Genomic DNA, 281,317 nt, shown 5'->3' on the forward strand with positions numbered 1-281,317 from the left:
ACTGGAGATAATAACAGTCCTTGCCACACAAGGAAAGTTCTAATGAGATAATGCATGCAACTGTGGATGCAAAATCTATTCATTAGAATTCAAGAGCTAAGGGCTGCTAAGGGTGTATTATTGAGAATAGCGCAATGAGCAGCACTTAGTATGCCCCCAGGTATTTATTTATTTATTTATTTTATTTATTTATTTAAAGATTTGTTTATTTGAAAGTCAGAGTTATATAGACATACACAGACAGAGAAGGAGAGGTGGAGGGGAGGTCTTCCATCCACTGGTTCACTTCTCAATTGGCCGCAACAGCTGGAGCTGCGCCGATCTGAAGCCTGGAGCTTCTTCTGGGTTTCCACGTGGGTGCAAGGGCCCAAGCACTTGGGCCATCTTCCATTGCTTTCCCAGGTCATAGCAGAGAGCTGGATTGGAAATGGAGCAACTGGGAGTCAAACCGGCTCCCATATGGGATGCTGGCACTGCAGGCAGCGGCGTTACCCACTATGCCACAGCACCAGCCCCGCCCCCAGGTATTTTCTAGATTTAAAAAAAAAAAAAAGGATGTAAGCTAGCAACATGCATTTCTCAGGACCCTGATCAGGTCACCAGGGTTCCTATAGCTACTGGTGGGGATGGGGCAGTGGAGATGTCAGAAAAAGACCAGTTATTTAGTTATTTCCCAGCTCCTGGACTTGGAAAACATGAATAATTTATATTTATGTTATATGGATACTGGGAATATATATATATATGGCTTAGAGTCTATGGTTAATTGCTTAAAGAGCTACTCCTAGACCGGGGAAAGGGTGGGGATCTTTCCCACAGCTGTGTCTGGTCCTCTTGGCTGCACCGGGTAAGTAACCCTGTTTGGCCCAGGGCAGAAGCCCCCTGAGAGGAGGAGGAGACAACGTGCGGATCTCAGTGGAGGGGTTTTGTATCCCGATGCCTAGCACAGTGCCCCGCACAGAGCTGAATAATAAAAAATCTTGGTTGAACAATAATGAATTCACTTCCCAATCTCTAGGCCTCAGTGAGTTCCTCCTCTCTGTCCCTGGCTCCTCCTGAGCCCCTGACTCCAGCCACCTCTGCGTTGGTCGTTCCTGAAGATGAGAACAAGTACCAGGCTCCAGCTTCCATGGGAGATCTTGCCCCGACCAGCCTGGGACAAGGATGCCTGTGGCCCTGCCCTTCTGCTTTCCTGGGGGCACTGTAAGGAAGGCGGGGCATCCAAGCAGCTTGCAACATCGTAGGGGCTTGCCCAGGGCTGGGCTGGGACAGAGAGGTGATGTTACAGGACAGAAAATGTGTTCCTGAGGGTAAAATAAATGGTGGGAAGACATATAGCCTGGGAGACAGGCAAGACGCATAAGGCTCCTGTGAGGTGAGGCTGTATGGCTATTTTTCAGGGCACAAAGGGTGGGCAGAGGGAAGGGGAGTGAAAATAGAAGGGGAAAGCCTGTCCCCGCAGGGCCTCATGCAGGCTCACTGTATTACATGGTGCTGACGCCAGATCTCTAAATCCACACACTTCACATCTGTATGTTCAACCACGCATTGCTCATTTTTTTGAACATTTATTATTTTAAAAAGTTACAGAGAGAAAAGAAGAAACAGAGAGAGAGAGAGGGAGGGAGGGAGGGAGGGTGAGAGGGATGGAGGGAAGGGGGGGGGGAGAGAAAGAGAAAGAGATCTTGCATCTGCTGGTGCACTCCCCAAATGGTGGCAATAGCCAGGGTTGGGCCAGGCCGAAGCCAGGAGCCAGAGCTTCCTCCAGTCTCTCACATGGCAGCAGGGATCCAAACACTTGGGCCACATTCCGCTGCTTCCCCAGGTACATTAGCAGGGAGCTGGATTGGCAGCTGAAATTTGAATTGGTACCTAAATAGGATGTGGGTATCCCAGGTGGCAGTTTTCCCTGCTACACCACAACACCGGCCATGGCCATATAATGTATATTTTTCTTTTTACATTTTTATTTATTTGTATATTATTTTATTCACTCCCATAATGTCTGCAAGAGTTGGGGCAAGGCCAGGCCAAAGCCAGGAACCTGGAACTCAATCCAGGCATCCAACTCTTGAGCAACAACATGGCACACAGTAGCAGGAAGAATCAGAGCTGTGACGTGAACTCAGGCAACCAGATGGGGAATGCAGGCGTCCCAAGTGGAATCCTAAACGTGCACCTGTTTTTATTTATTTATTTATTTATTTATTTATTTATTTATTTATATTTGAGGCAGAGAGTAAATCAGCTGGCCTATGTTTTTTAAAATCTATTTTCCTCTAATTGAAGGCAAAGTGACCAGGCGGAGTGGGGCTAAGGGGAGAGACTGGTCTTCCACCCACTGAATCACTTCTCAAACACCCACATCAGCTAAAGCCAGGAGCTCAGAACTCCATCCGGGTCTCCCATGTGAGCAGCAGGGGCCCGAGGACTTGAGCCATGAGCCAGGGCTTCCAGGATCTCATCAGCAGGAAGCTGTATGAGAAGGGCAGAACCAGCACTGCATTATGGGATGGGAGTGTGACAGGCAGTGGCTTTGCACACCACACTGCACGGCCAGCACCTGCCCCCAGCAGAAATTTTAAAATGTGCTTTAAACAACCATAGCTGACATTCTTTGTTTCTTTTCAGAAACACCTCCCATTAGATGCACTCCTTCTTTCTGCGAGCAAGCTGCCAGGTCAGTGGTCCTCCTCTACTTCCCCAGCCCTCCCTTTGAATTGGCAAAATATTTCAATTGGTTTTTTTAAAGCAACGTCTATTATCTTAGAATATTATCATAAAAAAGTCATAGTCCCTTCCACATCCCCATCCCCAGATAAACACTCTTGATATTCTTCTGGGTTATTTTTCCATGACGTTTGTAACCTGTGTTAAACAAAAAAGGAGATTTTATTGTTGGGTAACTTCTTTAGGTCCTCACTTGGTAAATACATGTCTCACCAAACCTTGCTTTTGCCCACCCACCCCCACCCCACATGACACTGAGGTCACCCCACTTGTGGACCCCCCCACTCCCGAGCCAGGAACTCTGCGCAGCCTTGGTCTGCTGTGGCCTCCTGGCAGCCTGTGAACCCTGACTTCTCTCCTCCCCTGGGAGCCAAGTCCTCACCCTCCTCCAGTGGCTTCAGGGACCCAGCAGGGACAAGATCAGCTTTCCTGAGTCCCTGCCTTGGCCCCACTTCTGCTCACTCACAAGTCCTGCCTGGAGGGGCCCACTCACTTCAGATGTCAGCATCCCGCTCTTTCCCGGCAGCACCCGCCAGTTGCCACCACAGGGCTGCTTGCGGCTGTTCCCCAACTCAAGTCCTATCACTTCACTCCCTGCCTGAGACCCTCCCCACTGCCTCCAGGAGCAGTCCAGTTCCTGGCCTAGCTCATGTCAGGAACTGGCACCTGCCTACGATCTGGAATCAGAGAGAGTGGGCTGGGAAAGGTTAGCTAATGGGTACATACTAAGTTATAATCAGAGAAAGGAGTTCTGGTGTTTGACTGCACAGTAGGGTGACTACAGAAAATGATAATACACCATATATATAAGCTAGAATTAATGTTGAAATTTTTTTTTTTATTTAAAGATTGATTTCAGGGCCGGTGCTGTGGTGTAGCAGGTGAAGCCACCTGCAGTGCCAGCATCCCATATGGGCACCTGTTCAAGACCTGGCTGCTCTACTTTCCATCCAACTCTCTGTTATGGCCTGGGAAAGCAGTGGAAGACGGCCCAAGTGCTTGTGCCCTTGCACCCACATAGGAGACCCAGAAGAAGCTCCTAGCTCCTGACTTTGGATAGGCCCAGCTCTGGCCATTATGGTCATCTGGGGAGTGAACCAGCAGATGGACGATCTCTCTCTCTCATTTTCTCTCTGCCTGTCTGTAATTCCGCCTTTCAAATAAATAAATAAATCTTTTTTGTTAAGATTGACTTCTTTACTTGAAAGAGAAAGAGAGCGCCTCCATCTGCTGGTTCACTTCTCAAATGACTGCAACAGCTGGGGCTGAGCAAGGCTGAAGCCAGGAGCCCAGAACTCCCATGTAGCAGCAGAGGCCCAAGCACTCGGGCCATCTCCCACTGCTGGACCACAAGTGGAACAGTTGCGACCTGAAGCAGCACTCATGACAGCGTTGCCAGCAGTGGCTTAACTTGCTGAGCCACAACACCAGCCCAGGATGCTGAATATTTTCACCATCATGTATGTTTGAGAATGATAAATGTTTGAGGAGACAGATATTTTTACCCTGATTTAGACATTACACTATGTGTATATGGTATTTCATAGGTATATAAAATTTAAATGTATCAATTAAAACTTCTTAAAAAGGGAGTGGACATTGTGGCACAGCGGATTAAACTGCTGCTTGGGATCTCAGATCCGAGTGCCTGGGATAGAATTGCACCTCTGCTTCAGATCCAGCTTCCTGCTAATGCACCTGCGAGGCTGCAGATGACGGCCCAGGGACTTGGGTTCCTGCCACCCACCTGGGAGACCCAGATTGAGTTCTCCCTCTTGGTCCAGCCCCAGCTATTGTGACCATCTGGGGAGTGAGTCAGTAGATGTAAGACACGGTTGTCTCCCCCCCACGCCCCCCCCCCAATCTGTTGCTCTCAGTCACTCGTTCAAATAAACAAACTAAAAAAAGAAAATAATTTTATAAAAGGAGGGAGGAAAAAAAGGCCCCAAATTGACATCTCTCACTCAACAACATACCAGCTGTGTGAATTTAGGGCATGTATGATTTCTTTTTTCTTTTAAGATTTATTTGTTTATTTATTTTTTAAGACTATTTGTTAATTTGAAAGGCAGAGTTAGAGAGAGAGAAAGAGAGAGATCTTCCATCCGCTAGTTCACTCCCCAAATGGCTGCAACCGCTAGAGCTGAGCCAATCTGGAGCCAGGAGCTTCTTCCAGGTCTCCCATGCAGGTGCAGGGGCCCAGGTGCTTGGGCCATCTTCTACTGCTTTCCCAGGCCATAGTAGAGAGTTGGATAGGTAATGAAGCAGCCGGGTCTCAAACCAGCGTCCATATGGGATGCCGGCACTGCAGGAGCGGCTTTACCGGCTATGCCCCAGCACCGGCCCCATGTATAAATTTCTAAGCCTCCTGTTAGCCATAACTCAGGAAAGTAGGACCTGCCATGGAGGGATATGGCTGACATTCAACAGTTTACTGTTAGTAAATACCCTGAACGCAGTGATGGGTGGGCGCTGTCGGAACCAAAACACTCGGATTCTCCTGGTGCCACCGATCCCCAGTTCTGCAGCTCTACCTGCGGGTCCCAGAAGTGCCGCTCCCTGCCCTTTCTCTTCCAAGAAGGCCTGCCAGCCGCCCTCACGCAAGCCTTTCCCTCTCAAGCACCCCTCCCTGGGGTAGGCCAAGACCTTACCCTCTGCTCCAACAGCGCCTCACTTCAGAGCCTGCCCCGCGGTTCCCCATCACCACACTGCGTATCCCCTAGGACAGCGCTTTCTCATCCCTGGGTCCACCTGGCCAAGGGAGAAGTGATTATCAGCGAGTGGATGCTGTAAAACTCAACTTCACATTCAGTTCAGTGTACGTGTCCCGTGTTCTGCCAGGAAGTAGAGCTAACTCAGGTTACAGGTTCAGGTGTGGGGAGGAGATTCGGACGGCCACCCCACTAGCCTGGCCTTGCCACCTCTCCAGTCCTGCCTGTCTCGCCAGGAAGCACTCCTAAAGCGCCCATAAAAGTCACTTTCCAGTAGGGTACGCTTTCCAGAAAGGGCAGGACTCTACACAACGGAGCCCACGCACAATTCCATGCCCTCTGAGGCATCGGCAGGCCTCGGGTGGTGGTGGTGGCGGTGCGGGGTCGTCAGGCCTCAGTTTCCCTGGCGGGCAGGCCTCTGGCCTTGGCTGGGCTTGGAGGGCCACGTGGAGCTCCACGCTCACTGGCATGGCTTCCGGATGGAGCCAGCCCTAAGCACAGTGGCGGATTCAGGGGCGCAGGAAGGCCCGCCCAGAGCATCCGGCGGAAGTCCTCCCCCGGGGCCTACACAGGCCGAGCCCCCTGCCTGTCCAGTCTGGGCCGGCTTCCGCCAGCCGCGTGCGGCAGGATCCGGGAGGCTCCCATTGGGCCGTCGCTTTTTGAGAGGCGGGGCTTTAGCTTTTCCTTGAATTCCATTGGACTACATCTGGTCGCCGGAAAGGTTCGCGCCATCTTGCGTTGGTGTTTGGGGTTTAGTTCTTGCTCTGTCTCTGTGGGGAGGGCCGTGGTTCTGTGGCAGACTCCTCCCCACTAGCTGAATAGTATATATTTTTACAAAACCTGATTTTAATGGGACTGGAACTGTGCCATGGTGGGGTCAGCTGCTATCTGTGCCGCCGGTGGTCCATTTGGAGGCCACTTCCATCCGGCACCCTGCTAACACGCCTGGGAAAGCAGTGGAAGATGGCCCAAGTCCCTGGGCCCCTGCACCCCGGCACCCCTGTGGGAGACCCGGAAGACGCTCCTGGCTCCTGGGTTCTGGTCTGCCGAGCTCCGCCTGTTTTGGCTATCTCGATAGTGCGCCAGGGAATGAAAGATCTCTCTCCCTCTCTGTCTAACTGCTTTTCGAATAAATAAATGAATCTTTTTTTTTTTTTTTTTTTTTTTTGACAGGCAGAGTGGATAGTGAGAGAGAGAGACAGAGAGAAAGGTCTTCCTTTTGCCGTTGGTTCACCCTCCAATGGCCGCTGCGGCAGGCGCACCGCGCTGATCTGAAGCCAGGAGCCAGGTGCTTCTCCTGGTCTCCCATGGGGTGCAGGGCCCAAGCACTTGGGCCATCCTCCACTGCCTTCCCGGGCCTCAGCAGAGAGCTGGCCTGGAAGAGGGGCAACCGGGATAGAATCCGGTGCCCCGACTGGGACTAGAACCCGGTGTGCCGGCGCCACAAGGTAGAGGATTATCCTGTTAAGCCACGGCGCCGGCCTTAAATGCCAACTTTTTAAAATTTCAGATTAGAAAAGCCCTTACAAATTTTTTTTACAATGCACAAATGTGTTTTTTTTTAAAAGAGATTTATTTATTTATTTGAGAGGTAGAGTTACAGAGAGAGGGAGAGACAACGAGAAAGGTCTTCCATTTGCTGGTTCACTCCCCAAATGACTGCAATGGCCAGAGCTGAGCTGATCTGAAGCCAGGAGCTTCTTCCAGGTCTCCCACATGAGTGCAGCGGCCCAAGCACTTGAGCCATCTTGTGTTGCTTTCCCAGGCCATAGCAGAGAGCTGGATTGGAAGAGGAGCAGCTGGGGTATAAACCAGTGACCACGTGGGATGCCAGAAGTGCAGACAGAGGCTTTAGCCTACACCATAGCGCAGGCCCTGCACAAACTTATTTATTTGAGGGACAGAGAGAGCTTCCATCTACTGATCATTCCCCCATAGGCCCCTAACTCTGGGACTGGGTGGGGGTGAAAGTAAATGTAAGCTTCTTTATGGGTGAATAATATTCCATTGTGCTCTGGCCTTTTTTTTTTTTTTTCTTCAATATTTATTTATTTATTTGAAAGGCAAAGTGACAGAGTGAGAGGAAGAGAGAGGAAGAGAGAAAGAGAGATCAGGTGCACAATATTTCATCTGCTGACTCACTCCCCAAATGCCCAAAACAGCATGGGCTGGCCAGGCCAAAGCCAGGAGCCTGATACTCCACCCGAGTCCTAACTACTTGTAGGACCATCATCTGTTGCCTCCCAGGCACATTAGAAGGAAGCTGGATGGGAAGCAGAGGTGGAGTTTGCTCCTGCGCACTCACATATAGGATGCATGCAGCCCAAGAGACAGCTTACCCTGCTGGACCAGTGTCTGTCCTCTTACCTTCACATTTCTTTTTCGATTTCATCCATCACCAGACATCTAAGTTGATTGCGTATCTTGGCTGTTGTGAATAGTGCCCCAATAAACATACAGGGCAGGTATCTCTTTCAGATGCTGATTTCTTTCTTCTTCTTATTTTTTTTTTTTTAAGATTTATTTATTTATTTGAAAGCCAGAGTTTCACAGAGAAGAAAGGCAGAGAGAGGCTCCACAATGGCTGGAGCTGCGCTGATCCGAAGCCAGAGCCAGGAGCTTCTTCCAGGTCTCCCACGTGGGTGCAGGGGCCCAAGGAGTTGGGCCATCTACAACTGCTATCCCAGGCCATAGCAGATAGCTGGATCGGAAGAGAAGCAACCGGGACTAGAACCAGCGCCCATATGGGATGCGGGTGCTTCAGGCCAGGGCATTAACCCGCTGCACCACAGCACCAGCCCCATCAGATGCTGATTTCATTTCCCTTGTATATAAACCTGGAAGTGGGATAGCTGAATCATATGGTAGATCTATTTTTAATTTATTAGATTATCTATTTTTAGAAATATTATATTTAATTATTTGAGAGGTAGAGTTACAGACAGAGAGAGGAAGAGACGGAGAGAAAGGGCTTCCTTCCACTGGTTCACTCTGCAATTGGCTGCAACATCTGGAGTTGGGCCAATCCAAAGCCGGGAGCCAGAAGCTTCTTCCAGGTCTCTCACGTGGGTGCAGGGGCCCAAGGATTTGGGCCATCTTCTACTGCTTTCTCAGGCCACAAGCAGAGAGCGGGATTGGAAGAGGAGCAGCCAGGATACGAACTGGTGCCCCTATGGGATGCCGGCGCCGCATCCTCCCCTCCCTTCTTCCCTCCCTTCCTCTTTCTTTCTCTTTCTTTTTTTCTTTTTTTTTCTCTTACCAGGCTTTAATTTTTTATTGGAACAGAATTTAGGGGTATGAATATTGAAAGTGGCAAGGGTCAACAAATTTACATCTTATTAAAATAAAAAGATTCTTAAAGAATACAATGATAGGATATACTTTCACTCTTATGGCACAAAACCTCCTATTAATTGACTCACAGAAAAATAATGCTTTAAACAAGAATTTTAAGACTGGAGAGTTTCAAAAAAATGTAGCATTCAAAATACTTAATTGTCCTTTTATCAGCTTTCACAAACTCATTCAGTCTTCGCAGTCTGAGCAAATCATTTTTAGTTTCTTCATAGTTCTCCATCTGTCTTTCAGCATGACACTTGTTCGGTTGTTGAATTTATAATGCAACAGTATTTTAGACCAGCTTCCCTCTCCATATTTCCTCACACCACCTCTCAAATTCTTGTCTTCTTCCCAAAGCCATGCCTGTTTTTTCCTAGGTCATCGTTTTTTGTAAGTTACTGGTTGAGTTTCTGGAACATGTGTTCTCTTTGTTTCAGTGGTTCTTCTGTTCTTTTGTTTTCTCTCTCTCGCTTTGAAGAGTTTCCTCTTTCCTCTTCCTCATCAAAGTCTTCTCTCCAGTTTCTATATTTCAGCTTAGATAAGAGATTCTTGTAGGATACTGGACCCTCTGAGGATTCAGTTACCGTAGACTGTCACTAACACGTTTTCCTATATCCGAATTAGTTTCAGTTTCCATTTCAACATCATTACCATTAGCTTTATCTTGAGAAGTCATTGTTCTTGCTCTTTTACTTTCCACTACTTTTGCTGCTGCCTTCATTAGAAAGGCTGATGATTTTTCATTCAGCACACAATTCACGTAACTCTTAATTTTCCATCATGTGGTTGTAGCTGAAGTGTTGAAAAAAGGAATGGAATGTGTCTGAGATATTATCATAAGCAACTTTCTTCCTAAAGACGTATGAGTTTGGATCACCAACTATTCTTTCAAAGGCTTCCTTAAAATTGCCATTTTCCATACAAACAGCTATAGCCTGAATTTTAACTAAATTCTGTATTTCTTCATGAAGTTTGTCATGTTCCTTTTCAATTGAAGCCCAAATCATAAGGGCTGATTCTAAGGGTGTAATTCATTCATCATTTTCAAATTGTGCATCCAGGGATTTTCCTGCTGGAATTCTTGTCAAAAACTGACATATGTATATTGTTTTCAACTGATATGCTGTTAGATTGGATAGTCCATGAATAATAGCCTTGGCGCTGTCGCGATTGGAAGGCCTCGGAGTGGCCGGAGTGGCCAGAGTGGCCGTCACAGAAGGCCCGGCAAAGAGACAGGCATAGGAAATCGAGCATCCAGCCGGCAGCCACCGCCTCAGCCTCGGCCAACAGGCCCGTCTCCTCCTCCTCCTCCTCCTGCTCCTCCTCCTCCTCCTCCTCCTCCTCCTCCTCCAGTGTCTCCTCCTGCACTTGGCATTCGAGCAGTTCCTGGCACACGAACTGCTCCTGGTCGTCTCTCGGAGCTCCTGTCATCCGCTTCTCCGGGGAGTCAGCATCCTTCCCGTCAGCACGACCCTGCGGGCTCTGAGCCCCCCCTTCCTCTTTCTTTCCCTCCTCTTTCCCCCCTTCCTCTCTCCCTCCTCCCTCCCTCCCTTTCTCCCTTCTCCCTCCCTCCTCCTCCTTCTTTCCCTCCCTCCTCTTTCCCCCTTCCTCTCTCCATCCTTCCCTCCTTTCTTTCTTTCCTTCTTCCTCTCTCTTCTTTCCTTTTCTAATTTATTTGAAAGGCAGAGAGAGAGAGAAAGAGAGAGAGAGAGAGAGAGAGAGAGAGAGAGTCTTCCATTCGCTGGTTCACTCCCCAAATGGTTGCAATGACCAGAGCTGGGTTGATCCAAAGCCAGGAGCCAGAAGTTTCTTCTGGGTCTCCCACCTGGGTGCAGGGTCCCAAGGACTTGGGCCATCTTTCTCTGCTTTCCCAGGCCATAGCAGACAGCTGGGTCAGAAGTGGAGCAGCAGGACTTGAACTGGCACCCATATGGGATGCCAGCACCGCAGGCAGTGGTTTTACCTGCTTCGCCACAGCACGGGTCCCTAGGTGTGTGTCTTGAATTTGGTGAATGCCTTTCACTTTTACTAAGTTTTTTTTTTTTCATTCTTTCCACATGTTTTTAGACTTTGTATAATTTTTTTCTTGCTGAATGCATCATTCTCTGCTTGCTTTTTGGTTAGCATTGTTAGCATATGATACAAGTGGTTGATTTGTGCATTGCCGGATAGTGTCCCATGGTGTGAACACGCTACAATTTCTCTCTTCCCTCTTCACTGATCTTCGGGTTCTTCCTGTTCAGACATTGCTGCAGCGAGCACCCAGGGACTGCTTTCCGTGTTCCCCTGTGAGTTCCTGGAACGTGCAGTGAGAATGGGCTTACGGTATTTTTCCGCATGCTGCCAGTGGTTCTCTGAAGTGGTGACAGGGTCGCTGCCCGCTTCCTGCCATTAACAAGCCCCAGCTTTCTACACGTCCAGTCTTCTTCCTACCACACGGGCTGCCTCTTGGTCTCTGCTGCTGGCTCTTGAGGTTGCAAACTGGGATGCTGGCGACCTCTGCCTGCTCTGCCTGTCTCCTCACTCTTCCCTCATCCACTCCCAGGATTTAAATGTCATTGCCATATCAACAGCTCCCAGCAATTTCCATGGCTGCAGAGACAACTTTACCAAAACAGGTTCTCCCTCATATTACAGATGGGTTGAAAACTAGTAGGGTTTTCGGGAAGGGGAATTTGGCAGTTTCTGTTCAAATTAAAAATGCATACGGGCAGCACTGATTTCAAGGGATGTGTCCAAAAATATCCCTGCAATACCTGCAAGGTGACTGTATTCAAAATTGTATGTTGTGGCATTGTTTGTAAAAGCAAACAAGCGAAATGTCTGCTAATGGTGAACTGATGGAAAAGCATTGCATACGTATACAATGGGGTATCATGAAAATTCAAAAGGAAAGGGACATTTAGGAAGCTTTCTCTTTAAAGATTTATTTATGCATTTGAGAGGCAGAGTTACAGACAGAGAGAGAGGTCTTCCATCGGATCATTCATTCATTCAGGAAGTCAGGAGCCAGAGCCTCTTCCGGGTATCCCACGTGGGTGCAGGGGTCCAAGCACTTGGGCCCCTTCTGCTGCTTTCCCAGGCGCATTAGCAGGGAGCTGCATTGGAAGTGGAGCAGCCCAGACTCAAACTGACACCCACACACTTAACTCACTACACCACAGCACTGGCCCCTGTAGGAAGCTCTTGATGTTGCTTCCTGGGATGGTCTGTGTGAAACAATCTTAAAGGGAAAAGCAAGGTGTAGGAAGGCACCTGTGAAAGGGGAAAAGAAAGAACGTACACCTGGACTTTTCTGCTTGCCTGCCTGTGCATAAGGTGTCTTTGGGGGCCAGTGCTGTGGGACAGTGGGTTAACGCCCTGGCCTGAAGCACCGGCATCCCATATGGGCACTGGTTCAAGACCCGGCTGTTCCACTTCCGATCCAGCTCTCTGCTATGGCCTGAGAAAGCAATAGAAGTTGGCCCAAGTCCTTGGGCCCCTGCACCTGCGTGGGAGACCAGAAGAAGCTCCTGTCTCCTGGCTTTGGATTGGCACAGCTCCGGTGGTTGTAGCCATCTAGGGAGTGACTCAGTGGATGGAAGACTTCTCTCTCTGTGTCACTCTCTCTGTCTGCCTCTCCTCTCTCTGTGTAACTCTGACTCTCAAAAACATAAATAAATCTTTTTTTTTTTTTTTTTTTAAGAAAAAAGGTGTCCTTGGAAGAATAAGCAGGAACCTGATGTCAGTGATTGATGCCTATCAAGAATGGGGTAGGAAGAAGAGAGGAACTTTTTGAATTCTGAGCCATTAAGACACAAAACAAAAAATAATTCTGTGAGAGACACATGCAAAAAACTCAAAATAAAAAGCTCTAGGAAAGGCTGATGGAAATCATTGTTTTACCTTCATTAAGAAAAAAGCATTTTCTAAAAATTATATTGCTCCATAAATAAGGATGTTTGCTACCATTGTGAGTATGTTATTTTCTTTTTAATTGTATGATTTGTTTTCATGTGTGTTTTTTATTTTTTAACAGGTAAAGTAGAGGCTGGAGCTGTGGTAGAGTGGGTTAAGCTACTGCTTGCGACTCCAGCATCCCATGTTGGAGCACCAGCTCAAGTCCCATCTGCTCCACTTCCAATCCAGCTTGCTGCTAATGTAACTGGGAAAGCACTGGAGGATGGCCCAAGTGTTTGGGGCCATGCACCCATGTGGGAGATCCGGGTGAAGCTCCTGGCCCTTGGCTTGGGTCTGGCCCAGCTCTGGCCGTTGACGGCCATTGGAGAGTGAACCAGCTGAAGGAAGATTCTCTGTAATACTGCCTTTCAAATAAATAAATAAATCCATCTTTTAAAAAAAGTAAAATAAAGGCATGATTTATTGATACGTGCAATTTACATGGCCATGGAAATTTTGAGCACATCTTGCTGTAAGTGGGAAAGTCCCATCTTGCAAGATTCTAGGCCAGGTGATTGATGTCTGTGGCTTCAGCAGGCTCAGCACGCCCTCTAGTGCCTGTGTGGGCTCAAGGAGCTGACATTTAGAAAGCGCCAGTTGCTAACTTTTCATTGTCCTCAGGATCAGCCCCTCTGTCACCTTGTACCTGTCAAGCCAAGTCACCCCATGTTTGGATATAAACAACGACGCTCAGATCCCTTCTGGTCAGACCCCAGTGCCAGGCAGCCTGGGGCAGCAGAGCAAGGCCTGGAGGTTTACGAGAGCTGCAGGAGCCCCAGGAGCTGTGTACCTCACCTCTGGGTCACCCTCTGACCCCACACCCTGGGCCGCCCCTGGGTGTTCTGTATTCATGGGGCCCCGGGAGCCTTGGGGAGGAGAACTCTCTAGGAGGGGCCGGGTGTGGTCACCTTTGTCCCAGCCTGATTCTGACACTAGAAACCAAACAGATTGGCTTAGGGCACTGGTTTTCTGAGGGTGGTCCCAGGACAACCAGCATTGGCATCACCTAGGGACCTGTTAGAAATGCATTTTTCGGGCCCAGTCTAGACTTGCCAAATCAGCAACCCTGCATTTTTTTAAAATGATTTATTTGAGGGGCCAGCACTGTGACATAGTGGGTAAAGCCTCCACCTACAGTGCCAGCATCCCATCCCATATGGACACTGGTTTGGGTCCCAGCTGCTCCACTTCCCATTCAGCTCTCTGCTATGGCCTGGGAAAGCAGTAGGAGATGGCTCAAGTCCTTGGGCCCCTGCACCCGTGTGGGAGACCCGAAGAAGTTCCTGGCTCCTGGCTTTGCATTGGCTCAGCTCTGGCCGTTGTGGCCAACTGGGGAGTGAACCAGTAGAGGGAAGACCTCTCTCTCTCTCTTTCTCTGCCTCTCTTTCAAATAAATAAATACATATTTTTAAAAAATTATTTAGTTCTTTTTAAAAATATTTATTTATTTATTTATTTGTTTATTTGAAAGTCAGAGTTACACAGAGAGAGGAGAGGGAAACAGAGAGAGAGAGAAAGAGAGAGAGAGGTTTTCCATTTGTTGGTTCACTCTCCAATTGGCTGTTATGGCTGGAGCTGCACCAACCCAAAGCCAGGAACTTCTTCTGGGTCTCCCACATGGGCGCTGGGCCCACAGACTTGAGCCATCTTCTACTGCTTTCCCAGGCCATAGCAGAGAGTTGGATCAGAAGTGTGGAAGTGGAATGGCCGAGACTCAAACCGGCGCCCACATGGGATGCTGGCACTTCAGGCAGTGGCTTTACCAGCTAAGTCACAGCACCTGCCCCTAAAAAATGATTTATTTGAAAGGCCTAGTGACATGAGTGAGGGAGAGACAGATCTTCCATCTACTAGTTCAACCCCCAAATAGCCGCACCGGCCTTGGCTGGTTTGCACTGAAGCCAGGAGCCCAGAACTTCATCCTGGTCTCCCTCGTAGGTGGCAGGGCCCCAAGCACTTGGGCCTTCTCTGTGGATTTCCCTGGTGCATCAGCAGGGAGCTGGGTTGGAGGCGGAGCAGCCGGGACTCCAGAGCTGTGCCATGGGATGCCAGCGTCACAAGTGACAGCTTAACCGGCTGCCCCGCAACACCGCCCCTGGAACTCTGCATTTTAACAAGCCCTCCAGTTGATTTCGCTTTCCAAATCCGGCTTCTCACTCTCTGAAACCTCAACAATGAGCAGCTGTGGTTTCTGAGTAGTCAGAGCTGGGATGCATTTTCTCACTGGTAAGAAATTGACTTCTTGGTCTGAATTCTGGCCCGGGACAGACTCCACGTCCTGGAGTCTGAGCAAGGTCCTCTTACCCTGGGTGCCTTGTGGGCTCCAACCTCAAACACTGCCTCTTTTAGGAAGCGTCTGTGACTCCTTGCTCTGAGGTGACGGGCTACATATGTATCCACAAATTAGTGTGTATATCGCACTGGCCCCTTGTGTTTTAATTCCCTTACTGAGCTCACCCTGGGCAGGACTGATCAACCTTGAGCATAAAAGGTTTGGTTTGGGGGCCAGTGCTGTGGTGTAGTGGGTAAAGCCACTGCCTGAGATGCTGGCATCCCATATGGACAGTGGTTCCAGACCCGGCTGCTCCACTTCTGTTCCAGCTCCCTGCTAATGAGCCTGGGAAAGTAGCAGAAGATGGCCCAAGTATTTGGGCCCCTGCACCCATGTGGGCGGCCTGGAGGAAGCTCCTAGCTCCTGGCTTTGACCTGGCCCAGCCTTGGCCATTGTGGCCATTTGGGGAATGACCCAGTGGATGGAAGACCTCTCTTTCAGTGTCACTCTGACTTCCAAATAAGTAAATCTTTATTTTTAACTTTTTGTTCCTCTTATCTCAGCCCCAGCTCCCCCTATCGGTGTTTGACTCCTGTTCACCAAATGAAAGGGTTGCCGGGGATGACCTAGCAGACAGGGAAGGAGAATGAGAAAGAAGCTGAAGCCACAAGGGGTTGGAGAGATTTTGCACCCCCTTTGCTGGGCCTCAGGGCCCCCTGGCGTCCCTTGGGGAAGCTTCCGGTCCCTGCCCTTCCATGCCCACGTGGTGAAGCGCTGGGTTTCAGGGCCGCCTTCTGGGTCAGCCAGGCCCAAACCCCAAGAGCGCTCCGTGCCTCGGAGTCAACTGCTCAGGAGCAGCTCCCAAGCTAACGTCAGTGGGAGGCAGGAATTATCCACGGGTGGCGTCCCTCGGGTTGCGTGGCTTTAGGGCTAGCGACCTCCTGTTTCCATTTGTGAAGAGGAGCCTGATGGAAGAGGAGCAATGGAAGGCAGGGTGTGTGCAGGGGCAGGGCTTCGGGAGAAAAGCTACCGATGGCTCCAGGATTGTCCCGATAGGCTGAGGGCAAGAGCCGGACGGCGTGTCCGTGTCCCGGGGTGCTGACCGGGGTGCTCCTCCCAGGGTTGGCGGCGTCCTCAGGCCCAGGTGGGCTCCGCAGCAGGCTGAGCGTCCTTCAGGACAAGGCCAGCGTCTTCGGAGAAGCCAGGCCAGGGGCTCAGCACCTCCGCCGCTCAGACTGAGGAAGGGAGCGGACTCGCTCCGCCCCGTCCCGTGCGCGAGGATCAGCGTCATGTGACAGCCGGCAGCGTGCGGGCTGATGGTGTCCTCCTTGCTGGCCGCTTGCGCCTGTCACTCCGCAGCCGGTTGGGCTTGATGGAGGCGGCGCCCTCGTCTTCCTGCGGAAGGAGCCACCAACAGGCGTCTCTGCCCTGCACAGCTGGGAGAAGAGATGTGAACCTGTTTTCCTGAAAATGCAATTTCATATTTACAACTTCATAATAGATATTTTACCCAATTAGAAAGTAAAGCCTAGGGCAGGCGCTGTGGCTTAGCGGGTAACACTGCTGCTTGCAGTGCTGGCATCCCTCATGGGCGCCGGTTCGAGTCCCAGCTGGTCTTCTGATCCAGCTCTCTTCTATGGCCTGGGGAAGCAGTAGAAGATGTCCCAAGTCCTTAGGCCCCTCACCTGCGTAGGAGACCTGGGAGAAGCTCCTGGCTTTGGATCGGCGCAGCTCCGGCCATTGTGGCCATTTGGAGAGTCAATCAGTGGATGGAAGACCTTTCCTTCTATCTGTCTCTGCCTCTGTCTCTCCTTTCTCTCTGTCTCTCTGCCTTTCAAATAAATTTTAAAAATCTTTCAAAAGAGAAAGGAAGGGAGGAAATAAGGAAGGAAGGAAGGAAGGGAGGGAGGGAGGGATGGAGGGAGGGAGGGAGGAAGGAAGGAAGTCAAGCCTGCCCAGGCACAGAAAGGATAAAATGCAGAGAAGCAGAAGGATGGAGACCCCCAGTCGCCTCCCTGGAAAGATGATGGCTGACAGTGACCGGCAGACCCCACAGCTCGCTGCGGCGCCCCTGGAGCTGTGCTTTGCTGCTGCCTGGAGGCCACACAGTTGGTTTTTCCATGTGCGCTTCTGTGCTGCACTACAGAGCTAGTCATGATTTCAAACCTTGATTTTGAAAGCTTTATCACCATCAATGAGCAACTTTCGATGGTGTCGCAGACTCGCCTCCTACTCACTGTTCACTCCCCAAATGCCTGCCAGACTGAGCTGGGTAGGGGCGGAAGCGGGGAGCTAGGAACTCCATCCAGGTTCTCCATGGGTAACAGGGACCAAGTACCGGAGCTGTCATCTGCTGCCTCCCAGGATGCACCTCGGCCGGCAGCTGGGTCAGAAGTGGAGGAGCCAAGGCCAGGGGTATGGGTGTGACCGGGAGAGTGGCGACTTCAGCTGCGGTGCCAAGCACTTTCTTCCCCAGCATGAACAATTTTATTTTTGAAGGCTTATTTATTTATTTGAAGGGCAGAGTTATAGAGAGGCAGAGAGAGAGCGACGTCTTCCATCCGATGGTTCACTCCCCAGATGGCCACAATGGCTGGAGCTGAGCCAATCCAAAACCAGGAACCAGGGCTTTTTCTGGGTCTCCCACTTGAGTGCAGGGGCTCAAGGACTTGGGCCATCTTCTATTGCTTTCCAAGGCCATAGCAGAAAGCTGGATCAGAAGTGGAGCAGCTGGGACTCAAACCAGTGTCCATATGGGATATTGACATTGCAGGTGGTGGCTTTACATGATATGCCACAATGCTCCCCCCCCCCATTTCATTATTTTTAAAAATTTTTTTAAAAATTTATTTGAGGCCGGCGCCTTGGCTTAACAGGATAATCCTCCGCCTTGTGGCACCGGCACACCGGGTTCTAGTCCCGGTTGGGGCACTGGATTCTATCCCGGTTGCCCCTCTTCCAGGCCAGCTCTCTGCTGTGGCCCGGGAAGGCAGTGGAGGATGGCCCAAGTCCTTGGGCCCTGCACCCGCATGGGAGACCAGGAGAAGCACCTGGCTCCTGGCTTCGGATCAGCGCGATGAGCCGGCCGCGGCGGCCATTGGAGGGTGAACCAACGGCAAAAAGGAAGACCTTTCTCTCTGTCTCTCTCTCTCTCTCTCTCTCTCTCTCACTATCCACTCTGCCTGTTTTTTAAAAAAAAAAATTTATTTGAAAGGTGGAGCTTCAGAGGCAGAGGGAGAGAGAGAGAGAGAGATCTTCCATCCACTGGTTCACTCCCCAGATGGTGCTTTCCAAAGCCAGGAGCCTAGAGCTTCTTCTGGGTCTGCTACACACAGCCACTCATTGTTTACTTAGCTGCCTTCCCAGGTGGCTCACTGCAGCAAGCTGAAGGTAACAAATACACAGTAACTACTGGGAAGTCAACACCAAGGAAGATCCAAATTTTAAAATGTTAAGACCCAGGAAAAGCCAGATCCCTTGCCAGGCAAGCAGGAGCACCTGAATCCCTGGCTGACAGGGACAGCCGAGTGTTCCTCCAGGCCTGGGTCTTGCTGGCTCCCGGTGGCTTTTGCTCCTGTGGAAGAAGTCACCGGGCTGGGCCAGGGCTCACAGGCCAGGCCCTGGTCTCCTGCTTCAGAAATAGTTTCCCATCCTGCACTTGGAGTCAGAACAAAGGCATTGTGGGAAGTTCAAAGATAAAGGCAACATGTACACAGTCAGCAAGGAAGGGTGACCATCTCTGGAGTCCCAGGAGATCATACGTTTGTCCCCAAAATAGCCTCACGGGCACTGCTGAAGGGAGGGGGTCTTTGCAAGATGTAGGGGCCCGGGGGCGCCAGCCCCTAATAGAGATGTCCTCTCTACCCTCCCCGCTGCCCAGCCTCCTGGCAACTTCAATGCTCTCACCTGAGCTATGGCTTTGCTTCTTGTTTTTGTTTTCCCTTGGATGTTGGTTCTGTTTGAACCATAGCATGGACTTAACTGTACGACATGGAGCTTTCCTTTTCTTTTCTTTAAAGATTTATTTTATTTATTTGAAAGAGTTACAGAGAGAGGTAGAGACAGAGAGAGAGGTCTTCCATCCGCTGGTTTACTCCCCAGATGGCCACAACGGCTGGAGCTGCGCCGATGCGAAGCCAGAAACCAGGAGCTTCTTCCGGGTCTCCCACATAGGTGCATGGGCCCGAGGACTTTTGCTATCCTCTACTGCTATCCCAGGCCATAGCAGAGAGCTGGATCAGAAGAGGAGCAGCCGGGACTAGAACCAGCACCCATATGGGTTGCTGCACTTCACGCCAGGGCTTTAACCCACTGTGCCACAGTGCCAGCCCCATGGAGCTTTTCTATAGAGGTATTTCTTTGATGGCATTTGACTCCTAGAGTGGTTCTGACTTGCTCACCTGGTCCCTGGAGGGGAGGGAACATCCTGAACACCTTTTCAGCCTCCCTGGGAGTGGGAGAGGGCAGTGGACCCTGTCTCAGGGGGACCCCAGCCTCCTCCTAATTCATGCTTGTGGAGGAGTGTTTGCCCCCTGTGGATGTGGTGGACTACAGGCACAGGTGCAGCTAACACCAACTCTTGCATGTGGTGCCAAATTGGGAGATATCTTACATGCTGTGTGAAGGATATTTTTTTAAAAATTATTTATTTATTTGAGAGGCAGAGTTATACAGAGATTAAGAGACAGAGAAAAAGGTCTTCCATCTGCTGGTTCACTCTCCAAATGGCCACAACGGCCAGAGCTGGGCCAATCTGAAGCCAGGAGCCAGGAGCTTCTTCCGGGTCTCCCACTTGGGTTCAGGGTCCCAAGCACTTGGGCCATCTTCTGCTGCTTTCCCAGGCCACAGCAGAGAGGTGGATTGGAAGAGGAGCAGCTGGGATACAAATCGGCACTCATGTGGGATGCCGGTGCTGCAGGCAAGGCTAAGCCCCTATACCACAGTGCTGGATCCTGTGTGAAGAACTTTACTCCCCATTTACATACACATTCACACACGCATGTGCACACACACACTCTGTACACACACTCTGTCACAACACACACAGTCCTCACACACTCACACATAACTCTCACAACACTCACACATGGCACAGGGTGGAGGAGGGGCTGCCGCCCAGGGTGGGAGCCACAGGGGTCCTTCAGGGCTGCTTGGCTGGGCCTTTTCTTTCCTGGTCCCCCACAGTTCAGAGCAGCTGCCCTGCGGGAGGAGAAGGCCTTTGAAGAGCATGAGAGAGCCTCAGGAGCTGGGTCCGGGGGAGAGAAGGATGAGGAGGGAGCCACGAAGAGGAACAGGCTGGGGCCAGGAGGGAGGGGCTGGCCTGATGCTGCAGGTCTGGAGCCCTGCGCACCTGGGGATGGGGAGCGTGCAGCACCTGCTGCTGGCCGGAAGTCACTAGCAGAATTTGGCGCTGGCTCTGTTTTTGTCGCTCCTCAAAGGCTGAGAGCTGGGAGCTCCATCCAGGTCGCTGGTGTGGGGGCAGGGATCCAAGTACCTGAGCCAGCCCTGCTGCCTCCCAGGCTGCCCAGGAGCAGGCGGCTGGAGCTGAGAGCTGAGCCCCAACCCGCCCCTTTCAGCTGGGGCTGGGAACGTCTTCCCCACCTGGCCAAGCACCTGCTTCTGAAGCCGCCTCATTTTGGAAAGATTGTTTCTGGGGTAGAGTTCTCCTTGACAGGGTTTTCTTTTCAGGAGTGTAAACACGTTGCTTCTCTCTCTTCTTTGCATCGTCTCCATTGCAAAAACCGCTCTCATCGGTGTCATTACTCCTTCCAGGCACATTGTTTTCCTCTTGCTGTTTTTCGGGTTCTCTCTTCTCCAGTTGGTCAAATACTTGCTATTTTGGCACACGATAGAAAAGCAAATTTGGGTAGCATCCATCGGAGGGCTAACTGGTACAAATTCTCAGAAATTGTTGTTCCTTGTTTTAATGGGTCAAAGGCAAACTTCCTTTGAATAGCCCTGTGTTGGGAAGGTGGGAAGTGTATGTTCGGACATTTGGTACTAGGGCAGACATATCCATGAGGGTGTTGCACTGAAACCGGAAGACACTGGGTAAAACAGATTGCCCTCCCCAGTGTGGGCGGGCTTCTACATCATGAAAGAGCTGACAGAAGAAAACACTGACACCCCTAGTGAGAGGGAATTCTGCGGCTGGCCCTCTGGCCTCAAGTGGAGATTCGGCTGTTCCTGGCCTCCAGCCGGCTTCAGACCTGAGCTACAGGGGTGGCTATCCTTGGGTCTATATTTTTCTTTAACATTTATTTATTTGAAAGAGTGTCAGAGCTAGGCGGGAAAGAGGCAGGGAGGGAGGGAAAGAGGCAGGAGGGAGGGGAAGGGGGAAAAGGAGACAGAAGAGAGAGAGAATTTCCATCTGATGGTTCACTCCCCACATGCCATAACAACCAAGGGTAGGCCAGGCCGAAGCCAGGGGCCAGGAACTCCACCCAGTTCTCCTGCTCGGGTGGCAGAGACCCAAGTCCTTGGGCCACCATCTGCTGCCTTCTCGGGTGCATTGGCAGGATGATGCATTGGAAGAGGGGAGCTGGGACTCCAACCAGCTCTCTGATGCAGGGTGCCCATATCCCAAAGGGTAGCTTAGCACACGGACAGCTCAATACCACAGTGCCTGCCTCTCTACTTGGTCTTGAATCTGCTAACCCATTTTTGCCAACTTTAGGCCATAACTGCAGAAGACAATTCTTTAAAATAAGTCTTTCTCTAACACACACACACACACACACACAGAGCCATGCTAGATCTGCCGAAATCCCTGAAGAAGACATTTTATTAAGATGTAGTATACATACCAAGAAATGCAACTAAGTGTATAGATGAATGAATTTTAAAGATTTATTTATTTATTTAAGATTCAGAGTTAGAGAGAAAGAGAGAGGTCTTCCATCTTCTGGTTCACTTCCCAAATAGCCACAAGAGCCAGAGCTGAGCTGATCCAAAGCCAGGAGCCAGGAGCGGCTTCCAGGTTGCCCACATGGGTGCAGGGGCGCAAGTTCTTGGGTCATCTAGTGTTGCTTCCCCAGGTGCATCAGCAGGGAGCTGGATTGGAAGTGGGGCAGCCGGGACTGGAACCAGCACCCATACGGAATGTTGGTGCTGCAGCTAGAGGCTTAACCTACTACACCACAGCGTGGGTCCCTTAATTTTTTTTTAAAGATTTATTCATTTACTTGAAAGTCAGAGTTAAACAGAGAGAGAAGGAGAGGAGAGAGAGAGATAGAGAGAGAAGTCTTCCATTCGTTGGTTCACTCCCCAATTGGGCGCAATGGCCAGAGTTGTGCAGAACCGAAGCCAGGAGCCAGGAGCTTCTTCCAGGTCTCCCACTCGGGTGCAGGGGTCCAAGCACTTGGGCCATCTGCTGCTGCCTTCCCAGGCCATAGCAGAGAGCTGGATCAGAAATGGAATAGCAAGGAATAGAACCAGCACCAATAAGGGATTCTGGCACTGCAGACAGCAGCCTTGCCCACTACGCCACAGCACCAGCCCCAAACTTACTCTTAAAGTTTCCCAGTTTTTGAGGGAGCAGGAGTGTCTCCTACTAGATGCACCACATGAGTAAGTTCTGGGCATCATATCTTATCTACTACACTTTAAAAGTCTGAGAAAATCAGAGCTATGATTTTCTGAATTTGGCATACCTTCAAAACCACTTTTCCGTGTTAATCCCTGTACCCATTATAGTTTGCCCTAAATGATTATTCTCTTGTTTATTCATGATTCTTAATTGTTTCATATTGTATCCATTATTTTGAGTTTTCAGTGGATCGAGCAGTCTTAAAAGCTTACTGAAGGGGGCCAGCACTGTGGTGTAGCAGGTAAAGCCACCACCTTCAGTGCCGGCATGCCATGTGGTCGCTGGTTCGAGTCCCGGCTGCTCCACTTCTGATCCAGCTCTCTGTTATGGCCTGAGAAAGCAGTAGAAGATGGCCCAAGTCCTTGGGCCCCTGCACCCACATGGGAGACCCAGAAGAGATTCCCGGATTCTGGCTTTGGATCAGCGAAGCTCCGGCCATTGCGGCCAATTGGGGAGTGAACCAGCAGATGAAAGACTCTCTTTCTGCCTGTACCTCTCCTTCTCTCTGTGTGTAACTCTGACTTTCAAATAAAAAAATTTAAAAAAACTTTTTAAAAAAAGCTTACTGAGGGGCTGGCACTGTGGCACTGTGGGTTAAAGCCCCAGTCTGCAGTGCTGGCATCCCATTTGGGTGCTGGTTTGAGTCCTAGCTGCTTCACTTCCAATCCATCTCTCTGCTAATGCACCTGAGAAAGCAGTGGGAGGTGGCCCAAGTGCTTGGGCCCCTGCCACCCATGTGGCAGACCTGGAGGAAGCTTCTGGCTCCCAGCTTCAGATTGGCCCAGCTCCAGCTGTTATGGCCTTTGGGGAGTGAACCAGCAGATGGAAGACCTCTCTCTCTTTCTCTCTACCCCTATAACTCTAGACCCTTCTAGACTGTGTGCTCTTCTGGCTGCTCCTCCGTGTTCTACATGCAAACTGTAAACTAAGTGCAGCATTTCCTGAGCTCTGTGAGTCTTTTACCGAACAATTATCAAAGCTGGGAGAAACACTGTGGAAGCCCACATCTTCGTAGCCAAGCTGGCCTCAGAGCAGGCACCCTGGGGCCCTACACCCACCACTGGCCTGTGAAGCAGGGATGGCCTGGGGCGTGAGCCCTGGAGCCTGCAGTCTCACACTGCCGTGGAGGGGCTTTCAGCTGGAGTCGGAGACTCAGATCCCTGGTGGAGGAGGACAAAGCCCCTCACCCCCCCCCCCCCCCGGAGAGAAATGCAGAGTGAGAGGAAGGCAGTGAGCCCCATGTCACCTCCTGCTAGAGCAAAGCTGAGCACACAGAAGCCTCCTCTCCCATCCTGGGCCCCTAAAATCAGTTTGCTGCCAGCTACTCCTGGTCCCCCCACGCTGTGGGTGCTGCCTCTAAACTAAAAATTAGGTGGGATTTTTGCCAAATCCTTTGTGGGGGCCACATAGAAACCAGCAAATGGGTTTACATCCCCTATACGTTTCAACATACAAGGAAACACAACATATCCATGTACACCAAATACCAGGGCACACAAGCATCCCCTGGATCTTACAGACCTGGGTTAGTCCTGGTGAGAGGCAAAGGGAAGGGGAAGATTCTTCTCTGCTCCAAACACATTCATGGAATGAGAATCACATGGGATCTGCACCTGCTGCTTTGCAACCTGAGCCTCACTGATAACCTCATTGACAGCACTGTCCGTACAGTGCTAAAAGGCAACAGTCACGACTGAGAGAGGCTGGGCTGAGTCTGCGCTGCCTGCCTCCCACTTCGGAAACAGGAGAATCAGGGAGAGCACTGTGTGTGGGGACGGCTACACAGTCCCTGCCAGAGGCCCCGCCTCCCAGTGTACCATCCCCACCCCCACCCCAGGAACTGCTGAGTTACTAAGCCCTAAGCCCGAATGGGAGCCCAAGGCAGGGCCTGGGGGGCCTGGTCCAGGTGTTGCTGAAAGTGTGGCCTGGGGACCACAGCAGCAGGACACCCTGGGACACTTGCAGATCTGCTTGCCCCAGGCTGTCTGAATCCTTGTGGTGTCCCGGGGGCTCCAGCCCAGCAAGTCCTGGCCCCCAGTGCAGGACGTGGCCCCAGACCCACAGCCGGCTCTGCTGTGCGCTCGCTCTCCCATCACTGACTCTGCAGGGCCAGGGCTGGGCTTGGGTCCTTTCTCCTCCAGCTGCCCCCTCCCTCGGTGACTGTGTCTCTGCTCAGGGCTGCAAACCCCATGCACACGGTGCCCCTCCCCGTCTACTTCTCAGCCCAGACGTTTCTCCTAACTCCATCCCCCGGCCCAGCTGCTGGCCGCACAGTGTCAGCCACACTCCCAGCAGACACCTGGGCTCCCAGGGCGCCTGCATGGACGCCAGGGCCGCCCCCTCCTCAGATGTCCCGCCCACTGTCGCCCCCTCCCCCCAGAGAAACCCCCTCCTCCTGCTGCCAGGCCTCCTTGACCGCCCTCTCTCAGCCCCTGGTGCCCTCCACGAGGCAGCACCGTGAGTCCATCTTCAGAAGGAGCCGGAAGCTCCTCTCCCACTCCTCCCACCCCGCCTCAGCGCGGTAGCCGTGTCCCCAGCCTGGGCTCTGTGGGTGCCCTGACGTCCTCCTGCAGCCTTGCTGGCCTCTGTGCCCCACCCTCCCCCAGCAGCCACGGGTCCTGTAAGGGAGCAGCTGAGCCACGCCCCTTCCTGCTCAGAGCTCTCCCAGCTCCCAGCTCACTTAGAGCAAGGGCTACACCCTGCCAGTGTGCACACGGCCTCCGTGCCACGTGCCCCTGACCCAGGCTTCACAACCCTCTGCTCCTTGTTCTTGTAGCATAGACAAGGAAGGAAGACGACGCCCACGTCTGCTCACGCTCACGCCTTTTCTCAGCCCTGGCTCCTCTTCTGCAGCTCCGTCCACACGGCCACCTGCCCCGCTGTCACCACACACAGACAGGGACTAGGACGGCCGCAGGGAACAGGACAAGATCGGAGCATGGAAACCCAGCCCTCTCCTCCCACCCCATCCCCACACAGCCTCCCTCCTGTCCTCTAGGCCAGGCAGGGGGCACACACGCCCCTCCTCCTCCTGAGTCCCCAGGTGCCCGCACCTGCCCTGCCCAGCCCTGAGTCAGAAGCTCCCCACTGCAAAGCCCCCAAGGAGGTCAGGGGCACCGCAGGCCCAGAGCAGCAGAGCTGGCAGCGCCCTGCCCTGGAGCAGCCCAGGCCCAGGAGGTCGGGCCGCCGCCCTCTGCACCTGCACCTGCCCGGGCTCCCAGACTGCCCTGAGTCCTCCTTGCTCTGCCTGGTCCACCTGCCCCTGAAACACAGCTGCACCCAAGGGCTGCTGCCTGCCCGAGGCTCATCCGCCTTCCTGCCCCATCCTGGAGGGGACTCACCCAGGCCACAGCCCTCAGGGGGCTCCCTCTTCTCCCCGTCACTGCCCAGACCACCGTGAACTTCACCTGCTCCTGGTTCCCTGCAGCTCCCTCGCTCCACACTCAGAGGCCAGATTCCAAGCACGGGCACAGCTTCTGCTTGCCAAGCTCTCCGCAGGGTGCCTGGCCCCCAGGGCCCCAGGGAATGGCTGAGGAAGGAGTGAACTCCCACAGGGCCCTGAGAGCACAGCGGATTGTGACTACAGTGCTGGAGACGTTAGCACCTGCAACACCGCTCTGTGATTCAATGTGAGATGTGCACTCGGAGTGTTCCTGACTAAGGCGGCATCAAGCCTTCCCGGCCCCGGGGACGCCCTCTCCTGGGACCCCGCTCACTGCTCTCCTGGGCCTGTCTCCTTCACGCTGCGCCCCCTCTGGCCGTCCTCACCACCTCCGGAGAACTCCAGGAGAACTGCGGACTCTCCATCCTACTGCAGGGAGCAGGTCTGTCCTCTCCCTCCTGAGCTCTTCAAGTGCGTCCCGGGCCTCCTCCTTAGCAGCCAGGAGCGCCACGGGAGGAAGATCGTGGTTTCTCGAGACCAGAGTGTTTGCTCTTCGGGACGACACCGCCCTTCCCGGCCCTGAGGGAGCGCGGGCTCTGCTCTGAGGAGAACTCCCCTGTGCTGCCCGCCCACGTCAGCACAGCAGGCAGTGCCAGGGCCAGAATGGCACTCTGCTAACGGCCTGGGAGAGCAGCGGAAGATGAGCCAAGTGTGGGCCCCTGCACCACGTGGGGGACCTGGGAGAAGCCAAGGCTCCTGCTTCTGTCTCACCCAGCAGAGATAGTGATGACCATCTGGGGGTGAAGCAGGGATGGAAGATCTCTCTCGATCCTCCTCTCTGTAAATCTGATTTCAAATAAATAATTAAATCTTAAAAAACAAACAGCAGCCCAGCTTGATGCCGTTGCGGTGCACTGGGTTAACCTGCCTCCTGCATGCTGGCATCCCATAACAAACAAAATAGAAAACAAGCTACATTTTTCCTTGTGTCTATGTGGGTGAAAAGAAGTCCCACATGTGAGTGTTCGCAGCTGTGCCAGGCTGGTCCTTCTTGTCCGTGTTGTTTTCCTGTTGCTTTGTTGTGTGTAGCACACTGCATGGTGTGGGGTCATCTCACTGCAGGTGCACCGTGTCTGCAGGTGGCCTTGTGGCTGCTGCTGGGAGCCCGCTCCTGGCTCCTGGGCCTTGAGATCCTTGACGTCCGTCACACTCTGTGCACCCACTCCACTCTATCACTCGTGTAAATTCTGTAGTGTAGACATTTCTGTGGTTTTTAATGTTTGTGTTTGGTCTGTGTCTGACAAACGATGGGAGCACTGAGGGGTGCAGCATGATGTCAGGGCAGAGGAGGGCTCCGTCTCCACGCTGTACCAAGAGGAGCAAACCTCCTGCCCCAGCATCTGGAGGTGCAGGGTCTCAGCAGACAGAAGGGGCCGGCACTGATGCTGGGGCGCCTGGGCCGTGGTTCTGGGCTGATTTTGTGGGAGCCCTAGGGAGGAGCCCTCGTGGAGGACAGGGCAGGGTGAGCTGCAGGGGACAGGGACAGGGACAGGGCTTTGGGATCCAATTGAGGAACAGCAGGGCTCAGTGCACCTCTGGGGTGAGGGAGGGGGCGCTGGGGGGATGAGGCTGAGTCAGTGAAGGGTGAAGGAACTGGAGACACAGGGGGAGCAGCATGGGCACCTGACACCATGGATTCAGATGGAGTGGGCAGGGAGGGGTGACAGCCTCATCCCGGTCTCTGTCCCCCCTGACTCCTGGTTCCTGGTGGGGGAGGGGCTGTCCTAGCACATCTGGGCTGCTGTGACAGGCACTGCAGGAACAGGAATTTCTTGGCTCCCAGTTCTGGGGCTGGGAGGTCCCATATCAAGGCACTGGCAGGTTTGGGGACTCTGACTCCCAGAAGGACCTGGAATGCTGCATCCTCTGGGGGGGAGAAATGCTTGGTCCTCATGTGCAGACAGAAGGGGGAGAAAGGAAAAACCTCCCCCAGCATGGACCCCTAATAAGGGCCCTAATCCCACCCTGAGGACGCCACCCTCGTCATTCAAATACCTCTTAAAAAGCCCCCTCTTAAAACTATCTCATTGGGATAGAAATTTTAAAAATTATTTTGTAAGAAAAGTAGAGTGACAGAGAAAGACGGAGAGACAAAGGAGGGTCTGAAATCACTGTTCACTCCCCAAATAGCTATAAGCTGGACTGGTGCAAACTGACACAGGAGCCCAGATCTCCATCTGGATCTCCCATGGGGAACACAGGGCCCTCACTTGGGCATCTTCTGCTGCTTTCCCAGGCACATTAGCCAGGGGCTGGACTGGAAGCCGAGCAGGCAGACTGTGAACCCGCCCTCTGCTCTGGGAGGCGGCACCACAACCAGGAGTTGAACCCGCTGTGCAGACGCTGCCCTGGGAAAGGTTTCCTCTCCCACACAGTCCTCTGCCTCTCTCAGGTCTCAGCCAAGTGAGGTTTGCAGCTGCGCGGTGTCAGGACGTCCTGCTGTGTCCTCCTCCTGCCATGGGGTAGGGTTTCCAGGACCTGCGGTGACGCCAGAGAGGCGCTGCTGCCAGATCTAAACCCGCTCAGCCTGGCTCAGCAGCCCAGCCTCACTTGTGCCCTTCATAGCCCAGAGCTTCCTCCCTGAGAGGCCCCGAGGGTGAAGGCTGCCAGCCCCCTCCTCTGCCTGTAGAGTGAACTGTCTCTCCTTTACCCTGCAGCCTTGTCCTCCTCATTCTGATGGGCACTGTGGACGGGGATGGGATTTCCCAACAGAAAGCCTGGAGACAGCCAGAGGTCAAGGCTCCAGGCTCTCCAGGGGCTTTGGAGCACTCATGCACCCCTGGGCGGGCGTGTGGGCGCCTGGACTGCTCGGTGCCTGTGGGAGTTCTTCCAGGCCCTCGTCCTCCACCCACTCCTCCCAGGCTTTGCCATCTCTGCCGCCTGCCCTGTGTGTTCTCCTTTGCCCCGGCAGCTGTGACTGCCGCTGGTGTCTCAGTGCTTGTACACACACGGTCATGGAGGTGACTCCAGCCCTGGGAGTGAGACAGGACAGCGGCTGCTCAGTCCCTACCAGAGCCATCACCTGTCACTCAACCCCAGTCCCCGGGAGCAGAGTCCATGTGGCCTCCCTGGCAGCAGGAGCTCTGCCGCCTCCCCGGGGCTGCCTGAGGGCCGGCAGCGGGGCTGGGGCTGGCAGTGGCTGAGTGAATGACACCGCGCTCCCTGCCCACTGAGAAGCTCGTTTGCTCTAAGTGCTCCTCGGTCTTGTAGATTTTATTCAATTACAAATCTAAGGAATATTTGATACTGACAACTTTTTACTTGGGTTAGTAATTGTTTCATTTAAATATCTCATTTTTATGTTAATTAATTAAGTTCCATTTTTTTATTTGAAAGTCAGACTAGAGAGACAGTGATAGATGAATGGCGAGAAGCCAGCACCCCAATAGGCACTGCACTTGGGGTGCAGGTGTAACCAGGGTGACAGCCGCTGCTGCCAACAGCTGCCCTGACTTTATGTTTGATTGATACACAGTGGTTATACATATACAGGGTCCAGTGTGGACTCTCACTAGGTGGATACACGTGTAAGGATCAAAGCAAAGTCATTAGCAAACGGATCACCTGAATCCCCCAGCGTCTCTCTGTAGAGAACATTCACCAACTGCTCTCAGCCTGTGACAGACGCTAGGTCCTTGTTCCCTCGGGGGCCTCCTGGGCCACAGCGCAGCAGAGCTGTTCCTCCTGCCCAGTTGTACCGGGGCCCCTCCTCCCGCCCTCCCTCTGCCCCTCCCAGCTGGGGGAGCCCCTGTTCTATTCTCCACGTCCAGGACCTCAGCTTTTCAGACGCCACAGTGAGCGAGCTCAGGGGGATTTGTCTCTGTTCCGGGCTTATTCAGTGACACCTTGAGCCCCAGGTTCATCCTCCTCCTTGCAAACCCCAGGATTCGTCCTCTTAACTGGCTCAGCAGTGCCCCGCTGTGGACACACCCCCTGCTCTGTCTCCTCCACCGTGTGCCCTGGGCTGATTCCGTGTTCGTTATCGTTTCCAGGGCTGCAGCGAACACGGGGTGCAGACGTCTCCTTCTCTCTGGACCTCCCTCCCGCAGCTGTGTGCCCGTACTGGGATGGCTGGTCGTGCCGTGGTTCTGTTTTAATGATTCAGAAATTTCTATGAATTCTTAAGGTCTTCCACACTATTTTCATAAGACCACTCCCACAAACACTGTGCAAACATCTTTCTCCTAAGCCTTCACCAGCAGTTGATAGCTTTCGTTTTTAAAAGCATTTATATATTTATTTGAAGGGCAGAGTTACAGAGAGGCAGAGGCAGAGAGAGAGGTCTTCCACCTGCTGGTTCACTCCCTAAATGGCCACAGCGGTCAGAGCTATTCTGATCTGAAGCCAGGAGCCAGGAGCTTCCTCTGGGTCTCCCACTTGGTTTCAGTGGCCCAAGCACTTGGGCCATCTTTTGCTGCTTTGCCTGATGCATTAGCAGGGAGCTGGATCAGGAGAGGAGCAGGCAGGTCTCTAACCGGTGCCCAAATGGGATGCTGGACTGCAGGCAGAGGCTTAACCTTCTACACCACGGCGCTGGCCATGTAAGGGTCTACATTGTGCTGCATGTGAGTATCCAGTGTTCCCATCCCCATGTTGAATTGTCCTTTCTTCAGTGTGCGTTTTGGTATCTTTGTGAAAGGTCACTTTGCTGTAAATCGAAGGATATTTTTCTGGGCTTCCAATTATTTTCTGTGTCCATGTGTCTGTTCCTCATGCCAGCACCATGCCGTCCTGGTTATATAACTTAGTAGTGTGAGTCTTTAAAGAGGTTATGTACGGGGCCAACGTTGTGGGGTGCAGTTGAAGCCACCGCCTGCAGTGCTGGCATCCCATGTGGGTTTTGGTTTGGATCCTCACTGCTCCACTTCTGATCCAGCTCCCTGCTAATGCACTGGGAAAGCAGCAGAGGATGGCCAGAATCCTTGGGCCCCTGCACCCACGTGAGAGACCTGAAGGAAGTCCTGGCTCCTGGTTTTGGTTCAGCCCAACTCAGGCTATTGGGGCCACTTGTGGAATAAACCAGCAGATGGAAGACCTTTCTCTCTCTCTCTCTTTCTGGCTCTCTACCCCGCCCTGTCTGTAATTCTGCCTCTCAAATAAATACAAAACCCTTTTTAAAAAAAGAAAATCCAGTGCCTTTGACTTAGGGTGCGGGCCCGTCTGCATACAGCACTGGGAGTTGACAGAATTTACTGCCCCCGCCCCCCCCCATAACCCTGCCTGCCAGGAGCCCTGCTGGGGGCGTGGCCTCCTCAGGAGCCTGGGGCTGACTGGGAGCCTAATTCACTCCCACTACCCAGCACAGCGAGAGCAGACCACCCAGCACATCCGCAGCTGGGGAGAGGGCCACAGTCACAACTGAGAGAGGCTCAGAGTTGTGTGTGTGCCGCCTCCCACCTCGGACCTCAGAGCAATCAGGGAGAGCACTGTGGCAGGGACAGCTGCACTGTGGGCTGGGAAGCCATCCCGCTTGCTGCAGATCCCAGGGACAGGACCTCCTGGAGCCGTGGCTGAGTCCCTGTGAGCACAGGCATGGCACACAGCTTCCAGTGGAGACGAGGACGGGGCAGGGACCCGTGTAAGGAGCGACCACAACGCCTGGATGGACTCAGCACCCAGGGGCTGAGCAGGAGGCTCTGAGAAGGGAAGGGGAGGTGAGGGGCTCTGACCCCAGGGCTCAGCCTTGACCCTGCTGAAGGCCCCAGCAGGGCTCTGCCCTCCCCACAGAGGCCCCACCCCTCCTGCCCTCCTCACCCCATCTCAGGGTGAGGGGCTTGGGCAGCCTCTTGTGCTGCACACAGCACGTGTATCTCTGCTCCTCCCCAGAAGGCACCACCATAGCCGCCCACTTCTGGAAGGTTCCGTCGCCCCCAGGCCTGGTTTCCACGAGCTCCGTGTCCTGGGTCTGGTCCTCCCCATCCCGCTGCCAGGTCAGTGAGATCTCCTTGGGGTAGAAGCCCAGGGCCCAGCACCTCAGGGTGGCCTCCCGGTCAGAGGCGGGGTGGTGGGTCACGTGGGCTTTGGGCGGGTCTGAGGGAAAGATTTGGAAAGTTCAGGCACTTTGTGAGCTTCATGGGACACAGGAGCAGCACTCAGGGGACCATCCTGAGAATGGAGGGGGTGACGGAGGTGGGGGAGGGGTGCAGAACCCAGACCCTGCCTGCACACAGGCATCGGGATGACTGATTCTTTGGAAAGTTCTAGAACCAGAGAGACAGCCCAGGGTAGGAGTGTGCAGGAGCTTTCTGAGGGGAGGAAAGGGATTTCAGTCTTGGCCTGAGAGGAGGCAGAGACTCGGAACACCTGGGGTCAAACCTCCCCACGCAGCAGCCTGAGGCCAAGAACAGGCCTGGGAGAGGTCCCCTGATCACAGAACCCTGCTGGAGTCCAGGGCACCGCTGAGGGGACTTCTGGAATGTTCTGTCCCTCCTCCCTCAGACAGCCCGGTTCCCTCTACTGCCCTGAGAGAAGGGAGGGCCCAAATCAAGGAGGACGCTTCTGCCCCCCTAAGGTGAGAAGAGGCAGATTCGGGGCTGGGTCTCATTTCCTGCCCTCCTCCCCAGCCCTGCCCCAGGGGAGATCAGCGAGCGCGGCCCCTCCCAGCCCCACGCACCTGCGCGCTGCAGAGTCTCCTTTCCCGTCTCCAGGTATCTGTGCAGCCACTCCACACACCTGCCCTCCAGGTAGGCCCTGCGGATCTCAGCCAGACCGGCTGCCTCCCACTTGCGTTGGATGATCAGCGCCGCCATGTCCGCCGCGGTCCGGAGCTCAGGTTCAGAGCGCTGTAGTCTGCGCTGTCGTAGGCGTAGCGATGGTACTCGCGGAGCAGGCACCGTCTGGCCCTGAACTCGAAGCCAGACATCCTCTGAATGGTGTGAGACCCTGGCCCCGCACCGCGGTCAGCCCTGGCCACGGAGCTCCGCCCCCGCCCTGACCCACCCGCGGGGATTTCTTCCCAATCCGAAAACGAAACTCGGGCCGAGGCGCCTGGGCACCACGCGGGGAGGGGTCCCAAGCTGCGATCGGGCCGGATCACTCACCGGCCGCGCTCTGGTTGTAGTAGCCGCGCAGGGTGTTCAGGCCCACGCGGTAGGTCTTTGCGTTTTTCTTGGAGATCTGAGTCTCCCAGTCCCAGTACCCTGGTCCAGCTGCCGCATCCACAGCGCCCGTGGCTCCATCCCTCGGCTCTCAGCGTCGCTGTGGAAGCGCACGAACTGCGTGTCGTCCACGTAGCCCACGGTCATGAAGCGCAGCTCCCCCAGGTGGGTCCGGGACACCGCGGTGTGGAGATATCTCAGGGAGTGCGAGCCTGCGGGCAAGAGCGGCTGAGACCCGGCCCAGAACTCTCCTGGGACAGGACATCCAGGTCTAACATGGGTGTGACCAGGTGGGCAGGAAGGGGAAGGGGTTGGTGAGTCGGAAAAGGGACGGCGGGGAGGGACAGCTGCAGTCTGGCTCTGCCGAGGTGGGGACGTCTGGGACTGGGGCGGAGGAGACGCGGCTCCCTTGAAGTCCTGCGTTCGCGCTGCGCGGTCCCTTCGCTCCTGCCCCACAGACGCCATCTCTCTCCAACCCTGCACTCACCCGCATGGGTCTCAGTTATGGCCAGGGCCTGGGCAAGCAGCAGCAGGTGGGTCCCGGGCTCCAGAGACACCATCGTCCAGGGCCCTGAACCGAGATTTTAGAACCGAGGTCCGGAGGCACTGATTGGCTCCTCAGGAAACCGGACGCCCAATGGGAATGAGGCCTGGGCCCCGCGTCACAAGTGTCCAGGCAGAAGAACCCCACCCAGATTGTGAAAAGGGAAATCTCCTGGAAACCAGGACTCCCCGCCGCTGGGCTTCCCCGCCCAGACTCCGCCCTCGGCCCAGACTCCGCCCTCGGACCAAGACAGTGAGCGCCACGCCGGGACCTGGACTCTGCCCCGACCCCTGCCCTCCGGTGCTGCGCTGCGTCATGTCGGCTCCCCGAGGCCAGGCAGTTGCTGTCTAAGGAAACCCAGAGAGCCCCAGGCCGGCCCAGCCCCTCCCTTCCCTTCCCGGATCCCTGTCCCTGAGCTGTGCCTGCCCTTACCTGTCCCCTGGACTCTTCTAGAGGAAAATTCACCTCCAGGGACCTTGGTGGGGGGAGTGAGGGGCCTGGGGAGGGCGGGAGGAGCGGCAGTGGTGTGGTCCTCAGCCCCGGGGGAGGGGGTCGCTGTGTGTGAGAGCCCCAGAGAGAGGTCCCCGCGGAGCCGGGTCCTGTGGGTTATCAGCCACAGTCTGCAGCACGCACTTCCCCACCTGAGTGATCAGGACCCCAGTCTGTGACAGCGCACCGTGGCCCCGCCACACCTAAAAGTGTCCAACAGTGACGCCCCCAGAGCCCCAGGTCTGCTTTCCCAGATAATGTGGCTGTGCCCTGGTGACAGTCACCTCCCCCCCAGCCCTGAGCCTGTCTGTGGGAGTGCGGCACAGCTCAGCTCCGGGTTCCTCCCCATCCACCAGATGTGGTCCAGGACCCCAGGGATGCCTGACCCTGGGCAGTCCTGAGCCCCGCCCTGCACGCTCCTGTGATGAAGTTTAGCTGATAAATCAAGAACAGGAAGAGGTGAACCACAGCACTGATAGCGTGGAGCTGTTCCCACCACGAGCTGTGAGAAGTCCGGAGTGACTGTGGTCTCTGAGAGGGTCTTGGGTGCTGTGTCCCCTCATCTGTGACAATGTGAGGAGCACGGTGCCTGTGTGATGCCATGGAGGGAGGTGGGTGACAGACTCTCTGATGTAGTGCTAGGCCATCAGGAAAGGGGGCTTAAACAGATCTGTGACACCTCCAGAGCCATGTGACCTGCGAGAGGTGTAGAGGTGTAGGGGTGGGTGTAAGGGATGCAGTGGGGATGGGCTGGACCTAGCCATGATTGACACCCCAAGTGGGAGGGACCAGTCAGGAGATTCCATCACTCACTCAGGAGGGCCCAGGAGCAGGGGTGAGGAGGTCAGGTCAGTCTCTGCCTAGGACGTCCCATTCCACAGCAGAGGGTGGGGTCTGAGTCTGGCTACTCTGCTGTGACCCAGCTTCCTGCTCATGCAGCCTGGGAGGCAGCAGTGATGGCTCAGGTCCTGGGTCCTCCGAGCCCCATGGGAGACCCAGAGGGAGCTCCAGGTTCCTGGCTCCAGTCTGGCCCAGCCTGGCTTTGTAGGCCTTTGAGGAGTGAACCAAAAGACAGAAGATCTCTGTCCATCTCCCTGTCACTCTGCCTTTAAGGAATAAGTATGTTAATAAATAAAAGGGCATGTCCCACGTTGTAGCACAGTGGTTATGGTTATGGCCCTGGCCTGAAGCGCCAGTATCCCATATAGGCGCCAGTTCTAGTCCCGGCTGCACTTCTTGCAATCCAGCTCTCTTCTGTGGCCTGGGAAAGCAGTAGAGGATGGCCCAAGCCTTTGGGCCCCTGCACCCTTGTGGGAGACCCAGAGGAGGCTCCTGGCTCCTGGCACCGGATCGGCGCAGCTCCAGCTAGTGCGGCCATCTAGCGGAGTGAACCAGCGGATGGAAGACCTCTCTCTCTGTCTCTACCTCTCTCTGTAGCTCTGTCCTCAAACAAAATAAATATTTTAAAAAAATAAATGGGCATACAATGTAATACTTATGAATTGTTTGTTTCTGGAATTCTCCATTTAATGTTTTCAAAACGAGATAAAGTGAAATAGTAGACAAAGAAAGTGCAGTTTAAATCATGTGGGAGGGGGATGATACACAGAGAAGCATTGAGGCACAGTCAGTGGTTCAACTAGAAGCTTCTACACATGTCACCACCTCGAGGTTGCCACTGTTTAATGCCGACAGTAAGTTCTTCACCAGTGCTCATGCATTACCTGTTACTTATTGTATTTGTTTACGAGAGAGAGAAAGAGAGAGAGAGAGAGATCTCCCATGCACAGGTTCACTCCCCGCATGCCTGAACAGCCCAGGCTGGTTCAGATGGAAGTCAGGAGCCCAGAACTCAATCAAAGTCCCCCACGTGGGTGGCACAGACCCAAGCACTTGAGCAACCACCCCTGCCCCCAGGTGCTCCTCAGCAGGGACTGGGACTGGGAGTGGCGCCTGCACTCAACCTCAGGGTCTCAGGCATCGCATGCAACAGCTTCACTGCCGCCCCAGTGCCCATTCCTCTGTATTGTATTAAATGTTATTTATGGGAGAGAGAGAGGGAGAGAGAGAGAGAGGGAGAGAGAGAGTGGGAGAGAGAGAGACTCTCATCTGGTTGGGCTGAAGAGGAGCAGCTGAAATCCAGCCCAGGACTGCAGTGAGGGGCAGGAGCCCAGTCCCTTGAGCCTGTGTCACTACTCCCAGGGTCTGCGTGGGCAGGAGGCTGGAGTCAGGAGCAGCAGCCACTCAGCCTGGGCATCTGCTGTGGGGTGCGGGCGTCTCTGCTGTGAGGCTAAATGCCCACCTGCTGCCCATTTGTGTGAATTGTCTGCATCCAAGCCTTGCACAGATTTTATTGGGGAACTGATATTGTTATTCAAACTCATTCACTTAAGAGGCAGTTAGATTTTAGGCAGCCCCACAGAATGCATCAAATACTAAATGCTTCCAGATGGCACTGTGCCTTGGCCAGTTAAGCTTCCGCCTGGGACACCTGCATCCCATATGGGCACTGCTCTTGTCCCAGCTGCTCCACTTCCTTTCCAACTCCCTGCTAATGCACCTGGGAAAGCAGCAGAGGATGACCCAAGTGCTTGGGCCCCTGCACCTATGTAAGAAACTCTGAAGAAATTTGGCTCCTGGCTTTGGCCTGGCCCAGCATTGGCTGTTGCAACCATTTGGGGAGTGAACCAGCTAATGGAAGATTCTCTCTCTCTCTCTCTCTCTCTCTCTCTCTCTCTAGTACTCTTTGTAACTCTAATTTTCAAAATAAATATAACTCTTAAAAAGAAACTAAACTCTAGGAATCCCTGTGATGTGTCTATTCAAGTCTATAAAGCAGCTCACTTGGAGCTGAGCACACCGCTGATTCAGAATCCTGACCTCTGCCTCTTCCTCACCTCCTTCTCAGCCCTTCCCCCTCACCCCCTCCTCTCCTTGCCCCCCCCCCCCCACAGTCCCCATGTGGGCACTAGCACCGCCCTCTCCCCCACCCAGGGGCCATTCTTCCCAGGGCAGCAGCCTCTGGCTATTGGGAGTCGGCTGTTCACTCCTGCCTGTCAGGCACTCCCGAGGGAGCTTGTGGTGGCCAGTGAGTTCAGCCCCGACCTTGTACCCCAGGGCTGCTGAGTCCAGGCTGTTCTGGTCTTCCTGCTCACGTACCTGGGAAAGTAGTGGAAGGTGGCCAAGAGAAATCCACCCACTGGTTCCCCTCCCGGATGGCTGCTGTGTCCTGGCTGGAGGGAGCTGGATGACAGCAGAGCAGTCGGGGTCACACAGGAGCTCTGACAGGAACGCCTGGACGCAGGTGCAGCATAACTGGCTCCACACAGTGCCCGCCCCAGCCCTGCCTTTCAAATAAATAAATAAATCGTTAAATGTCCCACTCTGATGGGTCCATCTCACTTTAAGAACCTCTAGAATGTAAGGGCCATTAGCACACAGGGGCTCAGGGCTGTTTTGGGCAAAGCTGTAACCCCAGCATCTGGAGTCACACCTGCTGACAAGAGGTGCTGAACTGGGTTTTTGAAAGAGTGACACCTGATTGTTTACAATGTAAATGCTTCGTGTAACAATCCTAAAAGGACAAGTCCAAAAGCCATCTGGAAGGTTTTGTTCATGCAGTGAGTGTTCACGCCAGTTCCTGAACTCTGCTGGAGAGGATGCTTAGGCTGGGGTACCTGGTGCACCCCTGAGCCTGGGTGTCACCAGCTTCCTGCCACTGCATAACAGGTCACCACACACTGTGCAGCTTGGGTCAAGGCTTCTTGTTTGTTCGCAGGTCCTGGGTCAGATTCCAGGCTGCTGTGCATGGGCTCTGGGTGCAGGGTCCACAGAGCTGTGGGGCCTTCTCGGGGGTGGAGTCCTCCTCCAAACTCCTCCCGAGCTGTGGGCAGAATTCCGTGCCTTGCAGTTGGAGGACTGGCGTCCTGTTCTCTGTGATAGCTATCAGGTGCAGCGCCGGGCAGCTGCTTCCAGCCCAGTGCCCCCAGACTCCTTTGCCCCCATCCACGCCTCAGTACCCATAGCGGGGGATTGGGGGGGAGTTGCTCACCTGAGCCCCGCCCCCTGTGGTCTCTCTCACTTTGTCTTTGTCACAACTCCTTTAATTCCTTCTACTCTCCCAGCATTTAGTGATCAACATTCTGTGTTCAGATGGAGGTTTTGTTTGTTTGTTGAAGTTTTAGCTCCCGCCTATAAAGGAGAACTTGTGGTTTTTGTCTTTCTGTTTCTGGCTGATTTCCCCCAACTCGATGTCTTCCAGTTCCAACCCTTTTTTCATTCTTTTTGAGAGCTTAGCACTATTCCATTGTGAATATACACCACATTTCTTTATTTACTCATCTGATCATGACAGCTTGGTTTAGTCCAAATCTTGGGAACTCTTGTGAGCAGAGCTGTCGTAACACGGTGGACCCGCTCCCCGGTCCCTGCGGGACTCACCATCCCTGCTGGACTCACCGCGCAGCCTCCTCCTGGCTGAGCCCAGGGCTGAGCTCAGAAGCCCAGCCCCCTCCGCGGCTGCGCAGACAGGACCTCCACGGGGTCTGCCTGGGTTTCTGCCGCAGGACAGGGCTCCGCACACAAGGGGGCGCCAGTGTGCTGTGTCAAGAGAGGGCTCTGCTGTAACAGGTGTTGTCCATTGAGTGTGGCTCAGACAGGCAAGGTCTCCAGACCATAACTGCTGGTTCTCAGATCTGGTGTGACACTGGGCCATGAGGTGAGTAAACTTACCAGGAGGGAAAAGCAAGGCGCAGGGAGGGGAGCAGGACACGGGAAGCGCTGCCCGGGAGGCTGCTGTGGGATTGGTTTGGGGAGGGGGGTCTGGGTCATGGGCCACAGGGAGCCAAGGGCAGTGTCTGTGCCACTGCATGAGCCCAGGACGCAGCAGCTGCTGTCCAGTCCTCAGTGTGCCCTCCTCCCGGGGACAACTGCAGCCTCGGGACCAGGCCCAGAGACACTACAGGGCCGCAGGCTGACACCGCTGTGGGCAGCTGTTTGACACAGGCAGCTGAGTGCCCTTTTCCCAGTTCCCCGGGCGTGGCCCTGGACCCTCAGCAGCTGGGAGTCCATGGACCCTGAGATCCTGTCTCCTGCCCCAGTGAGCCCAGCACCCAGAGCCCCAGACAGGACCCTCAGCCTCCGCCCCGTGCCGTGTCCAAGCCCTGAACTGTGACGGCAGCCAGGACCCCATGTCTGACTTCTGTACCAAGTGAATGACCAGGGCACTGGGAGTCCTCCATCCATGGGAGTGACCCCCGTGGCCTCACACTGCACAAGCCCACAACCCCCACCAGGGCAGGTCCTAGCCCAGGCCCATAGATATCAGAGCCAGGGTTCTCATTGAAGGGTTCAGGAAATGCGGCTACCTTGGGAGTGCCAGACCCCTGCATGGGGCCAGAAGACCCTCCTAAGGCTGAGTTGTGTCTCCCCAAACTCTCACTTTGTATGCCCAACCCCCAAGGGCTACATTTAGTGGTGGGATCTTTAAGGAGATAACTCAGGTTAGCTGAGGTCACAGGGTGCGACATGTGTGTCAGCACACACAGAGGAGAGGGCACTGGAGGACGCGGTGAGCAGGTGCCGTCTGCAGCCAGGACGAGCACCCACCAGGGACAGCACCTCCCACACCTTCACCTCGGACCCTGTTAGGGGCTCCGTGCAAGATTCGCAACTTGAAGCTCTAACGCCCAACATCATGGCATCAGGGGCTGGGTCCTGGGGGGTGACAGGCTCAGGGAGGTCTCGGTGGCCCGTGGTGGGACTCAGTCCTGCCCCCGCGTGGGTCTGCCTCCCTCACGCTGGGTGAGTTCCTCTACCTTCCAGGGCACTGTCCTGGCTTCCCTTCCTGCGTCACGCAGTCTCCCCTGACTGCCGGGTCTCGTGGGCTGCGTGAAGGTGGCTCTCTTTGCCAGCACTCAGCCTGTGGCCTCTTCCTCCAGGGCCCTGCCTGCAGCCTGCAGCCCAGCCAATGGCCACAGCCATGGGCTCTGCACCGTTGCTCCCTGAGTACCAGGATTCTGTTTCAGCATTGATTCTGCTCCTTCAGCCTATTGTGTCGTAGCTGGCTCAGCGCTCCGTGTACCTGGGACTCAAGATTGGTTACTGCTCAGAGGCCCAGCAGTCTGTACCCCTGTAGGTGTCAGGTGACCTGGGTGCCTTGGGGAGGGAGCGTCCTCTCAGCAGGTGGCTCAGCAGGTGCACACCTGGGTGCAGCCAAGGCTCCCACCGCTCTGAGCTGCTCTCAGCCGCCTTCCTCTGGTGGATGCCCATGAGGGGCGGGGGTTTCCGTCTGAGGCTCAGACACTGCTCAGGGCATCCACGTCCTGCATCAATGTCTGGGTTCCTTCCGGCTCCCTCACTCCCAACTCCAGCTCCTGACCGTGTGCACCCTGGGAGGCAGGAGGTAACGGCTTCATTGCTTGTACACTTGCCACCCATGGGGGAGACCCCAATGAATTCTGGCTCCTGGTGCTGGCTTGGCTCAGCCCCCGCTCCTGTGGGCCTGTGGGGCATAAACCAGTGGATGGGAGATCTCTGTCCTTGACTCTGTATCTCTCTGTCTCCCTCAGCCTTTCAAATAAATGAATAAAGTATGCCTGTGATGGTGATACTGGTTGGGGGTTTTCACAACCTGTGCAGATAGTAACCACCTGGAGAAGTACAAAAAACAAAAAACAACAACAAAAACAAACCAACAAAACCACAGGACCCAGGCCTTTGAGCTGAGATAGTATCGGGGCCTCGGTAGCTGTGTTACAATTCCACCTGACTTTGATGTTCACCAGATACCAGAACCACTGCTCTGGGCCCCTGCTCCCACCTTGCTGGTTATTGGAATCACGGGTACTGGGATGATTACAAACTATGTTGGTACCTGATTCCCACGTTTTAAAAGATGTATGTATTCATTTGAACGGCAGAGATACAGAAGGAGGTAGAGAGATACAGAGAGATCTTTCATCTGCTGGTTACTCCCCATATGACCGCAATGGCCAGGCTGGGTGAGGCCAAGGGAGGAGCTTCATCTGGGTCTCCCTTGTGGGTACATGGGCACAAGCTGTCTTTTGCTGCTTCCCCAGGTGCATTAGCAGGGAACTGGATGGGAAGTGGAGCAGCCGGGACTTGAACTGGTGCCCATATGGGATGCCGGCACTGCAGGCAGAGTCTTAACCTTCTATGCCACAGTGCTGGCCCCTGCTCTCACTTCTGAGAATCAGATGTAATTGGTTAAGGTGTGGTCTGCTCCTGGGGCTGTTTCAGATCTCCCGAGCTATGGGAAGTGTGGGCAGGTTTGAGAAGCGCTGCTCCAGGCATAGGGGGACTGAGGCATTGGTGATGGCTCTGAGTGCCGGACACAGGGCATTCAATCTGAGAGGCGGTGGGAGGACCCGGAGCAAGGAATTCAGGCCAATGGTGTCTTCCTCTCCCTAGAACAACATCATAAAGAGGTACGAGAGGAAGAGACCACAAAGCAATGCTCCTCCGTCCCTCTCTCCCAACACGATGCCCCTTTTAGCCAGAACCACCTGGGATCCAGGAAATAAGTTGTCCTGGGCAGTAGAGCAGTCCCCAGAGGACACAGAGCAGGGACAGCAGGGGAGGGGGCAGGGGTGCAGAGCGAGGACCCCTGCATACTGGCAGTCTCCATCGCCACTCCTAATTACACCAGATACCCAGCCAAGAGAAATGTGAACCACAAGCTCTTTGCATTAACAAAAACTTGAAAGAAAGTTACTGGATAAAACTATACACTAAAGACATTTGCACTTATATGGGGGATTCAGAGCATTTGTGCCAATGGAGGTTAAGGAGAATAATGAATTTGCACGAGCTTTTTGAACTCCCTTGTACATACCACAATTAGCACTGAGTCAGTGCAATTATGAAAGAGATCCCTGGAGGCCAGCGCCATAGCACAGTAGGTTAATCCTCTGCCTGCAGCACCAGAATCCCATGGGCGCCGGTTCTAGTCCTGGCTACTCCACTTCCAGTCCAGCTCTCTGCTGTGGCCTGGGAAAGCAGTAGAAAATGCCCAAAGTCCTTGTGCCTCTGCACCCATGTTCGGAGACCCGGAGGAAATCCTGGCTCCTGGTCTAGATTGGCGCAGCTCTGGCCTCAGCACTTCCGGTGGAGGCTTAACCCATTACACCACAACACCAGCTCCTAGAGTAGCATCAAAGGCCCACATAACATTCTAGTGAGTGCAGGTGTGCCTTGGGGCTGTCAGGACTAAGAGCTCAGCTCTCCTGGGCCTGTCTCCCACAGCAGGCAGAGGAGGCCCCTGTGTAGACCACACTCGGTGCCCAGGGGACCCACCCCAGCCCCAGGTGCCAAGGCAGACCTGAGACCTGTGATGAGCGCCAGCCCCTCCCTCAGGGGTCAGCAGGAATCCTGCACATCCTCTGAGGCCCCGCCCAGCCCAGGCTCCACCCTATCATCAGGGGGCAGGCACTGGGACCAAGCACGCAGACCTGTTCACCTCCTTCACCAGCACCCAGGACACAGGGACCTGCTCCTCCCCCGTCATCTCACAGCTTCACCCCTGCCTGAGCCCTCCTGTGCCCGTCCCTGCGTGTGTCAGTCATACCAGGTCCCCACACGTCCCGCCCGCTCCCCCAGGGGCTCTGCTCACCCTTTGCTGCCTCCTCTCCTGGCCCCTGCCCCAGTTCTGAAGTCTTCCCACTGCTCCCAGCGATGCTCAGGCCCAGAGCAGCAAACCCTCAACCATGCAGGCAGGAGAGCCACTTCCCTCGCAGCTCTCACACACACCTGCAATCCCTGGGGCATGGCCCCGCCAAGGCCTCTCACGTGGGGTCCCAGGGACCTGCACCCCAGGCTGGAGGGGGGACACAGTGGCAGCGCCCCGTGTGGTCCTCAGACCTTGCAGACCCTCCTCCCTGGCACCCCCTAGTCTGTCTTCAGGGTGGAGCCGCGCCCCTCCCTGCAGCTCCTCCCCGTGGGCCCAGGCCCCTCCTCCTCTCTCCTCTCAGCTCCTGGTCCCCCCTCCCGCCCTCTGCAGCAGTGCTGTCCCCTTGACCCTTGGGATCTCCAAGAAACCCATGTGGCTGAACAACGGTCCCCAGGATGTCCCAGCCCAAATGCCGGGGACTGGACCAGGCTGCAGGACATGGCCGCAGAGACACTGGGGTGTGATGGGGTCTGGACAGGGAAATGGGGACCCTGTGCTGGGCTATGTGGGTGGCCCTGTCATGGCACAGGCACCGTGAATGCCATGGATGCCGACGCCTTCCCTGGGGGCGGCAGACAGACCCTGCTGAGGAGGAGGTGGAGGGGAGGGGGCTCCAGGGGAGGAGTGATGGGCTGTGGGGGCCCCGGGGACCTGGGAGGGGCTCCTTGAGCGCAGTCCCCATGGACACCCAGGCCTCAGCCCTCTGCGTGCAGGGACCTGAATCCGAGGGCGACTCGGGTGAGCGGGAAGTGGATGCTCCCAGAGCCTCCCGTGAGGAGCGCTGACCTTGGGGTCATCTCAGCCTGCTCACTGCCTAGACCCGGCCCTGTCCCAGTCTCAGTGTCCTGCTCCTGGCCCCTGACCCTGCCCTCCCTGCTTGTCCCCGCAGGGCGGCCTGAGCTCTGAGACCACGGCCGCTGTCCCTGTGTCATGTGGGGGGGGGGAGCAGCACAAACCCCGCCCTGTGCAGGCCCTGAATCCCGGGTGTGGAGCCCTCCCCACACTGCATCAAGCCCACAGTCCCTGAGCCCAGGCGATCCCGGGCCATGGATCCCACGGCTGCTCATCGCCCTCCTCAGGTGACAACCTCTCCTCCCACAGTCACTTAAAGTGTGTTTACTCATCTGTGTCTTCACCATGCAGAGAGATAGCCTGCTGTCCACTGCTGATTCACTCCCCGAATGCCTGTAATGGCTGGGACTGGGCTGGGGTGAAGCCAGGAGCCAGGAACTGAGCCCAGGTCCCCACGGGAAGGCAGGGACTCAGCCCCTCAGGCCATCACCTGCTGCCTCCCAGAGTCTGCAGGAGCAGTAACTGGAATTGGGGCCACAGCTGGCTGGTACACAGAGGAAATTCTATCTGGGATCCGGGCCCTAAGGATGAGACCAAATGTCCGCCCAGCCCCTCCCCCACTCTGAACGCCCTGGTGAGTCGTTTCAGCGCCTCCCTCCCCTCTCACCTGCTTTGCCCACTTGCTGGACACAGCTCCTCAGCTGGGGAGTTCCCTCTGCCTGCTCTGTGCTGCCCCCGTGCGGCCAACGGAGCTGAGACCAACACCCCGCCACGCCCACTGGTCTCTTCTGACTTCCTTTTTTTAAAAAAATATTTATTTATTTATTTGAAAGTCAGAGTTACCCAGAGAGAAGGAGAGAAAGAAGGAGAAGAGAGAGAGAGAGAGAGAAAGGGAGAGGGAGAGAGAGGCCCTCCATCACCTGATTCACTCCCCAGTTGGTCCCAACTGCTGTAGCTATGCTGAACCCAAGCCGGGAGCCAGGAAGTTCCTCCAGGTCTCCCATGAGAGTGTAGGGGCCCAAGGAACTGGGCCGTCCTCTGCTGCGTTCCCAGGCCACAATAAGGGATAAGGAGCTGAATCGGAAGTGCAGCAGCGGGGTCTTGAATCAGCCCCCATGTGGAATGCTGGCACTGCATGCTGCAATTATACCCCCAAGACACAGTGCCAGCCCCTCCCCCAACTTCCTGTCCCAGCCCTCAGGGAGTCCACACACTTGCCCTCAGTCACCCTCTCCCAGGTAGGAAGTGTGTGGGGACCTGTTATGCAGTGACAGGAAGCTGGTGACACCCAGGCTCAGGGGTGCACCAGGTGCCCCAGCCTAAGCATCCTCTCCTCCAGCGAGATTTCGGGAACTGGGGTGAGCACTCACTGCATGGACAAAACCTTCCTGATGGCTTTTGGACTTGTCCTGTTAGGATTGTTACATGAAGCGTTTACATTGTAAACAATCAGGTGTCACTCTTTCAAAAACCCAGTTCAGCACCTCTTGTCAGCAGGTGTGACTGTAGATGCTGGGGTTACAGCTTTGCCCAAAACAGCCCTGAGTCCTGTGTGCTCATGGTCCTTACCTTCTAGAGGTTTTTTAAAGTTGATGGGGCCATTGGAGTGGGACATTTAAAGATTTATTTATTTATTTATTTGAAAGGCAGGGCTGGCGCGGGCACTGTGCATAGTCAGTTACACTCCACCTGTGTCCAGGCGTCCCTATCAGAGCTCCTGTGTGACCCCGACTGCTCTGCTGTCATCCAGCTCCCTCCAGCCAGGACACAGCAGCCATCCGGGAGGGGAACCAGTGGGTGGATTTCTCTTGGGCCACCTTCCACTACTTTCCCAGGTACGTGAGCAGGAAGACCAGAACAGCCTGGACTCAGCAGCCCTGGGGTACAAGGTCGGGGCTGAACTCACTGGCCACCACAAGCTCCCTCGGGAGTGCCTCACAGGCAGGAGTGAACAGCTGACTCCCAATAGCCAGGGGCTGCTGCCCTGGGAAGAATGGCCCCTGGGTGGGGGAGAGGGCGGTGCTAGTGCTCTCATGGGGACTGGGGGGGGGGGCAAGGAGAGAAGGAGGTGAGGGGGAAGGGCTGAGAAGGAGATGAGGAAGAGGCAGAGGTCAGGATTCTGATTCTGAATCAGCAGTGTGCTCAGCTCCAAGTGAGTTCCTTTATAGACTTGAATAGATGTTATCTGTAGAGCCTTGCAGGTATTCCTAGCACGTAGTATTTAAAAAAATTTTTTTTAAATTTATTTTGAAAGTCAGAGTTACAGCCAGACAGGATTGGGGGGATGGAGACAGGGCATCACTATTCCATCCACTGGTTCACTCCCCGAATGGTTGCAAAGGCTGGGGCTGGGCTAACCTAAGCTAAGGAGCCAGGAGCTTTTTCCAGGTCTCCCATAGTTGCCGGGGCCCAAGCGCTGGGCCATCCTCTGCTGCTTTCCCAGGGGCATTAGCACAGAGCTGAGTGGGCAGTGGAGCAGCAGGGACTCAAACCAGTGCCCATATGGGAGGCCAGTGTCGCAGGAGGAGGCTTAACCTGCATTGACACAAAGCTGGCTTAGAAAAAAAATAGCTGGAAACACTTAGAATTTAATGCATCTGTGGGGCTGCCAAATATCTAATCGCCTCAGTATGTGAATCAGGTTAAAAACTAACACCAGTGCCACAATAAAATCTGTGCAAGGCTTGCATGAAACAATTCATACAATAGACAACAGGTGGGCATTTAGCCTCACAGCAGAGACGCCCGCACCCCACAGCAGATGCCCAGGCTGAGTGGCTGCTGCTCCTGACTCCAGCCTCCTGCCCACGCAGACCCTGGGAGCAGTGACACAGGCTCAAGGGACTGGGCTCCTGCCCCCATCACCGCAGTCCTGGGCTGGATTTCATCTGCTGCTCTTCAGCCCAACCAGATGAGAGTCTCTCTCTCTCTCTCTCCCATAAATAACATTTAATACAATACAGAGGAGTGGGCACTGGGGTGGCAGTGAAGCTGTTGCATGCGATGCCTGAGACCTTGAGGTTGAGTGCAGGCGCCACTTCCAGTCTCATTCCCTGCTGAGGAGCACCTGGGGGGCAGGGGTGGTTGCTCAAGTGCTTGGGTCTGTGCTGCCCACATGGAGGACTTTGATTGAGTTCTGGGCTCCTGACTTCCATCTGAACCAGCCTGGGCTGTTGCAGGCATGCGGGGAGTGAACCTGTGCATGGGAGATCTCTCTCTCTCTCTTTTTCTCTAGGTCTGTGTGAGCCCCCTTACCTGACAGCCTAGCACTGCATCAGAGCATCTGTCACCCACCTCCCTCCATGGCATCACACAGGCTCCGGGCTACTCACATTGTCACAGAGGAGGGGACACAGCACCCAAGACCCTCTCAGAGACCACAGTCACACGGGACTTCTCACAGCTCATGGTTGAAACAGCTCCACGCTATCAGTGCTGTGGTTCACCTCTTCCTGTTCTTGATTTATCAGCTAAACTTCATCACAGGTGTGTGCAGGGCGGGGCTCAGGACTGCCCAGGGTCAGGCATCCCAGGGGTCCTGGACCACATCTGGTGGATGGGGAGGGACCCGGAGCTGAGCTGTGCCGCACTCCCACAGACAGGCTCAGGGCTGGGGGCTAAGGTTCCCTCACCAGGCACAGCCTAGTTTTCTGGGAAAGCAGACCTGGGGATCTGGGGGCGTCACTGTTGGACACTTTTAGGTGTGGCGGGGCCACGGTGCGCTGTCACAGACCGGGGTCCTGATCACTCAGGTGGGGAAGTGTGTGCTGCAGACTGTGGCTGATAGCCCACAGGACCCGGCTCCGTGGGACCTCTCTCTGGGGCTTTCACACACTGTGGCCCCTTCCCCCGGGGCTGAGGACCACACCACTGCCGCTCCTCCCGCCCTCCCCAGGCCCCTCACTCCCCCCACCAAGGTCCCTGGAGGTGAGTTTTCCTCTAGAAGAGTCAGGGGACAGATAAGGGCAGGCACAGCTCAGGGACAGGGATCCGGGAAGGGAAGGGAGGGGCTGGGCCGGCCTGGGGCTCTCTGGGTTTCCTTAGACAGCAGCTGCCTGGCCTCGGGGAGCCGACATGACGCAGCGCAGCTCCGGAGGGCAGGGGTCGGGGCAGAGTCCAGGTCCCGGCGTGGCGCTCAGGGTCTCGGTCCGAGGGCGGAGTCTGGGCGGGGAAGCCCAGCGGCGGGGAGTCCCCAGGTCCCTGAGTTTCACTGGCACTTCACCACCTGTGTCCATTCCTTTAGCCTGGACACTAGTGACGCGGGCCCAGGTTTCACTCCCATTGGGCACCCTGCTTCCATAGGAGCCATCAGCGCCGCCGGATCCCGGCTAGCGCCAGGACTCAGATTCTCCTCAGACGCCGACAAGGATGTCCATGGCGCCTCGGACCCTCCTCCTGCTGCTCGCGGCGTCCCTGGCCCTGACCGAGACCCGGGCGGGTGAGTGCGGGGTCGGGAGGGAGACGGCGTCTGTGGGGCAGGAGCGTGGGGAGCGCGCGGCGGGGACACAGGACCCCGGGGAGCGGCGTCTCCTCAGCCCACCTCGGCCTCGCCGGCCCCGCCACCTCCCTCGCCACCTCCCCTTTCCTTCTCACGACCCGGCTCCCCTACTCCCCGCCCGGTCCCACCCACCTCAGACCCGGGCGTCCGGCTGCGGGAGGGGTCGGGCAGTTCTCAGCCGCTCTCGCCCCCAGGCTCGCACTCCCTGACTTATTTCTACACGTCCGTGTCCCGGCCCGGCCTGGGGGAGCCGCGCTTCGTCGCCGTGGGCTACGTGGACGACACGCAGTTCGTGCGCTTCGACAGCGACGCCGAGAACCCGAGGATGGAGCCGCGGGCGCCGTGGATGCGGCAGGTGGAGCCGGGGTACTGGGACCGGGAGACTCAGAAGTTAAAGGACACCACGCAGACCTACCGCGTGGGCCTGAACACCCTGCGCGGCTACTACAACCAGAGCGCGGCCGGTGAGTGACCCGGGCCCGATCGCAGCTCGCGACCCCTCCCCGCGTGGGGCCCAGACTGCGCGCCCCGCGGAGACCCCGGGCACGGGAGGAGCCCGCGGGACCCTCACGGGTTTCGGTTTCGGTTTTGGCCGAAATCCCCGCGGGTGGGTGAGGGCGGGGGTGGAGCTCCGTGGCCCGGGCTGACCGCGGGGCGGGGCCAGGGTCTCACACCATCCAGCTGAGGTATGGCTGCGAGGTCGGGGCGGACGGGCGCCTCCTCCGCGGGTACAGTCAGTTCGCCTACGACGGCGCCGACTACCTCGCCCTGAACGAGGACCTGCGCTCCTGGACCGCGGCGGACACGGCGGCGCAGATCTCCCAGCGCAAACTGGAGGCGGCGGGTGCGACTGAGCTCCACAGGGCCTACCTGGAGGGGGAGTGCGTGGAGTGCCTGCGCAGACACCTGGAGACGGGGAAGGAGACTCTGCAGCGCGCAGGTGCGTGGGGCTGGGAGGGGCCTCTCGCCATCCTCCCCTGGGGCAAGCGTGGGTAGGAGGGGAGGAAATGAGACCTTGACTTCCCACCTTCCGGGCAGAAGCGTCCTCCTTGATAAGGGGCCGACCTTCTCTCAGGGCAGTAGAGGGAACCGGGCTGTCTGAGGGAGGAGGGACAGAACATTCCAGAAGTCCCCTCAGCGGTGCCCTGGACTCCGGCAGGGTTCTGTGATCAGGGGACCTCTCCCAGGCCTGTTCTTGGCCTCAGGCTGCTGCGTGGGGAGGTTTGACCCCAGGTGTTCCGAGTCTCTGCCTCCTCTCAGGTCAAGGCTGAAATCCTTTTCCTCACCATAAGACACCTGGACACTCCTACCCTGGGCTGTCTCTCTGATTCTAGAACTTTCCAAAGAATCAGTCATCCCGATGCCTGTGTGCAGGCAGGGTCTGGGTTCTGCACCCCTCCCCCACCTCTGTCGCTCCATCCATTCTCAGGATGGTCCCCTGAGTGCTGCTCCTGTGTCCCATGAAGCTCACAAAGTGCCTGAACTTTCCAAATCTTTCCCTCAGACCCGCCCAAAGCCCACGTGACCCATCACCCCGCCTCTGACCGCAAGGCCACCCTGAGGTGCTGGGCCCTGGGCTTCTACCCCGAGGAGATCTCACTGACCTGGCAGCGAGATGGGGAGGACCAGACCCAGGACACCGAGTTTGGGATGACCAGGCCTGGGGGCGACGGAACCTTCCAGAAGTGGGAGGCTGTGGTGGTGCCTTCTGGAGAGGAGCAGAGATACACGTGCCGTGTGCAGCACGAGGGGCTGCCCGAGCCCCTCACCCTGAGATGGGGTGAGGAGGGCAGGAGGGGCGGGGCCTCTGTGGGGAGGGCAGAGCCCTGCTGGGGCCTTCAGCAGGGTCAGGGCTGAGCCCTGGGTCAGAGCCCCTCACCCCCCCTTCTCTCCCAGAGCCTCCTGCTCAGCCCACCGCGCTCACAGTGGGAATTGTTGCTGGAGTTCTTGGAGTTCTTCTGATCCTGGGAGCTGTGGTCGCTGTTGTGAGGAGGAGGAGGCACAGCTCAGGTAGGGGAGGGGAGGGCGGAGTCTGATTCTCCTGTCCCCTGGGGGACCTCCAGCCCTGTTCATGGGGGGAGGCCGGGCCCTGCGTGCTAACGCGGGCTCTCTGTAAAGCACAGGGAAGATCAGGATGAATGTTTCCTGGGCTGGTGCTGGTGATGGAGCTGAGTGCCAGCAGCCACAGAGCAGGGGGGCGGCCCCAGCTGAGGACAGGGCTCCAGGGGCGGGGTCTCCTGTCCCACAGCCACAGTTCTGGAAGCTTCTGTAGGATGAGCCAGTGCTCTGGGCTTCCTCTAGGTGGGTGCTCAGGCCCTGCCTCCTCCCTGGCCTCTCACAAGGTGTTTTCTTCTTACAGATAGGAAAGGAGGGAGATAGGCTCCGGCTGCAGGTAAGTCCTGGGGTGTGTGGAGGGAGGGGTCACCGAGACGCTTGCCACAGTGAGAAGCCCATGGAGGCGCTGCCCGCCCACCCCACATCCCTTCCTCAACCACGTCCCCTGCCCACCCCATGTCCCTCCCTCAGCCACGTCCCCTGTGAGCCTCACCAAGCCCTGATTTGTTCACCCCAGGTGGCCACAGGGACCAGGGTTCTGATGATTCTCACATGTCATGAAAGGTGAGACCTGCAGGCCTGATTGGGAGGGGGTGGGGCAGAGGGGACGCTGTGGGTCTGGGGATTCCTTGAATGGGGCCGTGTTGGCGGTGGCTGCTCATGTCCCCATGTGCACTGCTCATCTGAACTTGTTATCTGGATTTTTCTACAGCGTGAGAAGCGGCCTGTGTGGGACTGAGGGATGCAGAGTTGTGCAGGCCCCGTCTTTGTCCTCAGAGCCCGGCTCACCTTGAGCGCGTGGGCAGCAGGCACAGTGTGAGGAGCGGGAGCCCGGCCCGCCCTGCCCGTGTGGGCGTCTCTGTCCTGTCTCAGGTCCCGTGCACTGCGCTGCAGCTCCTGCCCCATTCAGTCTGAACAGTGATTTATTTTTCCAATTCTGTCATGAGGGGTTGGTGAGTTAATTACATGAGGAGATCCCTAAAATTTGTGAGAGGAAATAAATAGAAATAAATAGAAGCACCAGAACCTTCCAGAACCCGTGTGCTTGCTGTGCTGAGTGTGCTGCAGGTGGGGCCGGGAGGGGCTGGGAGGCACTGAGTGAGGACAGTGCTGTGCCCCTGGGTGCTGAGTCCATCCGGGCGTTGTGGTCGCTCCTTACCTGGGTCCCTGCCCCGTCCTCATCTCCAGTGGAAGCCCTGCCCCCCCGCCCCACCCGCCTGTGCTCATAGGGACTCAGCCACGGCCCCAGGAGGTCCTGTCCCTGGGATCTGCCGCTGGAATGGCTTCCTGCATCCGGGCAGCCTGAGCTCCGGCTTGGGATGGAGCAATAGGAGAGTGCTCAGGGTAGGAGGTTAGTGCGTGGGGGAGGTGGCCCAGATAGGGAGTGAGGGACAGGGAACGGGCCTTCTTACTGGGCAGGGGCAGTGTGGGCCCCACTGAGACAGTGGCCTTGAAGACATGTGAGGAACTTGATGAGTCACCTGCAAAGCCATGGTGGCAAGTCCTTAGCAGGCAGGGAACCTCCAGTGAAAATGTCCTGGGGCAGGAGTATGTGTGTGTGTGTGTGTGTGCGCGCATGCGTGCGTGTATCTACTCTACAAGAACAAGGAGCAGAGGGATGTGAAGGCTGGGTCAGGGGCGTGGCTCTGCTGCTCCCTTACAGGCCTGAGGGACTGCTGGGGGAGGGTGGGATGCAGAGGCCAGCAAGGCTGCAGGGAGGATGTCAGGGCACCCGGAAGGGCCCAGGCTGGGGACGCAGCTACCGCGCTGGGGCAGGGGTGGGAGGAGTGAGAGAGCAGCTTCTGGCTCCTTCTCAAGATGGACTCACGGCACCGCCTCGTGGATGGCACTAAGGGCTGAGAGAGGGCGGTCAAGGAGGCCTGGCAGCAGGAGGAGGGGGTTTCTCTGGGGGGAGGGGGTGACAGTGGGCAGGGCATCTGGGGAGGGGGTGGCCCAGGTATCCATGCAGGCGCCCTGGGAGCCCAGGTGTCTGCTGGGAGTGCGGCTGACACTATGGGGCCGGCAGCTGGGCCACAGGATGGAGTTAGGAGAAACGTCTGGGCTGAGAAGTAGACGGGGAGGGGGCTCTGTGTGCATAAGGTTTGCAGCCCTGAGCCAAGATGCAGTCACTGAGGGAGGGGGCGGCTGGAGGAGAAAGGGCCCAAGCCCAGCCCTGGCCCTCAGCATTGGTGACAGGAGCGAGCTCACAGCAGAGCCGGCCGCGGGTCTGGGGCCAGTCCTGCACTGGGGGCCGGGACTTGCTGGGCAGGAGCCCCGGAGACACCATGAGGATTCAGACAGTCTGGGGTGAGCAGATCTGTGTGTGTCCCAGGGTGTCCTGCCGCTGTGGTCCCCAGGCCACACTTTCAGCAAAACCTGGACCGGGACCCCCAGGCCCCGCCTCGGCCTCCCCTTCAGGATTAGTAACTGAGCAGTTCCTGAGCAGGGCCCACACTGGGAGGCGGAGCCTCTGGCAGGGGCTGAGTGTAGCTGTCCCCGCCCACAGTTTCCGATGTACAGTTGGTGCACACACAACTCTGCGCCTCTCTCCAGTTGTGACTGCGCCCCTCTCCTGGGCTGCGGATGTGCTGGGAGGTCTGCTCTCACCCTGCTGGGCAGTGGGAGTGAGTCGGGTTCCCAGTCAGCCCCAGGCTCCTGAAGAGGCCTCGCCCCCAGCAGGGCTCCTTGCCGGCAGGGTGATTGGGGGGGGGGGGGGGGGCAGTGCATTCTGTCAACTCCCAGTGCTTTTGCAGACGAGCCCACACCCTAAGTCAAAGGCATTGGATTTTCTTTCCTTAAAAAAGGTTTCTATATTTATTTGAGAGGCAGAATTACAGACAAAGAGAGAAGTCTTCCATCCTCTGGTTCACTCCCCAGTTGGCCATGACAGCAAGAATTAATCCGAAGCCTGAAGCCAGAAGCTACTATCAGGTCTCCCACATGGGTGCAGGGCCCAAGGACTCTGGCCAAGGTCTGCTGCTTTCCTTGTGCATTAGCAGGGAGCTGGATCAGAAGTGGAGCAGCCAGGACTCAATCCATTACCCACATGGGACACCAGCACTGCAGGCAGTGGCTTAATCTGCAATGCCACAACGTTGGCCTCACAAATAATCACTTTAAAAGAAACATACTACTGGGGCCAGTGCTGTGGCACAGCGGATTAACGCCCTGGCCTGAAGCGTCGGCATCCCATATGAGCGCCGGTTCAAGACCCGGTGGCTCCATTTCCAATACAGCTCTCTGCTATGGCCTAGGAAAGCAGTAGAGGATGGCCCAAGTGCTTGGGCCCCTGCACATGCGTGGGAGACCCGGAAGAAGCTCTGGCTACTGGCTTCGGATTGGTGCAGCTCCAGCCATTGTGGCTAATTGGGGGTGAACCATCAGATGGAAGATCTCTCTATTCGCGCTCTCTCTCTCTCTCTCTCTCTCTCTCTCTCTGTAACTCTGATTTTCAAACAAATAAATAAATCTTTAAAAAAACATACTACTAAGTTATAATAACCAGGACAGAATGGTACTGGCATGAGACACAGACACATAGACACAGAAAATAATAGGAAGCCCAGAAAAAAATCTTCATTTTACAGCAACTGACTTTGCACAAAGATACCAAAACACACTCTGAAGAAAGGACAATTCTCCAACATGGTGCGGGGAAAACTGGATACTCACATGGCGAGTGGCCTTATGAAAAGTAGGTGGAAGACCTTAAGAATTAAAACTAGAGTCTTTCTGAATCATTAAAACAGAACCACGGCACGACCAGCCATCCCAGTACGGGCACACAGCTGCGGGAGGGAGATCCGGAGAGAAGGAGACGTCTGCACCCCGTGTTCGCTGCAGCCCTGGTCATGATAATGAACACGGATACAGCCCCAGGGCCCACAGTGGAGGAGACAGAGCAGGGGGTGTGTCCACAGCGGGGCGCTGCTGAGCCGGTTAAGAGGACGAATCCTGGGGTTTGCAAGGAGGAGGATGAACCTGGGGCTCAAGGTGTCACTGAATAAGCCCAGAACAGAGACAAATCGCCCTGAGCTCGCTCACTGTGGCGTCTGAAAAGCTGAGGTCCTGGACGTGGAGAATAGAACAGGGGCTCCCCCAGCTGGGGGGGGGGGCAGAGACTTTAGGTTTGATTGCGCTGTGGCTGAGGAGGCCCCCGAGGGAACAGGGACCTAGCGTCTGTCACAGGCTGAGAGCAGTTGGTGAATGTTCTCTACACAGAGAGACACTGGGGATTCAGGTGACCCGTTTGCTAATGACTTTGATTTGTTCCTTCCACATGTATCCATGTACTGAGAGTCCGCACTGGACCCTATAATATGTACAACCACTGTGTGTCAATCAAACAAAGTCAGGGCAGCTGTTGGCAGCAGCGGCTGTCACCCTGGTTACACCTGCACCCCCAGTGCCGTGCCTGTTGGGGTGCTGGCTTCTTGCCATCAGTCCAAGTCCTCCTGGTGCGCACCCTTGGAGGCATGGAGGATGGGCCAAGCATTGGGCCACCCACACAGGAGACCCAGGTTGAGGTTTGGACTCTTGGCTTTGGCCTGGCCCAGCCCTGGGTATTGCATCTGCGGAGTGAGTCAGCAAATAGATCTCTCTCCATTCATCTAACACTGTCTCTCTTTTTCTTGCTGTGTGTATCTGCCTTTCAAATAAAAAATGCAAGCTATTAATTGAAGATAAAAATAAAAATTTTAAATGAAGCAACTATTAATCCAAGGGAAACAAACAGTGGTCAGTATTAAATTGTTCTGAGCTTTGTAATCGAATAAAATCTACAGTGACCGAGGAGCACTTAGAGCAAACGAGCTTCTCAGTCGGCAGGGAGCGCGGTGTCATTTACTCAGCCACTGCCAGCCCCAGCCCCGCTGCCGGCCCTCAGGCAGCCCCGGGGAGGCGGCAGAGCTCCTGCTGCCAGGGAGGCCACATGGACTCTGCTCCCGGGGACTGGGGTTGAGTGACAGGTGATGGCTCTGGCGGGGACTGAGCAGCCGCTGTCCTGTCTCACTCCCAGGGCTGGAGTCACCTCCATGACCGTGTGTGTACAAGCACTGAGACACCAGCGGTAGTCACAGCTGCCCGGGGCAAAGGAGAACACACAGAGCAGGCGGCAGAGTCGGCAAAGCCTGGGAGGAGTGGGTGGAGGACGAGGGCTGGAAGAACTCCCACAGGCACCGAGCAGTCCAGGCGCCCACACGCCCGCCCAGGGGTGCATGAGCGCTCCAAAGCCCCTGGAGAGCCTGGAGCCTTGACCTCTGGCTGTCTCCAGGCTTTCTGTTGGGAAATCCCATCCCTGTCCACAGTGCCCATCAGAATGAGGAGGACAAGGCTGGAGGGTAAAGGAGAGACAGTTCACTCTACAGGCAGAGGAGGGGGCTGGCAGCCTTCACCCTCGGGGCCTCTCAGGGAGGAGGCTCTGGGCTATGAAGGGCACAAGTGAGGCTGGGCTGCTGAACCGGGTTGAGCTGGTTGAGGTCTGGCAGCAGCGCCTCTCTGGCGTCACTGCAGGTCCTGGAAACCCTGCCCCATGGCAGGAGGAGGACACAGCAGGACGTCCTGACACCGCGCAGCTGCAAACCTCACGTGGCTGAGACCTGAGAGAGGCAGAGGACTGTGTGGGAGAGGAAACCTTTCCCAGGGCAGCGTCTGCACAGCGGGTTCAGCTCCTGGCTGTAGTGCCGCCTCCCAGAGCAGAGGGCGGGTTCACAGTCTGCCTGCTCGGCTTCCAGTCCAGCCCCCGGCTAATGTGCCTGGGAAAGCAGCAGGAGATGCCCAAGTGGGAGGGCCCTGTGTTCCCCAATGGAGACCCAGATGGAGTTCTGGGCTCCTGTGTCAGTTTGCACCAGTCCAGCTTATAGTTATTTGGGCAAATGAACAGTGATAGAAGACCCTGCTCTGTCTTTTGTCTCTCTCTGTCACTCTACTTTTCTAACAAAATAATTTTTAAAAATTGTATCCAAATGATATTTTTAAGAGGGGGCTTTTTAAGAGGTATTTGAATGACCAGTGTGGAGTCCTCTCAGTGGGATCAGGGCCCTTATAAGGGGTCCAGGCTGGGGGAGGTTTTTCCTCTCTCCCCCTTCCATCTGCACGTGAGGACCGACCATTGCTCCTCCCCAGAGGTTGCAGCATTCCAGGTCCTTCTGGGAATCAGAGTCCCCAAACCTGCCAGTGCCTTGATATGGGACCTCCCGGCCCCAGAACTGGGAGCCAAGAAATTCCTGTTCCTGCAGCACCTGTCACAGCAGCCCAGATATGCTAGGACAGCCTTCCCCACCAGGAACCAGGAGTCAGGGAGACTGAGATGAGGGTGGGGTGTTGACCCTCCCTGCCCACTGGAACTGAAACCATGGCGTCAGGTGCCCGTGCTGCTCCCCCTGTGTCTTGGGTTCCTTAACCCTTCACTGACTCAGCCCCATCCTCCCAGTGCCCCTCCCTCACCCAGAGTGCACTGAGCCCTGCTCTTCATAACCTGTATCCCAAAGCCCCGCCCCTGTCGCTGTCCCCCGCAGCTCACCCAGCCCTGTCGTCCACGAGGGCTCCTCCCTAGGGCTCCCACAGCCTCAGCCCAGAACCACGGCCCAGGCGCCCCAGCATCAGTGCCGGCCCCTTCTGTCTGCTGAGACCCTGCACCTCCAGATGCTGGGGCAGGAGTTTTGCTCCTCTTGGGTACAGCGTGGAGACAGAGCCTTCCTCTGCCCTGACCTCACACTTTGCCCTCCACTCCCCCCAGATTCACTTGTCAGACACAGACCAAATAGGAACATTTAAAAACCAGATGGAGGAAATTTCTCTCTGTCGTCCCACTCTCTGTAACACCACCTCCCAAATACATAAATAAAATCTTAAAGTCTTTTTAAAAAGATTCATTTATTCATTTGAACAGCAGAGCTACAGAAGAGAGAGAAACAGAGGTAGGTCTTCCATCCGATGATTCTCTCCCCAAATGGCTGCAATGGCCAGCACTAGGCTGATCCAGAACCTGGAGCCAGGAGCTTCTTCTGGGTCTCCCAGGTGGGCGCAGTGGCCCAAGTACCTGGGCCATCTGGGCAGCTTTCCCAGAGGCATAGCAGGGAGCCAGCTCCCAGGTGGAGCAGCTGGGACTGAGAGCAGCTCTCATATCAGATGCAGGCATTGCAGGGGCATCTTAACCTGCTAATCCTCAACACCGGTCCCATTTATTCCTCACTTGTCAATTTAATGTTTCTAATCAGCAGGTGAAAACCAGTGCTGAGCGTCGCTGACCCCGCCCCCGCCCCCGCCCCCGCGGCGCAGCTCTGTGGCCAGAGGCGGTGAAGGCACTGGGCAGGAGCTCCCTGTGCAGGTCCTCCGGGACCCAGGGGCGAGCGCGGGACTCCAGGTGAGAGCCGCAGGCTCCTGGGGACAGCGCTTTCACTCAACACGCAGAGGTCAGGTGCCCCGGCCCGCGGGGTAATCAACTAGGACATGAGGAGGGCAGACCTGAATGGAGAGACAAACCAGACACGAGAAGGGAGACCAAGACAGTATTCTGATCAAGGTCTCACTTTATTGGAGAAGGAAGCAGCTTATATAATACAAGGCAAGGATTGTAACAGTCGAGGGCAAGCAGGTGTCATCTCACAACATAGTTCAAAGGAACAATTTCACAGGAATCAGTATCAATTTGAGAAAGGGAGTTACAGCGAGGTCTCACAGCTAGCAGACATGCTTATCAAGGTACAAGAAAGAGAGCACTGAAGCCAGATGGCCAGGCGCTAACCACATCAGTGAGCTGTACAAATGGACTTTTCTAGTGACTCCTCCTTACAGGAACACAGTTGAAGGTTAGTCTAAACAAAGGCCTACACAGGGAACCCAGCACAGTGGCTCCCAACATCTCCCCCTTCTTTGTATATAGCAAGATGAGGTTACATGTCATCAGTGCTATACTGCTGCGTTTTTGTGAGCAGTGCTGTTTTTATTTTATAATGAAGCCAACGATGGTGCCTGTCTTAGGTCGTGGGTTCCACCTGCACATTCTTACCCGTCATCAGAATCCATCGTCATCCATGAATTCCTGTCTTAGGTTGATATGTGCGGCAACCCATCTTACCCGTCATTGACTACCCACCGTCTTATCTTTTGGGGGATTTCCAAGGCCTAGTTAGACGATACACGAAACACCTGCCGACGAGATAGGCAGTAAGGAGGCTTATGAGAAGGCTTATGATGAAGATTACAATCCCCACAAACAGTTTTTTAAGCCAGGAGAAATTTGGCAGCCAAGATGTAAGCCAATTGAATAAACTTTCGGACCCTTTGTCTTGAGTAAAATGAGAAGCAAGTTCTGTGAGTTTTTGGATTTTACTAGCAATACTATGAAAGTTATCAGTAAGATTAAAACAACACATATTTTTAACTTGATTGCATTTTTTGTGATGTAATAAGAGAAGATAATCGATGGCTGCACGATTATCTAGAATACCTTGCTGTAATACTTGTTGTTTTTTGTTTATTAAGATAGGGCAGTTGAAGAATGATTAATTTTTTTTAAAGCCAGTCAAATTTAACAGTGGGGGGTTGTATACCAACTTTAGTGACACTAATGTTAATAAGTTCTGATAACCCACTACCATCGGACCAGCCTGACATTAGGCGAGAGATGAAACATATAGCCAAATATCAATTATTTTTGATTACAAAAGAGGTTTGGTACAAAGTTTTAAATGATGAATGTCAGTCCATACAGACTGTAGCGAGGTTAGCACAAATTGCAGAACACACGGAAAACATCCCATACAAAGTAGGAAAAGCAGTAGCGGTCCAGCCAGCATTAATAACCAGTGAATCCATTGAAATCCTCCAAATGTTAGGGATTTAGTAATAAACATATGTTGCATTTTACTTTTAAGTTTATCAGTAACAGACTCTATGTGGCATATTGTTAGTAATGTTAAAACAACATCCCCCTGGTACAGATTTACAACTTATATGATCTTTTAACAGCAAATAATCGATAGCAGTTTGGTTTAAGAGTACTCCTGAACGAACTTGATCCAATTCTTCAGCTATATTGGATAGCGCAGTAGCAGTAAGATTGATGGTTTTGGTCACCAAACATGCAAGCCTTCATAGTCCACGATCATTATCCAGGAACTCCCACTAGCTATATAGCCATGGTAAAAGCAGGTCTCCAATTAAGATGACATTATTATCACAGTTCTCAGGTAATTAGCATTGCTGTCGTGTCTTTGGAAATACAGATGTTAGCATTGAGGCCACACGGCCCAATGAGCAGTTGCAAAAATCATCAGGGGCTAAGGATGTAAAAGCAAATTGATTGCATAAAAATACCCATCCCTTAGGAGCCGTGTCCCATACCAGTACCGGATCAGGTCCATTTGAGTGATTGGTGATAGGATCCCTGCATTTCACCATTGCTCTTTTCACAGCTGTTTGTGGGTGCCAGTGTTGATCAGCTGCAAAACAACCATCTTTATCCAATGTGAAAAAATTTAAAATGAATAAAGCATGTGAGAGCCATTTGTCAGAAGGCAGAAACCCCAAACTCCCCCTTTTTTATTTTATTAAAATATTGCTTTAAAGTATTATGTGTACATTTAACAGTGCCTTGACCCTGAGGATTATAAGGAATGTCAGTAACATGAGATATAAAAAAAGTTACACAAAAAGTTTTAAAAGAGGCGGAAATATAAGCAGGTCCATTATCCATTTTAATTTGTTTTTTGGAGTTCCTAGGGAAGCAAAAGCTTGTAAGCAATGGGCAATAACATGTCTTGTAGCTTTACCTGTATGTAAGGGAGCAAAAATAAATTTAGAACAAGTATCAATAGACACATGTATATATTTTTGTTTACCGAATTGCATGAAGTGGGTAATATCCATTTGCCATAGTTGATTGAGGAATAAACCGCGAGGATTAATTTCAAAGTGAGGTACTGGTAACTGGATGGAGTAAGTACAATAGATTTTACAATTTGTTGAGATTGTTTTTAAGTAATATTATGTTTTAAACATAACATATGAGCATTTAAATGATGTAAAGTGTGATCTTTTGTTGCTGTATTAATAGAATATATGTAGAGAGCAGAATCTGCCAAACGATTGTCCTCTACCAAAGGTCCAGGGAGACTGGAATGTGCTCGAATATGACCTATAGAGAAAGGGCAGGTGTGCTGTCGAATGACAGTGCAAATGCAAGAAAACAAAGGAGAAGAAGCTGAGGATTCAGGAAGGAATGAACAAGTTTCCAATTGAGGCACCGACAGGAACACATATTTGCTATTGGTGTATATGTTAACCGCTACATCCAAAGTAGACCGCAATGCAAGTGCAACAGCAGCTAATTCAACTAGCTGTAGAGATGAAAAAGGGGTGTTAATAACTGTATGGTGACCACCACAAATTACAGAAGCTTGACCAGTGTTGGAACCCTCTATAAACATTAAGTCAGCATTTTCTAAGGGTTGAAAGCTTGTATTTCATGGAAATACACAGGGATGATGTCATAAAATTGTATCATTTTATCTGCTGGATAGTTATTGTAAACTTGTCCTGAAAAAGAAGCTAATGCAAGAGGCCAGTCTTCAGTGAAAGACAGGAGCCATATTAGCTGTTTGTTAGTATATGGTTGACATATACATGTTAGCTCTATTTTAAATATTTTTTACATTTCAGTCACCCTTTAGTTATAATCTTAGCTATTGCATTATAATGTGGTATAACATTCTTTTTAGGGGTAGCCTGTAAATATATCCAAAGTAAAGGGGCCTCTTGCCACAACAGAGGGGTGGGTAAATAATCTGTAATCAAAATAATAAGAATTAAAGGTTGGTTATAATCAATGTAAGAAACAAAGCTCTGAGATAAGGCTTGTTGTACCTTTTCCAAGGGTAGTCATGCAGCGGGAGTAAGCACTCATTGGGAGGTAGGGAAACTATTTCCCTTTAGGATATCGAATAAAGGTTTAGGTCTCCTGTTGTGAGGTGGAGATGTAGACAAAGCCAATTAATATCCCCTAGAAGTTTTTTGAAAATCATTTAAAGTCTGTAAAGAATCCACTTGTAAGGTGACTTTCTGTGAAAGTATTTTTCATGGGTACAATTGGAAGCCTAGATATTGATAAGGATATTGAAGTTGCATTTTCTCAGGGGCTACGATAAGACCAAAACCAGATAACTGCTCTTTTATTACCATTAGACATTGCACCACCAAAAATTTCGAGGGTCCAGTTATTAAAATATCATTCATATATTGTATAATATATAAATTGCTATATATTTTGCAAATTTTTTGAAGAGCAGCATCAACGAATTGTTGGCACAAAGTAGGGCTATTAGCCATTCCTTGAGGTAAGACCCTCCACTGGTATCTTTGCATAGGTTTTTTAAAATTTACTGATGGAACACTGAAAGTAAATTGGGGACAATCTTCTGGATATAAAAGTATAGTATAAAAAATTTTTTTAAAATCTATTATTGTAATATAAGAGTCCTTTGGAATTGCAGTAGGCAATGGTAAACCTGGTTGTAAAGCCCACATAATTTCCACAGTAGCATTAACAGCCCTAAGGTCCTGAAGTAAACGTCATCTTTCAGATTTTTTTCTGATAACAAAAATAGGACTATCTATTCCAAAGAGAATTAGGGGAAACTGTATATCCTGCTGTTAATTGTTCTTCCACCAATATCTGTGCAGCATTTATCTTTTTCTGTTGTAAAGGCCACTGATCCACACACATGGGATCATTTGATTTTCATTTTATTTTTTTCGCATGGGGCACAGGTTGATCAGCAGCTATCAAGGGAAACCTAAGCCCTTCCGGTCATGATTGACAGTTAAAGTAACTGGAGATGTTATGCCTTGCTGTTGTTTGCCTAAACCCTTACCTGGCAAATGACCTTGTTGAAGCATATTAGCAGTAACAACTTCATTTGGACTACACATTAAAGCCCCCATTTTGTGTTAAAACATCCTGCCCCCATAGGTTAAAGGGCAGTCCTCCTAGAATATATGATTAAAATATGTCTGTATTGTTTGTTTTATCTTTTCATTGTAACAACTCTGAACTTGGTTTTAGTCCCTGACTCTGACTAATACCTCATAATTGAGCTATGGGAATTTTCTTTTTCCAATTTGTAGGCCAGTTTGTTGCTGAAATAACAGAGACATCAGCTCCAGTAACTAAAAGACTCTTGAATAACTTTATTTAATTTTAAGGAAAATTTGGGTCAGTTCTTAGTTATGGGTTGTATCCAACAAGCATCAGAAGATCCAAAACCTTTATTTCCTCTTTTATTTGAGAAGGACTTACCAATTGAAGATAAGGGGAGCAGAATTAATTGAGCAATATGCTGTCCTGGAGTTAAGGTTACAATTACATTATTGGCTTGAGCCATAATTTTTATTTTATTAGTAAAGTCAGCATCTATAACTCCAGGAAAAACCTGTAACCCTTTCATAGTTGTACTACATCTGCCCAGTAGGAGGCCAAAAAACCCAGTTGGCAAAGGACCAAAAATCCCAGTAGGGAGGGCTTATGGGCCCATCTCAGGAGTCAATACTGTATAGGAGGTGGCACTGAGGTCCAGTCCTACACTACCCTCTGTGGCTCTGTGGAGAGAATTGATGGATTTAGGGTGTTCTGCTGAGGAACAAATGTCATGGCCCTAAAAATGTGTTGGTTTTGTTGGGATGGGGCCTGTGGCCAGCCCTGCTTTTAGTTTTTTAAACTTTATTTTTTTAATGAATTACCTTTTTTATCAGTTTTGGAGTAACTTTTATTGGCCCAATGCCTTCCCCTTTTGCACCGTGGGCAATTCCCAGGAGGAGTCTTATTTTGATCTTTAACTGTTGGACATTTTTTTTTTTGCACATGTTCCTGCTGTTCACATTTATAGCACCCTCATTTATCAGGCATAGCCCTCCTTGTTGATTTTTGTAATGACATACCAAGTAGAGTGGCAGGTCCTGAATGTCCTGTTTTTAAATTAATCCATTTTGCTAATCTCTCAAAGGGACTGTCACAGAACACCTCAGCCACAATAGCCAATCGATCTATGTTCACATTGTACTTATGTTTTGTAGAATTTACAGTATTGTGGGCATCACTAGGCAATCTTTACACAGCACCGGAAAAGGATCCATACTGAGAATTAAACATCATTAGTAATCATCATGGGCACGTTTAACATTCAGCTTGACTGTGTGTTCCCCTGGGATGAAACAGCAGCAGCAGAGGCTTACTCCGGCTCCCTCTTAAAGCCCCCAAGGACAAGGGTGGCTCATTGCTAAGATTTTAGGCAAGCAGTGCGTCCCGTCTCGGATCTTGGCCAGAGAGCCAAGACACGAAGCATGCCCACCTGTTTATTAGAAACATTCCTTTATCCTTCTCCCTGGGAACTGGCCAGGCTCCCAAGGAGCAGGAGAAGGTCATCCGGCAGCAAAGTTACTTGTCTACCAGAGCCGAACCTAGATACAAGCCTCTCCATCCCAAAAATCTGTCCTTACATTTGGCCCTAGGGTTGCATCGAGGTATAGACGTACTTAACACATCATCATAAGAATACAATACAAATTTCTCATACAAGTATACATCCAACAAACACAATAATATTTAAGGCGTTTTAAGGATAAATTGAAACATATCTGAGGAGGAATTAGCTTCTTGGGCACCCATGTCAGGGACATAAAAAACAGTACCGTTCCAATACAACAACTCAAGCTGCTGCAGACAGCCTGAGAACTGGCTAGACAATCCCATGGCATGGAGATCTGAGGCATTGTTACTTGTTAAACAGACGTGTTGAGGTGCACACAGTCCAATTAATAAATGCGCTAACATTTTGCATTACTCTAAAATTAGTGATTTGGGTTTCATTAAATATTTGTAACATCTCTTTTTGATAAGACAACAAATTTTTTAGCGGATGGAACATGGTGGGTAACCATTTAGCCATAATGATAGTAGCCTCTTACTATCTATAATTGTTACATTCTTGTAGGTTTGTGCAATCTTAACTATTTGCGGCATATTTTGATTTACATTTTTTTTGTAAAGCAATCCATGCATAACCTGCCCAAGCATTCCTATTAATAATAAAGGTAGAGTTAGTACATAATACAAAAACAGAATGGGTAGTCTGGACACTTTGTCACCACAATTCCTCATTTCACATAGTAATATTAATTTTACAACAGGTAACATTTACTTCAAGTGAAATATTTAAATACAGGGTGAGGGCTGTCCAGTGTACACTGATTTATATATATATTTTTTTTACTCCCAGTGTTTCTTATCCACAACACCCTCTTCAGTAAACCAAGGACTAATTTTTTAACAGCACTGATAAATTGCTCTATGGGTTTGTTTCTTTAACCCTATTCTCTACATCTGCAATAAAGTTTTCACAGCCTTTGTCACGGCTTGCTTTGTTTCTTTAAATGCACATTTAAATCTTTTCCGAGCAAATCCCAATGTTGCTCATCCAGGACTCCTTTTTCTTTGAACCAAGGACTGACTATTCCTATAACATTAATGAACTGTTTTATGGCTCGCCTTTTTTTTAACCCTTGCTTCTCGTGCCTTGAGTGAGGCTTCTAGCCCTTTTACAAACATTTCTTGCTTAGTGTTTGTCCCATAGTTTCGTCGCTCCACTTACCCTCGTAGCCTGTATCACGGACGGGTCAGGACGCGGTGGCCACTATGCAGGTCTTCACTCGCCTTCTCCGGGCCTGTATCACAGATGAATTATCTGCGGTGGCTCTTCTGAGATGAGGGGGCGACCTAAATGAAACAGCCGGCTTTTCCAGCGATGTTCAGCTCAATTCCCGTTCCTCATGCCCCACGTTGGGCGCCACTTGCCCCGGCCCGCGGGGTAATCAACTAGGACATGAGGAGGGCAGACCTGAATGGAGAGACAAACCAGACACGAGAAGGGAGACCAAGACAGTATTCTGATCAAGGTCTCACTTTATTGGAGAAGGAAGCAGCTTATATAATACAAGGCAAGGATTGTAACAGTCGAGGGCAAGCAGGTGTCATCTCACAACATAGTTCAAAGGAACAATTTCACAGGAATCAGTATCAATTTGAGAAAGGGAGTTACAGCGAGGTCTCACAGCTAGCAGACATGCTTATCAAGGTACAAGAAAGAGAGCACTGAAGCCAGATGGCCAGGCGCTAACCACATCAGTGAGCTGTACAAATGGACTTTTCTAGTGACTCCTCCTTACAGGAACACAGTTGAAGGTTAGTTTAAACAAAGGCCTACACAGGGAACCCAGCACAGTGGCTCCCAACAGTCAGGCTCCCGAGGGACGCGTGGCTGTGCGCACGCGGATCCCACGCGGTCCTGCGGGACCGTGAGGACGGCGCAGGCTGGGACTTCCTGGGAAGGCGCCGAGTGGGACGCTTGCCAGCCAACTCGCGTGGAAGCCGTCGGGGTTTGCCTCCTCCTGGGATCACCGCGAGGCCCGACAGTGTCCTCCCCGTGACAGCGACCACGGCCCCGGCCGTCAATCCACAGCCCCTTTGCAGCGGGGGAGACACCACAGCTCCTGGGCCAGGGCTCCCGGGGGGCCGTGCCTCCCGCAGTTTCTGCTCTCTGCGGGACCTGCAGCCTTCGCGCCTGGCCTCGGTCTCTGTGTCCAGAGCAACCGCAGCGGCTCCCAGGGCGGCAGCTGCGGGCCAGCGCCCCGCGGGGTTCTGTAGTCCCGTTTCCCGCGCCGGGCTGCCCTTCCCCCCGCTCCCCGTGGCTGTCCCGGGGCCACAGGGAGACGAGGACTCTCCGGGGGACACAGGACGGAGCCACCCTTCCTCAAGTCCGTCTTCTCGGCAGCATCTGTGCGGCTCCTCCTGGCCCCGATCTCCCCCGCCAGGTGCCCGCAGAGGGGCGGTGTGACCGCTCACCCACACCCCGGGCCCTGCTGTGCGGCCCCCAACCCCGGGGCAGGCCTGGCTTTCAGGCGCGAGAGCCCTGGGCAAAGCCATCAACCCTCTTCCTCCGGAGCGGGGCCCACTCGCCTGGCGAGGGGATGCACAGCCCCGGGAGTCATCGCCCCGCCGCTCTCTGGCTGCAGGACCAATGTCTCCACAGACAAGCGGGCATCCTCGTCCCCGGGAACACCGAGCAGACCCAGCTCACAGCTGAGTCGGCCAGGCCCGCGCCCGGGCTTCATCCCTGCCCGGGTCCACCCAGCCCACTCTGCCTCCTCCTCCACCTCTCCCGAGGCACCAGTGGAGCCTGGGCAGACCCGTGCACCTGGGTCTTCATGTAAATAAGAATATAAGTGAAAACTTTTACAACGAACGACAAGTAGTATAGTTTATTATAGCCAGTCATTTGTTGTATTTCAATGACAGACACATCTTAAATCCAAATTTGATTATTTTTACTACCAGAATTAACAGATATTTGAAAGAGACAATATAAGAAGGCTAGAGGGGTACAAATATTTGTAAATTCTTGCTTGCTCTCCTTTTCCATTTTATCTGAGAGAGAGAGATTCTTCCATTTCCTGGTTCACTCCTGAAATGGCCCCCCAAACAGCCAGTGCTGGGCAGGGCAAAGGTAGTAGCCGGGAACTCCATGGTGTCGCCCACGCGGGTGGCGAGGACCGGGTCATTGAGTCATCGCCTGCCAACTCCCAGGATGCCCACTAGCGGGGAGCTGGGTTGGAAGCCGGGTCATCCGCGCTGGCACTGGGGTGTCCTGTGTGGGACCCGGGTGTCTCCAGCGGCTTCCAGCCGGTAGCTACAAACCCCACCCGACCCTGGCTCTGACCGCAGGACAAGAATACAGATGTGATGTGACTGGGCCATGGCTGTGGGGTTGTGACCCCGGGCGTCACAAGGGTGCTGCTCTCCCTCCCGCCTGTCCCGTGCGTGATGCAGATTTTGTTTTAACTCCAATACACACAAGAGGGGAAAGCTGCAGCTGCTGCTGCTTCCTCCCCAGCTTTCCCGGGACCGGTTCCCTTTTTCTTGCTCCCCCAGCTGGTCCCCGTCTGCCTTCCCTTCTCTGCTGTCTCCTGGCCACTCTGTCCCCTGAGTGTGGGAGCCTCTGGGCCAACCCACAGGACGATGGGCGCGCATCCGGAGGGGCGGGCATAGGAACACCAGGGGGTTCTGGTCCCTGTGTGTGGCACATGGGAAGCGCTGGCGGTGCCATAGTGCAGGGGGCACTCGGGAAACTCCTGCCCGGGTGACAATGGCGGCCGTGCTGTGCGAGTTCTCTTCCTTTCCGAACACAGCCCTGGTCCTGAGCTGAGGGAGAGAGGCGCCCATGTGCTGGGAGCGCAGGCATCCGAGGCCTCAGCCAGACAGAAAAGGGAGTTTTGGGACACAGCCTAGGGAGCTGCGCATAGTCTCTGGAGGAGGGGAGCGCTGGGTAGGAAAGGGGCCTTGGGGGGCGTGGGCGGCAGTGGGCTCCTGGTTTGGCCATCACCCTGTAGAGTGCTTGTGGGGCCCCTAGGCAAGGCTCCTTGTTCCGAGTGCCCTCGCACAGCAGGCTCTTTGCAGCCTCTGCTGTTCTCTGAGGCCTTGCCCTGCGCTGCCCTGGCCTGAGCTATCACTGGGAACTCTCTGTCCATGGTCGGGTCCCTTGTCTCCAGATACAAGCTGAGGTAGAGCAGTAGATTTCTGTGTTCTCGCCTGGGCTTCCTCGGGGCTCTGTTGCGGCCACCTCTTCCCGGGGAGCGGGCCTTGGGGCTGCATTGTGTCCTGCTTGTCCTGGCCAGAGCTGCACAGTGCACCCGTGGGTGCTGCCTTGGTGAGTGGGGCTCGTGCAGTCCTCGGCTGAGAGGGTCCGCGGGAGTTTCCTGGCTATGGATGTCGCGCTGGGCCTGTGCCTGTCCTGGGGCAGGTAGGAAGCCAGGGGTGTGGGACGGAGGCCAAGGCTGACTTTCGCCTGCACAACTTAATCCCGCGAGTAGCCCTGCCAGTCCCTCAGGCTTCCCCAATGGGCTCTTGTCTACTGATCCCAGGCCTCCCTGCTGCACCACCTGGCCTTCCGGCCTCCCCTTTGAGGACGTCCTAGCCCTTCTAGTCTCCTGAGGCCCACAGGCGGCCTCTGGTTGCTCCCCTGAGCTCTCCAGGGTCCTGAGAGCTGAGGCTCAGGCACCTTTGTGGCCACTCTGCAGACAGTTCTCAGGGGCCCAGGGCCCTGGCTTCTCCCGGAGTCAGCAGCCAGTTTCAGCTCAGCCCCGGGGTCCCTGTACCCGGGTTAGGGCCCCTCTTTCTCCTGCCCACGACCTGGTATGGGGACCCCAGGCCCACACAGCCTCTCCCAGGCCTCAGGACAGGTCTGTGCTGCTCTGTGCTCGGACTGAGGAGGCAGTATAGGGGTCCTGGTCAAAGGCCTCTTCCTGTGACTCCCTCCATCCTCCCCTCTTCCCAGGTGTCCCCCCTGACATTCCCTGCACCCTAAATAGACTCCTATGAGCCTGTGTGCTCACCCATTCTCCCCCCTCCACAGTACTAGTGAGTCCTCCCCTCCCCCACAGCCCCTCCTGCAGCCCCTGGGCACTGATTACAAGCCTTCCCCGTGGCTGCCCCTGCCCACGGCCCTCTGGGTACTCCAGCTCGTGTACACAGTGTGCGATCCACACAGCCAGCACCTCGAATCCTCATCCTTTGTGCACAGTTAAATTCCCTTTATCTGTGTTGAAATGATTGCTCCAGGCCCTCCTGTGCACTGGAACAGGAAGTGAATCCTGTAACTGACACTGCATCTGTTGGCCACGCCCCTGTGTTTCCGTGTTCCATACACTCAGGTGCTGTGTCCCCTACTCTGTGACAGTGTGAGGTGCCCGGTGCCTGAGTGGTGCCATGGAGGGAGGTGGGTGACAGATGCTCTGATGCAGTGCTAGGCTGTCAGGTAAGGGGGCTCACACAGACCTGGAGAAAAAGAGAGAGAGAGAGATCTCCCATGCACAGGTTCACTCCCCGCATGCCTGCAACAGCCCAGGCTGGTTCAGATGGAAGTCAGGAGCCCAGAACTCAATCAAAGTCCCCCACGCGGGCGGCACAGACCCAAGCACTTGAGCAACCACCCCTGCCCCCCAGGTGCTCCTCAGCAGGGACTGGGACTGGGAGTGGCGCCTGCACTCAACCTCAAGGTCTCAGGCATCGCATGCAACAGCTTCACTGCCGCCCCAGTGCCCACTCCTCTGTATTGTATTAAATGTTATTTATGAGAGAGAGAGAGAGAGAGAGAGAGACTCTCATCTGGTTGGGCTGAAGAGGAGCAGCTGAAATCCAGCCCAGGACTGCAGTGAGGGGCAGGAGCCCAGTCCCTTGAGCCTGTGTCACTGTTCCCAGGGTCTGCGTGGGCAGGAGGCTGGAGTCAGGAGCAGCAGCCACTCAGCCCGGGCATCTGCTGTGGGGTGTGGGGTCTCTGTTGTGAGGCTAAATGCCCACCTGTTGTCTATTGTATGAATTGTTTCATGCAAGCCTTGCACAGATTTTATTGTGGCACTGGTGTTAGTTTTTAACCTGATTCACACACTGAGGCGATTAGATATTTGGCAGCCCCACAGATGCATCAAATTCTAAATGTTTCCAGCTATTTTTTTTCTAAGCCGGCTTTGTGGCATAGCAGGTTAAGCCTCCTCCTGCGACATTGGCCTCCCATATGGGCACTGGTTTGAGTCCCTGCTGCTCCACTGCCCACTCAGCTCTGTGCTAATGCCTCTGGGAAAGCAGCAGAGGATGGCCCAGCGCTTGGGCCCCGGCAACTATGGGAGACCTGGAAAAAGCTCCTGGCTCCTTAGCTTAGGTTAGCCCAGCCCCAGCCTTTGCAACCATTCGGGGAGTGAACCAGTGGATGGAATAGTGATGCCCTGTCTCCATCCCCCCAATCCTGTCTGGCTGTAACTCTTTCAAAATAAATTTAAAAATTTTTTTTTTAAATACTACGTGCTAGGAATCCCTGCAAGGCTCTACAGATAACATCTATTCAAGTCTGTAAAGCAGCTCCCTTGGAGCTGAGCACACCGCTGATTCAGAATCCTGACCTCTGCCTCTTCCTCATCTCCTTCTCAGCCCTTCCCCCTCACCTCCTCCTCTCCTTGCCCCCCCCCCCAGTCCCCATGTGAGCACTAGCACCGCCCTCTCCCCCACCCAGGGGCCATTCTTCCCAGGGCAGCAGCCCCTGGCTATTGGGAGTCAGCTGTTCACTCCTGCCTGTGAGGCACTCCCTAGGGAGCTTGTGGTGGCCAGTGAGTTCAGCCCCGACCTTGTATCCCAGGGCTGCTGAGTCCAGGCTGTTCTGGTCTTCCTGCTCACGTACCTGGGAAAGTAGTGGAAGGTGGCCAAGAGAAATCCACCCACTGGTTCCCCTCCCAGATGGCTGCTGTGTCCTGGCTGGAGGGAGCTGGATGACAGCAGAGCAGTCGGGGTCACACAGGAGCTCTGATAGGGACGCCTGGACCCAAGTGCAGTGTAACTGACTATGCACAGTGCCTGCCCCAGCCCTGCCTTTCAAATAAATAAATCTTTAAATGTCCCACTCCAATGGCCCCATCAACTTTAAAAAACCTCTAGAAGGTAAGGACCATGAGCACACAGGACTCAGGGCTGTTTTGGGCAAACCTGTAACCCCAGCATCTACAGTCACACCTGCTGACAAGAGGTGCTGAACTGGGTTTTTGAAAGAGTGACACCTGATTGTTTACAATGTAAACGCTTCGTGTAACAATCCTAAAAGGACAAGTCCAAAAGCCATCAGGAAGGTTTTGTCCATGCAGTGAGTGCTCACCCCAGTTCCCGAAATCTCGCTGGAGGAGAGGATGCTTCTCTGAGGCACCTGGTGCACCCCTGAGCCTGGGTGTCACCAGCTTCCTGTCACTGCATAACAGGTCACCACACACTTCCTACCTGGGAGAGGGTGACTGAGGGCAAGTGTGTGGACTCCCTGAGGGCTGGGACAGGAAGTTGGGGGAGGAGCTGGCACTGTGTCTTGGGGGTATAATTGCAGCATGCAGTGCCAGCATTCCACATGGGGGCTGATTCAAGACCCCGCTGCTGCACTTCCGATTCAGCTCCTTATCCCTTATCGTGGCCTGGGAACGCAGCAGAGGACGGCCCAGTTCCTTGGGCCCCTACACTCTCATGGGAGACCTGGAGGAACTTCCTGGCTCCCGGCTTGGGTTCAGCATAGCTACAGCAGTTGGGACCAACTGGGGAGTGAATCAGGCGATGGAGGACCTCTCTCTCCCTCTCCCTCTCTCCCTCTATTTTCTCTCTCTCTCTCTCTACTTTCTCTCTCTCTCTCTCTTCTCCTTCTTTCTCTCTGTCTCTCTGGGTAACTCTGACTTTCAAATAAATAAATAAATATTTTTTTAAAAAAAGGAAGTCAGAAGAGACCAGTGGGCGTGGCGGGGTGTTGGTCTCAGCTCTGTTGGCCGCATGGGGGCAGCACAGAGCAGGCAGAGGGAACTCCCCAGCTGAGGAGCTGTGTCCAGCAAGTGGGCAAAGCAGGTGAGAGGGGAGGGAGGCGCTGAAACGACTCACCAGGGCGTTCAGAGTGGGGGAGGGGCTGGGCGGACATTTGGTCTCATCCTTAGGGCCCGGATCCCAGATAGGATTTCCTCTGTGTACCAGCCGGCTCTGGCCCCAGTTCCAGTTACTGCTCCTGCAGACTCTGGGAGGCAGCAGGTGATGGCCCGAGGGGCTGAGTCCCTGCCTTCCCGTGGGGACCTGGGCTCAGTTCCTGGCTCCTGGCTTCACCCCAGCCCAGTCCCAGCCATTACAGGCATTCGGGGAGTGAATCAGCAGTGGACAGCAGGCTATCTCTCTGCATGGTGAAGACACAGATGAGTAAACACACTTTAAGTGACTGTGGGAGGAGAGGCTGTCACCTGAGGAGGGCGATGAGCAGCCGTGGGATCCATGGCCCGGGAGTCGCCTGGGCTCACAGACTGTGGGCTTGATGCAGTGTGAGGAGGGCTCCACACCCGGGATTCAGGGCCTGCACAGGGCGGGGTTTGTGCTGCTCCCCCCCCCCCCCCCCACATGACACAGGGACAGCGGCCGTGGTCTCAGAGCTCGGGCCGCCCTGCGGGGACGAGCAGGGAGGGCGGGGTCAGGGGCCAGGAGCAGGACACTGAGACTGGGACAGGGCCGGGTCTAGGCAGTGAGCAGGCTGAGGTGACCCCAAGGTCAGGGCTCCTCAAGGGAGGCTCTGGGAGCATCCACTTCCCGCTCACCCGAGTCGCCGTCGGATTCAGTTCCTGTGCACGCAGAGGGCTGAGGCCTGGGTGTCCATGGGGACTGCGCTCAAGGAGCCCCTCCCAGGTCCCCGGGGCCCCCACAGCCCATCACTCCTCCCCTGGAGCCCCCTCCCCTCCGCCCTGTCCCCTCCACCTCCTCCTCAGCAGGGTCTGTCTGCCGCCCCCAGGGAAGGCGTCGGCATCCATGGCATTCACGGTGCCTGTGCCATGACAGGGCCACCCACATAGCCCAGCACAGGGTCCCCATTTCCCTGTCCAGACCCCATCACACCCCAGTGTCTCTGCGGCCATGTCCTGCAGCCTGGTCCAGTCCCCGGCATTTGGGCTGGGACATCCTGGGGACCGTTGTTCAGCCACGTGGGTTTCTTGGAGATCCCAAGGGTCAAGGGGACAGCACTGCTGCAGAGGGCGGGAGGGGGGACCAGGAGCTGAGAGGAGAGAGGAGGAGGGGCCTGGGCCCACGGGGAGGAGCTGCAGGGAGGGGCGCGGCTCCACCCTGAAGACAGACTAGGGGGTGCCAGGGAGGAGGGCCTGCAAGGTCTGAGGACCACACGGGGAGCTGCCACTGTGTCCCACCCCCAGCCTGGGGTGCAGGTCCCTGGGACCCCACGTGAGAGGCCTTGGTGGGGCCATGCCCCAGGGATTGCAGGTGTGTGTGAGAGCTGCGAGGGGAGTGGCTCTCCTGCCTGCATGGTTGAGGGTTTGCTGCTCTGGGCCTGAGCATCGCTGGGGAGCAGTGGGGAGACTTCAGGACTGGGGCAGGGGCCGGGAGAGGAGGCAGCAAAGGGTGAGCAGAGCCCCTGGGGGAGCGGGCGGGACGTGTGGGGACCTGGTGTGACTGACACACGCAGGGACGGGCACAGGAGGGCTCAGGCAGGGGTGAAGCTGTGAGATGAGGGGGGAGGAGCAGGTCCCTGTGTCCTGGGTGCTGGTGAAGGAGGTGAACAGGTTCGTGCTTGGTCCCAGTGCCTGCCCCCTGATGATAGGGTGGAGCCTGGGCTGGGCGGGGCCTCAGAGGATGTGCAGGATTCCTGCTGACCCCTGAGGGAGGGGCTGGTGCTCATCACAGGTCTCAGGTCTGCCTTGGCACCTGGGGCTGGGGTGGGTCCCCTGGGCACCGACTGTGGTCTACACAGGGGCCTCCTCTGCCTGCTGTGGGAGACAGGCCCAGGAGAGCTGAGCTCTTAGTCCTGACAGCCCCAGGGCACACCTGCACTCACTAGAATGTTATGTGGGCCTTTGATGCTACTCTAGGAGCTGGTGTTGTGGTGTAATGGGTTAAGCCTCCACCGGAAGTGCTGAGGCCAGAGCTGCGCCAATCCAGACCAGGAGCCAGGATTTCCTCCGGGTCTCCGAACATGGGTGCAGAGGCACAAGGACTTTGGGCATTTTCTACTGCTTTCCCAGGCCACAGCAGAGAGCTGGACTGGAAGTGGAGTAGCCAGGACTAGAACCGGCGCCCATGGGATTCTGGTGCTGCAGGCAGAGGATGAACCTACTGTGCTACGGCGCTGGCCTCCAGGGATCTCTTTCATAATTGCACCGACTCAGTGCTAATTGTGGTATGTACAAGGGAGTTCAAAAAGCTCGTGCAAATTCATTATTCTCCTTTACCTCCATTGGCACAAATGCTCTGAATCCCCCATATAAATGCAAATGTCTTTAGTGTATAGTTTTATCCAGTAACTTTCTTTCAAGTTTTTGTTAATGCAAAGAGCTTGTGGTTCACATTTCTCTTGGCTGGGTATCTGGTGTAATTAGGAGTGGCGATGGAGACTGCCAGTATGCAGGGGTCCTCGCTCTGCACCCCTGCCCCCTCCCCTGCTGTCCCTGCTCTGTGTCCTCTGGGGACTGCTCTACTGCCCAGGACAACTTATTTCCTGGATCCCAGGTGGTTCTGGCTAAAAGGGGCATCGTGTTGGGAGAGAGGGACGGAGGAGCATTGCTTTGTGGTCTCTTCCCCTCGTACCTCTTTATGATGTTGTTCCAGGGAGAGGAAGACACCATTGGCCTGAATTCCTTGCTCCGGGTCCTCCCACCGCCTCTCAGATTGAATGCCCTGTGTCTGGCACTCAGAGCCATCACCAGTGCCTCAGTCCCCCTATGCCTGGAGCAGCGCTTCTCAAACCTGCCCACACTTCCCATAGCTCGGGAGATCTGATACAGCCCCAGGAGCAGGCCACACCTTAACCAATTACATCTGATTCTCAGAAGTGAGAGCAGGGGCCAGCACTGTGGGTGGCATAGAAGGTTAAGACTCTGCCTGCAGTGCCGGCATCCCATATGGGCACCAGTTCAAGTCCTGGCTGTTCCACTTCCCATCCAGTTCCCTGCTAATGCACCTGGGGAAGCAGCAAAAGACAGCTTGTGCCCATGTACCCACAAGGGAGACCCAGATGAAGCTCCTCCCTTGGCCTCACCCAGCCTGGCCATTGCGGTCATATGGGGAGTAACCAGCAGATGAAAGTTCTCTCTGTATCTCTCTACCTCCTTCTGTATCTCTGCCGTTCAAATGAATACATACATCTTTTAAAACGTGGGAATCAGGTACCAACATAGTTTGTAATCTCCCCAGTACCCGTGATTCCAATAACCAGCAAGGTGGGAGCAGGGGCCCAGAGCAGTGGTTCTGGTATCTGGTGAACATCAAAGTCAGGTGGAATTGTAACACAGCTACCGAGGCCCCGATACTATCTCAGCTCAAAGGCCTGGGTCCTGTGGTTTTGTTGGTTTGTTTTTGTTGTTGTTTTTTGTTTTTTGTACTTCTCCAGGTGGTTACTATCTGCACAGGTTGTGAAAACCCCCAACCAGTATCACCATCACAGGCATACTTTATTCATTTATTTGAAAGGCTGAGGGAGACAGAGAGATACAGAGTCAAGGACAGAGATCTCCCATCCACTGGTTTATGCCCCACAGGCCCACAGGAGCTGGGGCTGAGCCAAGCCAGCACCAGGAGCCAGAATTCATTGGGGTCTCCCCCATGGGTGGCAAGTGGACAAGCAATGAAGCCGCTACCTCCTGCCTCCCAGGGTGCACACGGTTAGGAGCTGGAGTTGGGAGTGAGGGAGCCGGAAGGAACCCAGACACTGATGCAGGACGTGGATGCCCTGAGCAGTGTCTGAGCCACGGAGCAAAACCCCCGCCCCTCACGGGCATCCACCAGAGGAAGGCGGCTGAGAGCAGCTCAGAGCGGTGGGAGCCTTGGCTGCACCCAGGTGTGCACCTGCTGAGCCACCTGCTGAGAGGACGCTCCCTCCCCAAGGCACCCAGGTCACCTGACACCTACAGGGGTACAGACTGCTGGGCCTCTGAGCAGTAACCAATCTTGAGTCCCAGGTACACGGAGCGCTGAGCCCGCTACGACACAATAGGCTGAAGGAGCAGAATCAGTGCTGAAACAGAACCCTGGTGCTCAGGGAGCAACGGTGCAGAGCCCACGGCTGTGGCCATTGGCTGGGCTGCAGGCTGCAGGCAGGGCCCCGGAGGAAGAGGCCACAGGCTGACTGCTGGCAAAGAGAGCCACCTTCACGCAGCCCACGAGACCCGGCAGTCAGGGGAGACTGCGTGACGCGGGAAGGGAAGCCAGGACAGTGCCCTGGAAGGCAGAGGAACTCACCCAGCGTGAGGGAGGCAGACCCACGCGGGGGCAGGACTGAGTCCCACCACGGGCCACCGAGACCTCCCTGAGCCTGTCACCCCTCAAAGGCCCCAGCCCCTGACGCCGGGATGTTGGGCGTTAGAGCTTCAAGTTGCGAATCTTGCACGGAGCCCCTAACAGGGTCTGAGGTGAAGGTGTGGGAGGTGCTGTCCCTGGTGGGTGCTCGTCCTGGGTGCAGACAGCACCTGCTCACCGCGTCTTCCAGTGCCCTCTCCTCTGTGTGTGCCGACACACGCGTGTCCAGTGTCTCCTCTCACACCCGCCAGTCTATCAGGTGATGTTGCACCCTGGGACCTCAGCTAACCTGAGTTATCTCCTTAAAGATCTCACCACTAAATGTAGCCCTTGGGGGTTGGGCATACAAAGTGAGAGTTTGGGGAGACACAACTCAGCTTTAGGAGGGTCTCTGGGCCCGTGCATGGGTCTGGCACTCCCAAGGTAGCCGCATTTCCTGAGCCCTTCAATGAGAACCATAGCTCTGATATCTATGGGCCTGGGCTAGGACCTGCCCTGGTGGGGGTTGTGGGCTCGAGCAGTGTGAGGCCACAGGGGTCTCTCCCATGGATGGAGGACTCCCAGTGCCCTGGTCATTCACTTGGTACAGAAGTCAGACATGGGGTCCTGGCTGCCGTCACAGTTCAGGGCTTGGACACGGCATGGGGCGGAGGCTGAGGGTCCTGTCTGGGGCTCTGGGTGCTGGGCTCACTGGGGCAGGAGACTGGATCTCAGGGTCCATGGACTCCCAGCTGCTGAGAGTCCAGGGCCACCCCCGGGGAACTGGGAAAAGGGCACTCAGCTGCCTGTGTCAAACAGCTGCCCACAGCGGCGTCAGCCTGCGGCCCTGCAGTGTCTCTGGTCCTGGTCCCGAGGCTGCAGTTGTCCCCGGGAGGAGGGCACACTGAGGACTGGACAGCAGCTGCTGCGTCCTGGGCTCATGCAGTGGCACAGACACTGCCCTTGGCTCCCTGTGGCCCATGACCCAGACCCCCCTCCCCAAACCAATCCCACAGGAGCCTCCCGGGCAGGGCTTCCCGTGTCAGCTCCCCTCCCTGCGCCTTGCTTTTCCCTCCTGGTGAGTTTACTCACCTCATGGCCCAGTGTCACACCAGATCTGAGAACCAGCTGTTATGGTCTGGAGACCTTGCCTGTCTGAGCCACACTCAATGGACAACACCTGTTACAGCAGAGCCCTCTCTTGACACAGCACACTGGCGCTCCCTTGTGTGCGGAGCCCTGTCCTGCGGCAGAAACCCAGGCAGACTCCGTGGAGGTTCTGTCTGCACAGCCCCGGAGGGAGCTGGGCTTCTGTGCTCAGCCCTGGGCTCAGCCAGGAGGAGGCTGCGCGGTGAGTCCAGCAGGGATGGTGAGTCCCGCAGGGACCGGGGAGCGGGTCCACCGTGTTACGACAGCTCTGCTCACAAGAGTTCCCAAGATTTGGACTAAACCAAGCTGTCATGATCAGATGAGTAGATAAAGAAATGTGGTGTCTATTCACAATGGAATAGTGCTAAGCTCTCAAAAAGAATGAAAAAAGGGTTGGAACTGGAAGACATCGAGTTGGGGGAAATCAGCCAGAAACAGAAAGACAAAAACCACCAGTTCTCCTTTATAGGCGGGAGCTAAAACTTCAACAAACAAACAAAACCTCCATCTGAACACAGAATGTTGATCACTAAATGCTGGGAGAGTGGAAGGAATTAAAGGAGTTGTGACAAAGACAAAGTGAGAGAGACCACAGGGGGCGGGGCTCAGGTGAGCAACTCCCCCCAATCCCCCGCTATGGGTACTGGAGGCGTGGATGGGAGACTAAGGAGTCTGGGGGCACTGGGCCGGAAGCAGCTGCCCAGCGCTGCACCTGACAGCTGTCATGGAGACAGGACGCCTGTCCTCCAACTGCAAGGCACAGAATTCTGCCCACAGCTCGGGAGGAGTTTGGAGGAGGACTCCACCCCCGAGAAGGCCCCACAGCTCTGTGGACCCTGCACCCAGAGCCCATGCACAGCAGCCTGGAATCTGACCCAGGACCTGCGAACAAACAAGAGGCCTTGACCCAAGCTGCACAGTGTGTGGTGACCTGTTATGCAGTGACAGGAAGCTGGTGACACCCAGGCTCAGGGGTGCACCAGGTACCCCAGCCTAAGCATCCTCTTCACCTCAGCGAATTCAGGAACTGGCGTGAGCACTCACTGCATGAACACTCACTGCATGAACAAAACCTTCCTGATGGCTTTCGGACTTGTCTTTTTAGGATTTTTATACAATGCATTTAAATTGTAAAACAATCAGGTGTCACTCTTTCAAAAACCCAGTTCAGCACCTCTTGTCAGCAGGTGTGACTGTAGATGCTGTGGTTACAGCTTTGCCCAAAACATCCCTGAGCCCCTGTGTGCTGATGGCCCTTACATTCTAGAGGTTCTTAAAGTGAGATGGACCCATCAGAGTGGGACTTTTAAAGATTTATTTATTTATTTGTTTGTTTATTTATTTGAAAGGCAGGGCTGGGGCAGGCACTGTGCATAGTCAGTTATGCTGCACCTGCGTCCAGGCGTCCCTATCAGAGCTCCTGTGTGACCCCGACTGCTCTGCTGTCATCCAGCTCCCTCCAGCCAGGACACAGCAGCCATCCGGGAGGGGAACCAGTGGGTGGATTTCTCTTGGGCCACCTTCCACTACTTTCCCAGGTACGTGAGCAGGAAGACCAGAACAGCCTGGACTCAGCAGCCCTGGGGTACAAGGTCGGGGCTGAACTCACTGGCCACCACAAGCTCCCTCGGGAGTGCCTGACAGGCAGGAGTGAACAGCTGACTCCCAATAGCCAGGGGCTGCTGCCCTGGGAAGAATGGCCCCTGGGTGGGGGAGAGGGCGGTGCTAGTGCTCACATGGGAACTGGGGGGGGGGGCAAGGAGAGGAGGGGGTGAGGGGGAAGGGCTGAGAAGGAGATGAGGAAGAGGCAGAGGTCAGGATTCTGAGGCAGCAGTGAGCTCAGCTCCAAGTGAGTTGCTTTATAGACTTGAATAGACACATCACATGGATTCCTAGAATTTAGTTTCTTTTTAAGAGTTATATTTATTTTGAAAATTAGAGTTACAAAGAGTACTAGAGAGAGAGAGAGAGAGAGAGAGAGAGAGAGAATCTTCCATTAGCTGGTTCACTCCCCAAATGGTTGCAACAGCCAATGCTGGGCCAGGCCAAAGCCAGGAGCCAAATTTCTTCAGAGTTTCTTACATAGGTGCAGGGGCCCAAGCACTTGGGTCACCCTCTGCTGCTTTCCCAGGTGCATCAGCAGGGAGTTGGAAAGGAAGTGGAGCAGCTGGGACAAGAGCAGTGCCCATATGGGATGCAGGTGTCCCAGGCGGAAGCTTAACTGGCCAAGCCACAGTGCCAGCTGGAAGCATTTAGTATTTGATGCATTCTGTGGGGTTGCCTAAAATCTAACTGCCTCTTAAGTGAATCAGGTTGAATAACAATATCAGTTCCCCAATAAAATCTATGCAAGGCTTGGATGCAGACAATTCATACAAATGGGCAGCAGGTGGGCATTTAACCTCACAGCAGAGACTCCTGCACCCCACAGCAGATACCCGGGCTGAGTGGCTGCTGCTCCTGACTCCAGCCTCCTGCCCACACAGACCCTGGGAGCAGTGACACAGTCTCAAGGGACTGGGCTCCTGCCCCTCACTGCAGTCCTGGGCTGGATTTCATCTGCTCCTCTTCAGCCCAACCAGATGAGAGTCTCTCTCTCTCTCTCTCTCTCTCTCTCTCATAAATAACATTTAATACAATACAGAGGAATGGGCACTGGGGCGGCAGTGAAGCTGTTGCATGCGATGCCTGAGACCCTGAGGTTGAGTGCAGGCGCCACTCCCAGTCCCAGTCCCTGCTGAGGAGCACCTGGGGGCAGGGGTGGTTGCTCAAGTGCTTGGGTCTGTGCCGCCCACGTGGGGGACTTTGATTGAGTTCTGGGCTCCTGACTTCCATCTGAACCAGCCTGGGCTGTTGCAGGCATGCGGGGAGTGAACCTGTGCATGGGAGATCTCTCTCTCTCTCTCTCTCTCTCTCTCTCGTAAACAAATACAATAATTAACAGGTAATGCATGAGCACTGGTGAAGAACTTACTGTCGGCATTAAACAGTGGCAACCTCGAGGTGGTGACATGTGTAGAAGCTTCTAGTTGAACCACTAAGTGACTGTGCCTCAATGCTTCTCTGTGTATCATCCCCTCCCACATGATTTAAACTGCACTTTCTTTGTCTACTATTTCACTTTATCTCGTTTTGAAAACATTAAATGGAGAATTCCAGAAACAAACAATTCATAAGTATTTATTGTATGCCCATTTATTTTTTTAAAGATTTATTTTATTTATTTGAGGACAGAGCTACAGAGAGAGGTAGAGAGAGAGAGAGGTCTTCCATCCCCTGGTTCACTCCCCCAGATGGCTGCACTAGCTGGAGCTGCGCCGATGCGGTGCCAGGAGCCAGGAGCCTCCTCTGGGTCTCCCACAAGGGTGCAGGGGCCCAAAGACTTGGGCCATCCTCTACTGCTTTCCCAGGCCACAGAAGAGAGCTGGATTGGAAGAAGTGCAGCCGGGACTAGAACTGGCGCCTATATGGGATACTGGCGCTTCAGGCCAGGGCCATAACCACTGTGCTACAACGTGGGACATGCCCTTTTATTTATTAACATACTTATTCCTTAAAGGCAGAGTGACAGGGAGATGGACAGAGATCTTCTGTCCTCAGGTTCACTCCCCAGACCTACAAAGCCAGGCTGGGCCAGACTGGAGCCAGGAACCTGGAGCTCCCTCTGGGTCTCCCATGGGGCTGGGAGGGACCCAGGACCTGAGCCATCACTGCTGCCTCCCAGGCTGCATGAGCAGGAAGCTGGGTCACAGCAGAGTAGCCAGACTCAGACCCCACCCTCTGCTGTGGATGGGGCGTCCTAGGCAGAGACTGACCTGACCTCCTCACCCCTGCTCCTGGGCCCTCCTGAGTGAGTGATGGAATCTCCTGACTGGTCCCTCCCACCTGGGGTGACAATCATGGCTGGGTCCAGCCCATCCCCACTGCATCCCCTACACCCCATTAGTCACTCAGCAGGCCTCTCGCAGGTCACATGGCTCTGGAGGTGTCCCAGGTCTGTGTCAGTCCCTTACCTGACAGCCTAGCACTGCATCAGAGCGTCTGTCACCCACCTCCCTCCATGGCATCACACAGGCACTGGGCTCCTCACACTGTCAGAGATGAGGGGACACAGCACCCGTGACCCTCTCAGAGACCACAGTCACAGGGGACTTCTCACAGTTGTGGTGGGAACAGCTCCACGCTATCAGTGCTGTGGTTCACCTCTTCCTGTTCTTGATTTATCAGCTAAACTTCATCACAGGTGTGTGCAGGGCGGGGCTCAGGACTGCCCAGGGTCAGGCATCCCAGGGGTCCTGGACCACATCTGGTGGATGGGGAGGGACCCGGTGCTGAGCTGTGCCGCACTCCCACAGACAGGCTCAGGGCTAGGGGGGAGGTGACTGTCACCAGGGCACAGCCAGGTTATCTGGGAAAGCAGACCTGGGGCTCTGGGGGCGTCACTGTTGGACACTTTTAGGTGTGGTGGGGCCATGGTGTGCTCTGTCACAGACCGGGGTCCTGATCACTCAGGTGGGGAAGTGCGTGCTGCGGACTGTGGCTGATAAACCACAGGACCAGGCTCCGCGGGGACCTCTCTCTGGGGCTCTCACACACGTGGCCCCCTCCCCCGGGGCTGAGGAGGACACCACTGCCGCTCCTCCCGCCCTCCCCAGGCCCCTCACTCCCCCCACCAAGGTCCCTGGAGGTGAGTTTTCCTCTAGAAGAGTCAGGGGACAGGTAAGGGCAGGCACAGCTCAGGGACAGGGATCCGGGAAGGGAAGGGAGGGGCTGGGCCGGCCTGGGGCTCTCTGGGTTTCCTTAGACAGCAGCTGCCTGGCCTCGGGGAGCCGACATCACGCAGCGCAGCACCGGAGGGCAGGGGTCGGGGCAGAGTCCAGGTCCCGGCGTGGCGCTCACTGTCTCGGTGGGAGGGCGGAGTCTGGGCGGGGAAGCCGAGCGGCTGGGAGTCCCCGCGTCCCGGAGTTTCACTGCCACTTCACCACGTGTGTCCATTCCTTTTGCCTGGACACTAGCGACAGGGGCCCAGGTTTCACTCCCATTGGGCACCCTGCTTCCATAGGAGCCAATCAGCGCCGCTGGATCCCGGCTAGCGCCAGGACTCAGATTCTCCTCAGACGCCGACAATGATGTCCATGGCGCCTCGGACCCTCCTCCTGCTGCTCGCGGGGTCCCTGGCCCTGACCGAGACCCGGGCGGGTGAGTGCGGGGTCGGGAGGGAGACGGCGTCTGTGGGGCAGGAGCGTGGGGAGCGCGCGGCGGGGACACAGGACCCCGGGGAGCGGCGTCTCCTCAGCCCACCTCGGCCTCGCCGGCCCCGCCACCTCCCTCGCCACCTCCCCTCTCCTTCTCACGACCCCGCTCCCCTACTCCCCGCCCGGACCCACCCACCTCAGACTCGAGCGTCCGGCTGTGGGCGGGGGTCGGCCCGGTCTCAGCCGCTCCCGTCCGCAGGCTCGCACTCCCTGTTATACTTCGACACCGCCGTGTCCCGGCCCGGCTGGGGGAGCCGCGCTTCCTCTCCGTGGGCTACGTGGACGACACGCAGTTCGTGCGCTTCGACGGCGACGCCGAGAACCCGAGGATGGAGCCGCGGGCGCCGTGGATGCGGCAGGTGGAGCCGGGGTACTGGGACCAGGAGACTCAGAAGTTAAAGGACACCACGCAGACCTACCGCGGGAACCTGAACACCCTGCGCGGCTACTACAACCAGAGCGCGGCCGGTGAGTGACCCGGGCCCGATCGCAGCTCGCGACCCCTCCCCGCGTGGGGCCCAGACTGCGCGCCCCGCGGGAGGAGTCTGCGGGACACTCACGGGTTTCGGTTTCGATTTGAGGCGAAATCCCCGCGGGTGGGTCAGGGCGGGCGTGGAGCTCCGTTGCCGGGGCTGACCGCGGGGCGGGGCCAGGGTCTCACACCCTCCAGAGTATGTATGGCTGCGAGATCGGGGCGGACGGGCGCCTCCTCCGCGGGTACCATCAGTACGCCTACGACGGCGCCGACTACCTCGCCCTGAACGAGGACCTGCGCTCCTGGACCGCGGCGGACACCGCGGCGCAGATCTCCCGGCGCCAGTGGGAGGCGGCGGGTACGGCTGAGCGCTGCAGGTCCTACCTGGAGGGCAGGTGTGTGGAGTGGCTGCGCAGACACCTGGAGATGGGGAAGGAGACGCTGCTGCGCACAGGTGCGCGGGGCTGGGAGGGGCCGCGCTTGCTGACCTCCCCTGGGGCAGGGCTGGGCAGGAGGGCAGGAAATGAGACCCAGCCCCGAATCTGCCTCTTCTCACATTCCGGGGCAGAAGCGTCCACCTTGATAAGGGGCCCGCCCTTCACACAGGACAGTTGAGGGACCCGGGCCGTCTGAGGATTTGGGACAGAACATTCCAGAAGTCCCCTCAGCGGTGCCCTGGACTCCGGCAGGGTTCTGTGATCAAGGGACCTCTCCCAGGCCTGTTCTTGGCCTCAGGCTGCTGCTTGGGGAGTTTTGACCCCAGGTGTTCCGAGTCTCTGCCTCATCTCAGGACAAGACTGAAATCCCTTTCCTCCCATAAGACACCTGGAGACTCCTACCCTGGGCTGTCTCGCCTGATTCTAGAACTTTCCAAAGAATCGGTCATCCCGATGCCTGTGTGCAGGCAGGGTCTGGGTTCTAACCCCCCCCCCCACCTCTGTCGCCCCATCTATTCTCAGGATGGTCCCCTGAGTGCTGCTCCTGTGTCCCATGAAGATCACAAAGTGCCTGAACTTTCCAAATCTTTCCCTCAGACCCGCCCAAAGCCCACGTGACCCACCACCCCGCCTCTGACCGGGAGGCCACCCTGAGGTGCTGGGCCCTGGGCTTCTACCCCGAGGAGATCTCACTGACCTGGCAGCGGGATGGGGAGGACCAGACCCAGGACACGGAGCTCGTGGAGACCAGGCCTGGGGGCGACGGAACCTTCCAGAAGTGGGCGGCTGTGGTGGTGCCTTCTGGGGAGGAGCAGAGATACACGTGCCGTGTGCAGCACGAGGGGCTGCCCGAGCCCCTCACCCTGAGATGGGGTGAGGAGAGCCGGAGGGGCGGGGCCTCTATGGGGAGGGCAGAGCCTTGCTGGGGCCTTCAGCAGGGGCAGGGCTGAGCCCTGGGATCAGAGCCCCTCACCTCCCCTTCCCTTCTCAGAGCCTCCTGCTCAGCTCACCGCGCTCACAGTGGGAATTGTTGCTGGAGTTCTTGGAGTTCTTCTGATCCTGGGAGCTGTGGTCGCTGTTGTGAGGAGGAGGAGGAAGCTCAGCTCTGGTAGGGGAGGGGAGGGTGGGGTCTGAGTCTCTTGTATCTGGGGGACTTCCAGCCCTGTTCCTGGTATGTGCAGTCCACACCCATCTGCACACCCAGGCAGGGCCCTGTGTGCTAACGCGGGCTCTCTGTAAAGCACAAGGGAGGATCAGGATGAATGTTTCCTGGGCTGGTACTGGTGATGGGAGCTGAGTGCCGGCAGCCGCAGAGCAGGGGGCGGCCCCAGCTGAGGACAGGGCCCCTGGGGTGGGGTCTGCTGTCCCACAGCCACAGTTCCGGAAGCTTCTGTAGGATGAGCCAGTGCTCTGGGCTTCCTCTAGGTGGGTGCTCAGGCCCTGCCTCCTCCCTGGCCCCCCACAAGTTGTTTTTTTCTCTCAGATGTGAAAGGAGGGAGATAGGCTTCGGCTGTAGGTAAGTCCTGGGGTGTGTGGAGGGAGGGGTCACCGAGACGCTCACCACAGTGAGAAGCCCATGGAGACGCTGCCCGCCCACCCCACATCCCTTCCTCAACCACGTCCCCCTTGGCCCTCACCCAGCCCTGATTTGTTCACCCCAGGTGGCCACAGGGACCAGGGCTCTGATGATTCTCTCCTGGCTGTGAAAGGTGAGACCTGGAGGCCTGATTGGGAGGGGGTGGGGCAGAGGGGACACCGTGGGGTCTGGGGATTCCTCGAATGGGCCATGGTGGTGGTGGCTGTTATGTCCCCGTGTACACTGCTCATCTGAACTTGTTATCTGGATTTTTCTACAGCGTGAGAAGCGGCCTGTGTGGGACTGAGCGATGCAGAGTTGTGCAGGCCCCGTCTTTGTCCTCAGAGCCCGGCTCACCTTGAGTGCGTGGGCAGCAGGCACAGTGTGAGGAGCAGGAGCCTGGCCCGCCCTGCCCATGTGGGCATCTCCGTCCTGTCTCAGGTCCCGTGCACTGCGCTGCAGCTCCTGCCCCATTCAGTCTGAACAGTGATTTATTTTTCCAATTCTGTCATGAGGGGTTGGTGAGTTAATTACATGAGGAGATCCCTAAAATATTTGAGGAAATAAATAGAAGCGCTAGAACCTTCTGGAACCCATGTGTTTGCTGTGCTGTGTGTGCTGCAGGTGGGGCCGGGTGGGGCTGGGAGGCACTGAGTGAGGACAGTGCTGTGCCCCTGGGTGCTGAGTCCATCCGGGTGTTGTGGTCGCTCCTTACCCGGGTCCCTGCCCTGTCCTCATCTGCAGTGGAAGCTGTGCCCCCCCACCCCCACCTGTGCTCACAGGGACTCAGCCACGGCCCAGGAGGTCCTGTCCCTGGGACCCGCAGCAGGGATGGCTTCCTGTGCCCGGGAAGCTCAGTCTTGGGATGGAGCAGTAAGGAGAGTACTCAGGGTAGGAGGTTAGTGCGTGGGGGAGGTGGCCCAGATAGGGAGTGAGGGACAGGGAACGGGCCTCCTTACTGGGCAGGGGCTGCGTGAGCCCCACTGAGACAGTGGCCTTGAAGACATTTGAGGGACTTGAGGAGTCATCTGCAAAACCATTGGGGGCAGGTCCTTAGCAGGCAGGGAACCTCCAGTGAAAATGTCCTGGGGCAGGAGTGTGTGTGTGTGTGTGCGTGTGCGTGCGTGTATCTACACTACATACTACTAAGTTATAATAACCAGGATGGCATGGTACTGGCATGAGGAACAGACACATGGACACAGAAAATAATAGGAAGCCCAGAAAAATATCTTTCCATCTACAGCAAAGTGACCTTTCACAAAGATACCAAAACACACACTGAATTAAGGACAGTTCTTCAACATGGTGATAGGAAAACTGGATACTCACATGCAGCATCAATGTAGACCCTTATGTGGCCGGCGCTGTGGTGTAGAAAGTTAAGCCTCTGCCTGCAGTCCAGCATCCCATTTGGGCACCGGTTAGAGACCTGCCTGCTCCTCTCCTGATCCAGCTCCCTGCTAATGCATCAGGCAAAGCAGCAGAAGACGGCTGAAGTGCTTGGGCCACTAAACCCCCGTGGGAGAACCGGAGGAAGCTCCTGGCTCCTGGCTTCAGATCAGAACAGCTCCGACCGCTGTGGCCATTTGGGCAGAGAACCAGCGAGTGGAAGACTTCTGTGTAACCCTGCCTCTCTGTAACTGCCTCTGCCTCTCTGTAAGTCTGGCTTTCAAATAAGTAAATAAATGTTTTTTAAAATTGAAAGCTATCAACTGCTGGTGAAGACTTAGGAGAAAGATGTTTGCACAGTGTTTGTGGGAGTGGCCTTATGAAAAGTAATGTGGAAGACCTTAAGAATAAAAATAGAATCTTTCTGAAACAATCAAAACAGAACCACCCCATGACCAGCCATCCCAGTACAGGCACACAGCGGCAGGAGGGGAGGTCGGGAGAGGAGATGAATGCACCCCGTGTTCGCCGCAGCCCTGGTCACGATAACGAACACGGAATCAGCCCCAGGGCCCACAGTGGAGGAGACAGAGCAGGGGGTGTGTCCACAGCCGGGCGCTGCTGAGCCGGTTAAGAGGACGAATCCTGGGGTTTGCAGGGAGGAGGATGAACCTGGGGCTCAAGGTGTCACTGAATAAGCCTGGAACAGAGACAAATCCCCCTGAGCTCGCTCACTGTGGCGTCTGAAAAGCTGAGGTCCTGGACGTGGAGAATAGAACAGGGGTAGAGGGAGGGCGGGAGGAGGGGCCCCAGTACAATTGGGCAGGAGGAACAGCTCTGCTGCGCTGTGGCCCAGGAGGCCCCCAAGGGAACAAGGACCTAGCTAGCGTCTGTCACAGGCTGAGAGCAGTTGGTGAATGTTCTCTACACAGAGAGACGCTGGGGGATTCAGGTGATCCGTTTGCTAATGACTTTGCTTTGATCCTTCCACATGTATCCATGTACTGAGAGTTTGCACTGGACCCTTTAATATGTACAACCACTGTGTGTCAGTCAAACAAACTCAGGGCAGCTGTTGGCAGCAGCGGCTGTCACCCTGGTTACACCTGCACCCCCAGTGCCGTGCCTGTTGGGGTGCCGGCTTCTTTCCATCAGTCCAAGTCCTCCTGGTGCACACCCTTGGAGGCATGGAGGATGGGCCAAGTACTTGGCCACCACATAGGAGACCCAGATTGAGTTTTGTACTCTTGGCTTTGGCCTGGCCCAGCCCTGGGTATTGCATCTGGGGAGTGAGTCAGCGAATATATCTCTCTCCATTCATCTATCACTGTCTCTCTCTTTCTCAGTGTGTGTGTCTGTCTTTCAAATACAAATCGAAATATATTAATTCAAAATAAAAATAAAATTTTTAAATGAAGCAACTACTCACCCAAGTAAAAAGTTGTCAGTATCAGATTTTTCTGAGCTTTGTGATAAAATAAAATCTACAACGACCGAGGAGCACTTAGAGCAAACGAGCTTCTCAGTCGGCAGGGAGCGCGGTGTCATTTACTCAGCCACTGCCAGCCCCAGCCCCACTGCCGGCCCTCAGGCAGCCCCGGGGAGGCGGCAGAGCTCCTGCTGCCAGGGAGGCCACATGGACTCTGCTCCCGGGGACTGGGGTTGAGTGACAGGTGATGGCTCTGGCGGGGACTGAGCAGCCGCTGTCCTGTCTCACTCCCAGGGCTGGAGTCACCTCCATGATGCCGCGGACGGGCTCTCGCGGAGTCTCAGACCGAGGGAGAACGAGGGAACGAAGAGCCAGGAGAGTCAGAAATCAGCGGGGAAATGACAGACAGACACACACACGTTATGTGTATGTTACTGCTGCGATTTATTGTAGTAAGGCTTGGGTTTATATAGTAAAGAACAATGCTGCAGGCAAATGAAAAACTTTTATCACAAAGGTTGACAAAATGAGTTAAAACAATGATGTCATATGAGTGGTTTTATGAGGAACATAGTGGGGACATTGTTTTTAGACAATTTACGGAGGATGAGAATTGACCTTTGGCTTAGTTCCGTTTACTGAGGATGAGAATTGACCTTTGGCTTAGTTTCATTTACTGAACTGTTTAGGGGAATAACCGTCCAAGGTTTTGCTTGCCCTCTAGGTACCTGGAGATAACCTCTGAGTAACCTTAACATTTTTCTGTTACTACAATGGGAACCTAATGATATGTTTTGACTTGCATTCCTGGCTTACGGGAAACTTCTTTTTTTTGATTTTTTAGTTTCTGAGAATTATGAGGGTAAGCAGTAAAGTGTAAACACAGCTGGTAGATAATGCATAATGAGATCATCAGCAGAGCAGAGACACGGTGTCCCCCAAAAATTAGCAAGGACAGTCTTGGCTTCCATAATGTGAGTTGGGGGTCGTTACAACCGCGGACTGCACAGGAATCGCCTGAGGCTCCGCTCCAACAAAGCGCTCACCCCAAAACCCTGCAGCTTTAGACTTCCGACGTAGCAACATTTTGCCACGCGGGTATCACAGCTGTGGGCATGGCAATTCCTCCTTTTTTATTTTTAAAATGAAGCTCGAAGACTTCCTGATGGACGCTCTGTAAAGAATCAAATATGCATTTTAGAATTCCAGGAAGAAAAATTATAATTAGCAATACTACTAATGCCACTATCCCTATATAAATGAGGTAGTTTTTCCAATTTATGGGGTTTAAATTCTTGATTCCTGCTTCTAAACTAGTAGTTATATCCTGCAAATCCCCTATTTGTAGCCTTGATTGACTAGCAACAGCAATTTCCTTTTGCAAAGCGTTTAAATCATGCGTAACATCATTATCATGCCAGACACCCTGCAAATGCGCTTTCACTTTCTCCCAAGATTTTGAAGAATTATATGGTAGCGGAGTAACACAGATTGACTTAAAGTTACTATGACAATGAGCAGAAAACATTGTAACACTTTTACAGGTTCCCTATCCAGCCACCCCACAGGTTGCACAATAGGTGGATTAGGAACATAAGCCCAATATGAAGTCCCCTCAGTCTTTGGAGTTGAAATCAAGGCAAGAAAAGCCACAAAAAGATAGGAAGTTGTGCGAGGTTTTTTCTGTTCAGCGAGAAGCTCTTTGGTTTTCCGAGTCAGGTGACGGACCATCGTCCAAGTGATTTTCTGCCTCTGCTGGATTATTTCCAATTTCTTCATCTGATGTTTCATGCGTTTTTTTTGTTTTTTCCAGCGTCGCTGCCTGCGGCGCTGTGCCGGGGACCGCCCTGATGAGTCTATTTGGGATCCAGACGGGGCAGTCGGCATCCTGTGGGAAAACACAAGCATAGCCTCGTCCCGAGGTGATTAGCACATCCGGACCTTTCCACATTCCTGTTAACAGGTCTTTTCAGAGGACTTTGGGCAGGGGGGTTTTATAGACCTCCCTGTCCCAGTGTTGTAGGGCCGCTGTAAGGCCCTTTCCATCAGCATTTAAATGATTTAAAACAAACAATGAATGAGACAATATATGATGGGGTGAGAAATAAGAATTAGCAGTTTGAAGGCGTTCCAATTGTAGTTTTAATGTTTGATGAGTTCTTTTAATGATTGCCTGTCCTTGAGGATTATAAGGAATTCCTGTAATATGAATTATGTGCCATTGGGCACAAAAATTTACAAATGCTTTAGAGATATAAGCTGGTCCATTATCAGTTTTAATTTGAGAAGGAATGCCCATAATTTGAAAACACTGAATTAAATGTTGAATAACATCTTTTACTGCTTCTCCCGTTCTAGCAGAAGCATGCACAAAATGAGAAAAGGTGTCAACAGTCACATGTACATATCCCAACTTACCAAAAGAAGACACATGAGTTACATCCATCTGCCAAATAATGTTAGCTTTTAAACCTCGGGGATTTACACCCATTTTTGGAGGATGATGTACTGGGGGACAATGAGTACATTGCTTTACTATTTGTCTTGCCTGTTCTCTAGTAATAGAGAACATTTTTCGCAAAGAGGCTGCATTTTGATGGTGAATATTATGACTTTTTAATGCCTCCTGCACTGTAGCTACAATAGACTGGGTATGCATATCTGCTATGGCATTTCCTTCTGCCAGAGGCCCTGGCAATTTACTATGGCCTCTTATATGTCCAATAAAGAATTTTGCTGTTCTTTTTCTTATCAATATTTGTAATTGTCTTAATAGAGTAAGAATGGGTGATTTTCCTGATAAGAGAGCTGTCTCTAAGGCCGGAAATAAATTAACCACATACTTAGAATCTGAATAAAGGTTAAATGGTTGTGGAAACTTTGTAAAGGCCAATATGACTGCTTTAATTTCCGCTTGCTGGGCGGAAGTCTTTTTACCACTTTTAACATACACACCGTGCTCTTCAGAATAAACCACAGCACAACCTGAAGATGACCCATTAGTAAAAATATTTTGAGCTTTAGCTAAAGGTTGCGGCGAAAACCAGACTGGAAATACCAATTTTACGTGTCTTGCAAATTTTATGATAGGATGTTTTGGATAATGATATTTTATCTGCCCTGCATAGTTTTGCAGCGCTATGACCCAATCTTTATTATTTTGCATTAGCTCCTCTACTTGACTTTTATTGTAGGGTGTGACAATAGTGGCTGGCTCCTTGCCAAACAATTCTTTAGAGCGAGCTTTACCTTTGGTAATTAGTAAAGCACATAAATAAGGATAATCTGCAAGCATCTTTGCCTGTGTATGAGGCAAGTGAAGCCACTCCAAGACTCCCTCCTGCCATAGGCAAGCTGTAGGCGTATAAGCTGTTGCAAAAATCAAAAGACACCAGGGCACAACATAATCTATCTGATGTACACGTGCCTTAGATAAGGCTTCGTCAACTAATTGTAATGCCTGTAAAGCCTCTGGCGTCAATGTCCTTAGAGACTTAGGATTAGAGTCACCATGCAAGATGGAATATAAGGGACTCAATTCTCCTGTAGTAATCTTTAAATGAGGTCTTAGCCAATTAATGTCTCCTAATAATTTTTGATAATCATTTAATGTTTTTAGCCTATCCCTTCTAATTGATATCTTTTGTGAAACAATATAATCATCTTTTATAATTTGTCCCAAATAATTTAAAGGTCGATTTCTTTGCACCTTATCAGGGGCTATAACCAAGCCATGAGCAGTTAAAGTTTGAATAGTATCATACAACAAATCATCTAGTATAGCAGAATTTTCATGAGCCAATAATATATCATCCATATAATGAATTATATATGCAGTAGCATATTTTTTCCTTATTATTTGTATGGCCTTATCGGCAAATTTTTGACACAAAGTAGGAGAATTTTTCATGCCCTGTGGCAAAGTAACCCACTGATACCTTCTATAAGGTTGTTTAAAGTTTGATGAAGGCACACTAAAAGCAAAATGTTCACAGTTTGCCGGATCCAATTTTATAGTAAAGAAACAATCTTGTAGATCTATAACAATAATTTTCCATCCTTTAGGAACAGCAACCAGAGATGGCAGTCCAGGTTGCAGAGGACCCATGTCCTTCATGACTGCATTGACTGTTCTTAAATCTTGTAAGAGCCTCCATTTACCTGATTTTTTCTTTATAACAAATACTGGTGTATTTTAAGGACTTTTTGATTCTACTAAATGCCCTTTTTCTAGTTGTTCTTGTACTAGCTGCTTAAGAGCCTGTATTTTTTCTTCTGTTAGGGGCCACTGACTCACCCACACAAGTTCTTGAGTCAGCCATTCTATTTTATCTGTTACCAAATTTTCTGCAGTGGCCCCTATATAAAATGCTGTTTATTTAAATTTCCAATGTTTTCCCTTTTTACACCGAGGACACAGCCCCGGCGGCCCTTGCTTCTTAGCATCCTCCTTAGGATGTTTGCATTTCCTTTGCATATGCCCTGGTTGACCACAGTTATAACAAACATCCATAGATGATGATTTGGCGCCTCCTCCGTATGTTTTCTTAACATATGTACTGAACTTCTGACCTTTCATAGCTGCAGCATAGGCCATTCCCTGGACTATAGCTGGTGAGGCATCTAAACATGCTTTTACATAATCTTGAATAGTTCCTGTCTTTCTAATAGGCCGAATTAAATCCTGACACAATGGATTAGCATTTTCCCAAGCCAATTGTTTTAAGAGCATGTCTGTCCCCTCAGAAGGGGGCAGCATCCTCATAACTGCTTCTTCTAATCTGGAAATGAAATCCTGATAAGGCTCTTCCATTCCCTGTCTAATACCTGCCAATGTTCCTGGTTTGGTTCCTGTAGGGGGAATGTTACGCCAAGCGTATATTGCATTGTTGGTTATTAACTTTAAAATGTCTTTTGGAATTTTTTGCTGAGTATTTAAGGGGGCATATTCCCCTGACCCCATAAGCATAGACATTGTAGGCTTAGGGCCTCTTTTCTTGATACTTTGGTTAATAGTTTCTTTACACTTATCCTCATACTCTGTTCTCCAAAGGATAAAATCCCCAGGATTAAGAGTAGCCTTAGCTGTTTGCATCCAATCATAAGGGGTCAGCCATAAGCTGGCTAGCATGTCCACAATTTGTAAAGTGTAAGGCGCGGTAGCACCACTAGTTTTTACCGCACTCTGAAGTTCTTTGAGCGTTTTTAAAGGTAGGGGTTCCCAGGTAGGTTCTTCATCATTTTCAGAGGTCTCTACAACAGGAAAGATGCCAAAGGCAACATCCCCATTTTTTCGAGCCTCAGCTATGGCACCTTTAAAGCCCATTGGAGGAGGGGGTAACGGAGGAGGGCGCCTTCTAGGCTTGGAAGGCTTCCTCATCATAGATTGCATAGGAATAGGAGGAGGCCTATGGTGGTCTCTATAATCATCCTCCTCGTCCTCCTCTCGTTCTTCATCCTCCAGTTCTTTCCAATATACTTCGCTATAATCATCATCTTCCTTCTCATCCTTTTTTATGGCATTATACACCATAGGAGGTGCAGAAGCCATCAAAGGAGTACGCTGCCTGGAACCCCCTGGACCACAATCTGGTATTTTATAATTTGTAGTTTTTCCTGTATCAGAGGCTGTCTCACGGCACAAGCCTTCAAACGGCGTGGTTTCCGCCAAAAGTTCTCTAATTTGGTACCAAAGTTGATATGCTTGTGGGGGCAAGGTTTTTTCCCCTTGGTTTTGCACATACCTACGCATTTCTTTGCCAACCTTTTTCCAATCCTCTAAGATTAAAGAGCCTCCCTCCAGGAACCAAGGACTAACCATTCTGAGAAAAGAAGTAAAAGTTTTTACTGTTCTTACCGAGACAGGAAATCCGGATTTAGTCAGCATTTTCCGTAGCATGACAACTAGCATCTTTTCCTTCTTTGACAATGAATGCCCCATGGTTCCCAAGATTACTTACTCTTAACCGGTAAATTTTCGCCGGCGGGACTGCAGATCCCTCGTAAGAGCCGCTTCTAACTCTGAGGAAAGAAAGAGAAAGATTACCTGTCCTTCAAGTCCCTGTTCGGGCGCCACCTGCCGCGGACGGGCTCTCGCGGAGTCTCAGACCGAGGGAGAACGAGGGAACGAAGAGCCAGGAGAGTCAGAAATCGGCGGGGAAATGACAGACAGACACACACACGTTATGTGTATGTTACTGCTGCGATTTATTGTAGTAAGGCTTGGGTTTATATAGTAAAGAACAATGCTGCAGGCAAATGAAAAACTTTTATCACAAAGGTTGACAAAATGAGTTAAAACAATGATGTCATATGAGTGGTTTTATGAGGAACATAGTGGGGACATTGTTTTTAGACAATTTACGGAGGATGAGAATTGACCTTTGGCTTAGTTCCGTTTACTGAGGATGAGAATTGACCTTTGGCTTAGTTTCATTTACTGAACTGTTTAGGGGAATAACCGTCCAAGGTTTTGCTTGCCCTCTAGGTACCTGGAGATAACCTCTGAGTAACCTTAACATTTTTCTGTTACTACAATGGGAACCTAATGATATGTTTTGACTTGCATTCCTGGCTTACGGGAAACTTCTTTTTTTTGATTTTTTAGTTTCTGAGAATTATGAGGGTAAGCAGTAAAGTGTAAACACAGCTGGTAGATAATGCATAATGAGATCATCAGCAGAGCAGAGACACGGTGTCCCCCAAAAATTAGCAAGGACAGTCTTGGCTTCCATAATGTGAGTTGGGGGTCGTTACAACCGCGGACTGCACAGGAATCGCCTGAGGCTCCGCTCCAACAAAGCGCTCACCCCAAAACCCTGCAGCTTTAGACTTCCGACGTAGCAACATTTTGCCACGCGGGTATCACAGCTGTGGGCGTGGCACCATGACCTTGAGTGACAGGTGATGGTTCTGGCGGGGACTGAGCAGCCGCTGTCCTGTCTCACTCCCAGGGCTGGAGTCACCTCCATGACCGTGTGTGTACAAGCACTGAGACACCAGCGGTAGTCACAGCTGCCGGGGCAAAGGAGAACACACAGGGCAGGCGGCAGAGACGGCAAAGCCTGGGAGGAGTGGGTGGAGGACGAGGGCCTGGAAGAACTCCCACAGGCACCGAGCAGTCCAGGCGCCCACACGCCCGCCCAGGGGTGCATGAGCGCTCCAAAGCCCCTGGAGAGCCTGGAGCCTTGACCTCTGGCTGTCTCCAGGCTCTTTCTGTTGGGAAATCCCATCCCCGTCCACAGTGCCCATCAAAATGAGGAGGACAAGGTTGGAGGGTAAAGGAGAGACAGTTCACTCTACAGGCAGAGGAGGGGGCTGGCAGCCTTCACCCTCGGGGCCTCTCAGGGAGGAGGCTCTGGGCTATGAAGGGCACAAGTGAGGCTGGGCCGCTGAGCCTGGCTGAGTGGGTTGAGGTCTGGCAGCAGCGCCTCTCTGGCGTCACCGCAGGTCCTGGAAACCCTGCCCCATGGCAGGAGGAGGACACAGCAGGACGTCCTGACACCGCGCAGCTGCAAACCTCACGTGGCTGAGACCTGAGAGAGGCAGAGGACTGTGTGGGAGAGGAAACCTTTCCCAGGGCAGCGTCTGCACAGCGGGTTCAGCTCCTGGTTGTGGTGCCGCCTCCCAGAGCAGAGGGCGGGTTCACAGTCTGCCTGCTCGGCTTCCAGTCCAGCCCCCGGCTAATGTGCCTGGGAAAGCAGCAGAAGATGCCCAAGTGGGAGGGCCCTGTGTTCCCCGTGGGAGACCCAGATGGAGTTCTGGGCTCCTGTGTCCAGTTTATGCCAGCCAGGTTTTTATAGCTATTTGGAAGTGAACAGTGGAGGGAAGACCCTGCTCTCTCTACCTCTATTTCTGTCACTTTGCTTTTCAAATAAACTAATTAATTAAAAAATTCTACCCCAGTATGGTAGCTTTAAGAGGGGAGGCTTTTAAGAGGAATTTGAATTAAGAGGGTGGAGTCCTCATGGTGGGATTAGGGCCCTCATAAGGGGTCCAGGCTGGGGGAGGGTTTCCTCTCTCGCCCTTACATCTGCACATGAGGACCAAGCATTGCTCAACCCCAGAGGATGCAGTATCCCAGGTGCCTTCTGGGAGTCAGAGTCCCCAACCTGCCACTGCCTTGATGTGGGACCTCCCGGCCCCAGAACTGGGAGCCAAGAAATTCCTGTTCCTGCAGCGCCTGTCACAGCAGTACAGATGCTAGGACAGCCCCTCCCCCACCAGGAACCCGCGACAGAGGCGGACACTGTGACCTGCCCACATGCACTTTCCCTCCCCTTTCACATTCTGAGGGCTCCTGAGCCTGGACTAACTAGAGCGTCTGTTCCAACAGATCCCCAGCCTCGCCTGTGAGTCCAGAGCTGGCCTGAGAGCGCCCCTGAGGCTGCAGAGTCAACCCGCTCACAGTCAGCGCGACCGAAGGCTGGAGTTTCTTAGAGCAGAGCGTAGAGGGGCAGGAAGAGAATAGCGCAGGGCAGGACGGGAGGTTGGAGGCTGAGGGGGCCTCACGCTGCGAACAAAACCAACACAGCAGCTGCAAAGGAGCACTCAGGGAGCACTGATGCCGCACTGCATCACAGACGTGGGAGCCGGGGTACAAAGTCAGCTAACGTGTGGGAAGCAGTTGATCTGGGAAGGCAGAAACTGAGAAGAGACAAGGATACAGCTTGCCATGAGAAATCTTTTATTTTATTATTTGGAAGTCAGAGTTACAGACAGAGGGAGACATGAGAGTGAGGAAAAGAGAAAGAGAGAGAGAGAGAGAGAGAGAGCTTCCATGCATGGTTTCCTTCCTAAGTGGTCACAGCACCCAGCCAGGGATGCACCAGGATGAAGCCAGGAACCGGATGTGTCTTCCAGGTGTCCCAGGTGTGTGGCAGGGACCCAAACACTTAACCATGTCCTGCTGCTTCCCAAACGCATGACCAGGGAGCTGGATCAGAAGTGGAGCAATTGGGGCACCAGTCAGCACTCCTGTGGGATGACGGTGTTGCAGGTATGGGCTTTACCCACTGTGCCACAATGCTGGCCCCTCATGTGTAATCTCAGAAAAATAAATAATTCTTTCAATTATAGGCACTGGTAAGTTTACTCCAAGAATGTAAGGGTTTATGGCTGATGACCGCTGAGGAGCACAGGTGGGTTGGAGGCCTCATCACACGTGTGCACAGTTCGCACACACCACGCCTGCACACACGTGCGAACCACAGCAGCCCTGAACCCCACGGCACAGGACACACCAGCAAATGCATCTCTGCTTGGTGCCTGCATAAACGCTCTGCCCCCTCCCTTCCTGTGCACCCGGGACCCAGGGAGACCCCGCGAGGGTCCCTCACCCTCTCCTCATCCAGGCAGGCCCCGGACCCCCTCCTGCTGCAGGCAGAGCGCCCATCCCAGCTCAGTCCATTGGGCAGGTGAGCCCTGGTGCTCTCTGCCACCCCTGCTGACCTGGGTGGGGCTGAGGTGGCCCCGTCTTGAAAGTGCAGCCAGGAACAAGAGTCGGGGGGACTGAGACCATGGTAAGGTTGTCGCCCCCTCCCTGCCCACTCGGTTGAACCCACAGCATCAGGTGCCGGTGTTGCTCCCCTGTGCCCCGGGTTCCTTCACCCTTCACTGACTCAGCCCCATCCCCCCAGCGCCCCCTCACCCAGGAGTGCACTAAGCCCTGCTCTTCATCACCTGGATCCCAAAGTCCTGGCCCTGCCCCTGTCTCCTGCAGCTCACCCAGCCCTGTCCTCCACGAGGGCTCCTCCCTAGGGCTCCCCACAGCCTCAGCCCAGAACCACGGCCCAGGCGCCCAGCATCAGTGCCGGCCCCTTCTGTTCCACTAGGACCCTGCGGCTCCAGATGCTGGGGCAGGAGATTTGCTCATCTTGGGTACAGCGTCGGGACGGAGCCCTCCTCTGCCCTGACCTCATGTCCACCCCCTGCAGATTCAGTAGTCAGACACAGGCCACACAGAGACATTTAAAAACCACAGAAACGTCTACACTACACAATTTACACGAGTGATAGAGAGGAGGGGGTGCTCAGAGTGTGACGGACGTCAAGTATCTCAGGGCCCAGGAGCCAGGAGCAGGGTCCCAGCAGCAGCCACAAGGCCACCTGAGGACACGGTGCACCTGCAGTGAGATGACCCCACACCATGCAGTGTGCTGCACACAACAAAGCAACAGGAAAACAACACGGACAAGAAGGACCAGCCTGGCACAGCTGCCAACACTCACATGTGTGACTTCACCCACACAGACACAAGGTTAAATGTACCTTTTTTCTATTTTGTTTGTTTTATGGGATGTCAGGACTGCAAGAGGCATGTTAACCCAGTGAACCTCAATGGCATCAAGCTGGGCCTGTTTTTTTTGTTGTTTGTTTTGTTTTTTAAGATTTAATTATTTATTTGAAATCAGAGTTACAGAGAGGAGGATCGAGAGAGATCTTCCATCCACTGTTCACCCTCAGATGGTCATCACTATCCCTGCTGGGTGAGACAGAAGCAGGAGCCAAGAGCTTCTTCCAGGTCCCCCACGTGTGTGCAGGGGCCCATGCGTGGGTCATCTTCCACTGCTCTCCCAGGCCGTTAACAGAGAGCTGAATGGAAGTGAAGCTGCCAGGCCTGGAACCCTGGCTGGCTCACAGTCGCTGGCTTTACAGAGGCTTTACCACTGAGTCACGACGCCGGTCTCATTCCATATCCCCACCCCCATGTTGGAGGCAAGGAATCTGAAGGGACCAGAAGGGCGGTGTTGCTGGGTCCAGGCCAGGAGGGACCCAGGCCCTTCCCTAGGGACACCACTCTCCTCAGTGGAACCAGGGGATCGAGGATTGACACCTGATCCTGAACCTCAGGCTGCGGGCTGCTGTCGTAGTCCCTTGGCGCCCCCTGCTGGTCATCTAGGACACAAAGGTGCAAGGGCTCTGCAGGAGGCCAGAAAATGTATCTGGTGGCTTCTTATTCGCTCAGGACTTCTCCCTCCTCAGCCTCTCAGAACTCAGCTCCGGCCCTTGTTGGAAGGAAGACGACGCCCATGTCTGCTCACGCTCACGCCTTTTCTCAGCCCTGGCTCCTCTCCTGCAGCTCCGTCCACACGGCCACCTGCCCCTGCTGAGACCACACACAGACAGGGGACTAGGACGGCCGCGGGGAACAGGACAAGATCGGAGCATGGAAACCCAGCCCTCTCCTCCCACCCCATCCCCACACAGCCTCCCTCCTGTCCTCTAGGCCAGGCAGGGGGCACACACGCCCCTCCTCCTCCTGAGTCCCCAGGTGCCCGCACCTGCCCTGCCCAGCCCTGAGTCAGCAGCTCCCCACTGCAAAGCCCCCAAGGAGGTCAGGGGCACCGCAGGCCCAGAGCAGCAGAGCTGGCAGCGCCCTGCCCTGGAGCAGCCCAGGCCCAGGAGGTCGGGCCGCCGCCCTCTGCACCTGCCCGGGCTCCCAGGCTGCCCTGGGTCCTCCTTGCTCTGCCTGGTCCACCTGCCCCTGAAACACAGCTGCACTTAAGGGCTGCTGCCTGCCTGAGGCTCCCCCGCCTTCCTGCCCCATCCCGGCCGGAACTCACCCAGGCCACAGCCCTCGGGGGGCTTCCTCCCCATGGGGAGTAGGGGGTTCTGAAGGCCACGGTCTGATACGGTTCCTGCAGCCGCCTACCTTCTGCACCCTAGGGTGTCACTGCCACGGCCACCCCTCCCACAGGGGACACTGCCACCAGACAGTGATTCCTGATCCATTTCATCAGCTTTCCAACTCTGGGGTCGGGGGGAACCCTAGGAGGACCGTCCACAGGACATCGTAACTTGTGAAGGACACCGTCATTTAAAGCAAGAAGACTGAGAAGTTAGTGCCTGACGTCCATGCTCACCACCTGACCAAGGCCCAGTCACAGGAGGCCCCCCCTCTGCCCCAGAGGTGCTGCGCCCTCCACGGGAGACGCCCCGCAGAGGCTGCCCGGCTCTCCACGGGGGCCAACTCTGCTGCAGGGACTCGGCGCCGGCTGCTGCCTCTGCGGGGACCGCCGGCCCTGATCTCCAGCTAGAGAATTCCCCATCCTCTCTACCCCTCTGCCCCTCCCATCCCCCCCACCCCCGGGAAAGTGTGTCTGCCTCCCCCTCCGCCTGCTCCACAGGGCTGCTGCTCCCTCTTCTCCCTGTCACTGCCCAGACCACCGTGAAGTTCACCTGCTCCGGGTTCCCTGCAGGACCCTCGCTCCACACTCAGAGGCCAGATTCCAAGCACGGGCACAGCTTCTGCTTGCCAAGCTCTCCGCAGGGTGCCTGGCCCCCAGGGCCCCAGGGAATGGCTGAGGAAGGAGTGAACTCCCACAGGGCCCTGAGAGCACAGCGGATTGTCACTACAGTGCTGGAGACGTTAGCACCTGCAACACCGCTCTGTGATTCAATGTGAGATGTGCACTCGGAGTGTTCCTGACTAAGGCGGCATCAAGCCTTCCTGGCCCCGGGGACGCCCTCTCCTGGGACCCCGCTCACTGCTCTCCTGGGCCTGTCTCCTTCACGCTGCGCCCCCTCTGGCCGTCCTCACCACCTCCGGAGAACTCCGGGGGAACTGCGGACTCTCCATCCTACTGCAGGGAGCAGGTCTGTCCTCTCCCTCCTGAGCTCTTCAAGTGCGTCCCGGGGCCTCCTCCTTAGCAGCCAGGAGCGCCACGGGAGGAAGATCGTGGTTTCTCAAGACCAGAGTGTTCGCTCTTCGGGACGACACCGCCCTTCCCGGCCCTGAGGGAGCGCGGGCTCTGCTCTGAGGAGAACTCCCCTGTGCTGCCCGCCCACGTCAGCACAGCAGGCAGTGCCAGGGCCAGAATGGCCGCCCAGTGCCGAAGACTCCGTGCCGGGTGCTCTGGGCTCCTTTTCCTTTTTATATATTTTCCAGAATAAACATGTATTGTGAAAAGCAGATTTTTTTTAAAAAAATTATTTATTTTGAAGGAAACTATTTAAAAGCCCACATGGGGCTGGCACCGTGGCACAGTGTGTTAAGCCACCATCTGTAGTATCGGCATCCCATAATGCTACAGGTTCAAATGCTGGTTGCACCATTTCTGGTCCAGCTCCCTGCTAATGCACCTGGGAATGCAGAGGAAGGTGCCCTAGCCTTGCAGCCCTGCACCCACATGAGACACCAGGATGAAGCTCCTGGCTCCTGGCTCTGGCCTGGTCCAGCCCTGGCATTGCAGCCATTAAGGGAATGAACAGGCAGATGGAAGATTCCCTCTCTGTGTCACCCTCTCTCCTGTAATTCTGACTTTCAAATAAACACATACATCTTCATTTAGACACACACACACACACACACACACGGGCAAAGGCCCATCTCTTCAGTCAGTGGTGCTGGGGGAACCAGACACCCACACACAGAGACTGAGCCTGGATCCTGACCTCACCCCTGAGCCACCCAGCGTGCACTACAGACGTCAGTGTGAGACCGGGAACTCTGCACCCGGGGAGAACCGGAGAGGGCAGCTCTGACAGTGCTGGGCACAGACTTCCTGACTGTGACCCCAAAGCAGCAAATGGGAGGAAAACAGACCCATGGGCGGCGTCAGCAGAGCAGCTTCTGCTCGGCCAAGGAAACAACCGGTGGAGCGGGGACAGCCCCAGACTGGGGAATGTTTGCCGATCACACACTGAATGAGACACTCACGCCCACAGTCCAGAAGGACTCACTGCCAGGAACTCTACTGACGAAAGGACAAAGGACTTGAAGAGACATTTCTGAGAAAGACGCACAGATGGCCAGCAGGTGGATGAAAAGTGCCCAGGAGGTGGTGCTGTGACGCATGGGGGATCTCGTGTCCCAGAGCCTGGGATCCATCCCACCCCTGCTTATGGCCCAGCTCCCTGCTAAGGCAGCAGGTGACAGCTCAAGACCTTGTGTCCATGTCATCCGCGTGTGACCTGGATCAAGTTCCCAGGCCCTGACTTTGGCCCATCCTAGGCCCAGCTGTTTCAGGCATATGGGGAGGGAACCAACAAATGGAAGATTCTCTCTCTCTCTCTCTCTGCCTTGAAAATGAATAAAAATGAATTTTTAAAGATTTTTTATTTATTTATTTGACAGATAGAGTTACAAACAGTGAGAGGGAGAGATAGAGAGAAAGGTCTTGTTTCTGTTGGTTCACCCCTCAAATGGCCGCCATGGCCAGAGTTACACCAATCCGAAGCCAAGAGCCAGGTGCTTCTTCCTGGTCTCCCATGCAGGTGCAGGGCCCAAGCACTTGGGTCATCCTCCACTGCCTCACCAGGCCACAGCAGAGAGCTGCCCTGGAAGAGGGGTAACCGGGACTAGAACCAGGGGCCCATATGGGATTCCGGTGCCACAGGCAGAGGATTAGCCAAGTGAGCCACGGCACCGGCCCTAAGAATGAATTTTAAAAACAACTTAAAAAAAAAAAAAACCCACCTCACTGTCCTAACCCTCAGGGAAGTGAATGTAGACCCAGCAGGAGCTCTGCAGCTCAGCTACTGAGAGATGAAGACCATTCTCAGCAATCAAACTGTTGGATTCCAGAAAATTCCATATCACTCTGAAGGGACAAGCAGGTATCATGAGAGGCCCCGGCCAGCCTTGCAGAGGGACGCCGTCACTTCTATGTAGAACACAGTGAGGGCCGCCGCCATGAAATAGCGGGTAAAGCTGCCACCTGCGGCACCAGCACCCCACGTGGGCACCGGTTCTAGTCCTGGCTGCTCCTCTTCCAATCCAGCTCTCTGCTATGGCCTGGGAAAGCAGTAGAAGATGGCCCAAGTCCTTGTGCCCCTGCACCCACGTGGGAGACCCGGAGGAAGCTCCTGGCTCCTGGCTTCAGATCAGCCCATCTCTGGCCATTGCAGCCATCTGGGGAATGAACCAGCAGATAGAAGATCTCTCTCTCTCTCTCTCTGCCTCTCTGTAACACTGCCTTTCAAATAAATAAATAAATCTTAAAACAAAACAAAACAAAAACAGTCTCCCAGAGAGGACAGGGCCAGGGTGACACACGGCGGGGAAGGTGGAAGACACAGGCACCACTTGCACTGGCTGTGCTCACAGAGAGAACGTGGCCAAGGGGCCACCCTGGCTCAGGTACAGGATGAGGGTGGGTGCCCCTCCCCTCGGCAGCTTTATTCAGAAGAACGGGGCTCTTGTGGAAATCCAAAATTTCTCCAGGGAAAACACACCCGGAGAGTGAGAGGAGGCCCTGCGTTCCTTGTGCAGTGTCTCGAGCCCAGAGGTTTAGTTCGCCATGGAGGGAAGGGGCAGCACCAAGCACAGCAGGTAAGACGCTGCCCGGGACCCCCTGTCTGCTACGGGGGAGCCTGGGCTCCAGTCCTGGCTCTGCTTCTGATCCAATTCCTGCTCAGGTCTGGGGCCCTCCCCAGGGTCTGCGCCCGCTCCCGCCCACGACCACGCCCCCCAAGGCGGCTTCCCTGCCCAGTGCTCCCCTCCCTCCAGCCCGCGCCCAGCCCCCCCCCCGCACCCCCCCCCCCCCCGCCTCTGCCCCAAACTCCCTTTTCCGCCTGGGCTGAGGCCTGCGCTCCCAGCACAGGGGCACCTCTCCCTCGGCTCGGGACCAGGGCTGCGTTCGGAAAGGAACAGAACCCGGACAGCGCGGCCGCAGATGTCAACCAGCGGGAGTTCCCTGGGGGCTCCGAGGCCCGCGTGCCCCACGCACTGCGGCACCGCCAACGCTTCCCGCACGCCACATGCAGGGACCCGCACGGCTTCCCGTCCCTGTGCCCTTCCCGCCCGATGCGCGCCCGTCGCGTGGGTTGGCCCAGAGGCTCCCACACTCAGGGGACGGAGTGGCCAGGAGACAGCAGAGAAGGGAAGGCAGACGGGGACCAGCTGAAGAGGAAGAAAAAGGGAACCGGTCCCGGGAAAGCAGGGGAGGAAGCAGCAGCAAGGGTGCCCATGGGGCGGCGGGGGCGGAGACGCAGCGCTGGGGGCTGCAGGCCCCGCCCCGCGGCCTCCCCAGGACGGAGCTCTGCCGGCCACCTCGCCCCCTTACGCCCCCACAACCCCGCTCTGTGGCAGGGCAGCTGCAGCTTTCCCCTCTCGTGTGTATTGGAGTTAAAACAAAATCTGCATCACGCACGGGACAGGCGGGAGGGAGAGCAGCACCCTTGTGACGCCCGGGGTCACAACCCCACAGCCATGGCCCAAATAAGGTCACACACATCTGTATTCTTGTCCCGCGGTCAGAGCCAGGGTCGGGTGGGGTCTGTAGCTCACGGGCTGGAAGCCGCTGGAGACACGCGGGTCCCACACAGGGCACCCCGGTGCCAGCGCGGACGACTCGGCTTCCAACCCAGCTCCCCGCTAGTGGGCATCCTGGGAGGCGGCAGGCGATGACTCTGCGACCGGTCCCCGCCACCTGCGTGGGCAACTCGATGGAATTCCCGGCTCCCGCCTTTGCCCTGCTCAGCACTGGCTGTTTGGGGGCATTTCAGGGGTGAACCAGGGGACGGAAGATTCTCTCTCTCTCTCTCTCTCTCTCTCTCTCTCTCTCTCACACACACACACACACACACACACACACACACATAAAATGAAAAAGGAGAGCGAGCAGGAATTTACAAATATTTGTACCCGTCTAGCCTTGTTACACTGTCTCCTTTAAAAATCAGTTAATTCTGGTGGTAAAAACAATCAAATTTGGGGCCGGGGCCGCGGCTCACTAGGCTAATCCTCCGTCTTGCGGCGCGGCACACCGGGTTCTAGTCCCGGTCGTGGCACCGGATTCTGTCCCGGTTGCCCCTCTTCCAGGCCAGCTCTCTGCTGTGGCCCAGGAAGGCAGTGGAGGATGGCCCAAGTGCTTGGGCCCTGCACCCCATGGGAGACCAGGATAGGCACCTGGCTCCTGCCATCGGATCAGCGCGGTGCGCAGGCCGCTGCACGCCAGTGCGGCGGCCATTGGAGAGTGAACCAACAACAAAGGGAGACCTTTCTCTCTGTCTCTCTCTCTCACTGTCCACTCTGCCTGTCAAAAAATAAAAATAAAAATAAAAAAAATCAAATTTGGATTTAGAGCATCTGTCATAGAAAATGACTTGGAATAATAAAATATAGTATTTCATTGATAAAGTTTGTATTTATTTTCTTATTTACATGAAGGCCCAGGTGCGTGGGTCCCCCCAGGCTTGGCTGGAGCCTCGGGGGAGGCGGAGGAGGAGGCAGGACGGGAGGGGTGGACTCGGGCGGGGAAGAGGCCAGAGGCGCGGTTTGGGGGACTCATTTGCGAGCTGGGTGATCTCCGGGTTCGCGGGGACAGGACGCCCCCTTGTCTGTGGAGACGTCGCCCATGCGGCCCACCTGCAGCAGAGCGATGAGACCTGGGGGTGTGCGTCCCCGCAGCAGGCCTGTGGTCCCTGCTCCCGAGGAAGAGGGTTGATGGCTTTGCCCAGGGCTGAAAGCCAGGCCTGCCCCGGGGTTGGGGGCCGCACAGCAGGGCCCGGGGTGTGGGTGAGCGGCCACACCGCCCCTCTGCGGGCACCTGGCCAGGGAGATCGGGGCCAGGAGGAGCCGCACAGATGCTGCCGAGAAGACGGACTTGATGAGGGGTGGCTCCGTCCTGTGTCCCCCGGGAGAGTCCTCTTCTCCCTGCGGGCCCGGTACAGCCACGGGGAGCAGAGGGAAGGGCAGCCCGGCGCGGGAAACGGGACTACAGAACCCCGCGGGGCGCTGGGCCCACAGCTGCCGCTCTGGGAGCCACTGTGGTTGCTCTGGACACGGAAATGCAGCCAGGCCCTAAGGCTGCTGGTCCCGCAGAGAGCAGAAACTGCAGGAGGCCAGGCCCCCTGGGAGGCCTTTGGCCTGGAGGCTGGGGCGTCTCCCCCGTGGCAAAGGGGCTGTGGATTCGTCCACCAGGGCCGTGGTCGCTCTCACGGGGAGGACACTGTCGGGTCTGGCGCTGATCACAGGAGGAGGCAAACACCGACGGCTTCCACTCGAGTTGGCCAGCGGGCGTCCCACTCAGTGCCTTCCCAGGAAGTCCCAGCCTGCGCCAAGGCTAGACGCGCTCGCAGCCCTGTCCTCACGGTCCCGCAGGACCGCGTGGGACCCGAGTGCGCACAGCCACGCGTCCCTCGGGAGCCTGACCTCTGCGTGTTGAGTGAAAGCGCTGTCCCCAGGAGCCTGTGGCTTTCCCCTGGAGTCCCGTGCTCGCCCCGGGGTCCTGGTGGACTTGCACAGGGAGCTCCTGCCCAGTGCCTTCACCGCCTCTGGCCACAGAGCTGTGCTGCGGGGGCGGGGGCGGGGGCGGGGTCAGCGACGCTCAGCACTGGTTTTCACCTGTTGGTTAGAAACATTAAATTGGCAAGTGGGGCAAAAATGCAGGGTTCAGGTTAAGGTGCCCCTGTGCTGAACGTTCCCTGGGACTTTTCCCCTCCACGTGGGCTGCCCCTCTATGTCCACAGTCAGTTCCGTTGTCGCCCGATGGGAGCAGGGGTCCAGCAGGTGGATTCATGTGTTCCCGCTTGGGCTTCCCCATGACTCTGCTGGGGCAGCCCCTGCCTGGGGAGTGGGCCTTGGGCCGCGCCGTGTTCTGCTTGTCCTGACCGTAGCTGCACTCTGCACCCAAGGGTGTGGCTGTCAGTGAGTGCGGCTCATGTGGTCCTCTGCCAAGCAGGGCCGCAGGAGTTTCCCAGGTCTGGATGTCTTGCTGAGTCTGTCCTTGGCCAGGCTCCCGTGAGGTGGGCATAGGGCAGGGCAGAGGCCGGTTGTGCAGGACAGAGACCTCCTGTCGCCTGCAAAACTCAATCCCGCGAGTAGCCCTGCCAGTACCTCAAGCTTCCCCAGTGGGCTCTGGTCTACAGATCCACGCCCCCCTGCTGCACCGCCCGACCTCCCGGCCTCCCCTTGAGGACATCCTGGCCCTTCCAGGCCCCTGAGGCCCACAGCTGCCTCTGGTTGCTCCTTTGAGCTCTCCAGGGTCCTGAGAGCTGAGGCTCGGGCACCTTTGCGGCCACTCTGCAGAGAGTTCTCAGGGGCCCAGGGCCCTGGCTTCTCCCAGAGTCAGCAGCCAGTTTCAGCTCAGCCCCGGGGTACCTGTACCCGGGTTAGGGCCCCTCTTTCTCCTGCCCACGACCTGGTATGGAGACCCCAGGCCCACACAGCCTCTCCCAGGCCTTGGGACTGTGGCTGCTCTGCGCTTGGACTGAGCAGGGGGCAGTATGGGGCTCCCAGCCAAAGGCCTCTGCCTGTGACTCCCTCCATCCTTCCCTCCTCCCTGGTGTCCCCCCTGACATTCCCTGCACCCTGAAATGGACTCTGATGAGCTTGTGTGCTCACCCATTCTCCCCCCTCCCACAGTACTAGCGAGTCCTCCCTTCTCCCACAGCCCCTCCTGCACCCCCTGGGCACTGGTTCCAGGCCTTCCCCGTGTCTGCCTCTGCCTAAGGCCCTCTGGGTACTCCAGCTCGTGTACACAGTGTGCGATCCGCACAGCCAGCACCTCGACTCCTCTTCCTTTGTGCACACTTAAATTCCCTTTATCTGTGTTGAAATGATTGCTCCAGGCCCTCCTGTGCACTGGAACAGGAAGTGAGTCCTGTAACTGACACTGCATCTGTTGGCCACGCCCCTGTGTTTTCGGGTCCCACACAGAGGGAGACCACAGAGTGCGTGGCTCTGCTGCCAGCTTCTCTCTCGCATCATCGTAGGCTCCTCCCTGTGTGGCAGGTGTCGGAGGACCCGGCTTTGACGCCTGAGCAGCACTCAGCTGTGCGTGGCTCCCCTGTTGCTTGTTTCTTCCCGTGGGCCCCTGCTCTCACTGCTGTGCTGGGGGTGTGGAAGGTATCACCCAGAGCAGGGGGCATGGACTCTGCAGCCTCCCTGTGGGCAGTCACCATGGAGAGGGGGAGGAAATTCAACACAAGTGGTTAGGAATCAGCTGCCTGCACCATGGGTCTGTGGCTCTTGACTTGTCATTTTGCACATTTTTAAGAGGTAGAGTTACAGAGAGAGGGAGAGACAGAAAGAAAGGTTCCATCCTCTGGGTCACTCCCCAGATGGCCACAACCATCGGAGCTGGATCAATCTGAAGCCAGAAGCCAGGAGCCTCTTTCAGGTCTCCCAAGAGGGCGCAGGGGCCCAAACACTTGGGCCGTCTTCCACTGCTTTCTTAGGAGCAACAGCAGGGAGCTGGATGGGAAGTGGAGCAGCCGGGACTCAAACTGGCACCAATACGGACTGTTGGTGCCTTGGGGGAAGCTTAGCCTAACGCACCACAGAACCGACCCCGGACATTTCGACTGTACAGCAAATCAGAGCAATTTCCATGTCCTTGTGCTTTTCATTGCTACCTTTATTTTAAAAATATTTATTTATTTAAAAGGCAGAGTTACAGAGAGGGAGAGAGGCAGAGAGAGGGAGAGATCGTCCATGTACAGGTTCACTTCCCAAGTGGCTGCAAAGGCTGAGACTGAGCCAGGCCAAAGCCAGGAGCCTGAGACCTCATCCAGGTCCCCCACATGGCCACAGGGACCCAGCACTCGGACCTTCTTCCACTGCTTTCCTGGGTGCATCAGCAAGGAGCTGGATCAGAGTGGAGCAGCTGGGCTGGAACTGGCGCTCACGTGGGAAGCTTAACCTGCTGCGTCCCATGCCGGCCCCCTTTTCTACTTTTTATTTGGAGCCTTTGAGCAAAGGTCTTCCAGAGGTCACTGACATACACAAAAGCTGGCTGTATGGGGCTCGCGCTGTGGCACAGTGGGTTAAAGCCCTGGCCTGAAGTGCCAGCATCCCATATGGGCACCAGTTCTGGTCACAGCCGCTCCTCTTCTGATCCAGCTCTCTGCTATGGCCTGGGAAAGCAGTAAAGATGGCCCAAGTCCTTGGGCCCTTGCACTCATGTGGAAGACCCAGAAGAAGCTCCTGGCTCCCAGCTTTGGATCAGTGCAGCTCCGGCTGTTGCGGCATCTGGAGAGTGAACCAACAGATGGAAGGCCTCTCTCTCTGTGTCTAGCTCTCTCTGTAACTCTGTCTTTCAAATAAATAAAATAAATCTTAAAATAAAAAAGCTGGCTGTGCGCTGTAGTCGGCCCCTGACCCTGGACCCCTGGGCCCGACCCCTCCACGCAGCGGTGTTAGCCCCGTGGTCCCCACCCCGGCCCCCACGCCTTCCCTGTCCCAGTGGCCCCGCTGTGCATTCAGACGGGCGGTCTGCCTGTCCAGTCCCACATTAGGGGAGCGGAGCTGCCTCCTTCCACGGCTGACACTGCGCTGACATAAATGTCCCCACTCCCGCCCGGATGCTGCCGGCGATAGCCTTCGCCTGTGTAGGTGAGTAACAGCAGCCACGCTGCTTAAAGCAACGAGGTAGTTCACTTTGATTTACTTTTGTCCATTATTATTTTCTTTGAGGGAGAAGAGAGAGAAACGAGCAAGAAGAGAGAGTGAATGACAGATGGAGAGAGCGAGCATCTGACGGGTCTCAGCCCAGCGGCTGCTGCATGTGGGGCCTGGTCAGGATGAAACCAGTGGTCTGAACCTCAGCTGGTCTCCCTGGTACTCGAGCCACCCCTCGCTGCCTCCCAGAATGCACCTTGGCAGGGGGCTGGGATCAGGGCTTTGCTATCGGTGTGGGCCCCCACGCGGCGTCTTCACTGCTGCCCAGCACGCCCCACCCCCAACCGCGGTCTGAGCATCCGTTCCCCTGTGGTTGGTCATCAGGTTGTGTCTGTATCTCCATGACTGTGGGGACACCGCAGTGAGCACACGGGCGCAGGCGTCTCAGCACCCTGACCTCTTTCCCTTGGTGTCCAGGAGTGGCCAGCTGGGTCCACGGCGGTTCTGTGTCAGCTTGTTTTCAGGAAGCCCCGCGCTGTTTCCCAGAGGTCTGCTCTCATCTGCAGTGTCACCAACAGTGCCTAAGAATTCCCGTTCTCCTCACCCTCACCAACCTTGCCGCCTTTCCTCTTAATGGTCACCAGTGGGAGACACGAGCTGACTCCTTATCCGTGTCTCCCCACCCCCAGGACAGCAGGTCATTTATCCCATCTCCAGATATTACAAATTAATCATCTACTCTGGGCTCCTTAATCTGTCACTGGACAACTCTGAGGTCGATTCGTCAGCCTGGGCAAAGCTCTTTTTGCTGACACAGAGAGAGCATCCAGCTGTTCCTGGCATTGCTGTTCTTAATGTGGGGGCTGCTGAATCAAGCAGCTGAATTAAAACAAGTTCTATGTCACCTCTTTCAAGAGTTTTTATACATTTTTATTTACTATGAAAAGGAGAGGGAGAAGAGAGGAGAGGAGAGGAAAGGAGAAGAGTGGAGAGGAGAGGAGTGAAGAGGAGAAGAGAAGAGAGAGACAGAGATCTTCCAACGGGTGGTTCCCTCCCCAAATGCCTGCAGCAGCTGGGCAACAGCCAGGAGCTTCTCCCGGGTCTCCCACGTGTGTGTAGGGGCACAAGAACTTGGGCCATCTTCTACTGCTTTCCCAGGCCATAGCAGAGAGCTGGATTGGAAGAGGAGCCGCCAGGACTAGAACCCGTGCACACATGGGATGCCGGTGCCACAGGTGGCAGCTTTACCCACTATTTCATGGCGGCGACCCTCACTGTGTTCTACATAGAAGTGACGGCTTCCCTCTGCAGGGCTGGCGAAGGCCTCTCATGACACCTGCTTGTCCCTTCAGAGAGATGTGGAATTTTCTGGAATCTGACAGTCTGATGGCTGAGCATGGTCTTCATCTCTCAGTGGCTGAGCTTCAGAGTCCTGCTGGGTCCATGCTCACTTTCCTGAGGGTTAGGATGGCGAGATTTTTTTTTAAGTTTTTTTTAAATTCATTTTTATCCATTTTCAAGGAAGAGAGAGAGAGAAAGAGAGAGAGAGAGATCTTCCATCCTCCCCAAATGCCTTCAACAGTTGAGCCTGGGCTGGGCCAAAGTCAGGGGCTGGGAACTTGATCCAGGGTCACACGTGCATGACAAGGACACAAGGTCTTGAGCTGACACCTGCTGCCTTACAGGGAGCTGGGCCAAAAGCGCAGGGGGTGGGGTGGGGATGGATACCAGGCTCTGGGACACGGGTATCCCCATGTGTCACAGCGCCACCTGCTGGGTACTTTTCATCCACCTGCTGGCCATCTGTGCGTCTTTCTCTGAGAAATGTCTGTTCAGGTCCTCTGTCCTTTCCTCAGTAGAGCTCCTGGCAGTGAGTCCTTCTGGACTGTGGGTGTGAGCATCTCATTCAGTGTGTGATCGGCAAACATTCCCCAGTCTGGGGCTGTCCCCGCTCCACCGGTTGTTTCCTTGGCCGAGCAGAAGCTGCTCTGCTGACGCCGCCCATGGGTCTGTTTTCCTCCCATTTGCTGCTTTGGGGTCACAGTCAGGAAGTCTGTGCCCAGCACTGTCAGAGCTGCCCTCTCCGGTTCTCCCCGGGTGCAGAGTTCCCGGTCTCACGCTGACGTCTGTAGTGCACGCTGGGTGGCTCAGGGGTGAGGTCAGGATCCAGGCTCAGTCTCTGTGTGTGGGTGTCTGGTTCCCTCAGCACCACTGACTGAAGAGATGGGCCTTTGCCCGTGTGTGTGTGTGTGTGTGTGTTTAAATGAAGATGTATGTGTTTATTTGAAGTCAGAATTACAGAAGGAGTGAGGGTGACACAGAGAAGGAATCTTCCATCTGCAGGTTCATTCCCTTAATGGCTGCAATGCCAGGGCTGGACCAGGCCAGAGCCAGGAGCCAGGAGCTTCATCCTGGTGTCTCATGTGGGTGCAGGGGCCCAAGGCTGGGGGCACCTTCCTCTGCTTTCCCAGGTGCATTCGCAGGGAGCTGGACCAGAAGTGCTACAACCAGGACTAGAACCTGTAGCATTATGGGATGCCGATGCTATAGACGGTGGCTAAACACACTGTGCCACAGTGCTAGCCCCATGTGGGCTTTTAAATAGTTTCCTTCAAAATAAATAATTTTTTTAAAAAAATCTGCTTTTCACAAGTACATTCTAATTTTGGAAAATATATAAAAAGGAAAAGGAGCCAGAGCACCCGGCACGGAGTCTTCGGCACTGGGCGGCCATTCTGGCCCTGGCACTGCCTGCTGTGCTGACGTGGGCGGGCAGCACAGGGGAGTTCTCAGAGCAGAGCCCGCGCTCCCTCAGGGCCGGGAAGGGCGGTGTCGTCCCGAAGAGCGAACACTCTGGTCTTGAGAAACCACGATCTTCCTCCCGTGGCGCTCCTGGCTGCTAAGGAGGAGGCCCCGGGACGCACTTGAAGAGCTCAGGAGGGAGAGGACAGACCTGCTCCCTGCAGTAGGATGGAGAGTCCGCAGTTCTCCCGGAGTTCTCCGGAGGTGGTGAGGACGGCCAGAGGGGGCGCAGCGTGAAGGAGACAGGCCCAGGAGAGCAGTGAGCGGGGTCCCAGGAGAGGGCGTCCCCGGGGCCGGGAAGGCTTGATGCCGCCTTAGTCAGGAACACTCCGAGTGCACATCTCACATTGAATCACAGAGCGGTGTTGCAGGTGCTAACGTCTCCAGCACTGTAGTGACAATCCGCTGTGCTCTCAGGGCCCTGTGGGAGTTCACTCCTTCCTCAGCCATTCCCTGGGGCCCTGGGGGCCAGGCACCCTGCGGAGAGCTTGGCAAGCAGAAGCTGTGCCCGTGCTTGGAATCTGGCCTCTGAGCGTGGAGCGAGTGACCTGCAGGGAACCAGGAGCAGGTGAAGTTCACGGTGGTCTGGGCAGTGACGGGGAGAAGAGGGAGCAGCAGCCCTGTGGTGCAGGCGGAGGGGGAGGCAGACACACTTTCCCAGGGGCGATGGGAGGAGCAGAGGCATAAAGAGGATGGGGAATTCTCTACCTGGAGATCAGGGCCGGAGGTCCCAGTCCCAGCAGAGGCAGCAGCCGGCACCGCGTCCCTGCAGTAGAGTTGGCTCCCGTGGAGAGCCGGGCAGTCTCAGCGGGGCGTCTCCCGTGGAGGGCGCAGCACCTCTGGGGCAGAGGGGGGCCTCCTGTGACTGGGCCTTGGCCAGGTGGTGAGCATGGACGTCAGGCACTAACTTCTCAGTCTTCTTGCTTTAAATGACGGTGTCCTTCACAAGCTACAATGTCCTGTGGACGGTCCTCCTAGGGTTTCCCCCGACCCCAGAGTTGGAAAGCTGATGAAATGGATCAGGAATCACTGTCTGGTGGGAGGTGTGCCCATGGCAGTGACACCCTAGGGTGCAGAAGGTAGGCGGCTGCAGGAACCATGTCAGGCCGTGGCCTTCAGAACCCCCTACTTCCCACGGGGAGGAAGCCCCCAGAGGGCTGTGGCCTGGGTGAGTTCCGGCCGGGATGGGGCAGGAAGGTGGGGGAGCCTCGGGCAGGCAGCAGCCCTTGGGTGCAGCTGTGTTTCAGGGGCAGGTGGACCAGGCAGAGCAAGGAGGACCCAGGGCAGCCTGGGAGCCCGGGCAGGTGCAGAGGGCGGCGGCCCGACCTCCTGGGCCTGGGCTGCTCCAGGGCAGGGCGCTGCCAGCTCTGCTGCTCTGGGCCTGCGGTGCCCCTGACCTCCTTGGGGGCTTTGCAGTGGGGAGCTGCTGACTCAGGGCTGGGCAGGCCAGGTGCGGGGCACCTGGGGACTCAGAAGGAGGAGAGGCGTGTGTGCCCCCTGCCCGGCCTAGAGGACAGGAGGGAGGCTGTGTGGGGATGGGGTGGGAGGAGAGGGCTGGGTTTCCATGCTCCGATCTTGTCCTGTTCCCTGTGGCCATCCTAGTCCCTTGCCTGTGTGTGGTGACAGCAGGGGCAGGTGGCCGTGTGGACGGAGCTGCAGGAGAGGAGCCAGGGCTGAGAAAAGGCGTGAGCGTGAGCAGACGTGGGTGTCGTCATCCTTCCAACAAGGGCCGGAGCTGAGTTCTGAGCAGCTGAGGAGGGAGAAGTCCTGAGCGAATAAGAAGCCACCCCTGGAACATTTTCTGGTTTCTCGCCTCCTGCAGAGCTGGTGTGCCTTCGTGTCCTGGATGACCAGCAGGGGACGCCAAGAGACCACGACGGCAGCCCGAGGCCCAGGTTCAGGCTCAGGTAGGTGTCAATACTGGGTCCCTTGGTTCCACTGATGGAGAGTGGAGTCCCTAGGGAAGGGCCTGGGCCCCTCCTGCCCTGGACCCAGCAGCACCGTCCTGTTACCTTCAGATTCCTTGCCTCCAAAATGGGGGTGAGGGTGGGGAATGAGACCAACGTCGTTGCACAGCTGGTAAAGCCACTGTAAAGCCGGCACCTGTCAGCCAGCCCGGGTTCCAGGCCTGCCAGCTTCACTTCCATTCAGCTCCCTGCTATGGCCTGGGAGAGCAGTGGAAGATGACCCAGGTGTGGGCCCTGCACTCACATGGGGGACCTGGAAGAAGCTCCTGGCTACTGCTTCTGTCTCACCCAGCAGGGATAGTGATGACCATCTGGGGGTGAAGCAGGAATGGAAGATCTCTCTCAGCTTCTCCTCTCTCTGTAACTCAGACTTCCTAATAAATAAATAAATAAATAAATAAATAAATAAATAAATAAATCTTTAAAAAACAAACAGGGGCCCAGCTTGATGCCGTTGCAGTGCACTGGGTTAACCTGCCTCCTGCATGCTGGCATCCCATAACAAACAAAATAGAAAACAAGCTACATTTTTCCTTGTGTCTGTGTGGGTGAAAAGAAGTCCCACATGTGAGTGTTGGCAGCTGTGCCAGGCTGGTCCTTCTTGTCCGTGTTGTTTTCCTGTTTCTTTGTTGTGTGTAGCACACTGCATGGTGTGGGGTCATCTCACTGCAGGTGCACTGTGTCTGCAGGTGGCCTTGTGGCTGCTGCTGGGACCCCACTCCTGGCTCCTGGGCCCTGAGATCCTTGACGTCCATCACCCTGTGCACTCCCCCCACCCCACCCCGGTTATCACACATGAAAATTCTGTAGTGTAGACGTTTCAATGAGCACAGGGGGAGCAGCACCGGCACCTGATGCTGTGGGTTCAGACCGAGTGAGCAGGGAGGCAGCTACACCCCCACCCCAGTCTCAGTCACCCCGACTCTCGTTCCTGGCTGCACTTCCAGGACAGGGCCACCTCAGCCTCACCCAGGTCAGCAGGGGTGGCAGAGAGCACCTGGACTCACCTGCCCAATGGACTGAGCTGGGGTGGGCGCTCTGCCTGCAGCAGGAGGGGGTCCGGGGCCTGCCTGGATGAGGAGAGGGTGAGGGACCCTCGCGGGGTCTCCCTGGGTCCCGGGTGCACAGGAAGGGAGGGGGCAGAGCGTTTATGCAGGCACCGAGCAGAGATGCATTTGCTGGTGTGTCCTGTGCCGTGGGGTTCAGGGCTGCTGTGGTTCGCACGTGTGTGCAGGCATGGTGTGTGGGAACTGTGCACACGTGTGATGAGGCCTCCAACCCACCTGTGCTCCTCAGCGGTCATCAGCCATAAACCCTCACATTCTTGGAATTGTTGTTAATCAAACTTACCAGTGCCTATAAATGAAAGAATTATTTATTTTCCAAGATGACCCATGAGGGGCCAGCATTGTGGCACAGTGGGTAAAGCCCATACCTGCAACACCGTTATCCCACAGGGGTGCTGGCTGGTGCCCCAATTGCTCCACTTCTGATTCAGCTCCCTGGTCATGCGTTTGGGAAGCAGCAGGACATGGTCAAGTGTTTGAGCCCCTGCATGCACCTGGGAGACCTGGAAGAAGCTTTTGTTTCCTGGCTTCATCCTGGTGCGTCCCTAGCTGGGTGCTCTGACCACCTAGGAAGGGAACCACAGATGGAAGCGTTCACTCTCTCCCTCTCACTCTCGCTCTCGTTCTCTCTCATGTCTCCCTCTGTCTGTAACTCTGACTTCCAAATAATAAAATAAAAGATTTCTCATGGCAAGCTGTATCTTTGTCTCTTCTTAGTTTCTGCCTTCCCAGATCAACTGCTTCCCACATTTTCTCTGACATTGTAACCCCGGCTCCCATGTCTGTGATGCAGTGCGGCATCAGTGCTCCCTGAGTGCTCCTTTGCAGCTGCTGTGTTGGTCTTGTTCGCAGCGTGAGGCCCACTCAGCCTCCAACCTCCCGTCCTGCCCTGCGCTATTCTCTTCCTGCCCCTCTATGCTCTGCTCTAAGAAACTCCAGCCTTCGGTCGCACTGACTGTGAGCGGGTTGACTCTGCAGCCTCAGGGGCGCTCTCAGGCCAGCTCTGGACTCACAGGCGAGGCTGGGGATCTGTTGGAACAGACGCTCTAGTTAGTCCAGGCTCAGGAGCCCTCAGAATGTGAAAGGGGAGGGAAAGTGCATGTGGTCAGGTCACAGTGTCCGCCTCTGCTGTGGTTCCTGGTGGGGGAAGGGCTGTCCTAGCATCTGGGCTGCTGTGACAGGCGCTGCAGGAACAGGAATTTCTTGGCTCCCAGTTCTGGGGCCAGGAGGCACTGGCAGGTTTGGGGACTCTGACTCCCAGAAGGCACCTGGGATGCTGCATCCTCTGGGGAGAGCAATGCTTGGTCCTCACGTGCAGATGGAAGGGGGAGAGAGGAAAACACTCCCCAAACCTGGACCCCTTATAAAGGCCATAATCCCACTGTGAGGACTCCACCTTTGGAATTCAAATTCCTTGAAATGCCTCCCCTCTTAAAGCTACCATACTGGGGTAGAATTTTTTAATTAATTAGTTTATTTGAAAAGCAAAGTGACAGAAATTGAGGTAGAGAGAGCAGGGTCTTCCCTGCACTGTTCACTTCCAAATAGCTATAAAAACGTGGCTGGCATAAACTGGACACAGGAGCCCAGAACTCCATCTGGGTCTCCCACGGGGAACACAGGGCCCTCACTTGGGCATCTTCTGCTGCTTTCCCAGGCGCATTAGCCAGGGGCTGGACTGGAAGCCGAGCAGGCAGACTGTGAACCCGCCCTCTGCTCTGGGAGGCGGCACCACAGCCAGGAGCTGAACCCGCTGTGCAGACGCTGCCCTGGGAAAGGTTTCCTCTCCCACACAGTCCTCTGCCTCTCTCAGGTCTCAGCCACGTGAGGTTTGCAGCTGCGCGGTGTCAGGACGTCCTGCTGTGTCCTCCTCCTGCCATGGGGCAGGGTTTCCAGGACCTGCGGTGACGCCAGAGAGGCGCTGCTGCCAGACCTCAACCCACTCAGCCAGGCTCAGCGGCCCAGCCTCACTTGTGCCCTTCATAGCCCAGAGCCTCCTCCCTGAGAGGCCCCGAGGGTGAAGGCTGCCAGCCCCCTCCTCTGCCTGTAGAGTGAACTGTCGCTCCTTTACCCTGCAGCCTTGTCCTCCTCCTTCTGACTGGGCAGCTGCTGTCTGAACTGTCTGAGGAACCTGGAGAGCCCCAGGCCGGCCCAGCCCCTCCCTTCCCTTCCCGGATCCCTGTCCCTGAGCTGTGCCTGCCCTTACCTGTCCCCTGACTCTTCTAGAGGAAAACTCACCTCCAGGGACCTTGGTGGGGGGAGTGAGGGGCCTGGGGAGGGCGGGAGGAGCGGCAGTGGTGTGGTCCTCAGCCCCGGGGGAGGGGGCCGCTGTGTGTGAGAGCCCCAGAGAGAAGTCCCCGCGGAGCCGGGTCCTGTGGGTTATCAGCCACAGTCTGCAGCACACACTTCCCCACCTGAGTGATCAGGACCCGGTCTGTGACAGAGCGCACCGTGGCCCTGCCACACCTAAAAGTGTCCAACAGTGATGCCCCCAGAGCCCCAGGTCTGCTTTCCCAGATAACCTGGCTGTGCCCTGGTGACAGTCACCTCCCCCCTAGCCCTGAGCCTGTCTGTGGGAGTGGGGCACAGCTCAGCTCCGGGTCCCTCCCCAACCACCAGATGTGGTCCAGGACCCCAGGGATGCCTGACCCTAGGCAGTCCTGAGCCCTGCCCTGCACGCTCTTGTGATGAAGTTTAGCTGATAAATCAAGAACAGGAAGAGGTGAACCACAGCACTGATAGCGTGGAGCTGTTCCCACAACGAGCTGTGAGAAGTCCGGAGTGACTGTGGTCTCTGAGAGGGTCTTAAGTGCTGTGTCCCCACATCTCTGACAGTGTGAGGAGCCCGGAGCCTGTGTGATGTCATGGAGGGCGGTGGGTGACAGACGCTCTGATGCAGTGCTAGGCCATCAGGTAAGGGGGCTGACACAGACCTGGGACACCTCCAGAGCCATGTGACCTGCGAGAGGCCTGCTGAGTGACTAATGGGGTGTAGGGGATGCAGTGGGGATGGGCTGGACCCAGCCATGATTGACACCCCAGGTGGGAGGGACCAGTCAGGAGATTCCATCACTCCCTCTGAAGGACCCAGGAGCAGGGGTGAGGAGGTCAGGTCAGTCTCTGCCTAGGACGCCCCATCCACAGCAGAGGGTGGGGTCTGAGTCTGGCTACTCTGCTGTGACCCAGCTTCCTGCTCATGCAGCCTGGGAGGCAGCAGTGATGGCTCAGGTCCTGGGTCCTCCCAGCCCCATGGGAGACCCAGGGAGCTCCATGTTCCTGGCTTTGTAGGCCTTTGAGGAGTGATCCAGAGGACAGAGATCTCTGTCCATCTCCCTGTCACTCTGCCTTTAAGAATTTAAGTGCTGAGCTGTGCCGCACTCCCACAGACAGGCTCAGGGCTAGGGGGGAGGTGACTGTCACCAAGGCACAGCCTAGTTATCTGGGAAAGCAGACCTGGGGCTCTGGGGGCATCACTGTTGGACACTTTTAGGTGTGGCGGGGCCACGGTGCGCTGTCACAGACCGGGGTCCTGATCACTCAGGTGGGGAAGTGCGTGCTGCAGACTGTGGCTGATAACCCACAGGACCTGGCTCGGCGGGGACCTCTCTCTGGGGCTCTCACACACAGCGGGCCCCTCCCCCGGGGCTGAGGAGGACACCACTGCCGCTCCTCCCGCCCTCCCCAGGCCCCTCACTCCCCCCACCAAGGTCCCTGGAGGTGAGTTTTCCTCTAGAAGAGTCAGGGGACAGGTAAGGGCAGGCACAGCTCAGGGACAGGGATCCGGGAAGGGAAGGGAGGGGCTGGGCCGGCCTGGGGCTCCCCGGGTTCCTCAGACAGCAGCTGCCCGGCCTCGGGGAGCCGACATCACGCAGAGCGGGGCTCGGGAGGACAGGGGTCGGGGCAGAGTCCAGGTCCCCGCGTGGCGCTCAGGGTCTGGGTCCGAGAGCGGGGTCTGACCCGGGAAGCTGAGCCGCGGGGAGTCCCCAGGTCCCTGAGTTTCACTTCCACTTCACAACTTAGGTCGAGTCCTTCTGCCTGGACACTCATGACTCAGGCCTAATTCTCAATCCCATTGGGCATCCAGTTGCCAGAGGAGCCAATCAGCGCCCTCGGATCCCGGCTATAAAATCCAGGCGGAGCTGCTGGGACTTCGGACCTCGAGGATGGGGTCCATGGCGCCTCGGACCCTCCTCCTGCTGCTCGCGGGGGCCCTGGCCCTGACCGAGACCTGGGCGGGTGAGTGCGGTGTGTGTGTGGGGGGGTGGGGTGGAGAGACGGCTTCTGTGGGGCAGGAGCGTGGGGACCAAGCGGCGGAGACACAGGACCCCGGGGAGCGGCGTCTCAGCCCTCAGACGCCCCACGTTGGCCGCGTCGAACTCGCCCCCTCCCCGCTGTCTCTTTTCCGTCTCACGACCCCCTCTCCCTGTCTTCCCACCCGGCCCCACTCACCTCAGACTCGGGCGTCCCGCTGCGGGCGGGGGACGGACAGTTCTCAGCCGCTCTCCCCTGCAGGCTCCCACTCCTTGAGGTATTACAGCACCGCCATGTCCCGGCCTGGCCTGGGGGAGCCGCGCTTCATCGCCGTGGGCTACGTGGACGACACGCAGTTCGTGCGCTTCGACAGCGACGCCGAGAACCCGAGGATGGAGCCGCGGGCGCCGTGGATGCGGCAGGTGGAGCCGGGGTACTGGGACCGGAACACGCGGAATGCCAAGAGCAACGAGCAGACCTTCCGCGTGGGCCTGAACACCCTGCGCGGCTACTACAACCAGAGCGCGGCCGGTGAGTGACCCGGGCCCGATCGCAGCTCGCGACCCCTCCCCGCGTGGCGGCCAGGGGGCTCGAGTCTCCGGGGCCGAGGTCCCCCAGACTGCGCGCCCCGCGGAGACCCTCGGCCCGGGAGGAGCCCGCGGGACCCTCACGGGTTTCGGTTTCGGTTTGGGCCGAAATCCCCGCGGGTGGGTCAGGGCGGGGGCGGAGCTCCGTGGCCCGGGCTGACCGCGGGGCGGGGCCAGGGTCTCACACCATCCAGGTGATGTATGGCTGCGAGGTCGGGGCGGATGGGCGCCTCCTCCGCGGGTACAGTCAGGAAGCCTACGACGGCGCCGACTACCTCGCCCTGAACGAGGACCTGCGCTCCTGGACCGCGGCGGACACGGCGGCGCAGATCTCCCGGCGCAAGCGGGAGGCGTCGGGTGCAGCTGAGCTCTTCAGGGCCTACGTGGAGGGGGAGTGCGTGGAGTGGCTGCGCAGACACCTGGAGATGGGGAAGGAGACGCTGCAGCGCACAGGTGCGTGGGGCTGGAGGGGCCTCTCGCCATCCTCCCCTGGGGCAGGGGCTGGGGAGGAGGACAGGAAATGAGACCCAGGCCTCTCCTCACGTTCCTGGGGGAGGGGGGGAGAAGCGTCCTCCTTGATTTGGTGCCCGCCCTTCTCTCAGGGCAGTAGAGGGACCCGGGCTGTCTGAGGGAAGGACAGATTTCAGATGTCACCTCAGCGGTGCCCTAGATTCCGGCAGAGTTCTGGCAGCCGAGACCTCTCCCAGGGCACTGTGTGGAAAGGTCTGACTCCAGGTGTCTCTAGGCTTCCGGCCTAAGACCAAAATCCCTTTCCTTCCCCTCAAGATTCAAACCCTGGGTTGTATTGCCTGATGCTAGAACTTTCCAAAGAATCGGTCATCCCGATGCCTGTGTGCAGGCAGGGTCTGGGTTCTGTACCCCTCCCCGACCTCCGCCACCCCCTCCATTCTCAGGATGGTCCCCTGAGTGCTGCTCCTGTGTCCCATGAAGATCACAAAGTGCCTGAGCTTTCCGATCTTTCCCTCAGACCCGCCCAAAGCCCACGTGACCCATCACCCCGCCTCTGACCGGGAGGCCACCCTGAGGTGCTGGGCCCTGGGCTTCTACCCCGCGGAGATCTCACTGACCTGGCAGCGGGATGGGGAGGACCAGACCCAGGACACGGAGCTCGTGGAGACCAGGCCTGGGGGCGACGGAAGCTTCCAGAAGTGGGCGGCTGTGGTGGTGCCTTCTGGGGAGGAGCAGAGATACACGTGCCGTGTGCAGCACGAGGGGCTGCCTGAGCCCCTCACCCTGAGATGGGGTGAGGAGGGCAGGAGGGGCGGGGCCTCTGTGGGGAGGGCAGATCCCTTCTGGGGCCTTCAGCAGGGTCAGAGCTGAGCCCTGGGGTCAGAGCCCCTCACCTCCCCTTCCCTTCTCAGAGCCTCCTGCTCAGCCCACCACGCTCACAGTGGGAATTGTTGCTGGAGTTCTTGGAGTTCTTCTGATCCTGGGAGCTGTGGTCACTGTTGTGAGGAGGAGGAGGCACAGCTCAGGTAGGGGAGGGGAGGGTGGGGTCTGAGTCTCCTGTCCCCTGGGGGACTTCCAGCCCCAGGGAGAAATGCACCTGCCCATTCATGGGACCCACAGTCCACACCCATCTGCACACCCAGGCCCGGCCCTGTGTGCTAACTCAGGCTCTCTGTAAAGCACAGGGAAGATAAGGACGAATGTTTCCTGGGCTGGTGCTGGTGATGGAGCTGAGTGCCAGCAGCCACAGAGCAGGGGGCAGCCCCAGCTGAGGACAGGGCCCCAGGGGCGGGGTCTCCTGTCCCACAGCCACAGTTCTGGAAGCTTCTGTAGGATGAGCCAGTGCTCTGGGCTTCCTCTAGGTGGGTGCTCAGGCCCTGCCTCCTCCCTGGCCTCTCACAAGGTGTTTTCTTCTTACAGATAGGAAAGGAGGGAGATACGCTTCGGCTGCAGGTAAGTCCTGGGGTATGGTGGGGGTGGGGGTCACCGAGACCCTTGCCACAGTGAGAAGCCCATGGAGACGCTGCCTGCCCACCCCACGTCCCTCCCTCAGCCACGTCCCCTGTGGGCCTCTCCAAGCCCTGATTTGTTCACTGCAGGAGGTGTGGGTGCCTAAGTCTCTGATTCTCTCCTGGCTGTGAAAGGTGAGACCTGCAGGCCTGATTGGGAGGGGTGGGGCAGAGGGGACACAGTGGGCTCTGGGGATTCCTTGAATGGGCTGTGTTGGTGGTGGCTGCTCATGTCCCCATGTGCACTGCTCATCTGAACTTGTTATCTGGATTTTTCTACAGCGTGAGAAGCGGCCTGTGTGGGACTGAGCGATGCAGAGTTGTGCAGGCCCCGTCTTTGTCCTCAGAGCCCGGCTCACCTTGAGCGCGTGGGCAGCAGGCACAGTGTGAGGAGCGGGATCCCGGCCCGCCCTGCCCATGTGGGCGTCTCCATCCTGTTTCAGGTCCCGTGCACTGCGCTGCAGCTCCTGCCCCATTCAGTCTGAACAATGATTTATTTTTCCAATTCTGTCATGAGGGGTTGGTGAGTTAATTACATGAGGAGATCCCTAAAATTTGTGAGAGGAAATAAATAGAAATAAATAGAAGCACACCAGAACCTTCCAGAATCCTGTGCTTTTTGTGCTGAGTGTGCTGCAGGTGGAGCCGAGAGGGGCCGGGAGGCACTGAGTGAGGACAGTGCTGTGCCCTGGGTGCTGAGTCCATCCGGGCATTGTGGTCGCTCCTTACCCGGGTCCCTGCCCCGTCCTCGTCTCCAGTGGAACCCTTGCCCTCCCTCCCTGTGCTCACAGGGACTCAGCCAGGGCCCCAGGAGGTCCTGTCCCTGGGACGGCTTCCTGCACCCAGGCAGCCTGAGCTCAGGCTTGGGATGGAGCAATAAGGAGCGTGTTCCGGGTAGGATTTAGTGCGTGGGGAGGTGGTGCAGAGAGGGCATGAGAGACAGGGAGCAGGCCTTCTTACTGGGCAGGGTCAACATGGGCCACACTGAGATAGTGACCTTGAAAAGAGATTTGAGGGACGTGAGGAGTCATCTCCAAAGCCATTGGGGGCAAATCCTTTGCAGGCAGGGAACCTCCAGTACAATTTTCCTGGGGCAGGAGTATCTGTGTGTGTGTATCTGTGTGCCCATGTGTGTGTATGTGTGTGCACGTGTGTCTATGCTACAAGAACAAGGAGCAGAGGGGCGTGAAGCCTGGGTCAGGGGCACGACTGGCATGGAGGCCGTGTGCACACTGGCAGGGCGTTGCCCTTGCTCTAAGTGAGCTGGGGCAGGGTGGGAGGAGGGGGAGAGAAACTTCTGGCTCCTTCTGAAGATGGACTCACAGCGCTGCCTCGTGGGCTGCACCAGGGGCTGGAGAGGGCGGTCAAGGAGGCCGTGGCAGCAGGAGGAGGGGGTTTCTCTGGGGAGAGGGGGCGACAGTGGGCGGGGCATCTGAGGAGGGGGCGGCTGAGCAGAGACCTCCAGTACCCATAGCGGGGGATTGGGGGGAGTTGCTCACCTGAGCCCTGCCCCCTGTGGTCTCTCTCACTTTGTCTTTGTCACAACTCCTTTAATTCCTTCCACTCTCCCAGCAGTTAGTGATCAACATTCTGTGTTCAGATGGAGGTTTTGTTTGTTTGTTGAAGTTTTAGCTCCCGCCTATAAAGGAGAACTGGTGGTTTTTGTCTTTCTGTATCTGGCTGATTTCCCCCAACTCGATGTCTTCCAGTTCCAACCCTTTTGCTGCACTTGACAGGATTTCATTCTTTTTGAGAGCTTAGCACTATTCCATTGTGAATATACACCACATTTCTTTATCTACTCATCTGATCATGACAGCTTGGTTTAGTCCAAATCTTGGGAACTCCTGGGAGCAGTGCTGCTGGTAGCGTGGTAGAGCAGGTTACACTGTGAGTTCATGGTTTTGGCTTCATTTCTAGTTTTTAAAGAAAAATCTCATACTGCTCTACACTGTGGCTGCACTAATTTACATTCACACCAACATCATATATGAGCTCCCCCTTTCCTACCTCCTTGCCAGCATTTGTTAAAAACCAGACTAAACCAAACCAAACAAAACCCAACCAATCCAGTTAAGAAATGGGCAAAGGACCTGAATGGACAGTTCCCCCAAAGAACTATAAATGGTCAACGAATATATGGAAAATCCTCACCATCCCCAGCCATCAGGGATGATCCCCAAAGTGCTTGGCTAAGTTACAAGCTTTATGAGGAGTGTGAGAGCCCATGTTGCTGATGTTCTAGAGAGAGAACGCCCAGCCGGGGGAGGGGTTCAGGGCTCCAAGCCTCTGCCTGGCCGCGGTACCACCGGGCCGCCCTCACTCTGCAGCAGCCACCATTGCTGCCTTTATCCAGCCCTGTGGCATTGAACTGAAGCACACGGGACCAGAGGACACTTCCCACGCAGCCACGTGGTGGACGTCATACCGGTGGAATCTTCTAATATAAAAAGCCAAAAAAAGAAGCAAAGGAGAAAAAAAGGCTAGAAAGAAAGCAGGGAGGGAAGAAGGGAAAAGGAGGGATGGGAAAGAGAATAAAAGACAAAAGAAAACTGAAAAGAGAACAGGGGAGCGATTGCATACAGGAGCATGGCTGACATCAAAATGCAAGAAGCGGGGGGGGGGTGGGGAGGCTGGCGTTTGGCACAGTGGGTTAGGGCCCTATGTGCAGCGCCGGCGTCCGAACTGTTACCAGTTCTAGTCCTGGCTGCTCCACTTCCAATCCATCTCTCTGTATGGCCTGGGAAAGCAGTAGAATATTCTCCAAGTGCTTGGGCCCCTGCACCCGTGTGGGAGGCCCCGAAGAAGCTCCTGACTCCTGGCTTTGTGTCGCTCAGCTCTGGCCACTGCAGTCATTTGGGGAGTGAACCAGCAAATGGAAGACCTTTCTCTCTGGCTCTACCTCTCTCTGAAACTCTCTTTCAATAAATAAAAAATAAATCTTTTTAAAAAATGCAGGAAGGAAAGGATTAAGTCTGTAGACTGTTAGAGATGCGAGTGCTTGGCTAGTTCTCCATTGTTATGTTACAAACCACCCCAAAACCTAGTGATGAGAACAACAGACATCCAGAGACCAAGAGAAGTCATACAGAGACCAGCAGTGGGGCCCGTGTGGGTGGAAGAGTTGGAGAGAGAAAGATTTTCACTTTGGAATAAGAATCACGTCATCGGACACACACGGAAATGACCTGTTAGTCCCTGTCCTCCAAGAAGCAGATGCTAGATGGAGGTGAAGTCCCCAGCTGCGGAGCTGTGTCCAGCAAGTGGGCAAAGCAGGTGAGAGGTGAGGGGGGTGCTGAAACGACTCACCAGGGCGTTCAGAGTGGGGGAGGGGCTGGGCGGACCTGTGGTCTAAAGGTGAGGACACCATGTTTAAGGTTTGACTCCCCCCACACACGTGACACAGGGACAGTGGCCGCGGTCTCAGAGTTCAACCACCCTGCGGAGACGAGCAGGGAGGGCGGGGTCAGGGGCCGGGAGCAGGACACTGAGACTGGGACAGGGCCGGGTCTAGGCAGTGAGCAGGCTGAGGTGACCCCAAGGTCAGCGCTCCTCACGGGAGGCTCTGGGAGCATCCACTTCCCGCTCACCCGAGTCGCCGTCGGATTCAGGTCCCTGCACGCAGAGGGCTGAGGCCTGGGTGTCCGTGAGGACTGCGCTCCAGGAGCCCCTCCCAGGTCCCTGACGGACTCACCATCCCTGCCGGACTCACCGCGCAGCCTCCTCCTGGCTAAGCCCAGGGCTGAGCCCAGAAGCCCAGCCCCCTCCGCAGCTGCCCAGCCAGGACCTCCACGGGGTCTGCCAGGGTTTCTGCCGCAGGACAGGGCTCTGCACACAAGGGGGCGCCAGTGTGCTGTGTCAAAATAGGGATCTTGTCACAGGTGTTGTCCACTGAGTGTGTCAGACAGGCAAGGTCTCCAGACCATAACAGCTGGTTTCCAGGTCCGGTGTGACACTGGGCCATCAGATGAGCAAACTTACAAGGAGGGGAGAAGCGAGGCGCAGGGAGGGGAATGGACATGGGAAGGCCTCCCCAGATGCTCTTGTATGATTCCTTTGGAAGGGGTCTGGGTCGTGGGCCACAGGGAGCCAAGGGCAGTGTCTGTGCCACTGCATGAGCCCAGGACGCAGCAGCTGCTGTCCAGTCCTCAGTGTGCCCTCCTCCCGGGGACAACTGCAGCCTCGGGACCAGGCCCAGACACACTGCAGGGCCGCAGGCTGACACCGCTGTGGGCAGCTGTTTGACACAGGCAGCTGAGTGCCCTTTTCCCAGTTCCCCGGGGGTGGCCCTGGACCCTCAGCAGCTGGGAGTCCATGGACCCTGAGATCCAGTCTCCTGCCCCAGTGAGCCCAGCACCCAGAGCCCCAGACAGGACCCTCAGCCTCCGCCCCGTGCCGTGTCCAAGCCCTGAACTGTGACGGCAGCCAGGACCCCATGTCTGACTTCTGTACCAAGTGAATGACCAGGGCACTGGGAGTCCTCCATCCATGGGAGAGACCCCCGTGGCCTCACACTGCACGAGCCCACAACCCCCACCAGGGCAGGTCCTAGCCCAGGCCCATAGATATCAGAGCCATGGTTCTCATTGAAGGGCTCAGGAAATGCGGCTACCTTGGGAGTGCCAGACCCCTGCACGGGCCCAGAAGACCCTCCTAAGGCTGAGTTGTGTCTCCCCAAACTCTCACTTTGTATGCCCAACCCCCAAGGGCTACATTTAGTGGTGGGATCTTTAAGGAGATAACTCAGTTAACTAAGGTCACGAGGGTGCAACATCACCTGATAGACTGGTGGGTGTGAGAGGAGACACTGGACACGCGTGTGTCGGCACACACAGAGGAGAGGGCACTGGAGGACGTGGTGAGCAGGTGCCGTCTGCAGCCAGGACGAGTGCCCACCAGGGACAGCACCTCCCACACCTTCACCTCGGACCCTGTTAGGGGCTCCGTGCAAGATTCGCAACTTGAAGTCTAACGCCCAACATCACGGCGTCAGGGGCTAGGTCCTGGGGGGTGACAGGCTCAGGGAGGTCTCGATGGCCCGTGGTGGGACTCAGTCCTGCCCCCGCGTGGGTCTGCCTCCCTCACGCTGGGTGAGTTCCTCTGCCTTCCAGGGCACTGTCCTGGCTTCCCTTCCCGCGTCACGCAGTCTCCCCTGACTGCCGGGTCTCGTGGGCTGCATGAAGGTGGCTCTCTTTGCCAGCACTCAGCCTATGGCCTCTTCCTCCAGGGCCCTGCCTGCAGCCTGCAGCCCCGCCAATGGCCACAGCCGTGGGCTCTGCACCGTTGCTCCCTGAGCACCAGGGTTCTGTTTCAGCATTGATTCTGCTCCTTCAGCCTATTGTGTCGTAGCCGGCTCAGCGCTCCGTGTACCTGGGACTCAAGATTGGTTACTGCTCAGAGGCCCAGCAGTCTGTACCCCTGTAGGTGTCAGGTGACCTGGGTGCCTTGGGGAGGGAGCGTCCTCTCAGCAGGTGGCTCAGCAGGTGCACACCTGGGTGCAGCCAAGGCTCCCACCGCTCTGAGCTGCTCTCAGCCGCCTTCCTCTGGTGGATGCCCGTGAGGGGCGGGGGTTTCCGTCTGTGGCTCAGACACTGCTCGGGGCGCTCTTGTCCTGCATCAGTGTCTGGGTTCCCTCCAGCTCCTCCGCTCCCAATTCCAGCTTCCTGCCTGTGTGCACCTAGGAGACAGGAGGTAACGGCTCCATTGCTTGGCCACCTGCCACCCATGGGGGAGACCCCAATGCGTTCTGGCTCCTCGCACTGGATTGGCTCAGCCCCAGCTCCTGTAGGCCTGTGGAGAGTGAACCAGTAGATGGGAGATCTCTGTCCTCGACTCTGTATGTCTCTGTCTCCTTCTGCCTTTGAAATAAATTAATAAAGTATGCCTGTGGGGTTGATACTGGTTGGGGTATTTCAAAAACTGTGCATATAGTAACCACCTGGAGAAGTATTTAAAAAATATACTCAGGCCTTTGAGCTGGGATAGTACCCAGACCTCGGTAGCTGTTTTAAAATTTCCACCTGATTTTGATGTTCACCAGATACCAGAACCACTGCTCTGAGTCCCTTCTCTCACCTTGCTTGATTATTGGAATTACGGGGTACTGGGGAAGTGTTCCAAACAAGGTTTTTACTTGGATCCTACTTTTTAAAAGACTTATTTATGTATGTATGGAAGGCAGAGATACAGAGAGTGAGAGATCTTCCATCTGCTGATTCACTCATCAGATGGTCGCAATGGCCAGGGTTGGGCCAGGTTAAATCCAGGGGCTTCATCAGGATCGCCCTTGTGGGTGCATGGACACAAGCACTTGGGCCACCTTTCTATGCTTTCCCAGGCACATTAGCAGAGAACCGGATGGGAAGTGGAGCAGCCAGGACTTGAACTGGTGCCCATATGGGATGCCGGCACTGCAGGCAGAGGCTTAACCTTCTATCCCACCCACAGTGCTGGCCCCTGCTCTCACTTCTGAGAATCAGATGTAATTGGTTAAGGTGTGGTCTGCTCCTGGGGCTGTTTCAGATCTCCCGAGCTATGGGAAGTGTGGGCAGGTTTGAGAAGTGCTGCTCCAGGCACAGGTGGACTGAGGCATTGGTGATGGCTCTGAGTGCTGGGCACATGGCATTCCTTCTGAGAGGCGGTGGGAGGACCCGGAGCAAGGAATTCAGACCAATGGTGTCTTCCTCTCTCTGTGACAGCAGCACAAAGAGGTATGAGGGGAAGAAACCACAAAGCAATGCTCCTTCGTCCTTCTCTCCCAATACAATGCCCCGTTTAGTCAGAACCAACTGGGAGCCAGACAACGGGGTTGTCCTGGGCAGTAGAGCAGTCCCCAGAGGACACAGAGTAGGGACAGCAAGGGAGGGGGCAGGGGTGCAGAGCGAGGACCCCTGCATACCGCACTCTCCATCGCCACTCCTAATTACACCAGATTCCCTGCCAAGAGAAATGTGAACCACAAGCTCTTCGGATTAATAAAAGCTTGAAGCCAAGTTACTGGAGAAACACTATATGCTAAACTCCGGCCTCAGAATCAACCCTTGGGGCTTTGGATCTGGCTAAAAGGCCCATGGGAGTCTCACAGGCATGGAAAGCCATGACACGGTGGCAAAAACAACCTAAATGAAAGATCCTGGTGAACAAGACCCCAGCAGAAGGAACAGGCCATCAAGGAGAGAGGCGCCTTTCTCCGAAGGGAGGAAGGAACCTTCACTGTGATATGGCCTTGACTAAACAAGTTCAGAGTTGGTGAACTCAAGGGGCTTCCATAGCCTAGACAGCTCATGGCACGAGCCTCGGGTGATTGCTGACGCCATAAATAAGAGTGCCAGTTGTTAAATCTACAATGGGAGTCACTGGGTACAGGCTCCCCACGTAGGATCTCTGTCCTTAATGTGTTTTACTATGAAACTTAAAAACAACACTACTAGTCGAACAATACCCTATACCTTTCGTGCGGTTGTGTGAGTACAACCTGTTGAAATCCTTGCATAGTATATACTAATTTGATCTTCTGTATATGAAGGTAATTGAAAATGAAACTCGATGAAGGGTGGGATGGGAGAGGGAGTGGGAGAGGGGAGGGCCGAGGGAGGGAGCGAGCTTGGGAGGGGGGGAAGCCACAACAATACAAAAGTTGCTCTTTGTAAATTCACATTTATTAAATAAAAAAAAACTGTATGCTAAAGACATTTGTATTTATATGGGGGATTCAGAAAATTCGTGCAAACGGATTTAAAGGAGAATGATGAATTTGCAAGAGCTTTTTGAACTCCTTTGTATATACCACAATTAGCACTGAATAAATACAGTTAAGAAAGAGATCCCAGGGCCCCGTGCTGTGGTATAGTGGGTATAGCCACCTCCTGCAGTACTGGCATCCCATGTGGGTGCCAGTTTGTGTCTTTGCTGCTCCTTTTCTGATCCAGCTCTCTGCTATGGCCTGGGAAAGCAGTAGAAGATAGCCCAAGTCCTTTGGCCCATGCACCTGCATGGGAGACCTGGAAGAAGCTCCTGGTTCCTGGCTTCGGATTGGCACAGTTATAGCCATTGCTGCCATCTGGGGAGTGAATCAGCGGATGGAAGACCTCTTTCTCTCTCTCTGCCTCTCTGTAACTCTGCCTTTCAAATAAATAAAGAAATCTTTAATAAAATGAAATGAATTGGTAACTGGCTATCGGTGAAAGGAAAAATTGGTTTGAAATGTCTTCTATGTGTGTGCAGAAAATCTGTAAAATTTTAGAGAACATTACTTAAAATGACCTGTATAATGTTAAGAGAGGATTTTAAAGCAGAAAAAAACCACATTATAGTAAAAATAATATGTAAATGTTATCACCTGAAAATTAATTTCTTCTGTTTATCAAAAGAAATGAAGAAACTGAAAGAGGAGGCACAGGGTGTGAGACACTCACAGGCGCATTGCGAGGCAAGGGCTATACACAGTGCGGTGGTGTGGCCTGATCAGACCACTCAACAGAAAACAGCTTACTTAACCACAAGCAGAGAGCTGGATTGGAAGAGGAGCAGCCAGGACACAAACTGGTGTCCATATGGGAAGCTGATGCTGCAGGCAGAGGCTTAACCTACTATGCCACAGCTCCAGCCATACTTCAAATTTTTAATACTCTTCTCCATAATGGATGAACTAATTATACTCCCATCAACAGTGTATATGAGTTCCCATTTCTCCACATCCTCACCAGCTTTTATTAGTTTTTGGTCTTCTAACTGCAGCCATGCTAACTGGGGTGAATGACAGCGGATTGTGGTTTTCATTTGTATGTCTCCGATGGCTAGGGATATGAAGCATTTCCCATATATTTGTATTTCTTCTTTTTAAAATATATTTTTATTACATTTTTAATGCTATGCTTTATTTATTCTCATCTATTTGAAAGGCAGAGCAAGAGGAAGAGAGATACAGAAAAGAGAGAAAGATCTTCCATTCACTGGTTCACTCCCCGCATGGCCACAATAGCCAGGGCTGGGCCAGGTGGAAGCCAGAACTCCATCAAGGTCTCCTACACAGGGGCGTTGCCCAAGCATTTGAGCCATTGCTCCCAGGGAGTGTGTTAGCAGGAAGCTGGAATGGGAAGTGGAGCCAGGACTCAAACGCAGGCACTCGGATGTGGGTTGCAGATGTCCCTTGAGTTGTTCTAATCACTGTGCTAAATGCTCACTCCCTTTCTTCTTGTGAGAAATGTCTATTCAGATCATTGGCCCATTTAAAAAATGCATTTATTTATTTGAGAGACAGAGAAGTACACACACACACACACACAGCTCCTACCCACTGGTTCACTCCCCAACTGCCCACACTGGGGTAGGAAGTAGCAAGGGATGCATCAGATCTACACAGGGGACAGAACACCAATAATTGAGCCGCTACTGCTGCCTCACAGAGTCTGCATTAGAGAAAAGCTCGAAGCAGGAGCTGGAGTTAAGGATTAAACCCAAGCTCTCCGATACAGAATGTGGACGTCTTAGCCAGCGTCTGCACCACCAGCCACACACCTGTCCCCATTTGATTGGTTTTATTTAATTAATTAATTTATTAATTTATTTATTTATTTTGACAGGCAGAGTGGACAGTGAGAGAGAGAGAGACAGGAGAAAGGTCTTCCTTTGCGGTTGGTTCACCCTCCAATGGCCACCGCGGTCGGCGCATCGCGCTGATCCGAAGCCAGGAGCCAGGTGCTTCTCCTGGTCTCCCATGGGGTGCAGGGCCCAAGCACTTGGGCCATCCTCCACTGCACTCCCAGGCCATAGCAGAGAGCTGGCCTGGAAGAGGGGCAACCGGGACAGAATCCGGTGCCCCGACCGGGACTAGAACCCGGTGTGCCGGCGCCGCAAGGCGGAGGATTAGCCTGTTGAGCCACGGCGCCGGACATTTGACTGGTTTTAAACTGGATTATTTTCGTTGTCAAATGCTTTGCGTTGTTTACGTATTCTGGGTATCGATCCTTTGTCAGATGAACGGTTTGCAAGTGTTTCGCCCGCTCTGTAGGAAGTGGCCTCTTCATCCTGTACGTCGTTCCCTTTGCTGGGCAGAAACGTCCTCGCTTGATAAATTCCGTTTGCCTGTTTTTGCTCTCATTGCCGGTGCTTAAATCTCTGCCTGTGCTGATGTCTTGAGGTGTTCCCTTTTCCCTTACATTTCTTTTTCCTAGTAGTTTCATAATTCCAGGTCTCTTATCTAAGCCTTTCAATCCTTTCCAGTTGACTTTGTATAAGCTGAGGAGTGGGGTGGGTGTGTGAGGAGGCTCATCTTCTGTATGTGGAATGCAGTTTTCCCAGCACCAGCTGTTGAAGCGTCTGTGCTTTCTTTTCTTCTTCTTTTTTTTAAGAATTATTTTTTACTTATTTGAAAGACAGAGTTACAGAGAGAGGTAGAGACAGAGACAGACAGACAGAGAGGTCTTTCATCTGCTGGTTCACTCTCCAGATGGCTGCAACAGCTGGAGCGAAGCTGATCCAAAGTCAGGAGCCAGGAGCTGGGTTGGAAGTGGAGCAGCCAGAACTTGAACTGGTGCCCATATGGGATGCTGGCACTGCAGGTGATGGCGTTACCTGCTAAACCACAGTGCCGCCCCCTATTTATCTACTTGAAAGGCAGAGTTACAGAGAGGCAGAGGCAGAGAGAGAAAGAAATCCTCTACCCATTGGTTCACTCCCTAAATGACCACAATGGCCTGAGCTAGGCCAGCCATAGACTGGAGCCAGGAGCTTCCTCCAGGTCTCCCATGTGGATGCAGGGCCCCAAGCACTTGGGCCATCTTCCGCTGCTTTTCCAGGTGATTAGCAGGGAGCTGGATCAGAAGTGGAGTAGCCAGGACTCGAGCCAGTGCCTATATGGGAGCCAGCACTGCAGGCAGCAGCTTTATCTGTTACACCCCTACAGTGCCACCCCACCACACCTCCCAGCTGCTCCACTTTCAATCCAGCTCTCTGCTATGGCCTGGGAAAGCAGTAGAAGATGGCCCAAGTGCTTGGGTCCTGCATCCACATGGGAGACCCGGAAGAAGCTCATGGCTCCTTTCAGCCATTTGTGGGGTGAACCAGCGGATGGAAAACCTCTCTCTCTCTCTCTCTCTCTGCCACTCTAACTCTGCCCTTCAAATAAATAAGTAAATAAATAAATCTTTAAAAAAAGATTGAAGAGGGGGCCCGGCACCGTGGCTCACTTGGTTAATCCTCCGCCTGTGGCACCGGCGTCCCATATGGGCGCCGGGTTCTAGTCCCGGCTGCTCCTCTTTCAGTCCAGCTCTCTTCTGTGGCCTGGGAGGGCAGTGGAGGATGGCCCAAGTGCTTGGGCCCTGCACCCACATGGGAGACCAGGAGAAGCACCTGGCTCCTGGCTTCCGATTAGCGTGGTGCGCCGGCCATAGTGGCCATTTGGGGGGTGAACCAACAGAAGGAAGACCTTTCTCTCTGTCTCTCTCTCGCTGTCTGTAACTCTACCTATCAAATAAATAAATAAATAAATAATCTTTAAAAAAAAAAGATTGAAGAGCTTTTCTCCCATCATTTTTTCCCTCTGTCCCCCAAACCCTTAGCCTTCCTGACCCATGCTGATCTTCTTTCTGGAAGTCGTGGAGTGTCGGCTTGCTGATCTTGGATCCTTACCCTGTGCCTGTCTGCTGCATTTGCTCTTTCCTCTTCAACATCACAGGGCAGGATTGGGGAATCAGGGAACTGGAACTGTGGGCACCTTCTGCTTCTCTTCTCCCTGGCTGGTCTGGGAGCTGGGGATGGATTTTGTCACTGGTTATGAATCCACTCTGCCCAAGCTGTCTATGCAGCTTGCTCGGTCTCCCCGTGGGGCCTTCAGCCTCATATGGATGATGTTTCATAGACTGAAGGGGACTGGAGAGACTCCAAAGGAAGCCTAAGGCTTGAAAAGTAGTTTCTAACTTTATAGGACTAACAGGACAGAATATGTGATTTTCAGACTCTCAAACCTTAGATGGTCCTGTCTTCGAAGAACCTACAGTCAAAGGAAGATGATAAATGTTTAAAAAGATACACAACGATACAAGGTTGCAGTCTAACAATGATAAGCCACAAAAATTAAGGATTCCATTGCAGGGGCCGGCGCTGTGGCGACTGAAACAATGGCATCCCATGTGGATGCCGGTTTGAGTCCCCACTGCTCCACTTCTGATCCAGCTCCCTGCTAATGCACCTGGGAAAGCAGGGGAAGATGGCCCAAGTGCTTGGGCCCTGTACCCATGTGGGAGACCTGGAACGCTGGAAGATTCTGGCTCCTAGCTATGGTATGGCCCAGCCCTGGCCTCTGCAGCCATCTGAAAGACAGAGTGACACAGAGACAGAGAAAGAGAAAGAGATGGCTTTTGTCTTCTGGGTCACTCCCCAGATGCCTGCAACAGCCAGGGCTGGGCCAGGCTGAAGGCAGGAGCTAGGTACTCCAGCTGGATCATGCACTTGGGTGGCAGGGACCCAAGTAATGGAGCCACCGCTGATGCCTTCCAGATGTGTGTTCCCAAGAGGCCGGAGTAGGAAATGGAGCTGTGGACCTCACGTCAGCATAGTAAAAGCTTGCTTCCTGCTAAAAGGTCTTGGTGTCTTGTCTCCACACAGGAATCCTGCTACAAAACTACCCAGGAATCAAAGGCTAGTCACAGACTACTAGCTTGTTTAATTTTATTAGAAGACACAAAGCTGATTTCCAGCATGGTTGTTTCATACTCTCTTGGGCACCGGATGAGAGTTCAGTTTGTTCCGCATCTCTGCCAGCATTGTCACTGATCTTTTTAGTTTTAGCCAATTTAGTGGGCATTCAGTGGTTTCTCACTATGGTTTTACTTTGCATTTTTCCCTGATGGCTGTTGACATTGGGAACTCTTTCCTCTATATATTGACCATTTATGCATCTTCCTTTGTCAAGTGCCTGTGCAAATATATGACAAGTACTTTTTTTTGGACAGGCACAGTTAGACAGTGAACGAGAGAGAGACAGAGAGAAAGGTCTTCCTTCCGTTGGTTCACCCCCCAAATGGCCGCTACAGCTGGCGTGCTGCTCCAATCCGAAGCCAGAAGCCAGGCGCTTCCTCTGGTCTCCCATGCTGGTGCAGGGCCCAAGCACTTGGGCCATCCTCCACTGCACTCCCGGGCCACAGCAGAGAGCTGGACTGGAAGAGAAGCAACCGGGACAGGACCAGCGCCCCAACCGGGACTAGAACCTGGGGTACCGGCGCCGCAGGTGGAGGATTAGCCTAGTGAGCCACGGTGCCAGCCAAGTATTTTTTAAAACAAGATGTATTTAGGCCAGTGTTGTGGCTTAGCGGGTAAAGCTGCCAACTGCAGCGCCGACATTCCATATGGGCACCAGTTCATGTCCCGGCTGCCCCACTTCGGATCCAGCTCTCTGCTGTGGCTTGGGAGAGCAGTAGAAGATGGTCTGAGTGCTTGGGCCCCTGCACCCATTGGGAGACACAGAAGAAGCTCCTGGCTCCTGGCTTTGGATTGGTGCAGATGCAGCCATTACACCCATCTGGGAAGTGAACGCTCTCTCTCTCTGCCTCTGCCCCTCTGTAACTCTGCCTTTCAAATAATTATAATAAATAAATAAATCTTCTAAATTAATAAATAATATAGAATGTAAATATAGTGATATAAATATATAATATATAATGATATATATTTAACAAATAAATCATCTTTTAAAAAAAGATTTACTTGAAAGGCGGAGAGAGCAAGCAAGAGAGTAAAACAGAGAGAGAGAGGGAGTTTCCATCTGTGCTTCACTCCCCAAATATGACAGCCAGAATGGGACCAGGCTGAAGCCAGGAGCCAGAAGCTTCATCCCAGTCTCCCACATGGGTGCAGGGGCCCAAGCACTTGGACCATCCTCAGCTGCCTTCCCAGGTGCATTAGCAGGGAGCTGGATTGCAAGTGGAGCAGCCAGGACTTGAACTGGTCCCCATATGGAATCCCAGTATCTCAGGCAGTGGCTTTACTTGCTATGCCACAACTCCAGCGCCATATTGCAAACATATTAACCAGAACTTTTTTTTTATTTAAAATAAAATCCTAGGGATGGGTGTTGCAGTGCAGTGGGTTAAGCACTGCCTGTGAGGCCTGCATCCCACATCCAAGTCTTGGCTATTGTGCTTCTGATCCAGCTTCCTACCTGAGAAGTCAGCAGACCACGGCCCAGGTGGTCCCTGCCACCCACACGGGAGATGCAATGGGGTTCTAGGCTCTTGGCTTAGGCCTGGCACAGCCTTGGCTATTGTGGGCAATTGGGGAGTGAAGCAACAGATAGAAGATCTCTCTCTCTCTCTCTCTCTCTCTCTCTCTCTCTCCCCTTCTGCCTCATTCCCTCGCTCCCTTCCCTCTTTCCCTCTCCCTTCATCTCCTCTTCTCCTCCTGTGTTCCTCTGCCTTTCGAAAAATAAAACTTAAAAAAAAAAAAAACTCCTAAAGATAAAACATACGGATTGTCCACACATTATCCAAAATAGTGTCCCTGATTGTGAAGGCTAGCCCTTAGGAATCCCTCATCATTGTCCTTTGATTAGAAACGAAGCCAAAGTACTGCATTCCTCCGAGGGCCCGGAAGCTGCCGGAGAAACTCGCTCTCCAGTCTGTGAACCTGTTTTGGGTTTCTCGGAAAGGCACGGGAACAGCTGTGTAGACAGGCCTTTCCACGCTCGCTGAACCCGAGGAAGAATTCTCAGCGTCCAACCCCACCTCAGGGTCCGCTGGGGTCAGCTGCCCCCACCCCGGGGATCTGTCACCCACGTTTACGTGTCCCCAAGCCCTCACCTTTTCATCCTCTGCCGGCTTCACTCAGGCTGCGGCTCCCCACCCCAGGAGCCTGTTCTGTCAAGGTCACCGGCATAGGTCCGCTCCTCGTCTTTCTTTCCTTTTATTTGTTTCACCCAATTCCCAGGAATGTGCTTCACAAGCCTTACTATGAAGCGGTTCTAGCCGGGAGACAAGAACAGAGAAGGACGGGAAGCTCGGTGGCGCCACAGCACGGCTGTCAGTTTGTATTATTGGCTACATGCAGCGCACAGACCAAGCAACAGGATCTCTGCAGGCAGCTGTGGTTCTGCGCAGTTCCCACATTCGTGTGTTTCAGTTAATTCAGTGCTGAGCCAAGCACAGCCTGCGTGTGAGGGTGTGTGTGTGCCTTTTTGAGTAAAGATTTATTGATTTATTTATTTGAAAGGCAGAGTTACAGAGAGGGAGGCAGAGGGAAAGAGAAAGAGAGAGATCTTTCATCTGCTGGTTCACTCCCCAAATGGCCACAAAAGCTAAAGCCGGGAGCCCAGAGCTTCCTCCAGGTCTCCCACGCGGGTGCAGGGGCCCAAACACTTGGGCCATCTTCCACCGTTTTCCCAGGCCATAGCAGAGAGCTGGGTCAGAAGTGGAGCAGCCAGATTTGAACCGGTGCCTATATGGGATGCCAGCACCGCAGGGAGTGGCTTTACCTGCTTTGCCACAGCACCAGTCCCTGGGTGTGTGTCTTGAATTTGGTGACTGCCTTTTACTTTTACTAAGTATTTTTTTTTCATTCTTTCCACATGTTTTTAGACTTTGTATAATTTTTTTCTTGCTGAATGCATCATTCTCTGCTTGCTTTTTGGTTAGCATTGTATATGATACAAGTGGTTGATTTGTGCATTGCCGGATAGTGTCCCATGGTGTGAGCACGCTACAATTTCTCTCTTCCCTCTTCACTGATCTTCGGGTTCTTCCTGTTCAGACATTGCTGCAGCGAGCACCCGGGGACTGCTTTCCGTGTTCCCCTGTGAGTTCCTGGAACGTGCAGTGAGAATGGGCTTACAGTATTTTTCCGCATGCTGCCAGTGGTTCTCTGAAGTGGTGACAGGGTCGCTGCCCGCTTCCTGCCGTTAACAAGCCCCCAACTTTCTACACGTCCAGTCTTCTTCCTACCACACGGGCTGCCTCTCAGTCTGCTGCTGGCTCTTGTGGTTGTAAACTGGGATGCTGGCGACCTCTGCCTGCTCTGCCTGTCTCCTCACTCTTCCCTCATCCACTCCCAGGATTTTTTTTTTTTTTTTTTTTTTTTGGACAGGGAGAGTTAGTGAGAGTGAGAGAGAGAGAGAGAGAGAGAGAAAGGTCTTCCTTCCGTTGGTTCACCCCCCAAATGGCTGTTATGGCCGGCGCGCTGCACCGATCCGAAGCCAGGAGCCAGGTGCTTCCTCCTGGTCTCCCTATGTGGGTGCAGGGCCCAAGCACTTGGGCCATCCTCTACTGCCTTCCCGAGCCTCAGCAGAGAGCTGGACTGGAAGAGGAGCACCTGGGACAGAACTGGCACCCAACCTGAACTAGAAACCGGCACCGCAGGTGGAGGATTAGCCTAGTGAGCCTCAGCACCGGCCTCACTCCCAGGATTTTAAATGTCGTGGCCACATGGACAGCTCCCAGCAATTTCCATGGCTTCAGAAACAACTTTACCAAAACAGGTTCTCTCTCATATTACGGATGGGGTTGAAAACGTGTAGGATTTTCAGGAAGGGGAATTTGGCAATTTCTGTCCAAATTAAAAATACAAACGGGCAGCGCTGATCTCAAGGGATGTGTCCAAAACTTTCCATGCACACCTGCAAGGTGACTGTATTCAAAATTGTATGTTGTGGCCTTGTTTGTAAAAGCAAAGAAGTGAAATGTCTGTTAATGGGGAACTGATGGAAAAGCATTGCTTATCTATACAATGGGGTATTAGGAAAATTCAAAAGGAAAGGGAGCTTTAGGAAGCTTTCTCTTTAATGATGTATTTATGTTTTTGAGAGGCAGAGTTACAGACAGAGAGAGAGGTCTTCCATCGGATCATTCATGCCCCTGAAGGGCCACAACAGCTGGAGCAGGGCCAATTGGAAGTCAGGAGCCAGGAGCCTCTTCCAGGTCTCCCACGTGGGTGCAGGGGTCCAAGGACTTGGGCCACTCCTGCTGCTTTCCCAGGCAAATTAGCAGGGAGCTGGATTGGAAGTGGAGCAGCCGGGACTCGAACTGACTTAACCCACTACACCACAGCACTGGCCCCTGTAGGAAGCTCTTGATGTTGCTTCCTGGGATGGTCTGTGTGAAACAATCTTAAAGGGAAAAGCAAGGTGTAGGAAGGCACCTGTGAAAGGGGAAAGAAAGAATGTACACCTGGACTTTTCTGCTTGTCTGCCTATGCATAAGGTGTCTTTGGGCGCCGGCGCTGTGGCACAGCAGGTTAAGCACCGGCATCCCATATGGGCACCGGTTCAAGACCCGGCTGCTCCACTTCTGATCCAGCTCTCTGCTATGGCCTAGAAGATGGCCCAAGTCCTTGGGCCTCTGCACCTGCGTGGGAGACCCGGAAGAAGCTCCTGGCTCCTGGCTTTGGATTGGCGCAGCTCCTGTTGTTGTGGCCATCTGGGGAATGAACCAGTGGATGGAAGACCGGTTCTTCTCTCTCTCTCTCTCTCTCTCTCTGTGTAACTCTGACTCTCAAAAACATTAATAAATCTTTTTTTTTTTTTTAGAAAAAATGTATCCTTGGAAGAATAAGCAGGAAACTGATGTCAGCAATTGATGCCTGTCAGGAATGGGATAGGAAGAAGAGAGGACTTTTGAATTCTGAACCATTAAAACACAAAACAAAAAATAAAATAAAAAACTCCAGGAATGGCTGATGGAAATCATTGTTTTACCTTCATTAAGATAAAAACATTTTCTAAAAATTATATTGCTCCATAAATAAGGATGTTTGCTACCATTGTGAGTATGTTATTTTCTTTTTAATTGTATGATTTGTTTTCATGTGTGTTTTTTATTTTTTAACAGGTAAAGTAGGAGCTGGAGTTGTGGTAGAGTGGGTTAAGCCACTGCTTGCGACTCCAGCATCCCATGTTGAGCACCAGCTCAAGTCCCAGCTGCTCCACTTCCAATCCAGCTCCCTGCTAATGCACCCGGGAAGGCAGCAGAGGATGGTCCAGTACTTCTGTCCCTGCCACCCATGTGGGAGACCCAGATGGAGTTCTGGGCCCTTGGCTTTGGCCTGGAACAGCCCCATTTACACCCACATAGAAACACCCACACACATTGAGCTATTTGGAGAGTGAACCAGTGGATAGAAGATCTCTGTTACTTTGCTTTTCAAAAAAAAAAAAAAAGAAAGAAAGAAAGAAAAAAAAAGGTAAGGGAGCCGGGGCTGTTGCATAGTGGGTAAAGCCACTGCCAGCATCTCCTCTGGGCACTGCTCCACTTCTGATCCAGCTCCCTGCTAATGCGACTGGGACAGCACTGGAGGATGGCCCAAGTGTTTGGGGCCCTGCACCCACGTGGGAGATCCAGGTGAAGCTCCTGGCTCCTGGCTTGGGTCTGGCCATCTCTGGCTGTTGTTGGCCATTCGGGAGTGAACCAGCTGATGGAAGATTCTCTCTCTCTGTAACACTGCCTTTCAAATAAATAAATAAATCCATCTTGTTTTTTTTTTTTTTTGTTTTTTACAGGCAGAGTGGACAATGAGAGAGAGACAAAGAGAGAGGTCTTCCTTTTGCGGTTGGTTCACCCTCCAATGGCCGCCGCGGTAGGCGCGCTGCGGCCGGCGCACCAAGCTGATCCGATGGCAGGAGCCAGGTGCTTCTCCTGGTCTTCCATGGGGTGCAGGGCCCAAGGACTTGGGCCATCCTCCACTGCACTCCCTGGCCACAGCAGAGAGCTGGCCTGGAAGAGGGGCAACTGGGACAGTATCGGTGCCCCGACCGGGACTAGAACCCGGTGTGCCGGCGCCGCAAGGCGGAGAATTAGCCTAGTGAGCTGCGGCGCCGGCCAATAAATCCATCTTTTAAAAAAAGTAAAATAAAGGCATGACTTACTGATATGTGCAATTTACATGGCAATGGAAATTTTGAGCACATCTTGCTGTAGGTGGGAAAGTCCCATCTTGCAAGATTCTAGGAGGCCAGGTGATTGATGTCTTCGGCTTCAGCAGGCTCAGCACGCCCTCTAGGGCTGTGTGGGCTCAAGGAGCTGACATTTAGAAAGCGCCAGTTGCTAACTTTTCATTGTCCTCAGGATCAGCCCCTCTGTCACCTTGTATCTGTCAAGCCACGTCACCCCATGTTTGGATATAAACAACGACGCTCAGATCCCTTCTGCTCAGACCCCAGTCTCAGGCAGCCTGGGGCAGCAGAGCAAGGCCTGGAGGTTTATGAGAGCTGCAGGAGCCCCAGGAGCTGTGTACCTCACCTCTGGGTCACCCTCTGACCCCACACCCTGGGCCGTCCCTGGGTGTTCTGTATTCATGGGGCCACGGGAGCCTTGGGGAGAACTCTCTAGGAGGGGCCGGGTGTGGTCACCTTTGTCCCAGCCTGATTCTGACACTAGAAACCAAACAGATTGGCTTAGGGCACTGGTTTTCTGAGGGTGGTCCCAGGACAACCAGCATTGGCATCACCTGGGAACCTGTTAGAAATGCATTTTTCAGCCCCAATCTAGACTTGCCAATCAGCAACCCTGCATTTTTTTTAAATGATTTGTTTGAGGGGCCAGCACTGTGACATAGTGGGTAAAGCCTCCACCTACAGTGCCAGCATCCCATCCCATATGGACACTGGTTTGGGTCCCAGCTGCTCCGCTTCCCATTCAGCTCTCTGCTATGGCCTGGGAAAGCAGTAGGAGATGGCTCAAGTCCTTGGGCCCCTGCACCCGTGTGGGAGACCTGGAGAAGCTCCTGGCTCCTGGCTTTAGATTGGCTCGGCTCTGGCCGTTGTGGTCATCTGGGGAGTGAAACAGTGGATGGAAGACTTTTCTCTCTCTCTTTCTCTGCCTCTCTGCCTTTCTAATAAATACATATTTTTTTAAAAATGATTTACTTCTTTTTTAAAGATGTATTTATTTATTTAAAGTCAGAGTTACACAGAGAGAGAAGGAGAGAAAGAGAGAGAGAGAGAGAGGGGTTTTCCATTTGTTGGTTCACTCTCCAATTGGCCATTATGACTGGAGCTGCACCAATCCAAAGCCAGGAACTTCTTCTGGGTCTCCCACATGGGCGCTGGGCCCACAGACTTGAGCCATCTTCTACTGCTTTCCCAGGCCATAGCAGAGAGTTGGATTGGAAGTGCGGAAGTGGAGCAGCCGGACTCGAACTGGCACCCATATGGGATGCAGCACTTCAGGCAGTGGCTTTACCAGCTACGTCACAGCACCGGCCCCTAAAAAATGATTTATTTGAAAGGCTGAGTGACATGAGTGAGGGGGAGACAGATCTTCCATCTACTAGTTCAACCCCCAAATAGCCGCACCGGCCTTGGCTGGTTTATGCTGAAGCCAGGAGCCCAGAACTTCATCCTGGTCTCCCTCGTAGGTGGCAGGGCCCCAAGCACTTGGGCCATCTGTGGATTTCCCTGGTGCATCAGCAGGGAGCTGGGTTGGAGGTGGAGCAGCCGGGACTCCAGAGCTGTGCCATGGGATGCCAGCGTCACAAGTGACAGCTTAACCAGCTGCCCCGCAACACCGCCCCTGGAACTCTGCATTTTAACAAGCCCTCCAGTTGATTTCGCTTTCCAAATCCGGCTTCTCACTCTCTCAAACCTCAACAATGAGCAGCTGTGGTTTCTGAGTAGTCAGAGCTGGGATGCATTTTCTCACTGGTAAGAAACTGACTTCTTGGTCTGAATTCTGGCCCGGGACAGACTCCACGTCCTGGAGTCTGAGCAAGGTCCTCTTACCCTGGGTGCCTTGTGGGCTCCAACCTCAAACACTGCCTCTTTTAGGAAGCGTCTGTGACTCCTTGCTCTGAGGTGACGGGCTACATATGTATCCACAAATTAGTGTGTATATCGCACTGGCCCCTTGTGTTTTAATTCCCTTACTGAGCTCGCCCTGGGCAGGACTGATCAACCTTGAGCATAAAAGGTTTGGTTTGGGGGCCAGTGCTGTGGCTAGTGGGTAAAGCCACTGCCTGAGATGCTGGCATCCCATATGGACAGTGGTTCCAGACCCGGCTGCTCCACTTCTGATCCAGCTCCCTGCTAATGAGCCTGAGAAAGTAGCAGAAGATGGCCCAAGTATTTGGGCCCCTGCACCCACGTGGGAGGCCTGGAGGAAGCTCCTAGCTCCTGGCTTTGACCTGACCCAGCCTTGGCCATTGTGGTCATTTGGGGAATGAACCAGTGGATAGAAGACCTCTCTTTCAGTGTCACTCTGACTTCCAAATAAATAAGTAAATCTTTTTTTTTTTTAACTTTTGATTCCTCTTATCTCAGCCCCAGCTCCCCCTATAGGTGTTTGACTCCTGTTCACCAAATGAAAGGGTTGCCCGGGAGGACCTAGCAGACAGGGAAGGAGAATGAGAAAGAAGCTGAAGCCACAAGGGGTTGGAGAGATTTTGCACCCCCTTTGCTGGGCCTCAGGGCCCCCTGGCGTCCCTTGGGGAAGCTTCCGGTCCCTGCCCTTCCATGCCCACGTGGTGAAGCGCTGGGTTTCAGGGCCGCCTTCTGGGTCAGCCAGGCCCAAACCCCAAGAGCGCTCCGTGCCTCGGAGTCAACTGCTCAGGAGCAGCTCCCAAGCTAAGGTCAGTGGGAGGCAGGAATTATCCACGGGGGGCGTCCCTCGGGGCTGCGTGGCTGGCTTTAGGGCTGGCGACGTCCTGTTTCCATTTGTGAAGAGGAGCCTGATCACGAGCAATGGAAGGCAGGGTGTGTGCAGGGGCAAGACTTCGGGAGAAAAGCTACCGATGGCTCCAGGATTGTCCCGCTAGGCTGAGGGCAAGAGCCGGACGGCGTGTCCGTGTCCCGGGGTGCTGACCGGGGTGCTCCTCCCAGGGTTGGCGGCGTCCTCAGGCCCAGGTGGGCTCCGCAGCAGGCTGAGCGTCCTTCAGGACAAGGCCAGCGTCTTCGGAGAAGCCAGGCCAGGGGCTCAGCACCTCCGCCACTCAGACTCTCTGACTGAGGAAGGAGCGGACTCGCCCCGCTCCGTCCCGTGCGCGGGGATCAGCGTCGTGTGACAGCCGGCAGCGTGCGGGCTGATGGTGTCCTCCTTGCTGGCCGCTGGTGCGCTGCCTGGCTGGCGCCTGTCACTCCGTGGCCAGTTCGGCTTGATGGAGGCGGCGCAGAAGGATGGAGACCCCCAGTCGCCTCCCTGGAAAGATGATGACTGAGAGTGACAGTGACCGGCAGACCCCACAGCTCGCTGCGGCGCCCCTGGAGCTGTGCTCCACTGCTGCCCGGAGGCCACACAGTTGGCTTTTCCAGGCGCGCTTCTGCGCCGCACTACAGAGCTAGTCATGCTCGGTGAGTGATTTCAAACCTTGATTTTGAAAGCTTTATCACCATCAATGAGCAACTTTCGATGGTGTCGCAGACTCGCCTCCTACTCACTGTTCACTCCCCAAATGCCTGCAAGACTGAGCTGGGTAGGGGCGGAAGCGGGGAGCTGGGAACTCCATCCAGGTTCTCCCATGGGTAACAGGGACCAAGTACCGGAGCTGTCATCTGCGGCCTCCCAGGATGCACCTCGGCCGGCAGCTGGGTCAGAAGTGGAGGAGCCAAGGCCAGGGGTATGGGTGTGACCGGGAGAGTGGCGACTTCAGCTGCGGTGCCAAGCACTTTCTTCCCCACATGAACAATTTTATTTTTGAAGGCTTATTTATTTATTTGAAGGGCAGAGTTATAGAGAGGCAGAGAGAGAGACGTCTTCCATCTGACGGTTCACTCCCCAGATGGCCACAGTGGCCGGAGCTGAGCCAATCCAAAGCCAGGAACCAAGGTTTCTTCTGGGCCTCCCACTGAATGCTGGGGCTCAAGGACTTGGGCCATCTTCTATTGCTTTCCAAGGCCATAGCTTAAAGCTGGATCAGAAGTGGAGCAGCCTTGGCCAGAGCCGCAGCTCAATAGGCTAATCCTCCGCCTGTGGTGCTGGCACCCCGGGTTCCAGTCCCGATTGGGGCACCGGATTCTGTCCCGGTCACTCCTGTTTCAGTCCAGCTCTCTGCTGTGGTCCGAGAATGCAGTGGAGGATGGCCCGAGTGCTTGGGCCCTGCATTGGCGTGGGAGACCAGGAGAAGCACCTGGCTCCTGCCTTCGGATCAGCGCAGTGCGCCGGCCGCAGCGCACCCTCCGCAGCAGCCATTGGAGGGTGAACCAACGGCAAAGGAAGACCTTTCTCTCTGTCTCTCTCTCTCTCACTGTCCACTCTGCCTGTCAAAAAACAAACAAAAAAAGTGGAGCAGCCAGGACTCAAAGCAGTGTCCATATGGGATACTGGCACTGCACGTGGTGGCTTTACCTGCTATGCCACAATGCCGGCCCCCCAATTTTATTTTATTTTTTAAGATTTTTAAAAATTTATTTGAAAGGCAGAGTTTCAGAGGCAGAGGGAGAGAGAGAGAGAGAAATATCTTCCATCCACTGGTTCACTCCCCAGATGGTGCTTTCCAAAGCCAGGAGCCTAGAGCTTCTTCTGGGTCTGCTACACACAGCCACTCATTGTTTACTTAGCTGCCTTCCCAGGAGGCTCACTGCAGCAAGCTGAAGGTAACAAATACACAGTAACTACTGGGAAGTCAACACCAAGGAAGATCCAGATTTTAAAATGTTAAGACCCAGGAAGCCAGATCCCTTGTCAGGCAAGCAGGAGCACCTGAATCCCTGGCTGACAGGGACAGCCGAGTGTTCCTCCAGGCCTGGGTCTTGCTGGCTCCCGGTGGCTTTGCTCCTGTGGAAGAAGTCACCGGGCTGGGCCAGGGCTCACAGGCCAGGCCCTGGTCTCCTGCTTCAGAAATAGTTTCCCATCCTGCACTTGGAGTCAGAACAAAGGCATTGTGGGAAGTTCAAAGATAAAGGCAACACGTACACAGTCAGCAAGGAAGGGTGACCATCTCTGGAGTCCCAGGAGATCGTACATTTGTCCCCAAAATAGCCTCACGGGCACTGCTGAAGGGAGGGGGTCTTTGCAAGATGTAGGGGCCCGGGGGCGCCAGCCCCTAATAGAGACGTCCTCTCTACCCTCCCCGCTGCCCAGCCTCCTGGCAACTTCAATGCTCTCACCTGAGCTATGGCTTTGCTTCTTGTTTTTGTTTTCCCTTGGATGTTGGTTCTGTTTGAACCATAGCATGGACTTAACCGTACGACATGGAGCTTTCCTTTTCTTTTTCTTTAAAGATTTATTTTATTTATTTGAAAGACAGAGTTACAGAGAGAGGTAGAGACAGAGAGAGAGGTCTTCCATCCACTGGTTTACTCTCCAGATGGCCTCAACGGCCGGAGCTGCGCCGATGCGAAGCCAGAAACCAGGAGCTTCTTCCGGGTCTCCCACATAGGTGCATGGGCCCGAGGACTTTTGCTATCCTCTACTGCTATCCCAGGCCATAGCAGAGAGCTGGATCAGAAGAGGAGCAGCCGGGACTAGAACCAGCACCCATATGGGTTGCTGCGCTTCACGCCAGGGCTTTAACCCACTGTGCCACAGCACGGGCCCCATGGAGCTTTTCTATAGAGGTATTTCTTTGATGGCATTTGACTCCTAGAGTGGTTCTGACTTGCTCACCTGGTCCCTGGAGGGGAGGGAACATCCTGAACACCTTTTCAGCCTCCCTGGGAGTGGGAGAGGGCAGTGGACCCTGTCTCAGGGGGACCCCAGCCTCCTCCTAATTCATGCTTGTGGAGGAGTGTTTGCCCCCTGTGGATGTGGTGGACTACAGGTACAGGTGCAGCTAACACCAACTCTTGCGTGTGGTGCCAAATTGGGAGATATCTTACATACTGTGTGAAGGATATTTTTTTAAAAATTATTTATTTATTTGAGAGGTAGAGTTATACAGAGAGTAAGAGACAGAAAAAAAGATCTTCCATCTGCTGGTTCACTCTCCAAATGGCCACAACAGCCGGAGCTGGGCCATACTGAAGCCAGGAGCCAGGAGCTTCTTCCAGGTCTCCCACTTGGGTACAAGGGCCCAAGCACTTGGGTCATCTTCTGCTGCTTTCCCAGGCCACAGCAGAGAGGTGGATTGGAAGAGGAGCAGCTGGGATACAAATCGGCGCTCATGTGGGATGCCGGTGCTGCAGGCAAGGCTAAGCCCCTATACCGCAGTGCTGGATCCTGTGTGAAGAACTTTACTCCCCACTTACATACGCATTCACACACGCATGTGCACACACACACTCTGTACACACACTCTGTCACAACACACACAGTCCTCACACACTCACACATAACTCTCACAACATTCACACGTGGCACAGGGTGGAGGAGGGGCTGCCGCCCAGGGTGGGAGCCACAGGGGTCCTTCAGGGCTGCTGGGCTGGGCCTTTTCTTTCCTGGTCCCCCACAGTTCAGAGCAGCTGCCCTGCGGGAGGAGAAGGCCTTTGAAGAGCATGAGAGAGCCTCAGGAGCTGGGTCCAGGGGAGAGAAGGATGAGGAGGGAGCCACGAAGAGGAACAGGCTGGGGCCAGGAGGGAGGGGCTGGCCTGATGCTGCAGGTCTGGAGCCCTGCACACCTGGGGATGGGGAGTGTGCAGCACCTGCTGCTGGCCGGAAGTCACTAGCAGAATTTGGCACTGGCTCTGTTTTTGTGGCTCCTCAAAGGCTGAGAGCTGGGAGCTCCATCCAGGTCGCTGGTGTGGGGGCAGGGATCCAAGTACCTGAGCCAGCCCTGCTGCCTCCCAGGCTGCCCAGGAGCAGGCGGCTGGAGCTGAGAGCTGAGCCCCAACCCGCCCCTTTCAGCTGGGGCTGGGAACGTCTTCCCCACCTGGCCAAGCGCCTGCTTCTGAAGCCGCCTCATTTTGGAAAGATTGTTTCTGGGGTAGAGTTCTCCTTGACAGGGTTTTCTTTTTTTTTTTTTTTTTTTTTTTTTTTTTTTTGACAGGCAGAGTGGACAGTGAGAAAGAGACAGAGAGAAAGGTCTTCCTTTTGCCGTTGGTTCACCCTCCAATGGCCGCCGCGGCCGGCCATCGGCTTGACAGGGTTTTCTTTTCAGGAGTGTAAACACGTTGCTTCTCTCTTCTTTGCATCGTCTCCATTGCAAAAACTGCTCTCATCGGTGTCATTACTCCTTCCAGGCTCATTGTTTTCCTCTTGTGTTTTTCGGGTTCTCTCTTCTCCAGCTGGTCAAATACTTGCTATTTTGGCACACGGTAGAAAAGCACATTTGGGTAGCATCTATCGGAGGGCTAACTGGTACAAATTCTCAGAAACTGTTGTTCCTTGTTTTAATGGGTCAGAGGCAAACTTCCGTTGAATAGCCCTGTGTTGGGAAGGTGGGAAGTATATGTTCGGACATTTGGTGCTAGGGCAGACGTATCCATGAGGGTGTTGCACTGAAATCGGAAGACACTGGGTAAAACAGATTGCCCTCCCCAGCGTAGGCGGGCTTCTACATCATGAAAGAGCTGACAGAAGAAAACACTGACACCCCTAGTGAGAGGGAATTCTGCGGCTGGCCCTCTGGCCTCAAGTGGAGATTCGGCTGTTCCTGGCCTCCAGCCGGCTTCAGACCTGAGCTACAGGGGTGGCTATCCTTGGGTCTTTATTTTTCTTTAACATTTATTTATTTGAAAGAGTGTCAGAGCCAGGCGGGAAAGAGGCAGGGAGGGAGGGAAAGAGGCAGGAGGGAGGGGAAGGGGAAAAAGGAGACAGAAGAGAGAGAGAATTTCCATCTGTTGGTTCACTCCCCATATGCCATAACAACCAAGGGTAGGCCAGGCCGAAGCCAGGGGCCAGGAACTCCACCCAGTTCTCCTACTCAGGTGGCAGGGACCCAAGTCCTTGGGCCATCATCTGCTGCCTTCTCGGGTGCATTGGCAGGATGATGCATTGGAAGAGGGGAGCTGGGACTCCAACCAGCTCTCTGATGCAGGGTGCCCATATCCCAAAGGGTAGCTTAGCACACGGACAGCTCAATACCACAGTGCCTGCCTCTCTACTTGGTCTTGAATCTGCTAACCCATTTTTGCCAACTTTAGGCCATAACTGCAGAAGACAATTCTTTAAAATAAGTCTTTCTCTAACACACACACACACACACAGAGCCATGCTAGATCTGCCGAAATCCCTGAAGAAGACATTTTATTAAAATGTAGTATACAAACCAAGAAATGCACCTAAGTGTACAGATGGATGAATTTTAAAGATTTATTTATTTATTTAAGATTCAGAGTTAGAGAGAAAGAGAGAGGTCTTCCATCTTCTGGTTCACTTCCCAAATAGCCACAAGAGCCAGAGCTGAGCTGATCCAAAGCCAGGAGCCAGGAGCGGCTTCCAGGTTTCCCACATGGGTGCAGGGGCCCAAGTTCTTGGGTCATCTAGTGTTGCTTCCCCAGGTGCATCAGCAGGGAGCTGGATTGGAAGTGGGGCAGCCGGGACTGCAACCAGCACCCATACGGAATGCTGGTGCTGCAGGTAGAGGCTTAACCTACTACACCGCAGCGCGGGTCCCTTATTTTTTTTTTTAAAGATTTATTCATTTATTTGAAAGTCAGAGTTAAACAGAGAGAGAAGGAAAGGAGAGAGAGAGATATAGAGAGAAGTCTTCCATTCGTTGGTTCACTCCCCAATTGGGCGCAATGGCCAGAGTTGTGCAGAACCAAAGCCAGGAGCCAGGAGCTTCTTCCAGGTCTCCCACTCGGGTGCAGGGGTCCAAGGACTTGGGCCATCTTCTGCTGCCTTCCCAGGCCATAGCAGAGAGCTGGATTGGAAATGGAATAGCAAGGAATAGAACCAGCACCCATAAGGGATTCCTGCACTGCAGGCAGCCTTACCCACTACGCCACAGCGCCAGCCCCAAACTTACTCTTAAAGTTTCCCAGTTTTTGAGGGAGCAGGAGGAGTGTCTCCTATTAGATGCACCACATGAATAAGTTCTGGGCATCATATCTTATCTACTACACTTTAAAAGCCTGAGAAAATCAGAGCTATGATTTTCTGAATTTGGCATACCTTCAAAACAACTTTTCTGTGTTAATCCTTGTACCCATTATAGTTTGCCCTAAATGATTATTCTCTTGTTTATTCATGATTCTTAATTGTTTCATATTGTATCCATTATTTTGAGTTTTCAGTGGATCGAGCAGTCTTAAAAGCTTACTGAAGGGGGCCAGCACTGTGGTGTAGCAGGTAAAGCCACCACTTTCAGTGCCGGCATCCCATATGGTCGCTGGTTCGAGTCCCGGCTGCTCCACTTCTGATCCAGCTCTCTGTTATGGCCTGAGAAAGCAGTAGAAGATGGCCCAAGTCCTTGGGCCCCTGCAACCACGTGGGAGACCCAGAAGAGGCTTCCGGATTCTGGCTTCGGATCAGCGCAGCTCTGGCCATTGCGGCCAATTGGGGAGTGAACCAGCGGATGAAAGATTCTCTTTCTGCCTGTACCTCTCCTTCTCTCTCTGTGTAACTTTGACTTTCAAATAAAAAAATTTTAAAAAACTTTAAAAAAAAAGCTTATTGAGGGGCTAGCACTGTGGCGCTGTGGGTTAAAGCCCCAGCCTGCAGTGCTGGCATCCCATTTGGGTGCTGGTTTGAGTCCTAGCTGCTTCACTTCCCATCCATCTCCCTGCTAATGCACCTGAGAAAGCAGTGGGAGGTGGCCCAAGTGCTTGGGCCTCTGCCACCCATGTGGGAGACCTGGAGGAAGCTTCTGGCTCCCAGCTTCAGATTGGCCCAGCTCCAGCTGTTATGGCCTTTGGGGAGTGAACCAGCAGATGGAAGACCTCTCTCTCTTTCTCTCTACCCCTATAACTCTAGACCCTTCTAGACTGTGTGCTCTTCTGGCTGCTCTCCGTGTTCTACATGCAAACTGTAAACTAAGTGCAGCATTTCCTGAGCTCTGTGAGTCTTTTACCGAACAATTATCAAAGCTGGGAGAAACACTGTGGAAGCCCACATCTTCATAGCCAAGCTGGCATCAGAGCAGGCACCCTGGGGCCCTACACCCACCACTGGCCTGTGAAGCAGGGATGGCCTGGGGCGTGAGCCCTGGAGCCTGCAGTCTCACACTGCTGTGGAAGGGCTCTCAGCTGGAGTCGGAGACTCAGATCCCTGGTGGAGGAGGACAAGCCCCTCACACCCCCCCCCCCCGGAGAGAAATGCAGAGTGAGAGGAAGGCAGTGAGCCCCACGTCACCTCCTGCCAGAGCAAAGCTGAGCACACAGAAGCCTCCTCTCCCATCCTGGGCCCCTAAAATCAGTTTGCTGCCAGCTACTCCTGGTCCCCCCACGCTGTGGGCGCTGCCTCTAAACTAAAAATTAGGTGGGATTTTTGCCAAATCCTTTGTGGGGGCCACATAGAAACCAGCAAATGGGTTTACATCCCCTACACGTTTCAACATACAAGGAAACACAAAATATCCATGTACACCAAATACCAGGGCACACAAGCATCCCCTGGATCTTACAGACCTGGGTTAGTCCTGGTGAGAGGCAAAGGGAAGGGGAAGATTCTTCTCTGCTCCAAACACATTCATGGAACGAGAATCACATGGGATCTGCACCTGCTGCTTTGCAACCTGAGCCTCACTGATAACCTCATTGACAGCACTGTCCGTACAGTGCTAAAAGGCAACAGTCACGACTGAGAGAGGCTGAGCTGAGTCTGTGCTGCCTGCCTCCCACTTCGGAAACAGGAGAATCAGGGAGAGCACTGTGGGCGGGGACAGCTACACTGTGAGCAGGGATGGCTACACTGACACTGTGGGTGGGGATGGCTACACAGTCCCTGCCAGAGGCTCCGCCTCCCAGTGTACCCCCCCCCCCAGGAACTGCTGAGTTACTAAGCCCTAAGCCCAAATGGGAGCCCAAGGCAGGGCCTGGGGGACCTGGGGACCACAGTAGCAGGACATCCTGGGACACACACAGATCTGCTTGCCCCAGGCTGTCTGAATCCTCGTGGTGTCCCGGGGGCTCCTGCCCAGCAAGTCCTGGCCCCCAGTGCAGGACGTGGCCCCAGACGCACAGCCGGCTCTGCTGTGCGCTCACTCCCATCACTGACTCTGCAGGGCCAGGGCTGGGCTTGGGTCCTTTCTCCTCCAGCCACCCCCTCTCTCGGTGACTGTGTCTCTGCTCAAGGCTGCAAACCCCATGCACATGGTGCCCCTCCCCGTCTACTTCTCAGCCCAGACGTTTCTCCTAACTCCATCCCCCTGCCCAGCTGCCGGCCCCACAGTGTCAGCCACACTCCCAGCAGACACCTGGCTCCCAGGGCGCCTGCATGGACGCCTGGGCTGCCCCCTCCTCAGATGTCCCGCCCACTGTCGCCCCCTCCCCCCAGAGAAACCCCCTCCTCCTGCTGCCAGGCCTCCTTGACCGCCCTCTCTCAGCCCCTGGTGCCAACCACGAGGCAGCACCGTGAGTCCATCTTCAGAAGGAGCCGGAAGCTCCTCTCCCACTCCTCCCACCCCCGCCTCAGCGCGGTAGCCGCGTGCCCAGCCTGGGCTCTGTGGGTGCCCTGACGTCCTCCTGCAGCCTTGCTGGCCTCTGTGCCCCACCCTCCCCCAGCAGCCACGGGTCCTGTAAGGGAGCAGCTGAGCCACGCCCCTTCCTGCTCAGAGCTCTCCCAGCTCCCAGCTCACTTAGAGCAAGGGCAACACCCTGCCAGTGTGCACACGGCCTCCGTGCCAGTCGTGCCCCTGACCCAGGCTTCACGACCCTCTGCTCCTTGTTCTTGTAGCATAGACAAGGAAGGAAGACGACGCCCACGTCTGCTCACGCTCACGCCTTTTCTCAGCCCTGGCTCCTCTCCTGCAGCTCCGTCCACACGGCCACCTGCCCCGCTGTCACCACACACAGGCAAGGGACTAGGACGGCCGCAGGGAACAGGACAAGATGGGAGCATGGAAACCCAGCCCTCTCCTCCCACCCCATCCCCACACAGCCTCCCTCCAGTCCTCTAGGCCAGGCAGGGGGCACACACGCCCCTCTTCCTCCTGAGTCCCCAGGCGCCCGCACCTGCCCTGCCCAGCCCTGAGTCAGCAGCTCCCCACTGCAAAGCCCCCAAGGAGGTCAGGGGCACCGCAGGCCCAGAGCAGCAGAGCTGGCAGTGCCCTGCCCTGGAGCAGCCCACGCCCAGGAGGTCGGGCCGCCGCCCTCTGCACCTGCCCGGGCTCCCAGGCTTCCCTGGGTCCTCCTTGCTCTGCCTGGTCCACCTGCCCCTGAAACACAGCTGCACCCAAGGGCTGCTGCCTGCCCAAGGCTCACCCGCCTTCCTGTCCCATCCTGGAGGGGACTCACCCAGGCCACAGCCCTCAGGGGGCTTCCTCTTCTCCCCGTCACTGCCCAGACCACCGTGAACTTCACCTGCGCCTGGTTCCCTGCAGCTCCCTCGCTCCACACTCAGAGGCCCGATTCCAAGCACGGGCACAGCTTCTGCTTGCCAAGCTCTCCGCAGGGCCCCCAGGGCCCCAGGGAATGGCTGAGGAAGGAGTGAACTCCCACAGGGCCCTGAGAGCACAGCAGATTGTCACTACAGTGCTGGAGACGTTAGCACCTGCAACACCGCTCTGTGATTCAATGTGAGATGTGCACTCGGAGTGTTCCTGACTAAGGCGGCATCAAGCCTTCCCGGCCCCGGGGACGCCCTCTCCTGGGACCCCGCTCACTGCTCTCCTGGGCCTGTCTCCTTCACGCTGCGCCCCCTCTGGCCGTCCTCACCAGCTCCGGAGAACTCCGGGAGAACTGCGGACTCTCCATCCTACTGCAGGGAGCAGGTCTGTCCTCTCCCTCCTGAGCTCTTCAAGTGCGTCCCGGGGCCTCCTCCTTAGCAGCCAGGAGCGCCACGGGAGGAAGATCGTGGTTTCTCAAGACCAGAGTGTTCGCTCTTCGGGACGACACCGCCCTTCCCGGCCCTGAGGGAGCGCGGGCTCTGCTCTGAGGAGAACTCCCCTGTGCTGCCCGCCCACGTCAGCACAGCAGGCAGTGCCAGGGCCAGAATGGCCGCCCAGTGCCGAAGACTCCGTGCCGGGTGCTCTGGGCTCCTTTTCCTTTTTATATATTTTCCAGAATAAACATGTTCTTATGAAAAATAGATATTTTTTCTTTATTTATTCTTTTTTATTTTTTTGACAGGCAGAGTTAGTGAGAGAGAGACAGAGAGAAAGGTCTTCCTTTTTCAGTTGGTTCACCCCTTAAATGGCTGCTACAGACAGCGCGCTGTGTTGATCTCAAGCCAGGAATCAGGTGCTTCCTCCTGGTCTCCCATGCGGGTGCAGGTCACAAGGACCTGGGCCATCCTCCACTGCACTCCCGGGCCACAGCAGAGAGCTGGACTGGAAGAGGAGCAACCAGGACAGAACCAGTGCCCCAACCAGGACTAGAACCCGGGGTGCTGGTGCCGCAGGCAGAGGATTAGCTTATTGAGCTGCGGCACTGGCCAGAAAAATAGATATTTTAAAGTTTATTTATAAGGAAACTATTTAGTAGCCCTCATGGGGCTGGCACTGTGGCACAGTGTGTTAAGCCACCGTCTGTAGCAACGGCATCAAATATGGGTGCTGGTTTGAGTTCCGGCTGTGCCACTTCTGATCCAGCTCCCTGCTTATGCACCTGGAAAAGCAGTGAAATGGCCCTCGGCCTTGGGCCACTGCACCCTCATGAGAGACCAGGATGAAGCTCCTGGCTCCTGGCTCTGGTCTGGCCCATCCTGGGCAATTGCAGTCATTTGGGAAGTGAACCTGGCCATGAGCACAGCCGTGCGAGTGGTCCCTGTGTCTTGCCCGCCGTGAGTCACCCTGGTCTCTGTCCTCTCCAGGAGACTAGGTTCTGCATAGAACTGACGGCGTCCCTCTGCAGGGCCGACCGGGGCCTCTCATGACACCTGCTTGTCCCTTCAGAGAGATGTGGAATTTTCTGGAATCTGACAGTCTGATGGCTGAGCATGGTCTTCATCTCTCAGTGGCTGAGCTGCAGAGTCCTGCTGGGTCCACCTTCACTTCCCTTAGGGTTAGGATGGTGAGCTCTTTTTTTAAGTTTTTCTTTCTTTTTTTTTAAATTCATTTTCAAGGCAGAGAGAGAGAGAGAGATCTTCCACTGTTTGTTCCCTCCCCAAATGCCTGCAACAGCTTGATCCAGGTCACACGTGGATGACAGGGACACAAGGTCTTGAGCCTTAGCAGGGAGCTGGGCCATAAGCAGGGGTGGATGGATCCCAGGCTCTGGGACACAGGATCCCCCATGCGTCACAGCGCCACCTCCTGGGCACTTTTCATCCACCTGCTGGCCGTCTGTGCGTCTTTCTCTGAGAAATGTCTGTTCAGGTCCTCTGTCCTTTCCTCAGTAGAGCTCCTGGCAGTGAGTCCTTCTGGACTGTGGGTGTGAGCGTCTCGTTCAGTGTGTGATCGGCAAACATTCCCCAGTCTGGGGCTGTCCCCGCTCCACCGGTTGTTTCCTTGGCCGAGCAGTAGCTGCTCCGCTGACGCCACCCATGGGTCTGTTTTCCTCCCATTTGCTTCTTTGGGGTCACAGTCAGGAAGTCTGTGCCCAGCACTGTCAGAGCTGCCCTCTCCGGTTCTCCCTGGGTGCAGAGTTCCAGGTCTCACACTGACGTCTGTAGTGCACGCTGGGTGGCTCAGGGGTGAGGTCAGGATCTAGGCTCAGTCTCTGTGTGTGGGTGTCTGGTTCCCCCAGCACCACTGACTGAAGAGATGGGCCTTTGCTCGTGTGTGTGTGTGTGTGTGTCTAAATGAAGATGTATGTGTTTATTTGAAAGTCAGAATTACAGGAGAGAGGGTGACACAGAGAGGGAATCTTCCATCTGCCGGTTCATTCCCTTAATGGCTGCAATGCCAGGGCTGGGCCAGGCCAGAGCCAGGAGCCAGGAGCTTCATCCTGGTGTCTCATGTGGGTGCAGGGGCCCAAGGCTGGGGGCACCTTCCTCTGCTTTCCCAGGTGCATTAGCAGGGAGCTGGACCAGAAATGGTGCAACCAGTATTTGAACCTGTAGCATTATGGGATGCTGATGCTACAGATGGTGGCTTAACACACTGTGTCACAGTGTCAGCCCCATGTGGGCTTTTAAATAGTTTCTTTCAAAATAGATAATTTTTTAAAAAAATCTGCTTTTCACATACATGTTTATTCTGGAAAATATATAAAAAGGAAAAGGAGCCAGAGCACCCGGCACGGAGTCTTCGCACTGGGCGGCCATTCTGGCCCTGGCACTGCCTGCTGTGCTGACGTGGGCGGGCAGCACAGCGGAGTTCTCAGAGCAGAGCCCGCGCTCCCTCAGGGCCGGGAAGGGCGGTGTCGTCCCGAAGAGCGAACACTCTGGTCTTGAGAAACCACGATCTTCCTCCCGTGGCGCTCCTGGCTGCTAAGGAGGAGGCCCCGGGACGCACTTGAAGAGCTCAGGAGGGAGAGGACAGACCTGCTCCCTGCAGTAGGATGGAGAGTCCGCAGTTCTCCCGGAGTTCTCCGGAGCTGGTGAGGACGGCCAGAGGGGGCGCAGCGTGAAGGAGACAGGCCCAGGAGAGCAGTGAGCGGGGTCCCAGGAGAGGGCGTCCCCGGGGCCGGGAAGGCTTGATGCCGCCTTAGTCAGGAACACTCCGAGTGCACATCTCACATTGAATCACAGAGCGGTGTTGCAGGTGCTAACGTCTCCAGCACTGTAGTGACAATCTGCTGTGCTCTCAGGGCCCTGTGGGAGTTCACTCCTTCCTCAGCCATTCCCTGGGGCCCTGGGGGCCCTGCGGAGAGCTTGGCAAGCAGAAGCTGTGCCCGTGCTTGGAATCGGGCCTCTGAGTGTGGAGCGAGGGAGCTGCAGGGAACCAGGCGCAGGTGAAGTTCACGGTGGTCTGGGCAGTGACAGGGAGAAGAGGGAGCAGCAGCCCTGTGGTGCATGCGGAGGGGGAGGCAGACACACTTTCCGGGGGGGGGGGGGATGGGAGGGGCAGAGGCGTAGAGAGGATGGGGAATTTTCTACCCTGAGATCGGGGCCGGCGGTCCCCGCAGAGGCAGCAGCTGGCCCGGTGTCCCTGCAGCACAGTTGGCTCCTGTGGAGAGCCGGGCAGTCTCAGTGGGGCGTCTCCCATGGAGGGCGCAGCACCTCTGGGGCAGAGGGGGGCCTCCTGTGACTGGGCCTTGGCCAGGTGGTGAGCATGGACGTCAGGCACTAACTTCTCAGTCTTCTTGCTTTAAATGACGGTGTCCTTCACAAGTTACGATGTCCTGTGGACGGTCCTCCTAGGGTTTCCCCCGACCCCAGAGTTGGAAAGCTGATGAAATGGATCAGGAATCACTGTCTGGTGGCAGTGTCCCCTGTGGGAGGGGTGGCCTTTGCGTGACACCATAGGGTGCAGAAGGTAGGCGGCTGCAGGAACCGTATCAGGCCGTGGCCTTCAGAACCCCCTACTCCCCACGGGGAGGAAGCCCCCAGAGGGCTGTGGCCTGGGCGAGATCCGCAAGGATGGGGCAGGAAGGTGGGGGAGCCTCGGGCAGGCAGCAGCCCTTGGGTGCAGCTGTGTTTCAGGGGCAGGTGGACCAGGCAGAGCAAGGAGGACCCAGGGCAGCCTGGGAGCCCGGGCAGGTGCAGAGGGCGGCGGCCCAACCTCCTGGGCGTGGGCTGCTCCAGGGCAGGGCACTGCCAGCTCTGCTGCTCTGGGCCTGCGGTGCCCCTGACCTCCTTGGGGGCTTTGCAGTGGGGAGCTGCTGACTCAGGGCTGGGCAGGGCAGGTGCGGGCGCCTGGGGACTCAGGAGGAGGAGGGGCGTGTGTGCCCCCTGCCTGGCCTAGAGGACAGGAGGGAGGCTGTGTGGGGATGGGGTGGGAGGAGAGGGCTGGGTTTCCATGCTCCCATCTTGTCCTGTTCCCCGCGGCCATCCTAGTCCCTTGCCTGTGTGTGGTGACAGCGGGGCAGGTGGCCGTGTGGACGGAGCTGCAGGAGAGGAGCCAGGGCTGAGAAAAGGCGTGAGCGTGAGCAGATGTGGGCATCGTCTTCCTTCCAACAAGGGCCAGAGCTGAGTTCTGAGAGGCTGAGGAGGGAGAAGTCCTGAGCGAATAAGAAGCCACCCCTGAAATTTTTTCTGGTTTCTCACCCCCTGCATAGCTGGAGAGACTTCGTGTCTTGGATGACCAGCAGGGGGCGCCAAGAGACCACAATGGCAGCCCAGGTTCAGGCTCAGGTACGTGTCAATCCTGGGTCCCTTGGTTCCACTGAGGGAGAGTGGAGTCCCTAGGGAAGACCTGGGCCCCTCCTGCCCTGGACCCAGCAACACTGTCCTTCTGGTCACTTCAGATTCCTTGCCTCCTAAATGGGGGTGGGGGTGTAATTAGACTGGTGTCCTAGTGCAGCTGGTAAAGTTGCTGTAAAGCCGGCACCTGTGAGCCAGCCCGGGTTCCAGGCCTGGCAGCTTCACTTCCGTTCAGCTCTCTGCTAACGGCCTGGGAGAGCAGTGGAAGATGAGCCAAGTGTGGGCCCCTGCACCACGTGGGGGACCTGGAAGAAGCTCTTGACTCCTGCTTCTGTCTCACCCAGCAGAGATAGTGATGACCATCTGTGGGTGAAGCAGGGATGGAAGATCTCTCTCTTGGGTTCTCCTCTTTCTCTGTAACTCTGATTTCAAATAAATAAATAAATCTTAAAAAACAAACAGCAGCCCAGCTTGATGCCGTTGCGGTGCACTGGGTTAACCTGCCTCCTGCATGCTGCATCCCATAACAAACAAAATAGAAAACAAGCTACGTTTTCCCTATGTCTGTGTGGGTGAAAAGAAGTCCCACATGTGAGTGTTGGAGCTGTGCCAGGCTGGTCCTTCTTGTCCGTGTTGTTTTCCTGTTTCTTTGTTGTGTGTAGCACACTGCATGGTGTGGGATCATCTCACTGCAGGTGCACCGTGTCTGCAGGTGGCCTTGTGGCTGCTGCTGGGAGCCTGCTCCTGGCTCCTGGGCCCTGAGATCCTTGACGTCCATCACACTCTGTGCACCCCCTCCACTCTATCACTCGTGTAAATTCTGTAGTGTAGACCTTTCTGTGGTTTTTAAATGTTTGTGTTTGGTCTGTGTCTGACTAACGATGGGAGCACTGAGGGGTGCAGCATGATGTCAGGGCAGAGGAGGGCTCTGTCTCCATGCTGTACCCAAGATGAGCAAATCTCCTCCTGCCCAGTGTCTAGAGCCACAGGGTCCTAGCAGAATAGAAGGGGCCAGCACTGATGCTGGGCGCCTGGGCCGTGGTTCTGGGCTGAGGCTGTGGGGAGCCCTAGGGAGGAGCCCTCGTGGAGGACAGTGCTGGGTAAGCTGCAGGGGACAGGGACAAGGCTTTGGGATCCAGAAGATGAAGAGCAGGGCTCAGTGCACTCTGGGTGAGGGGGGCCTGGGGGGATGGGGCTGAGTCAGTGAAGGGTAAAGGAACCCGGGGCACAGGGGGAGCAGCACCGGCACCTGACGCGGTAGGTTCAGACCGAGTGGGCAGGGAGGGGCGACACCCCCACCCGAGTCTCAGTCCCCCCTGACTCCTGGCCTGGCTGCACTTCCATGACAGGACGGGGCCGCCTCAGCACCACCCAGGTCAGCAGGGGTGGCAGAGAGCACCAGGACTCACCTGCCCAATGGACTGAGCTGGGATGGGCGCTCTGCCTGCAGCAGGAGGGGGTTGGGGCCTGCCTGGATGAGGAGAGGGTGAGGGACCCTCGCGGGGTCTCCCTGGGTCCCGGGTGCACAGGAAGGGAGGGGGCAGAGCGTTTATGCAGGCACCGAGCAGAGATGCATTTGCTGGTGTGTCCTGTGCCGTGGGGTTCAGGGCTGCTGTGGTTCGTACGTGTGTGCAGGCGTGGTGTGTGCGAACTGTGCACACGTGTGATGAGGCCTCCAACCCACCTGTGCTCCTCAGCTGTCATCAGACACAAACCCTCACATTCTTGGAATTGTTGTTGTTATTTTAATCAAACTTACCAGTGCCTGTAAATGAAAGAATGATTTATTTTTCAAGATGACACATGAGGGGCCAGCATTGTGGCACAGTGGGTAAAGCCCATACCTGCAACACCGTCATCCCATAGGGGTGCTGGCTGGTGCCCCAATTGCTCCACTTCTGATCCAGCTCCCTGGTCATGCGTTTGGGAAGCAGCAGGACATGGTCAAGTGTTTGAGCCCCTGCATGCACCTGGGAGACCTGGAAGAAGCTTTTGTTTCCTGGCTTCATCCTGGTGCGTCCCTGGCTGGATGCTCTGACCACCTAGGAAGTGAACCACAGATGGAAGCCTTCTCTCTCTCGCTCTCACTCTCGCTCTTGTTCTCTCTCATGTCTCCCTCTGTCTGTAACTCTGACTTCCAAATAATAAAATAAAAGATTTCTCATGGCAAGCTGTATCTTTGTCTCTTCTCAGTTTCTGCCTTCCCAGATCAACTGCTTCCCACACGTTAGCTGACTTTGTACCCCGGCTCCCACGTCTGCGATGCAGTGCGGCATCAGTGCTCCCTGAGTGCTCCTTTGCAGCTGCTGTGTTGGTTTTGTTCGCAGCGTGAGGCCCACTCAGCCTCCAACCTCCCGTCCTGCCCTGCGCTATTCTCTTCCTGCCCCTCTATGCTCTGCTCTAAGAAACTCCAGCCTTCGGTCGCGCTGACTGTGAGCGGGTTGACTCTGCAGCCTCAGGGGCGCTCTCAGGCCAGCTCTGGACTCACAGGCGAGGCTGGGGATCTGTTGGAACAGACGCTCTAGTTAGTCCAGGCTCAGGAGCCCTCAGAATGTGAAAGGGGAGGGAAAGTGCATGTGGTCAGGTCACAGTGTCCACCTCTGTCGTGGGTTCCTGGTGGGGGAGGGGCTGTCCTAGCATCTGTACTGCTGTGACAGGCGCTGCAGGAACAGGAATTTCTTGGCTCCCAGTTCTGGGGCCGGGAGGCACTGGCAGGTTGGGGACTCTGACTCCCAGAAGGCACCTGGGATGCTGCATCCTCTGGGGAGAGCAATGCTTGGTCCTCACGTGCAGATGGAAGGGGGAGAGAGGAAAAACCTCCCCAGCCTCAACCCCTCATAAGGGTCCTAATCCCACCAGGAGGACTCCACCCTCGTAATTCAAATACCTCTTAGTAGTTGCTTCATATAAAAATTTGTTTTTCTCTTAAATTAATAACTTTAATTTCTTATTTGATAGGCAGATTCACACAGTGAGAAAGAGAGACAGAGGTAGAGGAATGGAGAGCGATCTTGTGTTTGCTGACTCACTCCCCAGATGCAATACCCAGGGCTGGGCCAGGCCAAAGCCAAGAGCCCAAACCTCAATCGGGGTCTCCTATGTGGTGGCCCAGTACTTGGCCCATTCTCCATGCCTCTAAGGGTGCGCACCAGCGGGAGGTGGACTGGGTGCCAAGCAGCCGGCACCCTCACAGGCACTGCACCTGGGGGTTCAGGAGTAACCAGTGTGACAGCCGCTGCCAACAGCTGCCCTGCCTTTATTCTGACTGACACACAGCGGCCTGAGATGGCGCTGGACAGGGCGAGCCAGGCTCCTGCTCCTCACCTTGTGCTTGCAGCCCACACGCTCAGACAACTCTGCAGGAAGGGAAGTCAGGCTCTGAGGACAAAGACGGGGCCTGCACAACTCTGCATCCCTCAGTCCCACACAGGCAACTTCTCACGCTGTAAAAAAATCCAGATAAAAAGTTCAGAAGAGCAGTGTACAGGGGGACATGAGCAGCCACCACCACCATGGCCCATTCGAGGAATCCCCAGACCCACGGTGTCCCCTCTGCCCCACCCCCTCCCAAGCAGGCCTCCAGGTCTCACCTTTCATGACATGTGAGAATCATCAGAACCCTGGTCCCTGTGGCCACCTGGGGTGAACAAATCAGGGCTGGGTGAGGCTCACAGGGGACGTGGCTGAGGGAGGGACATGCGGTGGGTGGGTAGCGTCTCCATGGGCTTCTCACTGTGGCAAGGGTCACGGTGACCCTTCCCTCCACACACCCCAGGACTTACCTGCAGCCAGAGCGTATCTCCCTCCTTTCCTATCTGTGAGAAGAAAACACCTTGTGAGAGGCCAGGGAGGAGGCAGGGCCTGAGCACCCACCTAGAGGAAGCCCAGAGCACTGGCTCATCCTACAGAAGCTTCCAGAACTGTGGCTGTGGGACAGGAGACCCCGCCCCTGGGGCCCTGTCCTCAGCTGGGGCTGCCCCCTGCTCTGTGGCTGCTGGCACTCAGCTCCCATCACCAGCACCAGCCCAGGAAATATTCGTCCTGATCTTCCCTTGTGCTTTACAGAGAGCCCGCATTAGCACACAGGGCCTGGCCTGGGTGTGCAGATGGGTGTGGACTGCACAACCAGTAACAGGGCGGGTGCACTTCTCCCTGGGGCTGGAGACTCAGACCCCACCCTCCCCTCCCCTACCTGAGCTGGGCTTCCTCCTCCTCACAACAGTGACCACAGCTCCCAGGATCAGAAGAACTCCAAGAACTCCAGCAACAATTCCCACTGTGAGCACGGTGGGCTGAGCAGGAGGCTCTGAGAAGGGAAGGGGAGGTGAGGGGCTCTGACCCCAGGGCTCAGCCTTGACCCTGCTGAAGGCCCCAGCAGGGCTCTGCCCTCCCCACAGAGGCCCCGCCCCTCCTGCCCTCCTCACCCCATCTCAGGGTGAGGGGCTTGGGCAGCCCCTTGTGCTGCACACGGCACGTGTATCTCTGCTCCTCCCCAGAAGGCACCACCACAGCTGCCCACTTCTGGAAGCTTCCGTCGCCCCCAGGCCTGGTCTCCACGAGCTCCGTGTCCTGGGTCTGGTCCTCCCCATCCCGCTGCCAGGTCAGGGAGATCTCTGCGAGGTAGAAGCCCAGGGCCCAGCACCTCAGGGTGGCCTCCCGGTCAGAGGCGGGGTGGTGGGTCACGTGGGCTTTGGGCGGGTCTGAGGGAAAGATTTGGAAAGTTCAGGCACTTTGTGAGCTTCATGGGACACAGCAGCGGCACTCAGGGGACCATCCTGAGAATGGAGAGGGCGACAGAGGTGGGGGAGGGATGCAGAACCCAGACCCTGCCTGCACACAGGCATCGGGATGACTGATTCTTTGGAAAGTTCTAGAATCAGGTGAGACAGCCCAGGGTAGGAGTGTGCAGGAGCTTTCTGAGGGGAGGAAAGGGATTTCAGCCTTGACCTGAGAGGAGGCAGAGACTTGGAACACCTGGGGTCAAACCTCCCCACGCAGCAGCCTGAGGCCAAGAACAGGCCTGGGAGAGGTCCCCTGATCACAGAACCTTGGGGGAGGCCAGGGCACCACTGAGGGGACTTCTGGAATGTTCTGTCCCTCCTCCCTCAGACAGCCCGGGTCCCTCTACTGCCCTGAGAGAAGGGAGGGCCCCAAATCAAGGAGGACGCTTCTGCCCCCCTAAGGTGAGAAGAGGCAGATTCGGGGCTGGGTCTCATTTCCTGCCCTCCTCCCCAGCCCTGCCCCAGGGGAGATCAGCGAGCGCGGCCCCTCCCAGCCCCACGCACCTGTGCGCTGCAGAGTCTCCTTTCCCGTCTCCAGGTATCTGTGCAGCCACTCCACACACCTGCCCTCTAGGTAGGCCCTGCGGATCTCAGCCAGACCGGCTGCCTCCCACTTGCGTTGGATGATCAGCGCCGCCGTGTCCGCCGCGGTCCGGAGCGCAGGTTCAGAGCGACATAGTCTGCGCTGTCGTAGGCGTAGCGATGGTACTCGCGGAGCAGGCACCGTCTGGCCCTGAACTCTAAGCCAGACATCCTCTGGATGGTGTGAGACCCTGGCCCCGCACCGCGGTCAGCCCTGGCCACGGAGCTCCGCCCCCGCCCTGACCCACCCGCGGGGATTTCTTCCCAATCCGAAAAGGAAACTCGGGCCGAGGCGCCTGGGCACCACGCGGGGAGGGGTCGCGAGCTGCGATCGGGCCCGGGTCACTCACCGGCCGCGCTCTGGTTGTAGTAGCCGCGCAGGGTGTTCAGGCCCACGCGGTAGGTCTTTGCGTTTTTCTTGGAGATCTGAGTCTCCCAGTCCCAGTACCCTGGCCCAGCTGCCGCATCCACAGCGCCCGTGGCTCCATCCCTCGGCTCTCAGCGTCGCTGTGGAAGCGCACGAACTGCGTGTCGTCCACGTAGCCCACGGTCATGAAGCGCGGCTCCCCCAGGTGGGTCCGGGACACCTCGGTGTGGAGATATCTCAGGGAGTGCGAGCCTGCGGGCAAGAGCGGCTGAGACCCGGCCCATAACTCTCCTGGGACAGGACATCCAGGTCTAACATGGGTGTGACCAGGTGGGCAGGAAGGGGAGAGGGGTTGGTGAGTCGGAAAAGGGACGGCGGGGAGGGACAGCTGCAGTCTGGCTCTGCCGAGGTGGGGACGTCTGGGACTGGGGCGGAGGAGACGCGGCTCCCTTGAAGTCCTGCGTTCGCGCTGCGCGGTCCCTTCGCTCCTGCCCCACAGACGCCATCTCTCTCCAACCCTGCACTCACCCGCATGGGTCTCAGTTACGGCCAGGGCCTGGGCAAGCAGCAGCAGGTGGGTCCCGGGCTCCAGAGACCCCATCTTCCAGGTCCCTGAACCGAGATTTTAGAACTGAGGTCCGGAGGCACTGATTGGCTCCTCAGGAAACCGGACGGCCAATGGGAATGAGGCCTGGGCCCCGCATCACAAGTGTCCAGGCAGAAGAACCCCACTCAGATTGTGAAAAGGGAATTAAAACTCTAGGACACGGGGACTCCCCGCCGCTGGGCTTCCCCGCCCAGACTCCGCCCTCCCACCGAGACCGTGAGCGCCACGCCGCCGGGACCTGGACTCTGCCCCGACCGCTGCCCTCTGGAGCTGCGCTGCGTGACGTCGGCTCCCCGAGGCCAGGCAGCTGCTGTCTAAGGAAACCCAGAGAGCCCCAGGCCGGCCCAGCCCCTCCCTTCCCTTCCCGGATCCCTGTCCCTGAGCTGTGCCTGCCCTTACCTGTCCCCTGACTCTTCTAGAGGAAAACTCACCTCCAGGGACCTTGGTGGGGGGGAGTGAGGGGCCTGGGGAGGGCGGGAGGAGCGGCAGTGGTGTGGTCCTCACCCGGGGGAGGGGGCCGCTGTGTGTGAGAGCCCCAGAGAGAGGTCCGCGCTGAGCCGGGTCCTGTGGGTTATCAGCCACAGTCTGCAGCACGCACTTCCCCACCTGAGTGATCAGGACCCCGGTCTGTGACAGAGCACACCGTGGCCCCACCACACCTAAAAGTGTCCAACAGTGACGCCCCCAGAGCCCCAGGTCTGCTTTCCCAGATAACCTGGCTGTGCCCTGGTGACAGTCACCTCCCCCCTAGACCTGAGCCTCTGTGGGAGTGCGGCACAGCTCAGATCCGGGTCCCTCCCCATCCACCAGATGTGGTCCAGGACCCCAGGGATGCCTGACCCTGGGCAGTCCTGAGCCCCGCCCTGCACGCTCCTGTGATGAAGTTTAGCTGATAAATCAAGAACAGGAAGAGGTTTACCACAGCACTGATAGCGTGGAGCTGTTCCCACCAGGAGCTGTGAGAAGTCCCATGTGACTGTGGTCTCTGAGAGGGTCTTGGGTGCTATGTCCCCTCATCTGTGACAGTGTGAGGTGCCTGGTGCCTGTGTGATGCCATGGAGGGAGGTGGGTGACAGATGCTCTGATGCAGTGCTAGGCTGTCAGGTAAGGGAGCTGACACAGACCTGGGACACCTCCAGAGGCATGTGACCCGCGAGAGGCCTGCTGAGTGACTAATGGGGTGTAGGGGATGCAGTGGGGATGGGCTGGACCCAGGCATGATTGACACCCCAGGTGGGAGGGACCAGTCAGGAGATTCCATCACTCCCTCTGAAGGACCCAGGAGCAGGGGTGAGGAGGTCAGGTCAGTCTCTGCCTAGGACGTCCCATTCCACAGCAGAGGGTGGGGTCTGAGTCTGGCTACTCTGCTGTGACCCAGCTTCCTGCTCATGCAGCCTGGGAGGCAGCAGTGATGGCTCAGGTACTGGGCCCTCCCAGCCCCATGGGAGACCCAGAGGGAGCTCCAGGTTCCTGGCTCCAGTCTGGCCCAGCCTGGCTTTGTAGGTCTCTGGGGAGTGAACCTGAGGACAGAAGATCTCTGTCCATCTCCCTGTCACTCTGCCTTTAAGGAATAAGTATGTTAATAAATAAAAGGGCATGTCCCACGTTGTAGCACAGTGGTTATGGCCCTGGCCTGAAGCGCCAGTATCCCATATAGGCGCCAGTTCTAGTCCCGGCTGCACTTCTTCCACTCCAGCTCTCTTCTGTGGCCTGGGAAAGCAGTAGAGGATGGCCCAAGTCTTTGGGCCCCTGCACCCTTGTGGGAGACCCAGAGGAGGCTCCTGGCTCCTGGCACCGGATTGGCGCAGCTCCAGCTAGTGCGGCCATCTGGGGGAGTGAACCAGCGGATGGAAGACCTCTCTCTCTGTCTCTACCTCTCTCTGTAGCTCTGTCCTCAAATAAATAAAATAAATCTTTTAAAAAAATAAATGGGCATACAATGTAATACTTATGAATTGTTTGTTTCTGGAATTCTCCATTTAATGTTTTCAAAACGAGATGAAGTGAAATAGTAGACAAAGAAAGTGCAGTTTAAATCATGTGGGAGGGGGATGATACACAGAGAACCTTTGAGGCACAGTCAGTGGTTCAACTAGAAGCTTCTACACATGTCACCACCTCGAGGTTGCCACTGTTTAATGCCGACAGTAAGTTCTTCACCAGTGCTCATGCATTACCTGTTACTTATTGTATTTGTTTACGAGAGAGAGAAAGAGAGAGAGAGAGAGAGAGAGAGAGAGAGAGAGATCTCCCACGCACAGGTTCACTCCCAGCATGCCTGAACAGCCCAGGCTGGTTCAGATGGAAGTCAGGAGCCCAGAACTTAATCCAAGTCCCCCATGTGGGCGGCACAGACCCAAGCACTTGAGCAACCACCCCTGCCCCCCAGGTGCTCCTCAGCAGGGACTGGGACTGGGAGTGGCGCCTGCACTCAACCTCAAGGTCTCAGGCATCACATGCAACAGCTTCACTGCCGCCCCAGTGCCCACTCCTCTGTATTGTATTAAATGTTATTTATGAGACAGAGAGAGACAGAGAGAGAGAGAGAGAGAGAGAGAGACTCTCATCTGGTTGGGCTGAAGAGGAGCAGACGAAATCCAGCCCAGGACTGCAGTGAGGGGCAGGAGCCCAGTCCCTTGAGCCTGTGTCACTGCTCCCAGGGTCTGCGTGGGCAGGAGGCTGGAGTCAGGAGCAGCAGCCACTCAGCCCGGGCATCTGCTGTGGGGTGCGGGCGTCTCTGCTGTGAGGCTAAATGCCCACCTGCTGCCCATTTGTATGAATTGTCTGCATCCAAGCCTTGCACAGATTTATTGGGGAACTGATATTGTTATTCAACCTGATTCACTTAAGAGGCAGTTAGATTTTAGGCAGCCCCACAGAATGCATCAAATACTAAATGCTTCCAGCTGGCACTGTGGCTTGGCCAGTTAAGCTTCCGCCTGGGACACCTGCATCCCATATGGGCACTGCTCTTGTCCCAGCTGCTCCACTTCCTTTCCAACTCTCTGCTAATGCACCTGGGAAAGCAGCAGAGGGTGACCCAAGTGCTTGGGCCCCTGCACCTATGTAAGAAACTCTGAAGAAATTTGGCTCCTGGCTTTGGCCTGGCCCAGCATTGGCTGTTGCAACCATTTGGGGAGTGAACCAGCTAATGGAAGATTCTCTCTCTCTCTCTCTTTCTCTCTCTAGTACTCTTTGTAACTTTCATTTTGAAAATAAATATAACATCACTCTTAAAAAGAAACTAAAATCTAGGAATCCCTGTGATGTGTCTATTAAAGTCTATAAAGCAACTCACTTGGAGCTGAGCACACCGCTGATTCAGAATCCTGACCTCTGCCTCTTCCTCATCTCCTTCTCATCCCTTCCCCCTCACCTCCTCCTCTCCTTGCCCCCCCCCCCCCCCAGTCCCCATGTGAGCACTAGCACCGCCCTCTCCCTCACCCAGGGACCATTCTCCCAGGGCAGCAGCCCCTGGCTATTGTGAGTCAGCTGTTCACTCCTGCCTGTGAGGCACTCCCGAGGGAGCTTGTGGTGGCCAGTGAGTTCAGCCCCGACCTTGTACCCCTGGGCTGCTGAGTCCAGGCTGTTCTGGTCTTCCTGCTCACGTACCTGGGAAAGTAGTGGAAGGTGGCCCAAGAGAAATCCACCCACTGGTTCCCCTCCCAGATGGCTGCTGTGTCCTGGCTGGAGGGAGCTGGATGACAGCAGAGCAGTCGGGGTCACACAGGAGCTCTGATAGGGACGCCTGGACGCAGGTGCAGCATAACTGGCTCCACACAGTGCCCGCGCCAGCCCTGCCTTTCAAATAAATAAATAAATAAATCGTTAAATGTCCCACTCTGATGGGTCCATCTCACTTTAAGAACCTCTAGAATGTAAAGGCCATCAGCACACAGGGGCTTAGGGCTGTTTTGGGCAAAGCTGTAACCCCAGCATCTGGAGTCACACCTGCTGACAACAGGTGCTGAACTGGGTTTTTGAAAGAGTGACACCTGATTATTTACAATGTAAATGCTTCGTGTAACAATCCTAAAAGGACAAGTCCGAAAGCCATCAGGAAGGTTTTGTTCATGCAGTGAGTGTTCACGCCAGTTTCTGAACTCTGCTGGAGAGGATGCTTAGGCTGGGGCACCTGGTGCACCCCTGAGCCTGGGTGTCACCAGCTTCCTGTCACTGCATAACAGGTCACCACACTGTGCAGCTTGGGTCAAGGCCTCTTGCCCACGCAGACCCTAGGAGCAGTGACACAGGCTCACGGGACTGGGCTCCTGCCCCTCACTGCAGTCCTGGGCTGGATTTCATCTGCTCCTCTTCAGCCCAACCAGATGAGAGTCTCTCTCTCTCTCTCATAAATAACATTTAATACAATACAGAGGAGTGGGCACTGGGGCGGCAGTGAAGCTGTTGCATGTGATGCCTTAGACCTTGAGGTTGAGTGCAGGCGCCACTCCCAGTCCCAGTCCCTGCTGAGGAGCACCTGGGGGGCAGGGGTGGTTGCTCAAGTGCTTGGGTCTGTGCCGCCCACGTGGGGGACTTGGATTAAGTTCTGGGCTCCTGACTTCCATCTGAACCAGCCTGGGCTGTTCAGGCATGCTGGGAGTGAACCAGTGCATGGGAGATCTCTCTCTCTCTCTTTTTCTCTAGGTCTGTGTGAGCCCCTTACCTGACAGCCTAGCACTGCATCAGAGCATCTGTCACCCACCTCCCTCCATGGCACCACTCAGGCACCGGGCACCTCACACTGTCACAGAGTAGGGGACACAGCACCTGAGTGTATGGAACACGGAAACACAGGGGCGTGGCCAGCAGATGCAGTGTCAGTTGCAGGATTCACTTCCTGTTCCAGTGCACAGGAGGGCCTGGAGCAATCATTTCAACACAGATAAAGGGAATTTAAGTGTGCACAAAGGATGAGGAGTCGAGGTGCTGGCTGTGCGGATCGTACACTGTGTACAGGAGCTGGAGTACGCAGAGGGCCGTGGGCAGGGGCAGCTGCGGGGAAGGCCTGTAATCAGTGCCCAGGGGGTGCAGGAGGGGCTGTGGGAGAGGGGAGGACTCACTAGTACTGTGGGAGAGGGGAGAATGGGTGAGCACACAGGCTCATAGGAGTCTATATTAGGGTGCAGGGAATGTCAGGGGGGACACCTGGGAGGAGGGGAGGATGCAGGGAGTCACAGGCAGAGGCCTTTGACCAGGACCCCTATACTGCCTCCTCAGTCCGAGCACAGAGCAGCACAGAGCTGTTTCAGGGTCTGGGAGAGTCTGTGTGGGCCCGGGGTCCCCATATCAGGTCGTGGGCAGGAGAAAGAGGGGCCCTAACCCGGGTACAGGGACCCCGGGGCTGAGCTGAAACTGGCTGCTGACTCCGGGAGAAGCCAGGGCCCTGGCCCCTGAGAACTGTCTCCAGAGTGGCCGCCAAGGTGCCTGAGCCTCAGCTCTCAGGACCCTGGAGAGCTCAGGGGAGCAACCAGAGGCCGCCTGTGGGCCTCAGGAGACTGGAAGGGCTAGGACGTCCTCAAAGGGGAGGCCGGAAGGCCAGGTGGTGCAGCAGGGAGGCCTGGGATCTGTAGACCAGAGCCCATTGGGGAAGCCTGAGGGACTGACAGTGCTACTCACGGGATTGAGTTGTGCAGTCGAAAGGCAGCCTTGGCCTCCGTCCCACACCCCTGGCTTCCTACCTGCCCCAGGACAGGGACAGGCCCAGCGCGACATCCATAGCCAGGAAACTCCCGCGGCCCCGCTCGGCCGAGGACTGCACGAGCCCCACTCACCAAGGCAGCACCCACTGGTGCAGAGTGCAGCTCTGGCCAGGACAAGCAGGATACAACGCAGCCCCAAGGCCCGCTCCCTGGAAGAGGCGGCTGCACCAGAGCCCTGGAGAAGCCCATGCGAGAACACAGGAGTCCACTGGCTCTACCTCTGCTTGTATCGGGAGACAAGGGACCCAACCATGGACAGAGAGTTCCCAGTGATAGCTCAGCCCAGGGCAGCGCAGGGCAAGGCCTCAGAACAGCAGAGGCTGCAAAGAGCCTGTGTGCGGGAGCTCCAGGACAGGGAGCCTTGCCTGGCCCCCTGCCCCGCAAGCACTCTACAGGGTGATGGCCAAACCAGGAGCCCACTGCCGCCCACGCCCCCCAAGGCCCCTTTCCTACCCAGTGCTCCCCACTTCCAGAGACTATGCGCAGCTCCCTAGGCTGTGTCCCAAAACTCCCTTTTCTGTCTGGCTAAGGCCTCGGATGCCTGCGCTCCCAGCACATGGGCGCCTCTCTCCCTCAGCTCCAGACCTGGGCTGTGTTCCTTCAGAAAGGAACAGAACTCCAGCAGCGCGGCCGCCAAAGTTACCCGGGCGGGAGTTTCCCGCCAGCGCTTCCCGCGCCACCACACGCAAGGACCAGCACAGCTCGGCATTCCTATGCCCTCCCCACCAGATGCGCGCCCGTCCCGTCCCGTGGGTTGGCCCAGAGGCTCCCACACTCAGGGGACGGAGTGGCCAGGAGACAGCAGAGAAGGGAAGGCAGACAGGGACCAGCTGAAGAGGAAGAAAAAGGGAACCGGTCCCGGGAAAGCAGGGAAGGAAGCAGCAGCAAGGGCGCCCATGGGGCGGCGGGGGCGGGGACGCAGCGCTGGGGGCTGCAGGCCCCGCCCCGCGGCCTCCCCAGGACGGAGCTCTGCCGGCCACCTCGCCCCCTTATGCCCCCACAACCCCCCGCTCTGTGGCAGGGCAGCTGCATTGGTGTTGGGAGCCACTGTGCTGGGTTCCCTGTGTAGGCCTTTGTTTAGACTAACCTTCAACTGTGTTCCTGTAAGGAGGAGTCACTAGAAAAGTCCATTTGTACAGCTCACTGATATGGTTAGTGCCTGGCCATCTGGCTTCAGTGCTCTCTTTCTTGTACCTTGATAAGCACGTCTGCTAGCTGTGAGACCTCGCTGTAACTCCCTTTCTCAAATTGATACTGATTCCTGTGAAATTATTCCTTTGAACTATGTTGTGAGATGACACCTGCTTGCCCTCGACTGTTACAATCCTTGCCTTGTATTATATAAGCTGCTTCCTTCTCCAATAAAGTGAGCCTTGATCAGACTTTTGTCTTGGCTCCATTCTCTGCGCCCTTGTCCCTCTTTTCATTCCCACTCCCTCCTTCAGGTTCTGTTCGACAGGTGCGGCTGGCCCGCATCAGGTGGCGCCCGAACAGGGACCTGAATACGAGGGACAGAAGTGAGGAACCCCGCCAGAAAGGCTGCAGCGACAACACAATAATGAGAGGAAGACGGTAAGGACCCAATACAGCTTGCCTCCGGATAGGTGTGAAAGGGGCAATTATGGGACAAGCACAAGGTAAGCAGGCCGTGATAAAGGCTAGAAAGACTCCATTACAGACGCAGGGAATAGGGTTAAAAAAGGTGAGCCATAGAACAGTTCATTAATGCTATAGGAATAGTCAGTCCTTGGTTCGCAGAAGAAGGAGTCGTGGATGAGCAACACTGGGATTTGCTCGGAAAAGATTTAAATGCGCATTTAAAGAAACAAAGCAAGCCGTGACAAAGGCTGGAAAAACTTTATTGCAGATGTAGAGAATAGGGTTAAAGAAGCAAACCCATAGAGTAATTTATCAGTGCTGTTGAAAAAATTAGTCCTTGGTTTGTTGAAGAGGGTGTTGTGGATAAGAAACACTGGAAGTAAAAAATATAGATCAGTGTACACTGGACACCCCCCACCCTGCATTTGAATATTTCATTTGAAGTGAATGTTATCTGTTATAAAGTTAATATTACTATGTGAAATGAGGAATTGTGGTGGCAAAGTGTCCGGACTACCCATTCTGTTTTTGTATTATGTGCTAACTCTACCCCTATTATTGATAGGAATGCTTGGACAGATTATGCTTGGTTTGCTTTATAAAATAATGTAAATCAAAATATGCCACAAATAGTTAAGATTACACAAACTTGCAAAAATGCAACAATTACAGATAATAAGAGGCTAATTCCCTTAGATATGTTTCAATTTATCCTTAAAACACATTGAATATTATTGTGTTTGATTGCTGGATGTATGCTTGTATGAAAAATTTGTATTGTATTCTTATGATGTGTTAATTATGTCTACCTCTCAATGCAACCCTAGAGCCAAATGTAAGGACAGATTTTTGGGATGGAGAGGCTTGTATCTAGGTTCGGCTCTGGTAGACAAGTAACTTTGCTGCCAGATGACCTTCTCCTGCTCCTTGGGAGCCTGGCCAGTTCCCGAGGAGGGGGATAAAGGAATGTTTCTAATAAACAGGTGGGCATGCTTCATGTCTCGGCTCTCTGGCCAAGATCCGGGACCGGACGCACTGCTTGCCTAAAATCTCAGCAATGAGCCACCCTTGTCCTTGGGGGCTTTAAGAGGGAGCCGGAGCAAGCCTCTGCTGCTGCTGTTTCATCCCGGGGGAACATGCAGTCAAGCTGAACGTTAAACGTGCCCGTGATGATTACTAATGATGTTTAATTCTCAGTATGGATCCTTTTCCGGTGCTGTGTGAAGATTGCCTAGTGATGACCACAGTACTGTAAATTCTACAAAACATAAGTACAATGTGAACATAAATCGATTGGCTATTGTGGCTGAGGTGTTCTGTGACAGTTCCTTTGATGAGAGATTAGCAAAATGAATTCACTTAAAAACAGGACATTCAGGACCTGCCGCTCTACATGGTATGTCATTATAAAAATAATCAAGGAGGGCTATGCCCAAGAAATGAGGCTGCTATAAATGTGGACAGCAAAAATATGTACAAAAAATTGTCCAAAAGTCAAAAATCAAAATAAGGCTCCTCCTGGGATTTTCCCCCGGTGCTATAGGGGAAGGCATTGGGCCAATGAATGTTACTCCAAAACTGATAAAGAAGGTAATTCATTAAAAAACAGAGTTCGGAAAACTGGAAGTGGGGCCAGCCTCGGGCCCTCCCTACAGGGATCAGAGGACCGTCTTGCTATAGTATCATTAAAGCAATGGAGCCGTGTTTATTGCAACATTCTATTAATCTATGCTCCTTTACCATCTTTCCTCTAAATAATTTTAGTGTGCACTACAAGGCTTGCAGCGTATATTCTTGCAGATTAAACTAAAAGTAACTAAGTCTGTGCACAGCGGACAGCTGAAAAATAATTTGCTGTCACAAATTGGAGTAGTTGGCAGGATCTGCAAGTATACAAAGCAATGCCTTTCTTTAAAAAGAAAACTGAAGTTGCATGTGTAACCTGTGATGTTCCTGGCTGGAAAGACCCTCAGTTGGCCTCTTTGGCAAAGGAATGGGCTCTCTGCTCAGGATTGAGTGAGAATTGGGATGGCAAGTTACGGAGTGCGCAGCCTCCACAAGTTATTGAGGTTTTGCAATCAATCAGTGCCAGTAGAAAAGGGGGATGAACTATAGGCTTTGGGAAGGTGAGGATGGATTTTGTTATCTGCATACTGATGCATGTGCAAACAATTTAAAGAGCAGTACAGGATAAATGTAAATTGGGAAACAGAAAATGCTGCCCTTTGGAATCAAACCGCTAGGTAGTGGTAGGAAAATTATATCAAGCCCCTGTACCGCTGCCAGGGCCAACTAAGGTTATTCAGTGTAAACAATATAGAATTCCAGGTGGACATGAGAAAATATCTAAAACAGTAAAAAATTATATTAATGCTGGAATGATGATTCCCATAATCACTAAAAGGAATAATCCAATTTGGCCTGTTAAGAAATCAGATGCTCCCGTGTGGGTGGATCAGTGGCCTTTACCGCAGGAAAAGATAAATGCTGCACAGATATTGGTGGAAGAACAATTAACAGCAGGACATATAGTTCCTTCTAATTCTCCTTGGAATAGTCCTATTTTTGTTATCAAAAAGAAATCTGGGAGATGGCGGTTGCTTCAGGACCTTAGGGCAGTTAATGCTACTATGGAAGTTATGGGGGTTTTTACAACCGGGTCTACCGTTGCCTACTGCAATTCCAAAAGACTCTTATATTGCAATAATAGATTTAAAAGATTGTTTTTATACAATACCTTTACATCCAGAAGATTGTCCCCGATTTGCTTTCAGTGTTCCATCGGTAAATTTTAAAGAGCCCATGAAAAGATATCAATGGAGAGTTCTGCCCCAAGGGATGGCTAATAGCCCTACTTTGTGCCAACAATTCGTTGATGCTGCTCTTCAAAAAATTCGCAAAAAATATAGCAATTTATATATTATACAATATATGAATGATATTTTAATAACTGGACCCTAGAAATTTTTGGTGGTGCAATGTCTAATGGTAATAAAAGAGCAGTTATCTGGTTTTGGTCTTATCATAGTCCCTGAGAAAATGCAACTTCAATATCCTTATCAATATCTAGGCTTCCAATTATACCCACGAAAAATAGTTCCACAGAAAGTCACTTTGCGATTGGATTCTTTACGGACTTTAAATGATTTTCAAAAACTTCTAGGAGATATTAATTGGCTTCGTCCTCATCTCCGCCTCACAACAGGAGACCTTAAACCTTTATTTGATATTCTAAAGGGAGATAGTTCCCCCACCTCCCAACGAGTGCTTACTCCCGCAGCACGGCTGGCTTTAGAAAAAGTACAACAAGCCTTATCTCAGAGTTTTGTTTCTTATATTGACTATCATCAGCCTTTAATTCTTATTATTTTGGTTACAGACTATTTACCCACCGCTTTGTTGTGGCAAGAGGCTCCTTTACTTTGGATATATTTACAAGCTACTCCTAAAAAGAATGTTGTACCATATTATAACGCAATAGCTGAGATTATAGCTAAAGGGAGATTAGAATGTAGAAAAATATTTGGAATAGAGCCGACATGCATATGTCAGCCATATACTAACAAACAGCTTATGTGGCTTCTGTCTTTCACCGAAGATTGGCCTCTTGCATTAGCTTCTTTTTCAGGACAAGTTCATAATAATTATCCAGCAGATAAAGTATTGCTGGACCCACAGCTGTTGTAACGCCTGCGTAGCAAACTTTTGTTGCGTCAGGGGTTTACAGCTGCAGGGACGAGGCGAGAACCCTGTGGGGTGTGGCCTCGAGCGGCTTCTGTGTAGCCCAGGGTTGTAAAGACTCTCGGCTCACACACGTAACAAGAAGTGGAAGGCCTAATTACTGCTGGTTAATAAAGCAATGTGTCTCAACATTAATAGTGATTTTGTATTTAGTAGTTATGCCACGTAGTGCGTTAGGACAAGTGCACCATGATTAGAAACAAAGGAGTCAAGTAGTGCCAATAAGCATTTCACAAAAATCAACAAAAAGCACTTTAGACTTTGGCCCACCAGTCATTAGGGCAATTTACGAGGAGGCATTAAACACTGACAAGAAACAGCACACCCTAGACAAGATAAAACAAAGGGAGCTGAGGTGTTAGCTTTAGAGAGCTGAGGTGTGATTTAGGTTCTGGGTTATCAGGTTTAAGCAGCATGGGGATGAGAAAGCTACATTCAATCTTACATAGGTGATATATGGGACTTGGGCTAACAAGCACCACCATCTGATAACTCCCCTGTCCCAGGTTCTCCTAATGAGAGGTTAACTAGTAACCTGACCTTTACCTTTTCTTAAAAGTAGGACTGCGAATCATCACCACAATGTCTCCCTATGTCCCTTGTAAAGTTAATCATGTAACCCCATTAGCCTTAACAAGTTTTTGTAATCTTGGAATTTCTTTTGTCTTCAGCAATGTAAGCTTCCCTATATAAACTCTGGTTTTCCCGCCAATAAACTGCAGGCAGACAACTGCAGCAACAGCATACTCAAAAGTGTGTGTGTCTGTCTGTCATTCCCCTCGCCGATTTCTGTTCCTCCTGTGCTTTCGCCCCTCGTTCTCCCTCGGGTCTGGTGACTCCGCGAGAGCCGGTCCGCGGCAAAGTATTGCAGTTTTTACGACAACATCCCTGTGTGTTCCCGCAAAATACCAGCTTTCAGCCTTTAGAAAAAGCTGCCTTGATATTTACCGACAGTTCCAACACTGGTCAAGCTTCTGTAATTCGTGACGGTCACCGTACAGTTACTAACACCCCTTTTTCTTCTCCACAGCTAGTGGACTTAGCTGCTGTTGCGTTTGCATTACAGTCTACCTTGAATGTAGCAGTTAACATATACACCGATAGCAAATATGTGTTCTTATCAGTACCTCAACTAGAAACTTGTTCATTTTTTCCTGAGTCCTCTGCTGCTTCTCCTTTGTTTTCTCGCATATGCACTATCATTCGACAACGTACCTGCCCTTTTTTTATAGGTCATATCCGAGCACATTCTAACCTCCCTGGGCCTTTAGTAGAAGGTAATCGTTTAGCGGATGCTGCTTTTGCGCATATATTCTATTGCGACAGCTACAAAAGATCATACTTTACATCATTTAAATGCTCATACACTGCGTTTGAAACACAAAATTACTCGAGAACAGGCTCGACAAATTGTAAAATCTTGTTCTACTTGCTCCATCCTGTTACCAGTACCTCATTATGGCATTAACCCTCGTGGTCTGTTTCCCAATCAACTGTGGCAGATGGATATCACCCATTTCCTGGAATTTGGTAAACAAAAATATATACATGTGTCTATTGATACTTGTTCTAAATTTATTTTTGCTCCCTTACATACAGGTGAAGCTACAAGACATGTTATTGCCCACTGCTTACAAGCTTTTGCTTCCCTAGGAACTCCAAAAAACAAATTAAAATGGATAATGGACCTGCTTATATTTCCGCCTCTTTTAAAACTTTTTGTGTAACTTTTTTTATATCTCATGTTACTGACATTCCTTATAATCCTCAGGGTCAAGGCACTGTTAAATGTACACATAATACTTTAAAGCAATATTTTAATAAAATAAAAAAGGGGGAGTTTGGGGTTTCTGCCTTGTAACAAATGGCTCTCACATGCTTTATTCACTTTAAATTTTTTCACATTGGATAAAGATGGTCGTTTTGCAGCTGATCAACACTGGCATCCACAAACAGCTGCGAAAAGAACAATGGTGAAATGCAGGGATCCTATCACCAATCACTCAAATGGACCTGATCCGGTACTGGTATGGGACACGGCTCCTAAGGGATGGGTATTTTTATGCAACCAATTTGCTTTGACTTCCTTAGCCCCTGATGATTTTTGCAACTGCTCATTGGGCCGTGTGGCCTCGATGCTAACATCTGTATTTCCAAAGACACGACAGCAACACTCATTACCTGAGAACTGTGATGATGATGTCATCTTAATTGGAGACCTGCCTTTACCATGGCTATATAGCTAGTGGGAGTTCCTGGATTGGCTTATGGAAATAACCATGGACTTCGAAGGCTCGCATGTTTGGTGACCAAAACCATCAATCTTACTGCTATTGCGCTATCCAATATAGCTGAAGAATTGGATTAAGTTCGTTCAGGAGTACTCTTAAACTGAGTAGCTATCGATTATTTGCTATTAAAAGATCATATAAGTTGTAAATCTGTACCAGGGGGATGTTGTTTTAACATTACTAACAATATGCCACATAGAGTCTGTCACTGATAAACTTAAAAGTAAAATGCAACATATGTTTATTACTAACCCCCTAACATTTGGAGGATTTCAATGGATTCATTGGTTATTAATGCTGGCTGGACCGCTACTGCTTTTCCTACTTTGTATGGGATGTTTTCCGTGTGTTCTGCAATTTGTGCTAACCTCGCTACAGTCTGTATGGACTGACATTCATCATTTGAAACTTTGTACCAAACCTCTTTTGTAATCAAAAATAATTGATATTTGGCTATATGTTTCATCTCTCGCCTAATGTCAGGCTAGTCCGATGGTAGTGGGTTATCAGAACTTATTAACATTAGTGTCACTAAAGTTGGTATACAACCCCCCACTGCTAAATTTGACTGGCTTTAAAAAAAATTAATCATTCTTCAACTGCCCTATCTTAATAAACAAAAAGCAACAAGTATTACAGCAAGGTATTCTAGATAATCGTGCAGCCATCGATTATCTTCTCTTATTACATCACAAAAAATGCAATCAAGTTAAAAATATGTGTTGTTTTAATCTTACTGATAACTTTCATAGTATTGCTAGTAAAATCCAAAAACTCACAGAACTTGCTTCTCATTTTACTCAAGACAAAGGGTCCGAAAGTTTATTCAATTGGTTTACATCTTGGCTGCCAAATTTCTCCTGGCTTAAAAAACTGTTTGTGGGGATTGTAATCTTCATCATAAGCCTTCTCATAAGCCTCCTTACTGCCTATCTTGTCGGCAGGTGTTTCGTGTATCTTCTAACTAGGCCTTGGAAATCCCCCAAAAGATAAGACGGTGGGTAGTCAATGACGGGTAAGATGGGTTGCCGCACATATCAACCTAAGACAGGAATTCATCGATGACGATGGATTCTCATGACGGGTAAGAATGTGCAGGTGGAACCCACGACCTAAGACAGGCACCATCGTTGGCTTCATTATAAAATAAAAACAGCACTGCTCACAAAAATGCAGCAGTATAGCACTGATGACATGTAACCTCATTTTGCTATATACAAAGAAGGGGGAGATGTTGGGAGCCACTGTGCTGGGTTCCCTGTGTAGGCCTTTGTTTAGACTAACCTTCAACTGTGTTCCTGTAAGGAGGAGTCACTAGAAAAGTCCATTTGTACAGCTCACTGATATGGTTAGCGCCTGGCCATCTGGCTTCAGTGCTCTCTTTCTTGTACCTTGATAAGCACGTCTGCTAGCTGTGAGACCTCGCTGTAACTCCCTTTCTCAAATTGATACTGATTCCTGTGAAATTATTCCTTTGAACTATGTTGTGAGATGACACCTGCTTGCCCTCGACTGTTACAATCCTTGCCTTGTATTATATAAGCTGCTTCCTTCTCCAATAAAGTGAGCCTTGATCAGACTTTTGTCTTGGCTCCATTCTCTGCGCCCTTGTCCCTCTTTTCATTCCCACTCCCTCCTTCAGGTTCTGTTCGACAGGTGCGGCTGGCCCGCATCACATTGGAGTTAAAACAAAATCTGCATCACGCACGGAACAGGCAGGAGGGAGAGCAGCACCCTTGTGACGCCCGGGGTCACAACCCCACAGCCATGGCCCAGTCACATCACATCTGTATTCTTGTCCCGCGGTCAGAGCCAGGGTCGGGTGGGGTTTGTAGCTCACGGGCTGGAAGCCACTCGAGACACGCGGGTCCCACACAGGGCACCCCGGTGCCAGCGCGGACGACGCGGCTTCCAACCCAGCTCCCCGCTAGTTGGGCATCCTGGGAGTTGGCAGGCGATGACTCAATGACCCGGTCCTTGCCACCCGCGTGGGCGACGCCATGGAGTTCCCGGCTACTACCTTTGCCCTGCCCAGCACTGGCTGTTTGGGGGGGCATTTCAGGAGTGAACCAGGAAATGGAAGACTCTCTCTCTCTCAGATAAAATGGAAAAGGAGAGCAAGCAAGAATTTACAAATATTTGTACCCATCTAGCCTTCTTATATTGTCTCTTTCAAATATCTGTTAATTCTGGTAGTAAAAATAATCAAATTTGGATTTAAGATGCGTCTGTCATTAAAATACAACAAATGACTGGGAATAATAAACTATACTACTTGTCGTTCGTTGTAAAAGTTTTCACTTATATTCTTATTTACATGAAGACCCAGGCGCACGGGTCTGCCCAGGTGCCTCGGGAGAGGTGGAGGAGGAGGCAGGGTGGGCTGGGCGGACCCGGGCAGGGACGAAGCCCTGGCGCGGGCCTGGCCGACTCAGCTGTGAACTGGGTCTGCTCAGTGTTCCCGGGGACGAGGATGCCCGCTTGTCTGTGGAGACATCGGTCCTGCAGCCAGAGAGCGGCGAGGCGATGAGTCCGGGGACTGTGCGTCCCCTCGCCAGGCGAGTGGGCCCCGCTCCCGAGGAAGAGGGTTGATGGCTTTGCCCAGGGCTCTCGCGCCTGAAAGCCAGGCCCGCCCCGGGGTTGGGGACCGCGCAGCAGGGCCGGGAGTGTGGGTGAGCGGCCACACCGCCCCTCTGCGGGCACCTGGCGGGGGAGATCGGGGCCAGGAGGAGCCGCACAGATGCTGCCGAGAAGACGGACTTGATGAGAGGTGGCTCCGTCCTGTGTCCCCCGGGAGAGTCCTCGTCTCCCTGCGGCCCCGGGACAGCCACGGGGAGCGGAGGGAAGGGCAGCCCGGCGTGGGAAACGGGACTACAGAACCCCGCGGGGCGCTGGACCCGCAGATGCAGATGCCGCTCTGGGAGCCACTGTGGTTGCTCCGGACACGGAAATGCAGCCAGGCCTGAAGGCTGCCAGTCCCGCAGCGAGCAGAAACTGCGAGAGGCCCGGCCCCCCGGGAGGCCTGGCCCAGGAGCTGTGGCGTCTCCCCCGCGGCAAAGGGGCTGTGGATTGACGGCCGGGGCCTTGGTCGCCTTCATGGGGAGGGCACGGCGCTGATCACAGGAGGAGGCAAACCCCGATGGCTTCCGAGCCAGTCAGCTAGCCGGCGTCCCACTCCGCGCCTTCCCAGGAAGTCCCAGCCTGCGCCGTCCTCACGGTCCCGCAGGACCGCGTGGGATCCGCGTGCGCACAGCCACGCGTCCCTCGGGAGCCTGACCTCTGCGTGTTGAGTGAAAGTGCTGTCCCCAGGAGCCTGCGGCTCTCACCTGGAGTCCCGCGCTCGCCCCTGGGTCCCGGAGGACCTGCACAGGGAGCTCCTGCTCAGAGCCTTCACCGCCTCTGGCCACAGAGCTGCGCCTCGGGGGGCGGGGGCGGGGTCAGCGACGCTCAGCACTGGTTTTCACCTGTTGATTAGAAACATTAAATTGGCAAGTGAGGAAATATGGGACCGGTGTTGAGGATTAGCAGGTTAAGATGCCCCTGCAATGCCTGCATCTGATATGAGAGCTGCTCTCAGTCCCAGCTGCTCCACCTGGGAGCCGGCTCCCTGCTATGCCCCTGGGAAAGCTGCCCAGATGGCCCAAGTATTGGGCCACTGCGCCCACCTGGGAGACCCGGAAGAAGCTCCTGGCTCCAGGTTCTGGATCAGCCTAGTGCTGGCCATTGCAGCCATTTGGGGAGAGAATCATCGGATGGAAGACCTACCTCTGTTTCTCTCTTCTGTAGCTCTGCTGTTCAAATAAATAAGTGAATCTTTTTAAAAAGACTTTAATTTTATTTATGTATTTGGGAGGTAGAATTACAGAGAGTGGGACGACAGAGAGAAATTTCATCCATCTACTGGTTTTTAAATGTTCCTATTTGGTCTGTGTCTGACAAGTGAATCTGGGGGGAGTGGAGGGCAGAGTGTGAGGTCAGGGCAGAGGAGGGCTCTGTCTCCACGCTGTACCCAAGAGGAGCAAACCTCCTGCCCCAGCATCTGGAGGTGCATGGTCTCAGCAGACAGAAAGGGCCGGCACTGATGCTGGGGTGCCTGGGCCGTGGTTCTGGGCTGAGGCTGTGGGAGCCCTAGGGAGGACAGGGCAGGGTGAGCTGCGGGGGACAGGGACAGGGGCAGGGCTTTGGGATACAGGTTATGAAGAGCAGGGCTCAGTGCACTCTGGGTGAGGGAGGGGCGCTGGGAGGATGGGGCTGAGTCAGTGAAGGGTTAAGGAACCCAAGACACAGGGGGAGCAGCATGGGCACCTGACGACATGGTTTCAGTTCCAGTGGGCAGGGAGGGTCAACAACCCACCCTCATCTCAGTCCCCCTGACTCCTGGTTCCTGGTGGGGGAGGGCTGTCCTAGCACATCTGGGCTGCTGTGACAGGCGCTGCAGGAACAGGAATTTCTTGGCTCCCAGTTCTGGGGCCGGGAGGTCCCATATCAAGGCACTGGCAGGTTTGGGGACTCTGATTCCCAGAAGGACCTGGAATGTTGCAACCTCTGGGGAGGAGCAATGCTTGGTCCGCACGTGCAGATGGAAGGGGGAGAAAGGAAAACCCACCCCCAGCCTTGACCCCTTATAAGGGCCCTGATCCTACTGAGAGGACTCCACACTGGTCATTCAAATACCTCTTAAAAAGCCCACTCTTAAAAATATCATTTGGATAGAATTTTTAAAAATTATTTTGTTAGAAAAGTAGAGTGACAGAGAGAGACAAAAGACAGAACAGGGTCTTCTATCACTGTTCATTTGCCCAAATAACTATAAGCTGGACTGGTGCAAACTGACACAGGAGCCCAGTACTCCATCTGGCTCTCCCACGGGGAAAACATGGCCCTCCCACTTGGGCATCTTCTGCTGCTTTCCCAGGCACATTAGCCGGGGGCTGGACTGGAAGCCGAGCAGGCAGACTGTGAACCCGCCCTCTGCTCTGGGAGGCGGCACCACAGCCAGGAGCTGAACCCGCTGTGCAGACGCTGCCCTGGGAAAGGTTTCCTCTCCCACACAGTCCTCTGCCTCTCTCAGGTCTCAGCCACGTGAGGTTTGCAGCTGCGAGGTGTCAGGACGTCTCAGGACGTCCTGCTGTGTCCTCCTCCTGCCATGGGGCAGGGTTTCCAGGACCTGCGGTGACACCAGAGAGGTGCTGCTGCCAGACCTCAACCAGCTCAGCGCGGCTCAGCAGCCCAGCCTCACTGTGCCCTTCATAGCCCAGAGCCTCCTCCCTGAGAGGACCCCGAAGGCTGCCAGCCCCCTCCTCTGCCTGTAGAGTGAACTGTCTCTCCTTTACCCTCCAACCTTGTCCTCCTCATTCTGATGGGCACTGTGGACGGGGATGGGATTTTCCCAACAGAAAGAGCCTGGAGACAGCCAGAGGTCAAGGCTCCAGGCTCTCCAGGGGCTTTGGAGCACTCATGCACCCCTGGGCGGGCGTGTGGGTGCCTGGACTGCTCGGTGCCTGTGGGAGTTCTTCCAGCCCTCATCCTCCACCCACTCCTCCCAGGCTTTGCCGTCTCTGCCGCCTGCCCTGTGTGTTCTCCTTTGCCCCGGCAGCTGTGACTACCGCTGGTGTCTCAGTGCTTGTACACACACGGTCATGGAGAGGACTCCAGCCCTGGGAGTGAGACAGGACAGCGGCTGCTCAGTCCCCGCCAGAGCCATCACCTGACACTCAACCCCAGTCCCCGGGAGCAGAGTCCATGTGGCCTCCCTGGCAGCAGGAGCTCTGCCGCCTCCCCGGGGCTGCCTGAGGGCCGGCAGCGGGGCTGGGGCTGGCAGTGGCTGAGTAAATGACACCGCGCTCCCTGCCGACTGAGAAGTTCGTTTGTTCTAAGTGCTCCTCGGTCACTGTAGATTTTATTCGATTACAAAGCGCAGAACAATTTAATACTGACCACTGTCTCCCTTGGATTAATAGTTGCTTCATTTAAAATTTTTTATCTTCAATTAATAGCTTGCATTTTTTATTTGAAAGGCAGACACACACAGCAAGAAAAAGAGACAGTGATAGATGAATGGAGAGAGATCTATTTGCTGACTCACTCCCCAGATGCAATACCCAGGGCTGGACCAGGCCAAAGCCAAGAGTCCAAACCTCAACCTGGGTCTCCTGTGTGGGTGGCCCAATGCTTGGCCCATCCTCCATGCCTCCAAGGGTGCGCACCAGGAGGACTTGGACTGATGGCAAGAAGCCAGCACCCCAACAGGCACAGCACTGGGGGTGCAGGTGTAACCAGGGTGACAGCCGCTGCTGCCAACAGCTGCCCTGACTTTGTTTGATTGACACACAGTGGTTGTACATATTATAGGGTCCAGTGCGGACTCTCAGTACATGGATACATGTGGAAGGAACAAATCAAAGTCATTAGCAAACGGGTCACCTGAATCCCCAGTGTCTCTCTGTGTAGAGAACATTCACCAACTGCTCTCAGCCTGTGACAGACGCTAGGTCTCTGTTCCCTCGGGGGCCTCCTCAGCCACAGCGCAATCAAACCTAAAGTCTCTGCCCACCCCCCCCCAGCTGGGGGAGCCCCTGTTCTATTCTCCACGTCCAGGACCTCAGCTTTTCAGACGCCACAGTGAGCGAGCTCAGGGGGATTTGTCTCTGTTCCGGGCTTATTCAGTGACACCTTGAGCCCCAGGTTCATCCTCCTCCTTGCAAACCCCAGGATTCGTCCTCTTAACTGGCTCAGCAGTGCCCCGCTGTGGACACACCCCCTGCTCTGTCTCCTCCACCGTGGGCCCTGGGCTGATTCCGTGTTCGTTATGGTGACCAGGGCTGCAGCGAACACGGGGTGCAGACGTCTCCTTCTCTCCGGACCTCCCTCCCGCAGCTGTGTGCCCGTACTGGGATGGCTGGTCGTGCCGTGGTTCTGTTTTAATGATTCAGAAAGACTCTAGTTTTAATTCTTAAGGTCTTCCACCTACTTTTCATAAGGCCACTCGCCATGTGAGTACCCAGTTTTCCCCGCACCATGTTGGAGAATTGTCCTTTCTTCAGAGTGTGTTTTGGTATCTTTGTGCAAAGTCAGTTGCTGTAAAATAAAGATTTTTTTCTGGGCTTCCTATTATTTTCTGTGTCTATGTGTCTGTGTCTCATGCCAGTACCATTCTGTCCTGGTTATTATAACTTAGTAGTATGTTTTTTTAAAGATTTATTTATTTGTTTGAAAATCAGAGTTACAGAGAGAGAGAGAGAGCGCACGCGAATAGAGAGATCTTCCATCTGATGGTTCACCCCCAATTAGCCACAATGGCTGGAGCTGCACCAATCCGAAGCCAGGAGCCAGAGCTTCTTCCGGGTCTCCCACGCATGTGCAGGGGCCCAAGCACTTGGGCCATCCTCTACTGCTTTCCTAGGCCATAGCAGAGAGCTGTATTGGAAATGGAGCCACCGGGTCTTGAACCGGCGCTCATATGGGATGCCAATGCTTCAGGCCAGGGTGTTAATCCGCTGTGCCACAGCACTGGCCCCAGTAGTATGTTTCTTTTAAAATGATTATTTGTGAGGCCAACGTTGTGGCATTGCAGATTAAGCCACTGCCTGCAGTGCTGGTGTCCCATGTGGGTAATGGATCGAGTCCTGGCTGCTCTACTTCTGATCCAGCTCCCTGCTAATGCACAAGGAAAGCAGCAGACCTTGGCCAGAGTCCTTGGGCCCTGCACCCATGTGGGAGACCTGATAGTAGCTTCTGGCTTCAGGCTTCGGATTAATTCTTGCTGTCATGGCCAACTGGGGAGTGAACCAGAGGATGGAAGACTTCTTTGTCTGTAATTCTGCCTCTCAAATAAATATAGAAACCTTTTTTAAGGAAAGAAAATCCAATGCCTTTGACTTAGGGTGCGGGCTCGTCTGCAAAAGCACTGGGAGTTGACAGAATGCACTGCCCCCCCACCATCACCATGCCAGCAAGGAGCCCTGCTGGGGGCGAGGCCTCCTCGGAGCCTGGGGCTGACTGGGAACTGACTCACTCCCACTGCCCAGCAGGGTGAGAGCGGACCACCCAGCACATCCGCAGCCCAGGAGAGGGGCGCAGTCACAACTGGAGAGAGGCTCAGAGTCGTGTGTGCACCAACTGTACATCGGAAACTCGGGGAATCAGGAAGAGCACTGTGGGCGGGGACAGCTACACTCAGCCCCTGCCAGAGGCTCCGCCTCCCAGTGTGGGCCCTGCTCAGGAACTGCTCAGTTACTAATCCTGAAGGGGAGGCCCAGGCGGGGCCTGGGGGTCCCGGTCCAGGTTTTGCTGAAAGTGTGGCCTGGGGACCACAGCAGCAGGACACCCTGGGACACACACAGATCTGCTCACCCCAGACTGTCTGAATCCTCATGGTGTCTCCGGGGCTCCTGCCCAGCAAGTCCCGGCCCCCAGTGCAGGACGTGGCCCCAGACCCGCGGCCGGCTCTGCTGTGAGCTCGCTCCTGTCACCAATGCTGAGGGGCAAGGGCTGGGACTGGGCCCTTTCTCCTCCAGCCACCCCCTCCCTCAGTGACTGCATCTTGGCTCAGGGCTGCAAACCCCATGCACACAGTGCCCCTCCCCGTCTACTTCTCAGCCCAGACGTTTCTCCTAACTCCATCCTGTGGCCCAGCTGCCGGCCCCATAGTGTCAGCCGCACTCCCAGCAGACACCTGGGCTCCCAGGGCGCCTGCATGGATACCTGGGCCACCCCCTCCCCAGATGCCCTGCCCACTGTCACCCCCTCCCCCCAGAGAAACCCCCTCCTCCTGCTGCCAGGCCTCCTTGACCGCCCTCTCTCAGCCCTTGGTGCCGTCCACGAGGCGGTGCCGTGAGTCCATCTTGAGAAGGAGCCAGAAGCTGCTCTCTCACTCCTCCCACCCCTGCCCCAGCGCGGTAGCTGCGTCCCCAGCCTGGGCCCTTCCGGGTGCCCTGACATCCTCCCTGCAGCCTTGCTGGCCTCTGCATCCCACCCTCCCCCAGCAGTCCCTCTGTCCTGTAAGGGAGCAGCAGAGCCACGCCCCTGACCCAGCCTTCACATCCCTCTGCTCCTTGTTCTTGTAGAGTAGATACACGCACGCATGCGCGCACACACACACACACACACATACTCCTGCCCCAGGACATTTTCACTGGAGGTTCCCTGCCTGCTAAGGACTTGCCACCATGGCTTTGCAGGTGACTCATCAAGTTCCTCAAATGTCTTCAAGGCCACTGTCTCAGCGGGGCCCACACTGCCCCTGCCCAGTAAGGAGGCCCGTTCCCTGTCCCTCACTCCCTATCTGGGCCACCTTCCCCATGCACTAACCTCCTACCCTGAGCACTCTCCTATTGCTCCATCCCAAGCCGGAGCTCAGGCTGCCCGGATGCAGGAAGCCATTCCAGCGGCAGATCCCAGGGACTGGACCTCCTGGGGCCGTGGCTGAGTCCCTGTGAGCACAGGCGGGGGGGGGGGGGGGGCGGGGGGCACAGCTTCCACTGCAGACGAGGACGGGGCAGGGACCCAGGTAAGGAGCGACCACAATGCCCGGATGGACTCAGCACCCAGGGGCACAGCACTGTCCTCACTCAGTGCCTCCCAGCCCCTCCCGGCCCCACCTGCAGCACACTCAGCACAGCAAGCAGATGGGTTCTGGAAGGTTCTGGTGCTTCTATTTATTTCTATTTATTTCCTCTCACAAATTTTAGGGATCTCCTCATGTAATTAACTCACCAACCCCTCATGACAGAATTGGAAAAATAAATCACTGCTCAGACTGAATGGGGCAGGAGCTGCAGCACAGTGCACGGGACCTGAGACAGGACGGAGACGCCCACACCGGCAGGGCGGGCTGGGCTCCCGCTCCTCACACTGTGCCTGCTGCCCACGCGCTCAAGGTGAGCCGGGCTCTGAGGACAAAGACGGGGCCTGCACAACTCTGCATCGCTCAGTCCCACACAGGCCGCTTCTCACGCTGTAGAAAAATCCAGATAACAAGTTCAGATGAGCAGTGCACACGGGGACATGAGCAGCCACCACCAACACAGCGTCATTCAAGGAATCCCCAGACCCACAGTGTCCCCTCTGCCCCACCCTCTCCCAATCAGGCCTGCAGGTCTCACCTTTCATGACATGTGAGAATCATCAGAACCCTGGTCCCTGTGGCCACCTGGGGTGAACAAATCAGGGCTGGGTGAGGCTCACAGGGGACGTGGCTGAGGGAGGGACATGGGGTGGGCAGGGGACGTGGTTGAGGGAGGGACATGGGGTGGGCGGGCAGCGCCTCCATGGGCTTCTCACTGTGGCAAGCGTCTCGGTGACCCCTCCCTCCACACACCCCAGGACTTACCTACAGCCGGAGCCTATCTCCCTCCTTTCCTATCTGTAAGAAGAAAACACCTTGTGAGAGGCCAGGGAGGAGGCAGGGCCTGAGCACCCACCTAGAGGAAGCCCAGAGCACTGGCTCATCCTACAGAAGCTTCCGGAACTGTGGCTGTGGGACAGGAGACCCCGCCCCTGGAGCCCTGTCCTCAGCTGGGGCCGCCCCCTGCTCTGTGGCTGCTGGCACTCAGCTCCATCACCAGCACCAGCCCAGGAAACATTCGTCCTTATCTTCCCTGTGCTTTACAGAGAGCCCGCGTTAGCACACAGGGCCCGGCCTCCCCCCATGAACAGGGCTGGAGGTCCCCCAGGGGACAGGAGAATCAGACTCCGCCCTCCCCTCCCCTACCTGAGCTGTGCCTCCTCCTCCTCACAACAGCGACCACAGCTCCCAGGATCAGAAGAACTCCAAGAACTCCAGCAACAATTCCCACTCTGAGCGCGGTGGGCTGAGCAGGAGGCTCTGGGAGAGAAGGGGAGGTGAGGGGCTCTGACCCCAGGGCTCAGCCCTGACCCTGCTGAAGGCCCCAGAAGGGCTCTGCCCACCCCACAGAGGCCCCGCCCCTCCGGCTCTCCTCACCCCATCTCAGGGTGAGGGGCTCCGGCAGCCCCTCGTGCTGCACACGGCACGTGTATCTCTGCTCCTCTCCAGAAGGCACCACCACAGCCTCCCACTTCTGGAAGCTTCCGTCGCCCCCAGGCCTGGTCATCCCAAACTCGGTGTCCTGGGTCTGGTCCTCCCCATCTCGCTGCCAGGTCAGTGAGATCTCCGCGGGGTAGAAGCCCAGGGCCCAGCACCTCAGGGTGGCCTTGCGGTCAGAGGCGGGGTGGTGGGTCACGTGGGCTTTGGGCGGGTCTGAGGGAAAGATTTGGAAAGTTCAGGCACTTTGTGATCTTCATGGGACACAGGAGCAGCACTCAGGGGACCATCCTGAGAATGGATGGAGCGACAGAGGTGGGGGAGGGGTGCAGAACCCAGACCCTGCCTGCACACAGGCATCGGGATGACTGATTCTTTGGAAAGTTCTAGAATCAGGTGAGACAGCCCAGGGTAGGAGTGTCCAGGTGTCTTACGGTGAGGAAAAGGATTTCAGCCTTGACCTGAGAGGAGGCAGAGACTCGGAACACCTGGGGTCAAACCTCCCCACGCAGCAGCCTGAGGCCAAGAACAAGCCTGGGAGAGGTCCCCTGATCACAGAACCCTGCCGGAGTCCAGGGCACCGCTGAGGGGACTTCTGGAATGTTCTGGCCCTCCTTCCTCAGCCCGGTTTCCTCTACTGCCCTGAGAGAAGGTCGGCCCCTTATCAAGGAGGACGCTTCTGCCCGGAAGGTGGGAAGTCAAGGTCTCATTTCCTCCCCTCCTACCCACGCTTGCCCCAGGGGAGGATGGCGAGAGGCCCCTCCCAGCCCCACGCACCTGCGCGCTGCAGAGTCTCCTTCCCCGTCTCCAGGTGTCTGCGCAGGCACTCCACGCACTCCCCCTCCAGGTAGGCCCTGTGGAGCTCAGTCGCACCCGCCGCCTCCAGTTTGCGCTGGGAGATCTGCGCCGCCGTGTCCGCCGCGGTCCAGGAGCGCAGGTCCTCGTTCAGGGCGAGGTAGTCAGCGCCGTCGTAGGCGAACTGACTGTACCCGCGGAGGAGGCGCCCGTCCGCCCCGACCTCGCAGCCATACATCAGCTGGATGGTGTGAGACCCTGGCCCCGCCCCGCGGTCAGCCCCGGCCACGGAGCTCCACCCCCGCCCTCACCCACCCGCGGGGATTTCGGCCAAAACCGAAACCGAAACCCGTGAGTGTCACGCGGGCTCCTCCCGTGCCCGGGGTCTCCGCGGGGCGCGCAGTCTGGGCCCCACGCGGGGAGGGGTCGCGAGCTGCGATCGGGCCCGGGTCACTCACCGGCCGCGCTCTGGTTGTAGTAGCCGCGCAGGGTGTTCAGGCCCACGCGGTAGGTCTGCGTGGTGTCCTTTAACTTCTGAGTCTCCCGGTCCCAGTACCCCGGCTCCACCTGCCGCATCCACGGCGCCCGCGGCTCCATCCTCGGGCTCGCGGCGTCGCTGTCGAAGCGCACGAACTGTGTGTCGTCCACGTAGCCCACGGCGACGAAGCGCGGCTCCCCCAGGCCGGGCCGGGACACGGACGTGTAGAAATAAGTCAGGGAGTGCCAGCCTGGGGGCGAGAGCGGCTGAGAACTGCCCGACCCCTCCCGCAGCCGGACGCCCGGGTCTGAGGTGGGTGGGACCGGGCGGGGAGTAGGGGAGCCGGGTCGTGAGAAGGAGAGGGGAGGTGGGGAGGGAGGTGGCGGGACCGGCGAGGCCGAGGTGGGCTGAGGAGACGCCGCTCCCCGGGGTCCTGTGTCCCCGCCGCGCGCTCCCCACGCTCCTGCCCCACAGACGCCGTCTCCCTCCCGACCCCGCACTCACTCGCCCGGGTCTCGGTCAGGGCCAGGGACCCCGCGAGCAGCAGGAGGAGGGTCCGAGGCGCCATGGACATCCTTGTCGGCGTCTGAGGAGAATCTGAGTCCTGGCGCTAGCCGGGATCCGGCGGCGCTGATTGGCTCCTATGGAAGCAGGGTGCCCAATGGGAGTGAAACCTGGGCCCCTGTCGCTAGTGTCCAGGCTAAAGGAATGGACACAGGTGATGAAGTGCCAGTGAAACTCAGGGACCTGGGGACTCCCCGCCGCTGGGCTTCCCCGCCCAGACTCCGCCCTCGGACCGAGACCCTGAGCGCCACGCCGGGACCTGGACTCTGCCCCGACCCCTGCCCTCCGGTGCTGCGCTGCGTCATGTCGGCTCCCGGAGGCCAGGCAGCTGCTGTCTAAGGAAACCCAGAGAGCCCCAGGCCGGCCCAGCCCCTCCCTTCCCTTCCCGGATCCCTGTCCCTGAGCTGTGCCTGCCCTTACCTGTCCCCTGACTCTTCTAGAGGAAAACTCACCTCCAGGGACCTTGGTGGGGGGAGTGAGGGGCCTGGGGAGGGCGGGAGGAGCGGCAGTGGTGTGGTCCTCAGCCCCGGGGGAAGGGGCCACAGTGTGTGAAAGCCCCAGAGAGAGGTCCCCGCGGAGCCGGGTCCTGTGGGCTATCAGCCACAGTCTGCAGCACACACTTCCCCACCTGAGTGATCAGGACCCCGGTCTGTGACAGCGCACCGTGGCCCCGCCACACCTAAAAGTGTCCAACAGTGACGCCCCCAGAGCCCCAGGTCTGCTTTCCCAGAAAACTAGGCTGTGCCTGGTGAGGGAACCTTAGCCCCCAGCCCTGAGCCTGTCTGTGGGAGTGCGGCACAGCTCAGCTCCAGGTCCCTCCCCATCCACCAGATGTGGTCCAGGACCCCTGGGATGCCTGACCCTGGGCAGTCCTGAGCCCCGCCCTGCACACACCTGTGATGAAGTTTAGCTGATAAATCAAGAACAGGAAGAGGTGAACCACAGCACTGATAGCGTGGAGCTGTTTCAACCATGAGCTGTGAGAAGTCCGGAGTGACTGTGGTCTCTGAGAGGGTCACGGGTGCTGTGTCCCCTCCTCTGTGACAATGTGAGTAGCCCGGAGCCTGTGTGATGCCATGGAGGGAGGTGGGTGACAGATGCTCTGATGCAGTGCTAGGCTGTCAGGTAAGGGGGCTCACACAGACCTAGAGAAAAAGAGAGAGAGAGAGATCTCCCATGGACAGGTTCCCTCCCCGCATGCCTGCAACAGCCCAGGATGGTTCAGATGGAAGTCAGGAGCCCAGAACTCAATCAAAGTCCCCCCCGTGGGCGGCACAGACCCAAGCACTTGAGCAACCACCCCTGTCCCCAGGTGCTCCTCAGCAGGGACTGGGACTGGGAGTGGCGCCTGCACTCAACCTCAAGGTCTCAGGCATCGCATGCAACAGCTTCACTGCCGCCCCAGTGCCCACTCCTCTGTATTGTATTAAATGTTATTTATGAGAGAGAGAGAGAGAGACTCTCATCTGGTTGGGCTGAAGAGGAGCAGATGAAATCCAGCCCAGGACTGCAGTGATGGGGGCAGGAGCCCAGTCCCTTGAGCCTGTGTCACTGCTCCCAGGGTCTGCGTGGGCAGGAGGCTGGAGTCAGGAGCAGCAGCCACTCAGCCTGGGCATCTGCTGTGGGGTGCGGGCGTCTCTGCTGTGAGGCTAAATGCCCACCTGCTGTCTATTGTATGAATTGTTTCATGCAAGCCTTGCACAGATTTTATTGTGGCACTGGTGTTAGTTTTTAACCTGATTCACATACTGAGGCGATTAGATATTTGGCAGCCCCACAGATGCATTAAATTCTAAGTGTTTCCAGCTATTTTTTTTCTAAGCCAGCTTTGTGTCAATGCAGGTTAAGCCTCCTCCTGCGACACTGGCCTCCCATATGGGCACTGGTTTGAGTCCCTGCTGCTCCACTGCCCACTCAGCTCTGTGCTAATGCCCCTGGGAAAGCAGCAGAGGATGGCCAGCGCTTGGGCCCCTGCAACTATGGGAGACCTGGAAAAAGCTCCTGGCTCCTTAGCTTAGGTTAGCCCAGCCCCAGCCTTTGCAACCATTCGGGGAGTGAACCAGTGGATGGAATAGTGATGCCGTCTCCATTCCCCCAATCCTGTCTGGCTGTAACTCTGACTTTCAAAATAAATTTAAAAAAAATTTTTTTAAATACTACGTGCTAGGAATCCCTGCAAGGCTCTACAGATAACATCTATTCAAGTCTATAAAGGAACTCACTTGGAGCTGAGCACACTGCTGATTCAGAATCCTGACCTCTGCCTCTTCCTCATCTCCTTCTCAGCCCTTCCCCCTCACCTCCTTCTCTCCTTGCCCCCCCCCCAGTCGCCATGAGAGCACTAGCACCGCCCTCTCCCCCACCCAGGGGCCATTCTTCCCAGGGCAGCAGCCCCTGGCTATTGGGAGTCAGCTGTTCACTCCTGCCTGTGAGGCACTCCCGAGGGAGCTTGTGGTGGCCAGTGAGTTCAGCCCCGACCTTGTATCCCAGGGCTGCTGAGTCCAGGCTGTTCTGGTCTTCCTGCTCACGTACCTGGGAAAGTAGTGGAAGGTGGCCAAGAGAAATCCACCCACTGGTTCCCCTCCCGGATGGCTGCTGTGTCCTGGCTGGAGGGAGCTGGATGACAGCAGAGCAGTCGGGGTCACACAGGAGCTCTGATAGGGACGCCTGGACCCAAGTGCAGTGTAACTGACTATGCACAGTGCCTGCCCCAGCCCTGCCTTTCAAATAAATAAATAAATAAATCTTTAAATGTCCCACTCCAATGGCCCCATCAACTTTAAAAAACCTCTAGAAGGTAAGGACCATGAGCACACAGGACTCAGGGCTGTTTTGGGCAAAGCTGTAACCCCAGCATCTGGAGTCACACCTGCTGACAAGAGGTGCTGAACTGGGTTTTTGAAAGAGTGACACCTGATTGTTTACAATGTAAACGCTTCATGTAACAATCCTAACAGGACAAGTCCAAAAGCCATCAGGAAGGTTTTGTCCATGCAGTGAGTGCTCACCCCAGTTCCCGAAATCTCGCTGGAGGAGAGGATGCTTAGGCTGGGGCACCTGGTGCACCCCTGAGCCTGGGTGTCACCAGCTTCCTGTCACTGCATAACAGGTCCCCACACACTTCCTACCTGGGAGAGGGTGACTGAGGGCAAGTGTGTGGACTCCCTGAGGGCTGGGACAGGAAGTTGGGGGAGGGGCTGGCACTGTGTCTTGGGGGTATAATTGCAGCATGCAGTGCCAGCATTCCACATGGGGGCTGATTCAAGACCCCGCTGCTGCACTTCCGATTCAGCTCCTTATCCCTTATTGTGGCCTGGGAACGCAGCAGAGGACGGCCCAGTTCCTTGGGCCCCTACACTCTCATGGGAGACCTGGAGGAACTTCCTGGCTCCGGGCTTGGGTTCAGCATAGCTACAGCAGTTGGGACCAACTGGGGAGTGAATCAGGTGATGGAGGGCCTCTCTCTCCCTCTCCCTTTCTCTCTCTCTCTCTCTCTTCTCCTTCTTTCTCTCCTTCTCTCTGGGTAACTCTGACTTTCAAATAAATAAATAAATATTTTTTTAAAAAAAGGAAGTCAGAAGAGAACAGTGGGCGTGGCGGGGTGTTGGTCTCAGCTCTGTTGGCCGCACGGGGGCAGCACAGAGCAGGCAGAGGGAACTCCCCAGCTGAGGAGCTGTGTCCAGCAAGTGGGCAAAGCAGGTGAGAGGGGAGGGAGGCGCTGAAACGACTCACCAGGGCGTTCAGAGTGGGGGAGGGGCTGGGCGGACATTTGGTCTCGTCCTTAGGGCCCGGATCCCAGATAGGATTTCCTCTGTGTACCAGCCGGCTCTGGCCCCAGTTCCAGTTACTGCTCCTGCAGACTCTGGGAGGCAGCAGGTGATGGCCTGAGGGGCTGAGTCCCTGCCTTCCCGTGGGGACCTGGGCTCAGTTCCTGGCTCCTGGCTTCACCCCAGCCCCGTCCCAGCCATTACAGGCATTCGGGGAGTGAATCAGCAGTGGACAGCAGGCTATCTCTCTGCATGGTGAAGACACAGATGAGTGAACAGACTTTAAGTGACTGTGGGAGGAGAGGTTGTCACCTGAGGAGGGCGATGAGCAGCCGTGGGATCCATGGCCCGGGATCGCCTGGGCTCAGGGACTGTGGGCTTGATGCAGTGCGGGGAGGACTCCACACCCGGGATTCAGGGCCTGCACAGGGTGGGGTTTGTGCTGCTCCCCCCCCCCCACATGACACAGGGACAGCGGCCTTGGTCTCAGAGCTCAGGCCGCCCTGCGGGGACGAGAAAGGAGGGCGGGGTCAGGGGCCGGGAGCAGGACACTGAGACTGGGACAGGGCCGGGTCTAGGCAGTGAGCAGGCTGAGGTGACCCCAAGGTCAGCGCTCCTCACGGGAGGCTCTGGGAGCATCCACTTCCCGCTCACCCGAGTCGCCCTCGGATTCAGGTCCCTGCACGCAGAGGGCTGAGGCCTGGGTGTCCATGGGGACTGCGCTCCAGGAGCCCCTCCCAGGTCCCCGGGGCCCCCACAGCCCATCACTCCTCCCCTGGAGCCCCCTCCCCTCCACCTCCTCCTCAGCAGGGTCTGTCTGCCGCCCCCAGGGAAGGCGTCGGCATCCATGGCATTCACGGTGCCTGTGCCATGACAAGGCCACCCACATAGCCCAGCACAGGGTCCCCATTTCCCTGTCCAGACCCCATCACACCCCAGTGTCTCTGCGGCCATGTCCTGCAGCCTGGTCCAGTCCCCGGCATTTGGGCTGGGACATCCTGGGGACCGTTGTTCAGCCACGTGGGTTTCTTGGAGATCCCAAGGGTCAAGGGGACAGCACTGCTGCAGAGGGCGGGGGTGGGGGGGTGGGGTGGGGACCAGGAGCTGAGAGGAGAGAGGAGGAGGGGCCTGGGCCCACGGGGAGGAGCTGCAGGGAGGGGCGCGGCTCCACCCTGAAGACAGACTAGGGGGTGCCAGGGAGGAGGGTCTGCAAGGTCTGAGGACCACACGGGGCGCTGCCACTGTGTCCCCCCTCCAGCCTGGGGTGCAGGTCCCTGGGACCCCACGTGAGAGGCCTTGGCGGGGCCATGCCCCAGGGATTGCAGGTGTGTGTGAGAGCTGCGAGGGGAGTGGCTCTCCTGCCTGCATGGTTGAGGGTTTGCGGCTCTGGGCCTGAGCATCGCTGGGGAGCAGTGGGAAGACTTCAGGACTGGGGCAGGGGCCAGGAGAGGAGGCAGCAAAGGGTGAGCAGAGCCCCTGGGGGAGCGGGCGGGACGTGTGGGGACCTGGTGTGACTGACACACGCAGGGACGGGCACAGGAGGGCTCAGGCAGGGGTGAAGCTGTGAGATGAGGGGGGAGGAGCAGGTCCCTGTGTCCTGGGTGCTGGTGAAGGAGGTGAACAGGTTCGTGCTTGGTCCCAGTGCCTGCCCCCTGATGATAGGGTGGAGCCTGGGCTGGGCGGGGCCTCAGAGGATGTGCAGGATTCCTGCTGACCCCTGAGGGAGGGGCTGGCGCTCATCACAGGTCTCAGGTCTGCCTTGGCACCTGGGGCTGGGGTGGGTCCCCTGGGCACCGAGTGTGGTCTACACAGGGGCCTCCTCTGCCTGCTGTGGGAGACAGGCCCAGGAGAGCTGAGCTCTTAGTCCTGACAGCCCCAAGGCACACCTGCACTCACTAGAATGTTATGTGGGCCTTTGATGCTACTCTAGGAGCTGGTGTTGTGGTGTAATGGGTTAAGCCTCCACCGGAAGTGCTGAGGCCAGAGCTGCGCCAATCCAGACCAGGAGCCAGGATTTCCTCCGGGTCTCCGAACATGGGTGCAGAGGCACAAGGACTTTGAGCATTTTCTACTGCTTTCCCAGGCCACAGCAGAGAGCTGGACTGGAAGTGGAGTAGCCAGGACTAGAACCGGCGCCCATGGGATTCTGGTGCTGCAGGCAGAGGATTAACCTACTGTGCTATGGCGCTGGCCTCCAGGGATCTCTTTCATAATTGCACTGACTCAGTGCTAATTGTGGTATGTACAAGGGAGTTCAAAAAGTTCGTGCAAATTCATTATTCTCCTTAACCTCCATTGGCACAAATGCTCTGAATCCCCCATATAAATGCAAATGTCTTTAGTGTATAGTTTTATCCAGTAACTTTCTTTCAAGTTTTTGTTAATGCAAAGAGCTTGTGGTTCACATTTCTCTTGGCTGGGAATCTGGTGTAATTAGGAGTGGCGATGGAGACTGCCAGTATGCAGGGGTCCTCGCTCTGCACCCCTGCCCCCTCCCCTGCTGTCCCTGCTCTGTGTCCTCTGGGGACTGCTCTACTGCCCAGGACAACTTATTTCCTGGATCCCAGGTGGTCCTGGCTAAAAGGGGCATCGTGTTGGGAGAGAGGGACGGAGGAGCATTGCTTTGTGGTCTCTTCCCCTTGTACCTCTTTATGATGTTCCAGGGAGAGGAAGACACCATTGGCCTGAATTCCTTGCTCTGGGCCCTCCCACCGCCTCTCAGATTGAATGCCATGTGCCCAGCACTCAGAGCCATCACCAATGCCTCAGTCCCCCTATGCCTGGAGCAGCGCTTCTCAAACCTGCCCACACTTCCCATAGCTCGGGAGATCTGAAACAGCCCCAGGAGCAGACCACACCTTAACCAATTACATCTGATTCTCAGAAGTGAGAGCAGGGGCCAGCACTGTGGGTGGCATAGAAGGTTAAACCTCTGCCTGCAGTGCCAGCATCCCATACGGGCACCAGTTCAAGTCCTGGCTGCTCCACTTCCCATCCAGTTCCCTGCTAATGCACCTGGGGAAGCAGCAAAAGACAGCTTGTGCCCATGTACCCACAAGGGAGACCCAGATGAAGCTCCTCCCTTGGCCTCACCCAGCCTGGCCATTGCGGTCATATGGGGAGTAACCAGCAGATGAAAGATCTCTCTGTATCTCTCTACCTCCTTCTGTATCTCTGCCGTTCAAATGAATACATACATCTTTTAAAACGTGGGAATCAGGTACCAACATAGTTTGTAATCTCCCCAGTACCCGTGATTCCAATAACCAGCAAGGTGGGAGCAGGGGCCCAGAGCAGTGGTTCTGGTATCTGGTGAACATCAAAGTCAGGTGGAATTGTAACACAGCTACCGAGGCCCCGATACTATCTCAGCTCAAAGGCCTGGGTCCTGTGGTTTTGTTGGTTTGTTTTTGTTGTTGTTGTTTGTTTTTTGTACTTCTCCAGGTGGTTACTATCTGCACAGGTTGTGAAAACCCCCAACCAGTATCACCATCACAGGCATACTTTATTCATTTATTTGAAAGGCTGAGGGAGACAGAGAGATACAGAGTCAAGGACAGAGATCTCCCATCCACTGGTTTATGCCCCACAGGCCCACAGGAGCGGGGGCTGAGCCAAGCCAGCACCAGGAGCCAGAATTCATTGGGGTCTCCCCCATGGGTGGCAAGTGGACAAGCAATGGAGCCGTTACCTCCTGCCTCCCAGGGTGCACACGGTCAGGAGCTGGAGTTGGGAGTGAGGGAGCCGGAAGGAACCCAGACACTGATGCAGGACGTGGATGCCCTGAGCAGTGTCTGAGCCATGGAGCAAAACCCCCGCCCCTCACGGGCATCCACCAGAGGAAGGCGGCTGAGAGCAGCTCAGAGCGGTGGGAGCCTTGGCTGCACCCAGGTGTGCACCTGCTGAGCCACCTGCTGAGAGGACGCTCCCTCCCCAAGGCACCCAGGTCACCTGACACCTACAGGGGTACAGACTGCTGGGCCTCTGAGCAGTAACCAATCTTGAGTCCCAGGTACACGGAGCGCTGAGCCGGCTACGACACAATAGGCTGAAGGAGCAGAATCAGTGCTGAAACAGAATCCTGGTGCTCAGGGAGCAACGGTGCAGAGCCCACGGCTGTGGCCATTGGCTGGGCTGCAGGCTGCAGGCAGGGCCCTGGAGGAAGAGGCCACAGGCTGAGTGCTGGCAAAGAGAGCCACCTTCACGCAGCCCACGAGACCCGGCAGTCAGGGGAGACTGCGTGACGCAGGAAGGGAAGCCAGGACAGTGCCCTGGAAGGCAGAGGAACTCACCCAGCGTGAGGGAGGCAGACCCACACGGGGGCAGGACTGAGTCCCACCACGGGCCACCGAGACCTCCCTGAGCCTGTCACCCCCCAGGACCCAGCCCCTGACGCTGGGATGTTGGGCGTTAGACTTCAAGATGCGAATCTTGCACGGAGCCCCTAACAGGGTCCGAGGTGAAGGTGTGGGAGGTGCTGTCCCTGGTGGGTGCTCGTCCTGGCTGCAGACGGCACCTGCTCACCGCGTCCTCCAGTGCCCTCTCCTCTGTGTGTGCTGACACACATGTCGCACCCTGTGACCTCAGCTAACCTGAGTTATCTCCTTAAAGATCCCACCACTAAATGTAGCCCCTTGGGGGTTAGGCATACAAAGTGAGAGTTTGGGGAGACACAACTCAGCCTTAGGAGGGTCTTCTGGGCCCATGCAGGGGTCTGGCACTCCCAAGGTAGCCGCATTTCCTGAGCCCTTCAATGAGAACCATGGCTCTGATATCTATGGGCCTGGGCTAGGACCTGCCCTGGTGGGGGTTGTGGGTTCGTGCAGTGTGAGGCCACGGGGGTCTCTCCCATGGATGGAGGACTCCCAGTGCCCTGGTCATTCACTTGGTACAGAAGTCAGACATGGGGTCCTGGCTGCCGTCACAGTTCAGGGCTTGGACACGGCACGGGGCGGAGGCTGAGGGTCCTGTCTGGGGCTCTGGGTGCTGGGCTCACTGGGGCAGGAGACAGGATCTCAGGGTCCATGGACTCCCAGCTGCTGAGAGTCCAGGGCCACCCCCGGGGAACTGGGAAAAGGGCACTCAGCTGCCTGTGTCAAACAGCTGCCCACAGCGGCGTCAGCCTGCGGCCCTGCAGTGTGTCTGGGCCTGGTCCCGAGGCTGCAGTTGTCCCCGGGAGGAGGGCACACTGAGGACTGGACAGCAGCTGCTGCGTCCTGGGCTCATGCAGTGGCACAGACACTGCCCTTGGCTCCCTGTGGCCCATGACCCAGACCCCCCTCCCCAAACCAATCCCACAGGAGCCTCCCGGGCAGGGCTTCCCGTGTCCTGCTCCCCTCCCTGCGCCTTGCTTTTCCCTCCTGGTAAGTTTACTCACCTCATGGCCCAGTGTCACACCAGATCTGAGAACCAGCTGTTATGGTCTGGAGACCTTGCCTGTCTGAGCCACACTCAGTGGACAACACCTGTTACAGCAGAGCCCTCTCTTGACACAGCACACTGGCGCCCCCTTGTGTGCGGAGCCCTGTCCTGCGGCAGAAACCCAGGAAGACCCCGTGGAGGTCCTGTCTGCGCAGCCGCGGAGGGGGCTCAGCCAGGAGGAGGCTGCGCGGTGAGTCCAGCAGGGATGTTGAGTCCCGCAGGGCACCCGGGAGCGGGTCCACCGTGTTACGACAGCTCTGCTCCCAGGAGTTCCCAAGATTTGGACTAAACCAAGCTGTCATGATCAGATGAGTAGATAAAGAAATGTGGTGTCTATTCACAATGGAATAGTGCTAAGCTCTCAAAAAGAATGAAATCCTGTCAAGTGCAGCAAAAGGGTTGGAACTGGAAGACATCGAGTTGGGGGAAATCAGCCAGAAACAGAAAGACAAAAACCACAAGTTCTCCTTTATAGGCGGGAGCTAAAACTTCAACAAACAAACAAAACCTCCATCTGAACACAGAATATTGATCATTAAATGCTGGGAGAGTAGAAGGAATTAAAGGAGTTGTGACAAAGACAAAGTGAGAGAGACCACAGGGGGCAGGGCTCAGGTGAGCAACTCCCCCCCAATCCCCCGCTATGGGTACTGGAGGCGTGGATGGGGGACAAAGGAGTCTGGGGGCACTGGGCCGGAAGCAGCTGCCCAGCGCTGCACCTGACAGCTGTCATGGAGACAGGACGCCCGTCCTCCAACTGCAAGGTACGGAATTCTGCCCACAGCTCGGGAGGAGTTTGGAGGAGGACTCCACCCCCGAGAAGGCCCCACAGCTCTGTGGACCCTGCACCCAGAGCCCATGCACAGCAGCCTGGAATCTGACCCAGGACCTGCGAACAAACAAGAGGCCTTGACCCAAGCTGCACAGTGTGTGGTGACCTGTTATGCAGTGGCAGGAAGCTGCTGACACCCAGGCTCAGGGGTGCACCAGGTGCCCCAGCCTAAGCATCCTCTCCAGCAGAGTTCAGAAACTGGGGTGAACACTCACTGCATGAACAAAACCTTCCTGATGGCTTTTGGACTTGTCCTTTTAGGATTGTTGCACGAAGCGTTTACATTGTAAACAATCAGGTGTCACTCTTTCAAAAACCCAGTTCAGCACCTCTTGTCAGCAGGTGTGACTGTAGATGCTGTGGTTACAGCTTTGCCCAAAACAGCCCTGAGCCCCTGTGTGCTGATGGTCCTTACCTTCTAGAGGTTCTTAAAGTGAGATGGGGCCATTGGAGTGGGACATTTAAAGATTTATTTATTTATTTATTTGAAAGGCAGGGCTGGGGCGGGCACTGTGCATAGTCAGTTACACTGCACTTGGGTCCAGGTGTCCCTATCAGAGCTCCTGTGTGACCCCGACTACTCTGCTGTCATCCAGCTCCCTCCAGCCAGGACACAGCAGCCATCCGGGAGGGGAACCTGTGGGTGGATTTCTCTTGGCCACCTTCCATTGCTTTCCCAGGTACGTGAGCAGGAAGACCAGAACAGCCTGGACTCAGCAGCCCTGGGGTACAAGGTCGGGGCTGAACTCACTGGCCACCACAAGCTCCCTCGGGAGTGCCTCACAGGCAGGAGTGAACAGCTGACTCCCAATAGCCAGGGGCTGCTGCCCTGGGAAGAATGGCCCCTGGGTGGGGGAGAAGGCAGTGCTAGTGCCCACATGGGGACTGGGGGGGGGGGGGCAAGGAGAGGAGGAGGTAAGGGGGAAGGGCTGAGAAGGAGGTGAGGAAGAGGCAGAGGTCAGGATTCTGAATCAGCGGTGTGCTCAGCTCCAAGTGAGCTGCTTTATAGACTTGAATAGACACATCACAGAGATTCCTAGAGTTTAGTTTCTTTTTAAGAGTTATATTTATTTTGAAAATTAGAGTTACAAAGAGTACTAGAGAGAGAGAGAGAGAGAGAGAATCTTCCATTAGCTGGTTCACTCCCCAAATGGTTGCAACAGCCAATGCTGGGCCAGGCCAAAGCCAGGAGCCAAATTTCTTCAGAATTTCTTACATAGGTGCAGGGGCCCAAGCACTTGGGTCACCCTCTGCTGCTTTCCCAGGTGCATCAGCAGGGAGTTGGAAAGGAAGTGGAGCAGCTGGGACAAGAGCAGTGCCCATATGGGATGCAGGTGTCCCAGGCGGAAGCTTAACTGGACAAGCCACAGTGCCAGCTGGAAGCATTTAGTATTTGATGCATTCTGTGGGGCTGCCTAAAATCTAACTGCCTCTTAAGTGAATCAGGTTGAATAACAAATTCAGTTCCCCAATAAAATCTGTGCAAGGCTTGGATGCAGACAATTCATACAAATGGGCAGCAGGTGGGCATTTAGCCTCACAGCAGAGACACCTGCACCCCACAGCAGATGCCCGGGCTGAGTGGCTGCTGCTCCTGACTCCAGCCTCCTGCCCACGCAGACCCTGGGAGTAGTGACACAGGCTCAAGGGACTGGGCTCCTGCCCCTCACTGCAGTCCTGGGCTGGATTTCAGCTGTTCCTCTTCAGCCCAACCAGATGAGAGTCTCTCTCTCTCTCTCTGTCTCATAAATAACATTTAATACAATACAGAGGAGTGGGCACTGGGGCGGCAGTGAAGCTGTTGCATGCGATGCCTGAGACCTTGAGGTTGAGTGCAGGCGCCACTCCCAGTCCCAGTCCCTGCTGAGGAGCACCTGGGGGCAGGGGTGGTTGCTCAAGTGCTTGGGTCTGTGCCGCCCACGTGGGGGACTTTGATTGGGTTCTGGGCTCCTGACTTCCATCTGAACCAGCCTGGGCTGTTCAGGCATGCTGGGAGTGAACCTGTGCATGGGAGATATCTCTCTCTCTCTCTCTCTCTCTCTCTCTCGTAAACAAATACAATAAGTAACAGGTAATGCATGAGCACTGGTGAAGAACTTACTGTCGGCATTAAACAGTGGCAACCTCGAGGTGGTGACATGTGTAGAAGCTTCTAGTTGAACCACTGACTGTGCCTCAAAGGTTCTCTGTGTATCATCCCCCTCCCACATGATTTAAACTGCACTTTCTTTGTCTACTATTTCACTTCATCTCGTTTTGAAAACATTAAATGGAGAATTCCAGAAACAAACAATTCATAAGTATTACATTGTATGCCCATTTATTTTTTTAAAAGATTTATTTTGTTGATTTGAGGACAGAGCTACAGAGAGAGGTAGAGACAGAGAGAGAGGTCTTCCATCTCTGGTTCACTCCCCCAGATGGCCGCACTAGCTGGAGCTGCGCCGATGCGGTGCCAGGAGCCAGGAGCCTCCTCTGGGTCTCCCACAAGGGTGCAGGGGCCCAAAGACTTGGGCCATCCTCTACTGCTTTCCCAGGCCACAGAAGAGAGCTGGATTGGAAGAAGTGCAGCCGGGACTAGAACTGGCGCCTATATGGGATACTGGCGCTTCAGGCCAGGGCCATAACCATAACCACTGTGCTACAACGTGGGACATGCCCTTTTATTTATTAACATACTTATTCCTTAAAGGCAGAGTGACAGGGAGATGGACAGAGATCTTCTGTCCTCAGGTTCACTCCCCAGACCTACAAAGCCAGGCTGGGCCAGACTGGAGCCAGGAACCTGGAGCTCCCTCTGGGTCTCCCATGGGGCTGGGAGGGACCCAGGACCTGAGCCATCACTGCTGCCTCCCAGGCTGCATGAGCAGGAAGCTGGGTCACAGCAGAGTAACCAGACTCAGAACCCACCCTCTGCTGTGGATGGGGCGTCCTAGGCAGAGACTGACCTGATCTCCTCACCCCTGCTCCTGGGTCCTTCAGAGGGAGTGATGCAATCTCCTGACTGGTCCCTCCCACCTGGGGTGTCAATCATGGCTGGGTCCAGCCCATCCCCACTGCATCCCCTACACCCCATTAGTCACTCAGCAGGCCTCTCGCGGGTCACATGCCTCTGGAGGTGTCCCAGGTCTGTGTCAGCCCCTTACCTGACAGCCTAGCACTGCATCAGAGCATCCGTCACCCACCTCCCTCCATGGCATCACACAGGCAATGGGCTCATCACACTGTCACAGTAGAGGGGACACAGCACCCAAGACCCTCTCAGAGATCACAGTCAAACGGGACTTCTCATAGCTCATGGTGGGAACGGCTCCACTCTATCAGTGCTGTGGTTCACCTCTTCCTGTTCTTGATTTATCAGCTAAACTTCATCACAGGAGTGTGCAGGGCGGGGCTCAGGACTGCCCAGGGTCAGGTATCCCTGGGGAACTGGACCACATCTGGTGGATGGGGAGGGACCTGGTGCTGAGCTGTGCTGCACTCCCACAGACAGGCTCAGGGCTGGTGGGGAGGTGAATGTCACCAGGGCACAGCCAGGTTATCTGGGAAAGCAGACCTGGGGCTCTGGGGGCGTCACTGTTGGACACTTTTAGGTGTGGCGGGGCCACGGTGCACTCTGTCACAGACCGGGGTCCTGATCACTCAGGTGGGGAAGTGTGTGCTGCAGACTGTGGCTGATAACCCACAGGACCCGTCTACGCGGGGACCTCTCTCTGGGGCTCTCACACACAGCGGCCCCCTCCCCCGGGGCTGAGGACCACACCACTGCCGCTCCTCCCGCCCTCCCCAGGCCCCTCACTCCCCCCACCAAGGTCCCTGGAGGTGAGTTTTCCTCTAGAAGAGTCAGGGGACAGGTAAGGGCAGGCACAGCTCAGGGACAGGGATCCGGGAAGGGAAGAGAGGGGCTGGGCCGGCCTGGGGCTCTCCGGGTTCCTCAGACAGCAGCTGCCTGGCCTCGGGGAGCCGACATCACTCAGCGCTGGGCTCCGGAGGGCAGGAGTCGGGGCAGAGTCCAGGTCCCGGCGTGGCGCTCAGGGTCTCGGTCCGTGGGCGGTGTTTTGTCTCGGGAAGCCCAGCGGCGGGGAGTCCCCAGGTCCTGGAGTTTCACTTCCACTTCACCACCTGTGTCCATTCCTTTTGCCTGGACACTAGTGACGCGGGCCCAGGTTTCACTCCCATTGGGCACCCTGTTTCCATAGGAGCCAATCAGCGCCGCTGGATCCCGGCTAGCGCCAGGACTCAGATTCTCCTCAGACGCCGACAATGATGTCCATGGCGCCTCGGACCCTCCTCCTGCTGCTCGCGGGGTCCCTGGCCCTGACCGAGACCCGGGCGGGTGAGTGCGGGGTCGGGAGGGAGACGGCGTCTGTGGGGCAGGAGCGTGGGGAGCGCGCGGCGGGGACACAGGACCCCGGGGAGCGGCGTCTCCTCAGCCCACCTCGGCCTCGCCGGCCCCGCCACCTCCCTCGCCACCTCCCCTTTCCTTCTCACGACCCCGCTCCCCTACTCCCCCACCCCCCCCCCGTCCCACCCACCTCACACCCGGGCGGACGTCTGGCTATGGGCGGGGGTCGGCCCGGTCTCAGCCGTTCCCGTCCGCAGGCTCGCACTCCCTGTTATACTTCGACTCCGCCATGTCCCGGCCGGGTCTGGGGGAGCCGCGCTTCATGTGGGCTACGTGGACGACACGCAGTTCGTGCGCTTCGACAGCGACGCCGAGAACCCGAGGATGGAGCCGCGGGCGCCGTGGATGCGGCAGGTGGAGCCGGGGTACTGGGACCAGGAGACTCAGAACTTAAAGGTCAGCACACAGACCTACCGCGTGGGCCTGAACACCCTGCGCGGCTACTACAACCAGAGCGCGGCCGGTGAGTGACCCGGGCCCGATCGCAGCTCGCGACCCCTCCCCGCGTGGGGCCCAGACTGCGCGCCCCGCGGGAGGAGTCTGCGGGACACTCACGGGTTTCGGTTTCGATTTGGGGCGAAATCCCCGCGGGTGGGTCAGGGCGGGGGCGGAGCTCCGTGGCCCGGGCTGACCGCGGGGCGGGGCCAGGGTCTCACACCCTCCAGAGGATGTCTGGCTGCGAGATCGGGGCGGACCGGCGCCTCCTCCGCGGGTATGAACAGCACGCCTACGACGGCGCCGACTACCTCGCCCTGAATGAGGACCTGCGCTCCTGGGCCGCGGCGGACACAGCGGCGCAGATCACCCGGCGCAAGTGGGAGGCGGCGGGTACGGCTGAGGCTGAGTGCTGCAGGTCCTACCTGGAGGGCAGGTGGATGGAGTGGCTGCGCAGACACCTGGAGATGGGGAAGGAGACGCTGCAGCGCACAGGTGTGCGGGGCTGGGAGGGGCCGCGCTTGCCGACCTACTCTGGGGCAGGGCTGGGCAGGAGGGGAGGAAATGAGACGCAGCCCGGAATCTGCCTCTTCTCACCTTCCGGGGCGGAAGCGTCCACCTTGATAAGGGGTCCGCCCATCTCACAGGACAGTTGAGGGACCCGGGACGTCTGAGGATTTGGGACAGAACATTCCAGAAGTCCCCTCAGCGGTGCCCTGGACTCCGGCAGGGTTCTGTGATCAAGGGACCTCTCCCAGGCCTGTTCTTGGCCTCAGGCTGCTGCTTGGGGAGTTTTGACCCCAGGAGTCTCTGCCTCCTCTCAGGTCAAGACTGAAATCCCTTTCCTCTCATAACACCTGGACACTCCTACCCTGGGCTGTCTCACCTGATTCTAGAACTTTCCAAAGAATCAGTCATCCCGATGCCTGTGTGCAGGCAGGGTCTGGACTATGCACCCCCTCCCCCACCCTGTCACCCCCTCCATTCTCAGGATGGTCCCCTGAGTGCTGCTCCTGTGTCCCATGAAGATCACAAAGTGCCTGAACTTTCCAAATCTTTTCCTCAGACCCGCCCAAAGCCCACGTGACCCATCACCCCGCCTCTGACCGGGAAGCCACCCTGAGGTGCTGGGCCCTGGGCTTCTACCCCAAGGAGATCTCACTGACCTGGCAGCGGGATGGGGAGGACCAGACCCAGGACACGGAGCTCGTGGAGACCAGGCCTGGGGGCGATGGAACCTTCCAGAAGTGGGCAGCTGTGGTGGTGCCTTCTGGGGAGGAGCAGAGACACACGTGCCGTGTGCAGCACGAGGGGCTGCCCGAGCCCCTCACCCTGAGATGGGGTGAGGAGAGCCGGAGGGGCGGGGCCTCTGTGGGGAGGGCAGAGCCCTGCTGGGGCCTTCAGCAGGGTCAGAGCTGAGCCCTGGGGTCAGAGCCCCTCACATCCCCTTCTCTCCCAGAGCCTCCTGCTCAGCCCACCATGCTCACAGTGGGAATTGTTGCTGGAGTTCTTGGAGTTCTTCTGATCCTGGGAGCTGTGGTCTCTGTTGTGTTACCAGAGAAATTGCAGGGTTCTTGTCTTCGCGCAAGAAAGAATTCAGGCGTGAGACAGAGTAGTGGGAGGTAAAATAGCAAGGTTTATTAGGAAGGGACATCTGTAAGGACGGATGGGCACCTCTCCAGACAGAGCCTGAGAGAGAGTGCCCAGTCCCTCAGACTGGGGGAGAGCGGGGCTGCATGGGTGAGTGGAGAGTACACCCGGCCAGGCCAGGCGGGCGGCTCAGCAAAGATGCAGAGAGCTGAGTGTGCAGTCCAGTTGAGGCTGGGGGTTTTAAGGAGATGGGTCTTGCTTCCCCACCTCTGCTCCTCTTGGAACAAAGGGCTTTTTGGATGTAAATAGAAAAACTTCTCTTGAAGGTCTGAAACAAAGGACTTTATGGATGCAAATGTTATCAGACCTGAGGAAGGGAGCAGGGTGTTTGACATGCAGATACTGGGCTGCACCTGGGAGATTGTGGAAGATTTATCAGGCAGGAAGCAGGAGGGGTGAGGGCCTCCACCTGGCAGGTTATCAGGTAGAAGGGGGCAGGGCAGGCAGGATGCGAAATCTGGGCTTCCCCTGAAACCTTGTTAGGATGACTTTGAGATGCAGATGCATATAGATGTCTTCTCTTTAGGCCTGTCACACACACATAAGCTCATAACTGACTTCCTACCTAACATGAGGAGGAGAAAGCACAGCTCTGGTAGGAGAGGGGAGGGTGGGGTCTGAGTCTCTTGTACCTGGGGGACTTCCAGCCCTGTTCCTGGTATGTGCAGTCCACACCCATCTGCACACCCAGGCAGGGCCCTGTGTGCTAACGCGGGCTCTCTGTAAAGCACAAGGGAGGATCAGGATGAATGTTTCCTGGGCTGGTGCTGGTGATGGGAGCTGAGTGCCAGCAGCTGCAGAGCAGGGGGCGGCCCCAGCTGAGGACAGGGCCCCTGGGGTAGGGTCTCCTGTCCCACAGCCACAGTTCTGGAAGCTTCTGTAGGATGAGCCAGTGCTCTGGGCTTCCTCTAGGTGGGTGCTCAGGCCCTGCCTCCTCCCTGGCCCCCCACAAGTTGTTTTTTTCTCTCAGATGTGAAAGGAGGGAGATAGGCTCCGGCTGTAGGTAAGTCCTGGGGTGTGTGGAGGGAGGGGTCACCGAGACGCTTGCCACAGTGAGAAGCCCATGAAGGCGCTGCCCGCCCACCCCATGTCCCTCCCTCAGCCACGTCCCCTGTGAGCCTCACCCAGCCCTGATTTGTTCACCCCAGGTGGCCACAGGGACCAGGGCTCTGATGATTCTCTCATGGCTGTGAAAGGTGAGACCTGGAGGCCTGCTTGGGAGGGGGTGGGGCAGAGGGGACACCGTGGGCTCTGGGGATTCCTCGAATGGGCCATGGTGGTGGTGGCTGTTATGTCCCCGTGTGCACTGCTCATCTGAACTTGTTATCTGGATTTTTCTACAGCATGAGAAGCGGCCTGTGTGCGACTGAGCGATGCAGAGTTGTGCAGGCCCCGTCTTTGTCCTCAGAGCCCGGCTCACCTTGAGCGCGTGGGCAGCAGGCACAGTGTGAGGAGCGGGAGCCTGGCCCGCCCTGCCGGTGTGGGCGTCTCCGTCCTGTCTCAGGTCCCGTGCACTGCGCTGCAGCTCCTGACCCATTCAGTCTGAACAATGATTTATTTTTCCAATTCTGTCATGAGGGGTTGGTGAGTTAATTACATGAGGAGATCCCTAAAATTTGTGAGAGAAAATAAATAGAAATAAATAGAAGCACCAGAACCTTCCAGAATCCTGTGCTTGCTGTGCTGAGTGTGCTGCAGGTGGGGCCGGGAGGGGCTGGGAGGCACTGAGTGAGGACAGTGCTGTGCCCCTGGGTGCTGAGTCCATCCGGGCATTGTGGTCGCTCCTTACCCGGGTCCCTGCCCCGTCCCCGTCTCCAGTGGAGGCCTTCCCCCCCACCCCCACCTGTGCTCACAAGAACTCAGTCACGGCCCAGGAGGTCCAGTCCGCAGCAGGGATGGCTTCCTGTGCCCGGGAAGCTCAGTCTTGGGATGGAGCAGTAAGGAGAGTAATCAGGGTAGGAGGTTAGTGCATGGGGGAGGTGGCCCAGATAGGGAGTGAGGGACAGGGAACGGGCCTCCTTACTGGGCAGGGGCTGCGTGAGCCCCAATGAGACAGTGGCCTTGAAGACATTTGAGGGACTTGAGGAGTCATCTGCAAAGCCATTGGGGGCAGGTCCTTAGCAGGCAGGGAACCTCCAATGAAAATGTCCTGGGGCAGGAGTGTGTGTGTGTGTGTGCGCGTGCATGCGTGTATCTACACTACATACTACTAAGTTATAATAACCAGGATGGCATGGTACTGGCATGAGGAACAGACACATGGACACAGAAAATAATTGGAAGCCCAGAAAAATATCTTTCCATCTACAGCAAAGTGACCTTTCACAAAGATACCAAAACACACACTGAATTAAGGACAATTCTTCAACATGGTGATAGGAAAACTGGATACTCACATGCAGCATCAATTTAGACCCTTATGTGGCCAGCGCCGTGGTGTAGAAGGTTAAGCCTCTGCCTGCGGTGCCAGAATCCCATTTGGGCACCGGTTAGAGACCTGCCTGCTCCTCTCCTGATCCAGCTCCCTGCTAATGCATCAGGCAAAGCAGCAGAAGATGGCCCAAGTGCTTGGGCCACTGAAGCCCCATGGGAGACCCAGAGGAAGGTCCTGGCTCCTGGCTTCAGATCAGAACAGCTCCGACCGCTGTGGCCATTTGGGCAGAGAACCAGCGAGTGGAAGACTTCTGTGTAACCCTGCCTCTCTGTAACTGCCTCTGCCTCTCTGTAAGTCTGGCTTTCAAATAAGTAAATAAATGTTTTTTAAAATTGAAAACTATCTACTGCTGGTGAAGGCTTAGGAGAAAGATGTTTGCACAGTGTTTGTGGGAGTGGCCTTATGAAAAGTAATTGGAAGACCTTAAGAATTAAAACTAGAGTCTTTCTGAATCATTAAAACAGAACCACGGCACGACCAGCCATCCCAGTACGGGCACACAGCTGCGGGAGGGAGGTCCGGAGAGAAGGAGACGTCTGCACCCCGTGTTCGCTGCAGCCCTGGTCACGATAATGAACACGGCATCAGCCCCAGGGCCCACAGTGGAGGAGACAGAGCAGGGGGTGTGTCCACAGCGGGGCGCTGCTGAGCCGGTTAAGAAGACGAATCCTGGGGTTTGCAGCAGGAGGATGAACCTGGGGCTCATGGTGTCACTGAATAAGCCCGGAACAGAGACAAATCCCCCTGAGCTCGCTCACTGTGGCGTCTGAAAAGCTGAGGTCCTGGACGTGGAGAATAGAACAGGGGTTCCCCCAGCTGGGAGGGGCAGAGGGAGGGCGGGAGGAGGGGCCCCGGTACAACTGGGCAGGAGGAACAGCTCTGCTGCGCTGCGGTCCAGGAGGCCCCCGAGGGAACAGGGACCTAGCGTCTGTCACAGGCTGAGAGCAGTTGGTGAATGTTCTCTACACAGAGAGACGCTGGGGGATTCAGGTGATCCGTTTGCTAATGACTTTGCTTTGATCCTTCCACATGTATCCATGTACTGAGAGTCTGCACTGGACCCTGTATATGTACAACCACTGTGTGTCCATCAAACATAAAGTCAGGGCAGCTGTTGGCAGCAGCGGCTGTCATCCTGGTTACACCTGCACCCGGAGTGCAGTGCCTGTTGGGGAGCTGGCTACTCGCTATCAGTCCACCGCCTGCTGGTGTGCACCCTTGGAGGCGTGGAGGATGGGCCGAGTACTTGGCCACCACATAGGAGACCCAGATTGAGGTTTGGGCTCTTGGCTTTGGCCTGGTCCAGCCCTGGGTATTGCATCTGGGGAGTGAGTCAGCAAATAGATCTCTCTCCATTCATCTAACACTGTCTCTCTCTTTCTCAGTGTGTGTGTCTGCCTTTCAAATACAAATCGAAATATATTAATTCAAAATAAAAATAAAATATTTAAATGAAGCAACTACTCACCCAAGTAAAAAGTTGTCAGTATCAGATTTTCCTGAGCTTTGTAATCAAATAAAATCTACAAGACCGAGGAGCACTTAGAGCAAACGAGCTTCTCAGTCGGCAGGGAGCGCGGTGTCATTCACTCAGCCACTGCCAGCCCCAGCCCCGCTGCCGGCCCTCAGGCAGCCCCGGGGAGGCGGCAGAGCTCCTGCTGCCAGGGAGGCCACATGGACTCTGCTCCCGGGGACTGGGGTTGAGTGTCAGGTGATGGCTCTGGCGGGGACTGAGCAGCCGCTGTCCTGTCTCACTCCCAGGGCTGGAGTCACCTCCATGACCGTGTGTGTACAAGCACTGAGACACCAGCGGTAGTCACAGCTGCCGGGGCAAAGGAGAACACACAGGGCAGGCGGCAGAGACGGCAAAGCCTGGGAGGAGTGGGTGGAGGACGAGGGCTGGAAGAACTCCCACAGGCACCGAGCAGTCCAGGCGCCCACACGCCCGCCCAGGGGTGCATGAGCGCTCCAAAGCCCCTGGAGAGCCTGGAGCCTTGACCTCTGGCTGTCTCCAGGCTCTTTCTGTTGGGAAAATCCCATCCCCGTCCACAGTGCCCATCAGAATGAGGAGGACAAGGCTGCAGGGTAAAGGAGAGACAGTTCACTCTACAGGCAGAGGAGGGGGCTGGCAGCCTTCGGGGCCTCTCAGGGAGGAGGCTCTGGGCTATGAAGGGCACAAGTGAGGCTGGGCTGCTGAGCCGCGCTGAGCTGGTTGAGGTCTGGCAGCAGCGCCTCTCTGGCGTCACCGCAGGTCCTGGAAACCCTGCCCCATGGCAGGAGGAGGACACAGCAGGACGTCCTGACACCTCGCACCCGCAAACCTCACGTGGCTGAGACCTGAGAGAGGCAGAGGACTGTGTGGGAGAGGAAACCTTTCCCAGGGCAGTGTCTGCACAGCGGGTTCAGCTCCTGGCTGTGGTGCCGCCTCCCAGAGCAGAGGGCGGGTTCACAGTCTGCCTGCTCGGCTTCCAGTCCAGCCCCCGGCTAATGCGCCTGGGAAAGCAGCAGAAGATGCCCAAGTGGGAGGGCCCTGTGTTCCCCGTGGGAGATCCAGATGGAGTTCTGGGCTCCCGTGTCTAGTTTATGCCTGTCCCGGTTCTATCTATTTGGGGAGCTTAAAGTGGATGGAAGATCTCACTCTGTCTCTCCCTCTCTCTCTGTTAACCTGCTTTTCAAATAAATTAATTAAAAAATTCTATAGTAGAATGATAGCTTTAAGAGGGGAGGCTTTTAAGAGGAATTTGGGGGACTAGGGCCCTTATTAGGGGTCCAGGCTGGGGGAGGGTTTCCTCTCTCTCCCTTCCATCCCCACATGAGGACCAAGCATTGTTCTCCCCAGAGGATGCAGCATTCCAGGTGTCTTCTGAGAGTCAGATTCCCAAACCTGCCAGTGCCTTGATGTGGGACCTCCCGGCCCCCAGAACTGGGAGCCAAGAAATTCCTGTTCCTGCAGTGCCTGTCACAGCAGCACAGATGCTAGGACAGCCCCTCCCCCACCAGGAACCCACGACAGAGGCAGACACTGTGACCTGCCCACATGCACTTTCCCTCCCCTTTCACATTCTGAGGGCTCCTGAGCCTGGACTAACTAGAGCATCTGTTCCAACAGATCCCCAGCCTCGCCTGTGAGTCCAGAGCTGGCCTGAGAGCGCCCCTGAGGCTGCAGAGTCAACCCGCTCACAGTCAGCGCGACCGAAGGCTGGAGTTTCTTAGAGCAGAGCGTAGAGGGGCAGGAAGAGAATAGCGCAGGGCAGGACGGGAGGTTGGAGGCTGAGTGGGCCTCACGCTGCGAACAAGACCAACACAGCAGCTGCAAAGGAGCACTCAGGGAGCACTGATGCCGCACTGCGTCACAGACGTGGGAGCCGGGGTACAAAGTCAGCTAACGTGTGGGAAGCAGTTGATCTGGGAAGGCAGAAATTGAGAAGAGAAGGATACTGCTTTTCATGGGAAATCTTTTATTTTATTATTTGGAAGTCAGAGTTACAGACAGAGGGAGACATGAAAGATAGGAAAAAAGAAAGAGGGAGGGAGGGAGGGAGGGAGAGAGAGAGAGAGAGAGAGAAGGCTTCCATCTGTGGTTCCCTTCCCAGGTATTCACAGCAGGCATGTGCCAGGATGAAGCCAGGAACCAGAAGCTTCTTCCAGGTCTCCCATATGAGTTTGAGGGGCCCAAACACTTGACCATGTCCTGCTGCTTCCCAAAGGCATGACCAGGGTCTGGTTCAGAGGTGGAGTAATTGGGGCACCAGCCAGCACCCCTATGGGATGACGGTGTTGCAGGTATGGGCTTTACCCACTGTGCCACAATGCTGGCTCCTCATGTGTCATCTTGAAAAATAAATAATTCTTTCAATATAGGTTATGATAAGATTGATTAAAATAACAGCAACAATTCCAAGAATGTGAGGGTTTGTGGCTGATGACCGCTGAGGAGCACAGGTGGGTTGGAGGCCTCATCACACGTGTGCACAGTTCCCACACACCACGCCTGCACACACGTGCGAACCACAGCAGCCCTGAACCCCACGGCACAGGACACACCAGCAAATGCATCTCTGCTCGGTGCCTGCATGAATGCTCTGCCCCCTCCCTTCCTGTGCACCCGGGACCCAGGGAGACCCCGCGAGGGTCCCTCACCCTCTCCTCACCCAGGAGGCCCCGGACCCCCTCCTGCTGCAGGCAGAGCGCCCATCCCAGCTCAGTCCATTGGGCAGGTGAGCCCTGGTGCTCTCTGCCACCCCTGCTGACCTGGGTGGTGCTGAGGTGGCCCCATCCTGGAAGTGCAGCAGGGCCAGGAGTTGGGGGACTGTGATCGGGGTGGGGTTTTCAGCCCCTCCCTGCCCACTCGGTCGTTGAACTCACGATGTCAGCTGCCGGTGTTGCTCCCCTGTGCCCCGGGTTCCTTCACCCTTCACTGACTCAGCCCCATCCCCCCAGCGCCCCCTCACCCTGGAGGTGCACTGAGCCCTGCTCTTCATCTCCTAGATCCCAAAGCCCTGGCCCTGTCCCCTGCAGCTCACCCTGCCCTGTCCTCCACGAGGGCACCTCCCTAGGGCTCCCCACAGCCTCAGCCCAGAATCATGGCCCAGGCGCCCAGCATCAGTGCCGGCCCCTTCTGTTCCACTAGGACCCTGTGGCTCCCGACACTGGGGCCGGAGGAGATTTGCTCATCTTGGGTACAGCTTCAGGACGGAGCCCTCCTCTGCCCTGACCTCATGTCCACCGCATCCAGATTCAGTAGTCAGACACAGGCCAAACAGAGACATTTAAAAACCACAGAAAGGTCTACACTACAGAATTTACACGAGTGATAGAGAGGAGGGAGTGCACAGAGTATGACGGACGTCAAGGATCTCAGGGCCCAGGAGCCAGGAGTGGGGTCCCTGCAGCAGCCATAAGGCCACCTGCATACACAGTGCACCTGCAGTGAGATGACCCCACACCATGCAGTGTGCTACACACAACAAAGCAACAGGAAAACAACACGGACAAGAAGGACCAGCCTGGCACAGCTGCCAACACTCACATGTGGGACTTCTTTTCACCCACACACACAGGAAAAATGTAGCTTGTTTTCTATTTTGTTTGTTTTATGGGATGGCAGCATGCAGGAGCAGGTTAACCCAGTGCACCACAATGGCTTCAAGCTGGGCCCCTGTTTGTTTTGTTTGTTTGTTTTGTTTTTTAAGATTTATTTATTTGAAATCAGAGTTACAGAGAGAGAGGAGAACCCAAGAGAGAGATCTTCCACCCCTGCTTCACCCCCAGATGGTCATCACTATCCCTGCTGGGTGAGACAGAAGCAGGAGCCAGGAGCTTCTTCCAGGTCCCCCACGTGGGTGCAGGGCCCACACCTGGGTCATCTTCCACTGCTCTCCCAGGCCATAGCAGGGAGCTGAATGGAAGTGAAGCGGCCTGGCCTGGAACCTGGGCTGGCTCACAGGCGCTGGCTATACAGTAGCTCTACCACTGCGAAACGAGCCCGGTCTGATTCACCGCCCCCTCCCCCACTCCCAACCCCATTTAGGAGGCAAGGAATCGGAACGGAACAGAAGGGCGGTGTTGCTGGGTCCAGGGCAGGAGGGACCCAGGCCCTTCCCTAGGGACACCACTCTCCTCAGTGGAACCAGGGGACCCAGGATTGACACCTGAGCCTGAACCTCTGGCCTCGGGCTGCTGTCGTATTCTCTTGGCGCCCCCTGCTGGTCATCTAGGACATAAAGGCGCAAGGGCTCTGCAGGGGGCGAGAAAATGTATCCAGGTGGCTTCTTATTGGCTCAGGACTTCTCCCTCCTCAGCCTCTCAGAACTCAGCTCCGGCGACGCCCACGTCTGCTCACGCTCACGCCTTTTCTCAGCCCTGGCTCCTCTCCTGCAGCTCCGTCCACACAGCTACCTGCCCCTGCTGTCACCACACACAGGCAAGGGACTAGGACGGCCCCAGGGCCCCAGGGAATGGCTGAGGGAGGAGTGAACTCCCACAGGGCCCTGAGAGCACAGCAGATTGTCACTACAGTGCTGGAGACGTTAGCACCTGCAACACCGCTCTGTGATTCAATGTGAGATGTGCACTCGGAGTGTTCCTGACTAAGGCGGCACCAAGCCTTCCCGGCCCCGGGGACGCCCTCTCCTGGGACCCCGCTCACTGCTCTCCTGGGCCTGTCTCCTTCACGCTGCGCCCCCTCTGGCCGTGCTCACCACCTCCGGAGAACTCCGGGAGAACTGCGGACTCTCCATCCTACTGCAGGGAGCAGGTCTGTCCTCTCCCTCCTGAGCTCTTCAAGTGCGTCCCGGGCCTCCTCCTTAGCAGCCAGGAGCGCCACGGGAGGAAGATCGTGGTTTCTCAAGACCAGAGTGTTCGCTCTTCGGGACGACACCGCCCTTCCCAGCCCTGAGGGAGCGCGGGCTCTGCTCTGAGGAGAACTCCCCTGTGCTGCCCGCCCACGTCAGCACAGCAGGCAGTGCCAGGGCCAGAATGGCCGCCCAGTGCCGAAGACTCCGTGCTGGGTGCTCTGGCTCCTTTTCCTTTTTATATATTTTCCAGAATAAACATGTACTGTGAAAAGCAGATTTTTTTTTAAATTATTTATTTTGAAAGAAACTATTTAAAAGCCCACATGGGGCTGGCACCGTGGCACAGTGTGTTAAGCCACCATCTGTAGCATCAGCATCCCATAATGCTACAGGTTCAAATACTGGTTGCACCATTTCTGGTCCAGCTCCCGGCTAATGCACCTGGGAAAGCAGAGGAAGGTGCCCCCAGCCTTGGGCCCCTGCACCCACATGAGACACCAGGATGAAGCTCCTGGCTCCTGGCTCTGGCCTGGCCCAGCCCTGGCATTGCAGCCATTGAGGGAATGAACCTGCAGATGGAAGATTCCCTCTCTGTGTCACCCTCACTCCTTCTTTAATTCTGACTTCAAATAAACACACACATCTTCATTTAAACACACACACACACACACGGGGAAAGGCCCATCTCTTCAGTCAGTGGTGCTGGGGGAACCAGACACCCACACACAGAGACTGAGCCTGGATCCTGACCTCACCCCTGAATCACCCAGCGTGCACTACAGACGTCAGTGTGAGACCGGGAACTCTGCACCCAGGGAGAACCAGAGAGGGCAGCTCTGACAGTGCTGGGCACAGACTTCCTGAATGTGACCCCAAAGAAGCAAATGGGAGGAAAACAGACCCATGGGCGGCGTCAGCGGAGCAGCTTCTGCTCGGCCAAGGAAACAACCGGTAGAGCGGGGACAGCCCCAGACTGGGGAATGTTTGCCGATCACACACTGAACGAGACGCTCACACCCACAGTCCAGAAGGACTCACTGCCAGGAGCTCTACTGAGGAAAGGACAGAGGACCTGAACAGACATTTCTCAGAGAAAGACGCACAGACGGCCAGCAGGTGGATGAAAAGTGCCCAGGAGGTGGCGCTGTGACGCATGGGGGATCCCATGTCCCAGTGCCTGGGATCCATCCACCCCTGCTTATGGCCCAGCTCCCTGTAAGGCAGCAGGTGTCAGCTTGTCATGCACGTGTGACCCTGGATCAAGTTCCCAGCCCCTGACTTTGGCCCAGCCCAGGCTCAACTGTTGAAGGCATTTGAGGAGGATGGAAGATCGATATCTCTCTCTGCCTTGAAAATGGATAAAAATGAATAAAAAAAAAAAAACTTTTTAAAAAATCTCACCATCCTAACCCTCAGGAAAGTGAGCATGGACCCAGCAGGACTCTGCAGCTCAGCTACTGAGAGATGAAGACCATGCTCAGCCATCGGACTGTCAGATTCCAGAAAATTCCACATCACTCTGAAGGAACAAGCAGTTGTCGTGAGAGGCCATCGCCAGCCCTGCAGAGTGAAGCCGTCACTTCTATGTAGAACACAGTGAGGGCCGCCGCCGTGAAATGCTTGTAAAGCTGTCAACTGTGGCACCAGCATCCCATGTGGGCACGGGTTCTAGTCCTGGCGGCTCCTCTTCCAATCCAGCTCTCTGCTATGGCCTGGGAAAGCAGTAGAAGATGGCCCAAGTCCTTGTGCCCCTACACACACGTGGGAGACCCGGGAGAAGCTCCTGGCTGTTGCCCAGCTGCTGTAGGCATTTGGAGAGGGAACCACCCGTTGGAAGATCTCTGTCTCTCTCTCTTCTCTTCTCCTCTTCACTCCTCTCCTCTCCACTCTTCTCTTTTCCTCTCCTCTCTTCTCCTTCTCCTTTTCATAGTAAATAAAAATGTATAAAAAACTCTTGAAAGAGGTGACATAGAACTTGTTTAATTCAGCTGCTTGATTCAGCAGCCCCCACATTAAGAACAGCGATGCCAGGAACGGCTGGATGCTCTCTCTGTGTCAGCAAAAAGAGCTTTGCCCAGGCTGACAAATCGACCTCAGAGTTGTCCAGTGACAGATTAAGGAGCCCAGAGTAGACGATTAATTTGTAATATTTGGAGATGGGATAAATGACCTGCTGTCCTGGGGGTGGGGAGACACGGATAAGGAGTCAGCTCGTGTCTCCCACTGGTGACCATCAAGAGGAAAGGCAGCAAGGTTGGTGAGGGTGAGGAGAACGAGAATTCTTAGGCACTGTTGGTGACACTGCAGATGACAGCAGACCTCTGGGAAACAGCACGGGGCTTCCTGAAAACAAGCTGACACAGAACCGCCGTGGACCCAGGTATCCCACTAAGGACACCAAGGGAAAGAAGTCAGGGTGCTGAGACGCCTGCGCCCGCGTGCTCACTGCGGTGTCCCCACAGTCATGGAGATACTGACGCAACCTGATGACCAACCACAGGGGAACGGATGCTCAGACCGCGGTGGGTGGGGACCCACACCTATAGCAAAGCCCTGATCCCAGCCCCCTGCCAAGGTGCATTCTGGGAGGCAGCGAGGGGTGGCTCGAGTACCCGGGAGACCAGCTGAGGTCCAGACCCCTGGTTTCAGCCTGGCCCGGCCCCACATGCGGCAGCCGCTGGGCTGAGACCCGTCAGATGCTCGCTCTCTCCGTCTGTCATTCACTCGCTCTCTCTTCTTGCTCGTTTCTCTCTCTTCTCCCTCAAAGAAAATAATAATGGACAAAAGTCAATCAAAGTGAACTACCTCGTTGCTTTAAGCAGCGTGGCTGCTGTTACTCACCCACACAGGCGAAGGCTATCGCCGGCAGCATCCGGGCGGGAGTGGGGACGTTTATGTCAGCGCAGTGTCAGCCGTGGGAGGAGGCGGCTCTGCTCCCCTAACGTGGGACTGGACAGGCAGACCACCCGTCTGAATGTACAGCGGGCCCCTGGGATGGGGAAGGCGTAGGGGCCGGGGGGGGGGGGACCACGGGGCTAACACCGCTGCATGGAGGGGTCGGGCCCAGGGGTCCAGGCTCAGGGGCCGACTACAGTGCACAGCCAGCTTTTTTATTTTAAGATTTATATTATTTATTTGAAAGACAGAGTTACAGAGAGAGCTAGACACAGAGAGAGAGGTCTTCCATCTGCTGGTTCACTCTCCAGATGCCGCAACAGCCGGAGCTGCACTGATCCAAAGCTGGGAGCCAGGAGCTTCTTCTGGGTCTTCCACATGAGTGCAAGGGCCCAAGGACTTGGGCCATCTTTACTGCTTTCCCAGGCCATAGCAGAGAGCTGGATCAGAAGAGGAGCAGCCGGGACCAGAACTGGTGCCCATATGGGATGCCGGCGCTTCAGGCCAGGGCTTTAACCCGTTGTGCCACAGCGCCAGCCCCGCACAGCCAGCTTTTGTGTATGTCAGTGACCTCTGGAAGACCTTTGCTCAAAGGCTCCAAATAAAAAGTAGAAAAAGGGGGCCGGCATTGGGACACAGCCGGTTAAGCTTCCCATGTGAGCGCCAGTTCCAGCCGAGCTGCTCCACTCTGATCCCGCTCCCTGCTGATGTACCCAGGAAAGCAGTGGAAGAGGTCCGAGTGCTGGGTCCCTGTGGCCATGTGGGGGACCTGGATGAGGTCTCAGGCTCCTGGCTTTGGCCTGGCTCAGTCTCAGCCTTTGCAGCCACTTGGGAAGTGAACCTGTACATGGACGATCTCTCCCTCTCTCTGCCTCTCTCCCTCTCTGTAACTCTGCCTTTTAAATAAATAAATATTTTTAAAATAAAGGTAGCAATGAAAAGCACAAGGACATGGAAATTGCCCTGAATTGATGTACAGTTGAAATGTCCGGGGTCGGCACTGTGGCACAGTAGGCAAAGCCTCCCCTACAGCACCAACAGCCCGTATTGGTGCCAGTCTGAGTCCCGGTTGCTCCACTTCCCATCCAGCTCCCTGCTGTTGCTCCTGAGAAAGCAGTGGAAGACGGCCCAAGTGTTTGGGCCCCCGCACCCTCTTGGGAGACCTGAAAGAGGCTCCTGGCTTCTGGCTTCAGATTGATCCAGCTCCGATGGTTGTGGCCACCTGGGGAGTGACCCAGAGGATGGAAGACCTTTCTTTTTGTCTCCCTCTCTCTGTAACTCTACTTCTTAAAAATGCTCAAAATGACAAGTCAGCCAGCGCCGCGGCTCACTAGGCTAATCTTCCACCTGCGGCGCCAGCACCCTGGGTTCTAGTCCCAGTCGGGGTGCCAGATTCTGTCCCGGTTGCCCCTCTTCCAGGCCAGCACTCTGCTATGGCCCAGGAGTGCAGTGGAGGATGACCCAAGTGCTTGGGCCCTGCACCCCATGGGAGACCAGAAGAAGCACCTGGCTCCTGCCTTTGGATCAGCGCAGTGTGCAGGCCACAGCTCGCCGGATGCGGCAGCCACTGGAGGGTGAACCAACAGCAAAGGAAGACCTTTCTCTCTGTCTCTCTCTCTCTCGCTGTCCACTCAGCCTGTCCAAAAAAAAAAAAAAAAAAAGACAAGAGCCACAGACCCATGGCGCAGGCAGCTGATTCCTAACCACTTGTGTTGAATTTCCTCCCCCTCTCCATGGTGACTGCCCACAGGAGGCTGCCGAGGCCACGCCCCTACTCTGGGTGACGCCTTCCACACCCCCAGCACAGCAGTGAGAGCAGGGGCCCACGGGAAGAAACAAGCAACAGGGGAGCCACGCACAGCTGAGTGCTGCTCAGGCGTCAAAGCAGGGTCCTCCGACACCTGCCACACGGGGAGGAGCCTACGATGATGCCAGAGAGAAGCTGGCAGCAGAGCCACGCACTCTGTGGTCTCCCTCTGTGTGGGACCCGAAAACACAGGGGCGTGGCCAACAGATGCAGTGTCAGTTACAGGACTCACTTCCTGTTCCAGTGCACAGGAGGGCCTGGAGCAATCATTTCAACACAGATAAAGGGAATTTAAGTGTGCACAAAGGAAGAGGAGTCGAGGTGCTGGCTGTGCGGGTCCCACACTGTGTACATGAGCTGGAGTACCCAGAGGGCCGTGGGCAGGGGCAGCCACGGGGAAGGCCTGGAACCAGTGCCCAGGGGGTGCAGGAGGGGCTGTGGGGGAGGTGAGGACTCACTAGTACTGTGGGAGGGGGGAGAATGGGTGGGAACACAGGCTCAACAGAGTCCATATCAGGGTTCAAGGGGACGTAGAGGGGACACCTGGGAGGAGGGGAGGATGGAGGGAGTCACAGGCAGAGGCCCTTGTCTGGGACCCCCATACTGCCCCCTGCTCAGTCCAAGCACAGAGCAGCCACAGTCCCAAGGCCTGGGAGATGCTGTGTGGGCCTGGGGTCTCTATAACCAGGTCGTGGGCAGGAGAAAGAGGGGCCCTAACCCGGGTACAGGGACCCCGGGGCTGAGCTGAAACTGGCTGCTGACTCCGGGAGAAGCCAGGGCCCTGGGCCCCTGAGAACTGTCTGCAGAGTGGCCGCAAAGGTGCCTGAGCCTCAGCTCTCAGGACCCTGGAGAGCTCAGGGGAGCAACCAGAGGCAGCAGGAGGGCCTCAGGAGACTGGAAGGGCCAGGATGTCCTCAAAGTGGAGGCTGGAAGGAAGGGCGGTGCAACAAGGGGGCGTGGGATCTGGAGACCAGAGCGCGGCGAAGCCTGAGGGACTAACAGCGCTGAACTATAGGATTGAGTTGTGTGGGCAACAGGCAGCCTCTGTCCCTGCACCCCCGGGCTCCGCCCTGCCCCACGCCCACCGCGCAGGTGCCTCGGGAAGCCCAGGTGAGAACACAGGCATCCACATGCTGGCCCCTGCTCGCATCCGGTGAAAACGGACCCGATCGTTGACAGAGGGCGGGGCCGCCATTCTGGAGGGGAAAAGTCCCAGGGAACGCTCAGCCCAGGGCGGCGCAGTGCAGGGCCTCAGAGAACAGCAGAGGCTGCAGAGAGCCTGCTGTGCGGGAGCGCGCGGAAAGGGAGCCTTGCCTAGGGGCCCCGCAAGCACTCTGCAGTGATGGAAAAACCCGGAGCACGCCCAGGTCGCTGACGTCACCTGCCAGGCCCGCGGACTCCGCGCTGTGGCGTCAGACTGGTGTCCAGACTCCCAGGGGCAGTTGGTGTGACCCAGCGCCCAGGCCCAGCCCGGGGGAAGGGAGCACGCCCGCCCTCTGCGGAGCTCCCCGCAGACCTCGGCCCCGCCCTCTGAGAAGGCCTTCCGCGCTGGGTCCGCTCCCACTCAGCCTCTCCGCCCTGGTTCGGCCACTACAGCCCCTGCCCCACGCAGCCAGGCCTCCTCCCCGGGCCACGCCCTGTAGCGGCCCCTCCCCCCACTCTCCGGGTTGCACGTCGGCTCCAGTGCCTTTTGTCTCAGAACCACCGCCTTAGAGCAGGCTTTCTCCGCCTGCAGGCTACACACGCACAGGCTCCAGAACCCTGGGCCTGTCCCAGCCACGACCGGAACGCCCCGAGCCCCAGTCCGTGGAGCCTCTGGCACCTGCCCTCAGCCGGCATGCCTGCAGCCTGGCCTCCCCTGCCTGCTCTGGCGACATCTCCCCGGGGCGCAGTAAAACAGGACTCCCTGCCTGGCCCTCCCCCCCACCAGCGGCTTAAACACTGGTCCTCTGCAGTGACTTCCCCTCTGCCGTGCACCCCACGGGACCTCCCCGCATGCTGAGATCACCCCAACCTCACGTGGTGTTGGGCACAGCCTGGGAATGGGGCTAAAACTACCCCCAGTGGGCAGGGGGCTCAACGTGATGGGTTCTGGGTTTTGTATTTTTTCCCCTAATTTCTTGAGAGAAAGAGGAAGAGAGAGCGCGCCTCCTAACAGAGCAGGAGGGTGCACTCCATCCTCAAATAAACACCACGTCCCGCTATCCAGGTGTCCCACGCAAGTGGCAGGCACCCACCTACCCGAGCCAATTCTGTAACTCTGACAACTCAATTCCTGGTTCTAACTCAGGTCTGGGGCCCTCCCCAGGGTCTGCGCCCGCTGCCGCCCACGCCCACGCCCCCCAAGGCCCCTTCCCTGTGGAGCGCTTCCCTCCTCCCAGACCCTGCGCAGTTCCCTAGGCTCTGTCCCAAAACTCCCTTCTCTGCCTGGCTGTGGCCTCCGATGCCTGCGCTCCCAGCACAGGGGCGCCTCTCCCTCAGCTCAGACCAGGGCTGCATTCGGAAAGGAACAGAACCCGCGCAGCGCGGCCTCAGATGTCAACCAGCGGGAGTTCCCTGGGGGCTCCGAGGCCCGCGTGCCCCGCGCACTGCAGCACCGCCAACGCTTCCCGCGCGCCGCACGCAGGGACCCGCACGGCTTCCCGTCCCTGTGCCCTCCCCGCCCGATGCGCGTCCGCCCGGTGGGTTGGCCCAGAGGCTCCCACACGCAGCGGGAGGAGTGGCCAGGAGACAGCAGAGAAGGGAAGGCAGACGGGGACCAGCTGAAGAGGAAGAAAAAGGGAACCGGTCCCGGGAAAGCGGGGAAGGAAGCAGCAGCAACGGCGCCCATGGGGCGGCGGGGGCGGGGACGCAGCGCTGGGGGCTGCAGGCCCCGCCCCGCGGCCTCCCCAGGACGGAGCTCTGCCGGCCACCTCGCCCCCTTACGCCCCCACAACCCCGCTCTGTGGCAGGGCAGCTGCAGCTTTCCCCTCTTGTGTGTATTGGAGTTAAAACAAAATCTGCATCACGCACGGGACAGGCGGGAGGGAGAGCAGCACCCTTGTGACGCCCGGGGTCACAACCCCACAGCCATGGCCCAAATAATGTCACACACATCTGTATTCTTGTCCCGCGGTCAGAGCCAGGGTCGGGTGGGGTTTGTAGCTCACGGGCTGGAAGCCTCTGGAGACACGCGGGTCCCACACAGGGCACCCCGGTGCCAGCGCGGACGACTCGGCTTCCAACCCAGCTCCCCCTAGTGGGCATCCTGGGAGTTGGCAGGCGATGACTCAGCGACGGGTCACCGCCACCTGCGCGGGAAACGCGATGGAGTCCCCCACTCCTGCCTTAGCACTGCCAAGCACTGGCTGTTTGGGGGCATTTCAGGGGTGAACCAGGGGACGGAAGATTCTCTCTCTCTCTCTCTCTCTCTCTCTCTCTCTCTCTCACACACACACACACTCACACACACACACACAAACACATAAAATGAAAAAGGAGAGCGAGCAGGTATTTACAAATATTTGTACCCGTCTAGCCTTGTTACACTGTCTCCTTTAAAAATCAGTTAATTCTGGTGGTAAAAACAATCAAATTTGGGGCCAGGGCCGCGGCTCACTAGTCTAATCCTTCGCCTTGCGGCGCCGGCACACTGGGTTCTAGTCCCGGTTGGGGCACCGGATTCTGTCCCGGTTGCCCTTCTTCCAGGCCAGCTCTCTGCTATGGCCCAGCAAGGCAGTGGAGGATGGCCCAAGTGCTTGGGCCCTGCACCCCATGGGAGACCAGGAGAAGCACCTGGCTCCTGCCATCGGATCAGCGCGGTGCGGCAGCCATTGGAGAGTGAACCAACGGCAAAGGAAGACCTTTCTCTCTGTCTCTCTCTCTCACTGTCCACTCTGCCTGTCAAAAAATAAAAATAAAAATAAATCAAATTTGGATTTAAGATGCATCTGTCATAGAAAATGACTTGGAATAATAAAATACAGTATTTCATTGATAAAGTTTGTATTTATTTTCTTATTTACATGAAGGCCCAGGCGCGTGGGTCCCCCCAGGCTTGGCTGGAGCCTCAGGGGAGGCCGAGGAGGAGGCAGGACGGGAGGGGCAGGGATGAGGCCAGAGGCACGGTTTGGGGACTCATTTGCGAGCTGGGTGAAGTCCGGGTTCGTGGGGACGAGGACACCCCCTTGTCTGTGGAGACGTCGCCCATGCGGCCCACCTGCAGCAGAGCGATGAGACCAGGGTCCTGCGTCCCCTCAGCAGGCCTGTGGTCCCTGCTCCCAAGGAAGAGGGTTTGATGGCTTTGCCCAGGGCTCTCGCGCCTGAAAGCCAGGCCTGCCCCGGGGTTGGGGGCTGCGCAGCAGGGCCGGGGGTGTGGGTGAGCGGTCACACCGCCCCTCTGCGGGCACCTGGCCAGGGAGATCGGGGCCAGGAGGGGCCAGACAGATGCTGCCGAGAAGACGGACTTGATGAGAGGTGGCTCCGTCCTGTGTCCCCCGGAGAGTCCTCATCTCCCTGCGGCGCCGGGACAGCCACGGGGAGCGGAGGGAAGGGCAGCCCGGCGCGGGAAACGGGACTACAGAACCCTGCGGGGGGCTGGGCCCGCAGATGCCGCCCTGGGAGCCACTGTGGTTGCTCCGGACACAGAAATGCAGCCAGGCCTGAAGGCTGCTGGTCCCACAGAGAGAAGAAACTGCGGGAGGCCTTTGGCCTGGAGGCTGGGGCGTCTCCCCCGCGGCAAAGGGCTGTGGATTCGTCCGCCGGGCCATGGTCACTGTCATGGGGAGGACACTGTCGGGTCTCGGCGCTGATCACAGGAGGAGGCAAACGCCAACGGCTTCCACGCGAGTCGGCCAGCGGGCGTACACTCGGCACCTTCCCAGGAAGTCCCAGACTGCGCTGAGGCGAGACCCGCTCACAGCGCCATCCTCACGGTCCCGCAGGACCGCGTGGGACCCGAGTGCGCACAGCCACGCGTCCCTCGGGAGCCTGACCTCTGCGTGTTGAGTGAAAGCGCTGTCCCCAGGAGCCTGTGACTTTCCCCTGGAGTCCCGCGCTCGCCCCTGGGTCCCGGTGAACCCGCACAGGGAGCTCCTGCCCAGTGCCTTCACCGCCTCTGGCCACAGAGCTGGGCTGGGGGGCTGGGGCGGGGTCAGCGACGCTCAGCACTGGTTTTCACCTGTTGGTTAGAAACATTAAATTGGCAAGTGGGGCAAAAATGGGTGGTTGAGGTTAAGGTGCCCCTGTGCTGAGCGTTCCCTGGGACTTTTCCCCTCCACGTGGGCTGCCCCTCTATGTCCACAGTCAGTTCCGTTGTCGCCCGATGGGAGCAGGGGTCCAGCAGGTGGATTCATGTGTTCCCGCTTGGGCTTCCCCGTGACTCTGCTGGGGCAGCCCCTGCCTGGGGAGTGGGCCTTGGGCCGCGCCGTGTCCTGCTTGTCCTGACCGTAGCTGCACTCTGCACCCGTGGGTGTGGCTGTCAGTGAGTGCGGCTCATGTGGTCCTCTGCCAAGCAGGGCCGCAGGAGTTTCCCAGGTCTGGATGTCTCGCTGAGCCTGTCCTTGGCCAGGCTCCCGCGAGGTGGACATAGGGCAGGGCAGAGGCCGGTTGTGCAGGACAGAGACCTCCTGTCGCCTGCAAAACTCAATCCCGCGAGTAGCCCTGCCAGTCCCTCAGGCTTTCCCAGTGGGCTCTGGTCTACAGATCCCACGCCCACCTGCTGCACCGCCCGACCTCCCGGCCTCCCCTTGAGGACATCCTGGCCCTTCCAGGCCCCTGAGGCCCACAGCTGCCTCTGGTTGCTCCTTTGAGCTCTCCAGGGTCCTGAGAGCTGAGGCTCAGGCACCTTTGCGGCCACTCTGCAGACAGTTCTCAGGGGCCCAGGGCCCTGGCTTCTCCCGGAGTCAGCAGCCAGTTTCAGCTCAGCCCCGGGGTCCCTGTACCCGGGTTAGGGCCCCTCTTTCTCCTGCCCACGACCTGGTATGGGGACCCCAGCCCACACAGCCTCTCCCAGGCCTCAGGACTGTGGCTGCTCTGCGCTTGGACTGAGCAGGGGGCAGTATGGGGGTCCCAGACAAGGGCCTCTGCCTGTGACTCCCTACATCCTTACCTCCTCCCAGGTGTCCCCCCCATAAATTCCCTGCAGCCTGATATGGACTCTGATGAGCCTGAGTTCCCACCATTCTCCCCCCTCCCAGCATACTAGTGAGTCCTCACCTCCCCCACTGCCCCTCCTGCACCCCCTGGGCACTGGTTCCAGGCCTTCCCCGTGGCTGCCCCTGCCCACGGCCCTCTGGGTACTCCAGCTCGTGTACACAGTGTGGGACCCGCACAGCCAGCAGCTCGACTCCTCTTCCTTTGTGCACACTTAAATTCCCTTTATCTGTGTTGAAATGATTGCTCCAGGCCCTCCTGTGCACTGGAACAGGAAGTGAGTCCTGTAATTGACACTGCATCTGTGGGCCACGCCCCTGTGTTTTTGTGTCCCACACAGAGGGAGACCACAGAGTGTGTGGCTCTGCTGCCAGCTTCTCTCTCGCATCATCGTAGGCTCCTCCCCGTGTGGCAGGTGTCGGAGGACCCTGCTTTGACGCCTGAGCAGCACTCAGCTGTGCGTGGCTCCCCTGTTGCTTGTTTCTTCCCGTGAGCCCCTGCTCTCACTGCTGTGCTGTGGGTGTGGAAGGCGTCACCCAGAGCAGGGGGCATGGATCTGCAGCCTCTCTGTGGGCAGTCACCATGGAGAGGGGGAGGAAATTCAACACAAGTGGTTAGGAATCAGCTGCCTGCACCATGGGTCTGTGGCTCTTGACTTCTCTTTTTTTTTTTTTTTTTTTTTTTTTTTTGACAGGCAGAGTGGAGAGTGAGAGAGACAGAGAGAAAGGTCTTCCTTTGCTGTTGGTTCACCCTCCAGTGGCTGCCGCAGCCGGCGAGCTACAGCCTGCACACTGTGCTGATCCGAAGGCAGGAGCCAAGTGCTTCTCCTGATCTCCCATGCAGGTGCAGGGCCCAAGCACTTGGGCCATCCTCCATTGCACTCCCAGGCCACAGCAGAGAGCTGGCCTGGAAGAGGGGCAACAGGGACAGAATCCGGCACACCGACTGGGACTAGAACCCAGGGTACCGGCCCGGGGTGCCGGCGCCGCATGTGGAGGATTGGCCTAGTGAGCCGCGGCACCGGCTGACTTGTCATTTTGAGCATTTTTAAGAGGTAGAATTACAGAGAGAGGGAGACAAAAAGAAAGGTCTTCCATCCTCTGGGTCACTCCCCAGGTGGCCACAACCATCGGAGCTGGATCAATCTGAAGCCAGAAGCCAGGAGCCTCTTTCAGGTCTCCCAAGAGGGCGCTGGGGCCCAAACACTTGGGCCGTCTTCCACTGCTTTCTCAGGAGCAACAGCAGGGAGCTGGATGGGAAGTGGAGCAGCCGGGAGTCAAACTGGCACCAATACGGGCTGTTGGTGCAGTAGGGGAGGCTTTGCCTACTGTGCCACAGTGCCGACCCCGGACATTTCAACTGTACATCAAATCAGGGCAATTTCCATGTCCATGTGCTTTTCATTGTTACCTTTATTTTAAAAATATTTATTTATTTGAAAGGCAGAGCTACAGAGAGGGAGAGAAGGAGAAAAAGAGAGGGAGAGATTGTCCATGTACAGGTTCACTTCCCAAGTGGCTGCAAAGGCTGAGACTGAGCCAGGCCAAAGCCAGGAGCCTGAGACCTCATCCAGGTCCCCCACACGGCCACAGGGACCCAGCACTCGGACCTCTTCCACTGCTTTCCTGGGTGTATCAGCAGGGAGCTGGATCAGAGTGGAGCAGCTGGGCTGGAACCGGCGCTCACATGGGAAGCTGGCGTCCAGGGTAGCAGCTTAACCTGCTGCGTCCCATGCCGGCCCCCTTTTCTACTTTTATTTGGAGCCTTTGAGCAAAGGTCTTCCAGAGGTCACTGACATACACAAAAGTTGGCTGTATGGGGCTGGTGCTGTGGCACAGTGGGTTAAAGTCCTGGCCTGAAGCGCCGGCATCCCATATGGGCACCAGTTCTGGTCCCAGCTGCTCCTCTTCTGATCCAGCTCTCTGCTATGGCCTGGGAAAGCAGCAGAAGATGCCCTAAGTGCTTAGGCCCCTGCACTCATGTGGAAGACCCAGAAGACTCTCCTGGCTCCTGGTTTTGGATCGGCACAGCTCCGGCTGTTGTGGCATCTGGAGAGTGAACCAGCGGATGGAAGACCTCTCTCTCTGTGTCTAGCTCTCTCTGTAACTCTGTCTTTCAAATAAATAAAATAAATCTTAAAAAAATAAAAAAACTGGCTGTGCGCTGTAGTCGGCCCCTGACCTGGACCCCTGGGCCCGACCCCTCCACGCAGCGGTGTTAGCCCCGTGGTCCCCACCCCGGCCCCCACGCCTTCCCCGTCTGTGCATTCAGACGGGCGGTCTGCCTGTCCAGTCCCACGTTATGGGAGCAGAGCCGCCTCCTTCCACGGCTGACACTGCGCTGACATAAACGTCCCCACTCCCGCCCGGATGCTGCTGGCGATAGCCTTCGCCTGTGTGGGTGAGTAACAGCAGCCACGCTGCTTAAAGCAACGAGGTAGTTCACTTTGATTGACTTTTGTCCATTATTATTTTCTTTGAGGGAGAAGAGAGAGAAACGAGCAAGAAGAGAGAGCAAGTGAATGACAGACGGAGAGAGCGAGCATCTGACGGGTCTCAGCCCAGCGGCTGCCGCATGTGGGGCCAGGCCAGGCTGAAACCAGGGGTCTGGACCTCAGCTGGTCTCCCGGGTACTCGAGCCACCCCTCGCTGCCTCCCAGAATGCACCTCGGCAGGGGGCTGGGATCAGGGCTTTGCTATAGGTGTGGGCCCCCACGCGGCGTCTTCACTGCTGCCCAGCTCGCGCCCACCCCCCCCCCCCGCCACGGTCTGAGCATCCGTTCCCCTGTGGTTGGTCACTCAGGTTGCGTCTGTATCTCCATGACTGTGGGGACACCGCAGTGAGCACGCGGGCACAGGCGTCTCAGCACCCTGACCTCTTTCCCTTGGTGTCCAGGAGTGGCCAGCTGGGTCCACGGCGGTTCTGTGTCAGCTTGTTTTCAGGAAGCCCCGCGCTGTTTCCCAGAGGTCTGCTGTCATCTGCAGTGTCACCAACAGTGCCTAAGAATTCTCGTCTTGCGGCCGGAGTTTTGGCGCACTAGGTTAATCCTCCGGCTGTGATGTTGGCATTCCATATAGGCCCCAGTGTTAGTCCTGGCTGCTCCTCTTCCAGTCCAGCTCTCTGCTGTGGCCCTGGAAAGCAGTAGAAGATGGCCTAAGTGCTTGGACCCCTGCACCCGCATGGGAGACCTGGAAGAAGTTCCTGGCTCTGGCTTCGGACCAGCACAGCTCCGGCCATTGCGGCCATTTTGAGAGTGAATCAAGGAACCAAAGACCTTTCTCTCTGTCTCTCACTCTCACTGTCTGTGACTCTACCTCTCAAATAAATAAATTAAATTAAAATGAAAATAGAGACTGGTGTTGTGGCACAGCAGTGTAAATCCCCACTTAAATAGAAAAAAAAAAAAAAAGAATGCCCGTTCTCCTCACCCTCACCAACTTTGCTGTCTTTCCTCTTGGTGGTCACCAATCAGAGGCAGGAGCTGACTCCTTATTCATGTCCCCCCAACCCCCCACCCAGGGTCAGCAGGTCTTCTACTCCATCATCCAAATATGACAAATTAATCATCTAATCTGGGCTCCTGAATCTGTTACTGGATAACTCTGAGGTCGATTCGTCAGCCTGGGCAAAGCTCCTTTATCTGACACAGAGAGAGCATCCAGCCATTCCTGGCATCGCTGTTCTTAGGGTGGGGGCTGCTGAATCAAGCAGCTGAATTACAACAAGTTCTATGTCACCTCTTTCAAGTGTTTCGGTTAATATTTTCTTTGTTATGTAAAGTAGAGGTGCTGCTGCTGTGGCACAGTAGGTTAAGTCTCTGCCTGCCATGCTGGCATCCCATAAGTGCCTTGGATCGTGTCCCAGCTTTTCCTCTTCCAGTCCAGCTCCCTCTCATGGCCCGGGAGAGCAACAGAAGATGGTCCATGAGCTTGGGTCTGACAACCAAGTGGGAGACCAGGAAGGGGCTCCTGGCTCCTGGCTTCGGATCGGCCCAGCTCTGGCTGTTGCAGCCATTTGCAGGGTTACTAGCAGATGGAAGACCTCCCTCTCATATCTCTGTCTCTCTGTCTGCAGCTCTGCCTCTCAAATAATAAATCTTAAAAAAAAAAAAAAAAGGAAAAGCAGAGAAGGGAGGAGAGAGGTACAGATAGAGATTGAGAGAGAGAGATCTCTTCCATCTGCCAGTTCGTTTGCCAAATGCCCACAAAAGCCAGAGCTGGGCCAGGCCCAAGCAGGAGTCCAGAACTCAGTCAGGCTCCCCCTGTCAGGGGCAGGCGCTCAGTCACTGCTGCCGCCTCTGCTGCCTCCCGGGCTGAGCTTCGGCAGGAAGAGAGCCAGGAGCAGAGCCAGGACTGGAGCCCAGGCTCCCCCGTAGCAGACAGGGGGTCCCGGGCAGCGTCTTAGCTGCTGTGCTTGGTGCAGCCCCTTCCCTCCATGGCGAACTAAACCTCTGGGCTCAAGACACTGCACAAGGAACGCAGGGCCTCCTCTCACTCTCCGGGTGTGTTTTCCCTGGAGAAATTTTGGATTTCCACAAGAGCCTCGTTCTCCTGATAATGTTGAGGAGGGGAGGGGGCACCCACCCGAGGGGCACCCACCCCTCATCCTGGACCTGAGCCAGGGTGGCCCCTTGGCCACGTTGTCTCCGTGAGCACAGCCGTGTGCGTGGTCCCTGTGTCTTCCCCGCCGTGAGTCACCCTGGGCTCTGTCCTCTCCAGGAGACTAGGTTCTGCATAGAAGTGACGGCGTCCCTCTGCAGGGCTGACTGGGGCCTCTCATGACACCTGCTTGTCCCTTCAGAGAGATGTGGAATTTTCTGGAATCTGACAGTCTGATGGCTGAGCATGGTCTTCATCTCTCAGTGGCTGAGCTGCAGAGTCCTGCTGGGTCCACGTTCACTTCCCTGAGGGTTAGGATGGTGAGCTTTTTTTTTTTAAGTTTTTCTTTATTTTTTTTTAAATTCATTTTCAAGGCAGAGAGAGAGAGAGAGAGAGAGATCTTCCACTGTTTGTTCCCTCCCCAAATGCCTGCAACAGCTTGATCCAGGGTCACACATGGATGACATGGACACAAGGTCTTGAGCTGTCACCTGCTGCCTTAGCAGGGAGCTGGGCCATAAGCAGGGGTGGATGGATCCCAGGCTCTGGGACACAGGATTCCCCCATGCGTCACAGCGCCACCTCCTGGGCACTTTTCATCCACCTGCTGGCCGTCTGTGCGTCTTTCTCTGAGAAATGTCTGTTCAGGTCCTCTGTCCTTTCCTCAGTAGAGCTCCTGGCAGTGAGTCCTTCTGGACTGTGGGCGTGAGCGTCTCGTTCAGTGTGTGATCGGCAAACATTCCCCAGTCTGGGGCTGTCCCCGCTCCACCGGTTGTTTCCTTGGCCGAGCAGAAGCTGCTCCGCTGACGCCACCCATGGGTCTGTTTTCCTCCCATTTGCTGCTTTGGGGTCACAGTCAGGAAGTCCGTGCCCAGCACTGTCAGAGCTGCCCTCTCCGGTTCTCCCCGGGTGCAGAGTTCCAGGTCTCAAACTGACGTCTGTAGTGCACGCTGGGTGGCTCAGGGGTGAGGTCAGGATCCAGGCTCAGTCTCTGTGTGTGGGTGTCTGGTTCCCCCAGCACCACTGACTGAAGAGATGGGCCTTTCCCCGTGTGTGTGTGTGTGTGTGTGTGTGTTTAAATGAAGATGTATGTGTTTATTTGAAAGTCAGAATTACAGGAGAGAGGGTGACACAGAGAGGGAATCTTCCATCTGCAGGTTCATTCCCTCAATGGCTGCAATGCCAGGGCTGGGCCAGGCCAGAGCCAGGAGCCAGGAGCTTCATCCTGGTGTCTCATGTGGGTGCAGGGGCCCAAGGCTGGGGGCACCTTCCTCCGCTTTTCCAGGTACATTAACAGGGAGCTGGACTGGAAATGGTGCATGCAGTACTCGAACCAGCAATATTATGGGATGCCGATGCTACAGATGGTGGCTTAACACACTGCCACAGTGCCAGCCCCATGTGGGCTTTTAAATACTTTTTTTTAAAATAAATAATTTTTAAATAATTTGCTTTTCACAAGTGCATGTTTATTCTGGAAAATATATAAAAAGGAAAAGGAGCCAGAGCACCCGGCACGGAGTCTTCGGCACTGGGCGGCCATTCTGGCCCTGGCACTGCCTGCTGTGCTGACGTGGGCGGGCAGCACAGGGGAGTTCTCAGAGCAGAGCCCGCGCTCCCTCAGGGCCGGGAAGGGCGGTGTCGTCCCGAAGAGCGAACACTCTGGTCTTGAGAAGCCACGATCTTCCTCCCGTGGCGCTCCTGGCTGCTAAGGAGGAGGCCCGGGACACACTTGAAGAGCTCAGGAGGGAGAGGACAGACCTGCTCCCTGCAGTAGGATGGAGAGTCCGCAGTTCTCCCGGAGTTCTCCGGAGGTGGTGAGCACGGCCAGAGGGGGCGCAGCGTGAAGGAGACAGGCCCAGGAGAGCAGTGAGCGGGGTCCCAGGAGAGGGCGTCCCCGGGGCCGGGAAGGCTTGATGCCGCCTTAGTCAGGAACACTCCGAGTGCACATCTCACATTGAATCACAGAGCGGTGTTGCAGGTGCTAACGTCTCCAGCACTGTAGTGACAATCTGCTGTGCTCTCAGGGCCCTGTGGGAGTTCACTCCTCCCTCAGCCATTCCCTGGGGGCCCTGTGGCCGTCCTAGTCCCTTGCCTGTGTGTGGTGACAGCAGGGGCAGGTGGCCGTGTGGACAGAGCTGCAGGAGAGGAGCCAGGGCTGAGAAAAGGCGTGAGCGTGAGCAGACGTGGGCGACGTCATCCTTCCAACAAGGTCCGGAGCTGAGTTCTGAGAGGCTGAGGAGGGAGAAGTCCTGAGCGAATAAGAAGCCACCCAGATTCATTTTCTCGCCCCCTGCAGAGCCCTTGCGCCTTTGTGTCCTAGATGACCAGCAGGGGGCGCCAAGAGACTACGACAGCAGCCCGAGGCCAGAGGTTCAGGCTCAGGTGTCAATCCTGAGTCCCTTGGTTCCACTGAGGAGAGTGGTGTCCCTAGGGAAGGGCCTGGGTCCCTCCTGCCCTGGACCCAGCAACACCGCCCTTCTGGTCCCTTCCGATTCCTTGCCTCCTAAATGGGGGTGGGGGTGGGGGTGAGGGTGGGGGCGGTGAATCAGACCGGCGTCGTTTCGCAGTGGTAGAGCTACTGTAAAGCCGGCACCTGTGAGCCAGCCCGGGTTCCAGGCCTGGCAGCTTCACTTCCATTCAGCTCCCTGCTATGGCCTGGGAGAGCAGTGGAAGATGACCCACGTGTGGGCCCTGCACCCACGTGGGGGACCTGGAAGAAGCTCCTGGCTCCTGCTTCTGTCTCACCCAGCAGGGATAGTGATGACCATCTGGGGGTGAAGCAGGGATGGAAGATCTCTCTCTTGGGTTCTCCTCTCTCTCTGTAACTCTGATTTCAAATAAATAAATCTTAAAAAACAAAACAAACAAAGAAAAAAAAAGGGGGCCCAGCTTGATGCCATTGTGGTTCACTGGGTTAACCTGCCTCCTGCATGCTGGCATCCCATAAAACAAACAAAATAGAAAACAAGCTACATTTTTCCTTGTGTCTATGTGGGTGAAAAGAAGTCCCACATGTGAGTGTTGGCAGCTGTGCCAGGCTGGTCCTTCTTGTCCGTGTTGTTTTCCTGTCGCTTTGTTGTGTGTAGCACACTGCATGGTGTGGGGTCATCTCACTGCAGTGCACTGTGTCTGCAGGTGGCCTTGTGGCTGCTGCTGGGAGCCCGCTCCTGGCTCCTGGGCCCTGAGATCCTTGACGTCCGTCACACTCTGAGCACCCCCTCCTGTCTATCAAACGTGTAAATTGTGTAGTGTAGACCTTTCTGTGGTTTTTAAATGTCTCTGTGTGGCCTGTGTCTGACTACTGAATCTGGATGCGGTGGACATGAGGTCAGGGCAGAGGAGGGCTCCGTCCTGACGCTGTACCCAAGATGAGCAAATCTCCTGCCCCAGTGTCTGGAGCCGTGGGGTCCTAGTGGAACAGAAGGGGCCGGCACTGATGCTGGGGTGCCTGGGCCGTGGTTCTGGGCTGAGGCTGTGGGGAGCCCTAGGGAGGAGCCCTCGTGGAGGACAGGGCAGGGTGAGCTGCGGGGGACAGGGACAGGGCTTTGGGATCCAGGTGATGAAGAGCAGGGCTTAGTGCACTCCTGGGTAAGGGGCGCTGGGGGGATGGGGCTGAGTCAGTGAAGGGTGAAGGAACCCGGGGCACAGGGGAGCAACACCGGCACCTGATGCTGTGGGTTCAATCGAGTGGGCAGGGAGGGGGCGACAACCTTACCATGGTCTCAGTCCCCCCGACTCTTGTTCCTGGCTGCACTTTCAAGACGGGGCCACCTCAGCCCCACCCAGGTCAGCAGGGGTGGCAGAGAGCACCAGGGCTCACCTGCCCAATGGACTGAGCTGGGATGGGCGCTCTGCCTGCAGCAGGAGGGGGTCCGGGGCCTGCCTGGATGAGGAGAGGGTGAGGGACCCTCGCAGGGTCTCCCTGGGTCCCGGGTGCACAGGAAGAGAGGGGGCAGAGCGTTTATGCAGGCACCGAGCAGAGATGCATTTGCTGGTGTGTCCTGTGCCGTGGGGTTCAGGACTGCTGTGGTTCGCACGTGTGTGCAGGCGTGGTGTGTGCGAACTGTGCACACGTGTGATGAGGCCTCCAACCCACCTGTGCTCCTCAGCTTTCATCAGCCACAAACCCTCACATTCTTGGAGTAAACTTACCAGTGCCTATAAATGAAAGAATGATTTATTTTTCAAGATGACACATGAGGGGCCAGCATTGTGGCACAGTGGGTAAAGCCCATACCTGCAACACCGTCATCCCATAGGGGTGCTGGCTGGTGCCCCAATTGCTCCACTTCTGATCCAGCTCCCTGGTCATGCGTTTGGGAAGCAGCAGGACATGGTCAAGTGTTTGAGCCCCTGCATGAACCTGGGAGACCTGGAAGAAGCTTTTGTTTCCTGGCTTCATCCTGGTGCATCCCTGGCTGGGTGCTGTGACCACTTAGGAATGAAACCATGCATGGAAGCTCTCTCTCTCTCTCTCTCTCTCTCTCTCTCTCTCTCTCGCTTTCTCTTTTCCTCACTCTCATGTCTCCCTCTGTCTGTAACCCTGACTTCCAAATAATAAAATAAAAGATTTCTCATGGCAAGCTGTATCTTTGTCTCTTCTCAATTTCTGCCTTCCCAGATCAACTGCTTCCCACACGTTAGCTGACTTTGTACCCCGGCTCCCATGTCTGTGATGCAGTGCGGCATCAGTGCTCCCTGAGTGCTCCTTTGCAGCTGCTGTGTTGGTTTTGTTCGCAGCGTGAAGCCCACTCAGCCTCCAACCTCCCGTCCTGCCCTGCACTATTCTCTTCCTGCCCCTCTACGCTCTGCTCTAAGAAACTCCAGCCTTCGGTCGCGCTGACTGTGAGCGGGTTGACTCTGCAGCCTCAGGGGCGCTCTCAGGCCAGCTCTGGACTCACAGGCGAGGCTGGGGATCTGTTGGAACAGACGCTCTAGTTAGTCCAGGCTCAGGAGCCCTCAGAATGTGAAAGGGGAGGGAAAGTGCATGTGGGCAGGTCACAGTGTCCGCCTCTGTCGTGGGTTCCTGGTGGGGGAGGGGCTGTCCTAGCATCTGGGCTGCTGTGACAGGGGCTGCAGGAACAGGAATTTCTTGGCTCCCAGTTCTGGGGCCAGGAGGTCCCACATCAAGGCACTGGCAGGTTTGGGGACTCTGACTCCCAGAAGGCACCTGGGATGCTGCATCCTCTGGGGAGAGCAATGCTTGGTCCTCACGTGCAGATGGAAGGGCAAGAGAGGAAAAACCTCCCCCAGCCTGGACCCCTTATGAGGGCCCTAATCCCACTGTGAGGACTCCACCCTCGTAATTCAAATTCCTCTTAAAAGCCTCCCCTCTTAAAGCTACCATATAGGGTAGAATTTTTTAATTAATTAGTTCATTTGAAAAGCAAAGTGACAGAAATTGAGGGAGAGAGAGCAGGATCTTCCCTCCACTGTTCACTTCCAAATAGCTATAAAAACCTGGCTGGCATAAACTGGACACAGGAGCCCAGAACTCCATCTGGGTCTCCCACGGGGAACACAGGGCCCTCCCACTTGGGCATCTTCTGCTGCTTTCCCAGGCGCATTAGCCGGGGGCTGGACTGGAAGCCGAGCAGGCAGACTGTGAACCCGCCCTCTGCTCTGGGAGGCGGCACCACAGCCAGGAGCTGAACCCGCTGTGCAGACACTGCCCTGGGAAAGGTTTCCTCTCCCACACAGTCCTCTGCCTCTCTCAGGTCTCAGCCACGTGAGGTTTGCGGGTGCGTGGTGTCAGGACGTCCTGCTGTGTCCTCCTCCTGCCATGGGGCAGGGTTTCCAGGACCTGCGGTGACGCCAGAGAGGCGCTGCTGCCAGACCTCAACCAGCTCAGCGCGGCTCAGCAGCCCAGCCTCACTTGTGCCCTTCATAGCCCAGAGCCTCCTCCCTGAGAGGATCCGAGGCTGAAGGCTGCCAGCCCCCTCCTCTGCCTGTAGAGTGAACTGTCTCTCCTTTACCCTGCAGCCTTGTCCTCCTCATTCTGATGGGCACTGTGGACGGGGATGGGATTTCCCAACAGAAAGAGCCTGGAGACAGCCAGAGGTCAAGGCTCCAGGCTCTCCAGGGGCTTTGGAGCGCTCATGCACCCCTGGGCGGGCGTGTGGGCGCCTGGACTGCTCGGTGCCTGTGGGAGTTCTTCCAGCCCTCGTCCTCCACCCACTCCTCCCAGGCTTTGCCGTCTCTGCCGCCTGCCCTGTGTGTTCTCCTTTGCCCCGGCAGCTGTGACTACCGCTGGTGTCTCAGTGCTTGTACACACACGGTCATGGAGGTGACTCCAGCCCTGGGAGTGAGACAGGACAGTGGCTGCTCAGTCCCCGCCAGAGCCATCACCTGTCACTCAACCCCAGTCCCCGGGAGCAGAGTCCATGTGGCCTCCCTGGCAGCAGGAGCTCTGCCGCCTCCCCGGGGCTGCCTGAGGGCCGGCAGCGGGGCTGGGGCTGGCAGTGGCTGAGTAAATGACACCGCGCTCCCTGCTGACTGAGAAGCTCGTTTGCTCTAAGTGCTCCTCGGTCACTGTAGATTTTATTTGATTACAAAGCTCAGGAAAATTTGATAGATACTGACAACTTTTTGCTTGGGTGAGTAGTTGCTTCATTTAAATATTTTATTTTTATTTTCAATTAATTAACTTGCATTTTTTATTTGAAAGACAGACACACACAGTGAGAAAGAGATAGACAGTAATAGATGAATGCAGATCTTCTGTTTGCTGACTCACTCCCCAGATGCAATGCCAGGGCTGGGCCAGGCCAAAGCCAAGAGCCCAAACCTCAATCTGGGTCTCCTATGTGGTGGCCCAGTGATTGGCCCATCCTCCATGCCTCCAAGGGTGCGCACCAGCAGGAGGTTGACTGATAGTGAACAGCCAGCACCCCAACAGGCACTGCACTCCGGGTGCAGGTGTAACCAGGGTGACAGCCGCTGCTGCCAACAGCTGCCCTGACTTTATGTTTGATGGACACACAGTGGTTGTACGTATACAGGGTCCAGTGCAGACTCTCAGTACATGGATACATGTGTAAGGATCAAAGCAAAGTCATTAGCAAAAGGATCACCTGAATCCCCCAACGTCTCTCTGTGTGGAGAACATTCACCAGCTGATCACCAACTGCTCTCAGCCTGTGACAGATGCTAGCTAGGTCCTTGTTCCCTCGGGGGCCTCCTGGACCGCAGCGCAGCAGAGCTGTTCCTCCTGCCCAGTTGTACCGGGGCCCCTCCTCCCGCCCTCCCTCTGCCCCTCCCAGCTGGGGGAGCCCCTGTTCTATCCTCCACGTCCAGGACCTCAGCTTTTCAGACGCCACAGCAAGCGAGCTCAGGGGGATTTGTCTCTGTTCCGGGCTTATTCAGTGACACCTTGAGCCCCAGGTTCATCCTCCTCCCTGCAAACCCCAGGATTCGTCCTCTTAACTGGCTCAGCAGCGCCCCGCTGTGGACACACCCCCTGCTCTGTCTCCTCCACCGTGGGCCCTGGGCTGATTCCGTGTTCGTTATGGTGACCAGGGCTGCAGCGAACACGGGGTGCAGACGTCTTCTTCTCTCCGGACCTCCCTCCTGCAGCTGTGTGCCCGTACTGGGATGGCTGGTCGTGCTGTGGTTAGTTTTAATGTTTCAGAACGATTTTGTTTTTAATTCTTAAGGTTTTCCACACCACTTTTCTTAAGGCCACTCCCACAAACACTGTGCAAACATCTTTCTCCTAAGTCTCACCAGCCATTGATAGCTTTCACTTTTTAAAAACATTTATTTATTTATTTATTTATTTATTTATTTGAAGGGCAGAGTTACAGAGAGGCAGAGGCAGAGAGAGAGGTCTTCCACCTGCTGGTTCACTCCCCAAATGGCCACAGCGGTCAGAGCTGTTCTGATCTGAAGCCAGGAGCCAGGACCTTCCTCTGGGCCTCCCACGTGGGTTCAGTGGCCCAAGCACTTCAGGCCAGGGCGTTAACCCACTGCGCCACAGCACCGGCCCCAGGTCCAGGTCTTGCTGAAAGTGTGGGCTGGGGACCACAGCGGCAGGATACCCTGGACACACGCAGACCTGCTCGCCCCAGACAGCAAGTCCCAGCCCCCAGTGCAGGATGTGACCCAGACCCGCGGCCGGCTCTGCCATGTGCTGGCTCCTGTCACTGACGCTGCAAGGCCAGAGCTGGGCCTGGGCCCTTTCTCTTCCCAGCCGCCCCCTCCCTCGGTGACCACGTCTCTGCCCAGGGCTGCAAACCCCATGCACACGGTGCCCCTCCCCGTCTACTTCTCAGCCCAGACGTTTCTCCTAACTCCATCCCCCGGCACAGCTGCCGGCCCCACAGTGTCAGCCACACTCCCAGCAGACACCTGGGCTCCCAGGGCGCCTGCATGGACGCCTGGGCCGCCCCCTCCTCAGATGTCCCGCCCACTGTCGCCCCCTCCCCCCAGAGAAACTCCCTCCTCCTGCTGCCAGGCCTCCTTGACCGCCCTCTCTCAGCCCCTGGTGCCGTCCACGAGGCAGCACCGTGAGTCCATCTTCAGAAGGAGCCGGAAGCTGCTCTCCCACTCCTCCCACCCCCGCCTCAGCGCGGTAGCCGCGTGCCCAGCCTGGGCTCTGTGGGTGCCCTGACGTCCTCCTGCAGCCTTGCTGGCCTCTGTGCCCCACCCTCCCCCAGCAGCCACGGGTCCTGTAAGGGAGCAGCAGAGCCACGCCCCTTCCTGCTCAGAGCTCTCCCAGCTCCCAGCTCACTTAGAGCAAGGTCTACACCCTGCCAGTGTGCACACGGCCTCCGTGCCAGTCGTGCCCCTGACCCAGGCTTCACAACCCTCTGCTCCTTGTTCTTGTAGTGTAGACACACACATACACACACACACAGACCTGCCCCAGGACATTCCCACTGGAGTTTCCCTGCCTGCAAAGGACTTGCCCCAAAAGCTTTGCAGATGACTCCTCATGTCCCTCAAATCTCTCAAGGCCACTGTCTCAGCGGGGCCCATGCTGCCCCTGCCCAGTAAGAAGGCCCGCTCCCTGTCGCTCACACCCTCTCTGGGCCACCTCCCCCACCGCACTAAACTCCTCCCTGAGTGCTCTCCTTATTCCTCCTTCCCAAACCTGAGCTTAGGCTGCCCGGGCACAGGAAGCCGTCCCTGCTGTGGGTCCCAGGGACAGGACCTCCTGGGCCGTGGCTGAGTCCCTGTGAGCACAGGCGGGGGGGGGGGGGGGGGGCGGGGGGCACAGCTTCCACTGCAGATGGGGACGGGGCAGGGACCCGGGTAAGGAGCGACCACAACGCCTGGATGGACTCAGCACCCAGGGGCACAGCACTGTCCTCACTCAGTGCCTCCCGGCCCCTCCCGGCCCCACCTGCAGCACACTCAGCACAGCAAGCACACGGGTTCTGGAAGGTTCTGGTACTTCTATTTATTTCCTTCAAATATTTTAGGGATCTCCTCATGTAATTAACTCACCAACCCCTCATGACAGAATTGGAAAAATAAATCACTGTTCAGACTGAATGGGGCAGGAGCTGCAGCGCAGTGCACGAGACCTGAGACAGGACGGAGACGCCCACACGGGCAGGGCTGGCCGGGCTCCCGCTCCTCACACTGTGCCTGCTGCCCACGCGCTCAAGGTGAGCCGGGCTCTGAGGACAAAGACGGGGCCTGCACAACTCTGCATCGCTCAGTCCCACACAGGCCGCTTCTCACGCTGTAGAAAAATCCAGATAACAAGTTCAGATGAGCAGTGCACACGGGGACATGAGCAGTCACCACCACCATGGCCCCATTCAAGGAATCCCCAGACCCACGGCGTCACCTCTGCCCCACCCCCTCCCAAGTTCTCACCTTTCACAGCCATGAGAGAATCATCAGAGCCCTGGTCCCTGTGGCCACCTGGGGTGAACAAATCAGGGTTGGGTGAGGCCCAAGGGTGGGCAGGCAGCGTCTCCATGGGCTTCTCACTGTGGCAAGGGTCGTGGTGACCCCTCCCTCCACACACCCCAGGACTTACCTGCAGCCGGAGCGTATCTCCCTCCTTTCCTATCTGTGAGAAGAAAACATCTTGTGAGAGGCCAGGGAGAGGCAGGGCCTGAGCACCCACCTAGAGGAAGCCCAGAGCACTGGCTCATCCTACAGAAGCTTCCAGAACTGTGGCTGTGGGACAGGAGACCCCGCCCCTGGGGCCCTGTCCTCAGCTGGGGCCGCCCCCTGCTCTGTGGCTGCTGGCACTCAGCTCCCATCACCAGCACCAGCCCAGGAAATATTCGTCCTGATCTTCCCTGTGCTTTACAGAGAGCCCGCGTTAGCACACAGGGCCCTGCCTGGGTGTGCAGATGGCTGTGGACTGCGGGTCCCATGAATGGGAGGTGCATTTCTCCCTGGGGCTGGAAGTCCCCTAGGGGACAGGAGACTCAGACCCCACCCTCCCCTCCCCTACCTGAGCTGTGTTTCTTCCACATCAAAACAGCAACCACAGCTCCCAGGATCAGAGCTCCAAGTACCAACACTCCAGCAACAATTCCAACCGTGGGGATGCTGTGCACGGTGGGCTGAGCAGGAGGCTCTGAGAAGGGAAGGGGAGGTGAGGGGCTCTGACCCCAGGGCTCAGCCTTGACCCTGCTGAAGGCCCCAGCAGGGCTCTGCCCTCCCCACAGAGGCCCCACCCCTCCTGCCCTCCTCACCCCATCTCAGGGTGAGGGGCTTGGGCAGCCCCTCGTGCTGCACACGGCACGTGTATCTCTGCTCCTCCCCAGAAGGCACCACCACAGCCGCCCACTTCTGGAAGGTTCCGTTGCCCCCAGGCCTGGTCTCCACGAGCTCCGTGTCCTGGGTCTGGTCCTCCCCATCCCGCTGCCAGGTCAGTGAGATCTCCGCGGGGTAGAAGCCCAGGGCCCAGCACCTCAGGGTGGCCTCCTGGTCAGAGGTGGGGTGGTGGACTAGGTGGGCTTTGGGCGGGTCTGAGGGAAAGATTTGGAAAGTTCAGGCACTTTGTGAGCTTCATGGGACACAGGAGCAGCACTCAGGGGACCATCCTGAGAATGGAGGGGGTGACGGAGGTGGGCGAGGGGGTGCAGAACCCAGATTCTGCCTGCACACAGGCATCGGGATGACTGATTCTTTGGAAAGTTCTAGAATCAGGCAATACAACCCAGGGTTTGAATCTTTTGAGGGGAAGGAAAGGGATTTTGGTCTTAGGCCGGAAGCCTAGAGACACCTGGAGTCAGACGTTTCCACACAGTGCCCTGGGAGAGGTCTCTGCTGCCAGAACTCTGCCGGAATCTAGGGCACCGCTGAGGTGACATCTGAAATCTGTCCTTCCCTCAGACAGCCCGGGTCCCTCTACTGCCCTGAGAGAAGAGCGGGCACCAAATCAAGGAGGACGCTTCTCCCCCCCTCCCCCAGGAACGTGAGGAGAGGCCTGGGTCTCATTTCCTGTCCTCCTCCCCAGCCCCTGCCCCAGGGGAGGATGGCGAGAGGCCCCTCCAGCCCCGCGCACCTGGGCGCTGCAGCGTCTCCTTCCCCATTTCCAGGTATCGGCGCAGCCACTCCACGCACGTGCCCTCCAGGTAGGCCCTGTGGCGCTCAGCCGTACCCGCCGCCTCCCACTTGAGCCGGGTGATCTGTGCCGCCGTGTCCGCCGCGGTCCAGGAGCGCAGGTCCTCGTTCAGGGCGATGTAGTCGGCGCCGTCGTAGGCGTACTGATGGTACCCGCGGAGGAGGCGCCCGTCCGCCCCGACCTCGCAGCCATACATCAGCTGGAAGCTGTGAGACCCTGGCCCCGCCCCGCGGTCAGCCCCAGCCACGGAGCTCCGCCCCCGCCCTGACCCACCCGCGGGGATTTCGGCCAAAACCGAAACCGAAACCCGTGAGTGTCCCGCGGGCTCCTCCCGGGCCGAGGGTCTCCGCGGGGCGCGCAGTCTGGGGGACCTCGGCCCCGGAGACTCGAGCCCCCTGGGCCCACGCGGGGAGGGGTCGCGAGCTGCGATTGGGCCCGGGTCACTCACCGGCCGCGCTCTGGTTGTAGTAGCGCAGCGCGGTGTTCAGGTTCACGCGGAAGGTCTGCTCGTGGCTCTTGGCATTCCGCGTGTTCCGGTCCCAGTACCCCGGCTCCACCTGCCTTATCCACGGCGCCCGCGGCTCCATCCTCGGGTTCTCGGCGTCGCTGTCGAAGCGCACGAACTGCGTGTCGTCCACGTAGCCGACTTCGAGGTACCGGGGCTCCCCCAGGCCGGGCCGGGACACGGCGGTGTGGTAATACCTCATGGAGTGGGAGCCTGGGGGCGAGAGGGGCTGAGAACTGCCCGACCCCGCCCGCAGCCCGGGTCTCGGGTGAGACCGGGCAGGGGGAAGGGGAGAGGGGAGAGGGGAGAGGGGGTCGGGAGACGGAAAAGGGGAGGGGGCGGGACCGGCGCTGCCGAGGTGGGGGCGGCTGGGCCAGGGACTGAGGAGATGCCGCTCCCCGGGGTCCTGTGTCCCGGCCCCGCGGTCCCCTCGCTCCTGCCCCGCAGACGCGGTCTCCTTCCCGTCCCCGCACTCACCCGCCAGGGTCTCCGTCAGGGTCAGGGCCCCCGCGAGCAGCAGGAGGAGGGTCCGAGGCGCCATGGACACCATCACAGTGGTCTGAAGGGTCCTGGCAGCTCTGCCTGGATTTTATAGCCGGGATCCGAGGGCGCTGAATGGCTCCTCTAAAACCGGACGCCCAATGGGAGTGAGGCCTGGGCCCGCGTCACGAGTGTCCAGGCAGAAGGACCTGACCCAGGTTGTGAAGTGGAAGTGAAACTCGGTGACGCGGGGACTCCCCGCCGCTCGGCTTCCCCGCCCAGACCCCCCCTCAGACCGAGAGGCTGAACGCCTTACCTGTCCCCTGGACTCTTCTGGAGGAAAACGCACCTCCAGGGACCTTGCTGGTGGGGAGTGAGTGGCCTGGGGAGGGCGGGAGGAGCGGCAGTGGTGTCGTCCTCAACACCGGGGGAGGGGAAGGCCCCTGTGTGTGAGAGCCCCAGAGAGGGGTCCGCCCTGTGGCGCGGTGGGTTAACGCCCTGGCCTGAAGCGCCAGCATCCCATTAGGGCGCCTGTTCGAGACCTGGCTGTTCCACTTCCTGTTCAGCTCTCTGCTATGGCCTGGGGAAGCAAAAGATAGCAAGTCCTTGGGCTCCAGCACCCACGAGGGAGACCACAAAGAAGCTCCTGGCTCCTAGCTTCGGATTTGCACAATTCAGGTTGTTGCAGTCATCTGGGGAGTGAACCATCGGATGGAAGACCTCTCTCTCTCTCTCTGTGTATGTGTGTGTGTGTGTGTGTAACTCTGACTTTCAAATAAATAAATCTTTAAAAAATAAAAATATAAAGAAGAAAGCTCCAGAGAGAGGTCCCCGCGGAGCCGGGTCCTGTGGGTTATCAGCCACAGTCTGCAGCACGCACTTCCCCACCTGAGTGATCAGGACCCCGGTCTGTGACAGAGCGCACCCTGGCCCCGCCACACCTAAAAGTGTCCAACAGTGATGCACCCAGAGCCCCAGATCTGCTTTCCCAGATAACCTGGCTGTGCCCTGGTGACAGTCACCTCCCCCCCAGCCCTGAGCCTGTCTGTTGGGAGTGCGGCACAGCTCAGCACTGGGTCCTTCCCCATCCACCAGATGTGGTCCAGTTCCCCAGGGATGCCTGACCCTGGGCAGTCCTGAGCCCCGCCCTGCAAGCACCTGTGATGAAGTTTAGCTGATAAATCAAGAACAGGAAGAGGTGGAGCTGTTCCCACCACGAGCTGTGAGAAGTCCCATGTGACTGTGTCACTGAGAGGGTCTCGGGTGCTGTGTGTGTGATGCCATGGAGGAGGTGGGTGACAGACGCTCTGATGCAGTGCTAGGCCATCAGGTAAGGGACTGACACAGACCTGGGACACCTCCAGAGCCATGTGACCTGCGAGAGGCCTGCTGAGTGACTAATGGGGTGTAGGGGATGCAGTGGGGATGGACACCCCAGGTGGGAGGGACCAGTCAGGAGATTCCATCACTCCCTCTGAAGGGCCCAGGAGCAGGGGTGAGGAGGTCAGGTCAGTCTCTGCCTAGGACGCCCCATTCCACAGCAGAGGGTGGGGTCTGAGTCTGGCTACGCTGCTGTGACCCAGCTTCCTGCTCATGCAGCCTGGGAGGCAGCAGTGATGGCTCAGGTCCTGGGCCCTCCCAGCCCCATGGGAGACCCAGAGGGAGCTCCAGGTTCCTGGCTCCAGTCTGGCCCAGCCTGGCTTTGTAGGCCTTTGAGGAGTGAACAGAAGACAGAAGATCTCTGTCCATCTCCCTGTCACTCTGCCTTTAAGGAATAAGTGAATTAATAAATTAAATGACATGTAATTAATTCTTAGGAATCTTTTGAATGAAAATTTCTATTTAGTATTTCTACAACATGATTTAATGAAACAGTAGGCAAAGAAACCTCAGTTTGAGAATGGGGGAGGGAAGATGGTATCTGGGAAGCACTGAGGCACAATTTATTACTTAGTGTCTCAACTTAGAGGCTTCTGCACATTTTAATCACTTCAAGGTTGCCACTGTTTAATGCAAACAATAAATCATTTACCAGTGCTCATGCATTTCTTTTCTTTTTCTTTTTTTTTTTTTTTTGGACAGGCAGAGTGGACAGTGAGAGAGAGAAAGGTCTTCCTTTACCGTTGGTTCACCCTCCAATGGCCGCTGCGGCCGGTGCGCTGTAGCCAGCGCACCACGCTGATCCGAAGCCAGGAGCCTGCTTCTCCAGGTCTCCCATGTGGGTGCAGGGCCCAAGGACTTGGGCCATCCTCCACTGCACTCCGGGGCCACAGCAGAGAGCTGGCCTGGAAGAGGGGCTACCGGGACAGAATCCGGGGTGCTGGAGCCGCAGGCAGAGGATTAGCCTATTGAGCCACGGCATCAGCCTCATGCATTTCTGTTATTCATTTTATATATTTATTTGACACAGGAAAATTAAAGGAGAGAGGGTGAGGGGGAGAAGGAGAGTGGATGGAAGAGGGAGAGAGAGAGGGAGAAAGATCTCCCACGTACAGGTTCACTCCCCGCATGCCTGCAACAGCCCAGGCTGGGCCAGATGGAAGTCAGGAGCCCAGAACTCAATCAAAGTCCCCCACGTGGGTGGCACAGACCCAAGCACTTGAGCAACCACCCCTGCCCCCCAGGTGCTCCTCAGCAGGGACTGGGACTGGGAGTGGCGCCTGCACTCAACCTCAGGGTCTCAGGCATCGCATGCAACAGTTTCACTGCCGCCCCAGTGCCCACTCCTCTGTATTGTATTAAATGTTATTTATGACAGAGAGAGAGAGAGAGAGAGAGAGAGAGACTCTCATCTGGTTGGACTGAAGAGGAGCAGACGAAATCCAGCCCAGGACTGCAGTGAGGGGGGCAGGAGCCCAGTCCCTTGAGCCTGTGTCACTACTCCCAGGGTCTGCGTGGGCAGGAGGCTGGAGTCAGGAGCAGCAGCCACTCAGCCCGGGCAGCTGCTGTGGGGTGCGGGCGTCTCTGCTGTGAGGCTAAATGCCCACCTGCTGTCCATTTGTATGAATTGTCTGCATCCAAGCCTTGCACAGATTTTATTGGGGAACTGGTGTTAGTTTTTAACCTGATTCACACAAGGAGACAGCTAGACTTTTGGCAGCCCCACAGATGCATTAAATTCTAAACATAAATTCTAAATGTTTCCAGCCGGCTTTGTGGAATAGCAGGTTAAGCCTGGCGTACCATATGGGCACTGGCTTGAGTACCTGCTGCTCCACTTCCCATTTAGCTCCCTGCTAATGCACCTTGGAAAACAGCAGAAGATGGCCCAAAGGCTTGGGCCCCTGTACTTATGTGTAGACTGGGAGGAAGCACCTGGCTCTTGGCTTTGGATAAGTGCAGCTCCAGCCATTGCGGCCATTTGGAGAGTGAACCAACAGACAAAAGACCTTTCTCTCTGTTTCTCCCTCTCTCTGTCTGTAACTCTACCTCTCAAATAAATAAATACAATCTTTTAAAATAAATAAATAAATAAATACTACGTGCTAGGAATCCCTGCAAGGCTCTACAGATAACATCTATTCAAGTGTATAAAGCAGCTCACTTGGAGCTGAGCACACCGCTGATTCAGAATCCTGACCTCTGCCTCTTCCTCATCTCCTTCTCAGCCCTTCCCCCTCACCCCCTCCTCTCCTTGCCCCCCCCCCAGTCCCCATGTGAGCACTAGCACCGCCCTCTCCCCCACCCAGGGGCCATTCTTCCCAGGGCAGCAGCCCCTGGCTATTGGGAGTCAGCTGTTCACTCCTGCCTGTCAGGCACTCCCGAGGGAGCTTGTGGTGGCCAGTGAGTTCAGCCCCGACCTTGTACCCCAGGGCTGCTGAGTCCAGGCTGTTCTGGTCTTCCTGCTCACCTACCTGGGAAAGTAGTGGAAGGTGGCCAAGAGCTCTGATAGGGACACCTGGACCCAAGTGCAGTGTAACTGGCTCCACACAGTACCTGCTGCACCCCTGAGCCTGGGTGTCACCAGCTTCCTGTCACTGCATAACAGGTCACCACACACTGTGCAGCTCTGGACAAGGCCTCTTGTTTGTTCACACATCCTGGGTCAGATTCCAGGCTGCTGTGCACGGGCTCTGGGTGCAGGGTCCACAGAGCTGTGGTGCCATCTTGGGGGTGGAGTCCTCCTCCAAACTCTTCCAGAGCTGGGGGCAGAATTCTGTGCCTTGCAGTTGGAGGACAAGGGTCCTGTTCTCTGTGATAGCTGTCAGGTGCAGCACGGGGCAGCTGCTCCCACCCTAGTACTCCCAGACTCCTTTGCCCCCCTCCCTCCATAGTCAGTGCCCACAGTGGGGGAGTCGCTCACCTAAGCCCCTCCCACTGTGGTCTCTCTCTTACTTTGTCTTTGTCACAACTCCTTCAATTCCTTCCACTCTTAAGGCCTCTAGTGACCACATTCTGTGTTCAGATTGACATGTGTGTGGTTTTTTAAAAGTATCAGCTCTCCTCTATGAGGGAGAACCTTTAGTATATGTCTTTCTGTACCTGGCTTAATTCACTCAACACAGCATCCTCCAGTTCCAACCATTTTGCTGCACATGGCAGGATTTCATTCTTTTTTTGATGGCTGAATAGTATTCTGTTTCGTGTATGTACCACATTTTCTTTACCTACTCATCTGAAGACGGACACTTTGGCTACCGTGAGCAGTGCTGCTGTAACACAGAGGTGCAGGTTACATGTTGATGCAGTGAGTTCTTGTCTTCGGGGATAGTAGTGGTACAGCTAGATCCCTTGGAAATTCCATTGCTAGTTTGTGAAGAAATCCCCGCACTGTTTCCCACTATGGCTGCACTCATTTCCATTCCCACAAACATCCTTGCCAGCATTTATTAAAAAGCAGACTAAACCAAACTAAACAAAAACCAAACTGAAGGGACCAGTGCTGTGGCATAGCAGGTAAATCTGTCACCTGCAGTTCCGGCATCCCATATGGGCACTGGTTCTAGTCTCAGCTGCTCTGCTTCCAGTCCAGCTCCCTGCTATGGCCTGGGAAAGCAGTAAAAGGTGTCCCAAGCCCTTGGGCCCCTGCACCATTGTGGGAGACCTGGAAGAGGCTCCAGGATCCTGCCTTTGGATTGGCCCAGCTCTGGTGGTTTTGGCAATTTGGGGAGTGAACCAGCGGATGAAAGACCTCTCTCACTCTCTCTTCCCTGCATCTCTGTGACTCTGCCATTCAAATAATAAATAAATAAATATTTAAAAAAAAAAAACAAATGAACATTGTTTTTTCCTGGGAAGTTTCAAGTTTAGTTTGTTAAGGATGCCAAAATTGTCAATTTGCTTACTCAAAAATTATCTTCAAAAATATTGTCTAATCAGATTGCCTTTCAGTTAGAAAAATGTGACCCTCACACCTCAGTCTGTACACCTAGGTTAGCACCATGAGGACAGAGTTGGGGTGATGCAGAAATGGTGACCTCCAATCCAGGATCAAAGATGTTTGTCTTCATTAAAAAAAAAAAACAGCCCCTGGACACTACGTGTCTACCCCCTGGACACTCCTCTAATGGACCTCATGGCTTCTGCTGTGATTTTGGGTGAGAGGTGGTGGGAGTGATTTGGGTGCCAGCCTGGCTGTGACTCTGGCCTCCTGAAGTTTTCCACTGGGCTGTGGCTTTGTTCCAATGCGAGGTGTTCTTGCTAAGGATCCTTGCAGTGAACTTTGGTAATTTCTTTCTCTTTCGTTTAAAAACCAGCCAGACTGGCTGCTGTGACATAACTGCACATGTAAGGAGGTGACCGATAGACACCTGGCCTCCCCCCACTGGACCTCTGCAGCCAGCTGTGCCCTCCCGAGTCCCCTGCTCCTGACCAGGCCTCTGTGCTGAGGCTGTGTCACCATGCCCTTGCCCTTCCTACAAGGAGCACATACATCCATGACCCAAACGTCAGTAGTTTGGTCTGTTCTTAACTCCTTGGGCAGTGACCCCTACTGCATGCATTCATCTGTGTCGCTCACAGCATGGGAGAGTCGTTCCCGCTCTGTGAGGCTGGGGTTCACCCATGTGTACTGCTGAAGTGTTACATTTTATGAATGCCACAAATTCCCCACTTACTCTGATGTTTGTGTTGGGAGCAGTTTTCCCATAAACATTAGTGTATCCGACCCCCAGGCATGCAGGCAGGAAAGCCCCCAGAGTTCGGGTCTGGGATCTGGAGTGGGATGGGGGCGTTCAGTGGTGCAGGTTCTAGAAACACACGGGCAAGGCTGCTCTGATTCCTGAAGTGTGTGGACCGGTTTCAACATTAATGAGGAGCCTGAGAGCCTGCGTTGCTGATGTTCTAGAGAGAGAACACCCAGCCAGGGGAGGGGTTCAGGGCTGCAAGCCTCTGCCTGGCCGCAGTACCGCCCCGGCCGCCCTCACTCTGCAGGAGCCACCAGTACTGCCTTTATCCACGCCCTGTGGCGTTGAACTGAAGCACACGGGAGCAGAGGACACTTTCCACACAGCCACGTGGGAATATAAAAGAAATATAAAAAGAAAAAAGTGAAGAAGAAAAAAGGCTGGAAGGAAGGCAGGGGAGGAAGGAGGGGAGAAGGAAGATAGGGGATGGAGGAGAAAAGACAAAAGAAAATGAAAAGAGAACAGGGAAGGAATTGGAGACAGGAGCGTGGCTGACATCAAGATGCAGGAAGGAAAGGATCGAGTCTGTAGACTGTTAGAGACGCAAGCGCTTGGTTAGTTCTCCATTGTTGTGTCACAAATCACCCCAAAATGTAGTGATGAGAACAGACATCCAGTGACTGAGAGGTCATACAGAGGCCAGCAGAGGGGCCTGTGTGGGTGGAAGAGTTGAAGAGAGAGAAGGGTTTTCACATTGGGTTAGGAATCGTGTCATCATACACACACGGAAATGACCTGTTAGTCCGTGTCCTCCAAGAAGCAGATGCCAAGACAGCGTGAAACTCACCAGCATTTTCTTAGGGAACACCTGTCAGAGAAGATGGGGAGGGGGCCAGGGACCCTGGGGCCACTGCAGCTTAGGTGCAGGTCTGCAGCTGCAGATGCGAGAGCAGATGTTGGTGGAAATCTGTCACCATTGTGTTCCGTGTCCCCAGTGTGGTGGGAGCACTGTCATCAGCTGACACAAGATGGGGAGGGGGGAGGGCGACGGCGCAGAGAGCAGCTGGGCAGGGGTCAGGCAGGACTGGGCAGACTGAGGGGTGACCCTGCCCCCAGGGAGAGGGGGACTTCGGGCAAGGGAGTGGGCTGGGACAGGAAGTTCAGGGGCGAGCAGTGGGCGTGGCCGGGTGTTGGTCTCAGCTCTGGTGGTCCCATAGGGGCAGCCCAAAGCAGGCAGAGGGAGCTCCCCAGCTGCGGAGCTGTGTCCAGCAAGTGGGCAAAGCAGGTGAGAGGGGAGGGGGCGCTGAAACGACTCACCAGAGCGTTCAGAGTGGGGGAGGGGCTGGGCGGACCTGTGGTCTAGAGGTGAGGACACCGTGTTTAAGGTTTGACTTCGGCTCTGGGAGGTCCTGATTGCCCTGAGCTCCCCCTGAGTGCAGGGACCCATCAGGGAGTCCCTGGCAGCCTCCACCACAGCCAGCCTCTCCCGGGGGCGCTGGCTCCCCCAGGCGGGGAATGCACCGCCGTCCTGTCTGTTAAGTGCGGTGCTGGGGCACGAATGAAGGAAGTGGGAAGAAAGCGCCCCCGGAACCCTTCGTCCCGCGCCACCATGCAACCTTGCCACGCGTGGGACCCTGGACCGGCCGAGGCCGCCATCAGCCGGGGTGGGAGACCGGGGTTGCCGAGCCCCTTCCCGCCTTGCAGCCACGCCCACCCCATACTCCTCCCTGAGCTGCAGGAAGCTGGCAAGTCAGGCCAGATCCAGACTGAAAAAGAAACAGAAACCAAGTGTGCCTGCCTTCTCCGCCCGGGAGGGTCAGCGCGCCGCCTTCCACCGTGGGGGAGGGCTAGGGTTAGGTCCCGTGGGGGAGGGTTAGGATCAGGTCCGGTGGGGGAGGGCTAGGGTCAGGTCCCGTGGGGGAGGGTTAGGATCAGGTCCGGTGGGGGAGGGCTAGGGTCAGGTCCCGTGGGGGAGGGTTAGGATCAGGTCCCGTGGGGGAGGGCTAGGATCAGGTCCCGTGGGAGAGGGCTAGGGTTAGGTCCCGTGGGGGAGGGCTAGGGTTAGGTCCCGGGGCCTGGGACCTCACACGCCGGCCTTGCCCTGGGGTCTCGCCCGCTCGGGAGCCGAGGGGCCGGGTCACAGACTCCTGCCACTTAACGTCTGCCCGCCGCGCCCGCAGTCCCGTCCCGTCCTCCCCGACGTGGCGCCGCTGTTCCCAGTCGCGGGGGCTGCGGGTCGCCCTCGGAGGCGGCGCTGAAGAACCGAGGCGCGAGGCCTCGAGGTGGAGCCCTGGGGGAGTGCGGGCCAGGGGCCACCCCAGGAACCCCGGAGAGGGCAGAACTGAGACCCCGGCCCCGCTCCCTCGGGGTCCGCACCGGCCACCCGTGTCCGCGGACGCGCTCGCTGCTGCCCCCGGGGCGCCCAAGCCTCCCCAGCTTCCTCCCGCGTGCCGGCCCCGCCCGGGCGGAGTCCCGGGTGCGGGGATCTGGAGAGGGGCCGAGGGAGGAGCCCAGAGAAGGAAGGAGAGGGAGAGAGATGCACTGGGGGGGGGGGGGGGAGGAGGTTCCGGCGGCTACTCCCCGGCCGGCCTGCTGCCTCGTCCCTGCCCAGAGGAGGCCGACCCCGATTCTAAGTAGCCCAGCTCTCCTTCGTGACCTGAGCCCACCGCCCGGGGGAGGAGGGGTAGGGCGCCCTGCTATTCTGATTATCGTGGAGCCCATGCTGGGTTCTGGAACGTTCTGGGGCTGGCCCAGGAACCCGACAGAGAGGAGACGGGGGCGGGGTCTTCAGTGTGCGGGAGACGAACAGGAACAGAAGGGCGGCGGCTGGGAGGTGGGGAAGCCGCTGCAGAATTCTCCGGAGAGAGACCTTCAGGGGCCCTGGGTGAAGCCGGTGGAATATTTTGTTTTATTGCCTCTATCTAAGCTGCACTTGCTGCGGCCACTACCGGTACTTCTCGGTGTGTGACTTTGACATGGAAAGTTGTGCCCTGCCCTGCCGTTGACAGCGATTGCTGATGAATTTGGACAGCTCCGCCCATTGAACATCACAGCAAAGCCTGAGAAAAACAAGTCAGGTTGAAGGTGCGCATGAGCTAAGAAAGCCAGTGAAGATTGGGCCGTCCCAGGAGTAGAAGGCAGAAACCCAGAATAAGGAGTTGTGGGGTTGCTTTTCTTTTCTTTCTTTTTCTTTTTAAGATTTATTTATTTATTTGAAAGTCAGAGTTACACAGAGAGAGGAGAGGCAGAGAGAGAAAGGTCTTCCACCCACTAGTTCACTCCCCAGTTGGCCGCAACAGCCGGAGCTGCACCAATCCGAAGCTAGGAGCCAGGAGCTTTTTCCGGGTCTCCTAGGCTGGTGCAGGGACCCAAGGACTTGGGCCATCTTCTACTGCTTTCCCAGGCCACGGCAGAGAGCTGGATTGAAAGTGGAGCAGCCAGGTCTCAAACCGGCACCCATATGGGATGCCAGCACTTCAGGCCAGAGCGTTAACCCACTGTGCCACAGCACCAGCCCCTGCTTTTCTCCTGGAGGACTATGGCTGCTCTGGGCATGGCTGAGAGCACAGCCTGCCTGAAGAGTGATAGCTCAAGGGTCCCACACGAGACACCAGAGCACCCTCGGGGCTTGGCATGGACCCAGAGGGCTGCCTGGGGAGAGTCAGCCAGGCTCCGTCCCCACAGGGTCCCAGCTCAACTTTTACTAGGGTGGCCCAGAAACTGGGAATGCAAAACGTGTGTTAATGGGTTGTTTCAGCACTCATTAAACACTGTGTGGAGGGCTTCTCCAAAGCAGTGAAGGACAGAAACACCGGCAGCCTCCATCCCATTGCCTTTCAAACTACACCAGATGTCCTAGCAGGAGGAATCCTGAACTATAAACTCTGAATTAATCAAAGCATAAACAAAGATTGGATTAAAATCCATATGCAAAAATATTTTATGTTTATATGAGAGGGATTACAAATCCAGGGGAAAATTAAATTAAATAATAATCATGCTTTTCCATGAACTTTGTGAAGCCCCTTGAACATACAATTAACATTTAGTAAATTCAATTAAGAAATACTATCAACATGAGCATAGTATTTCTTTTTTTAAAAGATTTATTTTATTTGAGTTACACAGAGAGAGAAGGAGAGGCAGAGAGAGAGAGAGAGAGAGAGAGAGAGAGAGAGAGAGGTCTTTTCACCTGCTACTTCACTCCCCAGATGGCTGCAATGGCCGGAGCTGCACCGATCCAAAGTCAGGAGATTCTTCCGGGTCTCCCATTTGAGTGCAGGGGACCAAAGACTTGGGCCATCTTCTACTGCTTTCCCGGGGCCATAGCAGAGAGCTGGAGCAGAAGTGGAGCAGCCGGGACTCGAACTGGCACCCATATGGGATGCCGGCACTGCAGGCAGCGGCTTTACCTGCTACACCACAGCACCAGCACCAGCATAGTATTTCAAGATTTCTGGAATGAATCCACCAAAATATATGCAAGTGCAAACAGCAAAGCTTTCCTGAAGGGTTTTTAAATAAAGAGATGATTCATGTTTATGAATCATAAGTTTTGAACCGGAAAAAATTGTCAGTGGTTCCCAAGCTTGTTTACCAAGTGTAATTTCTGTTCAAAGAAGAAATAAAATCCTTTGAGAACTTGGAAAGGTGCTTCTCAAGTAGCCAAAGGTAGCAACATGCTCTTGAAATCAAAACACACAATGTACTGGACTCACTTTACCTAAGAGAGACATACTATGAATTTGTTAGAATGAGATACAATGTTCAGTAGGATGGAAAAAAGAGAGAAGTGCACAACACCAAGCCCAGAAGCAATGCCACAGATGAGGGTGTTTAAAATAGCCTGCGGGGCCTGTGCTGCGGTGTAGCAGGTAAAGCTGCCTCTGTACTGCTGGCATCCAATATGGGCGATGGTTTGAGTCCCCACTGCCCCTGTACCTGTGTAGGAGATCCGGAAGAAGCTCCTGGCTCCTGACTTTGGATAAGTCCAGCTCTGGTGGTTTTAGCCATCTGGGGAAAGAACCAGCGAATGGAAGACCTCTCTCTCTCTATCTCTGCCTCTCCTTCTATCTCTGTGTAACTCTGACTTTCAAATAAATAAATAATTTTTTTTAAAAAAATTCTAAAATGAATTGAATGTGATGATTTTTCCACAACTTTGTGACTATACTAAAATCACTGAATTGTCCACTTTAAATGGGCAAATGGTGCAAGGATAAAATTACACAAAAACTGTAATGAAAGAAATGTGATGAGCTACTATGACTTATCCTGTAGAATTTCACATTAAATCACTGAATGGTCCAAGCATGGTGGGCATTTAGACCATGGAGAATTGTCATACACTATTCACCACAGCGAAAATTTGTACAGCCACTTTGGAAGGCAGTGCGGCAGTTATGTTATTCATTAAACACATATGAGGAATCTTCAAACGACTCATAGAAAATGTGTCTTCAGAAAAGATTAGGCATGGATTTCTTTTGCACCAAAATAGCCTCATACTAGCATGTTATAATGCGTCTAAGCAAGATATACTTTGAAGCACTAAGAAGGATAAGACATCAGTTTTAAAAGACCCCGTACCAGAGAAATATGAATTCTGCTAAAATTAAAGAAAGAAAGGTTCCCCAAAGGGCTGTGTGTGGGACAGCACTGTGCAAAACATGGTGCTGTTACTCCCACTGCCAGGGTTCAGGGGCTCAGGGTCAAGTGTGGAAATGGGAGTGGCCCCACTCACAAGTACCCCTAGCGACCCTCTTGAAGAATTCATGCTTCCTGTCACTGTGACCCAACATTATGCTGGTCCAGAGATTCTCTCTCTCTCTCTCTCTCTCTCTCTCTCTCTCTCTCTCTTTTTTTTTTATAGCCCTGGCCTGAAGCACCAGCATCCTATATGGGCATCAGTTCTAGTTCCGGCTGCTCCTCTTCTGATCCAGCTCTCTGTTATGGCCTGGGAGAGCAGTGGAGGATGGCCGAAGTCCTTGGGCCTCTGCACCCACGTGGGAGACCTGGAAGAAACTCCTGGCTCCTGGCTTCAGATCTGTGCAACTCCAGCCGTTGCGATCATCTGGGGAGTGAACCAGTAGATGGAAGACCTCTCTCTGTCTCTACCTCTCTCTGTAACTCTGTCTTTCAAATGGATAAAATAAATCTTTAAAAAAAAAAAAAGCAAGAAAAAACATCAAATGTATGGTGAAGCTTGGGAGGGAAAATGGTGAAATAATTGATGATTAAGAAAAGCTGACTATGACAATGCCCAAATAAATCAGCAGTTTAAAGAAATGTTGTTTGTACTTAAAAGGCAGAGTGACACAGAGAGAGGTACAGGAGAGAGAGAGAGAGAGAGAGAGAGAGAGGTCTTCCATCTGTTGGTTCACTGCCCAAATAGCCACTAGAGCCAGGTCTAGGCCAGGCTGAAGCCAGGAGCCAGGTGCTCCATCTGGGTCCCCCAAGTGGATGGCAGGGACCCAAGCACTTGAGCCGTCACCTGCTGCCTCCCAGGACGCATTAGTGGGAAGCTGAACCAAAAGCAAAGTAGCCAGGACTCCTGCTGATGCTGTGGTATAGGATACGGGAGTTCCCAGCAGCTGCTGAAACCGCTGGGCCACAATGCTGGCCCTTCAGTCAGCTGTTGGCAAATGGATGACTCACGTTCAGGAGGGAAGAGGTGAACCTGCAGTGGCCAACTATCCACGACACTTTTTCAAAGAAACTTCCACCTTGTTCATGCCCTGATCCATAGGCCTGACATTAACAGCAGAAACACTAGCTGACGCCCCAGGCACTGCCCCTGGTTGGGCTTACACAATTCAGAGACATTAGAGTTGATTGATGGGTGCCAAAAGCTGGGCCCACAGCAGATGCGGGCAAGAGCAGAGTTTTCAATGGGCTTTTAAACAAGCAGGATCAAGATCCTGACGTCTTTCTCCATAGCACCGTAACAGGCGGTGAAACGTGGCTTTCACAATGTGTTCCTGGAGACAGAGCACGACACTGCCAAGCGGCAGGTGTGGTGCAGTCGAAGCAGAAGTGCACCAGGACGAGCAAAGTCGTGGCAACAGTTTCTCAAGACGCTCTGGGCATTTTCCTTGTTGACTTTATGGAGAGCCCAAGCCTAGCACCTGCTTCTTAGGAGAGTGTTCTGAGGATGTCAGCCAAAGCTTTCACAGAAAGACACCCGGGCCAGCCTCTCCGCTGAGTCCTTCCTCACGTGTCAACGGGGGCACATTTGGAGAGTTTTTCTTGGGAATCATGGAACATCCACCTTCGGATCCCAACCTGGTCCCTTCTGACTTCTCTTTTACATTTTTAAAACTTACCTTATTGGAAATGCAGAGAGACACAGAGAGAAACAGAGACAGACAGAGAGAGCTTCCACCTGCTGGTTGCCTTCCCAAATGCCTACAAAGACTGAAGCTGGACCGAGCTGAAGCTAGGAGCTGGGAACTCAATCTAGGACTCCCATATGGGAGGCAGGAACCCAACTAATTAAACCACCACCTGCTGCCCACGGTGAGCACTGGCAGGAGGCTGGAATCAGAAGCAGAGCCAGGCCCTGAACCCAGGTACTGTGATGTGGGCATCGCACGCAGCATCCTGACCAACAGCCTGGATGCCTCTCCTGTTGACTTTTTTCTGTTTCCTAATCTTAAAAATCTTTATAGAGACCCCATCCTTCTTCAGTTAATAATGTCGGAAAGACCGCACTGTGGACCCTCGGCTCCGTGGAGATGGACTGAAAGGCTGGTATCGTTACTGACTAAAGTGCTTGACCTTGATGGAGCTCATGTTAAGAAATAAAGCTTATTTTTATTTATGTTTTAATTCCATTCCCAAGAACATTGTGAGGGCCTCTCACACAACAATAATTCCAGTCACAGACACATAATTTGGAAAGAAATTTGCTCATGTGTGCCAACCAATGTGTACAAGGTGGATCATAGCAGCAGTGTTTTTTTTTTTTTTTAAGATTTATTTATTTACTTGAAAGAGTTACACAGAGAGAGGAGAGGGAGGGAGGGAGGGAGGGAGAGAGAGAGAGAGAGGTCTTCCATCCACTGGTTCACTCCCCAAATAGCTGCAACAGCCAGAGCTGTGCTGATCCAAAGCCAGGAGCCAGGAGCTTCTTCTGGGTCACCCACGTGGGTACAGGGGCCCAAGGACCTGGGCCATCTTCTACTGATTTCCCAGGCCACAGCAGAGAGCTGGATCAGAAGTGGAGCAGCTGGGACTCGAACCAGCGCCCATATGGGATGCCGGCACTGCAGGCTGCAACTTTACCCTCTATGCCACAGCGCCGGCCCTCCCAGCAGCAGTGTTTTTAATTTTCAAAATCTCAAGGCAAACCCACTGAACCCAAGGGACAGGATTAATTTAATGTGTGATTTACTTATGCAATAGAATATTCTCCAACAATACAGATGAATGAGTACCTATTGCAACTTAGCAAACATACAGTTGAACTAAAATACAGCCTCCTCAAAAGAATGCATCAAGATTCCATTTATAGGAAAAATTCAAAATGTGTTTAAAGTTCAAAATAATCTGTAATGTTCAGAGACCCACACAAACTTAAAGAGAAAATCTGGCTAGGATTACTAAGAAATCACAGGATAGCAGAGGGACTGGTATTGCTAGGGGACTTGGTATAGAAATTTCCAGTTATTAATTTTTTTCTAACTTTTTAAAAAAAGTTTATCATTTCTTAACAGATCTATCCGTAGCTGCACAACAGGCTCCCAGAAAACACTGCATTTTCTCGGTGCAGGGAATGACAGATGTCATGGCAGAGACCTCAGACTTTTTTCTCTCTTTAAGATTTATTTGTTTGAAAGGTAGAGAGTTACAGAGAGCGAGAGCGAGAGCGAGAGAGAGAGAGAGAGACAGCACTTCTATCTGCTGGTTCACACCCCAAATGGCCCCAATGGTTGGGGCTGGGCCAATACTCAGGGCTAGGCCGAAGCCAAGATCCAGGAGTTCCTTCCAGGTCTCCCACATGGGTGCAAGAGCCCAAGCACTTGAGCCATCTTCCACGGTTTTTCCCTAGCCATTGGCATGGAGCTAGATCAGAAGTGGAGCTTCTGGACACCAGCCTGTGTCCATATGGAATGTGGGTGTTGCAGACAGTAGCCTAGCCAACTACACCACCACAGGATTCAAGGGTTCGGGTCACCATTAGCAGTCCTGTCTTTTTGGGTTGCTGTAATCCATCGACCTTAATCCCTGTGCATGGTGATACTAAGAGACCCCCTAAACGGCCTCTTGTATTCCAGACGTGTCCTTTCTACCTGCACTGAGAGCTCAGTCCAATTTCCCCATGGCAATCAAGACTGATGACCGCAGCCAGCACAGCAAATCCTTTTTTCCCCTCCTGATTTGGAGGTTTCAGTGACCCAAGCTGCCCAGGTGACAGTTGTAACGTCCAATTCAAATGAGTCATTATTGTGTCTCCCAGTAGAAGCACTCCCACCTTGGGAGCCAGGGGCCAGTGCTATGGCAAAGCAGGGTAAAGCCACCAGCTGTGGCGCCGGCATCCTGTAGGAGCACCAGTGTGCATCCCAGCTGCTCCACTTCCCATCCAGCTCCCTGCTAATGGCCTGAGAAAGCAATGCTTGGGCCCCTGCACCCACATGGAAGACCTTGAAGAAGCTCCTGGCTGCTGGCTTCAGTCTGGCCCATTGAGGCCATTTGGAGAGTGAACCAATACATGGAATTGTCTGTGTCTGTCTATCTGTCTCTTTCTCTCCCTCTCTAACTCTGAATTTCAAATAAATAGATCTTAAAAACAAAACAAAAAAGAATCTCTGGATGGGCTGGCGCTGTGGTGCAGCGGGTTAATGCCCTGGCCTGAAGCACCAGCATCCCATATGGACGCTGGTTCTAGTCCCAGCTGCTTCTCTTCTGATCCAGCTCTCTGCTCTGGCCTGGGAAAGCAGTAGAAGATGGCCCAGGTCCTTGGGTCCCTGCACCCACGTGGGAGACCCGGAAGAAGCTCCTGGCTCCTGGCTTCGGATTGGCACAGCTCCAGCCATTGTCATCTGGGGAGTGAACCAGCAGATGGAAGAAACTCTGTGTCTCTACCTCTCTCTCTGTAACTCTGTCTTTCAAATAAATAAAATAAATCTTAAAAAAAAAAAAGAGAGAGAGAGAGAGAGAGAGAATCTCTGGACCAGCATAATGTTGGGTCACAGTGACAGGAAGCATGAATTCTTCAAGAGGGTCGCTAGGGGTACTTGTGAGTGGGGCCACTCCCATTTCCACACTTGACCCTGAGCCCCTGAACCCTGGCAGTGGGAGTAACAGCACCATGTTTTGCACAGTGCTGTCCCACACACAGCCCTTTGGGGAACCTTACCCCAGGCACGCAAGGTATTCCCACCTGGCTACTGCTGCACCTGTCCTCAAAAGGCCACTCCACCTCTCTACCAAAAGCCAGGTGTGTCAGGATGGTGGAGACCAAGGCAGGATCCCACGAGCACCACCCAGGGCCACACTGATGTTCTGTGAAGTGTGCTGTGTGGAGAACCATGGAGGGCCCCCTGGAAGCCCACCAGGCCGAGACCTTCCCAGTATCCCACAGTCTGCATGTTCCCCACACGCGTCTGACCTCATCACATTCTCTTTCTGCTACAGAAATTTCTGTCTCCTGGCTGTCACAGTTATGCCCCTGCCCCAGGGCACTCGCACTGCAGCGTCCCCCTTCCTGGAAAGAACTCCCCCAGGCTTCCTCACAACTGATTAGCCCATGTCCGTCAAATCTCTCCTCAAAATCACTGCCTCACTGATTGATGCCCACACTGATCACTCAAGCACAACAGCTATAGCCCTGCGCCCATGCCCCACACCCCCGCTCATCTTCCCCCCAGCACTGCCACCTCCTAGCATCAACTCTCCTCCTTCACTCCGCCCGAGCCCCACTAGACACTTCCTCCTGACAAGTTTTGTTTTTATTTTACAAGTGTCTCCCAGGTGCAAAAAGAGTTTCTGTGGGGAAATTAGGCACAGGAGGCCATTCAAAGATGGCGCCTGCGGGGAAATTGGGCACAGGAGGCAATTCAAAGATGGTGCCCAAAGGAAGTAAGGTGGGTGGTACCCAAAGTTGTTTACCACCAAAGCTGATTGGCCGTGCAGCATCAGGGGAGGTGATGACAACTGATGACGAGTGTACAGACATATGGCTGGTCCTGTAAAAAGTCACCCGTACCTGGTTGCCCCTCTTCCAGGCCAGCTCTCTGCTGTGGCCAGGGAGTGCAGTGGAGGATGGCCCAAGTCCTTGGGCCCTGCACCCCATGGGAGACCAGGATTAGCACCTGGCTCCTGCTATCAGATCAGCGCGGTGCGCCGGCTGCAGCGCGCCTACCGCGGCGGCCATTGGAGGGTGAACCAACGGCAAAAGGAAAACCTTTCTGTCTGTCTCTCTCTCACTGTCCACTCTGCCTGTCAAAAAAAAAAAAAAAAAAAAAGTCGCCCGTAAAATGACCTTTTAAGTAGTTGGTTGGTCCTTATGCCCTGCCCCAGTAATCCTGCAGTCTTGTGCTTTAAAAGGCTTTGCTATGCATGCAATAAATGAGTTCTTGCTTACTTGACTTGACTCCCCGCTGTGTCTGACTGTCCCTGGGATGGGGGGGAGGGGTCTGGGGAACAGGCAAGCGGCGCACTTACCTTTCTTCAGACCCAGTCCATCCTTGTTCGGGTGGACTAAGACCCTGCAGTTTCAGGTACCTGGCACACAACAGAGTAAGTCACCAGGACAGAGTGTGTCCTCATTCTATAGACACCATCTCTTTTTTCAAAGCTTTATTTATTTGAAAGGCAGAGAGAGAGAGAGAGGTAGGGAGAGAGAGGGAGGAAGAGAGAGAGAGAGAGTCTTCCACCTGCTGGTTCACTCCTTAAATGACCACAACAGCTGGAATTGGGACCAGCCCAAATCCAGCAGCCAGGAACTCCAGCTGAGGCTCCTAAATGGGTGGCTGGATCCTATACTCAGGCCATCATATGCTGCCTCCCAGGAGGTGGGTAGGAAGCAGAGGGTCGGGTCTGGAAACGCTACTCAGCTACTGAGCGTTGCAGGTGTCGGCTTACTCGCTGCATCACAGTGCCTGCCCCGGAGACACTGTTTTTATTCGTGGAGCCTCAGGCCAGATGCTGCTGGTGACCACTAAATGCAACTGCTCCCACACTGACGTCAGTGCCCCTGTGCACTTCTCACGGTGCTGCTGGCCGCGGCCCTCTCTGCCCTCCCCGCACTGACCCACCTGGGCTCTGCAGCTCACGAGCTCGTCTACTCAGAGAACAACTCAGGCACGCAGGTCCCATTTCCCGCCTCTGTTTAGCTGCACCCTGCTGAACAAGTTGTAGACTTAGCCTACAGCTGGCCCCACAGTGACTAAAGCAAGGGGCAGGTCGAGTGGCTGGGCGAGCAGGGACGGATGGGAGACTTACTCTCTCACATGGGAGACTTGACTGACACAAGAAACTACCTGTTCCAGAATCTGGGTCATCCTTCAAAGACTGGGGGAAGATGGAAAGAATAATGTAAAAAACAGCCCTAGGAAGGGGGCAAACCTCCGATAGATCTGACAATCATCTCTTGACACCACCGCCCCCTGCGTGTAAGGGCCTCCAGGAGCCTCACAGGGACAAGGACAGATAAAGTCCCTCTGCTACCATCACAGACGGGACATCCAGAGGAGCAAGGGACCAGGACCCACACCCAGGGACAAGCAAAGGCATAAACCTCTAATAGAGACACAAAGGACAGAGGCTGAAGGCTGGCCTTGACCAGAGCCCTTGATGTCCACTCCAGGGGACAGGACCAGGCCCCAGCAAAGTCCCCACTGTCACAGGTCTCTGTGGTCTCTCTTCCCAGTGGGATGTGGTTCTGCTGAGAGATGAGGACAGAGGGGAGTATAGATGACCCAGTCAAGGAATGACCATGCAAAGCCCAGGATGGACTGAGCCGGACCCACCACGGTCCTGTCCAAGTTCAGCTCCTCACAGCTGTTCCTGTCCTAAGCTGCAACAATCACGTGGATTCTGGAAGAGTCTCGGTGCTTCTACGTATGTCCTCGTTCAAATTAAGGAGTCCTCTTTTTTAAAAAATATTTTATTTTATTTATTTATTTGAGAGGTAGAGTTACAGACTGAAAGAGGGAGAGACAAAGAGAGAGGTCTTCCATCCATTGGTTCACTCCCCATGTGGCCATAATGGCCAGAATTGAGCAGATCCAAAACACATGGGTCTCCCATGTGTGTAGGAGCCCAAGCACTTGGGCCATTCTCCACTGCTTTCCCAGGCCACAGCAGAGAGCTGGATCTGAAGTGGAGCAGCCAGGATGCGAACCAGTGTCCATATGGGATGCAGGCACTGTGAGCGGAGGCTTAACCTGCTATGCCAGAGCGCTGGCCCCACATCGCTCAGTCCCACACAAGGTAGCCGTCTCATCCTGCAGAAGCAAACAGTCCAGAACGAGGTCAGGTGAGTTGCAGTAAGAAGCGACACTGGGAACAACCCCCCTAACACTGTCCACAGCCAGAGTCCACATAATGCAGACACGCCCCCCTCTTCCACTGCAGACCCTCGGGATCGCATCTTTAGAAGTTCTGAGAGGCACCACAGCCCAGGGCACTGTCCCTTACCGGGGCAGGACAGGACCTGGTCAGGGCCCACAGGGGATATGGCTAAAGCAGGAATTAAGGGCTGGGTGAGCTCCCCTGTGGCCTCCCGCCCACCTCACCCCCAACAGTCTCATGGATTGCCATCCCCCAATACTTCCTTGTAGAAGTACTGCCTTTGCCAAGAGTGGGCAGGAAACGTCCCGTGAGAGGCCAGGAAGGGGCAGGGCCACTAGGTCCTAGAGAAACTTCCTAGTCTGGACCCCAGGGAACTTTCCAAACTGTGACGCCAGGCCCAAGGCAAGACATGGAAGCAGGAGGTCAGTACACGCTCAAGGGCCGGACCCACGGCCCTCGTGAGGTCAGCCCGAGCAGGGACTCTTCCTGTGCCCAAGCCTGACAGGCGTAGGTCCCCAAAGCTCTTCCTCTTCCCCACACTTGCTTTTCGATGGAGTGAATGATAGCACACAGCCTCCCAGGCCAGGTCAGCATCCGTGTGTGGATGGCGCACCCCAGTAACAAGGGCAGAGACTGGAAGATGCCCACCTGCGGTTCCTAGCTCACCAGTGGGACAGGAGTCAGACCTCACCCTCTTCCATACCTGAGCTCTTCCTCCACCACAACACAAACGCAATCACAGCTCCAAGGAGAACCAGGCAAACGGTTATCACAATGGAGTTCGTGGACTGAGAAGGCGGCTCTGGGAGAGAAGGGGAGGTGAGGGGCTCTGACCCCAGGGCTCAGCCCTGACCCTGCTGAAGTCCCCAGCAGGGCTCTGCCCTCCCCACTGAGGCCCCGCCCCTCCTGCCCTCCTCACCCCATCTCAGGGTGAGGCGCTCGGACAGCCCCTCGTGCTGCACACGGCACGTGTATCTCTGCTCCTCCCCAGAAGGCACCACCACAGCCGCCCACTTCTGGAAGGTTCCATCGCCCCCAGGCCTGGTCTCCACGAGCTCCGTGTCCTGGATCTGGTCCTCCCCATCCCGCTGCCAGGTCAGTGAGATCTCCGCGGGGTAGAAGCCCAGGGCCCAGCACCTCAGGGTGGCCTCCCGGTCAGAGGCAGGGTGGTGGGTCACGTAAGATTTGGGGGGATCTGAGGGTAAGAAAGAAGAAATTCAGACAGTTTGCCTGCCCTGCCCTGGCCATGAAAAGCACTGTTCACATTAGCACCCTCAGAACGGACAGGCCAAGTGGAGCGGCGCAGGCAGGGCAACACCCAGGCACCAGCCTGGTCTCTGGTCTCTGAGAAATCGCCTAAGCCTTGGAAGCTTCAAGAATCAGGGCGAGGCAGTGCAGAGAAGGAGGCTCCAGGTCTTGAGGAGGGAAAACAGACTTCTGGACCTGAGTAGGATGTAGGCCCAGAGGCACAGAGAAGCCGGAGTCAGACCTCCAGAGTTTGAGTGTGGGGCAGAGGACAGGGCCTGAGCCCCAAAGTTACCCAGCTGTGCCCACGGCTGCCGCCAGGGCCATAGAAACCCGCTAGGAAATTATTACAGAGACTTCCTCCCTCTGCATCCCCAGGAAGTCCAGATCCCTTGATTGTCCCCAAGAGGAGGGCAGACCTCAGAGCTGCTCTCTGATAGAAGGTTCTAGCAACCCTGGTGGATTCCTCCCCCTCCCCCCTCGGGATCTGAAGGGAGAGATGAAGGAGGAAGCATTCTAGTGGCAATCCCATTTTCTCTCCTTATGATGGGGGAGGTACAGCCTCTGCTGGAGGGGCAAGTGGGGAGGCGCCCCTAGGCCTCGCCTACCTGCGCGCTGCAGGGCCTCCTTCCCCATCTCCAAGTATCTGCGCAGCCACTCCACGCACTCCCTCTGCAGGTAGTCCCTGTAGTGCTCCGCATGGCCCAGAGCCTCCCACTTGCGCCGGGTGATCTCCGCCGCCGTGTCGGCCGCGGTCCAGGAGCGCAGGTCCTCGTTCAGGACGATGTAGTCGGCGCCGTCGTAGGCGAACTCTTCATACCCGCGGAGGAAGCGCCCGTCCGGCCCCACGTCGCAGCCCGAGGTCCACTGGAAGCTGTGAGAGCCTGGCCCCGCCCCCGGGCTCAGCCACGCCCAGGCCACGCCCCCGCGCGCCCCCGCCTCCTTAGCCCCAACCCGCTTGGCGCAGACCCTCAGGATGGTGGTGGTTATTGGTCAGAGCCCACACTGGAAACAGAACCCAAGGAATCCCCGCGGGCTCTAACTGGGCCGACAGGCCGGGAGGGTCTGGTGGCCTCGGGGGAAGCTATGACCTGGACAATCAGAGCATCCCGGCTCGTCCCAGGGCCACGCCGGCTCTCGCCCCCTCCGACCCCCGGACCTGCTCACCATCCTCGCTCTGGTTGTAGTAGGCGAGTGCGGTGCGCAGGTTCGAGCGCAGGGTCTGCGCGTGGACGCCGGCGATCTTGGTCTGCGCATCCCAGTACTCGGGCCCCTCCGGCTCCATCCACGCCGCCAGCGGCTCCACCCTCGGGTTGGCCGCGTCGCTGTCGAAGCGCACGAACTGCGTGTCGTCCACGAAGCCCACCGAGGTGTAGTGAGCTTCCCCGCGGCCGGGCCGGGACACGGCGACGTGGAAATACCGCAGGGAGTGGGAGGCTGGGGGCGGGCGGGGGCAGCTGTGACCGACCCGAGCCTCCGGCTGGCGCGCGGTGGGTGGGGCCGGGAAGGGGTTCGCGGGATGGGAAGGGTGAGCCTTAGGGCGCCGGGGGCGGGCGGAGGCAGGACTGGGGAAGGGTCAGGACGCGCAGATCCAAAGTGCAGACGGCAGGGCAGGGGTGGCTGAGACGCGCGTTCCCGGAGCCCTAGTCCCCGCTGCACGGCCCCCTCGCCCGTCGCCCGCAGGGGCCGTCTCCCTCTCGACCCCGTACTCACCCGCCCGAGTCTTGGGCCGGGCCAGAGCCCCACAAAACAGCAAGAGAAGGATTCGAAGCTCCATAGACTAGACCCTCAGGGTCTGGAGAGACTGAATCCCGGCTCGTCCGCGGGGACTTTAGAATCGAAAACGGCGATGGTGATTGGCTTCTCGGAAAGCGAGGGCCCAATGGGAGTGAGAGCTGGGCTCGCGTCACGAGTATCCAGCCAGAAGGACCCGACCCAGGTTGTGAGAAGAGGAAGTGAAAACTGGAGATGCGAGGAATCCCCACAGCTCCTACTCCTAGCCCCAGACTCCACCCCGGGACTGAGGCCCTAAGAGCCACGCCTCGAACCTGGGACTTTTGCCAGGTCCATACCCTCGCTACACTGCCCCTAGTGCTGTTCGTCAAACGGACTCCGGGAGGCCAGGCTCGGGCTGCGCCAGGCCACTTCTCCTCTTTTCCTGGATTCTCCTTCCCTGATTGTGGGGAATCCCACAGGAGTCCCAAAAATAGAATCACAGATCACCGCTCGCCTGACCAGCAGAAGGAGGTGTACTGTGGAAACTCCACAGGGAAGCCTAGAGTCAAAAACTGCCACTATCCACAAAGTGAAAGTAAAGAAAAATGGAGTCACTCATGTCAAGCCAGAGACTGATGACATCACTTATGTCAAGCTCAGCGCTTGCCAGAAGATGCTCCTCATCAGACTGAACAGACATCCCTGGGCAGTCCAATAACGTGTGTGCTACACCATAACCTTGAGTCACCTTCCTACTCGCACGATGATTGGATGCAACCTGAGAATGAGCTGCAAACACCGGGTCCCAAACAGTGGCTTGGTGGCGTCCCGGGAAACTCTGAGAGGGAGCACGACTGATTGGGGACACCCGGACAAGCAGGAGAGCTGCCAGGAAAACTAGGATAGAAGGAGAGCCTTTGGCACTGCTCTCCATCCCCTCGGGGATCACGGCCTGGTGTGTGCGAACCTCTGGCTCTCCACACATCTGGAGCTGAAGGGGCAGCCTGCTGCTCTGTGAGGAGCAGGTAACGACACAAGCCAACAACGGACAAAGGGCCCAGTGCATGTGAACCTCTGGATCTCCTTGCACTTGGAGCTGAAGAGCCAGCTCCCTAGCCCCCTTGCTAAGCGACACAAGGAGACTACGGGATCAAAACTCCAGTGGAGCTGCCACCTCGCCGCTTTGCCTGAACATTTTATCAGCCTGCTGCCAGACTTGACCACAGAGCCGGACCAGGCCTCTCAGCAGGGGACATCTCCAACTTCTCCCCTTGCCATCTGCCTGGGAACTCTGAGCCTACTGCCCAGAGTGACAGCCTTCCCACGACTTCCTGTCTCTAAGTGACTGATCCAAGATCCGACCGTGATGCAAGCCTTGAAAACACAGCTTTTATAAATGACATTACCCATGTGTAATGTAATATGAATATGCTTTGACCCTGTGACTAAAAATGATGTTAGATACCTTGCTGTACATATACTATTATAACTGGATAGCCCTCAAAGTTACTTTAACACTATATACTGTGATCTGTGGATTAATGAATAAGCTTGAGTAGTATTACTGATATTTATATTAATGGTATTGATTTCAGCAGTGCTTTAGTCATAGAGGAAATAGTGTTATTCTGATAGTTAAATATTATTATAGTAAGATAAGTAGTAGTTAAGCTATAGATTGGACTGTTAAGTATATTGACAAGTATATTGGTAAGTATGGATTGATAAGTATATTGATACTGAGAAGTGCATTGACCTCAATGAGCAGGCTGATGAGTAGTGTGGTAAGACCCCTGGTGTGTAGACAATAAAATCTCTCACTGTGGAGGCAGTCTTGTGTCCCGAGTTCCTTCCTTCCCGTGCTCTCACACGTCCTCTTAGCCCTGTCGAGCTGCGTGACAGCAGGCTCACGACTGATTCCCTGGATTCTCCCTACTCCTTAACTGTCCCTGTGGAATCTTCCAGAAGAAAGCTCGCCCCAGATGCTGTGAAGCCAGACGGTGTGAGCTGGGGGGGGGGGGGGCGCGAGGGGGGTGAGCTGGCGGGGGGGAGGGGGGGTGATGAAGAAACGGTAGTTTCCTGTTTACATCTGGAGGAGCTGTGCTTGGGGCCTGCGTACAGATCCTGCCAGAGACCTGTCTCCTTTGGGGTTTGCTACAGTGGGGAACCGCAGGTGATTCTAAAATCCCTGCGATGCTGCTCAGAGCTCCAGCATCGAGCCTTCAGAAATATCATTAATATAGAACATTGCAGCCAGCGTGCACAACCTGCCAGCGTGACTCACCTGCCAGTCACAGCTATTCGGTGCAGTCGATGTCCTCTTCCCCAGAGCTCATTGCCTACGTGATGACCTCACAACATCTTTTATTGTGATACACAGCCTTGTTGTCTTCAATGAACATAACTGAAGAGGCAATTTGTTTCTAGGCAATCTCCCAGAAAGTAGGAAATACCAGAGGCAAAGAACGTTCTGCTAAGCCCTGGAGGTGCTTGCTAAGATTTTGTAAAGTACATTGCCTCTGCCCCAGGCAATCTCCGCTGGGGTCCTGGAGAAGTTCTGCCTCCCAGGGACCCGGTGGGGACACATTCATCCATGCCCCAGAGTCAAACCTGCTGACCCCAGTTCAACTGTAGAACCTGAAGTGGCCCTGGCACCTGGCACCAGCCCCTCCCAGCTGTGGCCCGGGAGTAATTTCAGCTGCTCAGGATCTAGGCAAGAGGCACACGGCTCATGCCCGAGGTGGCAGGCCTGCAGATGTCAGTTTTGCCCAGCCAGCCACAGCTGAGGCCAGTCTTGTTCACCCACAGAACCGTGCTGTGATCCACCAGGAGACGTGAATGACTAGTAATAGGTTCACCATCCATGGACCCTACTGTGTACCACAGTGACCCCTCGTCCCCATATCAGCCCTAATAACCAAGGCCTGAGGGAAGACCCTTCCTGCAACAGTCCAGGCAGAATCCATGCCTGCCAAAGCCCTGCCAACAGGATGGCCAAGTGCACACCCCGCTGGGGACTCCGTAGACATCACGTGACCTGACTGCGCCCTGTGTGATGCGCCGCTGCTGGATGCAGTGTCTGCGGGTGTCACGTGGCTCAAGGTGGTCGGCAGCATGGGCTGCTTGTATTTTAACGCAACCAGGAGAGGGAAGAGGCGGCTCCGTTTTCTCCCTTACACTCAGTGTTTCCAGTGTTCACTCCCAACGGAAGACTCATGTTCCCCTTTGGGTGCGGCTTCTTCCAACCTGAGAAATTTTTGTAGTATTTCTTCTGTCATGCGGTCTTCCTGAAAAAACTGCCTTAGTTTTATTCGACCTAGAGAAAATTTTATCTTCTCATCTCTGAACATAGTTTTCACAGGACAGACTTGTATAATTCGGAGTTAACAGGTGGTTTTCTTACAGCACGTTTTTTAAAAAGTAGCTTCCTTGTCCTCTGAGCTCCACTGTGTGTACCGGTCATTCCTGTTGTTCTCACGCATGCCCCGTGCCATCTTCTCAGATTTTTCTCAAGATTTTAATTTTCTTTAGTTTTTCTCAGGTGTACTTTCATGTATGTATGTTCTGCCTGACATTCATTGAGTTTACCAAATGTATAAATTCATGTCTTTTACCAATTTTGGAAACTTTGGGGCATTTCTTTAAAAAAAAAAAGATGTATTTATTTGTTAGAAAGGGAGAAGAAGAGACAGACAGAAAGATCTTCCATCTGCTGTTTCACTCCCCAAATGGCTGCAACAGCCGGAGCTGAGCTGATCCAAAGCCAGGAACCAGGAGCTCCTTCTGGGTCTTCCACACTGGTGCAGGGGTCCAAGAACTTGGGCCATCTTCTGCTGCTTTCCCAGGCCATCAGCAAAGAGCTGGATTGGAAGTGAAGCAGCTAGGACATGAACCACACCCATATGGGATGCTGGCACCGCAGGCGGAGGCTTAACCTACTACACCACAGCGCCGGCCCCTGGGCAATTATTTCTTTATACATCATTTAACTTCGCCATTCTCTCTTTTCTCTTCTGAGGTTGCCATTGCACAAATGTGTGAGGGATTGCATATGGTCCTCCTGGTCTCTGAGAATCTGTCATAGGTGACCTTCACAAGAACCATACAAAAGAGCTTTTTCTTCTTTGTCCTTTGCACACTGGGACACTGCAGCACAGAGAGGAATGGTGACCTGTCCAAGTCTACACAGGCAGTTAAGTGACAGGAGCGAGATTTGAGAGCCAATCCTGATATCATAAGTTGTTGGGTCAGAGGAATCCATTGGTACACACTGTCAGTGTGTACCAGAAAACACACCAGAAAACAGTGGGAGGGGGGGACGAAGCCGGTCCTCACTGTGGGGTTCCAGCTGACACCTGACACAAACAACAAAGCTTGAAAAGTGTGTGGCCACCACAGTAACAACAATACACGCAGGCAAGAACCATGGAGGGATGCTAGTGAGTGTGAGTTAATTGAACAAAATGATAGTTACATAATTTCAAAGTGTTTTCCCAAAAGTTTCCTACAACTATAATGGAAAACGGCAACTTTGTGGCAGAAGTACCTGGTCCACGTTGCTCTGATAAGCGATCAAAGTCAGCATCACCCACCATGAGCCAAACTGACATGGAGGCCCTGTGAGACGATGCTTGGGGAGGACCCAGTGTCACCTGTGTAACATCCCTGCCCAAACACATAGCCTGCACCTCATCATGGGGGCGAAGCAGAAGGAGTGAAGTTGACGCGCTTTCTAAAAACTAAATGGCCTGTCCTCTGCAAAAGTACCAATATCATCAAAGACAAAGAACGAGCAATTGTTTTATATTAAGAGATTAACTCAGAGCCATTGTTGTGGCATAGTGGGATAAGCCACCACCTGTGATGCCAGCTGTGAGTGCTGGTTCGAGTCCTGGAAGCTCTGCTTCCAATCCAGCTCCCTGCTCATCTGCCTGGAAAGCAGCAGAAGATGGTCCAAGTGCTTGGGTCCCTGCCACCCACATGGGAGACCTGGATGGAGTTCCAGGCTGCTGGCTTCAGCCTGGCCCAGATCTGGTACTGCAGCCATTTGGGGAGTTAAACAGCAGATGGAAGATTCTCTCTCTCTGTCCCCCTCTCCCTCTTCCTCCCCCTCTCTCTCCCCCCTCCCTCCCCCTCCCTCCCCCTCTCCCTCTCCCTTTCCCTCTCTCCTTTTCTCCCTTTAACTCTACCTTCCAAATAAATAATCTTTAACAAAAAAACAAAAAGAGATTAAATCTACATGACAACTGAACACAGTATGTATTCTTGGATTAGGTGCTGGATCAGAAAAAAATACCTATAAACAGTATAATTGGGGCCAGTGCCGTGTCATGGCCAGTAAAGCCACCACCTGCTGTGCTGGCATCCCATATGGGAACCGGTTCAAGTCCCAGCTACTCCACTTCCTATCCAGCTCTCTGCTATGGCTTGGGAAGGCAACAGAAGATGGCCCAAGTGCTTGGGCCCTTACACCTGCATGGGAGACTCAGAAGAGGCTCCAGGCTGCTGGCTTCGGATCCGCCCAGCTCCAGCTGTTGCAGCTGTTGGAGAGTGAACCAGCAGATAAAAGACCTCTCTCTCTCTCTCTCTCTGCCTCTGCCTCTCTGTAACTCTGCCTTTCAAATAAATAAATACAGGGGCCAGCACCGTGGCTCACTTGGTTAATCCTCCATTTGTGGTGCCAGCATCCCATATGGGCACCGGGTTCTAGTCCTGGTTGCTCCTCTTCCAGTCCAGCTCTCTGCTGTGGCCCAGGAGGGCAGTGGAGGATGGCCTGGGTTCTTGGGCCCTGCACCCACATAGGAGACCAAGAGGAAGCACCTGGCTCCTGGCTTTGGATCAGCATAGCTCCGGCTGTAGCAGCCATTTAGGGGGTGAACCAACAGAAGGAAGACCTTTCTGTCTCTCCCTCTCACTGTCTAACTCTATTTGTCAAATAAAATAAAATAAAATCAATAAATAAATCTTTAAAAAAATTATGACAGTTTGGAATATTTGAATAGGGACAATAGTAGAGTCAATGTGAATGTTCTTGATTTTTATTATCTTACTCAAAACCAGGGGATTCTGGGGTTTGGTGCAAAACAAATCAGTATAAACCGGACACTGGCCCACAGTGTAGAGTGAGGGAAACAGGGGGAGGATCACTCATATTTTCCTTTCCTGGGGAATATGTCCTGGTTTCTGCTGTTCTTCCCATGTCCCTGGGTTGGGGGAGGGGGACTCCCTGTAAGCAGGAAGGGAAGATGGGGAGGAGGAAACATCCACCTGTGGCTCCTCCCTGCCCCTCAACTCCTCTCTTTCTCCCCAGCCCTGGCCCGTGGGCCCCTCCTTCTCCCAGCCTCAGCTGGAGCCCAGACTCTCACCTGGATCAGCTCCTGCGTGGGAAGTGAGCCGGAGCCATCGGCTGGCTGTGGTGTGGGAGAGGGGAGGCAGAGGTCAGAGCCTGGGGCTGGAACAAGGTGCAGTGGCAAGGAGGTTAGAGTAAGAACTTCCAGATGCCAGTAAGATGTGAGTGATAGGGGTGAGTGTGGACCTCACCAGCACCTCCATTGAGGAGGCAAGAAACGGGCCTTGGGTCCAGGGGCAGAGACTCCCCTCTTCCATCCCTGGCTTCTGACACCACCTAATCCCAGGTCCCATTGAAGGCCATGTCCAGGCAGGGACAGCTCAGCTCCTCTCTGGGGAAAACTTGCCCAGCCACCCAGCCTCGCTGTGACTGCTCCTTCTCCACCCAGGACGGGTCCCTCTGAGTCCAGAGTCCCCAGGCAGCTCCTTGCCTCCCTGCAGCCCGGTCAGAATGAGGTTGGCAGGTGAGGAGTCAAATGCTCACACTGCAGGGTGGGGCAACCCCAGGGGTCCTCCTGCTGCTGCACCACTGCCGGGGGCACTGGCCTCAGAAAGGACGAGCAGAGGTGCAGCCAGGGGCAGGACCACCCCTACTTCCTCCCTTCCTTTCCAGCCGCCTCCACAGCAGGAGTCCCGGGCAGTACCCTGGTCAGGGGGACCTCCCCAGGAGGCCTCCGTCCTTCAGTGCCTCAGGTCTGAGCAACTGGCTCCCTTGTCTTGTTGTTCACGGATGCCTTCCCCTTTAGGTTGTGTGTCCACTGGAACAACAGCTGCTACTAAACCAGGTAAAAGATGCTACCTAAGAAAGTCGAGGTGCCGGCGCCGTGGCTTAACAGGCTAATCCTCCACCTTGTGGCGCCGGCACACCGGGTTCTAGTCCCAGTTGGGGCGCCGGATTCTACCCCGGTTGCCCCTCTTCCAGCCCAGCTCTCTGCTATGGCCCGGGAAGGCAGTGGAGGATGGCCCAAGTCCTTGGGCCCTGCACCCGCATGGGAGACCAGGAGAAGCACCTGGCTCCTGGCTTCGGATCAGCGAGATGCGCCAGCCGCAGCGGCCATTGGAGGGTGAACCAACGGCAAAAAGGAAGACCTTTCTCTCTGTCTCTCTCTCTCTCACTATCCACTCTGCCTGTCAAAAAAAAAAAGAAAGAAAGAAAGTCGAGGTACCATTACTGGGGGACAATGGGAGATATGGACAGACTGATCACAGGGCAGAGAGGCACACAGGAGCGTGCACACGCACACACACACAGGGAATACCCATCATGCAGCTCAACCACTCCCTCCCTACTCCCGCTCTCTCTGCAAGGTAGGTACATCAACAATATTAAATGCACGTCCTAAGAGAAACCCCAAGTTCTTGCTTTTAGCTCGCACCTGCCTCACTGCCGTGGAAAGTTTTAAAACATTTCTTTTTATGCCTTTGATGTTGTTTCCACAACAGCAAAGCCTAGATTCACAGTGATGGAAGGACCGAATAGAATACAGTGATAGCACACCTTCGCTTTTTAACTTTATTTTATTTATTTGAGAGGCAGAGAGATACAGAGAGAACTCCCATTCACAGGTTTGCTACCTAAATACTTCCAGTGACCATGGCAGGACCGGGCCAAAAACATGAGCCTGGGACGCGATCCAGGTCTCCCACACGGGTGGCAGGATCCCAGTTCCATGAGCCGTCATGGCCGCCTGTCAAGGTGTGTGTTAACATGCAGCCGGAATCAGAAGCCACAGTTTGGGGGCAAACCTCGCTGCTCTGATAGAGAACAGGACAGACTCAACCAGCCACTGGGTGAACGCCCACCCTTCAGACCCTCATGATGGGGTTTCTCTGATGCAGCCCCACTATTTAAATTTAAATCAATGAAAATTAGCCATTTAGCTATTAATTTAGTTTCGATTTAAATCAATTAAAATTAGATAAAATTTAAATTTCAGTTTCTCATTTGCATAAGCCACATTCCAAGAGCTGACAGCTCTGAGCTCCATTTCCCAGTGAGGGTCTGTAGCTGACCAGTGGGGTCTGTATCCTCTGTGAGTGATGGCCAAGTGCTCCAACCACACACAAGTAGTTAGGATTCTTTTTTCCCCCACAAAATCAAAATATTTATTTTGTTCTTTTGCATATGACACTGTAAAACATGCCGACCACAGCAATACTGCTCGCCAGGAGCTTACAATCTAGAACAGTCAACATTAATTGTAGACCCAGTGATGAAGGCATTCTATCAAAAGCAGACTGTGGTATATGATGGTTGTGACTTTATTACAATAGTTACAAATAATATTTTAGTGGTATATGATGGTTGTGACTTTATTACTGTGTATCTTTGATTGTGTCTGCAAGGTGTCCGGCATGTAACAAATCTTCCCAGGCAGACGAATCAATTAATTCACAAGCTTTTATTGGGATTCCACTCCTGGGTGAGGTTTCCAGGTCCCAACAGAGCGGGGGCTGGGAAAGTCGTGTGTCAGAGGTTGGGAGGGCTTCTTTTATAGATACAGGGTGTGGGGGTTAAAGGTTGAGGCAGGTCTGATCCTCATTGGTTAACCTTTAGGCACCCATGGGGACCTTGACAACAACTTTTCTTCCCCGGAAGTGCGGGTAGGGACTCCCCATTTCCGGAAGTATAGGCCTTCTCTCCTTGCGGATCCCAAAACTACCATCCCGACCTTTTGATGACAGGAAAGGGGGCGACGATGAGTCTCTCTGGCTACTTCCTGCTGACTGGGGACGTCATCTACAGGGGCCCACTGGGGGTGTCTTGGGGCTCCGCAGGGACAGGCATGTATGGATGGAGAAGCACCTCGTTGACTGCCTGGTTGCTGAAGGCCTTGGTTCATTCCATTATCACCTGCTGTAAACACTTAAACAGGTACTGTTTAAGTCAGGGTGAGAATAGCAACCAATGATCCTAAGAGTGGCATTAACCAGGTAATGAAAGGATTTCATAGAGGAGAAGAAATGAGGGGGGCCTCTGGACCCTTGCGGGGACAGTTTGATGGATGTGGCTTAAATCTGATCCCAGCCAAGACCAGGAGAAAGGCCACTCAACTTTTGCAGGTAGAGGGTTTTGTCTGTAGAGAAATTCTGAATAATTATACAACATTAAGTAGGGGAGAGGACCATCAGTACACAGGTTGGGAGTAGAGCCATTAATGTTAGAGTAGAGGCTATGATTACAAAAGAATGAGGCCCAAGTGGGCTAGACAGGGTGTAGAACAAAGGACAGAGTCATTATTAGAGGACCCAAGAAAGGTGCTCTCTAAACCACAAATAAGTTCTCCGATTGATGGCCAGTGCCGCGGCTCAATAGGCTAATCATCCACTTGCAGCGCCGGCACACTGGGTTCTAGTCCCAGTCGGGGCGCTGGATTCTATCCCGGTTGCCCCTCTTCCAGGCCAGCTCTCTGTTATGGCCCGGGAAGGCAGTGGAGGATGGCCCAAGTCCTTGGGCCTTGCACCCCATGGGAGACCAGGAAAAGCACCTGGCTCCTGGCTTCGGATCAGTGCAGTGGGCCAGCCACAGCACGCTGGCCACGGCGGCCATTGGAGGGTGGACCAAAGGCAAAGGAAGACCTTTCTCTCTGTCTCTCTCTGTCACTGTCCACTCTGCCAAGAAAGTAATCTGGTGGGCTTTAGGCCTTGTAAGTTAAGAGGCCCAGACCTATCTATCTCTTCATAGGGTACATCCTAAGGGAGGTATGAACCTCCTTGGGGAAGGCACCCTTTTGACTTCTATTACCTACCTGGCCTGGGAGGAGAGCTGGCCAGGTAAAGGCAGGTGGCAACTCTAACAGGAAATTTACAGTTCTGCCTGCAGTGTTGTTGACCCTACTTGGCTGTCCCCTCAGCTGCGGTGGTCACTTTGGAAGCTGGGCCGAGTGAAGGGCTTTTCAGCTTAGAACCAATAAGATCTGTGGCTCTGACCCGAAGTCCTTCAACTCCAGGGCAGTTCCATTTCCAGTGATCCAACTCTTGGCAGAGCTGCCAGGGCTCTTCACAAGTTGACTTCTGCTGAAGCCCAGGCTTACCACATTGAAAGCCACTGCAGTGGACTGGCCTGTTGGGTCTCCTTGAGGGCAGATCACTGTACAGAACAGCCATTAATAGGCCTGCCACCTATCTTTACATTGCTTCTGGTGCCTACCTTTCTTTTCCTCCTGGTTTTTGTTAAAGCAGACCATACTCAGTATGTTATATTCTATAAAAAACTATTTGGGTTAGTTTATAAACTACCTATGAAAATAGTTCAATATTGCTTAGAGTAACTCAGGCTGAAATTTGATGTGTTACCTTAATCTTAATCTGAGATTTTTAACAGATTATTTCAAAACATAAATCAAGGAAATTGGCAGATGGAAAACATCACAAGTACAGAAATGTGCATTTGGTGAGGAAGGTTACAAGGAATGAGTTATTTTGACTAAAGAAAGCACAAGGTTTGTAAGATTGACTTCATCCTGATGGCTAGTTTACTCCAGACTGGAATGGAAATGATGGAATGTTTCAAGTAAGTTGAAGAGGATGTGTGGAAGTCACAGAAGGTTACGAAAGAAATCTTGGATCTTAATGAGAAAGCCACAGAAGCCTAAAGAGTTAAATGTTCTGTAAAATCCTAAGTAAGCAAGTGCCTCTTGTTGAGTTTATAATAAGTTTATAATTTTAAACGTGGCAACTTAAGGTCTTTTGTCATCCACAGTTTTATATATCCTATTTGCTGCTCATAAAACTAAAGCGTTGTTGGTTCTGTGTTTAGCTATCCTCCTATAGATTCCGATGGACTTTTTCCAGCCACTTCTATTGTATTCAGTATTTTGGGATGGCTCTGTAAACAGATGAAGCCAACAATGTATTATAGGTACCAACTGAGAGAAAGTATGGTTAGCTGAGGTTACTAAGAGCAGAAAGTAATTCAAATCAATTGGTAAATTAAAAAAACAGTTAAAGAGTTTAAAAAGCTAGTATTGAAACTGCTATATTGTTCTATTATGTTATGTTATATGTGTATACATATTGTATGTCTACATGGGAAAATTGATTAAGAGTTTCATTTTAATTGGCTTATAGATAAGATTGCCCATAAACTTAAACTGCTAAAATTATTCAAAGATACATTTTGATTCATGTCACCTGAATCTCTGTATCAGATGTTTTAAATTTGTTGATAGAAAAAAACTAAAAACATTTTATACGCTTGTGCTTAAGTTTGCTAGTTAAACAAGCTACATCATGTTAGATATTTAAGAGATGTTTCCGAATACATGTATTCCTAAAATTTATAGGAGGCATTGGACCTTCTGGTAAACATTTTCTTAAGTTGTTATCTAATGGTTGAAATCACTTGCTAAGTTTTCATTTGATATTGCTCTTGTCAGTAGGCAATCTAGGACTTGCTCCCTCATTTCTCTATTCTAAGTCCAACTGGTTCTCTCATTTCTCTATTCCCTTTGAGGTAGGAAACTAATTCTATTCTGAAGGACTCTCCAAGATGCACAATTTGATTTTTAGATCTTATAAAAGGGATAGCTAACATTTTCTGTAATAGCGTAGCCAAAATGAAAGCTTAAACTATAATTTCACAGCTAGATTTACTTCACCACGGGCACAGTAAACAGGTAAGTCCTCCCTTTCAGACCAAAGAAAGGGAAAGAAAGTTTTAAAGTGAGGACTTTTCTCCCCCGGAAGTACAGGTAGGGACTGTCCGTTCCTGGAAGTATAGGCCTTCCCTCCTTGCGGATCCCAAAGCTACCAGTGTCTTTCGAAGAAGCAGCTGGAGAGAGCAGGATCAAGATTAAATGACATCAGAGTGTACCCCGGGCCCCTCCAGCTCCTTTACAAGGAGCTGGGACTAGAAACCCAAGACCAGAACCCAAGCCTGAAAGGGAATTCTAGACAACCCCACTACAGAGGTAGAGAGGTGATTTTCTACTCCCCTGGTAGACAGAGTGAGGGTTCCCTCTTTGTGCGCAGTGAGGGTGTTGAGTGTCCGCCATCATAGGCTGGAGACAGCACCCAAGAGTTTGTGAGTCTGAGGAGTGCAAGGTAGCCTTTACCCAGGCTTGCAGAAACGCCAGTGGGGCAACCACTACTTGAAGCTGAAGGTCTCCAATAGGTTCTAAATGCCAACTGCTGAAGTTCACATCTACAAATAGCGATGCCCACTGCATCAGAAGGGCTAGAGAGATTGGACAAACTAGATGGGGATAAAAGACTGGAAGCCAGGAAGGGAAAAGGAGAGCAGAATAAGAGGCCAAAGAGGTGAGGGTACAGTCTCCTAACAGCTGTACACAGGGAAGGCGGAAAAGAGAAGTCTAGGTCCAAAATGAACAAAAACATCAGGCATTACATTCCAAATGAACAGGAATACAGAAACGAAAGTCAATGAGATGGGGCCAGCGCTGTGGAGGGTAAAGCTTCCGCCTGTGGTACCGGCACACCATTTGGGCGCTAGTTTGAGTCCCAGCTGTTCCACTTCTGATCCAGCTCTCTGCTATGAGCTGGGAAGGCAGTAGAAGATGGCCCACATCCTTGGGTCCCTGCACCCGCGTGGTAGAACCAGAAGGACTCCTGGCTCCTGGCTTCAGCCTGGTCCAGACCTGGTATTGCAGCCTGTGGGAGTGAACCAGCAGATGGAAAACCTCTCTCTCTCTCTCTCTCTCCCCCCCGCCTCTCTGTAACTATGCCTTTCAAATAAATAAATAAATAAATAAATCTTTACAAAAAAGAAAGTCACTGAGATCATTATATTAAGACAATCCAACAGCTCAAGAGATACAGGAAGAATTTAAACTTTTTCTTTCACTGGCTTCATCCTTTGGCAACCCTGAATCTCTAAAATTCAGGTTTTCCAGGAAGTTGTCCTGAAAGCCTATCACAAATTGAGGTTCTTCTCTGTTAGTTTCTTTTTTCAAAAAAAAAAAAAAGATTTATTTATTTGAAAATCAGAGTTTCACAGAGAGAGAAGGAGAGGCAGAGAGAGAGAGAGAGACTTCCATCCGCTGATTCACTCCCCAATTGGCCACAACGACCACAGCTGTGCTGATCTGAAGCCAGGAGCTTCTTCTGGGTCTCCCACGAGGGTGCAGGGGCCCAAGGACTTAGGCCATCTTCTACTGCTTTCCCAGGCCATAGCAGAGAGCTGGATGGGAAGTGGAGCAGCTGTGTCCCAAACTGGCACCCATATTATGGGATGCCGGCACTGCAGGCGGCAGCTTTACTCGCTATGCCACAGCGCCAGCCCCAAGATTCTTCTCTGGTAGTTTCAAATTCATAAAACCCTAAGTGGCCTTGGTCTTCCTCACCTTACTGATAAGGTCCCAGAACTGGGAAGGTATTTTATAGCAGCTCGTGCTGAGATATCTAGAGAGACCAGGATCATGACTGAACCTTGATGCTTACTTGGTTCTCATGGTTTTATGATTCCTTGGCTTCTGAGATGGCCACGGGCTACTTACAGCTCTAATTCCAGACTCTGTCAGAACCCGGCATTCTCTCTGCCCATGCCAAGTTATCAGGACTTCAAGTGGATGAAATGAGAGAAAAGCACAAAGCTCCATATGTTGGTTCTTGGATTTTAATCTCCATCTAGTAGGCTCATCACCCACTCTTGGTTGAAAGCCATAGAAGTGCACATTCCTCTCTCCCCAGTATTTAACTGGCATCCACAGAGAAAGTACAAACTTCAAAACCAGCGCCCAAGACAACAAGACAGCTCTGGCCGAGGCACGCTTGTGTCTGGCTCCGAGGAGGGCAGGGTTGAGCAGACCAGCACAGAAGATTCACCTTACCAAGGTAGCACAAGGCTGCGGCAGAGGCTAACAACAGAACAAAAATCCAACGTGATTCATCACTGAGAAAAGAAGTTTTTAGCCACTTGTGATCTAATTAAGTCCCCAAGAGTGACAAAGATGGTGATGCAGAGGATGGGGATCTGCCTGTGTGGACACGGATGCTGGGGACTAATGCAAGTCTGGCCATCAGCACACCTACACCCTAAGTTTCTCCAGGGGCCAGCACTGTGGGGTAGCAGGTAAAGCCACCACCTGCAGTGCCGGCATCCCTTATGGCTGCTGGTTTGAGTCCCGGCTGCTCCACTTCCGATCCAGCTCTCTGCTATGCCTGGGAAAGCAGGAGAAGATGGCCCAAGTCCTTGGGCCTCTGAACCCACATGGAGACCCAGAAGAAGCTCCTGGCTCCTGGCTTCAGATCGGCACAGCTCCGGCCATTGCAGCCAATTGAGGAGTGAACCAGAAGATGGAAGACCTCTCTCTCTCTCTCTCTCTCTCTCTCTCTCTCCCTCCCTCCCTCCCTCCCTCCCTCTCCTTCTCTCTCTGTGTAACTCTGACTTTCAAATAAATAAATAAATCTTTTATTGAAAAAAAGTGTCTCCAAAGAGAGGTTGAACTTTTGCCCTCCTGGCCCAGGGTGGCTGGCTGCTTTACACTGCAGGTCAAAGGTCTCTCACGCTTCAGACTCCTTCCGAGAAACCACAGCTCTTTAAAAATAAGGAGTGGTGACTTCACCCATGCCGGTGAAGGGACCTTGGCTGCAGCCCTTCCTGTCGATGTGCAAAGGGACAGGCACAGGTGCACATACCTCTACACAGGCCTGGCTACACACACAGAAAAGCTTCTGGAATGCTCAAGTATTGGCCAGCAGCATGTATGACATGAATTATGCCCAGACATACTGTATACCAATCAGCAATTCAAATTTCCACCTCCAATACCAGATGAAGCTTTCTGAATTTAAAGCAGAGATTCTGAAAGTGTGAGCCCCCCCCAAATCAGCAGGAACATCACCAGGAATCCATATATGCCAACTCTGGGGCTATGGGAGTAAGGCCCAGCAATTAGTATTTTTTTTTTTGACAGGCAGAGTGGACAGTGAGAGAGAGAGAGACAGAGAGAAAGGTCTTCCTTGTGCTGTTG

The 281,317-nt window shown here is 55.2% G+C and overlaps 3 protein-coding genes and 6 pseudogenes across 9 annotated transcripts; 3 read left to right on the top strand and 6 right to left on the bottom strand.

Annotated features, from left to right (window-relative positions):
* Positions 1 to 8,928: 8,928 nt before the first annotated feature.
* Positions 8,929 to 11,119, bottom strand: LOC133756474 (telomeric repeat-binding factor 1-like; annotated as a pseudogene).
* A 5,159-nt stretch (positions 11,120 to 16,278) lies between these two features.
* Positions 16,279 to 33,690, bottom strand: LOC133756475 (class I histocompatibility antigen, Gogo-B*0201 alpha chain-like; annotated as a pseudogene).
* Positions 33,691 to 47,873: 14,183 nt separating this feature from the next.
* Positions 47,874 to 208,460, top strand: LOC133755761 (RLA class I histocompatibility antigen, alpha chain 11/11-like). Of its 6 annotated transcripts, none has more exons than XM_062185799.1 (8): positions 47,874 to 48,070; positions 48,325 to 48,594; positions 48,795 to 49,070; positions 49,635 to 49,910; positions 50,027 to 50,140; positions 121,622 to 121,654; positions 207,952 to 207,999; positions 208,147 to 208,460. In XM_062185799.1, exons 1-8 carry the CDS (start codon positions 48,001 to 48,003, stop codon positions 208,149 to 208,151), a joined length of 1,092 nt encoding a protein of 363 aa, XP_062041783.1. In that variant the 5' UTR covers positions 47,874 to 48,000; the 3' UTR covers positions 208,152 to 208,460. The 6 variants fall into 6 exon arrangements, 4 of the variants coding, with proteins under 4 accessions (XP_062041783.1, XP_062041785.1, XP_062041782.1 ...); XR_009865482.1 differs by lacking the exons at positions 121,622 to 121,654; positions 207,952 to 207,999; positions 208,147 to 208,460 and adding exons at positions 50,490 to 50,522; positions 85,036 to 85,083; positions 85,231 to 85,542 and having other exon boundaries at positions 47,876 to 48,070; XM_062185801.1 differs by lacking the exons at positions 207,952 to 207,999; positions 208,147 to 208,460 and adding exons at positions 121,801 to 121,845; positions 121,993 to 122,300 and having other exon boundaries at positions 47,876 to 48,070.
* LOC133755763 (RLA class I histocompatibility antigen, alpha chain 11/11-like) lies at positions 82,297 to 85,542 on the top strand (annotated as a pseudogene).
* On the bottom strand, positions 160,748 to 164,115 carry LOC133755765 (RLA class I histocompatibility antigen, alpha chain 11/11-like; annotated as a pseudogene).
* LOC133755762 (RLA class I histocompatibility antigen, alpha chain 11/11-like) lies at positions 187,096 to 190,459 on the bottom strand (annotated as a pseudogene).
* On the top strand, positions 204,472 to 207,939 carry LOC133755764 (RLA class I histocompatibility antigen, alpha chain 11/11-like; annotated as a pseudogene).
* A 31,896-nt stretch (positions 208,461 to 240,356) lies between the features above and the next one.
* LOC133755760 (RLA class I histocompatibility antigen, alpha chain 11/11-like) lies at positions 240,357 to 243,596 on the bottom strand. The gene is made up of 8 exons (XM_062185797.1): positions 243,490 to 243,596; positions 242,956 to 243,225; positions 242,448 to 242,723; positions 241,633 to 241,908; positions 241,389 to 241,514; positions 240,963 to 240,995; positions 240,797 to 240,844; positions 240,357 to 240,659 (listed from the first exon to the last, which is right to left on the bottom strand). Exons 1-8 carry the CDS (start codon positions 243,560 to 243,562, stop codon positions 240,655 to 240,657), a joined length of 1,107 nt encoding a protein of 368 aa, XP_062041781.1. The 5' UTR covers positions 243,563 to 243,596; the 3' UTR covers positions 240,357 to 240,654.
* Positions 243,597 to 262,695: 19,099 nt separating this feature from the next.
* LOC133755766 (RLA class I histocompatibility antigen, alpha chain 11/11-like) lies at positions 262,696 to 266,167 on the bottom strand. Of its 2 annotated transcripts, XM_062185804.1 has the most exons (6): positions 266,034 to 266,165; positions 265,488 to 265,757; positions 264,929 to 265,204; positions 263,995 to 264,270; positions 263,779 to 263,877; positions 262,696 to 263,008 (listed from the first exon to the last, which is right to left on the bottom strand). In XM_062185804.1, the coding sequence occupies exons 1-6, from the start codon at positions 266,095 to 266,097 to the stop codon at positions 263,004 to 263,006; spliced, it is 990 nt and encodes a 329-aa protein (XP_062041788.1). In that variant the 5' UTR covers positions 266,098 to 266,165; the 3' UTR covers positions 262,696 to 263,003. The 2 variants fall into 2 exon arrangements, with proteins under 2 accessions (XP_062041788.1, XP_062041787.1); XM_062185803.1 differs by lacking the exon at positions 262,696 to 263,008 and having other exon boundaries at positions 263,756 to 263,877; positions 266,034 to 266,167.
* Positions 266,168 to 281,317: the final 15,150 nt, after the last annotated feature.

The sequence above is a fragment of the Lepus europaeus genome, chromosome 3 (genome assembly GCF_033115175.1).
Source record: "Lepus europaeus isolate LE1 chromosome 3, mLepTim1.pri, whole genome shotgun sequence".
NCBI lineage: Eukaryota > Metazoa > Chordata > Mammalia > Lagomorpha > Leporidae > Lepus > Lepus europaeus.

What these genes read in the sequence shown, in the direction of transcription:
- LOC133755766 (XM_062185803.1), bottom strand. Translation starts at nt 266,097, where the DNA reads ATGGAGCTTCGAATCCTTCTCTTGCTGTTTTGTGGGGCTCTGGCCCGG. An exon ending in CCGGCCCAAGACTCGGGCGG is followed by an intron (nt 265,758 to 266,033) that starts GTGAGTACGGGG and finishes GCCCGCCCCCAG; the next exon opens with CCTCCCACTCCCTGCGGTAT. An exon ending in CTACAACCAGAGCGAGGATG is followed by an intron (nt 265,205 to 265,487) that starts GTGAGCAGGTCC and finishes GGGCGGGGCCAG; the next exon opens with GCTCTCACAGCTTCCAGTGG.
- LOC133755761 (XM_062185798.1), top strand. Translation starts at nt 119,057, where the DNA reads ATGGGGTCCATGGCGCCTCGGACCCTCCTCCTGCTGCTCGCGGGGGCC. An exon ending in CCTGACCGAGACCTGGGCGG is followed by an intron (nt 119,130 to 119,405) that starts GTGAGTGCGGTG and finishes TCTCCCCTGCAG; the next exon opens with GCTCCCACTCCTTGAGGTAT. An exon ending in GAGATACGCTTCGGCTGCAG is followed by an intron (nt 121,655 to 207,951) that starts GTAAGTCCTGGG and finishes TGTTCACCCCAG; the next exon opens with GTGGCCACAGGGACCAGGGC.
- LOC133755760 (XM_062185797.1), bottom strand. Translation starts at nt 243,562, where the DNA reads ATGGTGTCCATGGCGCCTCGGACCCTCCTCCTGCTGCTCGCGGGGGCC. An exon ending in GCCCCTCACCCTGAGATGGG is followed by an intron (nt 241,515 to 241,632) that starts GTGAGGAGGGCA and finishes TTCCCTTCTCAG; the next exon opens with AGCCTCCTGCTCAGCCCACC. An exon ending in GTGGAAGAAACACAGCTCAG is followed by an intron (nt 240,996 to 241,388) that starts GTAGGGGAGGGG and finishes TTCTTCTCACAG; the next exon opens with ATAGGAAAGGAGGGAGATAC.